General features: G+C 37.8%; 1 protein-coding gene across 2 annotated transcripts; it reads left to right on the forward strand.

Moving 5' to 3' along the window:
• The first annotated feature begins 17,252 nt into the window (after window positions 1–17,252).
• Window positions 17,253–219,290, forward strand: TRHDE (thyrotropin releasing hormone degrading enzyme). 2 transcript variants are annotated; one of them, XM_068190227.1, is made up of 19 exons: window positions 17,253–18,067; window positions 23,502–23,775; window positions 54,502–54,628; window positions 96,983–97,137; window positions 102,993–103,106; window positions 114,386–114,523; window positions 130,649–130,714; window positions 148,122–148,187; window positions 150,618–150,805; window positions 170,534–170,622; window positions 179,359–179,492; window positions 179,591–179,646; window positions 195,257–195,404; window positions 197,504–197,601; window positions 198,093–198,200; window positions 209,349–209,516; window positions 210,027–210,167; window positions 216,047–216,128; window positions 217,992–219,290. In XM_068190227.1, exons 1-19 carry the CDS (start codon window positions 17,253–17,255, stop codon window positions 218,133–218,135), a joined length of 3,111 nt encoding a protein of 1,036 aa, XP_068046328.1. In that variant the 3' UTR covers window positions 218,136–219,290. The 2 variants fall into 2 exon arrangements, with proteins under 2 accessions (XP_068046328.1, XP_068046329.1); XM_068190228.1 differs by lacking the exon at window positions 148,122–148,187.
• Window positions 219,291–288,358: the final 69,068 nt, after the last annotated feature.

Genomic DNA, 288,358 nt, shown 5'->3' on the forward strand with positions numbered 1-288,358 from the left:
ATTTTCTAATATTCTGCAATGCACATTATTTGTGTAACACATATATTACAAAGGAGGGGGAAACAGAATGAAGGTGTGAGGTGACACAAAGTTGTAAAACTAGATTATCATATCGCAGAATGATAAAAGACTCATTGGTAAGACACAGAATAAAGAAGAAAAAATCAATTAAGAGGAAGCAAAATAAATAGCAATTGTTTCTGTCTTCCTACACTGTTTGCAGCTACTCTATCAAGCAGATAACAGGGTAGGTGAGTGTGGGTGTTGTAAAGGTCCAACTGACTCAAACCTTCAGATTTCTGAAATAGTGTATAACACTGAAGCATTACTTTTCAAGGATGCCAACATAATTACATAGACTTTTCATCTGGAAAGTAAAAGAAACCTACTATCAATTTTTGTCCAGCTTGGTGGATTGAAGTCACAAAAGTAAAGCAAAGAGTAAGCCCCTGTGGCTCTTTGTCAGTGTGTTCAGAGGCATATGAAGCTTTGGTAGCCCAGATGAATGAGCAGGGCTGCCCTCCATAAGATATCATCCTTTTACCAAACACCTGGCCTACGAGTCAGTCATGCTGAGCACAGTTTTGATCTTCACTCCTCATTGGCCAGACTAAACACCAAGCCCCGTAATTCAGTGAGTTCAACTGCATGACTCATGCTTGCCCTACTACATCTGGCCACGCCAACAAAACTAATTCCCAGAGCAAAGAAACAATGATCAGTTTCCAATAAGTCTCCTCTGACATAGGAAGATCTGGACCAAGCAGCTATACAAAAAGACTTCTTAATTTTTGTCACTTATCCCTTCTTACCACTCAAGGGTGGTTCATCCCAGATCCTGTCACTGAGTGAATCATTATTACTGAAATATGTAAGATTTTAATAATCAAAATTTTGGATTTCTGAAACAGCTCTGTTGAGGTTTTCCATCATAAAGGCCTCAGATAGCCTGTGCCAGAGGATGATTGATGGCCAGCTGATATGTCTGGCGTGCTGAGAGCTAGTGAAACACACACTGATGAGAAACCTGCTCACAAAGATAAAGCTTTTTTTTTGCAATTATTCATAAAAAACACCGTCCAGTTTTCTTTGGAGCAGCTGCTGGTCACACATTAATTACCCTTTAGAAAAGACCATTACCAAAGGCTAATAGGGTTTACCCTGTTGAGGACAAAATACTTGTCCTGTAAAATATTTTTCAATAATCAAGATGTAATGACTTCCTTCAGAAAAAAAAAGGCAGATTCTATGTTTAGGGGAAAGTAAAGAGTTACATAGCATTCAGCTCCTTCAAAGGACCTCATGAGACACAGGACATGAATTATATTCTAATTGGTTATATCCTAACTGTGTCAGATTACATGGACAAATAAACAAAGCCTTTTCCATATAATATACCTGACAAGCATCTATTATAGCATTCTCCAGAAGCAATTTCCAGTAAGCCATATTTTTGTGCACAGTCTTATTAAAAAGTAAAGGAAATTGGAGAGCATATTTGACAGATAGAATTAGAAAATTAATGGACACAGATAATCCACTCAGATATTCAGAACAGGTGTTTGAAGAACCAAATTCAAAGGCACAGGAGAGGAAATACTTCAATACATGAAGAGAAAAGTGAATGGTACTGTTGGTTTGCTTTCTTATTCCTTAGCATTATTAACTTATATACATGAGTACAGTAGCTCCAATAAGTACTGACCAATACTGGAAACGTTTTTGGTCAAATCCTTTATATATACTAAATCTGAGACAGTCTGATTCTCCCTTCTTCTCCTCCTTCCCAAAAACATCAACTTATACATTGTACCCAGAGTAGAAAGCACATAAATTTTAACTGCATGCTAAATACAATAATCATCACAATAATATTGCTTTGTCCATAGACATATTCACATAATGTGAATAATTTCCTGGTTTGTGAATAAAATCATATAATAATTTTGTTTTCACCTTAAACTGTCCACTATTTCTTGCAGCAGTCTTGGAAAAATGTAGGAAATAGTTCATGCTTTTCCTGAACTCTTTTTTTAAATACAAGATTTAAAGTGGATGTGAGATGTATGTATCTGTGCACACTTTAAATGTCATTATATGAAGTTCTGTGCATGACTGTTCATTTTGGAGCCCCTGGCAAAGCTCAAATTGATTCTGAACTTTACATCTTCCATAGGAATGCATATTAACAGACGATGAACAAATCTGCATCTTCATATAGTGGCTACTGTGTAAGTGACAGGTCTTACATCTGCTCAGAATAGTGGTGTTGAAGATTATTGCCAACAGATTCTGCTCTAAAGGATGGTTTGTTTTCTTTGTATTCAGCATATTGTACCCAAGGATATATTTTTTACATAATTTGCTTAATTAATTTTTATTGAGAAAAAAACCATTTGTAAGAAACTATTTTCAAAATTTGCCACTGGATAATATACTCTTTGATGATGATTATTACATTTATCTTCAGTTTGGGAAGGTAGTACAAGAAGATGGCAATAAAATAAACCACAGACTGTGGTATGCCTTAGATGAAACATTGATTATGCGGCTGTGACTTTTCCACTGTAGCCCTGTTCCTGCCACCCAGTCAAGCTCCTGACAGTAATGATTCAGGTTCTCATTCTTATTGAGCATCCCTTTCTATTTCTGTAAAAAGGTTTTTGGCTTCTAAACAGGTGTAACCCTTTTTTTCTGTACCTCATTAGGCACTTTGCCAAGGAGAGAAAGGCTGATTCAACTTTCCTGTCAAATCGTCTCTTTTAAAGTGGCACCTTTGAAAGTGAGATCTGATATTTTGCTCATGTGCCTGGGCTCAAGTTTGGAAGGCAACAGAGCGTTCCTGGTTATTCCAGAAATAAAATTCTTAAGCTTTAAGGCTGACATTGGAACATGGGGTTTTATTCCTGCATCTCTCACTGAAAAATATATTGTGTTTCAAATATTTCCAGTAAATTTGACCACAGATAAATAGACCTGTCATGGTTTTCTTAAGGTGTAATTGTTCACATGAAAAAAGCTTTTCAGCAGATCAGTTCTGATGGTTTTTGTTTGGGGAACATTTGCTTTGGAGTAAAAGGGCTTCAGCCCATGCAGAAGTTGAAAAAAATAATCTCTTCATCTTAATATGGTTATATCTGGTGTGTTTATCTTCTACATATTTGGGCTGCAGCTCTCCTCAAAACCTGTTAGGATGTTCCTTGCTCTGGGGAGCTATCTCAGTGCCACTGCCCTTCTGTGCACACCCCAGTAATGACATCCTGAAGTCTCATTGCCCACAGTCAAGAGAGGTCCTTTTCTTGCAGAACGATGCTTTTTATGGCCTGTGTTTTGATTCTGTCAAGCTGCCTTGCCAAGTCATTTAAGATCTCTTCTGATTCAGTGACTTACTGGTGAACAAAAGGCCATCTCACTCTATTTTCATCCTTCCCAAGGTATTTTTGCTAGCAGAAGGCCTACGCACAAATGTTCTGCATTGGAAGCTTGGCCTCTAACCTGGTTGCGCAGGTTGGCGTGGGGCAAATTTTACAGCTATATAGATCACAGTTAAATGATGAATGTTAAGGCTAAGGTTTATGCAACCAGCTACAACATTTAGCTGGACCATACCATGTGGAATAAATAGTGATTACATGGAACGTTCTCTAACTAGTTTTAATTGCAAAATGTGGATGTGATGAATGCACAGATAATAATAATTTGAAAAAGAATCACCATTTTATTATTATTCTTTTTAGAAATCTCTACTGTAGCTGTCTTGTGCCACAGCTGTGTGTTCAGGATTTCAATAATCACTTCTTAAGCTAAAGCTAAGCCTATTTTGCCCATTTGATCTTAGTCTCAGCCTATCTTTATGCTCTTAATTGCCTGTTTTTTCCACCCAGTCAGCACCTACACTTTGCTCCCCTCACTCTGGACTCAACCCAGCTTAGGAAACAAGATGTCCTGTGCTTTTGCCATTTGAATTGCATGCCATATGAACAGTGACCAGCTGCCTCCAACAAAGCCGTGAGGGCCTGACCAATGGGTCACAGCTGCTGAGGGGTGCTGTGTTAGGAATCATCCCCTGGGCTGGTGGGGATCTCAGCTGGGAAGCAGGAGCTGGCAGTGGTCACTGCCTGGCAGTGGGGCCAAGGTTGGCTGACCTCAGCTGCAGGGCTTGCCTGGGTCCAAATCTGAGCTCAGCACCATGAACCAGCTTCCTTGGCTTCCAGCCTCAGCCTGGGCTAAAAGGCTGTATGGGAACATCTCACTCATCCAAGATGACATGCAGTTGTGTCATCATAACACCTGCACTACTATAACCTCCCTTAGGCTGCTACCATACAGGCTTAAAATTAATAATGTAAAAAAAATAAAGGAAGGAATTAATTTAAAGAGTTCCTGATTATGCTAGCTAATGTGCCTACCTATCCAGAAAAAGATTATATATACAAGTTACAAAGAATGTTTGCAAACATTATCGTTAATGGGCACACCTTATCAACATACATTGATTTTATATACATCCTTTAATTTAAATAGCTTTGATTTTCTGTCTGGAAGACAAAAGAGAACATTAATAGCCATCGCTTACTGAATTTACAGAGTTGTGCATTAGCTCCTCTAAAATGATCTTGTGTTTGTTATGCTTTACATATTAATATTTAAAAGAATATTACAAATGCTGGTAACCTGAGTCATGTAGACATTATAGAAATAAATTGCATATTTGATATTAATTCACCCTGTTGCTTCCTATCATCCTCCATAAGATAGTACACTTCTTGCAAAGCTACCAATAGCAATCTCTGTGTGCCAGTTTATTACCTGTAGAGATATCATTATTCCCCTGTGACAGCAAAGTCAAATTCAAGGCATTTTTCATAAACTAGGAAAAATTACCTTTCCAGTGACATATGACAGAACCTTCAACTACTAAATGAATCCAAGAAAAATTCTCTTGTGGGAAAAGACCTTGCATATGATTTGTCAGCCTTAAAAATATTTCTTGAGAAAGTTAATTTGGAGAGACTTTACAACTGAGCACTGTTTTCTGTTTATATTTAATCTGTACTCTGCTATGATGCATTTCAGAATCAAAACTACAGAACAAAAATTTGCTTTGCTAAATTTCAGCTGTACAAAGACTGTTAGGCCCTCATGGTGAAATCTGAGACCTTATTGGAAATCTCACATAAAAACTGTATTTGTAAATGTCATGATTTTCAACGCTGAGGTGTTCCAAGCGATTGATGCTGTGATGAGGAGCCTGAGGAATGGAGACTAAAACCAAGGCAAGATGTCTGGGGATTGACAAGGGAGTTAAAGTAGAATGAAGTGGTTGAAGCAAAAAGCATCAGCTTAGGGGAGGAGGGGAGGACAGAAGGATATTCATAAGAAGAACACATTCTTTCCAAACTCTCACACAGATTTAACCTTTTTGCTGTTGCTAATGATGTTTCTGTAAAGCTGATTGGCACCTGGGCTCCTTAGTGCTGGCTCATACGCAGGATGATAACCCAGAGATGCTACTGCATCCCACAGTTACTGAGATGGAGTAGGTACACCATGCCTGCCCAAAGCCCAAGGTAGGGTTAATGGCTTAATTACCTCCCCTAGCTGTGATCAAGCTGTGGATCTAAACCAGCTGCTGTAAGAGGCAGCTGCCTGGGCATTATGGAGCAGCAAATGGTGAAGCTGCAGGCTGCCCTGGAGGCTTCAGAGATACAGGCTGACAGGAGTGGTAGAAAAAGCTATGTGGAGAGAAAAACTGCCAAGCAGGGAGATAGGAAGTTGCAACAGAAGAAGGAGAAGCAGGTAAGAGTGATTTGCTATTGCTTGCTCTAAAGCTGTCAGGAAAGAACATCTTTGGATGTCCCACCTGAATGGACCACTATGTTCTAAGTTAGAGTAAGAGCTCATAACTGAGTTTGCAAGCACTTGTACAGAGTCACAGGGTGGTGCTCTTATGATTGTGTAGGGTGGCATAGAATGGGGATGCTTGTCTTTGCTGCAAGCATGTACAGAAACCTGCTTTGCTGCAAGCAGGTTTCTGCTGTCTTGGTAGAGATTCAGCTGTACAATACAGTTCAGTGCTGTGCAGAGATCCTGAGGCTACCTCTGATGGCAGCACTGTGTGACAACTTTGTTGTGCTTGCTCTTGCACAGGTGATCTGGCTGAAAAACATGTTGGAGCAGTCTGGACAGCACAGTGTTTAAAGCAGCTAAACCTCTTCACCCCAGCTGGATCACAGCTCTTCCAGGTGACGCTGTGCTATATAGATAAACTAAAAATACTGCAAAAGCAAGACTCTGGGGTTTGCTAAAATTGGGCGACACTACTAGTCTTCTCTATCCTGCATACTTGGAAAATGAAGTTTTCTGTCTGCATATTCATATAGTCTTAGAATTGGAACTTCCTGTGGTCTGAAGAACTTGCACTTCAAATAAAACCATGGAAAGTTACTAATGTGTGTAACTTTTCAAAAGCAAATTGAGCAGCTTTTTTAGGAAGGGAGCTACACGAAAATTGTCTCAGAAGTGGAGCAGGCAAGAAGGCCACATCCCTGCAAAACTGGGGTCTGTACTCTGTCGGTGTCTGACTTGAACCTGGCTATATGTGAGCACAGCTGCCAGTGAGAAGGTGAAGGCTGAGGCTGAAGGGCATCATGCTTGGTGTGTTTGGTAGAAGACTGACCTGGCAGAAACATAGCTCTATGTATGCCTGTTGTTTCTGACAAAGCAGAAGCTAAAAACCCCTCATAAGATATGGAACTCAGTTCTATTAAGTACTTCCTAAAAATTAAACAAGGACTTATGATATTGCAGTCCTGGGTATCCCATTACTTTTTCTTTAGAGTATTTGTTTTGTGCCATTACACTCACTCCCACCATTTAAACATATTTGATACTTTTTCAGAATTTCAGAATGCCAGGATTCCAAGCATGTAAAAACCCCCCAGCATATATTCATATCTAATTTTTAAGCATGCGGCCATTTCTCAGTGCAGTAAGCACAATGTTCCAACAGGCAGGTTGCCAGTCTATGCCTTCTAGTGCTGGTAATTGTGTAGAAGCACGTGGTAACTGATCAAAGTCTGGTGTTTGTGAAGGTTTGGTAAGGAGAAGTGGGGAAAGAGTGATAAGAATAACTGATGCATAGTGGAGTCAGGCAGAGATGGATGTATCTGTAGCTGTATCCTCTGCAACTGCTGAAAATGTGAGCACAGGGTGAAAGCTCTCTCCCTTGCTGTGTGTCATTCTTTACTCAACCTCATTGTAACTCCTTTCTTTCCTCCTGTCTTCTCAGCAGAGAAGCATTTGCCCATCGATGTTTTGCAGTGGGTGTCTGTTCAACTCACAGTGAATTTTGGAACATGATCAGCTGTTCCAGACATTGCTGTTTCAGTGCTTCCATGGGGTGCAGCATCTAGGCACCATGCAGTCATCAATAGCTCTTTTCCTCAAAGGCTTTTCCAGTGTTTGGAGGGGTGAAAATAGCAAAGGGGCTATGGAAAAAGGCTGTGGCTGTACTCAGAAGTCAGCTGCTGAGTTTTCTCCAGGCTGGGCTAGTGAGCCAGCTGTTGGACCATCCTTCCTATTGCTTTACATGAACTTACTGTGTTTGGACTTATGTAAGGCTCAGAGAAACTGCTGGACACCTACCTACTTGTTGGTAGGAGAGTTTACTGGGCTTTTCATGCTTGGGAAGTCTCCTTGAACTTCAATGCCTGCTGTGGCATATACTTCTGTGAAGATCCTTAGTCTTCTTCCATCTAAGAAATAGCTATAACTGATCATGGGAACCTGCATTTTCTTCTGTCTTATATTTTTTGTCACTTGTTCTGATCATGTGTTTTAAGGATGATACCTAATTTCAGTAAAACCCAAGGCTACAATTTAAAATAACCCCTCTCCTTACCAGCAAGATTACCTGATATGTGACTGCTTGATTAAATGTAAGAGATTTTCAGGGATAACTTTTGTTTATAAGCGTGTATTTAGTAAGAGAGAATGCAAAGAAACTGGCTAGATAAAAACCAGAATCTGTAAGATTAAATTGCTTTTAATACAAAATGGGGGCCTATAATGTACAAAAAATTATTTTTCTTGTAGCTTCCAAAACTGTCAGCATTAAGAAAAATAACAAAAAGAATTAATGAAAGTAACAAAATGGGCTCTTTAAAAATTAGAAACATCAGAGACATTCTCCCTGCTCCTTTCAAGAAGACAAACTGACCATAATTCCACTGTCCACAGTTGTCCAAGTAATGAATGAGGAGTGTTTGAACTGTTCTGAAAGGTGAGGGGACAGCTAAGTCATTAGTGTTGTATTAAACAATGCCTATTGTGACCACACTCCAGCCAAGTTTTGATCTGAATGTCCTCTGCAGTACATGTCCCCTGACACTTTTAATTTTTATATATGCTTTTTAATTTCTGTGTTTTATCAGCAGAATGAAAAGCAGGTGTGTGCAAATCCACCCTGAATTTAAGCAAGTATGCTATGATGCTGTATCTGATCATTCATTTTCTCCAAAAGTGGGATTAGTGGAAGTTTACTATTATGTAGCTTTACTTCTCTCAAAAAGGTGTTGCAAAATTAATGTCACTAAGATACAAAACCATTTTTCTTATGGCTAAAATCACACAAGTCGGAGCTTGCCACTTACATTTTCCAGGGTAAGGTTGATGATTATCCTTTAAATGAACATTGATTTTTTTTTTCTGTAGATCCCATTATTTTCCACCCAGAGAGATTGTTCTGTCTTCTTGCATACCTATTATAAATGAATAGCAAACATTTTCACAATACATTATTGCTTTTTTTCTTAAAAAAAAGAGATGGTCTAAACCCTTAAACCAAGCCTCCCCCCTTCCCTATGACGTTCTGAATGCCAGATCCAGACTATTCTTAGTGCAGGAAATATTTCTGTGCTTTTATAACTGGCTGACCCACAAGGTGGCACTAAAGAGAAAAGTGACAATTTGGCTAATAAAAAGTGAAAACCAAAGGCAAAATACCATATGCTGAATCAATATTATTTTAATTAGGAGCATAGCTCCTTATTGTCAGTTACATTTCATTTTGTGAAAAGCCTTAAAGCTATATAGCAGTGAGGATGGTTCATTGGCCCCATCCCACATCAAAAGTTAAGTTTTTAAAAGAATGAGCAAGACATAGGTTGTCTGCTTATCACAGCTCCAGAATCTTAAGGAAGGTGTTTGTGATCAAAATGTAGCTTAATTAATTTTCTTCTCTAAGGAATAAGGAATTCAAATGAACTAAAACCTGAAAACTTCTTTTCAGTCATTAGTCATATTGGTAAGAAATATGACACCAGGAATTGTGTATTGCCTGCAATGTAAATGTATTTTCTTCTGGAATGTTTTGATTATTTAATTTTTGTGGCTTTGTTGTTATGTGCTCTGGTCTCAACTTCATAAGCAAATTATTTGAAACATTGGGTTCTGTGATCATGAATTTTATAGCAACAGGGGTAAAATCTTTAATTTAACAGGGGTTAAATCTTGCCACTTTCATGATGAAAATGAATCCTCACCAAAAGCATCTTATTAGTAAAACTCTTTTTGAGATCCAAGATTTACATGAGTAGTTAGATTAACACTTTTCTAACAAGAAAGTAGCAGCCATGAGTGCTGTTGACTGTTCTGTAGAATGCTGATGTGAAGCTTACAACATATTGCAAAAAATATATCTGAGTCAATTTTAGACCTTTAAAACCAGACTAGTTATAATATTTTTAATTTACCTGAGATGCGTGCCTATGGTATCAGTACTATTATGGGCGATAGGGGGCAGGAGTTTACTTGCAGAAACAAACTCAAAGTAGTACTAATGCATTAAGAAGAAAATCCTTAAAACCATTATGAAATATTTTTTTCTGAATTGAGCAGTGTTACAGAATACCTGGTAGTGGGCTCTGGGGCCCATCAAATGATCAGATATATTGGTAATGTATTTTGATCCTTAATGAAATTGCAACTTTACAACCACCCTGGAAATCAAGAGTCACCCATGGGCAGTTTCAAAGACTTGGATCTAGAATTGTTACTAAGTAGGATATTTAAATGTATTTTAAATGTTGGTTAAATTATCCGTGCTGCTGCTGCATTTAGAATAGTTTTATCACTACAAGTAGTTACTTGTTTTGTTTTTGGTTTCATTTTTTAAAAATCAATAACTGGTATTCTACATTCAAAGACCTTGTTTAATTCACTCACATGATTCATTTTCTGAGAAAATTGAATCATCTAATCCTCAGGATCCCAGTAAAATCAAACCCAGACAAATTTTGGCTAAAAAGAGCACTGAGACAAACAATCTTGCCCAGTCAGCTGAACTCCTCTTCCGCTTCATAATTTGTGCCCCTCATTTATAACTCGCCTTCAGCCCTTGCTCCATCTTAAAGGCCAACCCAAAGAAAGTCACATTCTGGCAGGTACCAAAGTGCTTTCTTGGAATTAATTATAAAATTACAGCAACCATAAACACACTGGCTTTTTTCCTTGCAGTCCTTATTCAGAGAAAGTTTAAGATCAATCAGTATTTAGACTGAGGGATCTCACAGTGATTCTGTTTGTAGATGCTTGTCATTCTTTTAACAGGTCATTCTTCTTGAAGGACTGTTGTGGGCTGATCTTCCCTCAGCTGTAAAATTTTGGCCACATTTCTGAAAATATAGTCTATTTTATGCTTATGCTGGACATTTGACAAATCAAGGATCTCTAAGGTACTTTGATTGTGAAGATCAGGGGAGGTGATCAGTGAAGGCTGAGGTGAGTATCAGTGCACATATCCTTTCTCAGGGAGTCCATAGCAGGATACAAAAGATTACAGTAGAGCTGACAAAATACATTCATATTCTCATATAATGTGTACTGCAAATATGGAGTCTGAGGCAGGTGATGGTAAAGCACAAGTATTCTTGCATAAGGTGGGACTCTCTGGATAAGCTGAATCAGGAGACCCACAAGGAAATATCTGTATTTTTGCCTTACAAAATGGAAATGGGACATGGAAAGAAACAAAAGAGCATATTATGTTTATAATTACTGTAATGTTACAAAACACACAAAACTCTGTATTGAAATCCAATTCCAGAAGTCTGAATATTTATTGTAGAGTTTAAAGGATGAAGAGATTATCCACAGATGTTTTTAAAATTTGGGGTTTAATCTAAATTTTAATGGAAGTAAACCCATTCCTTGCCCACTACAATGTTCCTTGTATTTTTAATGAAAAAGGTTCAGTAGATAAGACACAATCTAGACATGTAAATATTGGTTCTTAACACAATCTGGAGTTTCCACAAATAATTCTTCTTGTCCCCCTGAGACTAACTTCTTACTACTAATTGATTCCAATTAGCCAGTTTTAAGTGTAATTATTCAGTGAAAGAAACAAACACTATTATATCTATGCTCTACATTCCACTACTAAAAGCATAGCATTATTGAACTTGTGGAGTTGAAATGGTTCATGCTTAGAAAAAAGGTATCTTCAAGATGCTGTGTTTAAAAACACTGAGAAAAAAACCCTTGTAAATAAGTTGGAATATACTTTAACTAAAACTTGCTAGTGGAGAATGAGGACACTTGTTTTCCTTCTTAAATTACTGCTGTAATGAAGAAAAAGGAATGTAAGGAAGAAAAAGAAAAATCAGTTGCTGATTAGATGTGGATAAATATGAAAACAGAACATTTGGGGAAAAGAATACATCTCAGATGCCCAAATTGAAAATTTAAAATATTTAGGTCTCATATGAAAGTAGATACTCTACTCCTAAAACCTGAGAAAGAAAATACTGACTTCTGAAAAATGAAAAAGTATTATGACTTTTTAGGGTAGCACTGAGTAGTTTAAAAGGACTGGAATATAAAGGAAGTAAATTCCCCAACAAAGGGTGGCGATGGTGTGATTTCAAGGCACAAGGTGAATGAAAGCAGCAGCTGGTCACTGGGGCCTGGTGGTGCACAGACAGTGCTCCATTGAGGCCTCCTCTGATGTTCCTTCCAACTCCAGAGGTGACAGGAAAGCAAGAGGTGATGATAAGAGAAAAAAGGAGGGGAAGAGAAGGACCAAGGCTACTATGGAGCCTCTCTGTCCTGTGGCAAACTTCTGTCTTCTCATTCCATAGGACTTTGCCCACAGCACCAAACCCCTTCCTCATGTATCTGTTCCTTTAAAAAAGGAAACACAAAACTTGTCCAAGATAAAGCTGTACCTAGACATCTGGACATCTCTAGCTATAAACTAAGCATAAATAGTGCTTACTGCCAATGAACTCAAGTAAGAAGGTCATTCATACAGATTATATGAGTGTGAAGGAGCAGAAAACAATGGAAAGAATGTTCCTTTTCTTGCGATGTTTAACCATGTGTCAGCTAGTTTTACAATCCAGTGTTTTCACTTTTAATTAGAAAGTATTTCCCTTAGCATTTTTCTTAGCAGCAAATTTTAAACTAAACAGAAGGTGTATTCCCCAGTGCCATATGTTAAACCTGACATATTACCGAGAATGTCTTTTGGAAAAAACAAAACAAAAGAAAACCAACTAAAAAAACACTAAAGACAGGACCACTGTCCCACTCCACTCTCTTTGGCCTACTTATAAGCCTCAAGAGCACACAGTTGTGCCGTTAGGAAGTATCAATTCTTTGAGGAATTAGTCATAACTAAAAAGCCAATGGATGATAGACTGATAATTTCCTCTTTTGTTTCACTGGCAACCTGCGTGGCTGGAAACAGTCATCCCTCACTTGGTCTTGTAAGTAACAGCTAGATGGAAGCTGTGTCTGTGGGGAGTGAGTAGTTCATAATACTCTGAGAGGTCACCTTGTTGATGTTTTTTGACCAATATATTAGTAGGCTATGAAGTGTAGTCCATTTTAGGACTTAAACCGAAGGGATTAAGACCTATGGGTATCCTTGACTTTAAAGTACGCAAGGAGAATCCAGCTATGACCAGAGAAATGCCTGACAGAGGCTGAAAGGGTCAGTGGAGCACTGACTGATGCAGTCTTTTTTCCCCTGTAACTTTTCCCAATATAAATTCCAGTTGATTTTTGGCTTTGCATAGAAGGACATTTTCTGAGTATCTTTTTTTTTTTTGGTGAGTAGTGTCAGTATGATGAAGTCTGTCTGTATACCTCTGCTATATACAGATGAATGAAGGATGGATCACTTGGATTAAAACGCAGCCATAGTTTGGCAGACTCAGAAAAATATAATGTGCCAATCTCTGGGTTGGATGAACTGTACCCAGCTGCATGATATACAATGAAGTTACTCATTTATAGTGCTTTTCTTCCAAGACTGTAAAGCACCAGTGTGAATACTGAGAGGTGTTGTGTGCAATCTTAACATAACATAAACTACAGCTTTATGTGGGTCCCTCATCAGCTCTTTGGGAGCCATGCTATAAGCTGGTATAGAATTGGAAACTGTGCTATCTGAAGTTTATCCATGTTTCTTCTGATACTTGTCGAGGTAGGGCCATCTCCATAGAAATTCAGTTAAGGTGAGACACACTCTTTTATTTTGTATGAGTACCTGAAACCCTAGGCTATAAGCTCATAAAAAGAGATTGCATACAAGAGGTTGATGGCCTAGGGGAAGTTTTGAACAACAGGAAGTCATTATCAGGATTTTGCTGAAAAAATGATCCATGATCTGATATACTTTCAAACAGTCTTTGCAGAAAGACCAAAGGAGTTGCAAGCTTCAGAGGCAAAACCCATGAAATCCATGTCTATGTTTATAATGTGGACAAATGAAAAAACAAGAATTTTTCCCAGATGCACACACAAGTTTTTTTGGGAGCTGCATGCTTTTGTATTTTCTTCAGCAAAATGGCTATATATAACAGTCTGTACACTAAACTACTTGCAGAGAGTAGCATTTGAGAACAAATTACTAAGTTAACACCTTCTTTGACCTGTATCTGGTCAAGCTATATTTTAGAAACCTGTCATTATTAATATGAAGAAGAGGTTAATCTGGTATATGTGAAGTTTCAGAATGATGGATGAGTCAAGGCACACGAGCTATTTAACACAATACGTAGCTGCACCTTCTTATTGTAAGTCTCCAGACTGACAAGCCCAAAGAGGAGGGGTCGCAAACCTCTTAATACTTTGTTTCACCAATGATAAAATTTGGAGGTGAATCTAGACAGCCTTAATTCCCATCACTCATGCCTTGTGCCAGTTTTTGGAGTGCTATTCCAACTTGGCTTAAAGGGAATCAGCCTCATGGCTCCTTATCAGCATGCACCTTAAACCTTTTACATACCCTCTCTCATACTGACCCTTCAATTTATAGATTAATATTGTTGAAGCTAAATTGTGTGACTGACTCCCTTGGCAGGGATTGGAAGATCTCAGCCTGGAGAGTTATGTATTTGTTATCTGTACATCAAGATGGCCAGAATGATGCTCCTGTGCTGTCACACACACAGTTGTAGCTCCCTCTTTAAAAGTGGCACAGCTGGTTAGCCCAACTGTTTGCTACTCATCACTTTTCTGAGAAGGCTTCACAAAAACCTTAACCCATGAAACTTGTAACTGTCCAACTGTATTTAATTTAAAATTATTAAAAGTTAGAAATGTTTATAAATGGGACATAACATACCACTTTATTCCAGGTTACTTCTACTCTTGAATTACATCTTTGGCTGAATGTCTCCCTGCACTGCTGGCAGGAACAAACATAACTGAAAGTGCAGTTCAGAGAGTGACAGAGGAAAACACTGCCTATTTTACTAATGCCTGATACTGACAGCCTGCACACAAAATCTTAAAAGCACTCAGGCACTTCCTTTTGTGCCCAGTTTTAAAGGGTTTAATGAAACATATAGAAACTGACATTTTAAACCTGTAGCTTTGGATGCTATTTTGCCATGTCAGTTTCTTTCCTTTTTTTTTTTTTTTTTTCAAATCACACAGCAATAGTTTTCTACTTTTCTGCATCAAACTTCAGTCAACAAATAATGAAGGCTGTTTTCGGATAATAAAATGCCTCTGTTCTATGACCTGATCTAACAGGTGGGCAGCCAAATATCACCACAGGAAATATGTGGCAATGCTAATTATTGAGCAAAATCTCAGTCTTCCTAGGACATACAAACACAATTAGCATGTGTACCAACATACCTCTAATTAAAAATTGTTAAGATTAAAAACCTTTTTTAGACTGTACTGCAACATAAAAATAAAGGCTCATTTCTTTCCAGAGACAGTAGACCTGAATACAGTCCTTCTATAGGAATATATAAGGAAGCCAGCAAACTCCTTATACTGAAACTGGTAATCCTTAAACTGGTTTGAGTGTCAATAAACGATCATTTGTATTCTACAACAGCATGCAAAGTGATGTAACACTTCTTGAAGATGTCTAAGATTCAGGACAAAGAAAGATTAAGCATTTCCTCTTTTAGTAAAATGGCTAATATATCACATTTAATGAAACTCTTCAGATTTGCTTTGATTATGAAAGAAATGCAGGACTTGATTTTTTGTTCTTTTTTCTTCACTATGGAAAGTAAGGCCTTTATCCTGTGAATTGTTATGTATGCATTTAACTTATGTACAGTATATATTCCCATAGATTCCACAGGACTGAATGCCAAAGATAGACACATCTGTGACTGCTTACAAGATTGGAGCTGAAGAGCTTCAAAAAAGAAAATGAACAGAGATAGCTTTTGAAGTATGCAAGTAAAATAAGGGGAACAGAGATGCTTTCAGACATTGATCTAGATCTTTGCAGTATATATTAATTCTGTGTGTTTGAAGATCCTATATACAAAAGTTTAGGCACAGGTGGAAAAAGTAGGCTGATTCGGTTTTCCAGACAGGGGTTCACTCCTAGGGGTACTCAAGCAAAGTGTTGCTGTATTATCGCAGGCAGCATTTAACACATCTTTAAATTCCTCCAGCTGAGGGCTGGGGGATCAGCACTGGCAGGAGGGAGAGTAAGTGAGGGAGTCCTGGGGCCGCGGAGTAACAGCAGGGGGATTTCTCAAAGTACCAGCCAACGCTTACGGCGCGGTTTTTTTTCTGGGCATATTAATCCTATCGATTTAAGTAGGAGTATTTATCCTTTACTGAGCTCCATCCTCACGTTAGTATGACAGCACTATTGTCGTTCAAACACGCAGTCGGCGGCTCTTTATTAAGTCTCTACAAATATGACACAGTAAGGGCATTCAATATTTATGTGGAGCGCACAAGCATTCGTGTGTAATCCCGGGCAGTCCTGCGGCTCGGAGGCTTTGCAGCCTCCCCACTCCCGGAGCAGCCCAGCCCGGCCCTCGCCCTCCGCCCGCCCCGGCCGGAGCTCCCGCCGCCGCCGCCTCAGCGACCTCCCCCGGAGCCACCGCGTGTGACACACCGGAGAAAAGCCTCCCTCGTCCCCGCGTCGCCCCCGCCTCCCGCCCCCGCCCGCTCCCCCGGGGCGCCGCCGTCACCGCCGGCAGCCGGAGCAGCCGCTGAAGCCGAGGGGCGGCGGGGCTTGCCCGCCTCTCCCCCCTTCCCATCCTTTCCCTTCCCTTCCCTCGCCTCTCCCCGGTGCCTATATATAGCCGCCGCTGCTCGAGCCAGCCGGGAGATTGCTCTGTACCTGCAGGAGACAGGAAAGAGAAAATCAGAGGAGCGACTCTCCGAAGCCTGACCCGCTATCAGGAAGAGGAGGACGGGCCCGGCCCGCGCTGCTGTCCGGTGCCACCGCCCCCGGTGCCTGGCGAGCCCCGCGGGGACGGGCCGACCTGCGCGGCGGCGCCCCGGGGGCGCGCATGGCTCGAGCGCTGCCGGGGCCGGGCGAGGAGCCCGACCCCAGCCCCGGCGGCTCGGGACGCGGGGGAAAGAGAGCTCCCTGCGGACGGCGGCGCTAGCAAGGGGGCCGGGGCGACAGAGCCCTTCCCCCTGGCGCTGAGGTGCGCTCGGCGGCATGTGCTGAAGTGCCCCGCAGAAGCCACACAAGTTGCCAGCGCGCCGTGGCCCGGCGGCCGGACGGCGGGAAGAGCCCGTCGCCTTTTGCCTGACCCGACCCGACCTCGTCCCGTTCCCCTCCCCGCGGGCTGCTCCCCGGCGGGGCTCCCGGCGGCCAGGGTGATGCGGCTCGTTGGGAAGTGAGAGACCGTGAGTCCCACGCGGGCCGAGAGCCCCCCTGCCTCGGAGTCTCCCATGCTTTCGGGGCTCCCTCGGGTGGCGGCGGCCCCGCGGGAGGCGGGGGCGGCGCTGCCGTGATGGCCCTGGAGGAGAAGCGGGAGAAGCGGCCGCCCGTCACCCCCATGATGATCGAGGAGGAGGCCGCCTTGCGGAACGGCAGCCGGGGGCTGCCGCCGGGACCCTGGGCCGAGGCGGCGGGGCCAAGACCCCGCACCACGGAGCGGCACATCGCCGTGCACAAGCGCCTGGTGCTGGGCTTCGCTGTCTCCATCCTAGCGCTGCTGGCGGTGACCATGATCGCCGTGATGCTCAGCGTCCGCTTCGAGGAGTGCGGCGCCGCCGCCGACGGTCCGCCGCGGGCCGGCGGCAACGGGAGCCTCTCGGGGGCAGCCCGGCAGCCGCCCGGTGCGGGGCAACCCCCCGGCCGGCCGGAGGAGGAGGTGCGGGGCGGGGAAGCGGCGGAGGAAGAGGAGGAGGAGGAGGAGGAGGAGTGGCAGCGGCGGCGGGAGCTGCCGCCCTGGGCCCGGCCGCGGCTGCCGCGGCACCTGCGGCCCCTGCACTACAACCTGATGCTGAGCGCCTTCATGGAGAACTTCACCTTTAGCGGGGAGGTGAACGTGCAGCTGGAGGTGCGTAACGCCAGCCGCTACATCGTGCTGCACGCCCACCGCATGCACATCGATGCGGTCCGCGTGGCCGAGGACAAGCTAGCCGGCGGTGTGCGGGTGGCCCGCACCTTCTTCTACCCCCAGACACAGGTGTTCGTCGTGGTCCTCAACCGCAGCCTGGAGGTGCAGAGAAGTTACAACCTTAAGATCATCTACAACGCCCTCATCGAGAACGAGCTGCTGGGCTTCTTCCGCAGCTCCTACGTCCTCCACGGCGAGCGAAGGTAGCGGACGGGCCGCGTCGCCTCAAACCCAACTCGGTCCGAAGTTGGCGGCCCCCGCGCCAACTTCGGGTAGGGCGGCGCTAGGACCCGGCGGCCGCGGCGCCGCCAGGCGGGTGATGCCGCGGGCTCTGCGCTGCCCGGCCCCGGCGGTCCCGCCGAAAGGTGTGGGGCTCGGCCGGCTGCCAGGGGAGGGGGCCTACGGCGGGGGAAACGGCCGCCAAGGCCGGCTGGTGACCGCAGGCCAGGCCTTGCCTCCCCCCGCCACCACTCTCTGGTCATCTCCGTAGATGTCAGAGCAGAGGTGCGGAGGTTCTCGGGGACCGCGAGCCCTTGCCCACTCCGAGCCACCGGCCGGTGTCGTGAGACAGCCGTGAGAGCGGCTGGAGGGCGGCCGAGGCTGCGGGACTGAGCGGGGGCGGGCGGAGCTGCCTCGGACTGCGGGGCGGTGCGGGCTGGGGCCGTGCGGAGGCCGGGCCGGAGTTAGCCGGGGCCGCCGGCAGGTGAGCGGAGCGCTCCGCCTGCACGACCCGCCTGCGCGGGGAGGGCTGCGGGGAGCGGCCGGCGGGGCAGGAGATGCCCCAGCGCAGCTTGGGGACGGACGGTGGCAAGGAGCAAACTTGCAAGGGTGCCGCCAGTGAAGCAGACCGTCCGCTAGGTCCTTGTCAGGACAGAGGCTCCGGGTCTGTTTTACACAAAGGCTCTGTGTTCGGCTGCCGTGTGCCCTCGAATGACAGAGCCTTGTCAGGTTACAAATAGCAGCATGTAGGACTTCTGTTTTTCTTCTGTTCTATTTGGTAAAGCAAAAAACATTGTGGGATGCGTTTTCACATAAGGTGAATACGTTTACAGTACAGCTGGGTCACTGCAGATTTACACCCTGTGACCTGACAAATCTGATTCATTTGTGGACAGAGCAAGATTCACTCCTGATTTGTATTTACTCATGTAGTTAAAGCCCCTTGGGTCCCTGTCTAGGTCGTCCTTGCGGTAGGCAGGGTTACTGTGGAGGGCCCCGTTTAGACAGTTACAGAGGCTTTCTTTTTGAAGAAGGTGTTTTCTAACCACATTGAGGCTTTGTAATGGAAAAGAAAGGCAGGGTGGACTTCTTGATAGTTCTGGCATGGTTTATAATTTAAGAATCTGATAATTTTTAAGCTGTCCTTTCTTGAAATATCTGTGCAGTGACAGGTTTTCTTTTCCTGAATCTTACTGTTTTAGATTGTGGAAACAATATAAGTGAAACAAAGATTTTATAGTTGGAAGAACTGGGTAAAAAATATTAAGACATGAAAAGCATCCTCACCAACTCAATTAAGTCAAAATCTCTTTTATTAAAACATATTTTCATTACTATGATTACAGACAATTTAAAAAAGCCTGATACTAGAACCGCAAGCAGGATAAAAATTAACTTTTTGAGATTTGTCATCAGAGTGAAATAAAAAGGAAATTTCAAAAAGCACAGTTGTAAGAAAAGATGCGGATAAAATGCCTTTTGTCACGGTAGACTGAATGCTTGGGGTAATTGGGAGTTCTTACAGACCTGTATTGAAATGGGCAAATCAGAAAACAAAATACTGTTAACAGCAGGGGGTATAATTCCCTTTACAAATCTGAGAAGTTATTTAAGCAGTTATTATTCTCGTGTACTTCTGCTTTGTGTAGGAATAATTGAACTGTCAAATAGGTGTGGCAGTGACATTTCTCCAGAGCTACTGTATTACACTTCAATACCGATCCCCTAGTTAAGATTTAGAAACCATCACCACCAACAAAAAGGTCTATTCACTGTTTCACTCGTCAGGATAGTTTAAGACACAGGGTGGAAGGCGATGGTAAAATGTTTTTCACAGTGCTCTGTGTGTAACTTTTGAGATATGAATTACTTTGTTTTTAATACACTTAAGTATAGTCGTGGGCAAAATACTTACCTTACATAAAGTAGCATTGCTATATTGAAATCAGTGGCATGTTTTTCCTTTATACCAGCTCACTTACATTTCTTTCAGTAAAACATTTTTATAACTGTAGTTATTGCATGGTTGTAGTTTCAGGTGTTAAATAGAAAAAGTGTTTTTCCTTTTCAACTGTCACAGGCTTAGTGACTCACTATAGTATAAAGTGAATAATACCCATTCTAAACCACGGAACTTTTTTTATCAGAGAGTGTTCATACAGTAACAATTTCCATTCTGATTAATAACCCATTTTTTAATATGATACACATAACCATTTTTAGTCCTCAAACGCAGACAGCTTCTGTTACGATAGAGCAACTTGTATGATCTGGGACACCTTGGTGTTCCAGCAGGGCTTTGATTTTTTTGACATCTGTATATTCAATTAAAGTACATCATCCCTATTAGAGTAGTACTTGCTGTAAAAGGGTCAAAACCATCATTTTTCACTTTTGTTGTACATGAGGAGCAAATAACACTGCTGTGAGGCATCACAAACATACTAATGCCTTCACTTTATGATTTTTTTCCCCTAAAGTAAGTTTCTTTGGCCTTCACAGGTGAACGTTGTAAATCAGCCTGAAATGTAAAAGCTACGTTAAAGTATTTATTTTCTGACTGAAATCTTTCCTAGTGCACTTGAAATATAAAGTGCAAGTGATATGCTGCAAGTTTACTTCGCGTTATGTGCTAGAATTTACTGACAGTAATCAACAGAAATATAATACAGAGCTACTGTAGGAGTATGCAGGCATAATATAAATGAACATCGAAGTTTTGCATAAGTGAAAAGGAAAAAAATTCTTATATGACACAGAGAAAACAAAGACGTATTCTTTAGTCTTGTAACAACTAAGATGCCAAAATAGATAGGTTATTGAGGAACACATCTTTAATAGACAAGATGGAAATAAAACGCCTGCAAGTTCCTGCCATGGTATTCTGAGAAGACAGACTGTGAGCCTGTCATTCCCTCAAGTACAACCTTTTGTGGTGTTATCTTTGGGAACAGGAGGTAAAAGTGTTGGTACCCAGAAAGCTATGTAAAGGGAGGGATAAGATAGTCAAACTGCCCTTCACTTTTGGCATGCTGTAGAAGTCTGGTTGTTTTACTTGAGCACAGAGCGAAATAGATAAACAATGTTTTGGGACTAGCTTGTTTGTTTTCTTTAAATGGTTAGGGTTTTTTTAAGCAGTTTTAAGATTTTGTTTGTTTTGCTTTATGGCACAACAAGCAAATCGATGTTTGATATTAATGCACATGTTATAAATATCACTATTATTGGTACTTGGTTTATTTTTATACACCAAACACCAGTAATAGTATGAAATATTGACTGCCCTGTGTTTGCACAGTTATGTCTATGTTGATATATCTGTCTATCTGTGAAAATACAGAGGATGAAGAGTTTACCAGGGTTTATTAGCCTGGTGTAGGGATTGTTTCAGTGGCCTAATATGTATTAAAAGATTACTGGTAAGATCTCTGAGAAGTGGGGTGAAGATGTGGAGAGGGGACAAGGGAAAGCTTCCTTATTTAGAGGGTATCACAGTATGAACAGTATTTCCTAAGTATGTGTTTATGTGTGTGTCGGAGCTCATTAAAAACGTTAATTGCAGAGGAAAGTTCATTATTCTTACTTTGTTAATAACAGGCCAGTACAGTTTTCCATGCTCACTTGAAGCTTCTGTTGATGTCTGTAGCTGTTTAGAGTGTGCCTAGCATGCAGAATCAGGTCCACTTGAAATACTTTGCATATAAATTAAGTTGCTTTGCTTCATTTAATTGGCTGATATGGCTTTGTTGCAGTAGTGCAGATCCACTGATATGGGAGTTTTTTGGATTAACACTGGGATATCTGGCACCAACTTTTTATGTTAGCTATAGCAATCTTATCCAAAATGCTGGTTTTAATAATTGATGTTTTGTAATGAGGCAAGAAAAATGTGATTAATTCCTTCAATAATTATTAGTCAAAAGAGGCTTTTTATTTTAGAAAGAAGACCAATGGTAACTTCTTCAGTGGTGGAAAATGTTTTCAAGTTTTTAAAAAGTCAGTCTCTTTGAAAATATGTATCTAGTTCTATCAGGTGCTATAGCAAGAAAAAGGTGTAATGTTTCAATAAAATTATTTCTTCATTGCCTCCAAAATATGTGTAAAATACAAAATGTAGAAAAAGTTAATGAGATACTTTTTTTTCCCTGTGGGGTACCTATGTTTTTGCTCTGTCAATGTTAGAGTATCATATTGCAGATTAATGGTTATATACTGATTAATAATAGGTGCCACAATTTTCATTACATCAAAGCTGTCCACCCATCCTTTTCTCTCAGAGGAATAACAGATGATTAGTCGGCCTCTAAAATTTTGATAAATGTTTGCCTGGTATCTAAAATTGCACAGTTTGAAACCCTGGCAGGTGAGACATGAATCAGTACCACTCAAAAAGCCTACAGACATGCTACCTTCACATTTACATGGTTGGCCCATGGTAATTTTCTCATTCTACATGCCTCCAGAAAATACTCTTACCAAACTCCATAATTCAACCTTTTAAGTTTAGCTTCTTGTTTCTGCAAAAAGATCACGAGTTTTCTCCAAATGTGTAAATACATGTCTCCATCCAGAAAGCTTCCTATTCTGTATCTGGATCAAAATTTATTTAGTTCCAAAGAAAACAGTTACAGGTTTTATTGTCAAGCTAAAGCCTTCCCATTCTTCCCATATGTGCTTAGTAAATGCCTTTAGATCCTTCAGAGATCTTTCCTAAATTTGACCCATTAACTAAGAACATGAATTTGCTTTCTATAAAATACACCAGAAAAGAAAAGCACATGTAGAAGAATGGTGAAATACTTTGTGCTGGTTTAATCATTTGCTTGCATTTGTGATTCTGCAAAGCTCACAGAATGGTTTTTTTTGGAGGTGCACAGACACAGCAGTGCTATATAGTACTGTGTCCCAGACCTACAGGAAGCCAGTAGAGAAGTAATCAGCTGTGGAAAACAATGACCCTCCTGAGTGCGCTGTGTGACCGTAAGTTCTCATGCCCAAAGAAAGGTAAAGCGCCCTGTCAGTGTCGGCAGAGTGAATTCCCTGAAGGCTCTTAAATCCTGGTTTGAACTGAGTGTGCTTGTTTTATATTTTATAACCAACAGTGGCTCGCTTTTTCCCCCACATATTGGTGAACAATACTGCAAGAACCTGAAGTTTGATGCAAGGTGAGGGTTGATTTCTTTTGTGTTAGTGTGATATCTACAAATTTCCTACAAATTTGTATCTTTTGCATTGCAGTAGAGGTGGTAAGAAAATGACCAAGCAGTGTTCAAACACTATATATTTTGTGTATTACAGTTTTAATTTTTTCCTCCTTTATACCACAATGGTCAAGCAGTGTCTGATTTGGTATGTCTGTGAATCAGGTGCTAGGCACAGTTAGTAATAAAATTTTATTTTTGTTTTCTGCTTTTCTAGGTTTCTTGGTGTTACACAGTTTTCTCCTACTCATGCCAGAAAAGCCTTTCCTTGCTTTGACGAGCCCATCTACAAGGCTACATTCAAAATCAGCATCAGACATCAAGCAACTTACTTATCTTTGTCCAATATGCCAGTTGAAACTTCTGTTTTTGAAGAAGATGGATGGGTTACAGATCACTTTTCACAAACCCCTCTCATGTCCACCTATTACCTGGCTTGGGCAGTGTGCAATTTTACATACCGGGAAACTGTTACCAAGAGTGGAGTAGTTGTAAGTATTTCTAATGTACCAAAAATATTTCATTACTTTGAAAACACTCAGTTTTTATAAAGGGATTGTACCAGCAAATACTTAAAATATTTTCTTGATTAATATTTTTCAAATTTGCTGGTCTATTTAATGATTATGTGTATTGTTTGGGACCTTTTCTGGAGGTTTGTCTAACATTTTTAGTTTGTCTTGTCCCTTTTGTAAATGGTTAGCATAGTAGGTGTGATTATCTGATTAAATTTTAAACTTTGAAATATGCTGTTAAACTGCACTTTGTTCTTCTTGGGAAGTTTTTTCTTGTTTTTCCTATAGCCTTTTCATTAACACTGTTCATGAGATTATTAAAGTGGTAATACTGGTAAGGTTTCCAGTCTCCTTCCTTTGATACTGATGTGTCCCTTGGCGTGCTGTATGCTAGCTCAGGAGGCTGATATAGTAATTTCCATCTTAGATCTTTTGCTCAGGAGCAGGACTTTGCAACGTATCCACTTCCTGAGGTTGATGGAAGCACTAAGTTTCTTAAGCTGTTTTTTGCAAATAGGGCATGATTCCAGGAGTTACGCCTTGGAAAAAAAAAAAACAAGAGAGAAAATCCTTTATTTATTTATGTCAGTTTTGGCTTTTTGTACAAATATCAAGCTCAGAACTGTATAACAAGCCAAAACATAAATGAGAAATGCTGTCAGCTTAATAGAATATTTTACAGCGCTGTCATCTTGATTTTTCAGGTGAACATGCAAAGAAACCCTTCCTACTTAGATACTGTGAGTAACAAAACAGAGCTAGTTCTGGAAGTAGAGGACTAGACAACAGTTTGAGCTGTGAGCCTGAGCATAAGAGGGTTCACCTTATACTTTGGCAAGTGCTGTATGATTTTGTGCTGTAGCCTGGGGGCTTGAGGAAGGGCTGCAGACTGTTTGTATCAGGAAATATCTCCTTAAGCACTTTGAGCCAGCCTGAGCATTGCGCTTCAGAGGAGAGAGCTGATCCACCTTCTCTGAGCCAAAGGTGTTTTTGGCCTTTATTGTCCCAGCCATGAGCTCTGTACAGCCATATGATCTGGCTGAAAACTTACCTGAAAAATAACTGAAAATGTGTTAAGTTTTCAGCCAAAACAGTTCACTGATCCAGCTTTTTGTGCTGCTGCCAGAGTCCTAGCGTGTATTCAAGGCTGTGCTGATGAAAGGTAGACCCAGAAAGCACTGGCATATCTCATTTAGGCCATCCTGAAGGGATCAACAAATAAGTCTTTTTGTTACTGGAACAGCTGGGTAGAACACTTGGGAGCCTTTCTTCAGCCCTTTTCTACCATGACCAGCGGACTGTTACACTACTTTCTGGCACCACACGAGGAGGAAGTATGACTAGGAAGTGGTTCTCCTAGTGAGGTGCTTTAAAATGGAAACTGCTGAGACTTATTTAATAGTCATAGGATCATAGAACAGTTTGGGTTGGAAGGGACCATAAAGACCATCTAGTTCTGAACCCCCCTGCCACAGGCAAGCACATCTTCCACTAGACCAGGTTGCTCAAAAACCATATCCAGCCTGGCCTTGAGCACTTCCAGGGATGGGTCATCCTCAGCTTTTCTGAGCAACCTCACCACCCTCACAGTAAAGAATTTCTTCCTAACACCTAATCTAACCTGCCTCCTTTTGTTTTGAAACTGTTACTCCTTGTCCTATCACTGCTATTGGCATAACCAAGTATTTAAAATGTTGGGGATGGAACTCAGGACCATCAGTTTGAAACATGTGACCTACTTCCTCCTTAACTCACTTTATTGTAGTATTGTTTAGAGCTCATATTCTATAGACTTTTGCTGCTTGAATATATTTGATGCCTTGAAAACAGAGGCACACTTATGTCTTGTAGACAGCAGTTGATAACTTTCTGCTGTTCTTGTGTGTTTTTTTTTCAAAACCATTCTCAAGACTTTTGATTCACCTGGAATCTGAACAGAAAATCCAAGTATTCTTTTGTTAGGAATATTTGGTTACTAGAGCCTTATAGTTATGCTTGAGTCTATTGGTTCAGCACCTGTAGGAGATACTTAATGTATATCGCACCAGCTTAGCAGTACCAGTGTACAGAACTTTGCCAACAATTATGAAAATTAGTAGGTTAATCTTCGTGAAAACTTGGAGACCAAAATCCTGCATAGTTTGAGATAGTCTGTTATCCTGTAAAATTGTTAAGTCTAGATTTTAGCTCTTTTTTTTTTAATAAAGCTCTTATCACAGAGGTATACTAACGCCCAGGAATACTGAAATAGTTTGCTCTGGGTTGTCGGTTGAATATATCTTGCTATTTTTCAGTTCCATTTGGGATCTGATCATCTTTTATCATGGTTCAGTTTTGTTGAAAGAGTACATTTTAAGGTATGAACTCATGGCAAGTACTTCAATTCAAAGCTGTATTTTTTCAGATGAATTGCTGAGGTAATCCATCTTTTTGAGTCTCTTATATTACAATGCCAGGAGTTCATGGATGCTACTGAGTGAATTTGAAATCATAGGAATCCTTGCACATGGAATTTCAGATTTCGTAGTTTCCTTCAAAGCCACTTTTTACTGAAATACACGTACCCCCATATTCATGGCAGTTAAGTTAAATGTAAATAAAAGTAAGTTTGCTTCTAAAAATGGATGGATTTTCATGAAAGTTACCCAAACCTTCGGCTGAAGCATCTTGATAGGTTATTTCTTATATTGGTGAATCTTCATTTTAATCAATACAGTGAATCTTCATTTTAATTAATGCAAATATAACAAATATTTTTGTTAGTAGACACCTAAAAGACTCCAGCTTGCAGATACTTTTTCTTTTCTTTTGGCAGTTCTATGAACCTCGTTTCGGTTCACAAAACATTTTGGGGGGAGTGGGCTGTCCTTTCAAATTTTGACAGCGTGCTAATGATTATAATCTCACTTCTCTTCCAGCTGACCAGTATTAATAAAGTACTGTGGTTAAAGTTAGATAAACTCTGAGGAGTAGAACTTGCTATGAGATGAAAAGCAGATTTTTTCCTCAAAATGGCTTAAATGTTAACTTTTCATTTTTTTCTCAAAGAATGCAGCTGATCTCAAAATTAGTTTAAACTTAAGCATGACATTCAATACAAGTCAAGTTTTAAATAGAAACTGCCTTTTGGAAAGCTTAGGTAGCCAATCAAAATACTTACATGGCTATAGCATATATAATTTTTGCATGAAGATGTTTTGCATTTCATACACTAAAATTAATTGGAAAAAAGGAATTAAGACAAGCAGTTATTTTTTAGGAGCATCCTATAGTGGATGTGAATCATTATCACATGCATAACTCTTTAGTCCATGTGGGTCTGGTCCAAATCCCTTCCTGATTAGGTAATTTAAAAGCAGACCTGACTTTTTATATGTATTACAGGTATATAATATGTTGTTCAGATTCAGCTGGGATTACAGAAAATCACTGCAACTGCCTTTGTCTTTAGGCAGGGACTTTATTCCTGTGTAAAGGACAGTGGTGCAGTCATCTACTATGGAGTAGGGAGCAGTGTAGTTCTACCAGGGTGATGCCTGAGGTAATGTTTTGAGGGAGGAGGGGTGTCCTTGCAAGCAGGCTTAGCTGATCAGTGTGTGGCTCTAGCAGTTGTACCAGTTGCAGCTGGGGAAAATCATGGGATGTGTATACTGTCATCTTTGCACAGTACAATAATCCAGAAAACTCCACTTACCTCCACATGCTCTTATTTTGCATTTCCTAATCATGCATCATACCTTCTTTGTCAGTAATTCTTAAAAGCAAAATATTGCTTGTTGGATTGTATTGTCTGTCACATCATCTCTGTGTCTCTTTCCTCCATTGGTGTCTTTATTTGTGCTTTCAATCCACCAGGCCTTTTCCAGCTATTGTTGCTTTATTTTTTTCCCCGTTTGGATTAGTGCTTCTATTCTCCAAACCCTCTGTTTCTCATTCCTTTGTCAGATGAACATGGAAAACTCGCTATTTCCTGCATGGCTTTTCAGTGTCTCATAAGTTTATTCATTTTTTTCCCCTGTAAAAAGATTTTTTCTCTTTTTGAATTAGTGGAAGGAGGGAGTACATGATGTATCAGTGGAGATGAATGTATGGCTGGAAAAGATGTTTCCAGGAGATTCATCTTCTCCTATTCTTCCTTTTTGCTGTGGTTGGGATGTGGAGATAGGTATGGAAATAAAATGCCAACTGGCAACACTAAAGTGTTTCTCTTGTCAGGGGGAGTATCTGCTAAAAACAGAAAAAGAAAGTGTATGGAAAGAAGTGAAGTCAGGAGGAATTGTAGGTGCAGGGGTAAGAGACAAGTGCAGGCAGTACCAGAGCAGATGGGAATGAGCAGCTGTGAAAGAAAGTGGCTATCTAGCTGGGTGGTGGTGAGTGGGTGGAGAAATGCTGAAGGAAGACAGTACCCAAATAAGAATTTTGCGTGGTTTTACTTTTCCTACCCCTGCTTCTATTCCAAAGTGTTGGCAGCACATTTTGCAGGACTGGCAGTGTGTGCCTGACCACAGCTGGGTTAGCTGCTCAGGGTAGGACCTCCACTGTCTGACTGAACCCAGGGTAGGACCTCCACTGTCTGACTGAACCCATGCATGTTCCATTTTGGAGAAATCTTTGCGACCTGCTGCGTCTTGGTTTCAGCTGTATTAAATGTTATTGTAGTGCCATCAATGCTAAGTACTTTGTCATGATACAAAGACCTTAAGGTTAAGGAAGATCTTATGATAAGAATTATACCAGAATAAAGTCAACCTTTATTGCACTCTTTTTGTTTTGATATTGCTTTACCTAAGATGTAATTAATGTTAACAAGCTGTACAGTACATTTAAGTCTTACCCTGGCCAATGAGGAGGAGCTCTAATAATCTGGCTAAAGGAAAGTAAGACAATTAGTGTTTCTTTAGTGCTTTTTGGCTTGCAGAGAGCCTATATAGAGTTCCTGGCATTGAATTCTCTCAGGCATGTGCCTGGGGGGCTCACTCAGTTTGGCTTAATATAACTAAAAAAGATATAAAGGTCTCAAGAATGGGATCCATGTAGTAATAATTGCTTGATTCTGCACAAGTGAAAAATTATTTTTGTCCAGGAAAAGCTAGTGAACGGAGTCACATAAGCTGATTTAGATCATAATCAGTACAGCAGCTCATGTTTGTTTAGTTCCAGCATGGGACCATGGTTTTATTCATGTCCATAAGACAAGATGACTGGATATAGTACCGTGCTTCCAGCTGGACAGCTGTGTTGGGCATTCCCTTACCCTGAAGTGTGGTGATCAGTCTGAGGAGACTAAAGAGCTGACTTTCAGTAATAGTCTAAGAAAAAGAAAAAAACACATGTCAATCAGCAGAATCAATTTTTTCCCAGTGAGTTTTTGTCATTTGCTAGTTGCTAGAAAAACTGAAAATATCAGTCTTGTTTAAAGTAACTATGCACTTACTATTCAGTTCAGCCAGTAGCTTTTATAAAATTATTTTCTATTTGAAAAATGTATTAATATTTTTATCTAATAGCAAGAATGACCTCAAGACCAGGCAATTTCTGTCAGCTAATCACTACCTGGCTTAAAGGCCTGAGGCTCTTCCTTAGGCCCTCTCTTCAGCTGATGATAGTAACTGCGAGCAAAGTCTCTTCATCAGTTTTTATTTATTAATTAGTATTGAAGCAATTATATGGGAGATAATTCCTTGTGGGTGAGCATATTGGTTACAGCAGAATGGTTACACTATCAAAACTAGAACTTCTCTAAAATTAAAATTTTCTTCCTCTGCAGCCTGAATTTAAGTGCAGCTCCAGAGCTGTGCTCTACGTTTGAAGCCCTGCAAAGTAACTTTTGTTAGCCCATCACTTACTACTGGGAGGCTACATGTTTATCTGATAAACAGGTAACAGCTAACACAGGAAGCACCAGGCATACTTCTGAATCCTGCTATGATGCAGACTTGTAGTATTTAATCTTTATATGTCCATGAATCTTAGATTGATGCACATTCATTTTTGCTTTTTATTACTAATGCCCCATACTTGCCTTCTTCAGAACAGCTTTCATCAAAAAGAAAGAGTGTTTTGGGAAGTATGCAATTACGTTGAGCTAGAAAAGAACACAAAGCTATAGATAGGTGTGTTTGTACTTTCTTTTGCGAGTGTGAAATTTTCTTAGTTACACTAGGCTGGTTCTGCAAGTATCTTTTACTCAGTTCAGTGCTTACTAGTGTGAATTACTTTAAGTGGGAAGCTGTATACAATAGGAATCCAAAGAAATTTTAGCTTTTTCAGATTCACTGCATCAATATTTGTTTACCCATTCTGTTTCAGATTTGTATATTGAAAATAACTTCTAGTTTATTAATTTTTAAATACTGTAGCTGCAAAGCATGCTACAAACAAAAATCTATGTAATCAGCATCCATGCTAAACTGAATATGCCAGGGAATTTGTTAAAAACATAAATTGCAAACTTGCAATCCATTGTTATTGATTTCTGGTTGAATTTGCAAGTTGAATGCACTAGGAAAACACTGTACACTTATTGTGTTTACTCCTTTAAAAAATACTGCCTGTCAGCACTTGTAGTACATGCTGTATTTAAATGTGATATTTGTTTTACTAATGTCAATGCCCAGGTACACTCTGCAAATAATGCTATTGAATTGAATGACTCGAGTTTGGAAGCATTGTTTTGATTTGTTTTAGGCTAGGAAGATCACCTGTCAGTATATGGGGGCAGTGGTGTACTTTGTATATAGTAGCAAGAAGACTGTCAAAAACCACAAATCAGTTTCTTAATTTGTGGCTATTTTGTAGGTTTATGGCTTGCTTGCAGTTACAGTGAGGAGGGAGAGGCAGCACATGATTCCTGGCCTGATGGTTGTCAGGACAGCTTCCTAATTGTAATTCTGTACATTCAAGAACAGTTCAGCCTGTAGCGGCTTCATCTGGGGTCTCTGCTGGCTAATGAAAGAAAAGAAAGGTCTGAGACAGTATTTTCCACTCCTTCCCTGCCATTTGCCCAGAGGAGAGTACAGTGAAGTGTACTGTGCAGTTTCTCCTACTTCCCACATTACAAGCAAGGAAAGGAAGGAGATGTAAGAGAAGACTTCCCTTTCATGTGCTAATGAACATATGCTTAGTAGTATGTGCTGTGACAATACAACTCATAGCCAAGACTGAAAACTTGAGCTGCACTCTGCTTTCTGTACTGTGTTGTTTCATGTCTCCTTATGCTTATGTTGTGCTGTCATATTTTATTGCATTAACTTATTCGTCTGTCCTTGGCATCAACATGAATACTGCTCTCTGACATCCAAGGAAGTAGCAAGAGTCTGTTAGCATCTTTCTGTAAGAGTCATGCTCTTGCTATAAAAGCAAAAGTGATGTGCTAAATAATCTGTAGGAGGTATCTCGCTCCAGAACAACGTAAAGGTGAACACATTCCTGCACCAGCCTGAACATCTGTCAGTCAGGCTAGTGCTTTCCTGCATACCTACCATAGTAACTGTGCTCTATACAGTGAAAATGGATTACAGACTTAGCTGACATCTAGTTGAGTGACAGATACAGTATTTGTTGATGGAGGAGAGTGATGTGTGCTTTTATTTATTTATAGACCAGTGTCTCCTCCAGGGTTTAGGTAAATCTTAATTGTAGTTTTCTTACAGGAAAGAGAAACTTAGCCTGTTTGTTTCCAGTTTTTATAACCAGTGGTGAGAAAGTAAGATCTTATTTTTGAGATTCATGCCTGTTGCTGGTTCAAGCCTCCTTTTTGAGGACAGACAGGTGTCTGTAATGTTCACCTTTTAGGCTTGCCTTGATCTGTTGTTTTTGTGTTGGAAAACCTGCACAAATGCCACCTTATTTTTTGCCTTTGTCCCAGTATTTTATGCTGCCTGAAGTTTATGGTATTTACCCCCATTTTTACTAGTAGAATACCTAGTCAATTGGATTTCCTTCTAAGTATTGTAAGGTTGACAGATCTCTTTTGCCCTTCTGGTGGGGTGCTTTCACACTTCAGGTAACTTTTTTGGAAGCTTTTTTTAATCAGGTGCTGGAATGGAATGAGATGCTGGAGAGCAATGGTACAGAAAGTGACTTTGGGATCCTGGTCGATGGCAAGTTGAACAGAGGTCAGCAGTGCCCTGGCAGCCAGGAAGGCCAACCCTGTCCTAGGGTGCATCAGGCACAGCATTGGCAGCTGTGCAAGGGAGGGGATAGTTCTGCTCTGCTCTGCACTAGGGCAGCCTCACCTCAAGTGCTGGGTGCAGGTTTGGGTGCCACAATATAAAAAAATATATCAAACTATTAGAGAGTGTCTAAAGAAGAGCCATGAGGATGGTGAAGGGCCTTGAGGGGAAGCCTAGTGAGGAGTGGCTGAGGTCACTTGGTCTGTTCAGCCTGGAGGAGACTGAGGAGATACCTCGTTGTGTCTTTGACATTCTCATGAGGGGACGCAGAGGGGCAGGTACTGATTTCTTCACTCTTGTGACCAGTGACAGGACTCGAGGAAATGGCATGAAGCTGAGTCAGGGAGATTTAGGCTCAGTATCAGGAAAAGGTTTTTCCCCCAGGGTGTGCCTGAACACTGGAACAGGCTCCACAGGAAGTGGTCACAGCACCACCCCTGTGAGAGTTCAAGAAGTCTTTGGACAATGATTTCAGGCACATGGAGTGATTCTTGGAGATGGTGCTGTGCAGGACCAGGAGTTGGACTTGATGATCCTGATGGATCCCTTCCAACTCAGCATATTCTGTGAATCTGTAAATGTGCTTTTCCAGGGTCTAGCCTCCATGGCTTCACATGTCTTTTCCTGCTATTCTCCAGGGCTGTTGTTTGCACAGGGCAAACTGTGGAAATAGTGAGGATGGAATGGAAATAGTGAGGCTGATCGACTGCCTTGTCGAATGAGGTAGTGCTCTCATTCTCAAGTTGTTCCAGCTCATAGTGGTTGCTGTGGCTGTCCAACTGCTCGAGCTCATCACGTGGCCCCATCCCCTGGCACCTCTCATGCACTTGGGTGGGGACAGGTGCCAGAGAACCAGCTCTGTTGGCCTAGTTCCACTGAATGGTACCCCTAGGAGATCCTCTGCTGCTCCTGCCTGGCAGCTTTCTGGCTGCTGCACGCTGTTGAGACCTAGCAAGAGCAGTTAGAAATGAGAACTGAGCGTGTTATCTTTGTATTTGGAACAGCATAATTTGAAAGCAGATTATGTTTCTCTTTGAAGGGTAAATGACCTAAAGTTTATTAAAAAAAGTTATCCCACAGTGGATTATCATGAAAAATGTTTAGCAATGCATTTTGTTTCACAGCATGCAGTGACGCTATGTGGCAATGTGGGACAGAGCAAGAAGACTAATATTTTATTTATTTGAAACGAGTGGGTGGGGGAGAGGATAAGAAGCAAAAGGTGGTTATTAGCATTTGCCTCTGGGGTACCCACACTTTTTTCCCCTCTCACCTCCCTTTTCCCAAGCGTGGTGATAGTTTGGTAGTCACAGCAGCTTGGAACCTCAGTTAAGAGTTCATATCCTCAGGATGGCAAGTAGCACCTCAGTTAATAAGGGTAAAAGGGAATAAAAGGTGTAGGAAATAAAAGGTGGAGGAGGAAGAAGGGAAATTGATTCCTATAGAATAATTTCAAAGAAAGTATACCTGCTGAATCATTTGCATACCACATGTGTTTCTTGTAGCTCTTCAATCCCCTAGCTAAATAAATCACAGACCATTGTTGAACAATAAATAACATCATGCTGTGTTTTGTTTTACTGAAAAGTGTTCCTATATGTTTGAAATTTGATAATGTTGTTGTAAGTTCATTGTTGCACTTTAAATACCATGGGGAAAAGGCAGAGTGATTTATACCTAATGAGAAATTTTGATAGTTTTAGGTTTTTTGTCTGATAGCTGGATGTCTTTTTTTCAGGTAGAAGCCCAAATCTGCATGTGGGAATGTCAGTGAGTGATAAGATGTACTGCTTCATTCAAAGTCATATATATGAATGCATATGCATTTATAAATAGATTTTTGGCTACTGCTGCATCAGAGATGACATACATTGTTTTTTTTTTTTTTTCTCTCACAAGATGATATGAATAATTCTTCTCATTCTTCTCTCAATTTCTTACTGAAACTCTACTAACAGGATTTGGGGGATGAAATGGGAATGATGCCCAAACTTGCTTTTCTTCTCATCATGAACCTTTGCTTTTTATTCCTTAGCAATTCTGTCTGTTTAAAATGTTAAATATGCAGCTCTAAAGTAAAAGAACAGAGTGATCACTGGGAATATCTGATTTATTTCAGTCCACAGTACTTTTACTATACAACCTTCCTGAACAAGCACCAGCAGAGGTAGTAGTACCATTCTGTCCTTCTTTGGAAGTGTGCTATCATGCCATGTTCAGGTTGTATTCGATCTTTATTGTGATCTCTTTTTATAACTGTAGAATGTGGAGTGGGAGTGTGTACTTGTGCTCTATTTAACTTGCTCTCGGGTTGTTGAATGCTTATTCTTGAGCCAAGACCGTTAGGTCTGAAGTGGAAATTTAGACAGTTAATATGAGCCATTCTAAAATACCATTGCGGTCAACTGCTGACCCTGATGATCACTTTAAAAAAAAAAGCTTTAATAGGTGAAGAATTAGGAAATAGACTGTATTAACTTTCCTAATTAAAAATATTACATCTCTTGTGGACAGCATAGCAACGAGTATATTAAAGTTACTAGGCCCCAAGAGAGCAGAAAGATGAATCCATTGGGAATATGTATCTTTATGTAGAAAAAAGAAGGTTGAAACTTTTCCATATGTCTCTGGATTTCTTGGCTTGTGATGATTCTCAGAAGACCTGTCATTCACAGTTGTTGAGGCAAGTACTGTATAGTTTGCCAAGTGAGCTTACATAGCTTCTGTCCACAGGAGGCATACAGAGGAGATTGGGTGGTAGCTTAGGGTTAAGAACCTAGTGCAAACTTCTTCAAAACAGTGATGTGTAAAGCATAAAGAGGCTTGAGAAAGTGAAACGGGATGAAGAAGGCCACCTCAGAAAACTTGGGACTTCTTGCTATGAAGCATCTTTGAAATGCTGAACTAGCTTGGAACATTGGAGCTGCTAGAGCAGCAGAAAAAGTTCAGCGAAAGCATAATTTAGGTAGGGAAATGAACATCAGTAATTTGCATGGTTACAATAGGGTGTATTATAACATTTGTCTTTACTACAAAATACTTTGATGAATCACACATGACTAGGAATGATTATACTACCACGAAGTATTGTGAGGATAAAAAGGATCTCTGAATCATAGTGCAGCTGGTAGTGTAGAGTTGCCTGGCTTCACAGTTCTGTTATTCAGGGTTGATGGCTAAGAAGAAATATCCTGAGTGCTCTTTTGTATGTACATTTGTACTTTAGCAGCATTTGAAGGATTTAAATACATTTAATTATACATTCTGTTCCATAACTGATCTCCCCAGTACAATGACACCTTGCAGTACCTACATGAGGAAGTCCAGAGAAGAACAAAACTGATTTCCCAGCAGAACCTATTTGCTCTGAAAGATGCTTCCTCTCAAATGCAGACATGATTTACTGATGCTAGGATGTTTTCATTAAGTTGAGCTGTTGTTGTAATTACAATTACAAGTTGAAGCGCTTTTCCATATTTTTAGAGTTCTGTCACCTGAAGTTGGACAAGCTCTGCTTTATCTAACATCCTCTAACCACAGATTTTAATGTACTTTTCTTGCTTTTTTGGTGACTGCTTTGTGACTTCTAGTCAATTCAGGCTCACCATCTTTCACATCCAAGGAATTGTGTGTTTTCCATTCAGAAGACCAAGTTCAAACAGTGCTGCTGAACCGCAGTGCCAGTTTTTGGCTTCTTTTCTCTACCTCTGTCGAGGTTGGGATTGAAGCTCTTGAGACAGTATTTCGTGTTCAGGCTTAGATAGTTATTTTTTCTTATATATGTTACAGTCTCACAGGCAGTGAGTTTGGCAGTAATTCACTAACAAGGTACAAAAATGGCTAGCTGTCTTTCATTACAAGGTCTTTTAAGGCTAAACTATCCAATTAAGAAATGACGCCTAAATTATTTTCACTTTTAACCCAATAACTAATCACTCAAAGTCCGCAATGCGGACTTTTCTGCCCAATTACAAAATACTACCCAAACCCATGAAGAAGAAGGAAGAAGAAGGTCAAGAAGAAGAACCAGCCTCCTCCCTAAAACCTCCATCTTGCTCCATATATGTTACTATATTCTAAAACCTTAAACTCTTAGTTTTCTACCCTGTGATATTGCACACTTCTAATCAAACTACACTCCCATAATCCCAGTGCTATCAATCAATTTTGGAAGTCTTCTCCACGGCCTCAGGTCAAATGGAGTGCTCTCCTGGGAGTCAGTCTGTCAGCACAGAAAGTCTAAAATGCTCAGCATCCAGGACTCCAACACCATATCATGCATTTTATCATTGTGAGTAAAGCAGCGTAGCTGAAAGCTGCTACTGAACAGACTTGTGTTGTTCCTCCCCTTCCCTTGCCTGCACACTTTGCTGTATCATTTCTGTCAAATCTAGTGATCTGTGGTTGGACAGTGAGCCTGCAGTTGTCCAATGGGAAACTGAAAAAAATGTAATGACTTTTTGACCGAACCATCTTGTTCAATATGTGGATAGTCTATGGATCTAATTGGAGAGGAGGAGGAAATACACAACTGTCCTTTTTAGTGATATGCTGTCATAAATGTGGAGAAAGAACAATATAAAACTGAATGAAGAAATTTTGCCACTCTTGATGACTTTTGGAGGTGTCATTGAGAAATATGACTAACGATAACTCTCTAACTTTGTGAAGCATCCCTCTAACCATGAGTATTTCCCATTCAAGCTGCTGTCATTATTGCCCAGATGGAGAAGTTAACGCCGGTGTTTGGTATGTGTGAATTGCAAGCAAGATCATTCAGAAGAGTGAGATGTTACCGTTCCTCTATCTATACCTCACCTTCCTGATTATTAAGAACCCATTATCATTTATTTTCTGGAGTCTAGCTGTGTTGGTAACTATGTTGAAGGAAAAAGTCTCCTGTTATCCACAAGGAAGAGACACTGTTTAGAGGACCCACACCCAGAGCTGGTCTTTGAGTCATGTTAATTTACACTGAGATTTTTTTCCCCCCAGTATTTATTAAAAAACCACAACACACCTGATGTAAAAACAGATACAGAGGAAAATAATTTCCTATGTCCTCTATGGCGACCAGTTTAGAGACGACAATCAGTGGAGTATTACTCCTAAACTCTAGTTTGTCAGTGACCCTACCTGGAGTTGTACATGGGCCACTGGCCTAATAGCTGCCAAAGGACCTGCTCTCTGTGAATGTGCATTATCTGGATTGGAAGCTGTTGCACTTCACACTCTGACAATTGGTGGCAACAAGATCTGTATTTTACTTACATGTCTCATTTACTTAAATGCATTTATTCCACATTTTCTTTGTCTTCTCTCTCTTTTTTCTGTGATGATCAGTTACTGATTGTACTCCATTTGCTGTGTACCAGTCCTGAGTCTATAGATAGTTTAGCTGTCCTTTTTCAGAACTCAAAAGTACTTAATCTCTCTTTGCATGGGATTCACTTCCCATCTCTTTCTATTCGTATCACCGTTCTCTGTGCATTTGAAATTCTACAGTGTCTGTTTGAAACTCTGAACAAGAGAGAGGGGTGGTGTCACAACTGCCTGCAATCCTCAAAGTTTATATGCTTGCGTTTGTTCTGTGGCATAATAATTTTTTTTGTTTTATTTATTTCCTTAATGAGTTGTAACTTTGTGTTTGCCTGTTGAATGTCTGTTGAGCACTGAGCTGACATTTTCAGAGAGCTGGCCACAGTGATTTCCAAGAATTCTCCCCTGAGCTATAGCTAATGTAGTCTACTAATGTGCATGCATAGTTAGGGTTATGTTTTTCTGTTTACAATTCTTTGCACTTACTGATGTTAAATTTCTTCCACTGTTTTTCCAGCCAGCCACTTGCTGTCATGAGATTCATCTGCAGCATTTTGTACATATGGCTGTTCTGAATAATTCTGTATAGACTGAACGCTAAGATGGCAGTTGCGTGTTCTGTTTTGTGGCAGGGAACTTGTATGGCAATTGTCTAAAATGCTTTGCTGAAAAAGATGCTGATAGTGTGATAATATATATGCCTAATCAGGTGAATAGAGAAGGTGTTTGTTGTTAGAAGTCATGGGTAGTTATGGTTCAGATCACTGCTATGTGAGAAGTCTGATAACATTAGCAGTGGCAGTTGTTTTGCTGAGATTGACCAACATCTTCAACTCTTCTGAGTGCATTTTAGCCAGTGTATCTGTTCAGGAGTATTCTGAATCCTTCTTTAGGTTCCATTAACTCTGTTGAACAGACTGCCATTGCCTGACAGCAGAGGTACAGATACCGTCTTGTGTACAGACATGAACAGCGTAGAGACCTTTGGGAACTGAAGTGCAACTGAAGTGTCTGCTTTGTCAAGCATCAGCTGTAGAGGTTCCATTGTAATTCTGTTTGAACAAATTTTCATTTCACTTTATTTCAAGAGGGATGTATTGTCTCTCATGACATTAAATACTTCGGTTTGGTGAGAAACAGGATTACAGCAATCCTGATTCAGTACTAACAAACCAATAATGACAAGTTCAGCTGGTGAGTTGATACTTGTCAGTTGTATGCACATCACTGGTGAGATGCTAACACATAAAGGATAAGTATCATAAGGCTAGGAAGATACTTTTCTTTATATTGCCATTTTCCCCGATTTTTATGGAATGCTAGTAATCTAAAAATATAGCAAGTTGAATGCAAAAAGAAAAAGTTAAAAAATCATGGCTCTGATATGTGGAAAATTGCTTTCATTTTCTTTTTTTTTTTTTCTATTTGATTCATTATTTGTTTAAATATCCAAGGCTATAGTGACAGGAGTATAATTTCTGTTTTTAACGGGAAAGATATTAGAACTATGAGTGAAACATCATTCATTGTTTGAAATTCTGTCTGTTCTAGAGAAGGATGGCCAGTGAAGTATTTAATTGATCTTTATATACCTGGACAATGCCAAATATACAGCTTCTTTGGAAACCCCAAAATTGAAAAAGTTGGACCTTCTGTACCTGAACTTTTAATCTGAAAGAGGGTGTCTGTGGCTTTGTACCATTTTCTGCTCATCAGCATTCAGCAACCCTGCAGGATAGAGGAAAAGTACAGAAGCATACAGAAAAGATAAAAGGAGACTGGGAGCAGAAAAGATAAATGACTTTGCCGTCAGTGCAGTATAATGAAAATCAAATCAGTGCTTGGCAACGCACAATTGCCCGGTATGGCTAACTCCAGACAGTGTTTTTTTAATAAGGTACATGCCTTTTGTATTTTATTCTTGTATTTATATAAAGAAAAATTACTTTGTTATTAGTTGATTGCAGGGGAAATAGATGTCCTGATTCTGTAAAATCCTAAGAATGAGTATGACTTACATGTTTAGTGCCTCTTTTAATTATTGGCTTTACCTTGGCAACAACAAAATTCCATTACTGGCAAAGCCTGTTTCAGCCAGTCTTACATTGTTTTGGCAGGGTATAAAAAGGATTCTGCATATAGGATACATTAATCTTAAAAGTGTAAAGGAATTATTTGTTTGATAATGCATACAAAAGATATCTAGGAGTTAATGACCTGCTTTAACTGCTGTTTTACTGTGCTCACCACTGCTCACAACCCTTGCTGGTCTGGCAGGCACTGGCTGGATAGGATTGTCCAGTGTGGCTCCTTTCTATAGATTCAGTGTTGCTGAGCTGCCATCTTCCACCAGCTCTTTCAACACTCTTGGTGGTGATGACTGGAGTTGATGATTCCCAGTAGGACCTGCTAACCACGCTCTATGATTTTATACCTTTGTGTTGGTACTTTCTTCATGAGTCCTTGACCTAATTATGATGTCTCAATAATCTTAAAGTCTGTAACTTTCTGTACTGACAACAGTCTGTAACTGTTATCTCCTTCCAGGCTTCCTTTCAACTCTCTTTCAGTAGTTATACAGCTAGGCAATACCAGAAATGGACCTGGGCGTGCAGGCAGCTGAACCTCTGGGTGGTGAAAGCAGAGCTACGACTTAGAGTTATAGACTGTAGTGGTGGCATCTACATGACCAAGTTACACTGCAATTGAAAGTAGTAGTAAAAAAATTATTTTTTGCAAAATTACCGATTTCATTTTATCAAAAGAAATAATAAAAGTGCATTTTCTGTTTTATTTCCAAATAAAATTTTTCAAGTTATTATGCATTAGCACAGTGCTGTACTGTTTGTGGTAAACTCACAATAGAAACAGAATTCATTTGGGAATATGCCTACACTGGAATCATAACACAAAAAGGAATCCACAACAACTCTGAAAGACTTCTGCAAACTTGCATTTTGTTCCCGATTGGGTCTGACAATGTATTTTTAATGAAGTCTTGAACATCTGCAAACTGTTTGCAAGCTGGAATTTTCTTCTTGAATTCCACAGCTGACTGTGGAATCACAGGCTCTGTAATCATGGATGCTGTGTCTCCACAGTACCTATTTGCAGTATAGTAATATAATAATCATAATAATAGCAACAGTGAAATCCCTTTCCTCCCAGTTAAAATTCAGCATTCTGGATAGCATTTCATAGTAGTATAATGTGCTATTGGCTGTTTATGATGACTCAAAATTACTGCAGTTGCCCTCCAAACACCTTGTACAGCTGAAAATACATTTGTTTTCTGGGTTGATCTTCTCCAGCTTCTTCATTTCAGTATCTCGGAATCCACAAGTGTACAGGAAACTTCTGAACCAGAGCTCTCTTTCTTTTCAGATTAGATTACAATATGCAAACCTGTTGGGAGCTCTGGTTTTGTGTCCACAGAATAATCTTGATTTGTTGCTCTTATCACAGGAGTTAAATGAGTCAGAAATGTTCACAGGGTGTTACCGTTTCATCCATTCCTTAAATTTCTAAATATTTGTGTTGATATTGATTGTTGTAAGTGTTAAATCCTTGAATATGTTCATATGAATGCAGAACAATGTACAGCTAGGAAAGCTGCTGTTACATAAACTAGCAGGGCTAGGTAACATACCCCCTGAGGTCAGGTCTAGAAATGCTACTCATTTAATTGGAGAGACTGTATAATTGTGATGGTGCTGTGTAATGTGGGACTAAATGCACTGCAGATCAGCTCTTAAAACATTGCAGTGTTCAATGTAGACAAACCCTTAAATTTGTATTTGCTCTCTTATCTCAGTTTTCTTCTGAAGCTGCAGGACCAAAATGGCAGGAAGTGCTATCACATTTTTTCCTTGCTGTGCTTACGGCTTTCCTATGTGAGCAACCTTGTAAATTGATCTATTTCCATAATTCCCAAGCCTTCAGTGACCTAGGATTTGGAGTTTCTTCTGCACTTTCCTGATTGTGATGAAGATGCTTTGGTTTATATGAGCTCAGAGGCCACCACCTATTAAACTGTTTTTTTTTTTTAACATTCATAGAGTTTTCAGGATGCCTATTGCTCAAGAGTCTGAAAGGCCTTTAGCCATCTCAGCACAAATGGCAGTAAAAATCAACATTTGAACAAGAGTCATTTCTCAGAGTCTTGAGTGTGCTTTGCAGAATGTGCATCAGTGAAACTTGGGTCAGAGAAGATCATTGGAGTGGCCTTGGCTGCTGCTTAAGGGTCTGTGTTACAGTATCCAGATACAGAAAATAATGGAAAAGAATGTGGAGAATGATGGCTGTTCAGTTGACTTACAGCTTTTTTCACAGCCCCTACTTGACCCCATTCCTGTGTTGGCGTAAAATGAATGAAGCTCATCTGCTCTTTTTAGGGAGAGATGAGTAATTCCCAGTGGAGTACAGTGCAAGTACAAGCATGAGGATCACTTAATGGGATCTAGAATGGAAAGTGGGATAGCACTGTCAGCCAAGCATCGTGTCCCAGGTCATTTGCTGTGTTGCAAGTCAAGATTTATTAGCTCAGACATGACTCTGCCTCTGCCATACACGTGTCTCTTGAGTGGTGCTGGACTGTAATGCACAGCGATGCTGGTGTGTCTGCCAGCTCCTCTGTGCCGTGCTCTGCTGTTGAGAGGAGCTCTCCTCACAAGCAAGGTCAGTTGAACTTGCTGAAGTTGCTCTCATCTCTGTGTCTTCTCCTTCAAAAGCTTATCATTTTATGAGCTCACCACCTAGAGCCCTGCAGTGATCTTGTGGTTGGGTTAGGTTTCTTTTTATTGTGAATGAGTGAGACCCTTTCATTTTGTTAGGGAAAAAACAGAGGTGAAGTTTTCTAATAACTATTTAACATAATCTGTGACTACTGACCTTTCTTATTTTTTTCACGAGCAAGCTGGGCAATGGTAAAATGCAGTAAAAGGAGACCTGTATGGATTTGTAAGCGTAATGCACGGAGGTGCGTGGGCTGGGTCGCATTTGGGAGGCTCTGAAGTACAGTAGCTGAAGTTGGCTGTCTCATAGCCTTAATCCCTTGGGTTGGGTTAATGAGATTGGCTGGTCCTTGAACCAGGAAGCTTTGGCCTTCTATTTAAGAATGAGTAAATTAGCACTGTGAGCATGCAATCCAGTAGCAATACTTCTCCATGGGATTTCTTTCTTTTTCCCTCAGCTTTTTTTTCCCCTTGCTCTGCGTAATAGAAAATGGCAGCTTTGAGCACTCTCATGGGAAAAGTATAGTAGATATTTTAGAGGCAGTAGCCTCTACTTGAGAGCTTTAGGCAAAACTGGCAGCAGAATATTAGTCAATGATATTTATACAAATGTTTTTCATAGAAGCTTCTGGTAGCAGTTTCCTTCACTCATAGACTGATCTGAAGACTCTCAAATTTTTATTAGTTTAATTTTCTCAGCCTAGCTCCTTTGGTCTGTTTTTGTTCTTAATAGTCTTTTCCCTGTGGCCTTAGTGACAGTTTGTTATTTATGGAAATCAAATTTTCAAGCTCAGAGATTCCAGTCCTCACTGATACTTTGTTGCATTTATTAAGAGTACATGAACTGCGGGACAGGTTTTGTCTTTCATTGTCCTGCCAGCAGCACTCAAACACCAGAAACTTTGGGGAAAAGGGCTATTTGATGTGCTGTTCTGATATGTTAAAATTAGAGGAGCCTTCCTTGCAAGGTCCCATTTTTTTCCTTTCTAGTGCTTTTATCCTATGGAAGCTTCAAAAAAATTTTGCATTTTTTGGTGTGTACTTGCTTAAGTGCACAAATGCTGTTGTTGCCCATGCACTGTTGATATTGCTGCAGTAATTGTTCGTAATGACTGTTGATCTGCAGATCCTCCAGTTGTAGACACAGTTTATGCTGTGGGTAGAGATAGGACAGGAGCAAATAAAGGCTGCCATTTTAAAGGTTTACCGTGCACTGTGCAGTCAGGGTATGTCTCATGAGAGGAGATGCTATCTTAGACTCTAAGAAAGTGTTAAAAATAGAGAGACAAATGAAGCTGTTAGATTGATGTGAATGTCAGCTGGAAGCAAAGCAAGGGAATTCTTCATCAGCTAGAAAAAAGAGAAGGAAGGACTGTTCAAACAACAGTGATCTGCTCCACTGTCAGCAAAGAAACATATTTATGCAGTCCATTTTATTATGCTACTGAAGGAACTGAAGTAATGTTGGTGGTAAAAATGTTTTTGTATTCCTATTTCCCTAATTGACATGCTATTTAAGACTTAAACTTTTAGTTCAAGTTCAGTTTTACCTGAGATATGATCACTGTGATTGATTCCAGGTGTCAGAAAATTTTCTCTTCTTTCCATCTTCCCATAATCCATTGGACCATGTTGTTACTTTGTGCTAGTTACCTTCCTGGGAAAGGAGTTGCCTTGACTTTTTTGTAAGGAAGGGTTTCTTCTTATGATTGATCCTGTCTTAAATACTCAATTTTAATCTAGTGCTAACCAGCACATTGATATGAATGAAGAGGTCAGCTCTCAGCAAATTTTTTTCTTTTAGGAAACTCCTGTGATAGTCACTCAGACCTAGTTTAACCTCAGCTGCTTCGCTGACTGACTGGCTGTTTGGATATAAACCAGATGTGGTGTTTGAGCTGTCACTGATGAGAAAGCATTAGCAAATTGACCTTTTCCATAGGCATGCAGAGGACATTGCTGATTAACTCACATCTTCCTGATTGGAAATATGTCCTGAATAGTGCAAGTTTTAATGTGAGGAAAGTAATTTGAATGATAAAATGTACAAAAATATTTTTTATAATCATCGGAGCATGTCATATATTGGAAGGGATTTGGTTAATAACCCTGTGGTTAAACATTTTATAGTACTTTAATTTAAACAGTTCACGTTACATTAATGTGTATTTTGTAGACTAACCCCAGCATACTTCAGAATCATTATGTTTACTTGCTTAAGTTTGTATGTGTCAGAGTACTTAAATTTTTCAGTTTCTTCTGTCTTAAGGTGCAAAAATGTCAGTTTGGTACTTATCTGTGTCTCCTGGCTAGTGGGTCAGGTGGTGAACCACTTTCTTTCCTGGCTGTGGCCTTCAGCTTTCTCAGCTGGGAGTCCTGACACAGGGATAATGTTCTAATTGATTCAGCCCTCTATTTTATTTTCTCTATTTACAATTGTAATTTGCCTTTAAAGTTTTTTTCCTCTGTTGGTTTTCATGTTTTACACTGAGATTGGTGTTCTCAGAAGGGGGTTGAAATCCTTCCAGTTGGAGATGTTAATGATAGATTAACCTCTCTCCTAATTTGCCCATAGTTTTGTCAGAGGCTAGTTGAGCAAAAGTGTTTGAATATTATTAGTGCATTTAGCTTTTTTTAATTTTTATATTGTTCTGTCAATTTTAAGATTTAAAAAAAAGATTTGAAACATTAGTAGAGAGTGAGAACCAGAGCTCTTAATGAAGCTTTTAGTGGATTTTAGTGTCTCTTCATACAAAGACAAACATAGAAAAAGTTTGATTTCTTGATTCCCTGTTTCATAATTTATGGTTTTTGTTTTCACTGGCCTAATTGCTTGTCTTTTTGCTCCTTTTAGCCTGAAAGACCTCTCACTGTTAATATGGTTGTTACTCTTAATTGTGTAACCTGTTTTTGGTTGTGTCATGGCTTTTGTACCGGTCAGAGCACAGAATTTTCATGTGTGTATTTTTCTCCCTACTAAGGGCTAGGTATGATTTTTCACAAAATCTCCAGCTTGATCCAGCACAGTGCAGACTTGTCAACAAAGTACAGTGTTTCTTCTATGCCAACAAGTTCTAAAGGATACTTTAAAATGTAGCACCTTATAGCTCTGATCTGTTTACCTTGCAAACAGTTTTGCTATTAAGTTTACATGTAGCTCACAAGATACTTTGCCGTATTCCTCTTGCTTATTGCTGCTGTTATATAGCAATGTCTTGAGTAAATGCTCTTGAGGTCACAGGTGAGCTGTGCTTCTGCTTTGTTTTTCCCGCGGTTGTATTTTGTCAGTGGTTCCCTTTATTTCCCACAGCTTATTTTTTTCTCCTAATACTGATCAGGATTACTGCAAACATGTGATGAGTAGGGTGAAATGTAGGTATACCAGACCTGGGTTTCCACTATGGTCGTGCAGAATTTATGTGGAACAGGAGACTACTGACATGCCCTTGCATTCATCTTTGGTTTGTCATGTACAGTCTGTCTCTATCTCCCATCTTTTTTTGTTATGCTCTGGACAAGCATATCACTTTACTCAGTAGCTATTTTGTGGGGGACCACTATGTTGACATCTCTTAAAGTAATTACTTTCAAGTGAATAATAAAATAAGCTTTGCCTTTAAACAAACCTAAATAAGTCTCAGCATGGTAGCCACTTGACAAAAGACTATGTTATGGGAATTGGAGAGTTACTCTTAGACAGAAGTTAATGTTTCTAAGTTAAGAAATTTCAGGGATACAGGTCTACAGCTTGGAATGAAGTTTAGGTTTGGTTTTTGAAAAATATGTTGTGACTGAGGAACATAAAAACAGGATTTAATTTTTTTTTTATTTGTGATGAAAAAGGTGCTGTTTTTCAGAAGATGTATTTTGGGAATAGTAATTTGTTGATTTATGATGAAAAGATGATTCATCAGTTTGGAGAAGTGATATTCAAGCTCTATTTCTGTCTCTTTTTTAGACTTTCTTCCTGATATTAAGCTCATCTTTCTGTAACTTTCATTTATAAAATGAAGATGATAACAGTTCATTTTCCCCATGTTTTGGTTGTTACTCTTTAAGCAGAAAGACTGACAATAACAAACATGTCTTACTTCTATTTATGTTGTTGACTAAGCACAGGGGTATTGTGCTGTCATATTGACAGTCTCTAGGCAATGCCAAAATATAAATAAGCAGTTACGATTTTCATATTATCATTTCAAGTGGAATTACTCTAAGGTAACATCTGTGTGCTTGTGACAAAGCAGTCTCTAGCCAGGTGAAATTTGCCATGCTATAGGGCTGCTGAACATTGTAGCCCCCTCGTTAGCACTTTCTTTAAAGTTGTGTACTTCTTAAACACTTCTTTTTTTAACCAAGCATAGGTGAAATTTTATTGATGAATGATGTGTGATTATTGATGAATGATGTGTGAATATTTTGTCTATAAAATAGAGAGTAAATAGTACTTGAAATAAGATAATTCTGTCCAATCCCAGGCCAACCAAAGGAAATCAAAATAGGTGTTAACTGTTGGGATATATCTACCGCAGATACTTTTTTCTGAAGGAAAAAGCCATTTTCACATCATCTTACCACTGGGGTGGTGATACAGAACTTTTATGTGTAATAGGTAAAAAATGTAAATCTTTGTGCTTTATTACTTGAAGCTATGTTGATTTTTCACCAGCTACAAAGGACTGGAAGGAGCTTTAACCACTGTGAATCTCAACAATTTAGACACTGAATTCCCTAGAATAGCACTTCGGAAGAACTTGAACCTTGTTTGTAGGTTGAAGTTCTATAATAATTTAAATTTATCTGTAACCAGTCTGTCGTGGTCCTCTCTTCTCTCCAGAAATGCTTTCTCATGCTGTTTCTAGCACTGAACTCGTGGTGGCCAGGTGAGTAAGCTGGGCTACCTGGACACTACCCACCTGGCATAGTTAGCTGACTCATCTGGCTGGCATGTTGCTGTGAGGAGAGGAGATGAAGAGGAGAGAGGAAATGAAGTCCAGTGCTGATGTAATAGAAGAGTTGAGCCCGTATGACTGAATATGTGGTGGTGAGATTGTGGCAGTCTTAGTTGGCTGAAATGGCTATGAAATGGTGTCTGTAATTACATTGTTCTACATTATTTGTTAACATGTTCACTTTCTGTCCCTGAGCCATTTCAACAAGATGATAGAGATTCTAAGTGCTCTAAATTAATCTTAATGGCACTGTGGTCAGTGACATAGCCAGTATTTTATTGTATGCCAGCTGAGCACTGGTTGGATTTATATGTGACTGCAGCTCATTAACTTTCCAAAGTATTTTATGATCTCAAGTTAGAAATTGCAGCATGTCTACATGACAGTTTTGCCTCCTGGTAGAATATATTGTTGCACCTTTGGCTGGAGCTGTTCCATTTGTTTTAGTTCAGATGAGGAACTGATGAGCCAACTAGATGCTTGTGGTCATGTTTACTTAGAAATGGGCTGCACAAAACTATTCCCTCTCTTACACAACTCTGAAAATACCTGGCAATATTTTTGCTTAATATTTCTCATTTGCCCACTGTCACCTGGAACTCCAGAAGTTTCTCTCACTTCTTTCTCCTTCAGGGTCATACTACAAGTTTTTGTTCAGGAACATCAATTATTTCTGTTCAAAGCCTCTTTCCCTTGCCCTGCAACAATGTTCCGGCCCCCCTAATGCTTGCATTAGACATGTTCCCTGAGACATCTCTCTACCACTGTAATTCCTTCAGTGACCATTTATTTAATTCACACTTTATTTTTAGTGATGGCTTCTCTTATTTTAACTGGTCTGTTAACAGAGTCTCGAATGAGGATTCCAAAATGATCTTTGCTTACTATAAAAAAGAGTTCTATCCAATCTCTAGCAAAGGTGTTTCCTAAGAAAATATCAGGTCATTGAATGCTCATTGATTTCAGCTAACTCTAAGACAATTCTTCAAATTCTTAAACATGTTTTATTTTATTTATATTCAAAAAAGACTCAGTGCAGTGCTATGTGTGACTGCTCAGTTTGGAGTAAAATAATCTTTTAAAGGTGAGCTGTTCCTTCGGTATTCAGTAACCACATTTCATTATCATGCACTCTTTTTTGAGTATTGCCCATGATGAATAATGAATAGGAGATTGAATCAAAGCATTCTTCTGTAATTTCTTCCCATTATCACATCTAATTATGTTCACTACAGCAGAATTGATATTTCAATACAGCTACCTTGCCCTCCTTTATTTATAAATGTTGTAAAATTTATTGTATTTGCACCACGCAGAACTTGTGGAGGTATGCACACGCACATATGAAATAATTCATACACATTCTTAGTGGAACCTGGCCTGTAGCTTATTTGTGTGTGTAGTGAACTGTTATTTATTTTGAATTTATCACATTTAAAAAAACATTTGAGATACAATGCCTTGGTTGCAGAAGTGATCCAGGGAGTTCACAGCTGAGGCTATTGGATGCAGTCATATGTGTGCTGTATTGAATGTGTGATGTGACCATATCTTTGTCTCAGTAACAATGGTAAAAACAATACCTGTGCCTAAAATAGTCAGTAAGCAAAATAATTATAAAATATTTCAGATTATCAAGTAAATTGAAGCATTTACGTTCAGAGGGAATGCATGTGTTTTTTTAGCTGAGAGTGTCACTGCTGAAGTCGCTGCAGATGAAATAAAGAGCAAGACACTATTAATCTCCCTTTATAAAATTTGTAAGTGCTACTCTGTTGAAATGTTAGGGCTTTCTATAACATGTAAAGGTATGTTTGAGGTTAAACACGTATTTAAAATTAAACTAAGGCATAAGCCCTTTCTGAACTGAGATTTTAAAATCATTTTAAGATCCTAAATGTACCAGTGCTGGACTGAGCCTGTGGGTATAGTCACACAGAGAACTGGAGCTTGTCTGGAAGGGCCTCCCAAGAGCAGTGCTTTATGTGGAGTCTTCTGGCTTTGAGGAAGGGATTAAAGAACAAACATTATTCCCAGGATGGCTTTGCTGACACCAGTTGATGAGCAGAAACATCTGTTTCATAATGGGAAAGCACTCCTAGCTCCTTTAAAACACCTGACAAAGTTACTTTTAATTCTGTTTAAAGTAGTGGGGAGGGATAACTATCCATAATTTTAAAGTGGATTCCTGTGTTGATACAAGGTTATGCAATCCATGCATGCCTGAGAAAACAAGATCTATGGTTTTCACCAGACTTAGGCTCAGTTTCCATGCCCTCATTTGCTCTGTCTGTTCAGACTTAAGAACATGTAGTAAAATGGTCCAAAGACAAGAGAAAGGAGAAGGGGACACCTATATATTAGCAAAACAGGTATATGCCAGCCTTGGAACATTAGCCATGTTTGCTTGGAGAGATACTGTAATAGCAGAAGCTAAATGAGAGCAAGGCTCAAGTCTCTTTTGCTTCCACACACCTATGTGATGTCACAGCATTCAGGGATGGGAAAAGGCCCTCCATATGGGTCCCTTTGGGAGTGGTTTTATGTGGCGAGATGGTTGGCAATATATGTGATATCAGATGGTGTCATCCAGGAGTTAGGATTATACACGCCTCTTCTCCTCTTGTCAGTCTCAAAACTGACCTTCTTGTACCTGATTCTGTGACAGAGATACAGCAGTAGTTACCCCTGTGTAAATCCTGTACCAGGTTGTTTTCAAGATTCAGACAGCTATTTTCTTTACAGCACATGAGAGAGAAGTGTGAGATCCAGTCCTGCTTCTATGATTTGAACTATCAGTGGCCATGACCAAAGCACAGCCCTTTATTTAAAGAACTTTTTTTTTTCTTTTTTTTTTTTTTTCTTGCTGTGCTGCTGACTAACATGGACTGCTCGAGTGGTGATCTAAAAACATGGACTGTACACGTGGCAGACGCTGTTGGTGAAGGTTGCCTTTAGTAGAAGTGTCCCTAGCCCAGAGGCTGGACCAGTCATGTCTCCAGAATGTCTGAAAGTGCCTGTAGTTAACAGGAGTCATTCAGCTGAAGTCAGCAGAGGTCGTTTTAGGCCTTTAGAGCCAAATTATTCTTCTGCTTTCACAAGCCTTTCCTTGCTAAAATAGAGGTCCACTTTATTTCCTTGGAGCAGGAATTTTCATCCAGTGAGCTGTGATTCTCCCCAGGGCATAGGGGAAGACAGTGATGGCAACTGGAGTGATCTTAAGACATGGAAAAGATGGCTAAACATTTAGAGAAAAAGACGCCTTGCAGAATGAATGCAGACTATTATAGAGGATTATTGTGATCAGTAAACTTTACTATAATAATAAATAAAAGAATACAAATAGGATATGAGGTGATGCTCCCTTAAAAATATAACACCACTGCAAGAATAAAGGTTTCAAAGGGGCTGCACACATGAAATAGAAAGTGACATAGAAAATAATGTCTTCAAAAGCAGGTTTCAAATGTAGAAGTGCATATTTTATTCTACAGTAAGAGGTGGGCTCTGGTGTATGGCATGCTTCAGGCATGCAAACTTCTTCCTGTAACATCCTGATTTCTGCCTGGTTGTCAAATTCCTTAATTCCCTGGGAAAGCAGTTGGCAGGCTTATGGCAGATGTTTTTAGTATCTTCTAGTGCCAGAGGAAGAACATTGTGCAGTTCTCTCTGGTCTTCCTTTATCTTTAGTGAATTCATGTAGGGGAGAAGGTTGGAACACAGTCTTTTTGCAATTAGACACATGTAAATAATGAATTTTCCCTTTTTATTGCTGTGATCAAAATGCTTGTGATAGGAAGGAGACAGTCAGTTTGGTTCCATTTGAGGGAGAAGTGAGAGGGCTGGATTTTTCTTGTTTGTAGTCAAAACTTCTGTTGAAAATTGTTAGTGGTTGCAAATGTAGATGTACGAGAGCTAAGAAAAACCCTCAGAATTTAGGTTAACTGTTTGAACTTTGTTGTATTTGTAGGTATTACTGCAGTGTCATTACGAATATGATTCCTCATAACATTTTTCTGATATTTTTCAAAGAATTATACTCTATCAGAACTATACTGCATCAGAACACCAGCAATGTGCTGTTCATATACCTGTTGTCCAAACAGAACCTACCTTATTAATTACCAGATGTGGAACGTACTTGGTGCATGTTCTTAAGTGGTCACAAAGATGAATGCCTGCTTTGAATTCCCTCCCTGCCACTGCCACCAGAGTTACTCTGGGATGCTGAGTAAATCACATAAACTGACAGAGTCTCATTTAGTCATTAATCTTTTATTACTGATTTTGTGAATGCCCAAACTAAGGCACCTGCGGCCAAAACTTTTATAAAGTGTTCACCACTGCAGTAAGATACAATGGGAACAGTGCTTTAATATGTGCAATAAAACTGTTAAATAGGCTTGACATTGAGAGGTGTCAAGATAGGCACCCAGAATTACTCTTAGTCTGTTGTTGGACTCCACTTTCTTACTTGAAAATAATAGTCTAACCTAATCTTGCAAAGATTATGAAGAAGAGCGTTAATAATATTTGCAGGGCAGTAGGTGCCATTGCAGCGAGTGATGAATTAAGCACTTATGCTAGAAAACTGTTTGTCTTTTGTAGGAGAACATGTACTGCTTTTAGTTACATATTTAGGCTGACCCTGCAGAAAACTTTGTTTTTTCTCTTATTTAAATTACTGTAAAATCAAATTCTTAGTACAGTGGTCAAATAGCCTGTGGGAAAATATATAATAATTGGGCATTATTGTTCAGTCCAATGCAGTTTTAAAGTAACACTACCTACCTGCCTTTTGAAATGAAAGTAGTAAACAAACAAATTATTCTCATGTCTTAATGTCTTATCTCATGTCTTAATCTTCATTCTATTTTACTTAAGTTCCTCTTTGGAGCAGAATATGAAGATTGTATTACTTTTGACTGAGAATCTTCTTATAAACTAAGAAAATAATATAGTCCCCATTTGATGGATTTGGAAATAAGATATGGTCAAAATAAACCCAAACACATTAAAAAAAAACATCAGTGTGTGAAATATAGGGGCTTCAATTTCAAACTTATAGGTGCCAGCCTTTAGACTGAACTCTGGATCAAGCTCTTCATGTTATGAATAGCACCTAATGTCACCAGAATGTGTCATCCAAAGCAGCTAGCCAGGTAGGCAGTGTCCTAGACTGTCTCCTGCGGTAGCCCTCTGCTAACCAAGAGGGAATTTCTGAGGCCAGGGTAGGTCTGTAGTGGTGTGTCCAAGGTTCTCCATACATTTCATGCTCAGTAGTTGCTGGGTGAAAGGCAGAAGCAAGACCCAGTGTTTGAAGATGGTTGACTGCTTTGACAGTATCTGTTGCCTTAAAGCCCCTGAGAGACCTGGGCAATGGTGTGGGTAGTTTCTGAACTGTGTTCCAGCTTACTGGTGACCTTGCTGTGAGCTGTGGAGGCCTGGCAGTCCAGAGCTGTTCTGGGCAGGCAGAGGGGCACACAGGAAAACGTTATGGGCAAAATAAAACTACATTCAGCATTAGGCAGGAGACAAATGAGAGGTTTGCAGCATTGCAGCTTTTGTACCTTGGCTCCATCTCAGACACCATTAAATGCCTTTTCTATATTTGCCAGGAGACATTCATTGTAATGCAATAAGTTGAACCTTAATTTTTCTTCTATTTGCTTATTATTTTCGTCCCTTCTGTTCTCTTTCTTATTATGGACAGATTTGGCCACTGTCAAATTGAATGATTTTTTGCATACTTGGTTGACTCTTTTTTTCCCCTAATTTGCTGATACAGTCAACTGTGCCAGTAAAGCAATTATGCAAAATTGTGTATAAAGGTTTAATGATACAAAACAGTGTTCATCACAAATCTAATTGTGATCCTTAACATCCTTCCATAAACTCTGTGGTTAATACGTTTTTTGTTAAAACCTGTATTTTGGTTTAGTAGATAAAGGAACATTTTAACGTACATGTTTACTGTTAACTTTGAAAGGAAGCAATAAATAGAAATAGCGATTTGGAGGAGTTCAGATAATGATCTATGTGCTTTCAGGTAGTGATTATAAGAAATCTGCTTTATTACATATCTCATCAGGTTACACCATTACCTGTTTTACATTATGAATGACAGCTGTGTATGGTTGGTTGTGCACCGAGTCTAATACAACACAAAAATTAAATATGAAGATGGACATTGTAATGAAGCAAATAACGTGTTTCCATACTGAAACTCAAGAGACAGTGGGTTAAAAGAGAATTGACAGGTATACTGTACTTAGGCTTGATATCTGGTTTCCACTTGGATAACTGAACTGTTTCAGGAAAAGAGCAGTAAAGCAATACTTGGTAATACTTTCACTGAAGCCAAAAATCCAATTGCCTTTTCTTAATCCAGAATAGAGCATTAGAAACATTCCAAAGCTGATATTTCTCCTTCATGTATGCATTGATACTTTCTGATTTCTGTGCTACTGCTTTCCTCAGAACCCTGGCTGGGATTTAATCCTACCACAGAAAGTACTGGCGAGTCAGATAAGGATTGACATTTAGTAGAGTCTCATTTGCATCAGGTCATTATGAACTGCAGGGAGAGACCTTCTGCCACAGTCACTAGAGACAAAGTACATGCTACTTCCATCAAGCAGGGTATGAGGAGAGAGAACAAAAAGTGGTTCTTCTTTCTATGCCCTTCTTGGTTAGCAGCTGTAGGCTCTATGTCATCTTTGCATGAAGGAAGTGCTACAGACTGTAAGGACAGGGAAGTGGTAATAACCTGGCAGTGCTTTCTGCTATCTCCCTAATCAGGGTCACACTTGGATGCTGAATTATGAAGGTGAGTTCTGTTCACTCAGTTCACTCCAGGTATTGAAATGTGTGAGCTGTGTTATACTGAACAGAGCAGTCTGTGGCTTATACAAACAGATTTAATTTATTGCTTTCTGAAAACAGAGGCCTGAAGCAGTCATGGAGGTTTCAGGAATGTTAATTGTTTGTGTACATGAATGAGCTTAGAAATGGTCGTTTTTGCAGTCTTCCCATAGCTCATCAAGGGTAACAGTGTCACTGCCAGAGAAGAGAAAAGAGAAAGATTATTTTTTTCTTCACAGTCTACTAATATTTTCAGGGCTTGATATAATGTGCCTTTAACAAACCATGACCTTCTCTCCTACTGAGTCACTGCATTCTGCCTACATTCAGTGTAGGCAGAGAACCATTATACTAATCCACTCTTCCATCATATCTCTAACAAACACATGTATTTTCTTCGAATATTTATTTTGATACAAGGAGTGCAAGTTTTTTATTTGGCAACACAAATAAGCAGGAGATTGTAACTTCAGAACTTTGTAACTTTAATTTTGGTAGTTCTGGTTTTCAACTATGATATGATTTGACAAATGTATGACAGTCATTTGGATTTAAGGGAATAATCCTGCAACCTCGTATCAACCATAGAGTAATTAATTCTGTTAGAATAGGTTTAAAAGGCAGATGCTGAAATTGGACTTTGCTTTGTTTTTTTAACAGGTACGGTTATATGCAAGGCCTGATGCAATCCGAAGAGGATCAGGGGACTATGCTCTAAATATTACAAGGAGACTCATTGAGTTTTATGAAGATTATTTTAAAGTGCCCTATTCCCTGCCAAAATTGGGTAAGATTTTCCAAAGAATGTGAAAGTAACCCAGAAATGAGGGATTAAATCAGCTACTCTAAAGGAATGTAATGTATTGGACTTCAAGTTAAATGTTTGGGTTAATTTAGGAGGACCAGTGAGTAAGAAATTTATCCTTGTGGAGGAAGGGAAGCCAAACTACGCTTTCTCTAATCTGGAACGGAAGGGAGCAGGAAGCAGTCAGTATTTACATTTGTTAGGCCTTTCACTGATAAGTGGGCTGAGTTTTTCTTTGTTTTTTCGATGTTGTCAGTTTTGGTCCTTACTCCTATGAGATAGCCACTGGGAGATGTTCGTTCTGTAATACTTGTACCTTGGTGCCTCAGCTTTAAATGGGAAACAGAAGTGAAAATAGTTGTGGAAACTGGCAGTCTGTAGCAGTGCAAGACTGTGGGCTTGTTTCTTTCTTTTTTGATTTTATGGCTCATATGGCTTAGTAATGATGATTAGTAGAAAAGCTTATTGTCCTGTTGTTTATTGAAAAACAATTGCTGCAAATTAGTTTTACTGTGACCTAAACGTAAACCCCATAAATTTCTATTATTTTTTAAAAAGAGTTTCTTCTCATCCTCCCTTTCACCACAATCACTTGGTCTCCTCATTTAAATACTTTCCACAGTATTATTACACCCTCCCTCCTTTGGAGCATGTTTGATAAAGATTCAGAAAAGCCTGTTGCTCAGCAGCAGGAAGAGAGCATGTATTTGATAAGAAGTGTTAGAGTTGGAACCACCGGTGATCCTCACAGGAAGTCAGGGTTTATTTCATTAAATCCCTTGCCTGCTGAGAAGGTTTATTGGACTTACAGCTAATGGTGTAGGAGATAGATAATGTAATTGATGTTTCTAGATGATGATATTGCATGAATATTTTTATAAGTATGTTGTGACATTTATTTCTTGGTGTCTTTTATTAACAGGTTACAGGCAGTGTTCTTCTAGAGAAATATGCAGATGGGTTAAACAAGCATATGGCATATTTAAGTATACACAAACTTTCTGTGTCTACTTTCATGTATGTCTTCAAGTGTGTTAATAATGTTTTGTAAAGGAAGTTCTAGGCTCACAGGGGCCAAAGGTTTAGAGGGGGAAAATATAATCAAGAAATTGTTGAATAGAAAAGATGAACATAGAATGGTTTTGGTTGAAAGGGATCTTAAAGACCATCTAAACATCCAAGCATCATTACTTCAGGTAGTTTATTGAGCATGCCAGCTGTTAGCAGTGCCGGTAACTGTATCTGCTTCAGAGTATCTTTCAAAATTGTAACATATGGTCTTTAAACCCAGCATGCTATATCCATTGTCATTGTGGTGTGGCATATCTTTTAAAAATATCTCATTTTAAGTTAATATATTCCACTTTGGATCTTTTTGGAGCAGAATGGGAAGAATAGTCACAAGTAAAGTTGTATTTCTCATCAAATATTTGCAGTAAAAATTTTAATAGAAAATACTACATGAAGACTTTAGCTATTCAGTAGTGGTAGAAGAAAATCATTCCTATAGAGAATAATTTTTTATAATATAGTAAGGTTGAATTTATTTAATGTAAATTTAGGAAGAAAAATTTCTAAACTCAATGATGTAAATACTTTTAAAGAATTTTATTTGCATATTAATACAGGTATATTTGTTCCAGTTCATACAAACACTATTTGCTATGTTTAAACATGTGCTGGTGTCTTTAACCTGAAATAATGCCAAATTTTTATTTTTGCTTTAAACTTGAAAAAAATTCGAAGGTTAGAAGGTTAGGGAGAGTAGTCTGATGGGTGAATAGAAGGACTAAAAATGGTAATAATGTAATCTGTCTATGATAGAGATTTTGCAGTAGTATTGAAGAATTTCCCAGCTGAAAAGGCAAAACAGCATTAATGACAGCAATGGAAAAAGCATGTGCATCAGGTAGATGTGTTGATACTGATAATGCACCTGGGCTCTCCAAAAACTTAGGACTCATCTGCTTTACTGCTGTCAAGACTGCAAAAGATTGAGTACTTTATTACGGTTTTAAGGAAAATGAGCATGTTTTCTACAGCGGGGCATTTCAGAAGTCTTTAATTTCACTTCTAAATGTGAAAGTGGGAGTGAAAAATGAAGAATGTACTTTGGAAAGCTTTTTAATGTCAACAGTTTTATAGAAAATGTTCTGTTTCAAACAGATTTTTTTAAAAAAATTGTTTCATGTACTTTGCAGTTCTAACAAGAAGAAACTTAACCAAATGTAATTATTTTTGTTGAAAGCACAGTTTATGTTTACAAAATAATTTTGTTGAAAACTGACCAATTCACTATGGAGGTGCTGTACTGGCTATTGAGTGAGACATTTTTAGTGTCAGTGGTGTCTGTGGGGCTGTCTGTGTGTGTTAGAGTTGGAACTACAGGTGATTCTCCCTAGACAAGGGACCTGCTGCCCTTGGCAAAGCACTTGGTCATCTATGTGGTCATCCATTTGAGCTTTCTATATGGTAGGAGTATCTGAGGACATTTAGGCTCTTTAGATGTGTTGCTGTATCAGAAAGATCTGTGTTCATTTGTTCACTTCTGAGTCATTGAGGTCTATTTCCAAGGCATTTGAAACTAGTGCTCCTTACTTGAGTTTATAATGCATCAGCCAGTGTTCTCTACAGGAAGCAATTCCTCCTGTTGCTCTTGACTACCTGACTGGTGGTGACCAGGCTTTCTTTCTGGGCTCACGTGCAATCAGATGGCTGTGGCTAAGGTTTTTTACATCTTATATGATCTGTACTGCCTTCTGAATGCACTGGAGAAGTAGATTTGTTTTCCAATTGATGTGAATTCTGGTAATGAATGTGAATTGGGAATTTCTCTAACTGGAATTAACAATTTCCACAGTTAAAGGTTCTACTTAGCATGTAGCTTTCTTTTCCTACTCTCCAGTTCATACTCTGAACTGGAAGGTGCTTGTGTAAGGTTTCAAACCAATAATTTTAATATTAATTTCATTTATGAAAAATCATGTCTTTTAAACAAAACCTAGATTTTCCCAAGACTATAATACTATCATTGTAAACATTGGTTAAAGTGGTGGGTAGATAAACCATGGCATTTTATTTAATCTAAAAATATATGCAGAAGGGTTTTTAATTATATTCTTATGTCTAGTGAATACAAAATATTTCTCTATTTATATCACATAGTTATTTTTAATCCTGTTTGGACTGCACAAAAAACTGCTTTGTAGGCATAGAGCTTTTTCTTATGAGTGTCTTTGAGACTGGAAAGGTGTTGAATTTTTCCCCCTGAAACCTTGACCAGTTGCTGTTTTGATGTGCACAGAGCTTAGAAAATTAAAAAGAAGAAAACAACCAACAGAAAAAACACCTTAAAAGAGAAGCTTCAAAGGTCAGAATCACACTATGGAGAATGAAAAGATAATCAAGCCCTCTTGCCATGTGGACAGCTGTGATTCTTTAGCTGTAAACGGTTTGAGGTGGAGGGGCTGACTGGTTTTTCCAACCAAGACTCCGCTTCATGTGAATGAGTGAATGGTGTAGAGTGACAGAATCCCCTCCCTCACCCTGCTGGTCACACTGCTTTTGATACTGCCCACATTCTCTCATGTCTAACCTCTCCTGCACCAACACCCCTAAGTGAAATATATTTCCCAACTTCTGAAAGTCCTTTTCTGTAGATTTGCTGTATAGTAAACTCTTGCGTTCCATCTGATATATTTTATGTGGTTATTGTTTGGTGGGATTTTTTTTTCCTTTACAGTTGTGGTTGGGGTACTAATTACGTGCTTCATGCAAAAATTTTATGGTTTTGTTTTCATTATGCTGCATAAAACACTTTGAAATAGTGAATGAAAGGTCTCAGAAAATGACTTTCCAAGGGATATAGTGAACATGCTGCACAATGGAAGACAAGATTGGACCATTAACATTTGCACATGCAGTATTTTTAGAGGATTCAGTTTTTAAAGTATGTAACTGATGAATTTAAACTCTTTCTTATGATGTAGAAAATAGCTCAGGCATTAGAATGAAGAAGTTTAGCAGGGGAATGTCCCCTTTCTGATTTTTAAAAGAAACTCATGTACCTCTGTTTCCTTCCCTGATGGTTGACAGTGAACATTTTGGTGGGAGAGAACTGCTGCCTCATGCAGTGTGAGTCATTGCAGGTCAGAGAAAAAGTGTTGAGATGATGTTGTTATGTTAGCCAGCTGACTTGCTGTGAGCACTAGTGATTAACTGTTGCTTTTGATTTAAGTGCTTTACTATTAGCTTGACTCTTGGACATGCTCCTAACCTATTCATTGCAATGTTGCCTTCTGCCCTGCTTGATCTTCCATCATCTCCATCAGCACTTCTTGTGCTACTGCTTTCTTCCACTTCATTCGTCCTGCCTCCTGTCTCTGCTGCTCCTTGTAGGATGAACCTCCATATTGTTGCCTGCATTCTCTGCTAAAGTTATGCTTTAAAGTTATGCAAAAGTGTCACAATTCTACCCTCATGCTTTCTCTCTAGCAAGGTGAGGCTTCCTGCCACCTGTCCAGCTCTGAAATGAAATTACTGTGCAACACCACGCATTTCTTATGCGTGCAAGAAAAAGCTTGCTTTTTCTTATCTGTCTATAAAATTAAAGCATTAATTAGTACTTCTGGAATGGGGAAGGGTGGGAGAGCAGGCACTAAAAACTTGAGTCATGTGCCTAAGCATAATTAACTGGTACTGTTAAATGCCATGGGGTATCATGGGAACTCTTAGCTAATGTCCTGCTGGCTTTCAGGTGAGATTTTGTTGGGCCATGGCTGGCCCATACTTGACATGGATTACATGTCAAGTCACATGGATTTATTGCTTTTTAATAGCTTTGAACATCTCAATTGGGCCTATCACCCATATTTAGGCAGCGGAGTTGAAGCCTGCTGTTTTCATCAACCACTTGAAGAAAGCATAATGCTTCTGTACATGTGACACTTCTTCACTTTGGGGTGTGGTTTTGGGTTTTTTTTTTTTTTTTTTTTTTTTTTTTTTTTTTTTGTTTTTTTTTTTTTTTTTCTTCTTTTTTAAATTTCTAAGCTGTGAGCACTTCAGAACAGATATTGTTCAGGACACCAGGGGGAAAAATTCCAGCTCCAGCCATAGGGAAAAGCAATGTATTTTCCCAGAACAATGCTTTGATATAGAAAAGGAACTGTGAATTACTAAACTGAAGCAAACCACATAGGAAATCAATCCATAGTATGATGTTAACAAAGAGGGGCAAAAATAGTAATCACTTAGGACTCACTATATTGCTCTAAACTATTTCAGATGATAAACCAATTATTTCCATCAGTGAGTTAATACAGCTAACAATGGGCATTCTAGCAGGTTTTGGAAGTTTGTTAAAGGGTACCTGATCTCTCTCTGTTGCATTAGCGTGGCAAGTCTGATATTGCTTGCAGGAGATGGGAGAAGTTATGTATAGGAATAAAGTAGCCTTATATAGAATAAAGATTAATGGACCCTGGTGGAAATAATCTTGTTCTGAATGGAATGTTTTCATTATGTTGTGATTTCTCTTCCCTCTTAACTGTGACACAAATAGAATCCATACCTCTCAGATAAGGAAAGTGTCCAGACAGGAGTATTATTGCCAGTAGCAATTCAGTCATCTGTGGTAAAAAGAAGGTGACCAAGTTTGACAGTGTCTCCACTGCCTACTTGGCTAAATCAGCTTAGTTTTTAAATTAGTAAATTAAAAAAACAAAACAAACAAACAAACAAACAAAAACAAAACAGAAAAAAAACAAAACCACCTGAGAGTGATGCTGTTATGAGAGGGTAATAGGATGTGGGATTGTGGGAGATTCCCTGGAAATGTCAGGACTGTTTTTGAGCCAGGAGAATTCTTCATCTGCATGTAAATAGATTTTTCCCAAGCTGCTCTTCAGTATGTAATTTGAATGGTTAGTACCAGTGTAGAAGTGGGTGCACTGAATTTCAGTCGTATCTATTCTTAGTTCTCTACTTTGTGAAAAATACAGATGCCTTCAGAAAATGATGCATTTTATCATGAGTTAGGAGAAATATTGTCTGAGAAGGTACTAGTAAAGGTATCTCATTTGACTACACAGAGAGGAAACTAATCTGGACAATTTAAATTTGATCTCTGATTTTTTGATTGATAAAAGATGAAGTGAATACTTCTGCAGGATTTATAAAATGGGGTAAGATCTTTGACAACCAGAAACTCCATAGAAATTATGGGAATCACCAGAAAACTGTGTGAACTTCTACCTGGTATGAGATGGTTAAATGCCTAAAAGCACATGAATCCAAAATACTTTTTACATAGCTGTGACTGAAGTAGTTTTCATTATAGTTCCTTTCACTTGCCTGAGCAGAGCTCTCATACCTGATTGACCATGTCCAGCTTTTGAACTAATTTTATTTTTAGGAGAAGCTACAGAAAAATTTTAATAACCTGTTAGATTAGAGAGTCAAGAGGGTTCATCAGAGATTTTGACCAGCAGCTGAGACCTTTTATACCAGTAAGTGTAGCTTTATTTTAAAGGAGCATGTCTAGGAAAAGCTTAGGTCTTCGGTCCACAATGAACTTCATATTTCTATAGGCATTATGAACCGTAGTTTTTATTATAGGACAGAGTCTATATGTCATTAGGATACTGTGAGAGTTACTTTCTGTGTGACACTATGAAAATTACCATGCAAAGCTCAGAGCTACATGGCAGGAAAACAAATACAAAAGGGCTTGGATAAAAGATAAATTATATCACTGAGGATACTGTGGTAGATTTAGATGGTGCTCAAGAAGAGGGATGTGTGAATCCTTGGGCAGTGTTCAGGAAGATTGGATTGCAGTAGAATCTGCTAAACAATGAATTTTTTTCTTTTGATAATTTTACCTATAGCATTTGGTTTGAATGAAGTAGGTAATGCCGTTGAGCTACATCAGAGTACCAAGGAGAAAGTAATGGCCTTTTCTCTCAGAATTGAGGTAGAAATCTGATACCATCTATGTCTAAAATAGGACAGAAGTGTTACACAAACTACTCAAGTGTGTTGTCCTATGGTGGAAAAGGAAATGGCTGTTGTTGACTTAATGAAATGCATAGTCCCCCTATGCAGTCTTATACACTGGGCATTATTTAAACAGCACCTTCAAAAGAACTGTATATTTACAAACAAAGCTAATGGAATAATATATAATGGACTAACATGTTCATAATGACAGTATTTGAGTAAATATGAAAGTTTACTGCTGACTTGCTTATGTGTAATTTTGATTCATAGTCATATGACAAACTTGAAATAATTGCAAGTTCAATTTTTGAAGTTTTCAGTTAACCTTTAAGTTTCAAATGGAAGGAGGGTGAACAAGGATACGGTGACTCCTGTTTTTTCTGTCTTAATATGTGAAGTAGAGGATGTCCTGAAGAGTGAAACTCAGCAAAATCAAAGTGTTGTGCTGGTGAGAAAAAAAAAGGCATATTATAGGACTGTTCACATCAAACACTGACATAGTTCACTTAGACTTTTTGTTTAATATGTGCAGTTAGAGTACAGGTCAATTCTATTATTTTTAAGATTTTTTAGTGTGAATTGATTGAGACAGGTAGTTTTACATACTTCGGTAGCAGCAGCAGCAGCAATAACTTCCACTAGTATTTTCTCATTCAGGATTGTGATTTTTGGCCTCCCACATTTGATTTGAAAAGTGAAGACAGCTCAGTTTCTGGCCAGACTCAGAAACAAGTCCAAATGAGTCTAAGAGGAACAAAAAATCAATACAATGGAATCTGTTTTTCCATTCCTGTCTGAAAATGTGGTCTGTACCAGTTTTAGCCCTGCCTAGTGTTTTGCTTGCTGAACCCTATAGGTGCTGTCTTGGATCTCCAGCCCTGGAAGTGGTAATGTTATGGCAATGTTCAGAGTCTTATTTCAGAAGTCTGTTCAGAGTCGTGTTTCAGAAGCACAATTTTATTTAGCCTGTAAGTCGTACTATAGCCTATTTCCTTGGTCAAGACAGGCAAGAAGGCCTGCATTTCTCCCTCACTGGAGTCACTTAGAGCTGTTAGGGTTTGCATAACTTCTTGCCTTCCTTCTCTTAGGGTAAGCCTACTGTTTGAAGAGTTAGAAAACTGATTTAGGATGCTTAACTGTAGTTTCAGAGCTAATTTGTACCTTCTGCCACTTAGTCAAAGTCTCTGAATGGCTGGAATGAAAACTTCCATGCAGAAAGACTAAAAGGAGATTTTAACAATACTTGCATTGTGTTGTTCCTTTTGCATAGGTAGCAATTGTTTTCACAGCAGTTTCAAAAATCCCGCCATCAATTTCATGCTGATTATTAGGACCTTTAGGAGTGTGTGAATTTTTTATTATCAGTATCATTGCTAAAAGTGAGTGAGAAGAAAAACAAGTGAGTTTTGTTTTTCTGTTTTCTTTTTTTTTTCCCCTGCAGCACTGAAAAAGTGTTCCTGTTAACTCTCCTGTTTTCAGTTTTAGAAGGATTGTGCTCCTTTGGGGTAGTTCATTATGCTCTCCAGATGGTATTGTGACTAAGTTTGTTTTCCATTAGATGCTGATTTGAGGGCAGCAAATATATTACATTGAGAAACAGAAGTTTCACTAGGCAAAAACTGATGATAAAGGACTTTGCCCACTGCCTCACTTAAACTGATTTGTATTGGGCTTTGCTTATTTTCTTATGCTTGTTTTGAAGTAAGAATCTATGTATTTTAAAATGTAACCTATTCACACATAATGTAATGCCAAGATCATGAAAACTCCATAGCTGTCCCTACTAAGAACATTCTTCTTCACTATGAATCTTGTGCCATAAAGAAAATAGATGAGGGAAGCACACACACACACACACACACACACTCACTCAAAATAATCTAATTAATGTTATTCCTAGTAAATCTAAAAGGTATGCATTACTGGTGCAGTGAGAGTTAGAAAAAAGTTACCACTTACTGAAAATATCCTGTGTATTAGAAACAGCTAAAAATCTTTAGTCAAATGTTAAAAAATGAGCTTTCACATCTTACTTCTAAACTGTAAAAAAACCCTATAGATACAGATGTAAAGAAGATACATTTTCATGTATCAGCACAGAGCACACAAAGTTTCTTTCAAGAGATTATTACAATGTCTTGAAAAGATTGTAACACATTATAGTGGGACTTAAGTAGGCCAGAGATTTCTGTTCATACAAAAGATGTGAGAAAGTGTATAGCTACTGAGCTGAATAAACCTATTGCTGCTGGCTAGATTCTGCTGGCTTAGTTATAAACCTTCCACCTGTACTAGCTAGTTTCTTTAAGCTACTGAAATTCAAAGGGATGTATGTGCTCACCTTTTATTGCTTTTGCTAAGGATATTGTAACTGAAAAATACCCTAACACAATGAATTATGCTATGTTTGCAGTTCCGTGCCTGAAGCAACTTCATTTTTACATTATGGAAACCAATGATTTTCAGTCTAACGATGAAAATATTAAGATGGCTGAGCAACTTTAATTTAAACAAGTGAATTACCATTGTGCATTTCCCCCTTGCCCCACCTTGCTTCCTGGGTGCCGGCAGGCTTCTTAAAATGGTATATGGACATTGACAGAATCACTTAATCAAAATATGGTGGAGGTCTTTGGTAGGTACTGCTAAACTTACTTTCTCTGTTCTCTCTTATATGTGAATTCTCCTTTTTTCCTAATTTATTTGACATCTGCTTATGTATTTAAACCTTAACATTTCCAGATTTAGGATTGGTTCTGTGAAGACTGTAATTTCTGTTGCTTTCTCTGATTCTTATCAGTAACACATCTAACAAAGCTGTCCTCATGAAGATGCATATTTGTCATAGTGATAGCACACTTCAGGAAGTGTATTAAGCTAAAACAGCTCCCACTGTTCAACTAAAAAATATGTTCCTTGTCATATGCTACTGCTAACTGAACTTAAACTTGGGCAACATTTTAGTCTAGAAAAATCCAGTTGTTATTTCTTCTTGGAGTGTTTGACACTGCTGCATGTTGTTCTGCTTTTGTAAGTACTGGGCAGTTCAATCCTGAAGTGGGTGGGAGTGGGAGGGAAGGGACAAGTGCACAAAAGAACTTAGAAACGTACTCTGGAGACCCTTGTTAGAAGTTTCTGCAGCTATTGCTGTCTCTCTGGGGGGCTTAGAGAAATCTTTAGAAACTGTTTCCAAATAGTGCCTGAGTTTGTGCCTTGTAATTGATACAGAGTTCTGCAGCAAGAGGGAACTTACAGGTGGAACAGATCATGCCAAAAGAGGTCCTGATATGTATTTTATTCAGCAGGGGCTTTGGTCTGTCACCACCACTATGACACTAGGTTTCCTTTTGAAGTCATGTTGTAAAAGTACAGGTAATTTGACAGAACTTTAATTACACATGGCTCTTTATAATGTGACTTCCAAACAGAGGTCAGTGGTTGAATTCCTCATAAGAAATTATGTGAGATGTTTTCATGGTTGTTACAGTACCTAAGCACTTTGTAATCACCGTTTACATGTAATGTATTTGCAAATGGAGAAACACCACAGTCCTGTTGTCCTATTTAGATGCTCAGCTGAAAGCCGAAGAGTGCTAAGAAGTGAGGGCAGGCAGATGTTTTGCTGGTCAGATATGTATAAAATGTTCAGTTGCCAGATAGAATTTGAGTATGCATTGACACAGGCAGCTGGAACTTGCATCCTTTCATGGTTAAGTATTGATGATTCATGTGAGGGACATGAAAGTGACTGCAATATTTCCTGCTTTAAAGTTGGTCTGAGAGGTGTTCTTCCTAGGGTGCTAATTCTTAGGTGTGGAAATATATAAAGCTTCACAAAACTGTCAGCCCTAACTTAGATACATAGGAAGATGCATTATATGTCTTTTCACTGGTAATGTAAAAATTAATTCCTAGGCATCTTTTCTCCATATACTTGAAATGTTTTAAGCTTTGCTTCCTCTCTTAAGGTAATCACAGAGAATCGAATTTTAAGAAGAAGCAGGCTGTTACTCAGTAACAAACAGATGCATTAGAAATGCAGTTTTATGCTTCATGCCATATCTCCAGGATTTTCTGTAGAAACCATACAACAGTTTCCAAGTGATTAAAAGGGTCTCTGAGTTGTACAAGTTACGATTGACAACACAGTGGTCTTGTGTAGCTCTTAATAAGATCTGCCAAAGAAAGAATGTTGACAAGTGATACTGAAGGTATGTGAAATTGCTCTAAGTCATTCAGAGTAATAGTGAACAGACAGCTTTCTGTAATGCTTATATTGTATTTGGGGAGAGCTGGATGGAAGTCCAGCCCAGACAAATTCACTGTTTTATCTTTGTCAGTCTATTTCTTGGGAAAAAAAAAAATCTTGCTCTTTGCAATCAAAATACAATTGCTGTGCGACAGCTTTGATGTGGAGTATAAAATGGTCAAATCTAAGTACACAGCTGAAGGATAATTTAATGTTTCAATAGTGAAGTGCAGAAAAATAACATTACAAGCAAGTAAAATGTAATTTTAAACATTAAAAACAAATCTTCCTACAAGTAGTTTTAACTTCTTGAAATTTTACATATACTTTTCTGTGAGTGTTTCTTTAATATTAATCTGTCTGTCCAACCATATATCCTGGCTGTACTTTATTATGGTAGGCCTATAAAGACTTTAAGAACACATATCTGTAGATAAAATTTCAGTCAGCAGATGCCAGACTTTTATGGGGGCTCTCCCAAATTATAGTTCCCCCTTTTCTGCTGTCCTATGTAACAGGTGTAAGTCTGATCATGGAACCAAGAAGTGTACACGTGGGATAAGGAATCTGGGAACAGACAGTCTTGCAAGCATCTGATGACTTTGGAAATGTGGATAATAAGAAGATCGGTGTGCTGGTTTTTCCTGGTGTAGAGTTAATTTTCTTTTGGTGGCTGGTGTGGGGCTGTGTTTTATATTTCTGCTGAACACAGTGTTCAGAACACAGAGATGTTTATGTTACTGCTGGGCAGGGCTTACACAGACCCAAGGCCTTTGCTGCTTTTCATACTGTCATGCTGGTGAGGGGACTGGGGGTACCTGGTGGGACTGGGAGGAGACACACCCAGAACATGTCACCCAAACTGATCAAAAGGGTATTCCAGACCATCTGACATCATGCTCAGTATATAAAGTGGGGGAAAGGAGGAGGAAGGGGGTGACGTTTGGAGTGATGGTATTGGTCATTCCAGTCCTGATGGGGCTCTCCTGGAGATGACTGAACACCTGCCTGCCCATGAGCAGTGATGAGTTCATTCCTGGTTGTGCTTTGCTTGTGTGCACAGCTTCTGCTTTCCCTATTAAAGTATTTTAATCTCAACACACAAGTTTTCCAGCTTTTATTTTTCTGATTCTCTCCCTGATACCTCTGGTGGGGGAGTGAGCTACTCTGTGCTGCTTGGCTGCTGCTTGGGCTTGACATTGTGGCAGTTTTCAGGCTTTTATCTTGAGAGTTCCATGGAGAAGATGGGTCCTGCTCACTGGTTATGGACTAGTTGTCCCTCATTTCAGAAGTCTCCAGCCCTTTTTCCAGTTGCCCCCTCCACTTACAAATCATCACTGAAATTCTTTTTCATCAGACCCAAGAAGGATCAGTCAAGCAGACTGTCCTACATGCAGTTTTATAAGACATAAACTTCAGTGGTGTAAAGTAATTTTCTTCACTTTGATTTTTTGGTGGTTATTTTTAACCAGCTCTTTCCAGAGAACTGCTTTTCAGGCTGGTCCCACAGTTCAGCTGCAGTGCTGAGAAGCTGTTGCTGTGTGGGCTATCCAGAACTTCTTAAGTCAGGTCTGCTGCCAGTATGCATGAAACTATAACCCTGGAAGATTATAGTCACAGATGGTACAGCAGCGTAGAGATAAGTGTAATTCCAAAGTAGCTTGTAACATTCTAGTGTATGTTGTGTGTATTATCAAAATCAGAGACCTCAGTATCAGAAAGCTCCTGATTGCTGTCAGCAAAATAAGGGTGGCAGAGTCAACTCACCTAGAGAGAAAGAACTATCTTATACTCTATCACTAGCAGCTTATTTCCATTATTCAAGTGGTCTATAAGTAAAAGTTGACAGACAGAGAAGCTTTAAAATTGTTTGCCTTCAATATTCATATTTAGGAGGAGGGCTCCTATAGAGAAGTAATAAGACTAGAGATAATATGTGTGTCTCTCTTTGTATCAAAACTTTTGACTTGACAAGCAAGCTATTTTATATTTTGGAAGGTAATTCCATGCAGAACCAGTCTTTGACAGCGTATTCTTTGATCTGATAGACTGGTGAGCTTCACTGAAACTCATTTTAAAACTCCCAGCTTGGAATTTGCCTTCACTGCACATCCAGGATCAAGGCATTTTGACCTAGGGATTATGAACAAGTCCAGGTGGCACAGTGTTATTCCATCTTGAAGATGGAAATATGTGTGTGTGAAGATGGAAAATTCCTGATAATGTTGCTATTGGTTCATGATATTAAAATGTGGAACCACTCAGGTATCTTTAAAAGCTTTTTTGAATGTCTTTATCCATCTATCATCACCTACAAGGGATAATGCCTTTCTTCAAGTTGCTAAAACCTCATTTGGGATGCAGATCTGTATAGAACTGGATTTAGATAAACACCCACATATGCATGGGGTTTCTTCAGTAAGACATCTTTCCTTTATCCTAATACTCTAGCACCTTGTTCTTCCTTAAACTAAGCATGCTAGTGAAAGATGTGTTGTAGAAAGGTAGTAAATTTTCATTTGTTGGTGTTGTTCCCTAAATACATGTTTATGACTTTTTTGTCAGTAGCTCTGTGTCTCATGCTCTGATGAAGAAATTGCATGAGTGCATTCATCTCATATACAGTTCTTTCTTTTCCAATGGCTGACACTTTTCTAGAGGTGTATGTGGAGTATCCTAGTAAAGGAAAGGCATCTTCATCCTCTCACAAATCTGTTATAGAGGGCACATTCTTAAAAGCATAGACCGTGTTGCATTTATTTCAGCATGCATAGGTTGCATTTTTGGTATGTTCCATATTACAGAGTTGCACCTGTAAAGATGCTTTCTTTCTTGTCTTAGCAGATTTAGTGAAAAATGGAACAGCAGATGCACACATTGGATTTTATAATAACTATTAGAACCTTGACTTACACTTTTCTTCATGCCAATGAAGTTGAGTTTTACTTCAAAATCTAACAATAATATTTTCTCATTTTTGCTGTCTTGGGGAGGATTGACGGTATAGACTGAGTGCTAAGTATCATTATTATAGTGCTAATTGCCTTTGTTATCCTTTTCTGGTCTTTCTGTGTGTGCCATTTTAGGATGGCAGTGGCATCTGAGTCAAACTGTTTTCTCATATGTATGTTACACTTCTCTGTGGTGTACTGTGTTTTCCAGACTCAGTTAGCAGGAAGCTGAAGCTGAATCCTGTACCTGATTATTTAAAATTACCATCTGCGATTTACTTCAGGTTTAAAAAATTACATGTGCTCAAAATGTAATGAAATTTTAATGGGTTTTAACAGCATAGTAGGATTTGTATTCTTTAAAAAGAATTTTTTCTGTAGCAGTTAAAATAGAGATGAAAAAGGATTTTTTCCCTTCCTTTATTTATCTCACCTGAAGTCACATGTTATGACATTTGGGATTATGGATTTACTTGGACTTTATCTAGAAAGTTTGGTTTGTGCGGTGGACTGGAGAGTTTAATATGTGCATACTAGCTTCTCTACACTACTATGTTAACTTCTACATCCCTGCCAAAATGATTGTGAAGGCAGTATTGTTGTAGTACTTAACAGCATATAAATAACCTTTTGTTTACCTTCTCTGCTTTTGACATTATTTTTATGTCCACTGGAGCTGTTCTAACACTGAACCCATCTCTCCATCTTTAAAACTCTATTACAGCAATCTTTGTTTGACATCTTCCTTTCATGTTTTTATACATTGCGATGAGCACTGAGATGGGGAATCCCAGGTGCTGTTAGACTAGAAATTCAGTATATGGTTGGAGGGCTGCCAGAAGCTTGGATGAGTTGCAGATTTAAGAATCAATATGAAGTGCCTGACTTTACATGTGGGCAATCAACTGGTTGTCCTTGCTACTCAGTATGCATACTTAATTTATGTTCTAAACGGGATGGCACCAAAATGTATACTTTAAGAAGATGATTTCAGACATAAAGATAATGTTCTGTATGCTTGATCTTAAAAGGTGATGCCTCATTTAGGCCTTGAGTTTATCATAAATCTGATTTAGAATGTTTTTAGTCAAGACATTTTATTCAGTTGGATCAGACTTTATTGTCTTCCTTTATGTTTCTTTTAGATGTTGATGTAATTAACAAAAGTTAATTTCTTTTCCTTGTTTACTGTCCAAAGCAAAAATATAGTACAATTTTAGAAAATGAGATTGGGGAGCTTTTGTAAGCTGTATTTTTGTAGACAAAAGCTTTTTAAAACAGGAGTTTTGGATATACAATTAAGGTATAGTGTGTGATCAGTGCACATAGGTTTGTGCTTAAGTTTCCTATTACTGCATATAAAGACTAAGTAAAACATATTGAGATCAGAATACTTTAAATTTCTTTTGTACTTACCGCTATTGATTATTGTACGATACTACTAATAGCAGATTTGTGTATTGTGGGTTGCCCCAGCTAGGCTGTAATCCCATCAGCTATCATCAATCAAACATGGCTAGGCACGACCAGAGTTTGTATGGAGGCTGTCTTGTTGGGAATACAGTCTTTTAATTCAGTTGATGTTCTGCTTCTGACCAAGTCAATTCTTCTTTTGCAATAGGATGAAATAAACCCAAAGAAATCCTTCACCGTGTCAATGCCTTAAAATAGTTGCCCATTTGGTGAGGTGTAAATATGGATAGTTACATTTGGTGAAATTTCTCCATAGTGTAAATTGTGTTTGTGTGTCAGTGATTCTCCTACAACTAAAACCCCATTACGCCAAAACCCCTTTGGAATATTGAGTGAAATGATTAAGTCAACATTGAAGTGCTCTAAAATCTGTCATCACTCATTAGCCAACCTAAATTCTGTAGTTCAGATAAGATATAATTTGTAGTCTTACTTTTTCTTCAATGAAATATTATTGTTGGATGCCCAGAATTTCTGTATGTTATCTCTTGAATATATATAGCATAGAGTATGAAATGAAAGTCTTATGTTGTACTATAAATGTTAGAATAAATTAAATGCTATATATATTTTCATTTGGTGATGGGTAAGGCTGGAAGAATATCTTTGTGACCAGAAATATTTGACATTATGAAGTACAATGGCTATGAGATTGCAGGTTTTATAAGGGCTTGAAAATTAGATTTATAAAAAGATTAACAGTGTTGCTAAAGGGATTTTTTGGAATAGGCAACATTAGAGCTTAGAGTGATATCCAAATACGCTAAAAACATTCCCACTGAATAATAATTGGAAAAACATTATTGTATTTTGTGGTTAAAAATAATGCTAATGATTTTTGTTTTTCAAATAGCAGCAGATATTTTTGGAAGAAAGGTGGCTTTAAAATGTATCCAGTGTTTTAGGCCTGTTAACTGGCATGACCTCAATGGACATAGAAAATAGCTATTTTTTTCAGTAAGAGTTCTGCAGCCCTATAGATTCAAATGAATAATTTGTCAATGGAGATTTAAATCCAGGAGCTATTTTAACAAGGTATTTTTGAATTTGAGTACATGATTATTTTTTGCTGACTCAAACCTAACATTTTTAAGTGCCTCATTGCCCTGAACTTTTCAATACATATTGGGGGGATGCTAACAGTTGTATCTGTAGTGGTGTTAAATGTACAGAATGTTTGGTAGTTAGCAGATGTCAATATCATGGTGCTTACAGAAGAAATATTGAAGATTCATATAATAAAATATAAATGAAGAAAAAGTTGAACTAGATGCAATACATATTTTTAATTGCAAGAGACTTTACTTTTGAACAAACATGGAAACTGACCTTTTCAGCATTGACTGTGCAGAGGTTTATAATTCATAAGAATGGAAAAAACCTCAGGTAGTAAGTAATGGTTTGCAATTGGCTACAATAAGTTTTCATGGCAAAAATTTTCACCTTTTTCCTGGTACCTGGTTGCAGAAGAAACCATTTTTCAAATTCCTTCAGTAGGAAAGAAGAATTTTGTGGAATATTTCAGTTAATGGAAAGTGCTTCAGACAAAGATTGCTTTCGTTTGGGTTTGATGGATTTTTTCCTACGGATTTTCAGTCCTAGATTTTCAGTTGTAAGTAATCTTTTCCTCTCAAATTTGTAGCTGATTTCCTGCATTGCCTGCATGTCAAGTAAACTGCAAATTATATTAAAGTGCATGTACAGTTCATAAAAAGGTGTTCTTCTAATTGATGTATCATACTGTTAGATTTCCAGGAGTACTAATGTTGATGCTGGCACATGGTGCAACTGTTTAGGGTCACCTTCTCACCCATCATGTCCCTGAAGAATCTCTGTCTCGTTTGGACAGCACTTCAGTGTAGTATGGCTCCGTACAACACTATGCATCAGGATTTTCCCATCCTGGAAATAACAATATCAGTAGTGAGAGTAACAGAGCAGTAAGCCTTTTCATTGTTATTTGGATTTCCTTGAAATTACTGCCTTAGGGACCAAATCTTAGGTTACCCAAATGTAAATTCAAATTAAAGAAAAAATCAGTTTGCTTTCCAGAACTTTTCACTTGTGCTTTTGAATCCATGGTCTTTTTTTGTGTCTGCAAAACTGGGAAGTCTTCCTTGTTGGGTCCTCTCAGACTTTATTTTGGGGTGTAATTATACCATACATTGACAACTGCTAGAAAATTCTGGATTATAAAGCAGCTCTGCCTGATATGGGTTGTTCACACTTTCTCCACACATGGGCCATTAAAATGGTTACGAAATATTGCTGTCAGTCAGCTTGTTGAAATGACTCAGGTAAAAATAAGCTGCTAGGAAGGATTCTCCTGGACCCTGGGATCTTTTAAAAAGATAAACATTCAGTTTTTAAAAGATACATGAAAGGAGAAGACACTTTACGTCTAATAATTAATACCTAACCCTCCCAGTATCTTGTATATTAATATGAGGGAATATCTCATGAAAGAGTGCCCAGAATCACTTATTCAAAATGCAAAAGCAATGGACAGAAGTCAGCATTTCTCTAAACCAGATTTATAATCATTGTGTGGTTCTTTTCCAGACCTTATTCTAAGAGTCAGATTTTTCCTGTGATTTGTTTGTTTTCTTTTGCTTTCTGCCAACAAGCTGATATTTCAAATGTTCTTCTGTAGTTTTCATAAGTTGTTTGAGTAGCTAAAAATTTCTTTTTGCCTTTTCAAATGAGGCTGAATAGAATCACTGGTTTTCAGTGTCTCTGGGATCATGTTAAAGTAGCTGGAGAGATCTCGGAACAGATTGTTACTGTTGCTAAAACGCTGTTAAATGGGGTAAGGATTGCTCTGCCTCTGTTTTTGTTTCCCTCTCTTTTCTCTGAGATCTTTTGTCAAGCTCATGTTGACAAGACAGCAGTGAAAAAGGTTGTTGAGAAGAAAAGGGCTGTAGTCCCTTGAAGAATTAGTATAGTGGGCCCTGTACACTGACATCTTAAGATGATATAAGCCAAGTAAATTATGTAAAAAGAGACAGAATCATTTGCATTGACTTTTTACTGGCTGACAAAGCAAATTGTCTTTTCTGTCATATTGTGGACAATTCACGTTATTTGTTAAAAGATTTCTAAAATAGAATAAAAGCATCTGGAGGAAATAATCACAGAAAAAAGCCCAAGGGATAATCTTCAGACACAGCAAAATAATTGGAGCTTTAGCTATACAGGTTGTTTGAAGCATAATTCCATGCCCAAAGGAGCCAAAGGAAGAAACCTGGAATGGTTTCCACAGATATTGATTCAAAGCTTTGAGCTGGCAGAAACAGCAAGCCAATTTTTTGCCCCTCATTTCTTGTCCCTCTTCTCTATGTAAAGAGCTATATTGTGCTTTTATCAAGCAATTTTATAAATGCAGAATTTCTTCACAAGCTCTAATCCATCTCTTAATTCTAGGCTTTGGACCAAAGAATGTTCCCTGACCTTTCTTGCTTGCTTTTATGGCTAGAAACAATCTTTATTGCAAGGAAACATGACATAAATCCCTAGAAAGAAGCTGTCTCTTTATACAGATTGTTTCCTTCTGTGTCAAAAACATGGGGTAAGATTCTCAAGACAGCAGAGTCTCTGTGCAACAGCAGAATGAATATATGTCTTTTTCTGAGAGTAGATCCCCACTCTGATGGGGTGCTCTGGTGGATGGGCTTCCTAAACCAGTGATGTTGTTCATGTGAAGGAGGTTTATTGCACCTTTGTGTTTTAGACAGGCTTGCATCATTGCAAAAATGAGGTGCCTGGTGGGCTACTGGGAGAGGGACTAGTATTTTGCTTTAAATGTTGTTAAAGACAGAATTTGAAATGTGAGGAGACCATATGGCACATGTCAGAAAGCTTCTTCAAATTTCACTGAATCCCTGTTCACTAAAAATCTACTCCAGATGTAAGCTTGTAGGTTGGTAGCTGTGAATTTGTATTCCCTTCTGGGCTGGAGAAGAAGCTTGCAGATTTCTTTATGGCCTTATGTAAATACAAAGAAATCTGTCTGCAGCATAGATCTTTTGCTGATCGTGTGCCCCAGTCAAGTTGTTGTGTTGCTAACAGGCAAGACTCTACTCACTGCTTCATGGCAAGGGGCTGAACTTTACACCTGGGTTACTGTAGGAGACTGTCAGCAAAGCTTCCCTTGGTTTCATTTAGATAGATAGGCATCACTTCATTTTCTTTCATGGCATCACTACTTTTTCTTTCATGGCATCATCTGCATGTTCTGGCTACACGCTGATCTGAGGAAATGAGGACAAGAATGACACTACAGCAGCGTGATTATTTGGTTGCCTTTTGTGTTTCTTGAACTGTGGGAGACAAAGCCAATGACATGTGTACATCACTGCTGTTGTTGCTCAGTTATCTCACTCTTTAGTGAATCAGCATTTCTAGAAGGAGATTCTTTGGTCCAATGCTGTGTTATCTGGGGAAGTGCTGTGTGAGTGAGTAAGTTCTTCCTAGCTAACACTTCACTCTGAACACCAAGGAGTATGTTTCCTTCAGTGTAGTGTCCTTTTGGAAGACAGCAAAGAAAGGAATTGAAAAAAAGTCAAAAAATAGGGTTTACTTTGGCTATTGATATTTCACTTCTGTGGTGCTTGCATACGCATCCCAAGCTCCCTCTCAGGGATGAGGGGACTTATTTTTTCTCCATCTTCATTGTGGGAAATGTCAAGTGATAGAAACATGTTTTAGTCATATTTCCGTCTGCTTTCCATGTGTTCTTCCATAGCATACATGTGGTATATGTATGCTGGATGTTTTGTGGATCAGACCCTTCCGAATCAAAGCTGTTACTTTTTGTACTGTACCTTAAAAGAAATATACAGAGCTGTCCTTTTGGTGTCAGGTTTCTGAAAGGGCTAAAAATGTCTTCAGTTAACTCTTGCTTGGCACACAAGTGGTAATGGCATCCTTCAAGTAAGTGACCAAGAAACAAGCACAGGCAAACAGAAATAGTTATATATCTCTGAGTGCCACTAGTTGCTTTTTTCTTTCCCCAGTCTGAGATTTCTTCTAAAATGATGTTGGACAACAGCTCTAGAAAGATAACTTGTACACTTACTATAAATATTGTCACAGTAGTAAAAAAGTCTTGTGGTGGGCCATCCTGAACAGGAGAAAATGCAGGGTTTGTTAGAGCCAAGTTAAGAGAATGCATCATGTAGCTGGGGACACAGTCTGGAAAGGGACCTCCTGAGTTGTTGCACCCAGTCCTACTTCTGTGTTTGACAACCAGCTATATCAGCAACTCATCAGGCTCTAGTTTAAATATATCTAGAGTCTTCTGATTCCAATATTCCTACCAGAAAATATTCTGGATTCAGAATTTCTTGAAAGAAGTGCGTATTATGAAGTCTGAATTCTGGTTGTGGTGGCCAAATGCTTCATTTTACACTACTTTTTGGGAGAAAATGAAAACATTGATTTTTAAAGCCTGCCATATAGAACATTAAATATCCAGTTTGTTGTTTCTTCCACAGTAAATGTATCCTGTTTTGGTAAAGGAAGGTGTGAGCTGTCTTTTAACAAATAGCCGTGTCCTTCTTGATAGATTTCATTGGTCTATAAAGAGTATGCAGTGAGGAAAATGTGCAAGTAGGAAAGACTGAATCTAGATCTTATGTGTAGTTCATTGCTTTGAAAGAAAACATTTAGACTTTTTGTCATACCTTAGGCCTGGAGCAGAAAGGAGAGACAAGTCAGAGAAAAAGGGCTCATTGTAATCAAGGGAAAGTCTGACAATTTAGGCATGGCATGGTACCTTGTTTCCTCTTAGGACTCCTAGCTACCTCACAAAACATGAAGAATGGAAAATCTGGATCCTCTGGGTTTGGCCTTTATGTTAGATGCCACTACTGAGGTCCAGAAGTAACAGTAACTGGATCATTTATGTTGTTTCTATTTTGTGGCCATACTATCGTATGGCTGTTATTTCTCTTTTTCAAGCTGTCACTTCTACATCTTTCCTAAATTCATTCAGTTTCTTTCTATGTCATGTATTGATAAGGGGCTATGCCTAGCTTTACTACAGACAGTTCTTTCCTAGAGCTGGGTCTTAGAAAATCCACACTGTTTCTGGGGAGGCAGATTAATTTGTAAAACCTGGTGTTTCCAGGCCAGAACCTTGCAGGTCTTGTGAAAAGGAAGAGTCAGATGAATAAAAGCATTAATTTACAGTATATTATCTGAGAATTTTTGAGATATGTAAACCCTCTTGCTCTAACACATAATACACCTGCTGATTGACAGGGATGGAAGGGCAGAAAGGAGAGAGAGGCTAACAAAGGAAAAAAAGGATCAGGTTGTGCTTTAGGCTTTTTACAGCTCTTCATTCTCAGCGGTGCTACTTACTAAGGCATTTGGGTTAAGTAAGATGCAAAAGTTACATGGTTACTGGAGGGGATGAGAGATTGTATTTTCTAATTCTGGGTGCAAAGTCAGTTTAAGATATTTTTTAGGCTATCAATGTACCCTTCCAGACAGGATTAAGATCAGTTAATCTCAAAATTATTATCATCCCAAAGAGACTTGTTACCACCATAGTAGCTCTCAGTAAAAAGACGATGTTGCCTTTTGTGTGGGTCACACATGCCCTCTGTGTGCCTCTTTATAAAAGAATAGACTAATGCGCTTCAAGCAGTGTCAGGCTATGAATATGAAATTGTTTAGTCTTCAGTGGAATGAGTCTCATGCCTTCTAGAAGATAACTTGTTGAAAGTTCACTTGTTGTCAGTCCAGGCACTGTTTAAGTGTCACCTCTCACATTAGCACTACCAAAGCAGGATATGCCAGTAAGATAGGTGAAGATACTAAATTTCTTTCTGCCTGGATTGATACATACAAATAAGAGTTTTTCTGGCAGAAGATGTGGAAGTGAACGAGACTGAAAAGTGAAGAATTGCAATTACAGATCTGGGTCATAGGAGAAAAAATATCTTATTATTTGGAGTAATTTTTGGTCAGGGGTAGGAGAAGTAGATAGGGTGAAAATAACAGTTCATGGTTGGCAAAGCTACTGGTTTGCTAATTAAATAATACAGTGTGGTAGAAACTTCTAAAGCTGGTTGAAGTTCAAAGTTCTTCCTTCTCTTCAAATTATCATACTTTTTTTAAACTGCAGGCTGATGTTTGTGTTTAGGACATGAGTATGTTTGCTTCACTTTAACTCAATTTAGGGCTGGTTTAAAAATAACAAGTTCACTTTAATATGCTTACCGTTGCTTGTATTAACTGTATTAACTAAATATCCTGCTTCCAAATTCAAGGACATAAAAAGAAGCTATTTCTCCACTTCAACGGCATTGAACAGATTTTGATTCATTGATTTGGAGAAGTGTACTCCATTGATAATGAGGGAAGGTCTTTGCCATGTGGTTGGTAATGTGTGTTAAGTGAAGGTCTGCACACCAGAGCATAGAGAGTCATTCTCTGTGATTTCTGTGAGATACATACAAGAAGGAGTGTAATATAATAGAAATGTGGATGTGTAGGAGAGCGAGACAGAGAAAGACAGATCTGCAGTGGTGAAACAGAGGTGGAACTCATATTGTGGAATGCCTTAGGGACCCAATTGTATCGGTTTACATTTCCTAGGTCTGTTTTGGAGAGAAAACAACTATTTTCTAACTGTAAATGGAAGTATTTTTTTCTTTGGCATATGGATTAGCATTGTTGGCGAAGTACTCATGAGTTGCGTCCAGGTTGTTGCTGTAAGTTGAAAGCCACTGGCAATTGTGTTTGTTAGAGGATGAAACTGTTTAAGAGAAAAGAAAGAAAAAAGGAAAGGATAGAGGGAAAAAAAAAGGGTTTACTAGGGAGTTGTTTTAAAATGCTATCTCCTTGCTTTACACCTGCTGAGAAATAAGAATTTAAGCTCGCCTGGGTTCCCTGTGGCTACTTGCTGTTAGTGCCTGTTTTGGCAACCTCTGAGCAAAAAGCATGAAACAGCTTTGATTCTCTTTCTTCTCCCCTCCTTCCCATCTGTTACTTCATTCAGGATCATGAGATGTGCCAGCCTCCTTGTGCTGGGAGTGAGATCAAGCAGAGGCTCTTCTATAAATTCTGACAATGTCCGAGACCCCTGTAATTGGCATTATCTGCAGTGTCCCAGGTATCAGCCAAGGATCAATGCAGACAGAGCATGCAGCAACACTTGAGGTCTTTGCACTGGTATGAGCGAGTTTCTGAGAAAAGAAGCCTGGTCTTGCATACAAGGCAGTAAGAGCATTAGTGTTCTTTGAGGCTGGTAGCTCTCTGAAATCAGTTTTAGGGTTAAAGTTATACAACCAGTGCTATGTAATTTTTTCCAGCATATACCACTCTAGGACTAATGTCAGCTAAAGGCAAAAATGTATAGAAAAGGTACACTCCAAACTGAAGGCAGAGAAAATATTTGATCTTTCATTTTTTATTAACTAATACATTTTCCACCAAAGCTGAGGTGGAACAGGTGTGGCCAGTTCAAGGATTCTGCCTTTCCTGGGTACAGTGCCACGTATGAGTGACTTGAGAGTACGGGAGATATGACACTTCCTTTGTTAGCTGCATACTCATGATGTTGAAGTGTGATTATGAAATTCTTCCTGTGACACATGAATTTAAATGCTTTATTTCATTCTAACTGCCATTGTTACAGAAGTGAAGGTTCCTGTTCTGATTATAGGAGTTTTGAAAGGTAGCTGATGGGCTACCTTTAAAAGTTTATAATGCTGTGTTATGTAAACACAGCTCTCCAAATTTGGCTGTATGTTTCAGTAGTGAAGGCTGATTTTTTTGCCCTGTTGTAATGTTTCATCCTGAATTTTCTTTGTAAAGTGGGCAAAAACAGTAGCCTGCTTTTTTATTTCCTTGTTTTCATGAGAAAATGAGACTAACAACAAAGAAAAGTGTATTTCACAACACTGAAATTATTTGGATGAGAATTATTCTGAGAAGTGGAATTTAAAATTAAAAATTTCTCTCTTTCTCCCTTCTTTCTAGTCTCCCCTTTTTTTATCCAAAACAGTTTGACTTTGAGAGTACAAAATACATTATTAAGGGTTTTTTTCACAGAGAGTTTATTATAGAGAAGGATAAAACTGTAAATGAATTCATGCAGGGGTATAGTTCATCAAGTCCTACAAGGGACACTACTACCTCTGATGCTCATTGAAAGTGGTAGGAGATTGGTTTGAAATAGATAGAAGAAAATACTTTTTAAGAGTCTTGAGTGAAGTGCAGGAGAGAATTTTTGATTACTTTGCTCCAGTAAGGGATTGGATGGAAGTTACCACCTTTTTATCAGTTTCTGAAACTTAGTGGTTACTAGAAGTTCAATTTTTAGTATTTTCAGGGTACACTAGCTTCTTCTGTCACTGACTTTGCTGCTTCCTGGATGTTGAAATGTCACTTTTTACATATTTGTTTATCTCTGACTGTGACTGCTGGATATACTTGTGAAATAAAAAGGAAATAAACAGCTCTTGCAGTTTCCAAAACTGTCATGCTAAAATAAATCATAAGCATAATTTGGGAAACTTGTCAGACTGTAATTAGGATTAGTTTTATTGAAGACTGTGTTGTGGTGGTTACTAAGCAAAAGATGGAGCATAATTAATGACAACCACTTCAAGTCACCTTGTATTATATGCCTTTTAACTCTTGATTTATTGGTGCAAAATTACAATGAGGTGGCAGTGTGTGCCAGTTCAGCATATTTGGGTGAGCCGTTCAATCACCTCGAACATATTTCCTATTTGGGCTGGCAGACACAGCTTTGCATCAAGTGGCAAGGGAAGATAGATGTAGTCTGGAACTGTGCAGAAGAATGCTGCTTCAGGTATGCTCTAAGTTGGTGTTTTTCCTGAGCATTTTACTGCTTTACCAGCACTATCTTTGTTCATATACCTACACAGAACCTTGACATAGTCAAGAAAAAACACATTGCAGCAGATCTGCTCTGCTAGACATATTCGGTTGCTAGCAAGAAGATCAGTGATCCTGCTTCAGCCAAAGTAACAGACTTCTGCAAATTCAGTCAGTAGCATGCTGGAAACAATGTGGGCATGAGTAGGAAGTCTAGGAAGTACCAGATTATTACAGTTTTATATCGAAATCAGTGTGTTACATTCAACCTCAGATCTGATCACAGAGGTGTATATATATAGATACAGTTTTCTGATATACTGTGCTGATGGGAGAAGGAGGGATAGAAAATTACCAGACCTGCAAGAAAACAATTTAAAAAAAAAAATCTGGGTATCTTCAATTGCAGATGCCTACTTAATAGTCATTTAGTTCAGAAGAAGCCACAAAATACTTCCCAACTGCTTGCAGAATCCTTAAAACCTTTAATACAAAAGTTGGAAATAAAACAGGGGAGACCAAGAGGTCTAATTTTTCATTGTACTTTGAAATATGTTAAACAGAATTTCCTATATGAGCTTGGTAAGCTGATCATGTATCACTGCACAGACTAGACCAGAGTAAGTATGGACTTGTACCACTGTGACGCAGGGGAAAGTTTCTGGCATGTTAGTGTAAAGCACTGTCAGGGTGTCAAAAAGGTAGAATTTCTGATTCTGCATAAGAAAGGCTGATGAAGAGATTCTTTCTGGTCTTTGATTACATGCACCCAAAGAATTTAAAGGATTGATGACACACATACTTTTCTTTCTTGGGGGGGGGTCATACGAGATTCAGTTCTCTCTTCAGGTTTTCTTTACTCCTTTCCAGCATCCAAACACAGAAAATTGCAAATGAACCTAAGGATGTGAAAGGCAGTAATCTAATATAGTCAGAAAGAAGATAAAGAGTTTTGATCAAGAGGGAGGGAGACATCATTACAGTACTAGGAGAGGAGACAAGTTAACAAATATAATGAGCCAGAAGAGGTATGCTGAATTGACAGTGAGAGTTATGTGGAGGCCAGAATGCCTGGATTTTCACCAGGCCAAGTCATTACTGGAATTCATGTGCCTGGAGACGTGCTCTATTAGCTGTGATTTCAACAATACTTTTGTGAATCAGATTGCATGCAGTTTCAAGTCAATTCTCTGACTATGGAAAAACTCTTCAAGAGCTGAAATCTCTAGGAATGACACTTTGCTAATGGCAGAAGGACTGATACCCTATAGACTAAGCAGTAGAATTCTGTGATAACTTTTGTTATCAGTGTTCCTTGCCTTTCTTTGTTAGTTGCTAGATTATATTCTATAAATATGCATTTCTCTGTATTGCATACAATTGCATACAATTTATTCATTGTGTTTGGACATTTGTTTTCAATTGAAGCTATTTTATTACAAAAATAAATAAAACAGTTTAGTATTTTATAAAAAATAGTTAATATGAAATTATGAGAGAATGTCTGTAGAAAAAGCTGAGTATCTAGAATGTTAAATACCAAATGGAAGGATGTGCTCTTCTAGATCCTAAAGTAATGGTTGGGATTTTTCATCTTTTGCCTGATACTTCTGAAGTTTTCCATTGGTTACTTCAAGTACTGAAGTTTGAAAGGACAGGTAATAATCTTGTACCTCATCACTTCGTCAAGCATAGTACCCCATTCACTGAAATTTGCATTGTCACAGCAACACTGAATCTTTACTTGTAAATGAAATAGCAGTTCCTTGTGCAGGATATAGCTGTGGCAAGAGACAAAAGTGTTTTTTTAATAAATATGTGTTTCATTTTTTCTTGCTGGCAGGCTAGCTGGTATTCTTGAAGCCCATAGTAATTTGTCTCTGTAGATGACCATCTTTGGTCATCACTGCCATACCTTCAATGCAACATCAAGCTGAACTCCCAGTCAGCACAGACAGCAAGGAATGTACTGAGATTATGTATGGTAATGCAAAATGTAGTACCATTCCTGTTATCTTTGAAAAAGAATGCACTGTACTTACTTTAAACACTTTTTGAAGCTTTAAAGAAGAAATTTGGATTGGAATATCCATAAAGAACTAGTTACAGCTGTGGATTTTTATTCCACCTAGCCAGAGCAGTTTCAGCACCTTTGAAGGTGTTAAACAAAACCACCCTTGCTTGTTTTAGCTCTATTTGAAATGCAGATGGGGGGGGGGTGAAATCAATGTTTACTAAAAGAGAGAACAAAACTGGCTTAAGGAGTAAAAGACCTTGAGAAGTATCAAAATACTAGCATCAAAAAGCAAACCAAATTGGCCTCTTATAGAAATACCTATAATGTGCCTTCCATCAAGTAAAGTCATGATATAAGGAGAGGATTCCTTCACAGATATAATTGTTACTGTTTAATTTAAACCAGTAGATTTTTAATGCTAGCACCAAGAAAGAATCCCTCAGTTCTCCTTTGTTTTTCTTCAGCCTCATCTGCATCTCTTATTTGCATTCTCAGATGCCAATAGAGCGCTAGACTTTGATCTTTCACATACTTAATAAATTGCTTTAAGCAAGGCCTTAGTTCTTTAGAATCTATTTTACATTTGAACTAGCATCTGATTTATATTGTTCCAGTGTTGAAAAGGGACCAGGAACCACTTGTAAGCACTGTTTCATTCAGGCTGTTTTATAGCCTGTCTTTTAGCAGGAAAAGATCATGTCTTCAGTTTGAAGGAGAACTTGGTTCAAAGTCTTCCGTGTGAATTTTGCATACTTCCAGTGCAGATGATTTGATGACTTGGTGTCCTGGCTTACTAGGTTCACTACAGAACTGCAATGGTCCTCTGCATACTATTACTAACATCTTTAAGAATGCTTCTGTGGTCCACATTGCATTAGCTGTGTACTCTGTGTGGATAGGAGTCAGAACAAAAAGACTTCCTAAATTCAGGGACTATTAAATTCTCATTCCATACTAGGCATTCTTTTGTGCCTTTCATTATACTGAAGATCTAGCAATTTATTCTCTTTCTTCTAGTAGACATTACAGTACTTGTTTTGTGCAAGTTATTCTTACATTTTCTGAAAAGAAAAGCCTGTATACTCGGTCATGGTCTACATCAAACATTACTGATGCAGCAAAATCTTTAATTGGATTTTTTACTTTTAAGAGGAATGATCAGAAGTTGTTTTTTCTGTAAATAATAATGAAGCAAGATGGTTTGGGAAAATTATAATTCTAGCAGAGAAAAATAATAATAGAAACATTTTAAAATGAGACCTGTATTATCTTAATGTAAATTATTCATCGGTTATCAAGTTTCGAGGAGGTTTGTGAATCTAACTTTGTTATGGTTCTTTAATATAACTTTAATATAACTTTAATGTTTCAATCTGTGATGCAGAGAATGGAATTCTACTCAGGGAAACCATTCTGATTTCTGTATAATTGGAAAAGTTTATGTATTCAGTGGGCTAGTAGTGCTGAGAGCAGACATCTATCTCCATGACTTTGTAATGTCATGGTATAACATGGGGCATAAACAAGATTGTACTTAGACAAATTGTGCTATTTCAGGAGAAGAACGTGCTACATCTGTTTTGGTATCTGTCTTGTTGCCAGGGGCTGATCAGGAAAGTTCTTGGCTTCTGTACCTGACAGATGCAATTGATTGAACTGAATTTCTGTCTCTTTTATGTTCACTTTATTCAAAATTATTCTTTTAATGGCTTCTTTTTCTTGTTCAGTTTAACTGCTTTTTTTCCTTCAACATCTTTGATAATCATGTGGTCATTTAATTGTCCATGTCACCGCATTTTGTGTATATAGTTTGCTCTCAACTACAACTGCACCATGTAAAGCTGTTTCATAGAATCATAGAATTGTTAAGGTTGGAGGAGGCCTTTAAGATCATCAAATGCAACTGTTAAACTAGCACTGCTATGTTCACTGCTAAACTGTGTCCCCAAGTGTCACATCCATATATTCTTTGAGCACTTCTGTGGTTGATAATGCCATCATTTCCCTGGGCAGCCTGTTCCAATGCCTGATTGCACTTTCAGAGAAGAATTTTTTTCCTAATACCCAATCTAGACTTGCCCTATTGCAACTCAAGACAATTTCCTTTTGTCCTGTTGCATGTTACATTAGAGAAGTGACCAATACCTATCTGGCTACAAACTCTTTGCAGGTAGTTGGAGAGAGGAGTGAGGTTTCTCCTGAGCCTCCTTTTCTTCAGAGTGAACAATCTCAACTCCCTCAGCTGCCTCTCATGAGATTTGTGCTCCAGACCCTTCCACAGATCTGTTGCCCTTCTCTAGACACACTTCAGCACTTCAATGTCCTTTTTGTAGTGACAAGCCCAAAACTGGAACACACAACTTGAGGTGTAGCCCCACCAGTCCTGAGTGCAAGGGGACAGTCACTGCCATAGTTTTGCTGACCTCACTATTGCTGATACAGGCCGGGATCCAATTTGCCTTCATGGCCACCCAGGCACACACTGGCTCATGTTCAGCTGCTGTCAACCAGCATCACCAGATCCTTTTCTGTCCAGTTTTCAGCCACTCCACCCCAGGCCTGTAGCATTGCATGAGGTTATTGTGACCTGGGTGTCCGGCATGGCATTTGTCCTTGTTGAATCTCATACTGTTGGCCATGGCCCATTGATCCAGCCTGTCCAGATCCTATGCAGAGCTTTTGTGCCCTTCTGCAGATCAACACTCCCGCCCAATTTGGTGTCATCTGTGAACTTACTTAGGGTGCACTAGATCCCCTTGTCTAGATTGTCAGTGAAGGTAGTAAACAGAACTGGCCCAAGTACTGAGTGCTGTGAAGCACCACTGGTGGCTGACCATTGGCTGAGTGTATGTCCATTCACCACCAGTATATGTCCATTCCCTGAGCTTGGCCATCCAGTCATTTTTAACCCAGTGAACAGTGCATCCATCCAAGCCATGAGCAGTCAGGTGGTCCAGCTGAATGCTGTGGGGAATGCAGTCAAAGGCTTTACTGATGTCCATGTAGAAAATATCCACAGCCTTTCCCGCATCCACTATGTAGTTCACCTTGTCAAAGGAGATCAGGTTAGTCCTGCCCTCCAATGATTTTCAAGCTATAGTTTTCCCAAGGCGTTACTAATTTCCAGAATTCTTGAGGACTTCTCTGCAGCCATTCTGGCTACTTAAAGTTCTAAAAGGCAGGGTACATGGACATCTAGAATGTTAACATCTCTAATAACTGAATAATTGCTGAAGTGAATTATTTTAATACCTCATGAGCCTTCAGCTCATTCAGTTACTACCTGAGCAGTGGATGGGCTTTTCCACAGCTTTTCTGTTTCTTCTAGTTCTTTGCATTGAAGATATACAAAACCTTACTGGACTGAGCCTGAGGAATTGCAGATGTGTCCTAGCAAGGTGTGTTTGCTTGCTCCCTCTTTACCTCCTCAGAATGTTTGTCCTGTTTTTATTCATAGTCCCTATGAGAACATTTCCTCACCTTCTCAGTCCTTCCTTACTGTCTGTCTCAGGCAAACTTTTCATTTCTTTGTCTTGTTTCTCAGTTTTTGTTTCTCATCCATTTCAACTTTATCTCTCAAGCCTTCTGGTGATGTTTTTCAGCTTTTCCCACTGTATTTTCTGGTACTCTGAGACAGGATCTTTCAGTTCCTCCAGCACTGTATCTTCATTTTTTTTCAGAAGTAATCCCATCTTTCATTAGCTTAAGATAGTGTTCTTCTGGTTTTCCAAGCTACCTTCTTAGCTTCGGTCATCAACTAGCAATTTGTGAAATGCAAAATATGTGGAGAAAAAGTAGATATACTTCTTTGTCTTCAATTCTTCTGGGTGTTGAGTACTGAAAACTGTTATTTCCTTTGGTCATGACAAGAGTTCTCTGTTTATGCCAGAGTAGTATTCTAAGTAAAACAATGACACTAACAGAAAAATATTTTATGGGAAATAAATTAGTAAAAGTGTACAAAATGTAGTTATTTAAAACATATTTTTAATCAGAGTTTAGCATAAAATAATGTCTTTTGAACTAAGATTGTAAATTGTAGTGGATTTGTGGAGGCCTGATTGATTTTTTTCTAATTTAATTTTGTTCTAATTTAATTTTACTAATTTAAATTTGAGGTAATATTCAAACTGTTTGACGAAGTCTTAAAGAATGACAGACTACTAAACTTGGAAAGATAATCTGCTAAACACCAGGGAGCACAGAGATTGTGGTGTCTCAATCCTTAGAAATACTCAAAAGCCATCTGGATATAGTCTTAGGCATCTGGCTCTTGATGGCCCTCCTTGAGCAGGGGAGTTGGACAAGATAGCCTCTGGAGGTTCCTTCCAGTACCAACCATTTTGTGAATCTATTAGAGGACTGCCCTGATGCCATGTTAAAGGTACTTCAAGAATTTAGCTTTATGTTTTCTGTCATCCTCTTTCTGAATTGGTTGTGGGATTACAGGGAGATCTCTTTATCTCAGTTCTTGTTGTTTTTTCAGACTTCTATGATGTCTGTAAACAGGATTTCTCAGTAATGGTTACAGTAATTACTGATTAAAAACCCCCTATGTCTGTCACAAATTTGGTCACATAATCCATTATTTCAAGGAATCTCAGTATCTGTTCTATTGACTAGACGTGATGATAATGCTGCTGTACTCTGCCTGCACATCTCAATGCCCTTACAGCGTTCTGTACTTCCACTACAATACTTCCAATGTATGTCCGTTATGCTTTTTTTCTGTGTGTGTTTGGTTTTAGCTTGGCCTTTTCCTAATCTTTCCAAAGTTGTTGATCACCTCTTGCTCTCTCTTCCTATTTTTTCCCATAGGAAATGTTACTCTGTAAAACTTGATACCCTGTCTGTGCCATCCTAAGATGAATGCATAACCTTTTCAAATGGCATCTGCCTGAATTTTGCACATTCATCTAACACAGGAACACTTGATATCAGTGGCCTCTCACATAACTTCCTTTTGTAGGCAATAAAAAAAGTTCCAATTTTAAATAGATTCTTCCTTGTGCAAAAGCAAGGGAAGATGTAACTACTTTATATTTTCTTATTTGTCATATTCTGCAGTTGTCTTACTCTGCTGTAACTTTGTGAACAGTGAGGCTGCAGTGGGATTCAGTTGCTGCAAGCCTGCTGTTATCCCATAGTGGTTTGTCACTAGTGTGTTGGGATTGTTGGGCTCAGTCAGCAATGAGCTGTGCACATTGTATTTATTTAGATCTTTGAATAATGCAAGTAAAGACTGGTAGAGAATGTAAACTCTGGTGGAGGTCAAATTAGACACTGAAAAAATGCAAATGAATTACTAAAGTGAGAGGAAAATATTGTTATCCCCCACAGAAGTAAGAAGCTGCTTACCAGCCAGTTTAGCAAGGAAGATGTTTTTTTAATCTAATAAACAGATATTTGCATATCTAAGGAAGTGAACAAGCACTATTAAGAAAAATGGACAGACTGTGTCTCAAAAATAGAGGAAAGAGAAGGAGTCAGGATGAAAGATGTAAATCTATTTAGATCCCAGGAACATTTCAAAGCCTGTTGTGATTTAACTGATGAAGGAGTATGAAGATCTCAGAGGGAATGGAGGAGTGCACCTGAAAGTACTCAGTGAGACGTTCATCTCTTGCAGATGAATTCTCAGACCAGAATTGTGAATAATTTTTTGATGATAGGGAAAATGTGAAACATAAGGTGTCCACAAGGACCTGAGCTGTGATTACCTCCTTGTTAGTGCCAGCTCAATATGGATGTAGGTACAGATCAGTGTTACTACATTAAACATAGATTTTGTCTGTTTGGTGGTAACTTTTGTAAGCATTCAGTAGTGTTGTCAGTTTTGAAAGTTACTGATAAAATGTATGACTGATTTTTTACCTGAATTTGGCTTAAATGTGATTTAAGGGAACGAACAAGGCATACTTAATATAAAAGTATAGCAATACCATACTCTAGGGCATTTGTGTATCATAAAAGTACAAAGGAAATACTAATAGGAGTAGGTGTTGCTGTCATCATCCCTCTTGTTAGTATAGTCACTCTGTTGGTGGAATGGAGAGCTGTAATCCATCAGCTTTTCAGAACATCTTCCTCCACTCTGACGAGGACTTGCTTGTTGTTGCTTGTCCAGATTGTCACTGTGTGTGCAGCTCCACATGTTCTCTGAGCTCTGGATGATTTTCTATCTTGCATTTATTTTCTGGTGGGGTATTGGATTATCAGTCTTACTGTCTGTGTCAGAGATCTGACTGATCTCTGTAAACTTTGTTCTGGACTAGATGGCTCCTGTTGTTTGCCAGGCTCTGCTTTTCCTTTTTTTCTGAGGAAGTCAGGAGTCTCTTCCTGAAATACTTGTCCCAGGTCTGTCCCAGGCTCTTTTGTTGCCAGCTCTGGTTAGCTCCTTGCCAAACATAAGTAGTACAGTACATTTGGTATTGGTCACCAACCTCTCTTTAGTGTGTTGCTATTCTTTTGTAACTTCAGATAACAAATACGTCTTTCTAGGGTATTTTATTTTTACAGTTTGCAGTTTGCAGTATTCTGTTTTTGTGACAGATTTTCATGTTTGCGTTCTACTCTCTGAGTTAATTGAAACTATTAAACACTTGCAGTATGTCTGGAACCACAACTGTCAAAAATAAGTCTACTTTCTAATTACTGTCTTTCTTGTCACTAGTTTCAGTTGCTTCCAGGTGCAGAACGAAGCACCATTTTAATCTCTTCTCATTGTTTTTCATGCTCAGAGAGATTTTCAGCTGTGGTGAAGGTTTCAGCTATTCTGCTTTTCCATCTTGCTAATTTCTTTGGTTTCTTTTAGTTACTCCCTCCCTCCACCTCAGATAACCATGTGGGGTTAAGTCTGGGCCCAGATGCTTAAGAAAAGACCATCTTTTTTTGCAGACATGTTACTGCCTGCCTCTGCATAACACGGTGTGTACGGGGTGAAGCCCAACACTCAGCTCTCCCGCAGCAGGAAAGTGAAGCTTCTTGGTGGTTCAAATCTTGGTGCTGCAATTTACTGTGGGAAATACAAGGTAACTGTGCAGAGGCATGATTTTTTTCTGTCACAGTCTTGCATACCTGCTTTTTAACTATGATTTTTTTCACCTGTCATGAGTAGCTGCACAGCACATGGTTGGCCGGCTGTGCCCATGCTGATAGGTAACAGAGTGAAGTAGTACATTCACTTAGTTAAATCTCTCTAGGAAATCTGAATGCATCAAGAAGTTCACCTTGGACTTCTGTATTCTGATCAATCAGGGTGTAATTTGAGCCTCTTGTGAATATGGATTCTGTGACAAGGCTTAGTTTATATGCTTACATCCTTAGGTATGAGTGGGAAGGGAGAGAGTTTGGACTTGCATGAGGACAAACCGAGTCCTCTGTTACTTGTGTTTCTTTAAAGTTCAAGATGATGGGGTTTTATTGTGATATGTCATAGAAAGATACTAATTCTTTTATTAAAATAATTTAATAAACAAAGTGATGAACAGATTGCTATTTTTAGTGTTAAGATAGTAAAGTTTTATCCTGATCTACTATATCAAAAGGATTTGCATAAGAATGTAAGATAAACTTTATTCTAGCACTTAGGATACACAGCAAGATCTAAAAACAGTATCTCAGGAGCTATCCACTAGAGTCCATTTGCATTTCTTTATCTTACTCTGGAACAGAAGATAAATAGATACAGTCCTCACAAAAACATTGCCTTCAGATGTAGTGAATATGATTAGGTACATTGTAATTTTATATCCAGGTGAAATATAAGCTACTGCTAATGCTAAATAACTGCCTGTCTGCAAAATTCCTATTTCTACTTTCCCTGGTAAACTGTTCCCATCACCTGTGAATGTGATCTCACTTTAAAGCAAACATAAAAAAGGTAAATCTTGGTATATTGAGTGTTGTACTTATGCAGACATTCATCTCTTTATTACTGTGGTGCAAATCAGTTTAATGTGTGCCAGATGAAAAAAAAAAAAATCTCATTACTGCTCTTAAGCAGAATTGAGTTCTGAGTTTTCTGTGTACCTGCACCTTGATTTTGCAGCAAAGAGAAGGAATATGGCAGTGGCACTTGATCATTTTCTTTGCAGCAGCATTCATACTGATAGTGCTCAGTAATCAGTGCTGTGTTGTTTTCAACCATAGAATCCTCATGCTCTATTAACTCTGGTGGTAGGAAAATGGCTGTTGGCAATTTTCCATCATGTCAGTGCTCCTAGTATTTATGTTAGAAACAGTATTTATGAAGGCAACAAAAGTACTTCCTGTTTTTTTCTTTCTCCGGATATTTCAGTGTTAAGTGTTGGAATGTATTTTCTCTGTTTGCCTATTGTTTATATCCTGTAGAGGATGCATATACAGTACTACCCGTTACCTGGAGTAACAGAAACCTTAGCTCATTTCAGTCTGTGTCCTGGTTTGAGCCATAAAGCTCCGTGTTTGAATTCACACATAAGGCTTTAACTAAGAAAAAAAGTTTATAAAGAAACTTTGTGAAAGATTTTTTTCCTTGTTTAATACTGTTCATAATGATATGTCCTGGTATTATTTTAAAACAAAGGCATTGCTCCTGTGCAGATCGATATAACCTAGATGATGCACAATTCATCCTCAATGGGCGATTGCATTCATTTTTCATTTTAACATTGAATCATTTGATATACTTTGAAATAACAAAGCAATGATCTATGGACTGGGGGTATCAAAATGGAAAGAAATTTAATAATATGCACATCAAATAAGATCAACAGATTTCTATTTTATTTTCTTGAACTATAAACTAGCTATCACCCAATGTCAAGGCTCAGTTGCTTGAAAACATATCAGTTTTTCTTTCTGTGTTTCTGCATATTCTTTCTCCTTACCCTCCCCAGCTTTCTCTCCCACATTTTTTTCCTTCTTGGATCCTTTAATATTCACATTGCATTAAACATCTGCTATACGTATCAAATACTCTGAGAATCCATTTATTGTTTGTCAGTTAATGTTAGATAATACTTTGTACAGCAATAAGAAGCAATAAAAAACCCAGCAATAAACTGCTGTGTGGTAGTGATTTCTCCTCAGGGTCTGCAACAAGCCATTTGATTTGACCAGAATAACAGCAAACAGTTTCAGACCTTTGCATTAACTCTGCAGGCCAGCGTCCATGTGGGTTGTTAAGTGCCAAGCTTACAGAAGGGTAGTGGTGGTGTAGTCCTGGAGATGAAAACTGATGGGTGCCAGAATAAGCATTTGGCTGAACAGAAACATTCATCGAAGATTTCCTGTGGGGGTGTCATCCACGTTATTTGTGGCTTCTGTGCGTTAGAATACTTCACATGTACTGAGATAAGACACAACAATATAATTCAGTTTAAAGACAGCTAATTTAGGGTATTGAGGCCCTAACTGCCAAAAGTGAAATACTGAATTGATGAGTTTTCAGGAAACATGCACATACTATTTTCTGAAAATAGGGTGTTTCAAAGTGTCTCAAGGTAAACATTGGCCTGAGAGAGCTTTTACCAACCCTGGGATGTTTGGTTTTTTTGGTGTGTCATCCCATTGTGTCATTCCCCTGCTTGCCTCCTCCCTCACTCCCATATAATTTTGAGGAGAAGAAAGTATATAAAGTCACTTTGTTTTCCAGAGCAAACTTCTTTGACATATACTAATCAAAAAGTGCAGAAAAAAAATCAGCAGCTAATTTGGGTATTTCTACCATTATCAGCAGTTCTTTATCAGTAGAAAATTTGAATATTTCTTACAGTAACTACTGTTTAACTTCATGTTTTTTAATGAGATCTGTCACTTTTTGTCTTTGGCTTGTTCCTTAAAATCTGTGTAAATCATGAAATGGTATTGTGCTACAGAAAAGCATCTTCTACTTAGTAAAACAAATTACTTTGATTAAGGAATCTGAGTGGCAGAAATATACACCCTTCTGGTAAACAGTTCTTTTTTTTTTTTTTTTTTTTTTTCCTATTGGTACAGTAGCATTCATTTAGGAAATTGCATGAGACCTTTAGAGAGATTTAATAAAGCTATGGCTTGCATTATGCAGTACTAGGAAAGGGCAAAAAACATACTTATGGCATGACCTAAATAAACTGATACTAGTCCGTGCTTCCTCTTAACTTGTTGAATTTGTTGTCAAAAAAGTGGAAATCCTGGGAGCAAGATACCTGCACCAATATCCTGAAGAAAGTTTCTGAAGAAATAAATGAAAATAACATTGTAAGAGGCACATGGATAAATTCAAATTATTTTTGTAGTGTCATGTTTTGTAATAAAAGTAGGGATTATAAGGAAAAAACATGGAGTTCATGGAGTGAACACTTTATCCCTGCATGCCTCCTGGGTTTATTAAGGAAAATGTATGAGTAAAGTTGCTTGACAGAAAATTCTTGTCTCTTACTTTGTTCTCATTTACAACTTGCAGTGTTTCAAGGGTCTCAGATATTTATTTGGGAGACTTCTCCTGTATGCTAACAGAAAATGTGCAGAAATAATTCATACATCTAGGGTTTTTTTTCCCCCTTAGTGCTTTTTAACTTCCACCATGAGTATTAGAATTTAATACTGTCATATGTTCTGGAGTATCTAGCCCTTGTTTGCATTACAACCAGCAGCTAAAACAAATAAGATTGCAGTGCACAATGTTAGTAAATGTGGATGCCTGTTGGTGTTCACGCACTCATATTTATAGTGAGGATGTGTGCAATATCCTTGTCCAGCTTCAAATGGAGGTGGTTAAATGTAGTAGAATCACTGTGATGAAGATGATGCTTTGATGTTTGCAAGAGAATAGGATGATAAAGGGAGGAGGAAAGGCCCCACAGATTCAGGGTACTCTGCATGAGAGAGCTGGATCTTTTTGCATTTAATCCTTTTCTATTCTAACCTTGCTGTCATTTAAAGTAAGTGATGTTCCCAGTTGGTGCTTTGGGGAATATAATGGTTTTTAACAGAACCTAGAAGATACCATGACTGAGTGGCAAAGACTGGAAAACAGTATCATTTATGCAAATTGCACAGATACTAAGTTCATAGATGAAAAAACCCCATCAAATGTGTATTTTCTTTGTGGAAAAAAAATGCCAACTTAGGTGTGAAATTGCCAATTTCTGTTTTGCAGTATGATGATAACTTGCTGATAATGTCAGAGGATTATATTTTGATGTAAGCTCACATAGTTATGATGCCTTAATTAAATGTTTGGAAATAAAACAAGCTGTTGAGCTATGTACAATTTTTGTAACTTATTTTCTTTTTCATGAAAGTCACACAGAAATAGATTTTTAAAAAATCTATTAAATCTATTAATCTAACCCAAATACTGTCCCTGTATTCAAATAATTGTACCAGTATAGCATGTTAGTGTGAAGCTCAAACACATTTTTGTCTTGTGATTTTATTTTAGATGTATAATTTTTACTTGTTGGTCATGAATTTAGTCTCTGTGAAGGCCAGGAGGTAGAAACTCTTCATTATTCCAGCACTACATGGGACTCTGCACTGCTGTATCAGGAAATCTCAAGTAACAGTTTTATGTCGCATGAGGATATTATTCTCTCAATAACACACATTTCTATTTCCCCAGCAATATCCACATAATCAAACATTCACAAGTGCTTTACAAAGAATTTAATTAAATAGTGTGCTGAGTGACTGGATGTAGTATGTACACAAGCTGTTAGATATGCAGTAGTTCCCATTTTGCAGTTAGTGCAGAACACTTTCATGCAGTAATATGTGTGAATGATATTTCCATCAAAATGTGCATTATCACTCCTCCGTTTGTACCTTACTCCTTAAAAATGACACTAAAACCTTAACAGATGTCACCTCCAGGATCACAGGATACCTTGGTCAGAGCTCTAATGGTGTGATAAACAGGGAAATACAAATTCTTATGTTGAGACTTGAGCATCACACATTGTTCCTCTGAAATCAAGTGTTTATTACTCCCCAGAGAAAGATATAGATTATTGTGTCTTTTTCCACAAAACTAGACGTGTTTGAAATTTTATTTAAAGGTAGTAGAAATTTTTGAAGCTATCAAAGACCGGCCACTGAAAAATTAACATTAAGACTTGGATGTTCAGAATTTAGATGTGGACAATAAGAAGCAAAAAAAAATCACGATTGTGAGGATTTTTAGAGACCATTCTGTCAGTCAGTGGAGATTAAGAAAGTCTCTTTGGCATTAAAAGTGTAGTGTATCAGTCCCTGTACTAGGAAATGGTAGTGTGCTCATATTCACTCAACATTATTGGTATGCTCATGTCACCTGCAGGGATTACCATTCTGGAAACTGACAGGGTTATCTAATATGTTTTGTTTTCTCTCTTCAGAAAAGCCCTTTCAGCAGTAGCCGGTGCGTGAAAGGACTTTTCAGGCTTGCAGAGAAATGGGGCTGTGTTGGATGAAAGTGATTTAAAATATCCCTCTGTGGCTGCCTTCCTGCGAGGCAGTTATCTGTCCATCAGATTGGAAGATTTTGTTGGTGTGTCAGTGCTGTAAAGTATCACTCCAAACCAGAAAAGCAATAACAACAACACAAATAGTGAAAGGCAGTCTGTAATTAACCTATAAATGTGTTTAGCGTGAGACCTCACCCTTGTTTCCCAGTTCCACAGGAGTTATTCCAGTTTATTACTGGATGACACTGACAAAATCTATCCATTTTGACTGGAAAGAAAGACCAAATGAACAAATAGTTACAGTAGTTACAAATGAACCCAAAGGAGAATAAAGAGATGAAAGGATCAATGAAAAATAGGGACCTGGTTTTACTTTTGTGCTTGTTCTGTTCTGTGTTTGAAGGGAAGTGCTGGAAACTTAATTAGGGTAAATAAGAACAATATTCATCTTCTGATGACACCTTTTGGAGGAAAGTTTAATTGGTGTAAGAGAAGTTATGGCTTTCTTTACAGAGTTGAGAATGGGAGAGACCCCTGTTTAACGTTAATGAAAACTTGCCATTAACTTCAGTGATTCCACCTGGTAATGTTTGTGTCTTTTTTTTTTTCTTTTTCCCACCCCTATTCCTTCTTTGTATAGGAGATGGGAGCTTTTCATTTTGCATGTCATTTATAAAAAATTGCAGTTATTCTAAAAAAATTGTACAGTTAAAGTTTCAACTGAAGAAGAAAAGGAAAGCGTGTAGTTTTAAATTTACTCATATGCCTAATCTTGAACACCATGTTTTGGATTTTTCTTTATTTTCTTTATTTAGGCTCATGTTCCAATGTTTGCTTTTCTATAAAATATTTATTCTTTAGCATCTGAAGTGTGTCTCTGTGATTTGGATATTTTCTGCATGTATTTGGAAGTAGCTGCTAGACTTTCCTTGAATTCACTAGAAGGCTGGTATTTTTATGCTTCTTGAAGCAGGCCCTTTTTAGGAATGCCAGAATATACCCAAATTCTCATTTCTCAGTATTTCAGTGGCAACTTCCTTTGAATCTTGGAGCAGGGCTCCTGCAGTTTGTTTGTTCTCCAAGCCAATTCCAGTGCGCACATTGGCAAGCCAAACCAGACATACCTAGGAGAGGTGTCCATGCTGTAATACAATTTATGATATTATTTAGAATAATTAGGTCAGAATTTCTCTTGTTCATGTTAGGAAGCCACCCAGTGAAGGACCACCTAGACAGACTTGGGATAACTGCCAATGAACTAGCTTTGGAAGCAGAAGTAGTACAGGCAAATGAGAGAGGAGTGTGGCAGCCAGGCTAATTAATTGAGAAGTCAGGCTAATTAGTTTTACTGGAGGAAGCACCATGCTGTTGTCATATTGTAGCTTCCAAAATGCTGCCTGATTTGTACACAGGTTGTACTGGGCTTCAGATAGACAAACAAGTTATTTCTGGGCTCTTTCAGATATTTTTGCCATGAAGCAGAATTGTGTTTTGGTTAATTTATGAACCTATATTGAACCTATGGAAATTTACTGTAATTTTAGATTTCTTTCCAGAGTGGTAGTCAACTTAATTCCTTTTCATCTTCTGCAGTAATATTTTTCTAAGACATGTATTGTAGTATTGAGTTGTTCAACCTCATGGCACTGGGAGAGATTCCTTGGTACTTTTTTTTTAACTCGATGAAGGACCATCCCATCTTGTTCCTAATATTTTCTCACTTAATAAATACAAAACTGAAGTAAAGTTTCTTAAGTTGCATATGGTTCCATTGTTCCAGCTGGCAGGGCTGAGAGGTGGCTGTCAGCAGTCTTGCTCCCAGAGGATGTGGGCTAGCAACAGTGCACCCTGGAAGATGCCTTGTTTAGTAAGAGCTGGGGATTCTGAAGTTTGCCATTTTTCTTGGTGTTATGAAACAACATTTCTTCAGTGCACCCCTAAATGTCAGTCATTACATACAGTTAGATCTGTAAGATGTTCATAAAGGAGTTGCTTTAATGAAAAGATAAAAAATACTTATAGTGAGAGTCTGTGTTACTATGCTGATATGGTATAGTAAACATATGAAGCAGTATCAAACCCAGAAGTAAATCAACAAGGTGCTGTAAATAAGCTGGATTCTGTATAATAAAGCTTTATTAGAAATACTAAGTACTGTATTGCATCAGTTAACATGGTAATCATTTGTGAGCAGATAGTGACATAAGATAAAAAAGAATATTTTATTAATATTTCCTACAAAATATTACTAGAGAGCTTTTTTTTCCTATGTATGTTATTAAAAAACCTTTAGTGATGATTTGTGGTCCTTCTTAAAATAGTTCTCCAGCATAGTAGCTCCCACAAGGAGTTAACATATATTTTTTCTATTTCTAGATCTGTTGGCTGTGCCTAAGCATCCATATGCTGCTATGGAAAACTGGGGACTGAGTGTTTTCGTGGAGCAAAGGATACTGCTAGATCCAAGCATTTCTTCTATTTTATACCTATTGGATGTCACCATGGTCATTGTACATGAGCTATGTCATCAGGTATTAAAGGTGTTTGTGTATTTGATCTTAATTCAGAAACCATGTGCTCCTTTTCAGAACTGAAAATGAATTTGTATTGTACATATAGATGGTTGTGATTTCTGTTGTAACTGGAATCCATATAATGTGGAGGTCTGTAAGACACATCCCCCCAATACAGAAACTGTGAAGATTCAGAATTGGGATAGAAGAGAAAATTGGTAGTAATGAGCAGCTTCCCTGTCTTCTGTAGCAGTATATTCTGTGTCTTCATGTGTCAGTGTATTTGTTAGTGGTATGTAGAATAACATGTTGATAGCAGATTCATGCTAAGTTTCATGTTCATATCAAAATATGTTTTGGCTGAAGTCAATTTGGTAGTAGTTTGGTAGTAGTCTTTGTCTTCTGTTGTACATACATATATCCATTTTCTTTTTCTTCTCAGTTTTTTCTCCAGTTTGGTATTGACCCTCTCTATTCACTAATTGAGGATAAGCGAGTCTTTATGTGTACAGAAACCATTGTGTCAATAAGAAAACTTAAAATAATAAACTGATATTACAATTTATTTTACATTTTTCCCATCTTCTTATCTCAAGCTAAACACATTACAAGTGTTAGTAATATTGAATTGAATGCAAATGTTATTGAAGAAATTTGCTGCAGGGGCAGGAAACGCTTTCTTACACTCATAAGAGGCATAATCATAGCCTTCAGGTTAAAGTGAATGAAATCCTACTGTGTAATCACCATGGCTTACATCTGTGAATTTACACAGTATTCTTTAAAGGCAATGCAAATTCTTAGCACTTTCTGCAAATAAAAAGTACCATGTAAAAGGAAGCCATTGAAATGGTGTTTTGGGAGATGAACCTGAAAATAATGTTTGGTTCATGTTTGTATTTCACATTAAATTGGTCGATGAATGTGAAGTCCTCAACTAGAACATGAAATTTTTCTTGAAAGTTACTGCTGGTTTGATCTTGTTGTTACCATCTGATTTTGCTATAAGCTCTTCACTGTGCAGTGCAATAGAGGAGTACACAGTTCAGCTAGAAAAATTACAGTGCCTTAGGAATCATACATTCATTAGGTCATCAAGTCCCAGCTCCTGTGAGTATTAGATTTTTCCACGTGATGTGTTTGTAGTGCTGGGTTCTGTGCTCCTGATTATAGGGTTATATAGCTTCCCTTAAAAGCTTTTGATTAAATCTGATAGTAAGTAACTTTTTCCTAGTGTTCAGCTTAAGTCTTGGTTTTTCTGAAGTCGTTTCATTACTTCCAGTTATTTTTTTCACTACTTTGATAATTTCCTCTGCTTCCAGAGCAATTTGTACTTCAGATATGGGAAATTATCACATCAGTAACTGGCCAAGTTTGTTTATTTGATTTATAGATACTGAAGCCTTTTTACATTGTTCTGGGAATTTTAGAGGATTGTGAAGTGGGCAAAAGCTTTAGCAGAATTTATTTTAAGGTAGAAATATGATTAAGGTCATAAAATAATCATATAATATGCATTTAAGTTACCTTAAAATGGCATATGAGGATGTTTACTTGATGTCCATGTTGATATTACTTCCAGTGCTGTTTGCTTAATTCAAGTAGCTTCCTCTATTCCTGTTACTGCTGTTTCTGTTTCATTGCCATACAGATTAGGTATTTGCTCAGCTACTTTGCTGAATAGCTGACAAGATTGAAAAAATTGAAGTTAAAGAAGCATTTTTTCTACTTTTTGGATGCAGAATTGAGTCACACAGAATATGGATTATTCACCTGCAAGTAAAGTTTAAAGGGAGAAACACTCAAAAAATACAATGTAAAAACCACTGTCTAGCACCTCCATCACATCGTCTTTATTTAGCCCTTTTTTCTATCTTTATCTCACCTTACTCAGAAGCCCCTCAAGGAACTCAAAAGAATGCTGTCTTAGCTGAAAATGTACTGAACTGAGACCAAGTTGGGTCTAGGATCTCTTGCCTCTGCTGTTTAATTGTTATTCACTGCATTTTTCATTTTCTTTTGCTGTGCGTCATATCACCTGTTAGCCTGTGGTGACACATGAATATTCTTCCCCTTCACTTATTTTTACACATAGGATAACAAGAATTAACCAAATTCTGGTGCAAACAAAACTGGAATCCATATTGCCAATTTTATTTTTTATTTATTGATTTTTTTTTTTTAAGATTTCAGGGAAGGGGAGATGAAACTCTTCTAAAATATGTGTGGATTTTTTTTTAAGAATTGTGTCATTGTCCAGTTACCCTGACTTTAAATGCATGACTTCAAGATTTATGGAACATATCTGAGCATGTAGTAAACTGATCTGTATGAGAGCCCTGTTACTTAGAGTAACAGCAATTTCTTTCCTAATGTTGTTTCCAAGATTAGAGAAATCAGATTAATATTAAAAATCCAGATTATTGCCTTTAGATTTGACTGTTTAAAAATTGTAATTACCAAATCCGCTCTGTATTAATGCTTGAGCACAGTGCTCAGGACAGATGGAAAATGAGAGACAGCGCTGCAAAAGGACAAATTCAGTGGTTACTAAAATACAAGTAAAAAGTGTGTAAAAAAGGATTTCATGTCCAGTTTCTTCACAGCTGACTTTTCATATTTGAGCAGGTATTTTAGGTACATGTTTTGGGGGAGATGCATGAAAGTTACTTCAGTAGTTCTGGTCCAGTAATTTTGTAGGGTGCTATTTTTTTGATATTTCAGCTTGAGTGTTCTTTCAGAATATTTTGTTTATTTAATTAAAAAAAAAAAAAATTGGTCATACGAGTGTTTTTGCATAAAAGCTTGTCCTCCGAGCTCCAAAACATGAGTTGCTCAAAACACATGTATTTCTACCAGCTTAATTTGATAGCTTGAAATAATTACCCTAATTTATTAAAATAATTCTTTTAAGGTAGTAATCAGTTTTATTTGCATATCATAGATCAGTTCCACCTATAGCCTTTGATGGAAGAATAATTTGAATTTATGCATCATGATTTTTTGTGATAGTTTTCCCACCTGAGCACAAAACTTGGTGTGACAGATTGAGTTACAGAAGCATGAAAGCAGAAAGAAAATTAAAAACTTCTAATTTTTTTTTAATAATCTGTGAAAAAAACATATAGAAAAAAGTGTCCTTTCAGTGTATCTGTAAATTAAGTACTTTTTGCATATCAAGTTGAACATACTACCTGAGGGAGAAGAGAAATTTATGTGATCAATACATTTCAAAGTGAAGTGATGATCTTTACTCCAGGCAGATAGAGCCTATAGTCAAATACACAAATAAATAAATAATTACTTAAAGAAATTAAATGCTTTAATTACAGTTTTCCTTTGAGACATGTAACACCTAGGAAGATAATGGCACCTTTCTGCTAGAAAATTTGGCTTTCTTGCTTACAGCCTCTGGGTACTGCTCTGTCTCTGACATCCATAACTCTCTCTGAGACTGTTCAAAAGTAGTTAAGCAAATTCCCTACATTGTCATATTGATATCACATGCTGGTTTAATGTCTTTAAAACATTTCTTTCTTTAGGTGTATAATTAAACAAATTGTTTTAATTGTATCATTAATGAATGAACCCAGAAAACTCAAAAAAGAGTAGAAGAAATTCTCTTTTGTATCACCATAAATTAATGTTATTAATTCAAATTACAGGACGAGGCATTATGAATGTTACAACCTTTATTTTTTTATATCTCTCTAGCTAATCATAGTTCAAAATGACAATTTTACCACTGGTTTCATATTTTTTCAGTAGTACTCCTGCAATTCAGGAAAAAACTCTATGCTGTTATGTTTGGTCATTAGAAATCATTTAAGCAACTACTCTAGTATGAATTTAACTTCCATACTTTTTGGTGTATGAAAGTTACATTCATTTTATTGTTTTAAAATGAATAAGCTATATGAATGTATTTCCAGCATTTATTTGTCTTTTCAGTTAAATGTTCTTAAGATCAGTATCTGTGTTTAGTGGCCATGTAGAGAGTTAATTTATTGATGGCCTTCAGCTGTATTGTGCACACTGAGTGTGCATTAAGTTTAGCTTCACATAGTGTATGAATATGACCTTTAGCAGCCTCATCTTTTCTATCTAAATTCTTAACGTGATTGTCAGTGACATTCATTGCCGTGTTTTTCTTAATTTTTTTTTCATTTGAATTCTGTTTGCTGAACCTTATGTGGCTGTCTGGTAATCTTCCAGCTAGTCTGGTCTTTGCTTGCTAGTCTTTCCTTTGAAGCTCTAGTGTTCACATCACTATGGATCCTCATTGCAGCACTGATCCTTCTGTGGTGTCATTCTCACTCCACAAAGACATGCACACAAGTAACATCTTTCATTCAGGACCCAGACAAATCCTTCAAACAAGCCAGCTGTCATTAAGTGAAAATGCTTAGGGGCCAAACTGCTTTCATTCATTCCTCACTCTCATTACAGTTCAGCATCAGTTCCTCTGCTCTGACCTGAGACTTTCCCTCTAGAATACTTAGTTGCTGCTCCCTCTCTGTATTTTTAGAGCTTGCTTACTCATGAAAGCTCAAAATTATCTCTGTTGACTGTAACTAATTTTTATAAATATTAAGAGAAAACTGGCAGATAATGTTACTTAAACAAAATTTTGGTATTTGTTTGGCAGAAGAGAGGCTACAGAGTATGAAATAGGTTTTCATAATACTATTGATGTTTCTGTTCTTACCACTGATGTAACATTATTCAGGATACACAATTACAAACATTTAAATAATTTAAATAATCATTTAAAGGAGGTCATCCATCAGCAGATGAATATATGACATCTGGTTTCCTATGAATTCTAGTCCTCATCTGTCTTCCAGTGATCATCCCAGCTCTGTGTAAAATTTCTCTGACACCTCAATGTCCTGTACTGAGAGATTTGTGTCTGTTGAGGTATACTCTGTGAGCAGAGTATGCAATGGTTGTGTTCTTGCCTTGCTCTCAGCTCAGACCCTTCTCCTCTTTTTAGCTGATGATCTTTATTTACTTGTGGAGTTTATGGACTGTAGTTATCCTTGAGATTTCTGTCCTTGTTAAATTAGATTGAAGTCTGTGGGGATGTTGAAGAATCATCTGGAGGAAATGGGAAAGGCAGGCAGCTCAAGTAAGGGTTCCTTTGAGTATACACAGGTGGGCTGTGCCATTTCAGATACCTCTGCTTCTGGTTGCTGTTTGTGAAGGCTGCACATGTCCTTTGAGTCATGTATGAAATTTCCTAGGCCTTTGTGGGTATCTCACATACCCTAATATCTTCTCTAAATGGCATTAACTACCTGATTTTAGGCTTCTGAGTCCTACTCACAGAGAGCTGGCATTGTTGTGTAAAGCTGCTTTCTTTAAGAAACCTGCCAAGGAGAGGAGCACTGGTAGTATTCTAGATCTTAGTGGGCAGAGAGTGGATAGAAAGAAATGCTAGAATTTAGGTCTGAGGTGGAGAATGTGTTCCCATTCTCATATATGTTTTTTGATATTCACACTATGCATCATTAAATTTCCATGAAATGGATCAGATTACTTGAGTTTGAAGTGTTTTTTCTGTCTAGTGCGTATGTTAGTCTGTTAAACCTAAGTGACCATCTACTTCAGAAAAATAAAGTTGACACTGTGAATACTGTCCTCAATGCTTCTTTTGCCCTGCTTGTTCTTTTCTAATGTTTTACTTTATTAACTTGTGCATACTGGAATGTTGCATTAATTAGCACAGGAATAATACAGTTAGTGAATTTCAGTGCATGGTAAATAATACTGTTTTATTAATACATGTGGAGAATGTGTTTGTCTAGGTGAACAAACATGGTTTTCTAAACGTTGTTAAAGTTCTTCATGTGAACTTTTTGTTTTTCCAGTGGTTTGGTGACCTTGTGACTCCAGTTTGGTGGGAGGATGTGTGGTTGAAAGAAGGTTTTGCTCACTATTTTGAGTTTGTTGGGACAGACTACCTCTACCCAGGGTGGAACATGGTAAGTCAGTTCTATTTTGTTAATGTGGAGACTGCACAGAAAAGTTGCTCTGCTGTTAGACTCCTGCTTCTGTTATAAACAAGGACTGCTGAAAAATACCAAATGATGCATGCAAGTATCAGATGTCGAATGAAGCAAAATCGCTAGGTGTAAAATAATTTGATAGCATTGCAAGAGTGTAATCTGCAATTTATTGCAAAAGAAATAGTGTCATGTATATCGTAACCCAGCATTAAAATAGCTACTGTCTCTGCTTAGAAATATTTTGGATTAAAGCAGTTATGATTTAACATGGACTATTTTTTAAAACATTGAGAACATTGAATTACATCCACAAGATAAATTGGAAAGCAATGTTTAGCTAAAACATTCTATGAAACTGAGCATATTTTTTCTTACAGTATTCTGTTCTTCTCTCCCTAAATATACTCTTTTTGTCTTGTATTACTATTAGGATATCCAGAGTAAATGCTAAATTAACAGGTTACATAATTTGAGAATTTATGTTTTGGTATGGTTTCTAGCCATACACAGTGGGACATGCTTTTTCAACCAGTGTGCAAATACTGGAGCTCTCTGAGGGAACTGTGAATTCCATGCTGGGACATCATTTTGGAGTCCTTCTGTTATATCATATTGTACCTAGACAGATTCCAATTTATATGAATTTATGTAGTCTAGCTATATTATATTTATAAGCAAAATAAGAGCGATGAGGCCTCAGTACAAGGAAATCATACATGAGACCATTTTGAAGGTTCCTATAGAGAGTTTACTGTCCGTTGGAGGCATGCTTATGTTTGCTGAACTTTTGTGCTTATATATGTTTAATTATGTGGCAAAATATTTATTATAGATCATGATTGTCTGACAGAGATTCGTTGAGGCTTGAATAATTTACTTAAACTCTTAAAAACTAACGTCTGATTTTTTTTTTCAATTTCTATTTGCTTTCTTGAGTATCCTTACCCCATTAACTTTTGGTGACATAAAATGAAGATGCTATAATTATGAGTTAAAGCTAATCTAAAAAAATAGTTTTATACAGGTTACTCTTGAGTTAGTTATGCTTCTTGTGAAATTTGAATTCTTTGTAGTATTTTAATATTTTCGCTCAGGCATCAATTTTGGTTTATAATTGCATTATGAAAAGCAAAACAAACCTTTATTTGAACTGATAACTGTCTTGCATAGGTAGGCTTGTTGGGTTTCCCTGGGTTTGGCTATATTAAAACTCATTCTATTCATCTTTATAGAGAACGAAACCTGAATTACAATGTAATGATTCTAATTATTAATGCAATGGAATCTGGCAGGCCTTTGTGATTTTAGCATAGTAAAGTGTCACAGATGACAACATTTATACACTGAATTTTATCTTCAAATCATCAGTCATTTGTTCTTCACATAATCAGTCTAACAAATTCAGAATAACTATGCTTAAGAAGTCATTTGGAATATAGTATATTTGCTTGAAATTTCTGTGGAATGAATATAATGTTCACTGTTATGCAAATAACATGCCCATCATGTGAAACCTTGGCATCTTGGCAGAATACAAGCAAGAAGAGTGGATTGAACAAGGGATGGCAGTTAAACTGGGAGATCAGAAATGTGCTGAATAAATTAGAATTAACTGCAGTAATATTGCTGTGCCTGAAAAAGTATTAATCCGTCAAGTTTTTCCTTAAAAAAAAAAAGAGAGGCATAAACTGTTCATAAGGGTTTGGATATCTTTGGCCTTTGATATAAAAATGATCATATTGACATATTTAAATGATGACAAAAAGAGATGAAAATCATAATGAGTTAAACGTGCTTCATTGTTTTGCAGACTACGAGAGTAGGAAACAATAGTGTCATGTTTCAGCATGTTGATTGCATAGATTGTAGGAAGAGGAAGTAAAAGTTACAGTTACTGCAATTTGGCTTGCTGAAAATTTTGCTATTGTTTTAAAATGCATTTGCTGTTTGAACATACTGACTGGCATTTGTAAACTTGAAAAAAATGAGGTGATCATGTATAAAAAGAGAAACTGTTCCAAGCAACTTACTATTTTTCAGAAGAGAAGAATGAAGTACAAGTTGCAAAAACAAGAACCACAAACCTTATTTTCTGTCATGATGGCCAAACAGTGCAATATTCCAGCATTCTGGTTGGTGTTTTGTCAGTAGTAATTCATACCTGTGAATTATAAATAAAAAAAAATGTATGGTGTATGTTGCCAGAGCTCTTTGTGTCAGAAAAATAGTGATAAACTAAAATCCTCCTTATTTCTAAAGAACTGGGTAAGTTAGATAGCTAACTTCCTTGTAGTTATGAAATGTTAACCATGAAGGTTTGCTTAAGATGCCCATGGATTAAAATGTCAAAATCAACTTATTTTTAGCTTACTAAAGACTTTTTGACACATTCTGTTTTGGATAAATGTAGAAGCAGAAGACTGGTAGTCCATTCCAGAAGAAGGACCTTTCTCTGGAAATGCAACTTGGGCAATGGATGCATCTGAAAAAATGGGATTTACCCACAGCTTCCTCTCTAAATTGTTGGATATTTGTAGGCTACAGGCATGTAAGTTTTCACCATTAAGGCTTATAAACCACTAAAGTTTTGATATGACTCTCTGAAGATGCTTCTATTTTAGCAGAGCTGAGCATTTCTCGTGTCCATCTTATTTGGCATTCACAGCCTTGGTATGGCTGAACCTGAGACTCTTGAGAAGAGCTGTCTGTTAGGCATGTTCACACCAATATTACTTAAACCAAAAGCACCAAGTTCTGCACAAAACAGGGATCCATGATTTTTGTCAGAAACCGATTTCTTGGCTTTCCTTCTTCTCTAGATTCTTTAGCTTTCTTAAATATTTCTTCCCCCTGCCATTTTTCATTTTATTAATTTTTCTTTAATTGTCTCATAGACTCTTTTATAGCAGGAAAGATGAATGGATAACAATTCCAACTACCATGGAGCTGCAACACTTTATTGAGCATTCTAACATGTCTGGAATTTCTTGTGCTGTCCAGAAGGTGTTTACTGCCACACTTCATCATGCTTGCATAATCTTAATGAGAAAGGAAATCCAGTCCTTATTAAAGCCTTGCTATCCTTATGTCCTGGATCCTCTACCTGAGGTCACTTGGTCTGTTCAGCCTGGAGGAGAGCAGACTGAGGGGAGACCTCATGGCAATCTACAACTTCCTCATGAGGGGAAGAGGAGGGGCAGGCACTGATTTGTGATGCCCAGTGACCTGAGGGAATGGCCTGAAGTTGTTTCAGGGGAGGTTGAGACTAGGTATTAGGAAAAGGTTCTTCAGCCAGAGGGTGATTGGGCACTGGAACAGGCTCCCCAGGGAAGTGGTCACAGCACCAAGCCTATGTGAGCTGAATAAGTGTTTGGACAATGCTCTTGGACACACAGTGTGACTCTAGTGATGGTCCTGTCCAGAGCCAGGAGTTGGACTCAATGATCCTTGTGGATCCCTTCCAACTCAGATTATTTTCTGATTAAAATTTTGGGTGAATAAGAGAATGAAGAGACGTTCTGATGGAGGTGTCCGTTATCCATTGCAATTAATATAAAATACATCAGAACTTTCCCAAGGAAGGGAATGAAATTTTGATATTTTTAAAACAGGAAGATGAGCTTTCTGTGCTGAGATCCTTAATGGTTATCCCACTGTCTTAATATAATTTTTCAAAGCTAAATTCCTTCAGATTAAAACTAGAATTTCTCATTTCCTTCCTTTAGCTAAAAAAAGAAGTCCCTGCATGTTACTTTTTACCTTGTGAAGGTGAAGCTATGTTTAATTTTGCAGGAAAGCTCTCTCTGCTATGCATTGATTAGACATTTGCCATGGGAAGGAATTCACCATTTCAGCCTCTTGCCTTGCCTGCCCCCCAAATTAAGAATTTTTTCAAATTCTTATTCTGAAATGCCTCAAATTCTTACTGCTAGATCTCATTCTTAAAGGTCTGGGAAGTTTGAACAGTTGTTTCTGTGCTGTCAGGATGATTTTAAAAAGAAAGCTGTCTTTGCAAAGTGTTCCTCTGAGATCAGAGATTTTTGCTTGATCATGTGTGCTCAGAATAGTCATCTCCATGTGAATTCCCTGGCTGTTGCTATTTCATGACTTAGAAAAGGGTGAGATTTCTATATTAGAGGCTTCCCATATGGTTGTCTCTCCATGCCATCAAAAAGCAACCACAGCTGGATGTGAGTTCTTGAGCTGTAAGATCTTGTGATGTATACAAGGTAATCTCACCTCTGTGGAAGGGGCCTTTACTGGTTTTAGAATCAGAGAAAATTACAGCAAAAAACTCCATGCTGGTCATTTCCACTTCAGAGCTCTGTCTTTCTCATCTACTGTGCTCACCTTCTTCGTTTCAGAGGCCTGTTTGGAGCTGTATATTCCATCTTCCTCTTGGCTTGTATCTCTCGTATCCTGAAGTCCTTTTCATGTGGCTTTGTAAAGGAAGGAATTCAGCTGAGGCTTGCAGATCCAGGAATTTATTGGCTGATCTTTTCTCTCCTTATTTTCTGGTAGAAGAAACCATCATGTTTGTCCTTGAATGTCTGTGGCGTTGGGGTAGATTTTGGGGACTATGACAGCAGGAATTACTGGCATGTAATTTGCCCTTACATCCATCAAATGAGCATCAAATACTTCAGTAGTCAGTACTGGCTTGGTGCTGAGAAAGCATTTCACAGAGCCCAGCTGCCTACTCCCTTTTCTTTATTATGTGAAAGTTAGCTTTGCTGACAGCTTTACTGGCTGAGTCAAGGTGTAGCACATCTGCAATAGCTTTGAATCCTATGTGTTCTTGATTCATTAATGCCTTGGGATAGGATTTCCCTACTTTATTATTTGCTTATTACTTTTATAATTAAGGATGGTCATATCTGCCAGAATTTTTCTTAAAGTGAATTCTTAAATTAATTTTTCTTATTAAAATAAAAACTTTGTACGTGTATAGAAGGTACAGAAACTCCTTAAGTGAGCTGTGCTTCCTTTACGCTATTAGGTTCCACAGTCTGGAAAATCCTGCTATTACTACAGGCAGTTGAAAATAATAATGAGGTTGCGTATCAACATGTCTATATCATAATAAGTAAGAAATAGATAAATGATCTTAGTTGCCCATCTTTCTCATTACCTTGGTTGGAATAATGAGTGAATTCAGCCACTAGACACACGCATATCTTTAATGTCCTTTGTCTCACATGCCTCCTAATGTGTTTGCCTCCACCAGTAAAGATTTCTAAGGCATTGTTTGATTCATAGAAAACCCATAAAATCATTATAAGTTTTGAAGTTGACTTAAGATATGGACCTTTTTGATTGATTTCATTATTATTTTGGCATTTCAGACCTGAGCTATAGCCTGCTTGATCCTTCTAACCCAGCATAAATATCATGCTGGCTCAGCATTGAGGGAGAGAGATTCAGCCTATCGTTTTTTAAAACTACTTTCATCTTTTCTTTTTTTGGTTAAACACTCCCCATGATGGTGTAAAGTAAGCCTTTAATTAATACCACATGGGAGTGTTTTTCCTCCAGTAACTGCTCAGTGAAGTCAATCCTTGTATGATTTTTTGTTTTAACTTGACTATGGAGGAAGCTTTCAGTGTGTAAAATTAACTAGAATCTCATGTATAATTGACTTTGGTAGGAAAAAAAGAGATTGTGAAGGTAAGGCGCAAGATCTTCTGTTTTCTAATTACAAGCCCTTTTTAAGTATACCATGTAAGAAATCCTTATACTAAATTTTGCTTATAACTAAGAAAAGAATTTCCATTTCCATGTTTTCTTCCTAAAGACAGGTTTGCATTTTTTTAATGCTCTGGCAAAGTAGATTTATATAGGGAATTCTTTACTTTAAGTAGTTAACTCTTAACAGTTGGAGATCAGACATAAGTGAATATCAACATTGAGATGAAACATTTATTCAAGAGATTAAGTGCGGGTTTGGAGAATGTCAGTCTCCTAGCTTTGTGTCATTTTCTGCTCATCTTGAGACAGCAGGTTTAAATGACATTATGATGAGAGCTTTGGAGTAATGTGAGTTCAAACCTTCTGAGTTCAGGGTTTAGATAAAGCTTTAGTTTCAGAAAAAAACTTCACTCAGCTGTCTGAATTTCATATAATTTTGAATCAGTAGACACTTAATCTTCAGTAAAGATGAGATAGAAACTTTGCAGCAACTTTTGTCTCAGAGTAAGGACTCATTACAGGCTTGCCCTGCCGAAACAAGAATATGCATTTCATCAGGAAGTATGGTTGATACGGGAAATTCAGTTGGAAAGTTTAGTTGCATTTTTGAGGGCATTCTTAGCAGAAAGATCGCTTCTCAAATTTTCAGCAATTCTGAATGTGCTACCACTTTATTTTAAAGTAGTGGCAGTGTGCAGTTACTTGAAGCACAAATTGGTAAGTAATTTTTGGTGTTTCTGCAAAACGTCTTTGCTTTCTTCAGGACATAGCTTGCTGAATCTCATCACTTTCAGGTTGAAGCACAGTCTAGGTGTACAATACCTGAAAAGTATTTTCATGAATGGTAACCTCTGACCATGGTTGCTGGAAGTTGACTTAGAATGCCAACCACATCATATAGCCACTTTTCATTTAAGTATTATTTACTGTTTCTTGAGTTGAGGTGATTTTCCTTTACAGATTTCCACTGTGGTGTTTGAATTAGAGGATAAGCTTCATACTCTGTTGGCTAATATTTTAAAATGCTCTGAAGACAAATGCATGAGGAAAACTCTCTTTTCATATGTTTGCTTAATGACTCTATTTCAGTGAAGGCACCTACATATATGGTGGCAAAACATGATCTCGGAGAATGAAATCAGCCTTGTTGTCAGTCAGTGTGAAAATTTCTCAAAAATTTTGCAAGGTCTTTGACAGAAAATGCGGAAAAGAGGGTTATGAAGGTAGATATGGAACTGTGACATGTTCACAGCTGATCAATGTAGAATGTGTTGCAGGCCTACTTCAGCAAATTATACACATAACTGAAGCACACATCAGAGATATAAGCTAAAAAAAAAAGGCAGTTTTTAAATTGCTCAAGGTATTTACAAAATATTACTATTGGAAAAACAAGAAAGAAACATCGCTGTAGTTTTCAAGTACTCAGGAGACTTCTTGTGCTATGACAGCTTAGGATTTGTGAGCATGTAGACAGAAAGAACTTGATTTTGGCTCTCCGTGGATCTTATTTGGCTTTAATATATTTTACCAAACTGTAGATTTCCTCATAGAATATATTCCTCTGTTTTTTTAAGCTTCATCTTGTAATATATTTTGTTAGAACTCAACTGCTGGTAGTGTATATGCTGGTGTTCTTTGGTTGCTTTAAAAATTTGCTCCTATTTCTTTTTCCTGAGGTCGCACTTTCCCTGTAGACCCAAATACTGTGTCTTGCAAATGCTTGCTCTCTTAGGCATGAAAGATCACTTATCTTTTTTGTATTCTTGATGGCTACTAAAGCTCTTGTGGAGATGATTTTTTCAGAAAATTTGTCAGGAAAGTCATTTGCAGATTTGCACACCAATGTTAAGCTTTATTCATGTAGATTTTGCAGTCCATAAAGTGTTCAAATGGCTGTCCCAGAACAAAGGCAATGCCTTTAATATTGAGGCCTTTGATCTCTTTTGCGTACTAATTATCAGTTTGCACTTTCAGTGTGGTGCTTCTTTAATTCCTTTTTTTTTTCTTTCATTTTAGTTCTTTTCCCTGGCATTTCATATTAATTTTTTGAAATTATTTTTATGTGACTGTCTAAGTATTACATTATTGTCATGATTTTACTCTTACATTATACCTCCATATGATATTTTAAAATCACCAGCAGCAACCTCTCCCCATTACATCATTGTTATTCTGTTATACAAAATACATTTTTCTTGAAGGTAAATGCTTCTTGAAGGTACAGGAGATTTATACGTGAAGAGTGGCCACTATCTCTCTTTATCCCAAGAACGAGGTGAATTTGAGTGTTGGCTAGGGAGGAGACAGCACAGAAAAAGGACAAGTCTTTCAGGAAAATCTTGTGCAAAGCAGAGAAGGTCTTACTCGTGAAGATTGAGAGAAATAATTCCTATGAAGAGACAAATACTTGAATCTAGAGACCACAGATATTTAGGAATAATCATAAAATGTAGGTATTTTAAAGATGTGTTAATCTGATAACAGCGCTTCAGTTCCTGCACCTGGAAGCATTCTAAATAATGAGAGCAACCAGATATAATTGTCATGTGTTTTATTTTTAACACAGGTCTGGTGTCTCAGACTTTGACTATACACAGTTCAAGGAAAGCTCTGAGGCAAAGAGATGGAGAGTTGGGATTCCAAGTGCGCATTAGGAAGACAGGGAGTGGAGGAGCTTCCTCTTTGTCATTAAAGTGAAGCACTCATTTGTGTAGAAGCAGCTCTATCCTTATTTCAGACTCACCTTCTGCTGCTGTGATACCCTTCCTGCTCAGAGCCCTGGCCCTGTGTTAGCGTTGCACTTGCATGTGGCTACTGACACTTTCCAAGCAAGGCTGCAACATTCACCTGAAGCCCTCTTTTCCTCACAGGTGGATCGCCTTTCTTCTTGCAGTTGAAGTCCCTCAGGAAAGGGTCATCTTTAACAGCATTTTGTCATTGTTTCAATGTGTAGCTGCAAACCTGACACCTATCATGTTGCCGTCTTGCTGGTCTCATTAAACACATTCCACGATTGATTTCCTTTACAATTTCTGTCATGAGTGTTTCTTTATTCCTGTAGTGTCAGTTAAAACTGATCGATTCCACTGTATGCACAGGGTAAAATAACTAGGGAATAGAAAGCCTTTCTTCCATCAGTATAAGCAGTTTGGTCACACATATTGACCTTTTCCCCTTAATGTGATATTAGGACTTCAAGAGCTGAGGTAGTGTTCCGTCAACATAATTAAGGCAGTTTTAGTTTCTTTCTGCACCTCTGCTTCTTGTTGCCTCTTCAAAGTGTAGGTCCCTTGTCAACCAGCAGTCTGTCTGTGCCTCCCATGGGTTATATTTGAGTCTGCTTCTCCAATCTGCTCTCAGGGGGTTTATACTAAAGGGAAAGGCTGGGAATGTTATGGAAATCCTTTTAGTTCAAGAAATTTGGCTTTATAGGTCAAAAGCCTTCTTGATTCTGACTAAACTGTATGTTTGCATTTTTGGAGGCATACTAACTATTCCTTTTGTATCACAGTGTGACAGTCCCCTGTAAATTTCAGCTATGGTAAAGGAAGACTTTTCAACTGTGGTAACTTGGATGAATCATCATGAATCTGAAGTTCTTTTCAGTCCTTCAAGACATAACCAAAGAAACAAACAGAAAACCAAAATGTAGCCTGTTCTTTTTATATGTATCTTAGTTTTCTTCTTCCAGCTTCACTTTATGTTTGCCATGTGCTGATTTTCTTGATTCTGGTTCTGTATTTAAAGTATTGATTTTTGATTATCCAAGGTCCTTTTAATGAGTTAATTCCAAACAATAACAATCCACTCACACAACTGTTTGTGGGATCCAAACCTGAATTTGGAGACAGGTCTGTGTGTACACACCTGTATGTGTTACATATCATACATTTGATGAAACTGGGGCTTTGACTGATAAAAAATGTGACTGAAGTGTAACCAAAATTTCTACAATTTTTACACCTCAGCAGTTTCCCTCTGAGTAGGACTGTCATTATAATTGTTTCTCTACACCTTTTTTCCCATTAAAAAGGACAGTTACTAACTGCTTATGCCTGAGAAAATTAATAATCATATGAAAAAGACATTACTTTTTGTTTTACAAACCTTACCTCATGCAGCCAGATGAGAACACTAAGAGTGTGTAGGTAATTGGCTTTCCTGCACCCTGTGTTTTTAATTGCTTGGATATGCAGTCAGCTCAAGGTACATTTCTTGTGCTCTAATGAATTTTAACATAAAGGTTTATTTCTAGGTAGATCAGCATTGTAAGAGCTTTCCGGCTGTCTTATAAAAATAATTTAAAGTAACACATTGGTACCTACACCTTGCCACCCAAGAAATTAAACACAGAATTTATTATGTAATTGTGTATTTTACCTAACAACATTAAGGTGGCTTTTGAAAAAAGTGTAGCATTCCCCAGAGTTTCTTTATACCATGGCAGTAGGTTGACATTGATTCAGGAATTGTTATAATTTAGATAAAATTTGAGAGATGTCATTTCAGGTGAAAAAGCTTATTTAATCCTTATGTAACTTTTAATTCACTATTTGCATTTATTTGTGACTTGAAAAAGCAAGTAAATAAAGCTCCTCTTTCCTGACAAAATGTTTTGGATAAAAGAAATCTACATGAATGCAGTATGAGGAGTTTTAAGGGCATGTCATTTCTCAGCTGAAAAACCCCCATCTAGCTGTACTATACAAATGAGTGCAGCACAATGCATAGAATATACATGAACATTTCATTAGTGTTGCTGCCAGAGTAAATAGGCAGCAGTTTTGAAATACCTCTGCTATCCGTATTTATGGAAGGTATTCAAGCACATGCTTGTGTTGGATGTTGTTTGGGTTTGTACCTTCCTCTGATGTAGCTGTGACTTTGACTATGTCATTTAACTACATGCAGCTCTTTTCCCACTTGTGAAGAGAGATGGTAATGGTTTTTTTCAGATGGAAGTTACAAAGTCTGTAGATGGCTCAAGCTCTTGAGGAGGAAGGATTTCTATGCTAGAGTTATGAAAGACAGTGCAAGCATCTGCTGTGACACTGCTGTGAGCTCTCTTCATTGTCCTGTCCACACTGATCTGCTAAGTGAACTTATCACTAAAAGCCAAGTAACTTAAACTTCACTAAATAAAAAGTAGTAATTGTATTTACTCATCTTTGTCAAAAGTTTTTGTACCTGCATATGCAATGAGCTCGAGGACATCTATTTTTGTGATGGAAGATTTTGCCAATTTGCCTCTCTCCCCACCCATTGTAAGTATGTATGAATAGTCATAATCAGAATTCCAGTCTGCACATATTGGATGCATTTTGATTCATTTAATGCTCTTTCATTTAAGTCAAGTTTCATTGCAGCAAAGGATCTCAAGTCTGAGTCTATTCCAAATAACCTGTTAAGAATTGTAGGCGGTCACAGTGGTTTACATTCAAAGCAGAATATCTGATTTTAGTCAACTGTAATAGTAGCCAACTGCCTCTGGTAATTGTACATAATTTCTGTATTTCTGTAAATATGTATTTGTCTGTGATACTACTGCATATGCTGAATTTCAGGAAAAGCAGAGATTTCTGACAGATGTCCTACATGAAGTGATGTTGCTGGATGGGTTGGCCAGTTCACATCCAGTATCTCAGGAAGTGCAGCAAGCCTCCGACATCGACAGGGTGTTTGACTGGATTGCCTATAAAAAGGTGAGACTGACTAAGCTTATCTATATGATACAGTTATGTCAGTAGCTATATGAAGGTCATGTTCCATCTGTAAAAGAAATACCATTGTTAAACTACATATGGGAAACTAATCTGTGTGGAACTCATTTGGAATATTCTACATTGATTAAACCCAATTACATTCAATGTATCAAGTGTTAATAAATGTTATAAATAAACTTGGGAGGCTGTCAGAATTCACTAAGAAGATTTAGGGCTTTTTATTACTATTTGTTTTGTGACAGGGTCTGCATTGTGTTAGATGCTTTAAAAAGCAAAAGGATACGTAGTTTTTGTCCTATTGAAACTCTCTAGAAAACTTACCAAGGGCTAAATTTAAATATAAAGTTTTTTCTATGCCTGAGAGTTTACTGTCAGCTAGTGAAAACTCTGAAGTCATTGCTGAACTCTGAGAGCGGAGAAACTGCCTTCTGGTGTGGTGAAGGAATATGTATTAAATTCAATCAATTTTAAATTGCATTTCAGTGATTCAAAAGTCTTTTGGCCAGTTTCTGGATTCAACCACTTCTGTGCAGGAGTGAGAGGGTTTCCCCTCCTCCATAACATGACTGGGCTTGCCGTTAGCACGTGGCCTGAAAGCTGGTGTTTCCCATCATATCACATTGCCTATTCTCTGCTACAGGCTATGACATATAAAACTGTGTATCACGGCCAAATGTGTTTGCTGTGTGACACAGTGCCTGCTGCCTGCAGCCTTCCTGTACAGAAGGTCTCTGATGATGATTCAGTCACGAGAGTCTCTTGACTGTGGCCCTTGTGTCTAATAATATTTTCTTCTGCATCATTTTCCGCCTAACATCAGACTGTAGCAAGACAGCATAGAACTGACATGGTGACTGAACCTCTTGTTTATCCAGTGCTCATTCTGGGATGAAAAAGAGGTGTTATCCTCTCTTGTAGACATAAGCTATTCCTAGACTGCAATAATGTCACCTTGGTCCTCTTTCATGAAGGGATCATGTACCTGTAAGGATGTGCAAATGAGAGAGTGTGTGTGTGTATATGTGACCATGTAATAGGTACCTATGATGGAATATAAAACCACAAAATACTTAGGACAAGATTTTAAAATGTTGCAGTTGCTCAAGAGCCCAAGTAACATTTTCAAATCCCTTAGCTATCTTGGAAAATAGTGCTCTAGGTCAATTAAGCTATAACAGCCAGCAGCTTTTAGCACACTGAATATTCCCATTGATTAAATCTTTCAATCATGTGCTTTCTGGTGATATCTAGACTGTGGTAGGTTCAGAGGCTTATCTCACATGAGTATCTTCATATTTCAATCTAATTATTCTTTTAAATTTATACAGTAATAGTACTCTTATAGTTAACTGCAGTACATGACAATTTTATGAACACTGCAACCATCAAGTAATTTTCATTTACATTGAAATGACAAATAGGACAATAGGACACATCTGTATACTGATAGCTATTTTATGCAGGCTAATAGGATCAGTCTGTTTTTTTGTGGAGATTACAGTACAAACTTTGCCTTGTATCTATCTGTGTAAATGTTCCTTTTTCAGTGTAACAGTAGCCATGCCCAGTGGATACAACAGCATCTCTCCACTTAGCTGCTCTGGTGGCCAATCCTTCTGAGTCTTAGGTGACATTGGATGTGTTCATATCAGGGCATGATCCAGTAAATTTTGAGCCCATTTACCAGATCAAGCAAATTACCTTAGGGAATGGTAATGGCAGAATTTACTTACACACCTTCATAGGTGGGGAGATTAAAATAACACTCTTTCACCTATGAAATCTTTTTTTTTCCCTGTCTGGTAATTTGTCTGTCTGCTATTCTCTGTAGATATTTATCATTTTTGTTCAAGATACAAGCTTAATTATATGATAGGAAGCACAAAAGTTTAATTAACAGCATACAAGCCTATTGTTTAATAGGAAGAAACTTTCCTGACTTACTTTGTAGCTGTTCTTTTCAGTACCTTAATTGAAACACCTGACACTGTTCCTTCTGAGGATAAATTAGAGCAAATTTAACATATCTTACTTAGTTTCTTTCCTAGAAAATGTTGTATGCATGCATGCATGCATTGCTTACACTGAAAATCAGCTATGGAAATGTTTATTTATTAGATATCCAGAATAGAGCCTATTCCTCTAGCTTTCTAGTGTCTCCTAGTATAAATACTGTGGTGAATAGTATGTTGGTAAAATCCAAAGTGTAAAATTACACTGAAGGCTTTCACGTGGTCAGGTGTGGGCTCAGATATTTTCAGGTGCTACAAAGCCCTTGACACACAATGAGCCTTGCTGGAAGGAAGTTATTACTGGTGTTTCTGGGATGACTTTTTGGTTGTCTTTGGTTGAATGACTTTTTAAATTGCTGTAAAATATGAAGCTGTCAGCAATTTTTTTTCTCTTGAACCTACTAAACTTTGGGTCAGGACCATCAGTGAGGACTTTTCTACTGTCTTAAATAAAATATTTTTAAACAGTTTACCACTGTGTGCAGTATCTGTCCCCTACATGTTTGATTTTTTTTTTAATTGTCTTTTAACTTTTTTTAAAAAATTCCATCTTGTGCTCCCTGAGCGCTTGGATTGCCCATGTGATCTCTATTCTCTCTTCACAATTTTCTACATGATATGGAAATGATGAAACTTTCTCCGATATAAGTTTTGTTCAGTGAAATGACAGTCATAGAATGTCCTTGTTATTTCATTGTCTTTACTGTCATCAATGTGGTACATCAGACACCATTAAAGTGCCCATCTCTGCTAGACACTCAGCTGTCATTCTAAAGACATGCCTTTTTCTACACACTTCAGAAATGACCATTGAAAATGTGCTATTTAGTTGCCTCAGAGTTGAATATATTTTTCATTTCCACTTTCTCATCCTTGGTGATTGCATTTGTGAAGAAATCCATGACATAAACCTCATGGCATTCAGGTAATCCCACAAGCAGAGTGAAACAGACACTATAGCCTGGCAGCACACAATGTTTTTCCACTTAAATGGTTGAGGGTAAAGTTTGCCTCTTTGAAAAACCATCATGCTAGTCATTCTTCATATAGAAGCATGTCATCCTCCACTAGTGCCACAAATAAGTAGAGAAAAATGAGAAGTCGTGATAGTTCATTAATAAACAGTACTGGTAGATGATTCAAGGCTCTCAAGTTGCATCAGAGAGTGCAAATGTCTTCCTAGTGCAGCTGGAAGTGAGATAGTGTCCTCCCACGATGACGGGAAAAGTGGTTATATCCCAAGTGCAGTAGAAAATACAGCCTGTTGAACACAAGAGTAGAACTGAGAATTGTTAAATCAAAGCAAAAAGCGTGACAGCCTTTCCACACCAGAAATAACTGACAGCAGGAATCATAGCCCTGGAGAGCTGCAGCATCAGAGGAGGAGAGAGTGCAGCAAGAATAATATGAGGAGCAACAATCAGCGTGGAACAACCGACTGTAACAAAATGGAGAAACAAGGCAGCTGCATCTCAAAGGCAACAGCCAGACCCAGAGCAACCTGAGGGTGAGCTATCTCAGACAGAACTAAAGGAATCATAGCCCTAGATGAGCAGCCACAGCCAGATAAGAAAAGGGATGAAAGGACATCTAGAGAGCCAGATATCTGAAGCCAGTTCAGTCAGCCTGCTGCATGCTTTGAAGTGTGCTGGTTGGAGATTCTGGCAGCAATCAGTGCAGGCAAGACCATTATGATGGAGTGTAGCTATAAAAGTACCCCCAAAAGAATATGCCTTGGTAAGTGACAAACAAATCAAAACAAGGAAGAGGATGACTGGAATAGGGAAGAATATTCGTTTTGTTCCTTCTGTGTAAGCTAAATTAACCTCAGCAGTGAGATCAGTTACTGACCCTGACTTTGTAATGCAAACAATTAATTATTTCCTAAACCCTTGTATGTATAACTTCCTTTTCCTTTTTAACCCTATGCCACATATTTAAAATTTCCTTTTTCTTCTTTCAGTGTCAAGTGATGGAAGGAAGATTTATTTCTGATAGCAATAAAGAGAAACCATGCTTCCTGCTTCCCCTCAAAAGCAGCATTCTGCATTAGGAGATCTGTTCGACTAAAACTTTACACAAAGAAAAATGCACAGCTTCCCTGCATTCTGGCAAAGGAGAATTTAAGAAATTAAAAGCAGTGGCTCGCTCACCCTTTTGAGCGTAATTCTCTTTGAAAATTTACAATGTAACATGTTCTGCAAGAATGTGGAAGAACAGGAGGGCTAATGCAGTCACTGGAAAGCCTCTCTAAAAACTTCATTCTTTTTACTTCTGTTCCTCAGGCACTGGGAAGCACATTCATACTGAAATAACAAAATAAAACCAAACCAAAACAAAAACCCCAAACCACCACCCCATATTCTGTTCAGGAATAGTAGCTTATAAGAAAGCCAGTTCATGAGTGCAATGAAATTGTGATGATGTGCATCTATGAAGTGACAAAAGAGTGAGAGTAGCTCATTAACAATGAAAGAAATGCTAGATAAATCATTTAATATTGTACAATAGCTTTTATTTTTTAATTTTTCTTTTAGTTGAATTGATAACATAAGGGGGTATCAGACTAGTTGAAAGTCTTACAATACAATAGAGATGGCTTTGGGATCCATTCAGTTGCTGTGGTATAAAGGGAGAGCTTTTTGTTTTCCCTAATTTAGCTGTGCTGTTGTCTGTGGATACCATTAAGTCCAAAGGGTGCACATTTGTGTGAGGCTGATTTTTCTTCCATGACTTGTGAGTGCAACAGGTCAGTGCCCAGATTGCAGAAGGTGCTTTCAGGAGCCATTTGTTCCTAATGCATTGTAACAGAGGAGGTATCTTGTAATGAAAATAATGTCTTTCTGTTTAGATAAAAAGGTTGTAGGTTGTTACTGCTTCCTGTATGAAAGTAATTGAAACACAGTCAGTGATACCAACAGATTCAAGTTCAGAGCAGCTCCAAGAGTGCCTCAGAGTATGGAGGTAAAAAGGCTCCTAAAGTATGGAGGCTGTCCCAGTTCAGCTGGTGGGTGCCAATGCCTAAAGCTAGACAGGTGCTTCAAGATACTTAAAATAATTCTCTTAACTCATCTTCCTACCATCCTGACTCAAGCAGGAGCAAATAATCTTTAACCCTTTACACTGGTTGGTGTATGCTCATTATTGTTTTCTGAAGAAGAAACTACAGTGTGTGGTATATAAGCAGCTACACATGGACAATGCTTCAGAAGTGTTATGTGTTCCATATGCCAGGGAAAATTGCATGTGGGTTTGATTTGAAATAATAAAGATGGAGCACAAATATTAATAAAAGCATTTTATTGTAAAGAAGAGTTCATTAGACTATACTGCTCCATCAAGGTAGAGTTATCGGGAGGACACAACCTTCCGATTGTGGTACAAGCCTTCTGCCTGTTTCCCATGGAAAAGCAGTGGCAAATGGCAGCTCCCAAGTGCTGGAGGAGATGATTGAAGCAGAAATGGCACCAGTGGGTCTAGACACCATGTCCTACCATCCTTCCTTCCCCAAAAGGAAGCCATTAGAAGGAGCAAAATAGTGCATCTGTGTCTCTGATATTTTCATAACTTAAAATAGAGTGTTCATAAAAACAGGTGTACATGCAGGTACTTGCACTTGACATGCACTTGTCTTTTCTGCCTCTCTGTTTCTGTTTTGTAATGATCATTTCCAGCAAAGGGCAAAACAGAAAGTTACAGGTATTTTCTTTGTTTTTCCCTGAAGGAGTCCAAAAAAAAAATGCCGGCGTACAGGCAAGGGCTGATTTTGCTGATACACATCCTGGTTTAGATCAATAACCAGAAGAGCGACAGTTACAAGTGTTAAAGTAACTTGGCAGAAATTGTAAGAATTAGAAATAGAAAATAAATTTGAGTTAGTGAAATAGAGTAAAAGGAACAAAGAACTGTTTGAAAGGTGACTTTCTAGAAAAACTTCTGGCACACTGTTTTGTTGTTGTTGCTGTTCTTTTTAAAGGTGTGTTTAAGTACCGGATAACTTAGGAAGCTTAAAGGAGGTATTAAAAAAGAGGAATTAGAATGACAGGTTTAGTTATAGATAGTTGCAAATCAGTCTTAGGCTAATGGATTGAGATTCTTATGTGGTATTTAGTGAACTAAAAAAGAATATTAATTTTTCTTGAAGATTTTCGTATAAAGACAGTTAATAAAAAAGTGTAATGTTCCTTTGTCCTTGTCACTGGTGTCAGAACATGTAAGAGGGGTTTTGGTGGTGAGGCTAAGTAAAACTCCTGTTGTAAGTTGAGTCATGATAGCATTTTATCTGGGCAATGGATAATATTTTATTATTCCAGGAAAATGATGTGAGCTGAAGAGTATGATTAGTTATGGTCATATACCCCTGAATTTTCTTCTTTCTGTCATGTTCCTAAATTTTGCAATGGAATTTATGACTAAGACAAGTATTTTGCCAAAGCCGTCTTGCTATCTGACCATTTTGGTATTATCCAGCCCTAGAACAGCTGTTTTTGTCAGAATAGAAAATGACTATGATTTCCAAGTGAAAAGTTCTCCTTGAATATAATGTTGTTTTTTCAGTGATATTTTGGCATCAGATAAATGGCCTTTCATTCTGTAAAAACAACATAAGGTGCCTTTATGCATCTTTGAGGATTTAATAAATACATTACAGGTTTGTAGGTATATTTGCTGATTTGAAAAATACTGGTTTACCCATGCTGTTAGTAAAGTTTTAAAAACCATGTAAGTTTATTTTTTAAATTAAAACATATCCTGGTTTTATTGCTGAATATTAACAGCATGTTAATTTGTGAGTGTGCACTGCCTGATTAGCAAATATCAGTTGGAAATTCTGTTGCTTTAAAAAGTAAAGAAGATTAATTAAATTACTGGGGTATTTATTCTAAGCTGTATCATTAAAATCAAGTAGGGATGGTTTTGTTTTGGCTCCTTTTAACAAATATAGTCCCTTAATTTTTAACAGTTATTACCAAGTGCAGGGAAACCAGTGAGAGCCACAACTGGCCAAGTACAAAGATGTTAAACTTTATGTGTGTAGGGCTGTGGCATTTATTTGTGTTGCTTGTGTGCTTAAGGTACTTCAGTGCATCACTGAATGATTGCCTGGGCAAAGACCCTCAGGATAGTTTCATACTGTGACATTTGGTACCAGTATGCTGCATGATCTGCATACACCTATCTCCTTCTGTACTTCTTCCCTTGGCTTTTATATGGGTTATCCAGAGACAAAGCCTCTAGGAATTAATTTAAACATTGTACATTTCTGTCACAGAGAGGAAATCATGGGCACATGTTTACTCATTTAAACATCTTCTGTTACCCTAATCAAATAAGGAAGCATTTGCACTTATAACATTCACTTGCAGTATGCTTCATTTTTTTCTTGTAATATTTGGAGGTGCCATTGGAGAATACAGAAAATAGCTACGCTGTTGTATTACAGTGCTCAGTTTCCGAAAATGAAAGAGGAGTTTAGTGTTGGTGACTCATGATACAATCTAATTAATTCCCTGAAAAGAATTTTTCAGTGGGTACTTATGCAGTTCTCAGAGATGAGATAGTTTTGATACAGACAGCTGAAGAATTCCAGAGAAGCCTTTGCAATTATCTCTGCTGTTACAGCTTGATAGAAGTGCTTTAGCAAAGGTCTCTCTGGAGCCTGCAATGGGATCATGTTGTAACTGATGTCATGAATAGGACACTCTTGTTCCGTAATTGTCAGAGTAAGAACACATAAGATAAAAGACTGTTCAGATGATAAAGGTAGGAAAGTAAAATACCTTTCAGCATAACCTTCTGAGTGAGAGCTGAGGAATGGCTGAACTTCTTCCTTTGTGAGAAAATGAAAAAAAAGAACAGCATAAAGTGAATATGTTTGTTTAAGGAAATGCAGCTGAAGTGCAATACCTGTGTTTGAAAGTGGTTACCCAGTGTTCAGTTGTTCATACAGGAGAATTCAGTAAATTCAGTGCACTGCATGTAGTGTAACACGTTACACTACTTCCATCAGTTAACCAAGTTTTTAAATAATTCATTTACATATGTATACCTCTGTCTACGTTTGAGCAAATTCTGCAGATGTGACTTAGTCAAAACATACTTCTTTTCTGTTAAATATCTCCAAGATGCAGCATATTTAATTTTGGGGGTTTTAAAAAATTTTATGTATTTATTTTTTTAAATGTCACATTTTTGCTACATGTTTGATGTACATTATTCTTTTGCTTTAATTCATGTTGTGTTTTTTCCCAGTAAGCTAAGTTTCATGGGGTATCCAGCTGTGGTTGCTTAGTACCAACAAAGAATGTTGTTTTGAAAAACGTGACTTGGATATTACTTGTTGGCTAGTGTTCACATTACAAAATTAAAGTGCAAGTGTGCATTCTTTGTATAAATGCTTGGTAAGATGCTCTTCTAATACTTGAAATGAACTTAGACTCACAAAATTACCCGAGCTTTTGAGAACTAAAGAATAATACATGAATTCAAGAAATTTAAGCTGAAATGAAATGATACTCACTTAAAAGCCCATTTGATTGTGGATATCCTTAGGCTTCTATTTGACAGAGAACTGTATCAATATTTTCAACATTTAAAAGAAAAAAACACAACCTGTATGCTGCTTTTATTACATTTGCAGTTCTAAAAGAATTTCCTTCTTTGTATGTTTCATGAAGAAATGATACGTTTCAACCAGTACTTAAAACACATTAGCCAAAAGTAGGAAGTTCTTTTGTGTTCTGAGGTGATTCTGGTGAGCTAGTAGAGTAGGCCTGACTTGACTGTATGCAACAGGTATGGCTCTGACTTACGTAGTGAGGGACCAAATCATGGTCAAAGTATAAAATGGGGACTGAGATTTTTAAGGATCTACCAGGGGAGTGCAATGAATTTTTTGTGTTGGATGTTCCTGCTGAAGAATGGGTTAATTCCCATGCTCAGTTTATTCTTTGTAACAGGTTGCAGAAACCATCAATTTGAGGTAGGTGTATGGGAAACACTAGTTAAAAGAACTGTTAGTTGTTAGAAAGTCTGCAGATCTGAGTGGCATCCACTTGCTCCTTCTAAGGGTAACCAGATATGGAGCTGCAGAACTTCTGGCAATGGGATGTAGACCATCCTAACAAATAGTTGCTGTGCCAGAGAATTGCATGAGAGCTATAGGCTGGTGAGTTTGTCTTCCTTTTCCAGTGAGATGGGGACTCTATATGGTATAGAGTAAGATAAGTGAGCACATGGATTAATATATTGATCTTGACTGGTCATCACTGCTGCAAAGGGGAATTCATTCTTACTATCCAGCTGGAGTTCTTGAGGGGAGAGTGAGAAGACAATGGATTTTAAAAAATTTTGACAAGGCACGCCACTTATAGCTCAGGGTAAATAATTTAAGGAGAGAGCTATTTAATGTGTGTGTACTGTAGCTGATTAATTAAAAACCACCCATACTAGCATACATCAGGTATATACTAGTAGTCATGAAATTTTGTATATTGATTCTCATCTTAAATCAGGAGGTCTCTATGAAAGAATGATGCCTTTGTGTTTGCCTGTGTGTGGTCTGAGTCTTGTTTTAATCAGTGAAAAGGAAGCTGATTGTAAGAACTTACTATTGATAACAATAGCTCTAACAATATGAATGAAATTTAGTGTAATTGAGGCAGAGGATAGAGTAATTCACATTTCTCTTAGCTAGAGAGAAGGTAACCTTAATCATGAATTGTAGGTTTATCAGCACACAGAAAAATAACTGTAGGCCTTCTGTTTGTGTCCCACTGAATTTGAAAAACAGTTTATGTGTTATTACGTATTAATCAAGACTGATTATGAACTGACTACGGCACAATAAAAGAAAGTTAATAAATCACCTGTATTTAGTTTTGGTGTTTGGTTTTGGTTTTGTTTATTTAATGAGCAGAAGAAGCAAAATGGATAGGTGGAGATTTTGTGGAAAATGGATGTATTAAATATCTGTTTTAGAACCTCAGTTAAGTAATTTTTTCTGGTAGTCCAGTGTTCCCCTCCTCAGCATCTCACTCCCTGCTTACACCTTGGATACTATGGAGGTGTTTTTCTTACCAGGTTTGTTCCTGATATTAGCTTTTGTGTCACTGAATTATTTTTATGAACTAAATCAAACAGCTTTAATTCCTAAAGAAGGGTGGCAAGGTGTACATTCAGTGAAGAAGAGATAAATTGAGGTCTGTGTAATTACTATGATTGATGTTACGTGAGATAAATTGATAGGTAAGACTGCAAGATGCTGTACTGGCCTTTGCAAACTTGAGGAGGCGTTTTCCCACTGTTAACTTTTTCATAGTTTTTAATGTTGTTTTGTAATTTACAGGGTAAAATATCTTCAGAGAGATTGATGTCATCTCACTTGAGATGGTCACCATGTAGACACCTGCAACTGAGTATCCCTCCATCTCCCTGTATCATCAGTGAAGATAAACAGGCATCTTTAGGGTGAAATTCATCTGTCCTATTTTAGATGCATGTCGTTGGATGAATCAAGATGAACTGAAGGGCTTGCTTCTCCCTCCTTTGCCTTTAAAGGAGGTCTAGGCAGCTGCCTCAGCTGTGTACAACTGCGTAAACATCACTTAGCCACAATGTAGGTATTTGTAGTCAGATGAATCTCAATCCTATGCTTAAAACAAAAACAGCAAAACACACAAGAGCACAACTAAAAAGAAAAAGAAGCTGATATTGCAGGAAAAAATGAAAAATTTTGTAGGAAAGAGGATGGAAGAGCTGTGTGTTTTCCAGGTCAGCCTATTATGATTTCTTTTCCTTCCCCCACTCTAATGCATTTACAGAACAATCTATTATTTTGCCCTTACAAAGTAAATCAGTTGTAGTTCATGGTTTCTATTTGTGTTGCTGACATTTTTCTCTCAAGGGAATTTCTTAGAATAATGACATAATTTTTGGTTCTTCAAAGAATAATGCTGGAGGAATTTCTAGTTTATTTGTATCTCTTCACATATGATCTCTTGTTCCTGCCTCTTGGCTTCTGCATAACCCTGGTGCTGGTTTGCTGATTTTTATATTGTTCCCTTCCCTGAAACTGCTTCACCAGTTCTTTATTTCAAGTACTCTTCTTTGCTTTCTGTTCAGTATAGAGCATCTACCTTCAGCTAGCAAGCACTCTACCCTCTCTCAAGGGCCTTCTGTTGAATACCTACCCTTGCTAGTCTTCTTATGTAAAAGTATGAAGTGTAGAACAAAGCGAGATACTATTTTTGTTATTTGACTATATATACAAAAGGATCACACCTGTTTTGTACCTCCACAATTCAGGAGTTTCCCCAGAATGGGGAATCAATTTCTGCATGGCCTTTTGGAACAGTGCAGTTGAATTAATCTCACTGCACTTCAGATGTCTGCAGCACAGATGTATACATATGAGCTAATCACTCAAGCCTGCTTTTGGAGTGAATTACAAGAGATGGGTGCTTTTAGAGTACAATTCCCCTGATCTGAGGTTTACTTTAAGATTAGATAAAGTGCATCCAGAGGTGACTTGTGCAGCCCAATAACTGTAAGGGAGGTCTGAACAATTAAAGTGATTATAGTCACAGGTGCTACAGATTCCTGCATTCAATCAAGTGTATCACTTCCTGTGTGGCCCTGTTGCAGTACTGTGTAGTAGTAGTAGTCATGTTTTTGTCGGTTCATACATAAGACTTAGTTTGTTTCCTGTTAAATAAAGTTCCATTTGGTACTATCTTTTGTATTAAAAAAATTACAAGATGCAAGTTGCAAGTGAAACAATTAATTAAGGAATTTCAAGTATAATAAAATTAACATCTTCAGTAAGTCATAAAATTAAATTGACTTACAGTAATTGTGTTCTGTAATGATGCAAGAGGATCAAGATGTAGGAGTGGGTTCTAGAAAATTAGTTTAATCTGGGATCAAGGATGCAATCACATTATTTTATATTGGCATGAAGAGAGTTAGATTGCATGGAGAGAATTAGACTGAATACCTTAGCTTGGCTCTGTATTTTGTAGATTTCAAAGACATGTTCAGTTTGCATACAAAGGAATTCTACTCCTAAGTTTGGTTATGGATTGTCTTTACCTTGTGGTGAGTATATAAGTTTCTTCAGGGGAAGAAAGCGCATAAACTTCCATCCCTTTAGGCAGCGTTGGCTAACTGTCCATGAGTGAGCCTTTTCCCAAGATCACTTTGCAAAAAAGAGCTGTATGCACCTAATTTCCATGAAGTAGTCAACTTATTCTACTTTCCTTTCCAATAGCAGTGGAATATCAATGCTGAGGCTGAGAAAGCTTCAACTGTATCATAGATTATATAAGGAGCATATAGGTTATACAAGGAGTGTATAGGTTATACAGGGATCTGGGTGATCTTTGGCAAGTGATTTCACTATGGTGTGCCACAATTTCCTTTTAATTTGCAGAATATTGGCATTAATCTTAGTAAGCACTTGTGAGATCTGCTAATGAGCAGTGCTTCTCCAGACCCAGGTATTGCCATTAATCATTGGATGAATAACTAGTGTATTTGTCTGAGTAGACAAATTAAGATAGGGTACAATGGCTTAAGGCAAGTCAGATTTTACACTGACAGGAACTAGGTATGTTTTTTGAATAAGAAAGAATTGCTTTCTCCTAGACCTCTTAAACCAATGTGCTTTACCTCTTGACAAGGTATTGAGTCATCCACTGCCTAGAGGAAAGCACTTAAATTATCAATAAGCAGTCATTCTGCCCAGCAGGAGAGGCAAGTTTGCTTCTCAAGACATCCTGTGTTGTTCCTCTGTTGGACGAAGGTTGGGGGAACAAAAGTGTCTCTGAGAGTGAAGTGGGGAGCAGCCTCCTTGCATGTCAGGGTGTTTAGAGAGTGATGCTGATAGGTTCCAAAGGACATCTCCTGCACCAGGACAGATTTGTTGGGATTTTTCTGTAGGTTTAGGTCTAGGTCAAGAAGCTTTTGGAAGGTATGGCAGCATAAGTCCTCTGGACTCCATCTGGTTTACTGCTTTCTAAGCAGGGAGACAATGGGAATGTCAGCTCATTGGGCCATTCAGATGACCCCAAAAGCTATGTATTCTGTTCTTCCTGTAACTGAACTTACTGCACATACCTTCTGCACCTCCCACAACCCTCTGTTTAGGGTCACTTTCCAAGCTTCTCCTTTTAGTAAGCCACTCTTCTTTATGTCAGTTACTCTCTATGCCTCTTGCTTGTTATGCTTCTGCCTGCAAACCTGTTTTACTTCCTCCCTAGTCAGAGTGCCAGTGTTTGCTGCCTTATCCTGCTCTGCTTTCCAGAGCTGTGAACGTGTCGAGATCTTCTGCGCTTCTTATGAATGTATCATTGTTCTTTGTTCTGCCTACTCTCAAAAGTTCAGGAAAGGTGAAATGAATGGTTTCCTTCCATTTCTTTTCCCTCCACACTAAGGGCTTCATTTGCTCCTGTTTCTTCTCCCGTCTCTTGAAGACACTTTTCCCCCTCTTAAGGTTCTCTTGCTTGTTTGAATCCATTCCCTTCCTGAAACACGTAAAGAAAGCATTTGCTTTCCCTGAGTGGGGAAGAAGGCAGAACTGTGACAAGCCTATTGTTCTGCAAGCTGTAAGCAGGGTTTCTGAGTTTCCTGAAGGTAATTAATTGGTAGAAAGTACTTCTGAAGTAGTTGTGAAAAGAGATCTATCTTGAGAGAATAGTCCTGCATTTGTGCCTTGACTCTCCCTTCAGTCTTTGCTTGCTGTTTTATTTTGTTTGCTGTATAATGGCCAGCCATAGTCCATCCAACATGTGTCTAAATATTATCTCTGAGGAGAATTCTATAATTCTTTACATGTATATGATAGTTATTAGTCTCTGGATAGAAAAAAAGACTCTATGGGCAAGATTATATGGAACTATTAGCTTGCTTACTTTTTTACAGAAGTCAGTAGAGTCAAGGTGCTTATATAAATATATGTCTTTCGTTACTACGTGAAGTGTAAACTGTGAGAAAGAAACCAGAGCACCCTGGAATATTTGATAGTGAGTAGGAAAAGGGATGTGTGATGAATAGAAAAATGTCTTCTTGTTGAGGATTTTGACTGATATGTTTTTTTTGTTTCTGCTACAGATATTTTGGATTGCCCTGACCAGATTACTTACAGAATAAGTAGGATTTACTTATTTATGAGATTTAAAAAAAATCTGTTGGTTATCTACTTAAACAGATTTATCTGTTGTTCATCTGCTTAAATGTCTCTGAGAACTTTACTCAATCTGTTTCTCTAGTAGTATTAAGGACAATAATGTTTCCTGACCTATAGTATTGTCTGCTCAGGTAATAATCTGTTTTGAAAGGTGTTACTCCCTATTCTGCTATGTGTTCCAGACATGATTTGTCTTCCAGTAAGATTATATACTACCATAACAACATATCCTAGTTTTAATAATGCAAAAAATCATGTTTTGGTTTATTCACTATTCAGTTCCTAAAAGCAGCTCAGTTACTCTGCAACCTATATAATATTTGTTTTTGTTGCCTATATGAAGGACTTGTGTTTTCTTACAATTTACTAATTTACAAATAGTTTTGATTTACGTCATTATTTCAAGTGTTGTTTATTGCAGATCCATTCAGTACTTAAAAATAATCACTGTGTAAAAAAATCAGTGGAACATGTATAAAATAATCTAAAAATTGGACACCTGAACTTTAATTTAGCAGAAAAAGACATAAAGTCTTGTTTTGAAAGCTGAAGCTAGATAAATTCAAGTGAAACTAGATATCTTCCAATTAGTAAAATGGTGCATAGTTTCACTGTGAGAGTGAATATTAGTTGTGACACATTATATACTACTCTGAAACATTATTCTGATAATTTTCTAAAATATAAAGAGAAACCATAGGAACTTTTGCCTAAATTACTAAATTAATGCAGAATAAATGTTTTAAAAGTCCTTTTGGCTTTAGAATCTTTAAATTTTTGAACCTATGTAATGTTGCTTTTTTTTTTTTTTATTGTCTGATTGAGTGTTAACCTAATTCCTGGACCTTCGTCTCTAGATGAGGTGGTAGAGTTCTAGCATCATGTTTTCTTAAAGCCTTTAATTTATGGATTTGCAATCACAAGTGTCCTTCCTCTTGTATGGTGATCAGTACTAAGTATAACAAATATTGGGACTGGGAGACTGGTTGTCTTGAAGTTATAATGTAAAGTGGGATATTATAGCTAAATGGTCACATCAGATCTGCAAAGTTATTTCTGCTTGAAATAGAGCACTTGTGCAAAGGGAAAATACACAGCAACAGTGTTTCCGAGAGTGTGTGAGAAAACTCAAAAAGGATGCTTAAAAAAAAGCTGCTCTTGCAAGTATCTGTCTGTTTCTTGCGTTAAGTACTGGGATTTAGAATCGCTTGTCTTTTAGATCTCTATGCTTTACCTGAAGGGGAAGAGGCTAAGAACTTCTATAAGTAGAGAAAGAGTGCTATACAAGTACATATCTCTTTGCATGACAGTCTGGAAAATAACCTGACTCTTAATAAGTCATATATATATATATATATATCTCCAAGTCTTATATAATTCTAATGGAAATTATTTACTTTTAGTCACCAGATCTCGAAGGCTGTTACAAAGTGAAGTTGTATCACTGAATCCTGATGTACAATAGTGTAATGGAGATAAAAGTATTATTAATAATCACTGAGGTAGAATTTGCAGTTGACACTATTTCTTTGCTCTCATTTAAAACTGGGCATTTCTGTTGAGTGCTTAGAAGGGTTGGGGTCAGTCACCTGTGGAACTGACACGTGTGGGCTCCAGCAGTGGGGAGAGTGTGTTGTTTGACCTGCATCTTATTCAATATATGAGGCAGGATATTAACACTTCATATCACTTATTAACACTTATTATCACTTTGCCTCCTCACTTTTCCTAGCAAGCATTTGCATTATCTTCTCTCTCTCTTTCATTCTCACACAAATAAAGATTGTATAAGTTACAGGTTTCAGGCATATTAGTGTTGGATGAAAATGCCTGCTTCTGAGTGTATTTGTTGTGTTATATTGGCATTCAAAACTGGTAACTTTGTTTCTCTATTATTTCCCATAGGGTGCAGCTCTGATTCGAATGTTGGCTAGCTTTATGGGTCACTCTGTGTTTCAAATGGGCTTACAAGTAAGTAAAGGCACTTCCATCTTTGTGTAGATTTGTATTTCTAGCAGTTTCTCTTGCTCCTTTTTTCTTTTGAAGCTATATTTGCATCAGTTTATCGTATATTCTGGTATATTTGCATCAGTTTCTTTACTTTAGGACCTTCTGAGTTACCACTATGTCCCTGAAGCTGAATTTGATTGAAGATGCAGTTTCACCTATATTTCTTGATGTATGAAGTGATTGTACTTCAACTGGCACACAGTTTTGTGTAGTGTGCCACATAAAAGCCACTTTATCCATGTGACAACTATGTGAAGGACTAGCTGAGGAACTAGCTACTTCTCTTCACCTGCATTTGACTGCTGGTCTAACAAATAATAACAATATAAGCCAGCTGGAAAATAAACAGCCCTAAAATGAATAATGCTTTTCAGATAAATACTTTTGCCATCCCTTCCTCTGTAGCAAAATCCTTGAGCTTTATTTTTACCTTTAATAAGCTTGGAGTGCTCTCTGCCTTAATGATGTTTTGAAAACTCACTCTTTCTTTTAAAAGAAATTTAAAGAGGTAACATTTCTATAGAAAGAGAAAGAAATTCAACATGCTGTTTACCAAGGATGAACTCCTTTAAGCAATAATTCAACACAAATGAGTGTTTGGTAAACTATTTAAAAACAAACAAGCCAAAGCATAAAAAACAATGCAATTCCTGCTATTCCATTGAAATCTACTTTAGTAAATCATGTTACAGGCAGCTGTGATTGATGAATTATGTATGATACAGCCTGCTACTTAGAAGTGTCCTTTAAAGTAAATTGATGTTCACCTGAAATACAATTATGCTAAGTTGGAAGGAGTAATCAATCTTATCTGTTCTTAGTAAGCTTTTCATTTTGAAATTTAAATAAACTATGTCTAGGATCAGGTCATTTTTTAACAGAATAATTCTACCTCTAACCAAAATAAATTGGAAGATAAAATATAAACCAAAAATTAAATGAATGCATTGGTCATATCAGAGAGGTATTTTCCATGCAAAGGCAATGAAAGGAAACTTGCTGAGGAAATGCACCTTTCTGGAGAATTTACAGTACAATCAGGGTTTGTAGCATAACTTACTCATGGGACCAGATTGATCATTTGCTTAGTTGTAACATCAGGTCAGATCAATTTGATACATTTCTCATCCAGATGAGAACTCTTTATATCAGAAGTTTCCTTCATAAATCTTGTGTATGTTAAGTGTAAAATCATCATGTCATTTAAGACAGTAAGACTTCTGTCCTTAGTCCAGCAAACTTCATATTCTAGCCAGAAACTTCTGTTTGGACATATCAATTCATAGAGGAATTCAGTAGCACTTTTTCCCAGTGGAGTATGTCATTCAGGGTTTTAGAAAGGAAAAGTTTTAGTGTGTACATCTTAAACCCTGTTTTTCTGTTTTCTTCTACATTTGCCTGAGAAATAACTGTGTGGAAGTTGTCTTGAAATAGACAGAAAAAAACTCAGATCAAAGAATAGCTATGCCGAGATTAATCATAATTACCATAAAGTTATAATGGAGCTTTGGTTTTTTATTTGAATGGTTTCCTATTATTTCTGCTTTTCACTGGTTTGGCTCTAAATAGAAACCATTCTGTTTGCTAATGAAAGTCTATGAAAAATCTAACTGTGAAAATCTGACTAGTACAAGTCTTGGCATCAGTTCAGTGGGAAGATGATGATTTTAACTAAAACCAGTTTGAAATCCAGATAGAGATTTTCCATGTGTATGTTTTCAAGCTGAACAAAATAAAACATAAAGTTCATAGTTTTTCATAAGCTATAAATTGTGCAGTTGGAAATATCTGTCAATCATTTAATTTTTTGTAATTTGCAAATCTAACAAAATACTCTTCCTGCACTGTACATTTGTGGGCTATAGCTTTACCAATGATGAGGTAAACTGGAGGACTAATTTACCCTTTCTGTCATGCACTGGTTTAGGCATTTTAGCTCTTTAGCTTGGTACCATCACTTGGGTTTTTGAATTATGTTGCCTTGAATCCTGTTTCAATGTCAAATTCTAATATTCTATGTAGAATAGCAAAATTGAATATTACTACTATTTATAAATCTCTTCAAATAACAGATATTCTGAAAATGCACTTGGTGGTTCATTCCTCCTGTGTTATTCTAATGGCTTGCTGAGTAACTGAGTTCTGAAAGACCTCCACAGCCAGTTTTTCCAGGAGAATGCTGTGGGAAATGGTGTCAAAGGCTTTACTAAGTTTAGGTAGACAAAATCCACAGCCTTTCCCTCATCCACAAAGTAGGTCACAGAAGGGGGTCAGGTTGATCAAACAGGACCTTTCTTACAGCATGCTGGCTGCGTCTGATGCCCTGGTTGTCTTGCATCTGCTGTGTGATGGCACCCAAGATAATCTGCTTCATGATCTTCCCTGGCACTTAGGTCAGTCTGACAGGCCTGTCATTCCTCAGATCATCCTTCCAAACCTTCTTGTAAATGGGTGTCACATTGCTAACCTTTCGTTGTCTAGGACTTACCCAGTGAGCCAGAACTACTGGTAAGTGATGGAAAGTGACTTGGTGAGCACTGCTGCCAGCTCCCTCAGGACCCTTGGATAGATCCTGTCCCTTCTGATAGACTTCTGTGTATCTAAGTGGGGTAGAAGACAGCTGACCATTTTCCCCTCAGATGTTTGGTGCTTCACTTCTGCTCTCTGTCTCTGTGGTCCAGCTGAGGGGGCTGGGTACCCAAAGAACAATTGGTCTTACTATGAAAGTCTGAGACTAAGAAGGCATTAAGTACCTCAGCCTTTTCCTCATTTTTGTCACCATGATAATCCCCAGATTCAGCCAAGAATGGAGATTCTCAGCCCTCCTGTTGCTAATATATTTATAGAAACATTTTTTAATGTGTTTTACAGTAGTGTCTAGATAAAGGTCTGCTTTGGCTTTGACTCTTCAAGTTTTCTGCCTGCATAACCTCGCAATGCCCTTGTAGTCCTCCTTGTAGTCCTGCTTGCCCCTTCTTCCAAAGGTCATAAACTTGTTTTTTGTTATCTGAGTTCCAAACAAGGCTCTCTGTGCAGCCAGGCTGATGGTCTTCCCCACTGGCTTGTCTTTCAGCACGTGGGGATGGTCAGCTCCAGTACCTTTAGGATTTCTTAAATATGTTCAGCAATCCTGGACTCCTTTGCTCTTCAGGCAAAAGCCCAAGGGGCTCTCTCAATGAGTGTCATAAACAGGCCGTGGTAGCAGTTCTGCTGACCCCTCTCCTAACTTCTCCAATAATTGAAAACTCTATAATTTCATAATTGCTGAGCTGAAGATACCCTCCAATCATCACATCACTCACCAGTCTTTGTTCACAAGCAAGAGCTCCTGCAGGGCAGCATTTTTACTTGTCTTGTTCACCAGCTGTGTCTAGAAGTTAACTTCCACACACTCCAGGAACCTTCTATATTATTACCTCTCCACTCTATTATATTTTCAATATTATTTCAGGTTTTTTTTTTTAGTCTATTAGCTATGTCCTTAAGAGTTTAACAGATGATAAAAAAGAGTAATTCTGAAGTCTTGTTAAAGTAGCATAACCAAGATGAGTAGTTCTTCATTTGTGTTTGTATTGTTTGTGGTTTCATCCAAATCAAGGCATGATTCATTGTCTTATTAAGACGTAAAGAATTAGAGCTTTAATATAGGAGACACTACAACAGATAAGGTGTAACTTAACTTTGGGTTAAGGAGAGGAAAAAATAAGGTTTAGAACAAGAAGCAAATAGGATTGCTACCTTATTTGTTAATTGCTTGTTTTTTCTTACTCACTTGGCATGTGGACTTCTTGAAGAGCAGGTGGAGACAGGTTGGGGGTGAAAAATCCCTTACTTGTCAAAGAAAACAATCAATTGTATTAAGAAGAAGAGAAAAGTTGATGGAGGAGAATGAAGCTCTTTGGTGGATATTTTTTACCAATAAATATGATCTGAAGGAAATGTACAAATGTGTATGTGATCTGTAACAGTTCAGCAAACTGTTCTGTTCAGGAATCTGCAAGGAAGTAAAATTCTGGTAGAAGTGCTCATTTTTGCAGTGTAGATGTCTTTGTAGAGATTCATATCTGTCAAGAATAACTGGCCTGTTCCTATGATGATAAATATACTTGAAAGGGCATTTGATTATAGTGTGGCAGTTCCACAATAAAGCTGCATCCAAGAGACTAGTGAAGGTAGGATTTTTGAAAAGCCCTTCAAAGATATGATGTCTTGAATCATATGGCATTTAAAACAGGAAATTCAGTTACAGACAGAACATTCTCGCTGTAGCACTCCATAGACAAAAGCAAAAGAGAATGTATTTCTATTGGCTGTAATGAATAATTGAATAATGACAGTAGTAGCCACAGCTGGTAACACTTGCATATGAGAAAATTACAGCTATTATTTTTGTAGAAAATGTCTAATAAATCCTTCCTTCTCACAGCAGGTGATTTCTGTCTTTTAAAAGTTCTGGCATCTTTCATGATGTGCAGTTTCTTATACTCCAGGAAAATTCAAGAAGTGCACATCACTGAATGCCAGTACTCTTCTTACAAAATGGTGTTGCTCTTCAGTCAAAAAGCTATTAATCAGGTAAGAAGGTGGTTAGAATATGAAGAGGCTTGGTCAGCACCACTTGCTCTGATTATGTTTCTGAACTGCACAGATTGATAGAGGTTGGCCTTATCATTCAGTCATCACTCAGGGTGGTAATGTGCAATACGATACTAGGTCTGTGTGAGATTTTCTTCTGTAGGCTGTTGTTCCGACTCCATGCTTGAAATAGATGGTTTCTTACATGTCTGGATTCACTGGGTTGCATTTTTGGGAAGATTTTACTGCGTTATGACAATGCATCTCTTCAAGTAATCAGTGCTTGGTTTTTATTTTTTTCGAAATAAATAGAGAGAGAAGTACCAGTGGTTTGAATGTCTGGTAGATGTGTTTTTAAAAGCACCTCCAGTGTTGTAATAAGATATTTCTGCACTGGTTTATTTTCTTATATTTGGTTTGATTATTTTGGAGCCTCATCTCCAATACTGTACGTTTGTCAACACTGCATTTCATTTGCTGTGTGACAGCTCATTGATCACATAGATCTGTATCCTTTTGAACTTCACTTGCTGCTGTGTATGTGTTCATCACTCACTCTGATTTAGTGCATCATCAGCAGTTTGAATTAGTTACCGTAGGAGTCTCTGCTTCTGTGATAAATTAACTACTTTTTAGGCTTTACATTGTACATTTGGAAGAATTTTCATACAGTGCTTTGGATAGATACTGTCTCTTTTGGTGCTGTAGAATGGCCACTGTATTGAAACAAGTTAGTCAGCCTTTCACAGGAGCTGTCTGGGGAAGTGTGGTGTTCAGGCTATTAAATACAGCAAGGTTCAGATTTCAGCCACTTCCTAGTGTCATATTGCTGGCTATTTAAATTTACTTTCATCGCACTGCTTTTTCCTGCTTTTTAGACACCTACAATGTGCATGAAATAGTAATGCATGAAATATTTTCATCTATTTCCATGGTAATATATGATTATCTATTTTTTACATAGTGTATTAAACAGTGTACCCATTTAATACCTATTTATTATCTCATTATTACCAGTTCATAACAGTTAGTTGTTTGCTATCTTTAATGAGACATCATTAGAGACTTCTTTTTAAGAGTTTTCTGTAAAAACATAAAAAATCTGCAAAGACAAACAAAAAATCAGGCATCTTAGGATCAAGGTGGGTGAAGCTGTTAACTGCAATGCTGCCTTCAGATCAACAATGAACATGGAACTACCTGGAGTCTTCTTTTGTTCAGTCAAAGGATGTAACTTTTGCCACCCAGGAGGAGCATCTTTGTATCTACAGTACCTCTGGTGTTGCAGCTGGTGCATTTACTAGGTGTTGAGTAAAGTACTTTTCAGCTGATTCTGCACCCACCTCCTCTGCTTTAGAAAAGAAGAGTGTATGATGTTGGTGAACATCAAAGTATCACCATGGATGTTCTGGCAATTAACTGTCTGAGATAGTTGCTACCAACCCCTTTATCTGAGAATTGTCAACTGGAGAACTTGAGCATGTTAAAAGGAGGACTTCAGAAATCATAGGAAATCTTATAGGAGCTGACATCACTGTTTTCTGCAGTGCATAGCATACGAGATTGTTAGTATCTTTCACCTTTTTTGCACCCTCAGCTTTTCTATTGCTTCTAATTTACATCACTCTGGATTTTAGTTTACATTTGTTAAAGGAATTCAGCGTTATGGACTGAATTCCTATAGCTTTTTCCACCTCGACTTACAGAGGTCAGTAAAAGACAGTAGGTCAGTTTCTTGCATAAGAAACTTCTATAAGTTGTGTCACAATATTTTTTTTCCTTTGAAAATGTTAAAGACTTATAGCGTAGTAAGGGCCAGACTTGGCTATCACTGCAAAAATGGAAATTTTTCCTCTAACTTCAAGAGTATTTGAGTATACTGTGTGTAGCAAAATGCTAATGCTTAAAGGAAAATTGTGTTTGAAGCTGCATTATTTAAATGTAAAAGAGAAATGCTAAAGTTAATTTTATTTTTCCATTTTTTTCTGTGTGTGCACCTTTACCAGGCTTTTTAATTATGCAAGTACCCAATGTTTTCTACATAGGACAATGTCTGATTCAGTTCACAAGGTGGACCATGCTAACTGAAATGTTCTTGGGTTCAATAGTTTCATATACTTTTCATTTGCTTTGTAGCCCAGTTCCTAATTGCTACATTCAATTTTCTTAAATGTCATCCAGTATGGTATCAGAGTGCGTCACCAACAGTTAATGCAGAGGACAGAAACCTCATAGGGAAGAAAGGCATGGTTCTAGGGTGGAGATCTAGACACAGAGAAATAGAAGTTAAAATTTACATAGGTGCGAAGTATGCAAAATTCCCATGTGTCTTAGCACTTAGGGATCAGAAGAGTTTATGTGTTCAAAGCACAGCTTCCACTGGCATCATTTTCAACTGTGTGGCTGCTGCTCAGCCTGTGAAGACACAAAGGTGGGCCTCCAGAAAATGTTGATCATTCGACTAATATTTCTCTAAAGAAATTAATGAGAATGGAGTGCCTGTACATCTGAAGGGAAGTTAGACCAATGTGAGTGAAATTAAAAAGAGGCATGAAATTTGGATATCTATTTTGAAACCCAAGAAGATACTCTGTTAAAATGTTTAGCATTTTGAACCACTTTCGATATTCAGAACAGATGTCACATCAGGTTCAGTCACAGAGTCTACCTCTGCTACAAATGAGACCACAGTGCTGTCCTGGTGTGCAACAGCTTATCCACAGAGTGAGGGTATTTGGTTTATCTACAGTTCTGCAATTTACTTATTACCTTTTTGAAAGCAGAATACCGTCAAGGCTGAACATAATGCACCCATAATTTTAGCAGCTGCACATCATGTGTGCTGGTGGTTTTTGCCCCATGTAACATTGGTGCTCTGCAAAGGGAGCTTCTTCCTGAAATGGTGCATTAGCAGAACATTCCTGTTTGGTTATATAAACTCCTTTCCATCTTTCTGCTCTGCTGTGTGTTCCTGGAGCATTTAGATCAGACAGTTTTCTTCCCCAGTTGTTGGGGATTGCCAGGAGAAGGGAAATGGGCTCTTTGCTTCAGGGCCTGAGTCTCCTTCTGAGCTTAAGCAGCTCTGGGCTGTCCCTTCAGGGAGAGAGAGGGTCTCTATTGCTGCTGGGTTATCTAAAAGTGATCAGTGCTAGGAAAAAGCATTTTCCTGAAACAAGATAGTTTTCCTTCTGACTGTTAGAGCTGTGCTCCTGTGCATGGGGACAGCAGAGGAAAGGACACACTAATAAGAAAAAGTAAAATGTGATATTTTTCAGTGCTTTCTGGTGTTGACTAAAATTTTGGACAAGAATTCAATCTAAGATGGACTCTTTGAAGACAGGATTTCAGTTAAAACAGTTACATTTTGCCCACACTGAAGGTTGCAGTAAGGAACATAAAATGTGGTGAGGGTAGCTGCTGCTGGACCTCAAAAGCCAGAAGTGTCACCAGTGCTTGGGTTCAGAGCAAGGTTATGGATGGTATTGCCTTACTTAGGAGGAAGTCATGGTGTTCTTCAGCTAGGATAAAATGATACTTTGCTCTGCTGCTAAAGCTTTTTACAAAAAGAAAAACAATTAGTATACACACTGTGTATAAACAACGTTTGTTTTCTCAAAACAGAATTGCCCTTTATGGCAATGTTAGAGTCAGTCATGTTACAGATACTGCATAGCTATTCTCTTGGTGTGCCTTCAGTGAGCTTCTTTTTGTTATCTTTGAAATTCAGTTATGACTGTTTTCTCCTTCATTTTTATTATAGGAATTATTAAGAGAAAGAGTGATAGGTATGAATTTCCAGATAATGTCAGCAGGCTCAGCAGCTATTTACAAAAATGTTTTCTTTTGGAATAGAATTACACTGTTTTCCTGATAGCAGCTCAGTGCCAACCTTACCTCTGTTGCTACGAGGCAGCTCAGTGGATTTTACAGGGCACTGAAAGGGAAACGTTTTGTGCATGATTTTGCTGCTCTTATGCAATCAGAATTTCCATTTGCTCTTTAGAAGTCAGTGGGGATATTTTCAGAACAAATACTGCAGGATTGAACTCCTAGTTAACACATTATATATATTGGAAATGAAATAAATAGATCAATCTTCTTCAGTCTAGTGGAGGACATTCAGGAAAAAATATCCTGAATCCAAGCTGGAACAAACATGCTGTTGTAAAAACTTTCTCCTCTCCTTTATCATCTCTTTCTTCTCTTCCTCCTCCCTTTTGCTCTTCCCCTTCCTCTTCGTTTTCCTTTCCCCACATGCATTGAAAGCTAAGTTACTGTAGCTACGTTGACACACATATCACCAAATGTAAGGGCTAATGATTTTTAAGGTGTCTTTATTTTGGAAAAAAAAAGGTGCAGCTCTAGGGACTGAATTGTATAAAAGTGTTTTGCACAATGAGAAACATTTGCTCATTGCTTCTCTGTTATTCAGTGTTAATGTACAAGTGTTGCAGGACCTTATGGTCTAGACACGGTGACATGCTTGCAGTAAGTTTTCTTGATTGGTTTATCGACACCTTTTCATAATAAGTATCAATAACTTCTTTCCAAGTCTGGTGTTTATATAGAGAAAATTGTTACAGAAAAGTACAGCCGAGATTTTTTTGCCCGGTTAGAAATTCTTGGGCATAGTTCAAGTTAATGCAGAGGAATGAGCAGGTGCCATCTAAATATCACTGGAAAGCTTTCCATCTTTTTTTTTTGTGTGCACTAAGCATATATTTTTTGAGCAATGTGTGGTTTTAGGTTAAAGTGTATTATACAACCAGACAAGACAGAATTAAATGAATGTACAAATTCAGTCAAATATATGCAGTTCAATTTCAGAGAGTGCTTTATTTCTGTAGGATTTGTCCTTAGCTCAGTATTTTAGTACCGCTACCAAATAATACATCAAATACATTTTTCTTTAAAGCCTAGCTTCATATACTAGCTAGTTTCTCACTGCACAGCAGATACCATCAGACTCTGCCATGCGCTAAGTTTGCAATTCTTCTAACTGTTCCCTTTAGATTTCACTTGCAAACTGCTTTGCCACCACACTGCAACTGCTGCTACTGTGTTTCAAAATGGAACTGCCCTTCTGTCCATATAAATAGCTAAAAGGTGAAGTTGAATTTTACAAGGGAAATAAACATCTCAATTTAATATTTCTGATATTTTAACAAGGATTCTCAGCAAAGCAGGATATATTTTAAAGTATCTGGAAGTTTGTTGGAATACAGATTTTTAATCAGTTTTAGATGCCTCATTTACACTGAGTTCACAGAGTTGTACTACAGAAGATTATGAATTGAAAAATTGAGTTCCTTATGGACACGTGAAGCTTTTCTTCTTTTTTTTTGTGTTGGAATGAAAACGAAGGATCATGTTGATTTTAGATGGCTTATTTCTAATTTACATCACTGGTTTCTTATCAACAAGCAGTGGGTAGAGCAAAGAAAGCAATCCCATTGACCTAATGATGGCTCTTGCCTGCTTTCTTTTACTGGTTTCTCCTGTATCTCAGCCTGGATATAACAGGGCACAGATCCTCTCTGGATCCTCTAAATGAATGCTATACTTTTAATACCATGGATGAGATACTCTCAACATTGCTCTAATTTTTCTCCCGCAAAATCAATGCTAAAACCCCCATTGGCCCTTATAATGCCAGAAATGTCAGTTCTGCTGATCTGATTATTGTTAGCATCAACGGAAGTATCAGGAATTACAAAGGAAAAAGGACAAAGTAAAATGCTATAATTATGTGGCCCATTCAGCATCATTGGCTCCAGAGAAAATTAAGATTTATTTCCATGTGTGGTTCCAGTTTCACTCTTTCTGATTAGTAGCTATAGCTTGCTGTTTAGACATAATGGTTTAATTGTAGATATTACATGATTGCATTACATATTTTCCAGTTGTTGGCATTATATCACTGTTGTACATGAAAAAAGTCTAAATGCACCTTTTGGAAATTAAGGGCTGGAATTTCAGCTGGTGTACAGTGATAGGATTCCACCGAGTTTCTTCCCTAAGATTTTATGTGTTCACTGAAATAGTAACCCAAAGAGAAGGCAAAACACAGCTGAAGTGAATTTTTGTATGATGGCTTTGAAGTATGTTGCAAACCTTTTGGGCTTTCTTTAAACTTCTTTTTACCTATTTGTGAGTTTGAACTAGAAGCTAGCTAAGAAGCTGCTAGTAGTAGACATTTTAAGCAAGGTAACACAAAAGTTCATTCAAAGCTGCAGAAGGTGGGAATTATAATCGGATTAGTTAAACCACATAGTAGCCCCATGTGGACACTTTAAAAACTGGAGGTAAATATTATTTCCTTTCTTTGATTTATGGTAGTGTTTTTATTAGTATTTGAAGCTTCTGAATTTAGTCTACTTCAGTTTTGAATGCAGTGTCCACACATAATTTCTAATGAAGGTTAACTAATTCACTGTAAAAATTATCTTATTGATGAGAAATTACACTACCAACTGTTACCTAAACATTTGAAAAGAACATTTGAGCATTGCTTTTAGAGAAATACGCTTCAAAATGAAATTTTGTTCCCCTTAAATGTGATGCACTGATAATCTTTCTCTTAGCTATATTCTGAAATCACCACTGTGTATCTTTCTGTCCAGTCTCTTTCATAATACTTGGCACATACTTGGACAGGACACTGGCTTAGGAAACCACTGTTCTGTTTTCCTCAATGCTGCCTCCAGCTGCTTGTTCTTCTCCATTCATGACCACCCAACACCACTTCATTTATACCAGTGGAAGAGTTTGGAGTCCTCCTTGGTAAACTTGATCAAGGAAGGAAGGGTGTCCTTAGTGGGGAATGTTTCACTCCTATACAGGCCATTTCGGAGGTCTAGTCTGCAAAGCAGCATCACAAACAGGGTCATGGGTCCAAGGAACAGCACACACAAGGTTGTGGGACCTGCTTTGTCTGGCTGTACCACTGAGGTATCATCAAACTGTAGCGCAAGGCAGATACAGGAATGCATTTGATGATGTGACTGTAACAGATATGATGATTTTAATACTAGGTAAGGACTATCTACATAGGCTTGCTATCTGCAGGCATTACCTTATACTCCTTATGTGCTTGCTATTTCAATATATTTTTGATGCTGGCTTTTTGTTATTTTAAATTGAAATTATTTTTAGTTAGTTAAATTCTTGACTTTTGAGTAACTTTATTTTTTGTAGGAAGAACATTTTACTGCAGTAATAGATTAAAGTATAGGAAGAAAATCAACATTTTTGATCCTCTGGTAGAAACTGTGATGAAAATATATTCTATGACTCTAGTATATTCTGTATGTTGGCAGTTTATTATTAGACTGCCTGAAAGCAGTTTGGGGCACTTCTGGTAAAATGATCTAGAAAGTGAAGCAGTTGTTTGGCTTACTTGTCCAGGGAAAACCTGTTTTCCAGTTTTTTTCTTAGCTGGCATTGCAGTAGTGCTTTGACAACTGGTCTGATAACAGCTGTCCTTTCAGTTTGGAGGTAGCTCTGCAGCTTGACTCACTGGTACAAATTAATTCTTGACACAAATAGAGTTAACCCCCAACTAATTAGCCTTACACAGTGTCGACCATGACCAGTAAGGTGAATTTACCTACTCCTTTGTTGCTTGGCTGACTGCCCAGCCCGGAGGGTAGTCACTTCCTTACGGCTGTTTCTTCAGGATTCATCTGTTGTAAAGCTGGAAAATACTGCAAGTCTAGTTGGCTATTTTAGCTTTTCTATTCAGTAGTCTTCCTCTCTTATGAGAATCTTCAGAATTTTGTAGCTTGCTGGTAGTCCTTTACCACTGGTTCTTACTCCCTTTTGTTTGTTGCTCACCTTTGCGAACATGTGCACTACCCTCTGACCCTTGCCCAAGCTTTTTTATTTGAATGTTAGACAATGTTAAGATAATGAGTGATAGCAGATTTGATGTTAGAGTGTGAAGGAAGGGAGGAAAAAGGGGCATGTTAGAGTCAGCATCTGTCAGATGGTGTCTGTTGGCTTATGATTAGATATATAAATTTCTAGGAAAACAAACACATGGGATTTGATACCTCGAGCCTTAGAGCTTGATTTCTACCTGAACTAAATGCTTTTATTTGTAGTGTTAAATCTTCAGTGATAAACAGCACTCATGTATAAAACCATTGAAGAAGAACATACTGTAGGCCAAAGGGAGGAGGGGAGGAGGATGTGCACTGAGGAGTAGGAATGAAATACAAAAAAGGGAGGTAGAGGAAGGTCTGCTTTACCTGAGCCCTGAGAAAGGAGAAACATATCCACAAGAATTGGAGATCAAAATAGTTTTCTACTTTTTCCTCCCTCGTATAGTGGAATTTTCCAGTTATCTTTAGGAGAAAAATGAAGTTACTCAATCTCAATCTGTTTCAGATCTCATCATCACTCATGTAAGTCTGGAGCTGTTCCTTCAGCTGAGCAATCAACTTCAAACAGATTAACTGAGAAAGGAGTTTAGTCCTAGATTTGATATTTCGGTTTCTGTTTATAGATGTAAAATCTCCCCTGAAAGCAAGGCACATGTTTGGAGACTTACTCCTCCTTTACACTTGCTTAACTTTTTGGTATTAACTTTTTGGTATTTATCAGTCACTACCTTTTGTTACTTGTGAGCATTATAATGTTTGGATAGTGGGGTAGCTCATTTATTTTGTAACCAAGAGGCTTAGTTAATAGGCAATATTGCAAAGAAATTAAATACTTTTCCCTTTTAAATAATCTCCTTTTCTTAAAAATATCTAGTACAATAAAAGGTCTGAAACCTCAATCAGTACAGCATTACTGAAACCATCTTTCAAAATCTTTTAACGTTTTTCACTGTTCCTACTACTGTTCAAGCTATCTTCTCCAGTTTGCAAGAAATAATTTCAAAGGCATTGAGCCTTTTAATTCTTTTCTGGGGAGGGATTAAGATTACTGTTTGATAACACATTATACCGTAGTCTAAATCTGTTGGATTTTTGGAAGGCTCTTATGTTTTGGTAGTGCAATAAATGGACTTTGTTTTCATGGTATCACAGAGTCAGGATATTTAGTTGTTTATTTATTTATTTATTTACCTGATGTTAAGACTTGCTAAAACATGCTAGAAAACTGCATTGTCTGATTAATTTTTCATCAATAAAGGTGAATGGATCACATTCCATTATTCTTTTTGGCAAATAGTGGCTTCATGTTTTAATGTGAAAATATTAGGAAGAATTTTACAAGAGGATGCGTGCTAAAAATGTAAACCCAAATGATTACTTTTGGGTATGTATTTTTGATTAATTTTCATGTTGTGTGACAGTGCCCTAGGGTCAGCGAACTCTTCCTGCTTTCTCCATGACAATGAAAAACTTTGGAGGCAGCATTACAGTTAAGGAGAATGGAAGAGTTGTAGAAGAGCGCTCTTGAGTCTTGAGTTGTTAAAGAGATTTTCATGCCATCTTTTGTGCTCACATACACTGTAGGGCTATAGCTGACAGGAAGGTGGCTAAAGCATAACTTCATACTCCAACATTCTCCTGTCGATGGAACAGCTTTTGTCAGTGATAGACTTGCAAGTTTATGATGGGAAGCAGCCTTGCAGCCAGATGGTTTTGGGCATATGTGTTTATGAGTAAGTGGCTTTAAGTCACTTTGCCTCCTTTGGAGCTGTGCTGAGCACTGCTTAGATTCAGACAGCTGTGTTTTCAGTGTCATCCTCCTTTTCTGTTCTGTGGCTTGCATCTCTGTTCTGTTCGCTATGGTTTTGCTACTGAATGTACAGGCAAAGGGGCAGCTAATACTCCAGACCTGGAGAGTTATAGTGAATGAGAGCATGTATTCTACGCCTTGCAAGCTGCTTAAGACTTAGATATGAGTCCCCAGGAGGAAAAATGGGTTATATTCCTGCTTGTTCCATCTTTAGAATAGACGAGCAGGGTATGTATAGATCTTTGGCTCCTATTTTACTATTTCCTGATATGTATTTGATGCTGATATGTCTTTTCCTTTTTAAGCTGAATGCCTGTCAGTGGAAGAGGAAGTGAGGCTCATCATCTGGTGAATGAAAATTCAGGCAGGGTCAGAAACTATCCAAACTAGCTTTGGAGTCAGCAGCTGGGGTGGCAGTATAACTTTGCAGCAGAGCTGGGAATGGTTGGGTCTGGCAGAATTCTCAATATAAAAGCTGTACACATTCTATAAAGATCTGTAAAAACATGAGTGGCTTGGGGAGAGTGAAGTGGGGAACAGTAATGCACTGTGTCTTCTAACGCTCGAAGTAGGAAGCAGCAGATGAAACCAGTGGACAGGCAGGCGTTTGGAACAGATATCACACAACAAATCACTGAAGTGAGAAGTGCTTTTTCATAAGGTGTTGTAAATGGTGATTTGTTCAGAAAGCAACCAGCCAAATTCACAGACGATAACTATTAAATGCAAGGATACTAATCTGCTTAGGATTTCTGGTGCCTTGAAGTGCTGGATGATGGAAGAGCAGTTGAGGGGGGTACCACTGTATGTTTTTTTAGTTTTTTACAGTTTCCAGGTGTCTGCTACTGGTTATTGTTGAAAAAAAATATATGAGGCTAGGAATAAGAGGATATTTGATGGGACCTAGTTCAAAAGTCTTTTGCTCTTGTGCCTCTGGAAAGTACACTCAGATTTGAGATTCCAATGTCGGTTTCCTACTGAAAGCCTGTGTTAATACATGCTGTCACTTAGGACTGCTTTTTGTGCATGTGTTTGATAACACTCCTAGTTTTATGTTGCATTTATGCTCTTGATGCAACTTTCAGGAAGTAATGACAGAATGGATGGATCGTACCAAGACGTTGTGTTTCTTATTGTATATTCTTATTTTATGGTAAAGGTTAGGATTCCTTTTGTTTTTCTTTGTGAGATAAACATGTTAGATTGGAGGATAATAAATTTTTAACTGAGTGACAAGCCACATTTAAACCTCCCAATCTGTGTGTTGGGAGGAAAAAAACCAAACAAAACCAAACTCAAAAGAAAAGGCAGAAGCATTTAATATCTTTACAGTCTTTCTAAATACAAAATGTAAAAGTCAAATATAATGTCTAATGGTAGATTAGTAAACAGAATTATTGCCTGGATGAAGTCCTCAAGTGTTCCACCCATTTTATTTTGCTCTGTAAAGATTCTAACAGCATCTCTCAGAAGGACCAATATATGCAGCATTTTCTAGTATTGCTTAAAATGTGCAAATATCTGTTGTTATTTATTTACCTTGTCCCACTTTTGTTTATTCCTATTTTAGCTTTCTAATTTGCAATTCAGCTTCTTTAGCCTTGGAAGCTATTGAATGTTTCACTGCCTTAAATGATTCTGTATTTTTAGACAAAAGGGAAGCACAGTGTGCTATAGGGGCAGCCTGTATAATATTGTCTTTTTTCTGAGTTAGTCTCATGACATTATTAAGACTCAGCACTGCATTTAAAGAGTCAGTGTTCTCATTTAGCCTTCCTAGTCTGTGATTAAATGGGAGTTGTTGATTGTTTCACTATAAGTTGGCTGACAAAAGCTGTATCTGTCACAGGTGCTACAATTTGTGTATCGGAAAATTTCCTTTCCAAATACTAATTATTCCCAAAGTATCTTACTTCACACAAAGCACAGATAACAGAGTCAGCACATTTGTCCTAGTTTTATCATTGTGCAGTAAATTAAGGTTTGTCTTCTACCATTGTGTAAAGATGGTAGAAATTCAGTTGTAGGAGAACCAGTTGATGTACAACCTCTGATTTGTGTTTTTCACTTAATTCTCCCAATCAAATGCTTGAAATGTATGTTATTTAAGTAATCACTGCTGAATTTCACTTCTGTAACCGAGTGAGCTGTTGTCAAGGGACATGGGATAGTGGGAAACAACAGTGTTGCCTCTCCAGAAGTCATTTTAAAAAGGAAGTATTTTATGCTTGAAAGACCTAGACCCAAGCTGGTAATATGCTTAAACTATTAATTTCGGAAGTTATTGTAATATGATGGAAGCATATTGGGAATTATCTTTATGGTTGTTACGGGAGAAGAATGGACATTCAGTTATTGAAACTGTGGCAGAATGAGTGAAAGCATTCAGTTTACAACCTCCTCAGACTCTGAGTCACAGGTGGCTTGAAGAAACATGTAGGTTCCTGTGCACAAGCATCACATGTCCTCCACATGTCCTGTCATGTGTCCTCCAGTGCTCCCTGTTGTGGAAAGCCTTTGTGATAACCTGTTGCAACCCTAGTTGCCAGGATGATGTATTTTGACACTGAAGGGCCAGGATCTCCTTAGATAAGGGTTTGGAGTTCAGATGGACTATTGCTCAGTTAAATCTTATGTAATGAATCCAACTGTCATCCAAGTGCACAGATTTTTGACACTAGACAAAGCAGAATGGCCTGCTAAAATAGCAACTGGAGCTGTGTTTCAGCAGCTTCTCCTTTCATTGCTGAGAATTACCTAGGAACCTTTCCCAAGATTAGTATTCTAAATATATATATATATATATATATATATATATATATATATATATATATGATATTTAGCTTACAGAACAACTTACACAGAAAAGGAAGAGCATTTAATGTTGTAAATGAAAATTTTAGCAACAATTTTTGCATTGCAAAGTAGCTTAAGAAACTGTTTATTTATTCCCTTAGGATGAACATATTGTATATTTCTAGTCTTGAACAAATGCAAACATTGATGTGATTTAACTCCTAATAGCAGTGATGCACAGCTCTAGTTGTGTGGCCTATGTATTGTAATACTGATTTTTATTTTTATTTTATTTCTGTAGGACTATTTAACCATTCACAAGTATGGCAATGCAGCCAGAAATGATCTCTGGAACACATTGTCAAAGGTAAAATGCTTTAATCTATTGCACTGAGGGAGAAATAGGAATTTGCTATGGTGTTTTTCTTGGTGAGATCAGGAGTGAATAGTGCTTGTTGAGATCTTCAAACCACAGAGCAAATACTGAAACTGATGCAAAGAAATTCCATTTGAGTTAACCTAATGGCAACATTAAAAATATGAGTTCTGCAGCATTCCTATACTTTGTTATGTTAGAATATATTTCCCTGCATGTGCTATGTCACTGATGTGCAGTGAAAGATACTTCATGGAAACTATCAGTGACTTCAGTGGCAGCACACTGAGAACCATAAAGAACCATAAGCTAGAAAGCACATGAAAGTGCCGAGCTTTGGCATTTCCATCACATGAGTTTGTGATTTTGTATGGAGTTAAGATTTTTGTGAAGGAAAAAAATATTAAATCTTCAAAGTATGATGTAAACAGAAAACTATTTACTGTAATATTTGGCATGCTGTAGAGACTTATATATCCAGGCTTGGCTTGAGTTCTAGAACCTGGTCTAGGGCTCCACAATGGCTATAATTTTTGTAAAATGAGCAAAGTGTCCCATAATTTCTCCCCTATGGGACTAGTCTGAGCTAGTCGGAGCCTTCCCCACAGATAGACTGAGTGGAAGGCAATGTGGAGTACAGTCAGAGAGTTTTGGCACAGGTAGCAGTTCAAGCCATACAAAACATGACAATCTAGTTGTAACTATTGACATCAAAACTAGGATTTAGCTGGAGGTCAAGACATCTAGACAAGCATGTATATACATGTAAACTAGGTGTCCAAGATCCTCTTCTTCTCACTGAGTCTTCAGTTGCTGATTCACAGACTTCTAACAGCTTTTACCTTAATTTATCCTAGTTTCCAGCTGCCACATGAGAAGCACGTCTATTGTAGATACACTGGTTCTGAAAGAATATGTTGAATATTTTAGGATATGTCATTTGATACTAGTGAATAGGAACAACCGGAGTCCCAGAAATCTAGTCGATATAGTTAGCAGAGCATAGAGAGTAATTCAATTGGCTAGCCACTACATGATAATAAGCCTGAACCACTGACTGTTGACTAGAGACTTGAGATGGTTGTTCAAATATAGGCAACTAGTGCCAGATTAGGTGCAGTAGGATGTTTAAGACATTCAGGTGTGTCCAACCAATTTAGCATAAGATATATGGGGAAATCTCTGCTCTTCTGGAGTGGCATGTAAAGGTCAAATGACATTATTCACCTACATGTGGGCAACTGAACCAAGTCGTATGTCTGTACTGACTGCTAATGAGAGTTGAGACAAGTAACATACAGTCAGGCTGTTAAATCCATGTCTTAATCTGTAGCTGAATGTCACTGCAAGAATCTTTCTTTCCTTCCTCTGTTAAAGGCTCTGGGACAGTTCTGGGTGATAGGAGGTCGGAGGAATGAATGTTGTTGTGATAGAACAGCAGAATCTGCAGCTAATAAAGTGGAACAAAAATGAGACTGTATTCTGGTCCATAACCACTATAGCTATACTGTATGCTCATATGTACTGTTGCAGCTAATAATTCTGTTTGCCTCAGTTGTAAATGCATTTGTTGCCAGCCCCTTTTTTCCTAAGGCAGCGCAATTGCAGCTTCAGTTTTGAAGGCATCTTTTGCTTGTATTCATCAGAGGTTGCTCAGTCTGTGTTCCTGGACTGTTGGACAGCTAGGAGTATGTCCGTCGCTGAAGAAAAAATGATGCCTCTTTCCCCTCATATGCACTCTCATCTCCCACAGTGCTGTAGTATCTCCTTGTGTTTCAGATGAAAATCCACTTGTAAAACAGCATTTTTATTGACATATAGAATCAAATGTGAACACATTAATCCTCCATGTGTTCTACCAGGTGCAGTTTATGAAGCAGCAGGGGATATCTTGTTATACATAGCCTCACTTTGGACATAAGGGACAATATTTTCAAATAATTAGTCATTTTGATTTTCATAACAGATAAGCCCTGTATTTTTAGAAATTAAGGCCCTTCAAATATGCCTTATTGTAGGTTCCTAGATCAACTAACACTTTTTTTTTTTAACCTTAGCTGGTTAAGAATAGCTACCTAGTATTTCTGTGGCTCTTGTTAAAATCCTGTAAAGCAGGTTATTTCTTCTGTTTCAGCAGAAGTACCTGAATGATGTAGAAACCATGACTTTCTGATTGTCACTCTCCTCTCTGTTAAGATTATTCAACATTTATTTTTAAGATACACAGAGCCTTAAGTTCAATTGTGTAGTGTGTGTGTATTGGGTGTAAGAGTGTGTGTGTATATCTGCATACATGTGTGATGGTTATTTTACCCTCCAAAAATTGTTATGATCCTAGGGACAAAAAAAAAAAAAAAAAGAAAAGAGGTTTTACATGCTGATACTGCTTCAGTGTATTGAAACTTTTCTTTTTTTTCTAAGGCTTTAAAAAGGGTTGGAAAATCTGTAAATATCCAAGAGGTAATGGATCAGTGGACACTACAGATGGGTTACCCTGTTATCACTGTCTTGGGAAATGAAACTACAGACAACATCATAGTCATCTCCCAAGAGCGTTTTGTTTATGATCGTGATACTAAACCCAAGGATCCTGCCCGTGGGGACAACAGGTACTTGTATTTCTCAATTACTATCTTTCAAGATGCTGTAGTTGTTTAAGTAAGTGCTTTATATGTGTATCTTTATGCAGATGGTTTTTTTAGAAATCTGAGCTTTGCTTGGGATCAATAGCGTGTGGTGATACTTCAATTTGAACTGTAGTAAAGTTGAGGCTAATTAAAAGAATTGGGGAAAAAAATACCCAATTGCATCCTGACAATTCTCTGTGGCAGTGTCGTGCATCACTCAAGTGTTTCCTCCCCTTTTCTTTTGATTTTGTCACACTCCATGAAGCAATTTGGAATGTGATTGGAAGGTCTGATAGTTCTTAAGAAATTCTTTGGAGTGGACCTCTTGACACTCATACACTGAGTAGGCAGATGTAAATATATGTCAGCTACAGACCTTTCTTGACTTGGGAAGGAGTCAGGAGCTGAACTGGACCTCTGTAGAAGGCAGGGGGTTCCACCTTTTTCATTTTTGGAGGCAGCTGAACTGGTCCTATAGGAACTGTTTCACTGGCTGAAATCAACATTTCTGTCTCTACCGCTTTTCCATTTATTAGATTGTTTTGTTCCTGCTCCCAGCTGACTCTATATGCTTCTTTTGTCCCAAAGACAAGCTGACATTCCTGTCTGATCCTGGGGAATCCTTATTGTGTCAAGCAGTTTTGGCATCGTATTTTAAGGCCAAGAATAGCTGTTGGTAGCTGATGCTAGAGAATTTCAAGATGGCCTTTGAAGTTTCTGTGTTGACTTGTTCATGCTCGGTGTGAAGGAGGGCACATTATTAACCTGAAATATTCTGTGTTTGTCTGGTAAATTTAGATTGTTTAAAAGTAAAATTTAATACAAAATTTTGATTGACATCTCAGAGCTTGTAGAATATTCCTGTTGAGGAAGGGCTAAAATGATAATAACATTTACTGGAAAGTGTTTAGAAGTTAATTTTCTTTTTTTAGAACATTAATACAATGGAACTCAAACATGACACAGAGTAAATAGTTGTTTTTCTGGCCGTACTGGAACAACCTAACAGGGTATTAAGCAGCTGTCTAAATTCTGGGCTGAAATTAGTTCCTTTGTGAAAAAGAGATTAAACAACTGAATGTGGACTATTGGAAGTGTTCATGACTCACAGCTCAGTGCAGCAGGGGAGAAATTCTCCCTTCCTATCTTCAAAATTTCTTTTGTGCAAGTTTATATGTGTGTAATGTAATGTGAGTGGATTTTACTACTCAGAACAGCAATTACTATTTTTTTGATTTACTAAAACAGATATGTTAAGCCTTCTAAGTATTGTAGAAACTTTTAAAAATAGATTTTCTAGGTATTCAATATTGATTGAAGTAACTGTTACTGTAATGTATGAGAAAAGACTACTGGGTGTGTAAATGATACCAGGGTGATATGTTGGGTTGACCCTGGCTGGATGCCAGGTGCCCACCAAAGCTGCTCTATCACTGTCTGCCTCAGCTGAGCTGGGGAGAGAAAATATGATGAAAGACTCATGAGTTGAGATAAGGACAGGGAGAGATCACTCACCAGGTACCATCATAGGAAAAACAGATTCAACTTGGAGGGAGTGGGGGGGGGGGGGGAAATTATTACCAATCAAATCAAAGAAAGGTACTGCATAAATAAACAAAATTCTTAAAACACTTTCCCTGTACCTCTCCCTCTTTCCAGATTTCCTGATTTTCTCTACCTTCTTTCCCCCAGCAGCGCAGAGGAACAAAATTGGAGTCAGTGGTCAGTTCATCACACGTTTCTGCCACCCCTTCCTCCTCAGGTGGAGGGCTTTTGCTACAGCGTTGGGTCCCTCCAACAGGAGACAGTCCTCCACAAACCGCTCTATCATGAGTCTTTCCCACTGGCTGCAGTTCTTCACAAACTATTCCAGTGTGGGTCCCTCCCTCAGGGTGTAGTCCTTCAGGAACAGGTTGCTCCAGTGTGGGGTCCTCCACAGGCTGCAGGTGGATCTCTGTTCCTCCATGGATCTCCATGGACTGGAGGGTCACATCCTGCCTTACCATGGGCTGCACCATGGGCTGCAGGGAAATCTCTGCTCCAGTGCCTGGAGCACTTCCTCCTGCTCTTTCTGCCCTGACCTTGGTGTCTGCAGGGCTGTTTCTCTCACATATTCTCCTTTCTCCAACTGCTCTTTCTCCAACTGCTTTCTCCAACAGCAGTTTTTTTCCCACATTACCTCAGAAGTGCTACCACAATGACTGATGGGGCTTGGCCTTGGCCAGCAGTGGGTCTTCCTGGGGCTGGCACTGGCTTTGCTGAACATGGGGGAAGCTTCTGTTAGCTTCTCACAGAAGCTACCCCTGTAACACACCAAAACCTTGCCGTGCAAACCCAATACAGGTGATAATTAGACTTAGTTTTATTTTCATACATGACATTAATTTGTAATTCAAACTGTGTGTTGCCATATGTGGAATGGCCAGGGCAATACCACCAGGGCAAATTCTGCTGGGTTTCTTAGGAGATTTTGTCGACAGATTTTATTATGGTTCTTGTTTCTAAACATTGGAAATAAGATTTAGTGCTAGGGAGAGCACAGGGAAAGATATCCATGTGAGCCCTGCCAGGAATTTAGTATCCTAACAGGAAACACAATATATATAGATATCTCCTTTGGCAGGTCTCTTCCCCCTTTGGATTAATTTTTTTTTCTATGCTTCCATTTCCTTTTAAGCACAAACAGAAAAGAAACCCCTTGCTCAAGGAAGGCTTTACAGATGGATTGTTTTCTTCAGATAGTTAGCAGACAGAGCTAATTTGCCACTTCCCAGTTGAAGTTACTTGAAATTCGTGTTACACAAGTATAAATACCAAAGAACAGGAACCATATACATTTAGCAAAAGGGGAAACTCACCTATGCCATTCACCTTTCAAAAATCATCCATCAACTTTCATTAAAGTCCTATGACTTACTTATAAATTGGTGTCTGAGTGTTATAACACTGACCATGCAGTTCATTCATGCACTGCCCATAGGCACATGTGGCTGAGTATGCACAATGGCCATGTGTCAATAATGTCCTTTCATACCCTCAAATTAACTAAAAAACAATGTTGAGATACTGAGAATAAATTTAATCTTTTACTTGGTAGATATTTTTCAGTTGTTTGGCTTTTTTATTTCTTTTTGTTCCCACTGTGAAGTGCCTTCAGCTATTGTCAAGGCAGTAGACAGGGAAAATCATATTAGTGTGTGGTCATTTGATAATTTGAGATGCATTACTCTACCTTGGTTTTTAATATTGAAAGAGCTGAAGTGTATGACATGACACAGTTTTTCTACAGATTCACCAAGGGAAGTGGTAGCACTGTTGCGCAGTGCAGTGTTCTGGCTTTGGTCAGGAAGTTGGCAAGGGTTTACTGATGTCTGCTGATTTTTTATACATATATATATATATATATATATATATATATATATATATATATAAATAAAATCAGCATAAAGGCTTTGCGGGTGTTACGGATCAGTGGCCTAATTCAGAGTCTAATAAAGTTGGTGCTTACCTCCCCTGCATGACCCATGAATTTAGGCGTTGGACTCATGTCTCCCTGGGGAGCCATAATAGGCATTGTAAATAACAGAAAGCAAATGGTATTTATGCCACAACTGAGGCCGTGCTCTGGCAGGGCAGGCAACATTGGCTTCCTTAGGGTAGTTTATCTATGGATTAATCGTGATGATCATTCTAAACACCATAAGAAGTAGATCTGCACAAAACACAGAAAAATGTTCAGGTCCAGGCATTTCCAGGAGTTTATCATCTAAACAGACATCACAGTACGCATAGGAGGGCTCCAGGGAAGGCTCTTAAAGCATCCATCTACCGTGTAGTCTTTTGTTATCCAGAGGTGGGGCTGTAGTTTGGTATGGCACAGCAATAAATGTCAATTCTATTGCTTTCAAAATGATGAGGAGTTTAAATTTTTGGTTCGGATGCTGTCTAGGCACATTTAACTTTGCCTTACTGTAGAAAGAGTCACTTCAAAGTAGGTCTTTCAAATATATCTACTGCATAAGAAATGTAAATGAAGAGGCAACTGAATATTTTGGAACCATTCTGGTTTTATAAAATGTCTGTGCTTTCCTTTATGCTGTGTATTTATGCAGCAATTAACTGTTAAAAATGAAATGTGAAGCCGCATATTTAATTTTTAACTCTGAAATCATGTAGAGGAAGACAGAAGCAGCAAGCAGATTTTTCTAAGTGATAAACAATAAACGTGAAAATTGTTGATACCTTTGACAGTAGTTGATGCCTAGTCCATTACTATAAGTGTTTTTAATCCTTCTACAGAAGAGAATGATTACATGTATTCCAGTCTCCTGTATATTTGGGCTCCTTGTCATTATACCTGAAGAAAAATGTGTTTCAAGAGCCATACATATACAAACTGTGATTTATTTCTGTGCATACAATTGACTGTATGGCTGCTAATCTCTAACATTTGGACTGAAATTATAGAAGGGACACAATTTCACTTCTTTGTAAACTGAACATAGATTTTACTTGACACTTATGCCTTCACATGATCCATAGTTCTTACTTTATGAGAAATTAAAACTAACAGTTACAGCCACTGTTTCTAGAAACATCATTCCTCAGAAGGGCCAAAGTCACCAATTTTGATTTGAGTGCCAAAGACTGTGGTTGATATAATGTTTCAGTAGCAATTTCAGCTTATGCATGCAAAACTTTAAAACTCCTATTATAACTGTATAATTCATGTTCTATCCCTGTAGTTAAAGTGTAGTTTGGTCCTGGACTCCTGTATGCCCCTGTGAGAAGAGATTGTGCCCTTAGTTTATAAGGCTCCAGGGGAGAAGGTGATATTCCATCTGACAGGGTTCAGTGGGTTTCCCTGCTTCCAGAAAATAATGATTTTAAGGCAATAGTCTCATCCATCATGGCAAAACAGCTCACAGATCTGACAAAAATCTTATGAAAAATAATCTGTGGTCTAGACAATAAACTAACCAGTTCTGATGAAATCCATAAACCTTTTATATACTATATTGAAGAGCAGGTTGTGGGTGTGTTTTGCCCTCTAAAAATATACAGAGCTTGTCTCTATAAAAGTGAAGAAGTAACCTTTCCAATGTTATCAAAATAATTAAGTTAATGTGGCTGGAATAATATTCATTTATATGGTGTTCTTATCATGCATGCAGTTTCCATAGCTAATCTTTGATTGTTCATGATACTATCCTAAAGGGGAATGTCTTGCTAGGCACTGAACACAGCTAGGTGTGAGGAAAGACAAAAACAGGAAGATGAACAGATCAGGGTATGGACAGGATATGCATACATGCTGTAGTGTAATCCTGGGTGCCTTTCTCTGTGTTAGCTGGACTGGGGAAAATTCAGTTGAACAGTGCAAGCCATGGACATAACCAGCAAAAATACAGACCCATGGGTCTAACACTCTGTATTAATTGCCACAGCTGAAAAGCTCTAGAGTGGGCTGCAGAGCTGCTCAGCAGACACTCCAAGATGAATGATTAACTGCAGAATTTATTTCCCTTCCAGTCTCTTCTGAATTTCATAGACAAAGCTCCTTTATTTATTCAGGCTTTGCAGAAAAGGGGCTGTGCTTGTCACTTTACTGATAATGATTTGCATAGTAAAAGCATTGCTGTTTTTGAATATTGTCATGTCTTCTTACATAGTTGTATAGCTTATTACTTGAGCAGTAATGGGGAGCTTACTCTGTCCACTTACCAGCCAAGTAGCTGGTTAAACACAAACCAGAATGTTAGAAGCACAAGGGAGCACAATGCTGATTAGTATCTTTGCAATGTTCTTAGAGCAATTGCAGATTAATGTAGCATATGTAGTATTAATTTTGTAATTAAAAAGGACCATAATATGGACAAATATTGTTCCATAAACTGAGAAAAGAGAGCTAACAAAATAAAAACAGATAGCAAAGTGCTCATTTACCTCCCTATCTCTGAGAAATATCCTCTCACCTTCCATTTTCTCAGGTCCTTTGAGTGTTTTCGTGTTATGCCTTTCATCTTTACTCTACCTGAAACATTGTGCCTGTATCAGTGTTTCTATGAGAAACAGCTATTGTGTTGTTACTGAGGGAGTGAATGTGGTACCCCTAATTCATCTGGAGTGACCTAAATGTCTCTATATCTGCTGTAATAATGATGAAGGGAACAGGCTCCAGGAAAGAAAGGTACCAGTGTATTAGGCACAGAGGAAATGGAAATAACAGGAATGAGATGAAAAAATCAAGAGTCCTCAGTGGATCACAAAACTGTGTGTGAACACTGCCAGATATTGATTTAACCATTTTTTTTTAGCTGGTCAAGCAGGTACTTGAAAATACTTGTTCTTGCAGAAGAGTGGGAAAGCGTGGGGTGTTCCCTCTCTTGAAATGCACACTGGAGTAGAGGCCAGCTCTGTGACACCAATAGATCTTGTCCTTTGATGTGCATAAGGACAGTCCTTAACCCCAGCAGCCTGAGAGAGGACAGTGCTGTGCTGAGTGCTGCTTCTCCATAGGAACAGGCAGAGGGCTGCCTGTGTGAGTGAACTGGAGCAAGCTTGACTGTCTTGGGCACATGATGGAACAGTGCCCTTGCTGTGTTTACTAGCCCAGCCCTGGTGCTGTGCACTCCCTGTTGCAATAGGGTTTTTTTCTTTTCTGTAAAAGCCACTAGGACATCCTGGTTTTTTGTTCTGAATTTTCATTTTTAGAGACTTTTCTGATTGTTGCATTTTTTAAAAAAATCTGAATATGAAATACTCTTAAAATCTCTTTCAGTACATATCTGTGGTAGTGTCTCCAGCAAGATTATGCTGCTATCAAAGACAGTAGAAATGCCAATTATAATTTAAGATTTCATTTCCAAAACCATTTCACAGCTTCTATTTGCAAGAAGCTCTTCTCACTGGGAAACTTCCAGGATGCTCTGGTGTGCAGTATATAGGCAACTTTCAGTGTTAGAATCTGCAGAATGCTAAGGAAGACAAAATTAGTGTATTGTGTCATTGCTTCCTGTGTGGTGGCAGCACTTGTATCCTGATAGAAGTTAGGCTGACAGAGAAAAGCTGCTGTTGTATTTTATTGTCACTGCAGAATGTGCCACTTTCCTCATCTTATTTGCTAACATTAACTCTCAGGAATTGCTAGATACCCAATCTAGTTAATTGACTCACATTAATTAAATGAATTTCATGCTGAGGAAAGGAGCATGTACTTGAGAGCAGTGCTGTGTTTTAGTATAGAGTGAAGTCTCTGGGAAATGAAGAGGAGAATAAGGACAGCAATGCTTGTAGGGAGCTGCTTAACATGCAGGGGGTAGGAGAGGTAACGTGGCATGGCAGGGTGCAAGAGTGAGCCAAAGTTGGAGCATTAAAGTTGTGTACTGGAATAGGCAAATACGGAGTACCAGGGAAATGGAAAAGGGGTTTAAAGTGAGGGCTTTAGTGAAGGAAAGACCAGATTGGGGAAGGCCCAGACAACATTTGGGAGAGACAAGTTTTATAGGAGGGATGAGGGTGGATAAATGTAATATTTTGTTGGCTTTGGAAGAATACGAGATGTGAGTTCCCCATTGTAGATCAGAGGATAAAACTTCTAACATGCCCCATTTTTTGTCTTCTTCCTCCTGCTTTTTAAAGTTGCTGATAATGGCTTTCTTTTCTTATCCCTTTACACTCAATAGTAGAATCTCGGGTTTTACGGAGGAGATACTTTGGTGGGGGACTCTTACGAATTTTACTGAGGAAAGAGAAGCCATCATAGGAATTATATTTTAATCTTGCTTAAATTCACAGTATTCAAAGGAAAAATCAGAACTGAGCACTGGAATATCCTGAAAAATATTTGGTACTAAGTCTCTGAGAACATACTGGAGGATTGTAAACATAGCTGAAGTGCTACTCTCTTATTCCTGTGGATCCTTCTCAGTCCATAACACAACCTTGTGCTCCGCTCAGAGAAATCTCTAGTCAAGGGGTTATGCTTATGGGTGAAGGACGACACAGACATGCAGTTTGCATGATCAGTACCTTGTGTGCAGTTCTGCAAGGGTGTTTTGCACTGGTTCAAGGCAAAACAGAGGATGTTGGAGAGATTAAGAGCCTTTATTGCAGGGTAAAGAGGCAGCTGTTGGGACAGACACTTAACACAGCTTTTTTGTATCCATCTTTGATTCAGCACCCAATGTTGCTTGTCATTTTTGAAAATGAAGCCTTTTGTGTTTTGGTGTACTGTTGGGCAGGGAGGAGACAGCATGTGCTGACAAAGAATTTGTAGTATTGGTTCTTTGCCCACATCATTTTTCTAAATTTGGTAGGGTACACTGCTAGCACTGGCACTAAAATGAGTCAGTTTTAGATAGCTTCACAATATTCATAACCACCTCATTTATAATTTATTTTTTTGCATGAAATACTTAGCTAATATTACACAAAATTTTGTAGAAGGTTTAGTAATCAGATAATTATATTAGTTATGCTATTTTATGTTGTTATCTGACAATTTTTTTTCTTTTCCTCAAATTTGGTAATTTAATTCAAATGTACTCATTTAAATTACCTTGTGTCTACCCTTAAAAAACAAAAGGATAATGAAGTATAGACAGGATGGCCAAAGATATACACCTGTTTTCTAACAGAATATGCAGGCTGTCATCTTAAGGCAGACCCACAGTGCAGAGCCACACAGGGGCTCTTTCATGCTAGGGCTGCTGCTACAGCAGTGAATCTTTTTTTTATGTCTGGAACTTTGTGTTGTAGTTGCATTGGTAAGGGCATTATATTTTGATTAAGACTCCTGAAAAATGTAAATTTTTCTCCCTTTTCCTGCTCTAGAATTTACTTATTGCCAAAAATTATTCCAAAGACTCTTGGAAAATCCAGAAGGAATTAGGACTATGGCAAATGAAAACCACAAAATCTGCATCTTTAATACATTGCTATTAAACATGTTAATAGCTGTTATGACTACAGATGAATTATAGTGTCAAATATTGTTTTCAAATACATGCTTCTAAAATTCATTCCTCTAAAATACATTCCAGCAATCCTGCACTGACATTGAACATATTTTCTCGATATATATTTGTATTTAGGTCCTTATACGGAAAAAAACCCCAAACAATCCATGATCCTTTGTATAAGTAGTTGCTCTTAGAAGCAGCTCTCATCCTTTCCTTTAGAGTGTATGAATATGATTGTCTTTTTTAATATGTTTCTAAATGAAAGCATATATAATAGACAAATATATAAAATTAACAGCTGTATTGAGGCAGACCTGCAAATAAAGATTAAAATCAGAAGCAAGTCATCCTGGATGTGCCAGCCTCTTTCAAGACTAGAATATAATCTTTCTAATCACTCTCATGCAATTTTAAATATTTCTCCAAACTACAAAGATTATTCATAGTTTCCTTCATGTGTGCAGCTAAGTATAATTTGTGTTTAAAATTATAATAGGTTCACAATTCCAAATACCTTCCAAATCCCAGAGTTTTGCTTCCATCTGAAATATATATTAGCTGTATTCAAGTGCCCATCTAATCAAAGCCTCAAAGTAGACAAATCTTAGTTGTTAAGAGACAAGACTGCTCTACAAATTGATTTCTGTTTATCCATGAGACTTCTTCTAAGTTCACTTATATAAAAAATTTGAAATACTCTTCAAAATCTGACACCTCATTTGTGAAGCCCATTCAGAGCCACCAGGTGGTGAAGCTGCCTGCCAGCTCCTGTCAGAACCTGACCCTGTTGGGTTGTTCTGGATGGCAGGTTGGTCTGACTGAAAAATTCAATCACCTCCATAGCTGGGGCATTAGGGAGAAAGAAGAGAAGAACTGATACAAAAAGCTCAGTTAGGTTTTGACAGTGTTTGGCTTAGACGGTAACAAGAAGACCAATAACTTCTGAGTAATAATGTGTGCCTCACTTGGAATTTGTTATGTGCATACACAACAATGTGTGTGTATTATATTGCACCCTACATTCACTATATCTGGACTCTTGACTGAAAAAGTTACTGTCTGTATTACAGTCAGATAGAGCTCCTTAAAGACGATGCTGGAACAGTCTCTTTAATTCAGAGTCCATCAAAGTCCCCCAAAATTTTGTAGAGGAGCATGAAACTCCTGCCCAGTATAGTGTAGAATAGTCTTAGAATAAGCACTTCCACAACCTTTTTCTTCCAGCCTTTTTCTGATTGCTCATGTAGTCAGTGTTATTAATTTCTCTCTCTCTTTTTTTTTTTTTTTTGCCTTAGCTGACCTTTTTATTGTTGACCAGTCTGTTAGTCTTGGGTGAGGGCACAACCAGTGTCAGCTCCATTTCCTTTCCTCATTTTGTTTAAACCCAGCAAACTGTGGATCCTACAATTAATGTGGTGTGTATTACACTTACTGTGCCCTGCTGTTTCATTTCTGCACTGCATACAGTGTTGCAGTCAGAAATTGTCTATCTACAGGATTTGTGAAAGTCCTGTCTGTTTCAGGCATCAGGAGGCCTTCTGTTCATATAATTAAAGTACTGTCCTTTCTGGTTTCAAGTTAGCTGACTGCCACTTACTTGTTCCTTGATGAAAAAGTCTGGTGTTGTCTGCTTTTTCATCACCCTTGTAAGGGAATTCAGCTTAGTCAGTTGCCTTTACCTATGTTTCTCATTTATTTCTCACTGTTCTTTGTATTAAACTCCTTGTTCTCACTTTGAACTCAGGAATTAAGGTCACACTGGGCATATGCAGATGACCAGTGAATATCTCAAGTTGTATTCAGGGGATCTCAGTTATTTCAAACTGTTCTTTTTTATCCACTTTTCATTTCTGTTTGACTTTGCTACAAAGTTAGTGAAATCTTCCCTTCCTATCTGCCATCTTCCATGCTCACAGGTTACAAGGAATCCCTTGACACCCCATCTCAGTGTAGGAAGTGTAATAATTGTGAAAGAGGGAATAACATCTTCTGTTCTGTTATGCCTCTGGGCACAGCCTACAATCACTTTCCTGGCATGTTTTAAATCGAATGAAATCTTTGTGTTCTTCAGTCTTTTGAGAATAATACTCACAACATGAATATATTGTCAGCTCCTTATCCATTAAACAGAACTAACACTTGTAGAATTGCACTTAATAAAAATGTGTGATTTCCTGTGATACTCATATGAGCTTCCCCTGGAACCTGATTTACTCCTTACCGAATGTGATACTGTACTATATAATAACCTGGGAAAATCTCTATGATACTTTTAAATTATCTTTCCCAACACAATCTTTCAAGAAAGCGTGGCTTACAAAATTGTATCCTGCTGAGTTCTGCTTCTTGTATAATCTCTTTCTGTAGTAGGAAGCTCTGAAGCTGTTCTTCACTTCAACAGCTTTCACTTATTTTCCACTGACCACCTTACATGTGCTTGTGCTTTCAGCCTATGATGAAACACTTCCAGGTATCACTGCGACAAGACTTGTGATTTTATAGATTAGTTGAATACCTGTTGTAGATGCCACAAATACCCTTTAAGGTTTTCTGTTAACAATTTATCTTTGAACTTTCACTATCTTAACATTCAAAATTCAGTGAAAACAAAGGCTTTCTTTTGGCTTGTGTTGTGGTTCAACTTCAGCCAGCATCAAAGCCCTATGCAGCCATTTGCTCGCTCCCCATGTTGGGATGGGGGAGAGAATTGGAGAAGTGAGAAAACTCATTGCTTGAGACAAAAACAGCTTAAAAGGCAAAGCAAAAGCTGTGTGCACAAACAAAGCAAAACAAGGATTTTAGTTACCGCTTTCCATGGGCAGGACAATTTTCATCAATTCCCAGGAAAGCCAGGCTGCATCATGCAGTTAGTTACTTGGGAAGACAAATACTGTGACCTCCCCTCTTCCTCCTTCTTTCCCCAGCATTATATTCTGAGCATGAAGTCACACAGTATGGAGCATTCCTTGGGTCACTTGGGGTCTGTTGACCTGGCTGTGCTACTTCTCAGCTTCTTGTGCACCCCAAGCCTCCTTGCTGGTAGGGTGGGGTGAGAGACAGGAAAGACCTTGGTGCTCTGTAAGTACTGCTCAGCAGTAGCTAAAACATCCCTTTGTTATCAAAACTGTTTTCAGCAACAGTCAAAAAAATAGCCCCGTACCAGCTACTATGAAGTAGTAGCCCAAACCTTGCTAATCGTGCTGATAGAAACTGTACTTGTCTTAGCAAGAAAAGTGAGAGATCTCTTCTGCCTGCCTTCTGTACTGATTTAATATCCAAATATCAGACAATCCTTTACTGAGTTCATTATCAACTTTCTGTGACTTTTAACTTGTAATAAGCATTAAGGTCATTAGCCAGAAACATCTGCAGCCGTCCATCTAAATGCTTCTTTTACTCACCACTATTTGTATATGTCTCTGGAGATCAGCCAGCTGTTTAACTGAAGTAAAAATACAAACCTTTAAATCATAGTTTTTGTTCTGTATGATTTACTTGCTTTCAAAAGGTCAGATTTTCTCATTACTTTGCTTTTGTGGTTTTTTTTTGTGTCTGAAATCCAAGCACATGAGTTCATGCAGATGTCTCATAGCAATATATTCCCTTGATAAGAAATACTAATGTCAGCCTTCTAACCTGTTCAGGGAGTCACCAGTGTTTGCAAGGGCCACACAAGTATTCCCTTCTCAGACTCAGTGCTGCTCAGCTGAGCATATGTGTTTATGTACGAGACTTCAGGATTTCCATCTGGAGAGAGTGGAGAACAGGAAACTAATGCCAAGGAGTCGTTGCTCCCTGTTTCTCATCTTCAGCCACACTGGATGTACCAAGTTGTTATCTTTAACTGAAGAGTTGGCATTTTGGGTATTAAGTTCTGGTGGTTAAAATGAGGAGATAGATGTCTTAACCAGTCAGTTTTACTCTTGGATTTTCTTTTTTATGGTTTTTGCTCCTGAACTATTTTTATGCTTCACTTTATCTCTGTATTAAATAGCTTTAATCATATCCCTCAGTGATATGAGGATTGTTATGTTCTCAAAATACTTAACAAAGATTAGTAAGTGTTACCAATGAACAAGAAATGGATTCCCATCCCACAGAAATTTTTGACATATCAAAACATTTACCTGCACTGAATCAGGACAAAAATCAAAGCAAAAATTGGGGAAAAATTGGTTTAGAACATTCATTTCAGTTCTTTAATTTAACTACCTTACATTTCAGTTTCATTAATTTCAACTTCTCCCTGCAATTTTTTGAATCAGCAAACTGAAAATTGTTACTTAAAACAGTAGTTATAAAATGTTGCAGCAGTGCCTTTTTAAAATACTGTGTTTGAAAATCTGTGCTGAAGCCTTCTTTCTCTTACAAGCAGCTTGGTTTTGAAAATTTGCCTTTTTCACTTAGAAATGGAAAAGTTTCATAGGGAAGCTCACGTTTAATTATGGAATGTCTCTTTGTCAACACTGAGTGGATGAAAAGGCCCATTTAGTTGCTTGCACATGTGAGTGGTGCCATTCAAGGTGCCATCAGGTATCTTACTTTGCCTTGTGCTGCCACTACACCGGCGAGAGCATCCTTCTTGTCTTACAGACCATAGCAGAGGTCTCAAATACCCTACCCTATCATTTGCCATCACCTTGATCAACTGAATTTATCCCAGAGAAACTGATTCACGGAAGAGTGATGATTGGGATTTCACCAGTGCCAGCTGATGGGTACATGACTGCTGTTCTTCCAGCCCAAGATAACTCACAATTTTATTTCTCAGCCTACTGAGGTATTTGAAAATACATACAGCTTTTGGTGTTAAGCTTTCCTGAAAATAATTCTGTAGCAGCTTTGCAGTGGGAGAGATTAGGAAAAAAAGCAGATGGCAAATCATTTGCCTCAATTGACTTGATTGATTTTTGTGTGATGCCACTGAGTATACAGCCTGTATATCCTCCTCTGATATCATGTTCTACCTACAGGGAAACTTGTTTTCCTGTGCTCTGATCACATTAGAGCAGAAGGCTTTATCTCCTAAAGTCTCTTCCCACCTAAATCATTCTATGATTCAAGTTTATGATTGCCACTACACTTTAAATTAATTATGCTTATTATATCCTGCTAAGAACCAAATAACTTAATTTGCTTTTGTGCAAAGCTTTTTAATTTTGTCCCTCATTCTTCTGTTGTTAGATGTACTAAAAAAAAGTAATTTTTTTCTTTAAATCTGTACATTGTTCTATTCTTCTGCCTTGCCATAGTTCTCCTCCTTTGATTTCCTGGCTAATTGTATCATCAAAGACTATTAATAGATGTCTTCTAAATCTAGATGTATGTAGCTTCTTGTAATTTAACTGGGTTTTTATGTGGTTTTTGAGGTCCAACTTCCTTCTTAAATATTCATAAAGAAATTAATCTATACCAGGATAAGAGAGAAGAACTGTTTAGAAATACAAGCAAAAAGTGAAAAGTTAGATGGTTGAATTTCTTCGTGGAAGGTCATAGCCCATGAAATTCTTGAGAAACCTTCGCTGATTTTTTTCTTATTCAGCCATGTGATAAAGGGTGTGGAAGAGTTAGGTTTCAAGAGTTTTCTGGTAATAGGAGTTTTGTGAGTATAATAAAAACAAGTATTGCTTACCAAGATGACAGAAATATTCCTTAGTGCTAGTTGACATGGTAATAAAAAAACAGATGGAGCTTAATATTGATAATGAGGTGATACATGTGCGGAAACAGTTCAAACTCAGATACTCAGTGGTGGGTTCTGAAGAAACTATTTTCTCTCAGGAAAGAAATCTTGGACCTGTGGTAGGTAGTGTTCTGTAAACATCAGCTCACTGTCCAGACACAGTCAAGCAAGTAAATAGGACAGTAGGGATTAGTAGAAAAGGAGCATTTTAAAAAGTATAAAGAGTGTAGAAGAGAAAAGAATTATGTCACTTTTAATCCCTGGTAGATATACCTTCAAAGCACTGAAGCAAGGTTTGGTTTTCTAACCTGAAATAGTAGGTAGAAAAAATACAGAGGTGCACGATAAGAAGGATTAAGTACAGTTTCTGTGTAAAGAACAGCAAGACAGATTAGAAATCTTTAATCCAGAGGTCTGTAAAAGCAGAATAAAAGGGGAGTGTGGTTGTTCACTTTCCTGGCCATTCAAATGTAGGTAAGCTGAGTTCTACAATGGTACTTTAGTTACAGATGTTCCGTCACTTTATGTGAAGCAGTCACATTGCTTGTATACTCCTTTTAATGCAGGATAATAAGCCTCTGAATATTGAGCAGATACCTTCATTGTTCTGTGAGTAATGACTAGGAATAGATCAACTTCTTTGTTTAGTTTTGAATCCAGGGGAGAAGGGAGGAATGCCACTGGAAGAATGTGGTATTCACTGCCAGCAGTGTGTGGAAGCTTGGTACATTATGGTTACTGGGAAGATGAATCTTGAAAATGTTTGGATTTACATCCCAGCAAAAATATTTCACATTTCATTAATATGAAAACGTAGTTGAAAAGGTGTGCAAAATCTGAAATGCCAAGAACCTTACCTTTTTGTTTTTAATTGACTAAGATCTTTATTTTGTAAGCAGAGGAAATAAGGTGCTGCCCTTTTTCTGGCTTTGCATACCTCTTTGCAAAGAAGCCACTGAAAACCTAATGTTTTAATGTAATGAATATTACTATTCATCAGAGGCAATAGTGTGAGACATCATGTTTGTTTAATGTTTTATGGTCTCAGGATTTGCCCACAAAGGGATCTCAGTTCTTTTTTGCTGAAAATCAAGTCGTAACCAAGTAATTATCACAAATATGATAATTTCCCAAGTGAGATAAAGTATACTAATACTGCCTACCTAGTCATTATGTAATGCTCAAGAAAAAAAAAAAAAACCAAACAACTATATAATCCACACAGAGCATAATTAGTTTGCTTCTAGTATTGCATTAGCTAGCTTCTAGTATTGCATGTACCTTGGCTGATGCAAAATTCTGATACTTTGTGAAACAAGTCCTTCTGATTAATCTTTAAGCTGAATGAATATGCTTCAGTATCATGCATTGATATAGTGCTACAAAAATCCATCAATGCATTCCCTTGTGCATTATCCTGTCAACCTAAGTTTAACTATTTCACATGAGCAGTTTCTCACTTGTAGATCAGCAAAAAAAAGGTTTATTTATACTACCTTTCAACAAAATTCCCCTTTCCTTACATTTCTTGAAGATTGAACAATGTTATGTTCAGCACAGTTCATGTTACCATGTCTGTTCTAGTTTTAGGTGTCTCTCCTCCTCAGCTTCAGAAATGGGTTTTTTAAAATTCCTGAAATAGCCCTTAGTTTTTCCACAATAAGAGGTTTGCCTTTAACTCCCTGTCAAAGTGATCAGGTTTGATTGTGGAGGGACATTATGTGGACACCTCTGCAGCTGAGCAGCATCACAGGCAGATTGAACACACAGTTCATTAGCACCATTTCACCCAGGGACTGAGAGGGCTATCTGTACAGTATCTGAGTCCTGCAGACATAATCGTGACCGTAAGAGGACTACATGGGTGGTTTCAAGTCTTGTTGCCCTGATAACTGGGCCCTCAAGGCTAGATTCTTATTGTCACTGGAACTGGTTTCTCACGGCAGGCAGCAGATGGCCAGGTGGAATTTTTCCCCAATTCAATACATACTGAGAGCATGCTGGTGGTGCTCTCAACATATAAAGAATAAATAAAGGGTCTGCACTACTCTTAGACAAAGCAGGAGGAAAACAGGAGAGTCCCCTTTTTCCTCTTTGCTCTATAAAGTAGAAGACTCCTGACAAAGAAGTGCAAGAAAAGTTTGCTTCTTCCTAGTCACACCTGGAGAACACAGTCCATACAGATCATTCAGAGACAATGAATGGAAGAGGCCTTTTCGGAAGGTGAGCCAGATGCATCTCTCTCACATACATAGAAGTTAGCTACAGTTTCTTCTACAACAGCAGCAGAAGTTTCTCTGAGAATAAAGAGGAATGGAAGGAGAAAACAAATAAACAGAGTCTATCAGCAGCAGTTAAGTAGGAAAAGTTTTTTTTTTCCTAGATGTCTGCTAAAAGGACACCTGTGTTTCCTCTGAGAAACCACTAACCAAGAGGATGAGATTTGGAGGTTCTGGAAAACACCAAGAATGTCAGGAGTTCTCTTATATTGGGTAGATAAAAGTTAAATTTACCAGTACTAATATTCCCAACTAAATCCCACATGTTTGCTGGTGGGTAGATTTTGTGACACTTGTTCTGCAGCTAAATCACCTTTCAGAGAAGGATCTGTCTTTACTTCAACAGGATTTACCTCAATTGAAGGCAATATAAAATATTATAAGGAAATATAAAATTGTTTTCTGTATAGATATTACAATGTACAGAATACCATTCTGTGAAGTTCCTTCTGGAAATAACAGGTGTCCATGGATATATTCATACATTAATATTTGTGGGTGTGTATATATGTGCTTAAATCAGCTATATAGGCAGCTCACAGTATCTTTTATTTTACAGTTTAGCTTTTTCAGTAGGAGTTGAGGTGTCATAAAAATTCCATGCAAATGCAGTTGGTTTTTTTTTTTTTTCACATACCAGTGTTCCTGTTCTTTCAGATAATGTAGAAACTCCATGCTAAATTTTGCTTTATTTTTCTCAATCATAGTTTGCTAGGATATTTTTCATTCTGGAGAGATGAATATTTAGAACTGGGTATGTTTCTAAAGGCGATGTATTTACTAGGAGGTTTTTATGGACACACCCGAAAACACTGGTGTGTGTCTAGTAAGGTATAAGGTATTTAGGGGCAGTAGTGAGTATAATTCAGTGCATCACTTCACCGCATTTTCTGACTGCCCTCACCTGTTGAACCCAGGAGTCACTGCTGCTGTAGCTAAAGCAGCAGGACACAGTACACACTGTATCTCAGTACTCCAGTTCACAGTCCAGAATATTAGTTAAGCCAAAAATGAAGGTAACATTGTATGAAGACACCAGACTGGGAACTGGAGAAGCTATTGTGTCAATGGACATCCTTTTCTGCTGGCTGTGCTGTGGAGTGTGATAATGTCCAGCACAAGAAGTGGGCAGACTGATAAAGCCAACAGAATCTTCAAATGACACAGCTTAATTATCTAAAAAGTGTCTGCCAGAGTATGTGCTTATGTGGAGTTTATCTTCAGTGCAGCAGTAGAGCTAATTATTTTCCTAGTATGTCATGGTACTAACATTCAGAGAACCTAAAATCACATGGAAACTGTTTTCTTCTTTCATATGGCAGTAAATGCCGTGTTTTATTTCTAGTGTCACTCATAGCTCTTTCAGCTGTATGGTTGTCCAAGTATTTCCCCATCTTAGCTGAATCACTGCTGTATGGACAAGTGTTTCCCTGCACATGATTCTGTTCTAAGCAGTGCATATTCCCGTGTGTCCTGGGGGCTCTTGGCAAATGGGTGGGGAGCTGTGAGCCAAGTGTGGTGGCAGGGCAGGGCTCTGTCCCTTCCCCAGCCTCCAAGTCATGCCAGCAAGGCAACCCTTGGAAGCCAGCCCATGTTGACTGTGGCTGTGGAACATCTGAGTGGTGTTTGTAGTTAAATGGAGCAGGCTTCTGGGTAAGTGGAAAGGAACAAACCTAATTTTTTCTTCAGTACAGTGGACTAGTTTTGCAATGCTGTGTACTAGCAGGAGACAACTGGCCGGCACTTTCTTTGCACCATTTTAGTGCAATCAGTCTAAAATTATATTCTTGGTATCAAAGCAGTGCTATACTGTGATATCTGAGTTGGGGCCAGTCTTTTGCCATGTTGCCTTGCTTAACTGCACACATACTCACATTGACCACCTACCAGGGGACCATCTGTAAGGCACCTAAGGCAAAGGGACCACCTGTACCATCACTGAGTGCTTCTCCTTTACTGATTTACGAAATGACATGGCAGGCCTGTGAGGGAAATGTCTACTTTTTCAGTGACTGGTGAAATGCTACTTTTGAGAGTTAAGAAGTAGAGGTGATGCTGAAGACATGAAAGAAATAATCCTTTCCATCTCTCCCTAAAAATATTAACTTCATACAGTCAGTTTCTGTTTATTCAGATAAAGATGTTATTTATAACATTTACTTCAAATGAGAAAAATTTTTTAATACCCTGCAGGGAAGATGTGGTCTGATTATACCAATGCCTCACCAAACCCACATGTGGTATGTTGTGTCCAGTTTGCATATGCATAGGTGATTATAAATGGTGCCAAGAAGTGGAGATCTGTCCCAATCATTTTGGTTTTATAAAGCAGAAGCAGTGAAAGCCCATTGTAGCTTTTTAAGGAGTTGCTAGAAGAGTATGGTATTTTTAAACTTTGAAGTCCCTATAAATCAAAGTATGTCTTATGTGGAGGTTTTTTCTATGTAAATGTAAAAAAGTGTTCTTTTTATGAGTAATCATTATTTCCTCTTTTGTAAAGCATTTTCTTAAACTAGGAAAAGCTTTGTTAAAAAGTCCTCATGTGATGATAGTGTGTGAAAAAATGGGAAATAAAATTTAGGTTGGGTTTTTTTTAATAAATTAATTTTCTTTGTTTTATTGCTAATGCAAACGCATTTCAAAATCAAAGTATCTTGTTAGAATCCACAGATCTTTATACTGCTACTGAGATTGTATTTTGATTTCTTTGACATGATCCCTGATTGCTGTGAGAAGAATCAGTTCAGTATTTTTGTTCTTAGATTCCCCCTCCTTTGTCTTGCAGCTACTTGTGGCAGATTCCATTAACAATTGCAGTAGGAAATACGAGCCACATCTCATCAGAGGCAATTATATGGGTGTCTAACAAATCAGGTAAAAATAAACTTTCCTCCCAGTGGAATCTCATAAAGCATACTTGTGTTTTCTACAAATGTATCTTTGCAATTGATCCTAGATAATTGTTTAGTTGCTCTGCACCCAGTTTTAACTGCTTAAAATGAATTGCAAAAAAAAAGCAGAGCTGGGAAGGGAGGGAGGAGGAATGAAGGATGAGCAACAATCTAGATTTATAGTATTGCAGAATTTAGACAGTATAATGTAAAGCTTTTACAAAGAAATGTAAAGTGCTAAGTATTTTATATTTGGCAGCACATATCAAATCACTGATGAATGCAATTCACTTTATTGATGGGTGAAAGTTAAATGTAATATTGTATCATGAAGCAGATATGATGAGTATGATTTAGTACATCTAGAATTCTAGCATTTTTAACTCAATCCATAGTCTCAACCAGGCCTAAGAAATGGTTGCTGTCATAAAAGTTCTCCTTACTTATCTATAAAAAGTATTTGTTCTCTCTCTTAGATAAGCATATGCTGGACCTCAAAAGCGCATTGTTCTGCTTACTATGTGTTTTCTTCCTCCTCAGTTCCTTCATGATCATAACAGTATTAGTTACTGTCTGGAGGAGAGTGAGTGCTAGATGCCATTGGTTTTTTATCAACTAAGAAAGGAAGCCCACCAAAGAAATTTCATGAAATATTTATCTATTTCCTTAGCACTTCGTACTGCATTGTCTGAGAGTTTTTGACTAGAATTAAAGAGAGTGAAGGAAGACATGTGGGGACTTGAATAGAATTATTATATAGAAGGGAAAAGAAGGTTGCATGCACTTCCTTGACATGTGGACTGTAGACCCTTTCTTGTATAATTAGAAAGGCATAGAGATTCCCTTCTAATAGAAAATTAATGTGAGAGAGGAGAGTCAAACCTGTGTGAGATGTCTTTGCTCTTTTCTGAGTTATTAAAATATATTAGTTGCATAGAGCTTAGCAGCCAGAAGGACTGAAAATGAATGGTGTGTGGTCAGAAGAAATCTGAGTACCCAGCTTTCTAGTGGTATGTGTTTCTTTACCCAGATAATTTGCAGCCTATGAGAAAGTAACATGATTTATGCTGCTGCCATAATACAATAATCCATCTTGGTGTGCCTGCAACCAGAGCAGTTTTCATACCTGGGAAACATACTCTCATCAAAGCATACAGGTTCTGCCTCAGTTTTCAGAAACTTACTATTTTGGCCATACTTTTTAACATTAACATTTCCAGAATACTTCAAGACCTCTTTGCACTTTCAGAATCTGTCTTAATGACCTGTTCTACTTTTGTCCTTTAGGGCTTGATTGAACTCTCATTGAGCTTATGATAAAGGTTCCCACTTACTTCAGAGCGAGTTGATCATCCCATCTCATTAGGTTGCACATGCATGCTTCCCTCCCTTCACTCCCTCCTTCAAAGTTCAGTGTATTACTATTACCTACATAGATGCTTCCTCATCGCCTTTTACTTGCAGAGTGCTGTGGAGGAACAAGTCCATAAAACTGCTACCCACTCTTTTAAGATCTACTGCTTCTGTTGGAATGCCTTCAAGAAATCAACAAATTAATGATGGCCAGTGTGAGCAATTATTTTGGGCTGGCTACTATATAGAAATTAAAGAGGAACCTTTCCGAGTCATCAGTCTCCTGTGTAGCAAATCAATGACACTGTGATCTATTATCATTATCCTTGTTCTTCCTCATTACTTTCACTCACTCATTCACTTGCTGTGCCTCATTGAAAATAAGACTGTAAACTTATGACTACAGCAAGAATGTCCTCTTGCTTCTACTTATTGTGGTACAGCTCAGATGTAGAATTCCGCAACATAGAAATGTCAGTGAGAACATGCCTGAATGTATACTCCATGTATGACTGATTGTACATGCTGTTATGTATTGAGGCTGGTATACATGATTTTGTGATATTCCTGGGAGTTTTTCTGCAGCTGGTATGTTTGTTTCATGGGGATAAGGGAGGAGTTCTGAGATTCCAAAGGACAATTTCCAGGTTTGAATCTTGTGGACTGGAAGAATCTTGAAGACTTTCTGTTGTAGAGAGGACAGTTTCAGTATTGTCCTAGTGGGTAGTCTTGGAAAAAGTCTGCAAGCTGGAGGTGAAACAAACTGCTGCAGAGGATATTTGGAAGATTAGAAGTGGTCGCATTGTTCTTCAGGTATGTGTAGTTGAATGCAGATATGCATGGACACCAGGCACCCACCAAACTCATTCTTATCACTCCCCTCTGAAACTGGACGTGGGAGAGAGAATATAACAAAGTGTTCATGGATCTTGATAAGGTCTGAGTTAGAGATCCCTCAACAAGTACTGTCTCAGCAAAGCAGACTCAAAATGGGAGCAGGATAATGAGAAGTAAAAACAGACCTTTAAATGCCTCCCCCTCTCCCCACCCCTCCCTGTTTCCTAGCTCTGCCTCCTCTCCCACAGCTGTGCAAGGAGTAGGGAATGGGGGTTTGGGGGTTGTGGCCAGTTCATCACACATTATTTCTCCCGCTGCTCAGGGAGAGGAGTCTTTCCCCAGCTCTAACACGGGGTCCCTCCCCCAAAGTCACAGCCTCCTCTCAGGCATCCACCTGCTCTGGTGTGGGTCTCCTCCACAGGCTACAGGTGGATCTCTGCATCCATGTGGATCTCCATGGGCTGCAGGGGTGCAGCTGCCTCACCATGGTCTGCACCAGGGTCTGCAGAGGAATCCCAGCTCCGGTGTCTGGAGCACCTCCCACCCCTCCTTCTGTACTGACCTTGGTGTCTGCAGGGTTGTTCCTCTCACATGTTCTCACCATGCTCTTCTCTGGCCACAATTACGTCTGAGTAGTAACTTCTTTTGTTCTTCTTCTTCTTAAATATGTTGTCACAGAGGCATTACTACCAATTCTGGTTGGCCCAGCCTTGGCCAGCAGCATATCTGTCTTGGACCCAGCTGGTATTGGCTCTGCTGGACATGGGGAAAGCTTCTGGCAGCTTCTCACAGAAGCCATTTCTCTAGCCTCCCCTCTGCTACCAAACCTGGCCATGTAAACCCAACATAGTCATTATTACTGATCACACCCCCAATTTCAGCTACATATAGAAATACATCAAAACACGATCCTTTTTTTTCCTGGTGGTATTTGAAATAACAGTATCCATCAGGAGTTAACCCCCTGCCTTGCCCTAGCTCACCAAGAATGGTTATTTGCTGATGTAAGAGGCTTTTCCTTCACATACATCTAGAAAGACAAAAGAAAGAATTTTTGATTTTTGCATCCTGTCAGCTGCTGTGTCTGTGACCTCATCAAGGTGTTGTAGGATACCAGTTGGTATTTTCATGAACAAAGGATATGAGGCTCCTCTCCAGCTCTGTGAGAGTGACATTTAGGATGATGGAGTTGCTGCTCTGTCCTCATCTTGTCTCTCTGGCTACATGCCAGAGATAGTGAGCATGCAGATCACTGATTGTTCAATATGCTGAGCAGGATCAGTTCAGGTAACTGCATCTCACCACAGCTGCTGGCAACAGTGCTAGATCTGTCCATTCTTCACAGCACTGAAGTGGAGGAACACACTGGAAATTACAGCTATGCAGTGTCTTTTTGAGTTGTAGTTCATTGTCCTTTGCAGGAAATACTGTAGGGAGGACAGTGCCAGGCCTTGGAAACTTGTTTGACAAGGTGCATAAAATCCAAGATGTTTCAAATCTAATATAGCTCTTCTCACCTATTTGCAGAAGGTATGTAGTCATAGTTTTGAAAGCTTTTCGTTTTGCAAGTGCTTCTGCCAGTCTCTCTTCTCCTTACCCAGTGGACCATAGCATTTATGTAACCATATTTCTACTCATCAGTTCACATACCAGCCATCAGATGATGGTCTTTTTACTGGGTTCAGTTTGCCTGGTGTGTGAAATGGAGCTGTCTCATTTGCTCTCAGAGTGCTGCACAAAGGTCATCACCACCTTTCCCTGTTCACTCCCCATGGCCAAGGATGAGGCTGTTCTGCTTCAAATGACTGTAAATTTGTCACAAAGGAAACATCTGTGCTAGACCTTCCTATCCATGCTGAGGTCAGAAACATCATGCTAAGATGGCTGCAGTGCTTTTTGTGCCTCAGTCTTGCAGGTCTGCCGAATGATAAATTTTGCTGGCACTGTGGAAGTCATTGGTGTTATAAACTTCTGCTCTGTCATATTCTAGGGCTTGTTTCTGTTTCTCCTAGATAAGTTGCCTCTTTTGTGGTTGCTGTAGTTATCTGTGAACTTATATCCATAGTGTTTTGGGATCAGCCCAAAATCAATAGTGGGTCAGGTTTGAACCCATTCCATCCCTATGACTACTAAGCAGTGTTTGTGGGAATGTGTTGGTGATTTCTGATGAAGTTGTACTAGATGTGGAAGCACAGGCTTACCTGTGCATGTTTCTGCAAATCTAGAACTGACCTTAACCTCAAGTGAGGAGGTTTAGCTAGCATCCATTTCCAGTAGCTGAGCAGGGCTTTGGAAAAAGGCATACTTGCCCTGGGAATCATTTTTCTGGTGCTCAGTCTCCAAGTAGGAAACATCTCCATGCAACTCAGCAAGTGCTGCTGAATTGGCTGACACAGCTTTAGTCCCTGCCCTTTCCATCTCTACCTCCTGTTCATTAACTGGTTATGTTCCAAGGACATACTCTTTTGACAGACCTTCCTACCTCAGTTAAAGTGACTGCTGTTCAGATTGCTCCTAATATCTCCTCAGGATTACCATGAGATGGGGGAAAGAAAGTTCAACAGGGCAATTCCCTTCCAACAGCAAGTCTCAATTTACTTTGCCACCTCCTACTAGATAATCTCTACTTTAAGCCACTCAACAGTCAGATTCTCCTCCAGGAAGTGTTTTGTAGAAGACAGATGCTTCTGAGCTGGGGTTTGCTGGCTGCCCGCTGGGGAGCAGAGTATTAGTTGCAGCTTTAGAAAAATACCCATTCTTTTATTTTCTGAAACTCAACTGCTGAGCTTTATCTGTGTTGCTTCCAGACTCCACTCTTTTATCTTTCAAAAGCAGGAAGAAGGGAAGCACTGTGGAAAAATATCAATATACAGGTCCTGCTTTGAGCCTCAGCCAGCTGTAGTGAGGGCCAGGGATTCAGGACTTGTAATCTTGTGTAATTTTGAAAGAATGTGTCAGAATCATTCCCCTTGTTCTAAGAGTTGAAGATCCTAGCAGAAGACTGCTACTTACATTGTGTATCACCTTAGTCATTAGCACTTCCATCATAAAGGAACATTAATGGATGGAAGGGTAATTTGAAGAAAGAGTTTTGTGAGATGGAACATGATCATATTTCCTGATGTGCTCCATTTATTGTGCTAATCTCTATACCAAAATATTTTCTTTCAGCATGGAGCTATGTCAACATGGCAGGTGAAATAGGTAGAGTTTTTCTTCTGGTTTGCCTTCTCCCTGTGTGAAAAGTTCTTGCAAGAAGATTTGCAGGATTTAGTAAAGCCAGTATAAATTATTGTGAAATTCCTCATGGAACACATTTTTGTCAGAAAAATTTTGCTTGCTGTTGTTGTGAAGAAATTGTTCTACACTTGTGCAATTGTTTTTGCAGCAAAATTGAGTCAGTTCCCCCAGTAGGGATTCGACTAGCTTAAACCAGTATCTTAGTATGCTAGGGGTTGTATATAGTAAAGAGTTAAAAAAACAACTGTGAGTCTAAAGACTTGAAATGGTACTGGAACTCTCTTGCAGAAGGGTGCCCTTCTCCCACACCCACCTCACATGCTGCTTTTGATGGAATTGAAATTGTTTGGAGGGCTCAGAACTTCAAGCCACCTGCACCAGCTGGAGGAACTATCTCACATTTGAGAGCAGACAAACTGGGGAGAAAAATGAGATGCTAACTGATTTTTTTACTTCAAAACAAATATCATAAAATTTAAACGTTTCCTCCTAAATATTTCCTATATGTATGCAGCAAAACTAGAAGTTTTAGAGCAGTGTTATTTTCTGAGGCATCCAGACAAATCATGATCATGGAAAAACACTTTCTGATGAAAGAAGATTAAAAAATTTCCCTTTAATCTCAAATACAACAGGATATATATTTTAGATTGACTTTTGAGAGGTGAATTATAACCTTCAAAGATGGATTTCATTCCAAATGAAATGTTGTTGTTGTTTAGAAAGTTATGAATGGTTTAATCTAGGGCTTAACACTAAGTTACTACCTTTTTGCTAACTATAACACTTTTAACAGGAAACTAATAAATGTGTTTGTGGTAAGTGGAAACATTACCCAGGTATTGAAATGTTTAGTGCCTATAATTACCAAAAGAAAGAATTTCTTTTATAGGAAAGCATGAGAACTGACAGACACAAATATTAAATTCTACTAAATTATATAGAACTATATGAAGCACACATATCAGGCGGTCCCGTAAAATAGCCATCTCTTTATGTAAGTTGGGAAGGTGTGAAAGATTTCTGTTCTTTATTTCAGGAGAAGGTCAATACATTAGTGGCCTTATTGAAAATAATAGCAGGAGATTCTGGTTGCATTTAAACTGATCAAAACAGCAACAATGCCATCGTGATTTGGAAAGATACTGTCCTCCTTATAGCGATACATATTGTGGGTGTTGTACAGCTGTTACATGTCAAATAGCTTATTCTGTACTTGTCATAATTTGACTGGGAAGTATCATTCAATACTCTGTTGAAGCATAAGTAATTTCCTCACTTTGGAGGTGAAAATTTAATATAAATGCCCAAAGAAGAAAAGGTGTATGTATTTTCCAATTATATATGATTTTGAAAATTTCCATTTAATCTATTTATTTACCCAGATACTGTTTAATGTGTCCTTATAGTCTATTTGGTATGCTTTTAGGTAGCATTGTAGAGGTGCAAAGATTAACCAGTTACAAGCAGCTGTTTCAGGACTGGTGGCATTTAAAGGTTAGTTTGCAACCAAAGAGCATGGACAGAAAGCTGTACTGCATTAAGGTGGTATAAGGTTACAAAGGAACAGGATTCAAGTCTTCTCTAAATAGCATGGAGCAACAGGCTGGATCTGACTTGGACTCATCGAAAAAAGGATTTAACCAGAGGAGCAAGTCTAAGAGAGTTTGCTTAGGACTGATCTGTACAGCCCCTTTGTGGAAGAAAGGACACACAAGTGTTACAGCCTTGTTCCAAATCAGAGTGTGTGCAAAAGCATCTTAGGTGCTTTGACAGTATGAACACCTGGGAAGTCCACAGAGTTGTAGGGCTCAATACAGATCTTAGTCTTATTTCTGCAGTATATATTGGATCCTAAAGAATATGTCTGCTTGGTGCTTTACCACAGATAAAAGAAAAATAACAATTGAACAGGCAACAACTGAATTATTCTGGGCTTAATATTTTTAATAATTGTATTTTTCAGAGATTTTAATGGTTTCAGAACTACCTAGGAGAAAAGAGGACTCTCTGTTTTAATCCTGCAGTTTTTTATCTGAATCCATGTGCATAATGCAGATCCATGAATTTAAATGTATAATGATGTGTTTTTAAGATTCGGGTCTTGCTGATCTTGGTACTTATTGCACTTTAAAGTAGTAGTTATTTGTGGGCTTGCTGTTAGTCAAGGGAGAAGCGCAACTTTTATCTGTAGCCTTAGTTAACTATAATTTCCTCAGAAATTACTTTTTTATAAGAAGGACTAAAACAAATCAATTTCTTTAGTAAGCCCATGTACGAGATAACATGAGTGAATTGTAAAGACTATACTGCTAACTTTTTTCCCACTTGTTACCTTCAGGGAGTTCAAGCACATTAAAAAAATGTCTAATGGAATTACATTTATAACAAATTTTATGTATTTTTTTTTAATGAATGACAAGACTACTCCTTCAGCAGTGTACAAGCTAATTTTATTGGCTGGAAAAAGTGTTTCTGAATTTTTAGTGAGTTCTTGTTCATGGTTAGTTTTGTCAAAATAGTTTACTAGTTTGAAGACTTCTTCCAGGGGTGTTGAAGCCTGATGCTTTGTGCTGTGATAAAAAAGAAGTGCATGTTGTGAGTTCAGGGCATTTCTGTTGTTGAAATTTTGAAATCCCTATTCCTGCAAATAGTTGTGGAGTGCCTGACTGCACACAAACTGTAATAAATTTAGACTTTCAGCCGTAGAGTGATTACTTAAAACAAGGGGAAAGATGAAGAAGAGGTTAGATGATATAGGGTTAATTGTTCTAGCTCTAAAGAGGAAGCTCTCAGTGCTTAGTAGATAGAAGCTGTTCAACTGGAAGTACTTTAATTTAAAATCCAGTGTAAAAAATGTTATCAAATACATGCAGAAACACTTAACAATCCTTTTTTTAATCACAGGTTTACTCTTCTGTCTATAGCACATTCATTGAGTTCTTTGAGTTACAATTGTAGAAAACTGTTTAAGCATGGCCGGAATAAGGGTGCCAGACTTAAAGTGGGTACCTCTCATAAACATAATACTTGCCAGGAAAGAAAAAGCACACTTGAAGTTCTCTGTAGGAAAAAGGTCCCCATGGATTCCCATGGGGAATCAGTTGGCATCTCTCTACATCAGAACAGATGAAGGAAATTATTAATCAAACACAGTATTTTTGTTAGACTTTGAATTAATTTTACTGCCTTCATGTATATTTAAAGAAGGAGAAAATGTAACAAATGCACCTTTAGAATGTTTAAATTTAAAACCAAGACCCCTTCCCTTCTTCTTCTTTGTTTCCAGAACACCACAGAATTCCTGCTTTGGAAGAGGCAAGTTGGTTGCTGGGGAACATCAACCAGACTGGCTACTTCAGAGTTAATTATGATATTAGGAATTGGAGGCTGCTTATTAATCAGCTAACAAGGAACCATGAGGTAAGATCCTCTTCTCATCCCTGAAATCTGCTTTCATAGATGAACCTTCACTATTTCATCACCTTAAATGGTTCAATTTTTGTGCTTGCCCCTCACAGGTTATCTCTGTCAGTAATCGAGCAGGCTTGATTGATGATGCATTCAATCTAGCCAGGTATGTTTTCCTGAAGATCATCTATCCTCATACACATTGCTGCAATAACTCATGCAACCATTAACTCAGCAGTTGAGTGTGTTTCAAAGTTAAGTGTGTTTTAAACACACTTCAATTTCCCTCCCCTGCTTTTTTTTTTTTTTTTTTTTTGTATAGCACATAAAAATGGTCTGTAGCACATTCACTACTCTTGATCAATAATTGCCGTAGGGTATTTCTGAGTCTGAAGAGATTTGATCAATTTTGCAGCAAGTTCAATTTAACACTTTGCAGATAAATAATCTCTTTCCTCTTTCTCTAATGACTGAGGGTTTTTTCTTCAGTTTCTCCCAGTTGTCCCACCTCTCCTTTCTTTTACCACTGATCCTTGTGCTGTATTTAATTTGAGATGGAAGACACCTTCAAGCTTCAGTAATTCTTTTGCCCTAACTTGTGCTGTTATATCATTTTTCCAGTATCTTTCTTTTCTTATAATTTGCTAGAAGAGACTCTTTTTTTTCCCTCTGATACGCTTTTCAAACATAATGGAAAAGCAGTTCCATTGAGCATTTCTGGAATTTATGCAACATTTTGTGGTTTTTTATGATGAGAGTTAATAATTAACACATACAGTGCTGGTTAGGTAGTGCCTTCTTTAAAAATGGAGGCAATTGGTTGGTCTCCGTTTTAAAATCCAGTATGTTGATAGTGAAAGTGTAAAATGAGAGGAAAATAGTGGAACATTTGTAGCTTTTTGATTTTGAGATACCTGGGAACATAGCATTAGAATAGGGTTTTGATTGCATAATTACAGATTTAATTGCAAAAATTGCAAATAATGTGATTTTACTTGCACTGTCATGTCAAAGGTAGCATGAAAAGAATTCTTGAAACCACTGTCTTAACATTTTACTACAAATGGTTACTGGAGGTGTTTGGGCTTCAGTCACAGTGTCACAGCTCAGTGATGTTCTAGTATCACTGCAGTAAAACACAGTGTGTTTTACTGGTGTGTGTAAAGTGGTAGGTGTGTGCCCTACCACTGTTCCTGCTGCTGACATAAAGTAGTGTTTAGCCCTTACTTAACAGTCCAGAGATGTAGTAGGGAAGGAGGTATCATGGGGAGAGATGTATCCATTTGCTTTTGGCACTACCCTTCATTCTTGCTTTGTGACATCTTCCCATTGGTAACAGTAAAAGCTAGAAATAGGTCATTACGTCAGACTTCAGGAGATCATGATTTGTCTACTCTCTGACTAGAACAATATTGCAGATTATTCTGTAATATCTAGACTATTAGAAGAGCTACCAGATGGTGAGTAAAGTCATAATCTGTTCCAATTTTATTTGATTTTGACACCTCAGAGAAGTAGTGTGCAGTTACACAGAGCCAGTATGTCACCTTCTTTTTCCATACACTGAATGCAGTCAGATGTGTCTAGACTTCCCTGAAATTCTAGATCTTGAAAAATGCTGTTTCTTAAGCCAGTTTTTGTGGGTGAATGTTTTTCTCCTGGGTGTGTATTGAGCCAGTGCTCTAGGATGTTTTGTTCATAGAGAAAAGAACTGTCTGGCCAAGTTTTGTCTACCTAAAAACCACTCAAAAGATTAGATGACTAATGCAATCCCCACTAATTTTCTGAAGTACTTTTATTGGGATACTTGGGAATACTAGAGTTGGCACCTTTTTTCAGAGGTAGCTACACTAGAGCCTTGTGAATTCTTTCACAAGATTTCACATTATAAAAACGTGATTTTGTTTTTTTTAACGATGGTCTGTAGCAGACTGCTGCTGCATTTGGTCTTCATACTCTGTGGAAAAAAGTAGTGTTCCTCTAAATGTATGTCTAGACACATGTGCATACATGGATATCACTTAAGAGGAAATATTCTTCCAGTAGATATATATAGGTAGACTCCTGTTTCCAGAGTCCTGTCAATAGTCTTACCTTGACTGTGTGCCTTACAAGCCAGTCTGTTTGGAGGAAGGATCTGTTAGCAAACAGTAGATTTATGGTCTGTAGTTCAAGAGTAGCAATACGATATGTGGACCTGGCTAAACTTGCCATGTAGGGTATACTTCTTGTTGATCTTTATTATGTTACTAATCTATCATCTTCCTATTAAAAAAAAAACCCAAACAAACAATTTCAGTGATGCTGAAGTTATTATGATTGGCTGGCTGACAATATGGTAAGTTTTTAGGAAAAGCTTGGTATTTTTTATTTTCATTCTCCTTCTCCCAGACAAAAAAAAAAAAAGGCCAGGATTTGGCCTAATACTTGCTACGTTCCTTTATGATGAATAGGACTAGGGAGCCATTAAGAGATCCTTAACAGTGTGTTGAGGGCTGGCCTCAGAACTTCCTGAAATAAGAAAGTAGTTGGAAAAGCTCTTGTGGGGAACAGGCAGTGGGAATTGAACCCTGATGCTGCAATGTGTTGCAGCTTCTCCTGCCGTGTCTGCTGCTTTGATGTGACACAGCAGTGTTCCTAAAACAAGCTCTGAGGGCTATCAGAATAACACAGAGTCTTTCAATTTTCTGAAAAAGTCACTGTTCAAAATGCCACCATCAGCCTAAAAGCTGCTTAGCTTTCCCTCCCTTGGCTGCAGGGTGCAGCGCAGAAAGTTGCCCCACTTTATTTTGGAGCAGTACCATAGTTGGATGTCGTGTGCCTCATGGGTGCTGTGCTGCTTCAGTGTTGTATCTGACGCACAGCGAGCATTTCTCCCTGTCTGTATGACATTACGTGATGGGGAGATTAAACGCGTACACTTGTCTCTGACTGTGATGTGAGAGAAGGTCAGTAACCTTATTGACCAGACATAGAAGTAGTACTTGGTAGTTCAGATCTGATTTCTGAGAAGACCGGCTGTTTTCAAAAGTAATTCAGTCACTTTTGCTTCCTAGTTGCAATGGTGTGTTATCTTCTTGTTTACAACTATAAACATGCGTGTTTTGAGAGAGGGAAAAGAACTGTGGAATACATACTTTAATTCTATTCTCTAGATATTATTCTTAATGCCAAAATAATGCAAAAATTAAAACATAATTTCTTTAATTCATGCTGGTCCTTTCATAAATGACTTATAATGTAAACAGTTTTTTTTACCATACCGTGGAGACTGTATTTCCTCAAAATACCCTGTCTGTCCTTCTTAGAAGCTTCCGAAGTACTTCCTAGTGTGCTCTTGAACTTGATACAGATAATACCAAAAGGTTTTGACTCAATTTTTCCACTGTTATAATATTGTCTGTCCTAATATGATTATTTCTGTGTCATTATACTGCTAATTGATTTCATTTGTGGAACAAGTGCAGCTCTTCTCTTTGATAAAATTTAATAATATTTAGAGCTGGAGAAAAATGAAAGAAAGTGCTCATATAAAGTGTTTTGGAATGGCACATTTTATTTTTTTAAACGTTGATTTCATTCCTCTGAAATGATTATCCTTCTACTGTCCAGCATAGTGATTTCTTGAAAATAAACAACGTAAATGAATTGATACTACCAAGGAATATTTTAAACTCTATAGCTTTTAATTTAATTTTTTTTCCATTGTATATGGAAATATATTCCATCTTCATTCTTGCTGTACTTTGGTTTATATAACATTCAGCAAGGAGAGTTGAGAGGAATAATAACAACAAAAGAAAGTTGAAACATGTTTGTTTTTTCAGATTTTTAAGCGTAATTCTTGGCTGTAGTGCATGCACGTATCCAAACAGAGCTTATGGCAATTCATGTCCCGCGTTCTTCAGCAAGAATAGCACATTGACACTTCCTCTTCCCTTCTTGAAGATTCTTTATCTTTTGGTGTGTATGAGGTTTCAGTAGAATTTAAAAATATATTGACACTAGTAAATGGTACCAGTAAACATTGACTGAGAAAGCCCAGAAGCTACGAGAAGACATAGAGAACTGTTCTCATCTAAGCTTAAACAGAGCAGAGGGCAGATCAGGTAGCTCCAATAAGCAGTGTCACAATAATTAACAAAGATTGCACTGTTTCCTAAGAGTGTGAATAATGTTGTCAACTTCTCACATCTTTCTCTTTCCTTAGGATAAGAGGCCAGTTAGTGACTATGTGAGGTGGTATGCCTCCCAATTTACTTTAGGCATCCCAAAGGTAGACTTGTAAATCTGACATTCTCACCTTGTAGTGCACTGACAGTTAATGGAGAGAAACAAGCACCTGACCTCTCAAAACCACTTAACCACATAAGATAAATTACTCACTTAATGTTAGGAGTGTTGTGTCACCCTTGGTTCTTCCTTGATGGGCTCTAAATCTTCATAAAAGATTTCCCTCAATAAGCTGGTTGACTTGATCTAGTGTTATGTGAAATAAATAGGTCTGGTTTATGTTTAATGTTAATCAGTGTTGAATCAGATGTGACTGTGAATATCTCTTTTACTGTCATCTAAAATAGCTATTGTTGTTTCCAGTTCTGTGGGCACTGAATGAGAAAGCATGAAGCGGTGTCGTTGGTAATTGTTCTTAGGCTCCAAGGATGGATGACTGTGTTGGAGTGCTGTCCATTTCCATGCACAGATTAGGGACAGAGTGAGCTATAGGCTCTTCAAATGAAGCTTGCCCCTGTAGGCTTCACAAATATGGAGAGCTGTATCAGAAATGAGCAACAAGAAGAAAATGTACCTTCAAAATTTTCTGTGAACTGACTTCCATGCTGTAGATGGCCTTCATAAGTGTTCTTTTCTGTCAGAATTTCCTACACCAGACCAAAACCAGGATCCTGGTGCAAAGAGATAAATGATGAATTATGAGGCTTGTTTTCCTGCTATTAAACAATTCTTTGTGGCTTGTTTCTTTCCAAGCTGTGAGTTCTGCTGGCTCTATAAAACCCATGTCTGAGGGCAAGGGAAAAGGCAGTACCAACCTACTTTTCAATATATAAATCTAAATCTCCCTTGACACAAATTTATCTTTAGCAGCTGGTGCATTTGACTCCAAGATTGATTCCAGAAGTAAAATACTGAAGTAAACTAATGGTGACTCCAGATCACTTTCTCAACAACTTTTAGAGAGAAATTAATTTTAAAAGTAAGTCTTGCTTAATCAAGTATAGCCTTTTGAATCTGGAAAATCATGTCTTTAGAACCCCCTGTTTTATTGTTTCTTAAAAAATTAATTCCTGGCTGTGGAATCTTGACACTGAGGAGAAAAACAATTATCCACTCAGCTACCTGAGACAGCACCAACCCACATAATGATTAGCTGTTCTTATTTCTGGAAACTGAGAGTTAACTCGTAACTAAGACTATAGTTCATACACTGCCATATAAAATCCAGAATTATTGGAAAAATGTTTTCTGCTAAATTGGAAGAATGTTTTCTTGAAATTTCTGGTGGAAATACATGCATTGCAAAAAATAAACTATGGAATTGAAAATATCTTCACTGCTGTTTTCTTCACAGAGATTAAGATTTCATTTCTTGTAGCATTTGAAGCCTTCCAACATATGTGGTCTAATTGGTTCAATGTTACACTTGTTTGTATTACTTCAAGTCCTGTTCAGTGTAATGCCAGGAGAAGTCAAGGCATTTGAGGGTCCTTGTGAAATTCTGAGTCTGGATAATAAGTAGGTGACAAAATTAATGTACTTCAAAATGCTTCAAAATTTCAACAGCCACATTCAGGGTTGTTGACTTTGTTTTGTTGGGCTATTCAGAAACAGTCATATAGATACACTTAAATTAGTAAACTGCAGTTCTACTCTAGCCTTCATCTTTACTCCTGATTACATTTTCTAATAGTTCAACTCAGAGGAAAACGAGATGTGTTATGCAGCTCCCTTAATTAGTGCCTCTGAGTACCAGCTAATGGAGTATTAGATCAATACTTAGTATCACGCTTGATTAATAGTATAGATTTACTGTATAGATTTACTGTTTTAATAAATGAGGCCTCATCTGAATTATTTCAGCAGGTGCCATAGTAACTCCCATTCACTGTCAGGCAAATTTTGGTGATGGTTCACTAGCAATTGATTTAGATATGGTTTCCAACAGAAGTTGTTTGGTTTCTTTTGACATAAATACTCTCTCAGTGGGCCAAAGTAGATGTGCCTTTTTCAGAGAAAATAGAAAGTTTCAGTTATTTTAAGGTAGCCATCATTCATTCCATATGCTGCATGTCAGTCCCTATGTTCTGTGACATATCACAGCATTGATATCTGCTTTATGTGGAGATACATATTTCAGCTAACATTTGCCTGTGTTCGTAACAAGAGGAATCAAAGCAATTCCTGCAACTAAGCACAAAAAAGCTAATTCTGCTTTTGTAGTGTGTGTCATTTGTGCATCTGCTCCTGTTACATAGCTAAAGTCAGTAAAGAAAATTGTACAACACATTCCAGGAAAGTGTTGGTGCTGCAAAAGTGTCTTGAAAGATAGAAATACCTGCAGAGAGTTAGAGAAGAAGTTGAAGACTCTTCAGCATGTAATAAAAACCAACCCTGTAGATCTGACTGCAAAGTGTTTCGTGCAGAGGAAAAGTTTTGGTCTAGTCATATCCCAGCAAAATTTGCCTAAATTATTTCTTGTACTTCTGACTAATTATAGCAGTAATTGTTTTATCCTGTAAACTACATTAACTCTATTCTTAGTCAAACCCGGAATAAACTGTCAGGAAGACTTGACTCTGGTTTCAAGGGAGTGACAGAGTTATTTTTAGCTAATGGTTGTTAACTCATTCTCTTTTTACCACATAGTCTTAGTCTCAGAGTTCAAGCTGGTCTCTGGAGTCAGCTTGGTATGGATGTGTCCTTGTTGCAGTGCAGCTGCCAGGGGCTGCTGTGTAATGAGAGGGGAAGGGAACAGTCTCTGAAATTTGTTTTTGGAGTATTAATTGTACCAGGTCTAAATTATGCTTCATAAAGCACTGGAGTCTGAGGTTAAAGAAGAAGAGGAGTTAATGAGTGGAGCTTGCTGAAGGCTTCTTTGCAACTTCAAGTACTGGAAACAGAGCTGCAAATATGGCTTGGCTTGAGGAATATGTGTTGGTTGGGCAGGGGGATGTTTTTGTACAGCCTCAAAACCTATGGCATTCTTTGGGAACCCTATCTTCTCATAGCAAGCATACATCCATTCTCTGGGACTTCATATCATTTACATAGTCCTTCTTCTCCCCCATAGCTGCCTGATCAGCCCTAGTCTCTACCTCCCTCAATCATCCTCTCAAAACAAGCAACTTTTTTGACCCCTTACCCCAGAACCCAATTACCTTCCTTTCTGTGGGTCTGACAGAACTAATGTGGAGAGTAAAAGATCCTTCTGCTACATTGGTTAAGGTAGCAAACAAAAGGCACTTTGAGAAGCTGGAGGTGCTGATCTAAGCACCTTGACTTTCCTAGCATCAGCAAAGGGTATACGAATGAAGGCATAAACCAACTTTTCTAGTTATAAAAGACAAGACTGATGCCTCACTAGCATAAAGAAAGAAGTCTGATGTCACAGGCCAGTCACTGCTTTGCCTGCTGTTTTGACCTGACTGCACCACTGCTTCTCAGAAATGATCCTACTTTTTGAGCTTATCTGATTGCTATTGACCAGGATTGTTGTCTAGAGGAGGTCTGGTCTTTGTCCATATATGCTCTGTCTGCTGAAATGTTGTAATAGATTAGCTCCTTCCTATCTGGATAGAAGTGTGTTTTCCTTTACCCAGATATCAAGCAGTAAATGACAGGAAGGACTGTGTTATGACTAAGGCACACGGACTGAAGAAACCTGGGATGCTGTTTTTGCTGTAGTCTTCCTAGGTGATCTTAGTAAAATAACTTAAATCATTTGTGTCTTCTTCCTCTCTGCAAAGTGGAGATAAGAGAATAGGTGAGGGTTTAAGAGAATTTCAGAGAGTCTTTTATAATAAATATGTTTATTGGGAATTGCCTTTAGAAAAGGAATATCCAATTCTGTAGATATTCTGACAAACAGAATTTGGAATGTATATGTGTGTTCTCAAGATCAAAATTCTTTGCTGTTCATATGAAGTTTCTAGCTTTAAACACATATTTCACTTGAGTGGCTGATATGCAAATTATAAACATTAGACCAGGCAAACAGGGAGTGATGAAAAAGTATTGTGCATAATAATAAACTAACTCAATTTTGATTCTGCTCAAACATGCTCTCATAGATACCATCACCTGTTGACAACTTAATGAATAGAAGAGCTGTTTCATTCTACCCTTCCCAACAAAAATCACCAAGAAGAAAAACCAAAAACAACACAATAATTGAGTAATCTGAAATTGATGTCTATTAGCCCCTGAAATGCATTCAAATTTCTTTACTTAATTTAACTCTGTGAATTACATACTTCTCAAAAATCATAGTTTCATGATGATGGAAAACATGGCTTACCTTACTGCATAGCCTTAATTTTTAGCAGTAAGATTATTCCTTTTCTTCTTGTATTACTCCTTTTTAATTCATTTTTCTTTCATATGGGGAAGAATATGAAAGGAGAGATTGTGAATCTACAGTTTGAAGGAGTTTTTTTTTTCAGGCATAGAGGGGTTTAGATTTGAGGTTTTCTTCTGTTTTCAACAGAGGTGAGTAATTCAAATTAATATTAGTCTTTGCTTATGTGGCAACTCTAAAACTGTGCAAGATAATTTAAGCCACATAATACTCTGATAATTGCATTGAATTTGAACTATTCTTTGTAGGATACTTCAAATGCACTTGTGTGGAGTTGAATGTCACTTGAAGAGTCCTTAAATATTTTGCATGTGAGAAAACATAATAAGAAGCAGGCTTCACTTCAAACTGTCTTCCTCTCTGAATCTTTTAATGTTGGAGAGATGGAATTCTAATTAAATGTAGTTCTTAAAATGATCTTGTAAGTCAAAACTTGCTGTCATATTCATTAAAGAGCAGATATGCATTCCTCTCCTGTTTATGTGGAGGTCCATAGCTGGTACAGATCATAATGACTCCATCAAGTCACTTTGGCATCTTAGAAAAATAAAGTCCTTACATGGTCCTTATATAAAGTCAGCTCAATCCTGGGAGGGAAGTATGAGGCAAATAATTCTTTGATACTGGAGATCACAGGACCTTTTTTACAGATTATCCATTAGTTTTCTATGATAAAACGTTCTTTCTGCAGCTTCTGTGGTTGAACATGGATGCCAGTCATCCTAAGTTTTTAATTGTTGAATTCTAGCCCTGCAAGAGTTGAAGGGGAAATCTGTGACTACAAGAGTTAATTTCCCAATTCTCTGGATTGCCTTGCCCAAAGCTTTTTTGACATGTCAAGGTTCAGCATATATGTTTTTACTCAGCTATCAAGGAATTGCTGTTAAAGCACTGTGGGAAAGAATATCCTGAATACATTGGTAGAGACATCAGTCCTTGATAGGTCCTGGAAAATGAAAAAGGCAGATACAGTTATATGTGGATGTTCATTGGTGCCAGGTTTCTCTGTGAGTTATTCTAATCCACACACTTGACTGTTAAGGTAAAAGAATGAATCAACTGTTAAGAATCCTAGCTTACTTTAAACTGTCTCTGGGAGTTAATGAGTATAATTATTCCTATATTGCACATGCACAGAAACAGAACTGATGTTAATCTGATTTGCACATCTGTGTTCTGAAGAGCTGTGTTTTACCCCTTCAAAATTACCCAGACAAAAAGCTAGTCATGTTTTACACATTTCTAAGAAACACACAAGGCAGGGTGAGTTTTAAACCAGCAGCAAGTAAATCACCTCATTTCATTGTTTCTGTAATGCAGACCAGTTTGCTGCCAGCTTGGATTTTCTAATTTTGATTTAAACACATGACTTATAATGTCTTTGTTGGGTGGTGGGACTAAAGGATTTATGGTGCCCTTGTATGTGGGACTCTCATCACTGTGTGGCAACCCTGTCGTTTTTGTGATGGAGTCTGTTTGACTGCTGCTGGATTTATGATAGAAATAATTCAGAACAGAGTAATAATTTTCCCTTGGCAATTACACTACCATTTGGTACTTTGTCCCTAAGGGGAAAATGAATGTGCTGGGATCTGTCCATAAGTTCAGTGGCTCATTGTAAAGAACAAATCAAGGTCAGAATGCAGTTGAATACACACTGATGTTTCATAATATAATCTAGATCTTCTGCTTTTATCTGACTCATTAAAACCTCATGTAATTTAAAGATTATTTTTGATTGCCATGAGATATTTATTGGGAATTCTTTATGAGAGATGTTTCATTACCATGTTCAGTACTTTCTGTTTGTTGCCTCTTTCCTCTTTAGCAATGGCTACTATAGCAACTTCTCCAGTGTAAGCAGGACAGTACCTTGCTAAGCATTGGTCCTTATGATATTATGTGATATGATATCATAAACCACATAGTACTTACATATAACTTCTGGAAAATCTTTTTCCACCTCTGTCCTTTCATAAAAATGATATATCACATTTTCAATACAGTTTGTCAGCAGTCTCCTTTGACATGAAAAACCTGCTGAACCAGGATGTTTGTCTAGAGGTAATTTGTCTAATAACTAAACCAGATCTTTTTGCCAGTCCATGTTCCTGTTCTCCTGTTCTCCTCTTCAGTGTGGCAGGCAACTGTGAAATCAGGAACATAGACAGTGAGACAAAACTCATGTGATGGTGCTGTGTTTCTAAAGCATGCTCTCCTGGGTAGTGGTGGCTACAGAGTGATTGACATGGTGGTAAACTGATGGGTTAGGACAGTTATGTAAAAATTGATAAAGCAATGAAACATCTCAAATGTTTTTTGGTTAAATTTTGCTTTTGTAGTCATGTGTTTCAAATGACTCGGTATGGGGAAGGTTGGCTTAGAGAGAGCTTGTAGAAGCTGTTTTAAGTTTAGGCTGCTTTCTGCATGACCCGTGATGTCAGATCAAAACTCTCTAATCTGAAACGCTATAAGGAAGGATGTCTGCTTTTTGTAGATTGTACTGAAGATAAGTAAACAACAGATAATTTTAGATATAAAATGAAATGGATCTGTTGGTGCTCTTCTATGAATATTTACAGGGCAAAAGATCAGAGCTATGATATTCTTACCTCCTCTTGCCAGAGCAGTACTAAAACAGTAGTGTTCCTAGGTTATCCATTGGCAGAGGCCTATATAAACAAAACAAATTTTTGTCAGGAATGGCAATGGTATGAATCTGCTTTGGGTAGGGAGACTCTAGATGAATTCTTAAGGCTCTTTTAATTCCAGAATCTATAGATGAAATTTTGTAACCTTTTTAACCTTGCCCTTGAGAAATGTTTTACCTGAACACCAGTATGATTTCAGCAATTGTTTTTATATCAACACTGTTTAATTTAACTAATTTATCTGTTACAATACTTGCCAAAACTATCCCAGGTTCCTCTGTGTACCTTTTTAAGGAAGAGATACATGCTTGCTAAGATTCCCAGGTGGCTACTGGAAACATACCTAGAAAAAACTGCACCTGTTTCAGACTAGACATATGATCACACAGTATTTCTGTGGTGTTTTTACTTGTTATCTGGTTTCAGTGTAGCTCATAATCAGTTCTTCCTCTGATGACAGACAGTATTTCAATTTTCCTCCAAGATGGCTAGGCTAGAAAAGACCCTTGTCTCTTAGCCCTGTCTCTTATGCATATGGACTTTGACAGGAAACATCTGATAGTAATTTTGCTGGACCTAACGATAGCAATATGATTGATGGCTAAAAAGACACAAGAAAAATAAGGATATCTGTCACTGACCTTCCAGTGACTTTCTTGAAATAGAGAGTAATAAGTGAAGCTGCATGTGTAGAGTATGTACTGAACTTACACTCTGTGGTACCTTTGAGTGAATATTTCTGGGCAATTATATGACAGGGAAATTATTTCACAATTTTGCTTTTGATGGGAAGGTTGCTAGTTTTAATTTTCTTATTGTTGTTACAATGATGGTGAAACATTTCTGTTCAACATTTCCATAGATCTGTGTTTTTCCAACAGAGTTCACAGAGATACTCAGACTCATTCTCTGTTCTGCCTTCTTTCCTCATTTTGGTTATTGTCCTTCTCCATAAATGCATTTGCTGACTAGATCCTATATAACTATCTTTGAACCTGGTTGTTCCAGGCTAGTGAAGGAGAATCCTAGAATCATGCCAGCACCCTCTGTCTGTTTGCCGCTGTTCAAGTGAGCCCAGTGCAACTTGCTGAATGCAGTATTTCCTGGGAAAGAGAAGTCTTGAAGTCACTCTTAGCACTGGACCAGCTTTTAGTGTAAAGTAAAAGAGTGTGACTGTACTAAAATATGAAAGTTAAGAAACCAGTTTTTGTGCTTTGTGAAGATGCAGAATATTAGAGCATAGCTCACCACACAGTCACACTGCTTTACCAAGATCTGTCTTCTGCTGACCTGGTTGTCATGGTTATCATGGTAGTCATGCTACCTCCCAGGACACTTCACACAGGTCCTAGATTTGTGATCTGGATTTTAGGACTTCTTATACATTTCATGGTTCATGGTTTATTTATTTTATGGTTTAGGGTGAGAGTTTCTCCTTATATCCTATTTTCTCAACTATGAATATAAAGATTAGCGACTTAGTGTTTGGCCTTACCCTTACTAAAATATTTCCTTTTTGTTTGGTTTTTTTTTCTGAATGAAAATACTCCTCGAGGTATTAAAACTGTAGTATATAGTTAATAATTTATAACATACACATTATATGCCACTTTTTATGCAAAAAGGTGAAAAAATAAATGTACTTACTACCTCTTGACAGAAGGAATCTATTTAATGCCAGATAGTCTAGGAGTGCAGTCTATTTGGAGTAAAAAGTTCATAAACATGGCTTAGCGACTAGGGTAAATCAATAGGGCTATCATGGTTTTCTGTGGGCATCTATGAAATAAAATAGTGTAAAATATAAAGAACATTCTGCTACGGTAATGTTTCTGAAGAACTTATGTTTTCTTCAGGAAAGTTGCTGTCTTAACTGCCACTGTAAGAAGATTTGAGATATGTCTCTGCTTAAGTTCTTTCAGAGGTTCATTTTAGCATCTGGACTGCTCAGCATGCGCTGACAGAAGAGTTTAACAATAGTTGTAACAGTCATAACCACTTTTCCTCTAAAACATTATCTGAAGTGATTAATTTGTTGTCATTTATATAAGAATGACAAGCATCTCCCTTCATCCCCAAGAATCTCCCTTCATCCCCATCCCTGCTCTTAGGATTGATTGGTTGATGTGTAGTTGAGGGGGTGATTCTGAAGACACTGGGCATAAGCTCTTCTAGGGTCATATCCAGAAAGGAAAGGATGGTCAGGAGTAAACAGGAAAAAATCTAACTTTGCCACAATCTGTTCATGTGAATTGCACAATACTCTTAGGGAAACAAAAGGAAAAGGGAGAGTCAGGGGGGTGAGACAGGCGTAATTGAATAGTCTGATAAATTTGGAAGTTAGAAGAAGTGAGTGATGAGAGTAACAGCTGTTGTGAAGAGGATGAGTGAGTATCATCATCCAAGAATCATGATTTTGAAACTCATTAGGAAGCTCTGAACTCAGGAATAAGAGATCAATCTCTGAGTTCACTTATGTGTCTTTATGGAGAAATTAAGCTTAAAAAGAAATAATCTGTTTGTTTCACAGTGTTGATTTCCTTTCTGCACTTAGTATAAGTAGATTTAATTTCAAAATAAACTTAAATGTTCATTAGTGCAGCTATAATAAACATTAATATGTTTATTCCTTAAGCAGCATGTTTCCTAGAGCTATTCCTCTTGTTCTCACTCCACACTTTTTCATGTCAATCATATTATCAGTAAAAATAATCAAAAATTCTGTTAGAAAATAATGATGTATATACAACTTCATATATACAACTAGTGTACTTCTTTGCTAACATTATCTCTGAGATTTTTAACTGCAGTCAGTCCAGCATGCTTCTGGCTCCATTAATTACGTTTAGAAATCTTTACAAAGTATGAAGACATAGAACTCATCTTCATGATACTCTGCTGCTTCAGAAACACCACCTATAAAATGGAGTAGCCTTCTGTCTTCAGATGCATTGGACTTTGTCCACTGCCTACTCTAAGTGCTTTACCGCTTTCATTTCATATCTGCTCAGTTCCTCAGCTGGCACAGTGGGCTCCCCAAGTGATCTTGTTTTTCATGCTTGAGTATGTGCTGGAGGCAGAGTTGAAAACAGAGCTGATAAAATGTGGGCAAAAATGACATGAAGCAGACTGGAGGGTGGGATAGATACTTTTGAAATCTGTTACATGAACTCACTTCTTTCCTGAGAACATGAAGGGAACAGAGTGTAATTCTTCCAACAGTGTAAAAAATGAAGGCCTGCAAGATGCGGTGCACATTGCAAGGAAGCAAACTATTTCAAGCAGCGAGGCAGTTTTTACATGTTATTACAGCAGAGATAAAAATTTGTATTAACATATATGCAATGGTTAATTTCTGTAGTAATGTGTGTAATTTTGTTCGCTTGCTATATGTTTGCATTTCTTCCACATTGATGGAAATTAAAGGAACATGTGCAATGAGGGAGAGAAACTAGTCTATGAAGCTATATCATACTGTAGCCTATTAAATTGAACTTTGTAGACTCTACCTTGCTGATTTTAACTATTTAATGAAAAGAGAATCAATATCTCCTCTGTAGGGAGATAGTTAACTCCTTTTGGATTTAAACACCTGCATCAGGAGAAGAGTAGACAATTTGTTTCAGGAAAGTTCACACCCACAGGGTTGCGCTTTGTTTCTGCAGTCTGGCTAGTTAAGAAAAAAGTGCTGTTCTGAAGAAGAAAGTGAGAGCAAAAGCTAAAGCTAGGCATTTTCTGTATTTGGTTTTTAAAGTAACTTTCAAATGCTTGTGTCTGTATTGCATTTTACAAGTAATGCTATTTTTTCAGAACCCTTCCTGTACCCCTCCCTACACTCTTTCCCATGCAGGGGGAGGTCTTTTATGATTGCAAAATATGGGACAAAATTTTAGCTGGTTGATTATTAAACACCTGAAAAAAATCTGTAATTTATGTGCAAAGTGCTGGAACATCCTGAACCAAAGTGGTGTCACTGGATAAATCCTTCCAAAGTGACTTAAGGTGGATAGAAGACAAGGAAGTTCTAAAGAAGTGAGGAGTATAACTGCAAAACTAAAACTTTTTCTTCAGCAGTAGTTATTTTCAATTGCTGATGGTCAGTAGAAATGTTTTCTCAAGCAAAATGCCATTGGTTGTTGATTTTATGCAGACAGCTTTTTATCTTACAAATCAAGAAAGAAGCACCTTCCTTTTGTTTTGGATATTTTTTGATTTTTTTTTCCTTAAAGGCAGTTACTTATTCATTCATGTCTTTCATAGCCACAGGAATCCATTCAAAGTAGGGATAGCTTGTCTGGTTTTCTTTCATGTGTGTTCATGCCTTACTTGATCAAGTCAGTATGCTTCTCTGTGTTGGGAGAGATTGCAAGTTGCTGTTTTTTTTATAAGGTTGATTTTTATGTCATTAAAGTGTGATGAGTTTATTATGTTTTTTTGCATTTTAATTTCATATGTGAAAAAATAAGTTGTTTATGCCCCATCGTGAATATCTTCTGAAAACCAATTTAATACTAACTTCTTTTATTGTGCAGAGCTGGTTATTTACCTCAAAATATTCCTTTGGAGATTATGAGGTACCTTTCAGAGGAAAAAGATTTTCTGCCTTGGCATGCTGCCAGCCGAGCTCTTTATCCTCTAGATAAATTGCTGGACCGTACAGAAAACTACAATATCTTCAATGTAAGAGATACAGTCTTCCTCTCTTTCTTCCTCCAGTTCTTCCTTTCTTTCTTCCACTTACTCTCTCCATCTATCTGTCCTTCCTGCCTTTCTTCCTTTTGCCTCTTACTCTCTCATATTATTGCTAAGATTTGAACTGCTCCCCAGGCAGATACTGTTAATGACCTAGGCATATTAACTTTCTTACTAATTACTCTTTATTTAAACATAGCAGTTATCAAGCTTTGGTTCATTTACAAATGAACAGTGATAACTGTTGTTTGAGGCATATATGACTAGAAGAAAGAAAGGTAATTATCCCCCATGTAAAATGTTATGACAAATAAAGTATTTCACTTAAAAGAGTCAAAGTATTCTATTGCCATATTTTCTCTTTTGAGGAGCCCCTTGGTGATATTTAGGTGGATGCCCAAGATCAGCAAGAACAGCAAATATAGGCACAACTGAACAGAGTACATGCAACTGAAGCAAAGATTTGTAGTCATTATTTCATCCCAAAATCCGTGGTGAATTCAATGCCGTTACCTTAATTAACAAGAATTAGATCACCGTTGAGTCAAAAGCCCATTCATAATTGTGTCCAAAGGGACAGCAGTAATAGCTCGCAGTAGATAATTAAGATAGACATGGCAAATATTTTAACATTTATCTGTAGTTGCACTGAAGCATGGTTTATGAAGTATACAGGATTTGACTCCAGCCAGTGACAATTATGAACTCTTGGGGTTTTTATTCACTATGAATTTTATGTAGGCTACATGTTTTCAACAGCCAGCATATGGTAACTTCATGTAATGTTGTGAAGTCTTCAAATGAAGGAGATTTTTAAAGCCTGAAATGCCTAAGGATGATTTTTTCTTCTTAAATGTATATTTGTTTGTGTGTATATGACCATAGACACCATGCTCAGAGAGGAGAAAGTTAGAGGTGACTGTATGTATATATGTAGACATTAATACATACATAGATATGTAGATAAAAACACACACACATACATATACACAGAGTTACCTGATGACATGGAAAATTATTTTTGTAGAACATATACTAAGGCCTACATGTATACCAGAGCCATAATGTAAAATGACATTGAAATAATTTGCATATTTAGTCTGTTGTTAACTGTAAAGAAAAATTCTTAGGAATCTGCCATTGCTATTTCACTTTTAAACACGGTTGTATAAAGAAAACACAATTTTAACAAATAAAACCAGTAAAATTCACAGTTGGGTTGTGTTTTATCACTACTGATAGGAGTTTTGAAAGCTGAGGTGATAGCGGAGAAAATAAAAAGTCTTTTTAGTCACAGAATAATATATCTGTTTGAGAAAGCTGCAGTATGAATCTTCTTCTGTGTTGATATATATACATGCCTATGCATTCTGTAATAATAAAATAGATGCTCTCCTACGCAGTTCTGTATATCTCAGTTCTCTTTTTCAAATTGGTGAATTCCACTGTAAAAAGATTACACTGAATACAAAGACAGTGGTTTTCTTCAAAATTGGTCAGAATATGTAAATATGTTGTCAGTGTAAAAAGTAGAAATTGCTAAAATATATCTTGTGCTTGTTTTGTTCCTTAAACACACCAGGAGTCTAAACTTAAAGCATAGTGTCATTAAGTGTAGAAAGCTTATTTGCAGCCACATTGTTATGTATTCTGAAGTCAATTGACTGTACCCACATAATGTTTTGGCCATAGCTATGGATATTAAAACAGTGTTCTTTTAAAAGTGAACATGCAGAGTGTAGTTGGGATTGGCCACAAAGTAGAAATTAAGCTATTGGAACTCTTGTAATTTTTCAGCTGTGCATTGTGAGTTCAAAGTAGCATGTAATAAACTTTAGAAATTCATGGATTTTATAACAGTAAATTGTCTTATACTAGGCATCTAATCAAGTAACTCGTCTAGAGACTGCTTCTTACTATAGCGGTGAAGGAAGATTATAAGTGGACAAGTAGCTTTGCTATGTCTTTGGAAATGGACATTATTTAAGGGTACAAAGAGAGACAAAACCTCACTAGTCAGCAGTATTTCAATTTAAAGTCAAATAAATTATTTTTAACATTAAATATACTTTTCTTTTTCTCCTCAGGAGTATATTTTAAGACAAGTGGCATCAATGTATCTGAAGCTTGGATGGCCAACAAACAATTTAAACAAATCACTTGTTCAAGCATCATACCAACATGAGTACTGTTATATTTTCTTTTTTATTGATTATTTGGGAAATATAATTATAGAAATGCAGCCTCCTAAAATTTAGTCATGTTTAGCATAAATCAATCATAATTCCCTAGCTCTGTCACCCTTCTGTTTTTTCCATTCTCCGTTGCAGGGAAAGCAGAAACATGCTGTGAGATGAAGTCTTCTTTCTTAAATTGGGAAAACATGATTTCCTAAGCCCCAACTTAATATCTGATTGCAATAGATTTCTAAGAACTTGTACTCATGTGACCACAGAGGTCAGGAAGAGTGCCTAAGTGTAAATGTGGGCTGGTTTTGATCCATATCCTTTCTTTAGTTGTTGCAGGCATTAAACTGACACTGAGATTTGTAAAGCCAGATTGTCTTTGATATGTTGCCCAACTAGTGGTTGCTGTCAGTGTTATAAGAAGTATTTTTTTGTAAACATTCAAGCACATTTGTTAAAGCAGCCTTATTGCTTTCTTTAATTTGGACAGAGAGTTGCGTCGGGAGGTCATCATGTTGGCCTGCAGCTTTGGGAACAAACACTGTCACCAGCAGGCTGCAACGTTAATATCTGACTGGATTTCTAGCAATAGGAACCGGTAAGTGGAGCTGAAATGTGTATTTCACATTTCTATTGCTGAAATACAATACAGCTTTTCCTTTTCTGCCTGCCCTGTCTGCTGTGCCCTCTTTCACAAAGTTTTTTTTTCAGGAGGAAGCAGAAGTTGCTGGCTGTCATTTAAAAATGTCTGTGGGATTTCAGAATGAATTATTTGACTTTGCATATATGAGTGGGTGGAGGGGATTCCGCCAACTCCTGCTAAATTACTGTTGGATAATTCTATGCTAGAAGATGACAAGGTGGGTTTTAAGGATGGATTTAAAGGAAGAAAGATGAGTGAACACCATGTTGTCAGACAAACATGAAACCTGTGTTGAGGTAAGAGAGCAGAAGGTGCTAAACATTTAAAGATGTGATCGGGGTTAGAGATAGAAGGACTGAGAAGTAAGGAAGGAGATGTGTTGGAGGGAAATATTACAAGGTATTTAAGGGTGAAGACTTCAAAATTAATGTGATTCAGGAATACATGGAAAAGCTTGTGTAAGGATTCAGAGAGCAGATAATATTAGAGCTGATGTCTTGAGCGTAAGCAGCACTGTAGTGGTTTGACAGCAAATATGTAAGTTAGGCTGTCAAGACACAGGTTTCTTCAGCTGAGGCAAAGGAACATGGGCCATGGACTGTGTATGAAGTTATCTTTTAAAGGCAAGCATCTAAGAAATATGAAATAACTGATATTTCAAATACATAAGTATGTAGTGTTCTATGAGATCAGTGCAGAGTATAGGTTAAGACCACAACTTCTTTAGAAAGAATAGTGGATTTTCTGATTATGTGAAATATTTACACTGTATACATTTGTACATCACATGATATTTTGGTTTAAAAGAGAATATTTTACTTTCATATGCAAAAGAAAAAGATACAAGTCTATCATTTTTAGTCACAGTCTTTTGTTAGTTTGGCAAAAGGATCAGATCTCTCTAGCCATACAAGCAAGCAGAATTTTTCAGAGATTTCTCGGACTTACGGGTGTTTGTTTGCATTTAGTGTATTTGTATTTAGTCTTTGTAATCTTTAAAAATCCTTTACAGGCATACACAGTTACATAAGTATCCAAGTGTCTTTTAAAACCAGCCATGAAGAGAAATTACTTTCGTATATGACTTTAAAACTTCTGGAAAAAAAATAGCTTGAAACTATCACTATGTACCTTTAAGTAAGATGTGTGTGAGGTGGAGGGTTTTCTTGTGTAAGGTGACACCAGACATATTTACCATGAATTATATATCCCAGTGTTTTATATGAATTCTTATCATAAGCAGCAACAATCATATGAAGCTATTTAAAGAGGCAATTAAAGAGAAAGAATAATTGGAAACAGTCTGCAAAAGTAATTTGCTTAGATATCCATTTGCAAAATTAGTTAATCAAACCTAGCATTACCTATTAGCATGCACAGCAGTAGATTATTCACTGTTAAAAAAGCTGTCCCCCTGCAAAGCTACCTGCCTGTGTCTTTCCAATAGGATTAAGAAAGGAGGCATCAGAACAGAAAAACATAACAAAACACAAGCTTATTGCTTTACTAACAGTAGGAAGAGAGAAAAGGAATAAATTTAAGGAGCTGTCTGAAGATTCATCTTCGCCTTTCAATGGGGCCATTTTTGGTAGCAGAAGATTGTGGTTGCCAGCATATGATGAGTATTATGATAAAAACACCACAGCAGGGCAGAGGAGAATAGCTACTAAGTTAAAGCAATGTGTTTCTCAAAGGAACTGCACAGTTTTGAAAAATGGCTGCAGCAAATAATGTAATTACAGAATAGAGATTGACAGCTGATAAATAGGGGCACAACTGGCAAAGAAGATAGAGACACATTTATTTTTTAAGATTGTAGGATTTGTTCCATCCTGTCCTCCAGAATTTCCCAGTTTTCTCAGAACAGAATGCAACTAATATATGAGCAAAACTCATTTCCTATCTACTTACATTGAAATAACATTACAAAGACTACTAGCAATAGCAGCTCAGTAAACATAAAATCAGCTTGTGTTTCACAATAACAGCATTCGTAGGATATGTCAGTGTTCTCTCAGGAATGTTCAGATCCTGTTGAATCAGAGCTACCCTACAGCACCTTTACTCAGTTTAAGCTAACTCAGACTGAAACCTGAGAGTAAAACAAGGGTTCTTTTCCCTGCTTTTTTCTAAGAAACTGATGATCTCACGATCAGAATTTAATTAGCATGGTGTTTGAGTCATGCTTCTGCCTCTTTTAGCACTTTAGAGGCAATACTAGCTCAAGTGCAAAGGGCAAACAAGATACATGCAGAGAGCACATCTAAGAGGTACCAGTTTGTATTCTTTGTCATCAATCAAGTGTTTTGCTCAGTTTGATGCCCTTAACCGCTGTTTGTGAATTTGCTGCAAATAAACTCCTCAGAACCTGTGAGATTCCCTCAGAGCTTGTTTCCTCACAAAGAAGGGGAAACTCATGCTGCTCCTCTTTCTCCAGACTTCTCTGACAACTGGTGAGAAAAGTTCGTGGCAGATTCAGAAACTCTATGTATTCTTGCCTATTCCATTCCTTATCAGCAAATACTGTAAATGTTCTTAGGTTTGCCATTCCCTCTTCTGAAACAGAACCATGTAATTGACTGATGATTGCAAAAAGCCTGGTTTTGGTGGGTTTGCATAGCCAGAGCAAAAAAACAGAGTTCCAGAGAACTCAGAGATATTTTATATATAGATATAATTTGAGTGTCACTGTGACAGTAAAAATAAAGGTTAGTTTGCAACATTACTGCCCATCACCCCCCAGAAAGTTTATTCTGGAAGATGACACAAATTTTTCAAAGCAGTAGAGACAATGGAATTAGGTTTGTGTCTCAAGATTTTAATCAAGTGAAAATTAAGTCAGTATTAAATTAAAATGTGCTATTAAATCCCACATAAATGCACAGTCAGTAAATCATATAAGGGAGATTTTTGATTCCCTGACAGTTATTGCAGTTAAAGTTGAAATAACTATAACAGAGAATGGGCTATTAATAATACTGAAGAAATGCTAATATTCATAGCTTTTTAGCCACATTATTAATCTATGACCTTTTAGACTTCTTTTGAAATGTTTTTTCTGTTTTACTTGTAATATTTAGTTTTGGATAAAGTGTCAGGTAGTACAGTAACATCTAACTCTATTTTACTGGCATATGCTTACAATTGCTGTGGTTTTTAGTAATTACATTTAATCTGGTAGGTCCAGAAATTAATTATCATCTGCTCTTTGCAATAAGAAAATGATTGCGATATCAGATACTGTTTGCATTTTCTAATTATATACTCTTTACTGTGCAAATAATTTGCCACTGTTCAGCAAGTAAAATAATGCTCATTCTTGGCACAAGACCAGAGGTCCTCTTGTATTTTCAGTACTGTTTGAAAAAGCCCTTAGATTTCCACCTATAGTACTGCAGATTTTCTTCTGGAATTACTGATAAAACCCAATTTACATGTGATCTACAGCACTAGTCTCTATGCATGAAAGTGGAAGTCAGTTGAGAGGCTGTGAAGACTCGTATTTCTAAAGTGCCTTAGGTATTTCTTCGTTTTTGGATGCCTGGCTCATAGGGCACAATCAGAGGCTCAGAGTTACGCTTCCTACAGGGGGATTTAGGGCGTCTAGAAATGCAGCTGGCGGCAGCCCCTGTGCTGTGAAGAGCCTCAACATGAGATTCTGAAGTGTGAGTGGGACCTCTTAGGGTCCGGCACTACAGGTAGTAAGAAGGATACCTATATCAAATGAATACATAAATGGCAATCTTAGAGCATGGCGTCCTTGCAAAAGATGCCTTTCAATATTGTCACTAAAGCAGGAAAATGACTGCTCCTTTTCTTTTCCAGCACAGCTGCTCTTCAACACCTTTTCAAACAGTAGTGCTGAGATTCCAGCAGTTTGCTGTGCTTCGGTTTAGTACCTCAGCCCTGTATCTGCCAATGCAGAAAGCAAGCCTGATGACCTGTCTGTGAGGTGTTTGGCACAGCGTTAAGATGCTGCAACACACTTCCCTCCTCTAGCTTCAGCTCAGCATCTGGAATTTATTTCATTAGCAAGAGAAATGATACAGCTCTCCAGTCTAAAGATGAGAGAGCATTCATCTGAGGGAAAAGGGGCTTCAGTACCTGAAATACCAGAAATACTTAGTGTGTGAGGGGCTTTAGGTGGTATTGCTCATGACCACTTTTTCAGGGCAAAATGCCATTGAGAAAAAAAGAAGCATAACTGAGAAAGAAATTTGTTTGTACAAGGAGCAAACCAAACACATAGCATCAGAAGCAGAAGAGATAGTAAGGAGACATCTTGTTTCGCTGGTTTAGGAATTGGTATATTTTATTCCTTTCAGTTGTTAAAAACAGTCGTTATTTCTTTCTACTGAAGATCTGAGGTTAGGCCTCAAAGTACGTCTTGCAGTGTTGTAATCAATGAATTTAAGTAATTTTACTCTTTATTTTTTAAATGGCTGATTGCTTGGAAGGGCTGTAATTACTTCTGACTTGAGGGTGATATTAAAACAATCATTTTCACTCTCTCAAATTGGGATATATGCTGCTCCTGTACTGGAACAATGGAAACCCTTGAAACTTTTGTGTTAATGTTCAGAAGAATACAGAGTAGCAAATGTATAACCAAGCTGAAATTTCCCTTGTAGTTTGAGAATGTAAAGTTACTGGGATTCAGTCAATAGCAGAATGTTGTACAAGAGAAGCTACTCTTGGCTGAAAATAAAGATGTTTGCTTCTACCTTCATTTAACTGAGCTCGTCCCTGTGGAGCTTTCATGTGTGAAGAAATACATTATTCACACTTCTTGGATATAGCAGCATTGTGGTTCAGCCTAAAAAATTAACAAAATTACCATTCAATGCCTGCCTGAGCTTAATAATCAGCCTTGTTAACCCCTTTAACCTTCACTGCACCTATTCTGAGAGAAAAACATGTTTCTAAGAGGATTAGCATTTTCAGACTTCTTGCCTTGGATAGGTTGAGTAAGCATGTATTTCTGAAGTTCAGGAAGGAATGCATGGAGAGCTGCAATATGTAAACTCCTGACAGGCGATAAGAGGGGGTAATATTCAAATACACACCATGGTGGCTTGAAGCATAACTTACCCATAGACATGAGCATGTTTTTACAAACATCTCTGTGGAGGCAGGCACAGTTATCTTCCAGCCACTCTTACCATGTATCAGCTACAGGTTGCCACATATACATTTCTGCTGGCAAAATTGACTGTAGATGTATGCTTGCTTGGGGCAAAGTTAAACAGGATGATGTAAACATGAATATATGAGAGAGCTGCTTTGATTTGAGACAGCAGATTTTGCCTTCAGCAGACAAAGGAGTTCTGATTCTGTTAGTAGAGCTGTGGTGACGCTGTTCTTCTGCTGACATACAGCACTGAACAGTGGGAGATGATAGTATTGCATCAGACACAATTATGTGCACATGTTCTGTGAGATGTTACTGGACCTCTTGGAAGGCCCCAGCTAGTCATAGCCACTTCCCTTTGCTCTGATTTTTAACTTTAGAAACATAACCATTGCTATTTATTGCCGTCATTTACATGAAAACAAATTACCTTAATTAATTGCCTAAATACCCCTAGAAAACTTAAGGTAAATGCATTTCACTGATGCTGATGTCATCACTTTGGGGTGATTTTAGTTTCAATGCATTTTTTACTATTTGTACTATTCATCTTCTGTCACAATCACTTTGATGAGTTTTGATGATGTTTGCAGTGAGGAGTGCAGGCTCTTGCACTGAATTAGGCTAAGCTAGCATCCATTCTGTAACCCATGGGTTAATGAAGTTTGCATTTGTCTGTCTTTGTGAGTGAGGAGAAGTAGAGACTGATGGATGATTCTGAATGCAAATACAGACATTTTAAAACTTTTCTGGTCTAATAATCTAGATTGTTCTGAGAAATCTTGGAGTGCTGAGGTGGGGCCATGTCACAGGACCAGTAGGAATTTCAGACAAGTCCTGTCTTAGCCTCAGATTTTGGCAACAGTTTCAATTTAAAAAATTATTCTGGGCAGCAAGTACTAAGGATGGCAGACTATTTTAATAAAATAAATTATTTATTAAACAGACAGGAGCTAAAAGACAAAATATCTTAATCAGAGTTACTTACTGCACAGTATAAAACTAAAAGGAATTACTAGTAGGTTACAGCATGACATAAGCCAGTGTACAACATCAAGGTACCTATATTAAAGCTAGCAAAAGATATAGTATTGGTTAGGAGTCAAATGTAACTTAACATTGAAATTATGAGAGTGTACACAGATTCCTTCACTCAATCTCAGTGGGAGTAACCAGGAAGCAAGCATCCCTACTCATGGGAAAAACTCCACACATTTCCATGGAATGTGTAGAGGATTTCTGCTTTGTGAGAGTGTGGTGTAGTTCTTATAGTTTGTAAAGTGAGGGGTCTGTCAGTGAGAAATCCAACTTACCTTCAAGATCTTACATCAACATTAAGATGTTTATTGGCAGTTGGGAGATGCCAGACCTATGTTAACCCTGTGGTGCCAAAAGAACTCACTACAAGACAGCTTTTCCTGTTTCAGTTGTCTGACTGGTTAACCAGCAACAGATAAGCTCTTGTGGGGGGCAAGGTGCCCAGCTACAGATCAGAGATCTCTCAAAAGAGAATAAGAGATGAACTTTCCTGTTCTGTCTGTAGGTTTCAAGTGAGAACACATCTATGTGTTGTTTGCATTACAAATGAATCACTTTTGGTTACTAAGTAATGAAATCAGGATCTTACCTCTCTGCAGATTAATACTAAACAACATCATCTAATCTTTTAAAGTGTAATAATGTAGATATGGGCTTTTTCAGTGACTTCTGTTTGCCATTTCACTTTTGTCATGCTGCTGTGATGGTTAGGAGAATTGTTTAGTTCTTAAGAAAGTTGTAAATAATGAAGTAAATGTCTTCCATCTCATAATTTGAAGGATAGTGATAACCATCAAGCCAAATTTGTGAGTCGTGAACCTCCACACTTGTTCGTGCAGATTTTGTGTTTCCTCTACAAGGAATAACAGGTTCACGTCCATCCACCTGCAAGTGGGCAGTGTGCTTACTTGGCTGTAGCTTTAACAACTCAGTGGAAATGCCACCAAAAAACAATTGCAGGAGTGTGTTGCATGTCTATAAACAAAACTCCCCATAGATCTGAGGGAGTAGTAAATTACCAGTCATTAATTGAAGTAATTTCAATAAAGTCTGGCTTAGGTGATAGAAAATCAAAAGTTTTTCCAAACAAGCCTTTTTTCTTTCCTTTTCTTTCTCCTTTATTTCTCTAATTGCTTGCAGTTGATAATTTTATTTCTGTGTTTCACATGGACACAGTGCTGCTACTGTCTTGCAACAACTTAGAAATGTACTTAAGTTTAACCGCCTACATAAGTATTTGTGAGAACATGGCCAACAGGTTAATTACTTTTGTTAGTTTCTTGGAAGAGGCACTGGGTTCTTTCAAGAGATTGATGCCTAGCAGCTATTTTTGGAAATTGTTAGCAGCAAACATGAAAAAATGAAAGTTATTTTAATTTTTTTCACACATGAGTGTCTGATAAATGTAAAAAAATAAAGTGAAACTCTTCTTCTGTTTGAAACCCCTAGAAGCTTTAATTACTGAAAAAAATCAGGCATAACTATTCATGCATTTTGAAAAGTTTCTGGAGCTTTGCCAGCTAATGTGAGCCAATGTTGCTGAAGTGATTAACTAATTAATAGGTTGTTACAACATTTGAGTAGAATCTTGCACTCAAGTCAATAAAGCTTAAGGAGGAAGTAAACACTGTTGAGTGCATGAGTTAATCAAGGACTTAGCACTTTGAAAGACCATCTGGGTCTAAATAGAGAGAGGACTTAATCTTGTAAAAGGTAAAACTGGGCATTATGGGGCAGCTGGTTCAGGCAGTGTTTTTGTCTTCTGACTTCTTTGTGTCACCACGTTAAAATGACCCTCAATGTAGTGATTATGGATTAGCAGTAATTAATTTGAAATCCTTAAAATTTAGATAGATTAGCCTCCAATTTTCTTATTCAAGGATGATCTCTCCACAACTTTGCAAAACAGTTGATCAGAAATGACCATATTTTTGTTGCAAAAACTGTCCAGAATGGACAAAGGCATATGTACTCAGGGATTGGTGCCACAAGGAAGTACTTAACTCATCACTCAGTTATTAAAAACAGTGTTGAAGATCTTGACTATGCTGGTTGCATGTTCACTTGTGGGGGATCTCTAATAGGAATGAGAAGGAGCAATAGCAGTCACCATCACTTGAGGGACAGGAACCCTGCCTGCCTCTGTCAGACCCATGTGATACCTGAAACTTGCGAGCACAGGACAGGGACTGTGCATAGCTTTGCCCCAGACACCTTGAGTAGCCACATCCTCAGTTAATATCCCCTGAATTCGAGGTGAGACAGGTGCCTGAATGTTGAGCCCATCACAGCTCTGTACCTCAGTTTTCAAGGGGAAGTTCTGCCCTCTCTCTTAGACTGGGTATGTACTACGGCAAAGGATCATCCCCTCCTCTTTCTGCACAATGGTGCCAGCAGCATGACTCCTGGAGTTTCTAATGGAGAATGGGAGTAGAAGATTTAGTATTGAGGTTTTTAAAAATAAGCTGTATGGTGCTCTTCTTTATAATAGAATCTGTATTAAAATCTGCCAACAGAGTACTAATACTTCATTCTTGTGTCTTATCTGAGCCTTGTAACCTATTAAACAAGATTATAAATATAGTCATCAAGAAAAATAGGCTTAAGTTAAATGTTAAATTGTTACAAAAATCAGAATAATGTACCTGATTAATTTCTTTGTCAAATAGAACCCTAAATGGTGTTGAAACTTGTTACTTAATCAAAAAACTGTCTAAACTGTGTGCATTTACATTTTAAAAAATTAGAACACAATTTCCCCAGAAGATAAATAATTATGGTCCAATTTTATAAGTGTATCTTCAATTGTTAGAACATACATTAAATAGGAGCAAATATGTACCAATTAATTATGACTTAGAACATTATTCTTAGCTCATTGTAGAGCTTTATGATTCACTCTTGAAAAAAAGAAATCCCTGTAAAGGCACAACACGATTTTAATTAATTTTTTTTTCTAACTGTTTAATTTTTAACTTTTTCTCCCAAAGTGTTTAATTTTAAATGAGCTCAACTAGCTACATATTTCATTCTCACCATCATATCTCTAATGTAAGAAAAATAAAGTTTAATAAATTGGATCAGTATTCAAATTAAAGCCATATAAAGTGATGCTCTTAAATGTTTATATTTATTCTTCTGAAGTATCCATCAATCATATTAGCTCTTTAAAAATGAGAGCAGCCTTGAATGCACAGATGAGGTTTCACTAACAACAGGATGTGTTCTGCAGTGTTATAACCCAAGCAGTGCCAAGATAATGGTAATTTTATCCGCTTGATTCGGTTAATACAAGGGGCAAACATCCACATGCTGATCTAGTGCCTTGGAACTGCAATTTTCCAGGAACCTATAATACTAAAAAACCTGTAGACTGGAGAGATTTCAGATATTTAGAAAATGATAGAATACACACCTAAAATGACTGGATGAGTGAGAAATCAGAAATCCCCACAAATGGTCAAAATTCAGAGGACTCTCTGTAGGGGCAATAGTTAAAGAGAAATTACTTGGGGGATATTTGCATTTTCATAAGTAATTTTCATTTCCACAAGAGGAACCCCCTTGTCTACAGCGCTGATTGCAAGCCTCTCACAGGAGTAGTTTGTTGTGTTTCATAGCTGTACATTTTGTAGTTTCTGAAGGTAAGCCTTTTAAAAGCAGTATTTGTGCTTCATGTTATGGTTTGTAGGGGGTGATTTTTTTCACATTGTCCTAATTACTTAGCTTATAGGTACAGACCTAAAATTTTCCCTGGAGCAGTTTATTGGATGATTTTGATTAGAACTGCTGCAGCACTGCAAGTATACTACTGCTGATTTGGTGCCGGTAAAGTTTTCTTAGGAAGGAAAATGGTGACATCTAGGCTATGGTCATGGGATCAGCTCCATCACTTGTCTTAAGGTCTCCTTCCTTCCCAGAGATGCACATGATCCTGTGCTTACTGACTCCATTGCTGCTAAAATTGCTGGTGTTGGCCCTTAGAATGTAAAAAAATGGCTACTTGGGAAAGCTCATTGAATTGATATGTTTTACTGTAAGTTTTGAAAGTGAGGAGTACTATCTGTTCTGGAGTTAGACATCAGCTTCTAGGTACATCTGCTGCTGTGTCTGTTCTAGCCAAACACAGATGACAGTCCTTCCAGCCCACACTTCCTACCTGAATGAACGGGACAATGGTACAAATGTTTCAGCTTCTATGCTTGTATAGGAAACATAAGCAAGGTAGGAAATTGAAAGCCCAGCTGAGACCTTTCTAGAAGAACACTGTACATATGCACATACTATATATACACTAGGTCTGAATTCAGTAGTTTAACTGTAGTTTGAGTTGATATAATTTAGCAGTAATTACAGTACTCTATGGCACAGCTGATTTTGTACTGGTATATGCTGATAAAAACCCCCAGATTTTTCTGTTTTCTTCACTCCTGACAATATCATGTTTAAGTATCATTTTCACAGCAGATCCTTTCTTACTTGTATGTTACTATATGAAGATGAAGCACTTTCCAGCACAAGCAAGGAGTTTCTGGCTGCTCAGGTCCTGTTGTAAAACAGTGCAAAGGACGAGAAGAGCAGATTTGGCACAGAACCCGGCAACAGTGATAAGATCCCGTACTAATTTGGAGAGCTTATGCTACCTGTAGGTTATGTGGCACATTGTGAGCTGATGAGCTACATGACCAAATTCTTTCGTCTTCTGACAATGTGACGGCGTTATGAAGAAAATGGCAAGCATGTGCTACCCTTTAGAAAGCCCATTAGGATATCCTGGAAAATGTTGGTGGCAGTAAAGGGAAGCAAATGTAATTTTAAAAATGACCCCATTACTGTTGGACAATAATTTTGAAATCTTAGAAATGGTCCTCCTTTGTATCCAATATCAGGAGGCTGCTTGTTTACCAAAATGCTAATACTGATTTCTCTTGTAGAATCCCTCTCAATGTGAGAGACATTGTCTACTGTACAGGAGTTTCACTGATGGATGAAGATGTATGGGAGTTCATTTGGATGAAATTTCATTCTACCACAGCAGTGTCTGAGAAGAAAATACTATTAGAAGCCTTAACTTGCAGTGATGACAGAAACTTGCTCAACAGGTAAAAAATACTCTATATTTGAATCTGTTACTAATAATCACTTCAACAGTTATGGATCGTCTAAAGGAAAGAAATTTGCTTTTCCAGTACAGGTTTACTGTCTGTTTAAACCATCTTACACTTTTGCATTAATGCATATGAAAATTGACACATACTATCTTTTCAGTTCCAGATTTTCCTTTGTTCACTGGAAATGTTTTAAATCCTATAATAATTATTGGTATTTTTTGTTATCATGCCCTTTATATACAATTTCTTTACCAATCTTATCTTACAGATTTCATAAAAGTGCACATGTAAAGTTGCACTCAGCTTTTATTGAAATCTTTTTACATCGAGATTTTTCTGATTCATAAATGTGTCCAGTCTTTGGAATCATAGAAATAAACCACTGAAGTCACTTGGACACTTAAACAGTTCAGCAGTGATCTTTTTTTCCCAAGAGTTTCCTGAGGGACTGATGTTAGACAATGTGTTTGTGAAACTACATGTTCTTGTTTCTCCCACTAGACTTTTGAATTTGTCTCTCAACTCTGAAGTTGTCCTGGACCAGGATGCAATTGATGTGATAATCCACGTAGCTCGAAATCCACATGGAAGGGATCTTGCTTGGAAGTTTTTCAGAGAAAAATGGAAAATACTGAATGCTAGGTAAAGATAAAAATTCTTAATTTATTTTCATTTTCTTATATTGATATAATTTTTGTAAATATTTTATAGGTACGTATTTATGTAAGTTCCTGAATCTAGTCCATTCTCTTTTAATCCATAGAGATGTCTCTAAATATGAAATAGCTACGTATGAGTCATAAATGCATTTATTCATGGATTATCACACAAACGCATAGAGACATTTGTCTCTTAGCAATCATCTGTATATATATTAGTGTATTATGTCTGTGCTTATGATAATGAATTTTATCTATATGTCAAGTGCTGGAGTCCTATTTTTACACAGAGAAAAAGCGGCAGTTCCCAAAGGAATTTTTCTGATTTAAAGTCAGATAGAAAAACCACTCTTTTAAAAAATATTATTTCAGCTGTGGAAAAAATGCACATTTTGAAACATTTCCATTTTCAAAAGGATGTTAATATAGTGTCATCCCCTTTCTTTCCACTCAGTGTTTCGGGTTAGTTTTAAGTAATAGAGGAGCAACATTTTGAATTAAAAATAGATGAACAGAAAGGAGACAAGGTTGCTCCTTAAGCGTGCTTCTCTTTCTCTTTGAACAAGTGCTACATGCTCCTACTCTGAAGCCCAGTCAACATTTTAAAATCCTTTTTGATTAAGATTTTGATATTAATTCAATGAATGACAAATTTCTGTAGTTCTTTAGGGACAGCCTGAGGGCATGAAAGATTGCACAGCAGCTCGTCTGATACTGACAGATTAAAAATTATCATAACTTGGATGAGATTTGGATTCTCAAAGGCAGGTGTCCAAGATTTTAAGGCATCCCATGCCAGGTCACACCTTTGGTGTTCGCAGGAAAGGCATTGCAGATCTGCTCCATTCTGGACTTGTGAGGAGCCAACTATTGTACGACAGAATATTTGAAATGGTATATTTAAGGTGCTCTATTTAAGCAACTATATCCCAGTGCCCAATGAACACAGATGCAAACTTCCTATAGATTTCACAGCATCAAAGTAAGAGTCAAAGAAACTCAGATACTGAGTTTAGTTTTCCTAAAAATTCAGAAATTTGTTCCTGCTGTTTTGGATAATACTTAGTACTATAGTGAGATTTTAGAAGAAGTTCATCTGGGAAAACAGGTTTGAGCTGGAATTGGTTTTGGAAGTTTATATTAAAAGAGCATAATTCTTGAAAGCCATTTCCAAAAAAGCTCTGAGAGTGCTGAAGAGTTTAAAAATTAAGAATTCTCTGCTTTTGGTGTGATTATTCCAAGAACTGGACTTGTAGATAGAAACTGGATAGCAGATGTATTACTATTACACAACCCAGTTCAGATAGCAAATAATTTTTCAGGTTCCTCCAGAGATTTATCCACAGTTTAGGCAAAAAGCCATCACAATCTGTATTGCTACAAACACATATGCTGTAGTTGTGTCCTGCCTTAGTAAGTATATTTATCTGACAGCCTGGCTAACACCTGTGATTTTAGATGTGGACAATGTTAAGCAGTGTAGAAAAATAGAAAATATTTAACAAACTGTGCCACATGCCAAATCTTTTGGGTGTTATAATTTAAAATAGCTTAACTTCACCTGGATTTTGAATTGTACTTATTTCACTTGCTTGAGATGCATCACTGTGCATATCTGAATTCATAACAATCAGTAAGGCTTCATCAAAGACCTGTTATTGTCCTTTTTTAAATGAAAATAACAGAGAGTTTGTCCTTTTGCTCGACACTCTCTTTGGGTTACCTTCATTCAGTTTGATCTCCAAACACAAGTCAGAGCCACCAAAAAGAGCACCTCTCCTACAAAGACAGGCTGAGGAACTTGGGGCTGTTCAGTCCAGAGAAGAGAAGGTTGCATGGAAACCTAATATCAAAATTCCAGTATCTGAAGGGCACCTACCACAAAGCCAGAGGGGGAGTCTTCACCAGGAACTGTAGTATTAGGACAGGGAGGAATGGGTACAAATAGAAAAAAATATGTTATATATTAGGAAGAAATTTTTTACTATGAGGGAGGTGAAACACTGGAACTGGTTGTCCAGGGATGTTATGAATACCCCATCCCTTGGCAGGGTTCAAAGCCAGGTTGGATAAGGCCTTGAGCAACCTGGTCTAGCAGGAGGTGTCCCTGCACATGGAGGAGTGGGGGTTGGGACTGGATGATCTTTAAGGTTCATTCTAATCCCTTAATGTTCTGTGATTCTATGATTAGGTTTCTGACTTGAGCTCACCACATTACTGCATTTTAAAAATATAAGCTTTATTGTAGAATTATGGTTCAAGAAGAACATGCGCTTCTTGGAGCAAGTGTCAAGGACAGTCACACAGGTGATACAATGCCTGGAGTGTCTGACTTAGGAAGACAGGCTGAGAGAGTTGGGAATGTACAACCTGGGGAAGAGAAGGCTCTGGGGAGACCTTATAGCACCTTCCAGTACCTAAAGGGTCATTACAGGAAAGCTGAAGAGTGACTTTTTACAAGGGCATGTGGTGATAAGACAGGGGGAAAAGCTACATACTGAAGGAGGGCGGGTTAGATTAGAAAGCGGGAAGAATTCCTTTACTGTGAGGGTGGTGAGGTGTTGTTGGATAGGACTTCGGGCAACCTGGTCTAGTGAAAAGTGTCTCTGCCCATAGCAGGGGGATTGGAACTGCATGATATTTCCAACCCCAACCATTCTAGGATTCTATGATACAAGTAGACTTTGTCCCAAGGCATCCTTTTCCTACAATTATAATTTATTATTTAATTTGATTCCAAATTAAAATACTTTGTATGAAACATTAATTTAATAAGGTGATATCTCAGTGGTATTTTCTATTTTCCATTTAATTTAGTATAAAAGTGTTGATATTTCAGATAGTAAAGTGAAATAGCTGAGAGGGATTAAATTACAGCTCTATTTCCTCTTACTTTTAAACATAGCATGTCAAGGAGCTAGAATTGCCACAAAATATTGTTAATCCTTCATATTTTTACAGTATGCATGTCTTCACATTGTCCAGAACATATTGATGATGTATAACATCTTCAAAGTCACTCATATAATTTACACAGCTGACTTAAAAATTGAGGTGCCTAACAAGTCTTTAGGAAGAAATCTGTGGGACTAAGACTGCTACAACTCTGAAAAAGAGAATTGAAAATACTACGCTTGACTTCATGTTACCTGAGCATGCACTACCTTGTCTCCTAAAGCATTTTCATCCTGTGAGCACGTGTCAGTGTGTGAAAATTTAATATATCAGATGCCTATAAGAATTTCTTCGTTCTCAAGTGCTGAATCATTTGTCAGCATTTGGGAACTTGACAGTATTTGGGAAGGCATTTATATCTGTCCAAAGTAAATGGACTATGCTGCCTCTAGAGATTGCACAAGTGCAAAGCCTGTACAAACGTGGGGAACTGAAGGGTTTACATCTGCAGAAAGAAAGGTGCAGTGGAGAGTCTGTGTCTCCAGAATATTTCCCTGAAGTACATGTTTATAAGGCCCTGGTTCTGTTGTGCTGTTGTCTTTCCTATGGAGGGTGAGAAGACTGACACTTGTAAGACCAAATACTTTTCCTATTTATTCTTATGTTTCTCACCTGCAAAATACTGTTTTGGAAGGTGACTTTTTCTAGCTTTTTTATCAGCATAGCTTCTGTAGAAATTGCTGTAAATGGCTGACTTCTTACCAAATATACATAATGGGCAGTGATCAGCACAGGTGTGCATGAAGGTATCATTTTTAGTGGAAGGAATTCTGTTACTTCTTGTTTGCACTGTGGTGGCTACAGTGGACTGTAAGAAAAATAAAATCCCTGCAGCTGTTTTTATGAAGTTGCTTGTCTAAAGTGGATTGGTAACCTTGTCAAAATACCCTATCAAGAGGAGCTTCCAGTTTTCCAAACAGTCAATTATGTCTGAGACTGTAATAATAAAGGGCTTTGTTAGAAAGCTTAAATGTACTTAGAGTACCATGAAATCCCTACTTCCTTAGTTTGCCTCTGGATGTCTGTATATGCCAGTGTGACTGAAATTTTGGGAAAAGAGATGTAATTACTGAAATAGCCATTAATAATTCATTTATTAGTGCTCAGGGAGTAGGATTTTTGATACCTCTAACAGCGTTTCTCCTCACAAGAGCTCAAGATAACAAGCAATATAGCGTAAACATTCCTTAAAAGAGAATCTTGTCAAAGAGATCCTAGTTCTCTTCCCTCCCCATCTTTCTATACCTATTGCTTTGGCTCTCCTCTTTCTTTCTCTCCTTTGAAAGAACTGTGGCTTAGAGTACCTAAGCATTTAAGGGTAATCAATTTGGGATTAACGGAAGCAGAACAGAAAGCTCTGACTGTGCTGGTTCGTTTCACTTTGAATTTTGAACTCCTTCTATAAATCAGTCTGTAAAAGTGGACGATGAATTGAATTGTTCCTCCAGATGAACATAATTTCAGTAAAGTCTATTGGTAATACTTACACATGTCTGACAGGAGGTCTGTATTCCCTGCCTTAAAACCAGTGTTTAGATTAGCTTTGAACATACCTGCAGCTATAGATAAGGGCAATTATTTGTCAAGTGCCTTTTACTGTGCTGAATGACATCTAGCTTGACGTAACTTCTGGTTTCCAGTGGAATTATACTCTTCATGCTGGAGACCGAGAAAACCCCAAGCCCCAAAACAACAAACCTCACAAACTATTCCAACATGAAATGTAAAATTTAAGGAGTGTTCTGGTCAGTAGTGATATAGTGCTTCATTTGGAGGATTGAAAAAAATTGTGGAAAAACAAGTGAACAGGAGGACTTGAACAGCCAATTTCAAAGCAACTGCCTGCCAAATGTCATTCCTGATTGCTTCTGCATGTCCTTTAAATATTCCTTGCCCAGGCTTTCAAATTTTTATTCCAGGTTGGTTCTTTGAAATGCTGCGTTGTTGCCCAGGGGATTATTTTAGTAGTATTATTCCTATCAGGATTATTTATTTTAATTATCAGGTACTGGAACAAGAAAATTTGATTCAATTCAGTTTTTGAGAGGCTATTTGTAATGTAGATGAGATGGATGAATACAAAATGCAGAGAAGGCTGTAGCACATCAAAAAGTCTGATTTAATGGTACAGCTTGAAGGGTTCCTCAGAATAATTCTCCATAGTTGCTGCTCTGCTCCTTCATTGGACCTATATTTTGAGCTTTATTTCACAGAATCACAGAATAAACTGAGTTGGAAGGGATCCACAAGGATAATTGAGTCCAACTCTTGGCCCTGCACAGGACCATTCCCATGAGTAACACAGTGTGCCCAAGAGCATTGTCCAAATACTGCTTCAACTCAGACAGGTTTGGTATTGTGAGCACTTCCCTGGGGAGCCTGTTCTGGTGCCCAACCAGAACAGAAAGAACCAACCAGAACCAGAAAGGTTCTTCTGGATGAAGAACCTTTTCCTGATACCCAGCCTAAACCTCCCCTGACACAACTTCAGGCCATTCCCTCAGGTCCTGTCACTGGGCACCACAGAGAAGAGATCAGTGCCTGTCTCTCCTCTTCCCCTCATGAGGAAGTTGTAGACTGCCATGAAGTCCCTCCTCAGACTCCTCTGTTCCATTAAGTGGGAGGTGATTTGGTCCTCTCCTCCCCTGAAGCACTCATCTGTGCCTGTAGTTATACCCATTCTGCTTAATAGCATCTGACTTAATAATCACAAACATTTCAGCCTAGAAGAAGGTCTTAGTCTAGGTTTTTAGCCTGAAATACCAGTACCGAGTTCCAGTGCTATTCCTTTTATCCCCCAAAATCAGTCCTATGCCTTCTCCCTTGATTACAGAAGATTACTTTCTAATTTTCTGTTGACCTGGCTCTTGCAGTAACTCTCTGTGCATCTTCTTTTTGCCCTTGCAGGTATGGAGAAGCATTATTTATGAATTCAAAGCTTGTTAGTGGAGTCACAGAATTCCTCAATACTGAAGGAGAACTAAGAGAGGTAATTTTTAAATTACTTCTGTCATGTGAGTCTGTGTTCATTGCAAGCAGGGATCAGGGCAGGAACAATGATATGGTTGTCCAGAAACTGTTCTCTCTGCTGCAGTTGAAGGCCCAACTGCCTGTGCAGAACCAAGTGTGTTGGGTAGCACAAGGAGGAGGAGCAGATCACAAAAGCCCGTAAGTGTGTAAAGATGGTGTCAGGAGGGGGACTGTGCAGGCAGTTCTTTGTGCTTGGCTGGATATGAAGGTTTGTCTTTTTCTCTTGACTTGGTTGAGAAACTGAAGATGGGATGTTTCTATCTTCATTAGCTTATGCTGCAGAGGGCAGTCCTTGAAAACATCAGTGTTGAAATTAGGAGCTGCCAATGTGTTCTCTGTTTTTCTCACAGTATTTTCCATGTGAGAAAATCTGCTAACTGAATATGCTGGCCAAATGATGTCTCAATAATTTGTACTTCTTATTTAGATGGGAAAAATTTCTCATTTTAACTTAACATCTCTGTTCTGACTGAGGTAGTTGTGCAGTTGTGCTGCACCCTGTGCTACACCTACTCAGTGCTGCTCCAAATGGATACAGTGATTCTTAAGCAGCACAACCACCATTACTTGAAGTCTGATTGTGCTCTGATGTTTTGCATTCAGCCATTTGTCTGCACTCATGTCTAGTGACCTCAGTAGCTTAGGGAGAAGCCACAGGTGATTCCTCCCTAGGTGGGGGGTCATTCCTCCCCTCAGGTGGGAATGACACTGTTGGTTAGATTTGAGTATCTGCCCTGCACAAGGAAGCCTTGTGTACTCTTAGTTTCCCCTTTCATGATAGGATTGGTAAGCTGTCTGGTTATACTTCCCTAAAAGAAAATAGTATTGTAAACATTTTGGTATAAAAACTACAGAGTTCAGGTAAAGTCTGATTTTGGTAGTTTCCAGGTCCCTTTCATGCTTTTAACTATGATGGGAATGAGACAGTTGCAGAATCAAGCTTTTCAGGCACAGAGATATTGCTGGAAGTCAGAATTTAGAAACCAAGGTGAATTTGATGTCACCGGGAAAAATAATTAACTAGTTATTCATAAGTGTTGCTAAAACCATCTTAATTTTGTACAAGTCTGCAAACTATTGTGCAGATCAGCCTTACAATTTTCACTTGAAAAGAACAACAATAATTGAAAACCTGCCAGTGCCATCGGTTATAACAATCCATGTGCTGGTGCTATACTTTGAGTATACACAAGAACAGAGCAAAAGCCTTTTCAGTCTGCAGAAAAAATGATCAAAGTTTTCTCATAAGGGAAGGAGTATGTTTCAGGCATTCAAAGATTGTCAAATGCATGCCCACTTGCTATTTTGCCATTCTCTTCTCACTGTAACCATCCCTTCATTTTTTCAGCAACTGACCTGTATCATATAACCAAAAGGGATCTGCACATCAAAATAAAATTAATGTGTTTTGAAGCTTGATAAAACCAAAGGGCATCAGGACTGCCTTCTGCTGATATTTGCATGTAAACCTTAATTAGTAGCCATTCCAGTGCTCCTAGTTTGGTTTCTTAGGTACGAATAAAAGTTTAAAGCAGCTGTCTACCCAGTGCAGCAGTTGAGCTGCAGGAGGGAAGGAGGTAATTATATTAATGTGATCCAGCACTGACATATCAATATCTTCCAGTGCAATGTGAAGCAATTGCATCACATCTAATTGACAGTTTGCTGTCTTAATATATTTCCTATTAAATCTTTCTACCTCATACTGCATTTACTTCTACATTGATTGTGGAAGTTTGTCCTAAATGGCTGACTTTGTGTGCACTGGAAATACTTGCTTTTTTAGTTACTGCAAATTTAACCTGGTAACTTGTATTTCCAGCTAAAGAACTTCATAAAGAGTTACGAAGGGGGAGCTGCTGTCTCTTTCTCTCGTGCTGTGGAAACAGTGGAAGCCAATGTGAGGTGGCAAAGGCTTTATAAGGAAGAACTGTTCCAGTGGCTAAGAAAATCCTTGACACAGTAATCTGTCTTTTTAGCTAATCATATAACATGATTCACTGCAAGAGGAAGAGGAGACATTTTAAAAGTGTTCAACATGAAAATCATGAGGAGAAGATCAGATTGCAGGGATAAGGTTTTTGGTTTATTGTTTTTTTCATTGTGGATTTTTTTTTTTACACTGAAATCTTGTGAAATTGTCAGAAGATTTTCAGAAGAGAAGATAATGAATGCTTGTGAAACCCAGTCCTCAATGTACACAACCAAACATGATATTAAGTGGTGCATGTAAATGTCGAGGAAAAAACCAAACAAAAAAGACTATTTCAAAGACTATTTGTGCATGCTTGTACTGTCTGCCTGTATTTTAGCATGCTTATGTATAACAGCCACATTTTGTATGTGAATTCCGGTTACATCAAAGTTGGGCATTATACAAAGCACAAAGACTCTACGACAATCACTATTTCAATGAACAAAAGGAAAGCCAGGAAAAGGAAATGCAGAAGGCTTCCAGCTTGGGGTGGTATGAGATGTAAAATCAACTTTCCCACTTGCTGCCAGTTTGTCTATCACTAAGATTGTCTCTTAATGATTGTAAAGATACCAGGTCATTTTTTGAGTTGCCAGTTGTATCTGCAGTCTCCATGTTCCTTTATTTAAATAAGCAGAATAGTAAGAGAGGAGACAGAGAAAAGGGCCAGGAGCAGGATTAGAGAGAAAATGAGAAGGACATCGTCATTACATTATAATCATATACATTTGTTCACTGCTGATCAGTGAAACAGCGTAGTTTAAAATGTGAACATGTGCTGGGGCAGGAGCTTTGCATTGATATTGCAGAATCCATGAACCACCTCTTCTCAGCTACTTTACAAGGCACTGAAACTCACAATGGATCACCCAGGTCATCCAGCCTGTGCAGTAGTAAGATTTTTAGCTCATAGTGCACAAGTATTATAAATAAACATAAGATTCAAATGAAAATTAGGAAAAAGGCAGAATATCTTGCATGCAAAGACTTAAAATTACCCAAGAGGGCTGTCTTGCATGTGGTAGACCAGTCTCTGTAATGATTTATTATGATAGACAAGTCAGATTCTCTATATGGGCAATACTTCTGCAAATATGGAATATACTATTTATGTCATCACTGAAAAGTGAAATATGGAGAAAGTGAGGGCTGTGTACATGTGTTTATTTGTGTTTATTTGACTGATACTAAGAGCATGGTTTTCTTTCTGTTCCCTTGTACTTCACATAGACTATTGTTCATGAATGACATTTTTCTTAATGATGTTTGTCTCTTCTCAATCCTTAATCTGAAAGATCAGAGATGCAGTGGAATTGTACAGTAACTATCTGCACTCTGAAGCTAAATGCTGAGGGTAAAACTGGTGGGGGCCAAATACTCTCTCATGTCTACACTGTGAAGCAAAAAGCTACAAGAATACAGTTTTCAGGAGTCAGATTGCAGCGGCTTCAGAGATAGAATGTGGATGTGGGGCAGTGTTTCTTTGTCCCGTCCGAACCTATCCCAACCATCTGACCACATCATGGCTGTATACATTGGGAACACATGGCCCACCAATGCAGGGAGCAGCCATTCTTTCTGGTTGTCCCCTCACAAGGCATGGAAAATAATCAACACGCTTTACACTTGCAGTTGCTTATCCCCAGTAAGTTGTGAATTGAAACATTAGTGTGAAAAGAATCAAACCCAACAATCTTCAGATATTTTCAGAGTTATGTGGAGTCAGTGTTGTTTTCTGGGCTCTCATTCCCAAGGTATTCTGCTCCATCCCATAACTAAGCTGTTATTGCACCTTTCATTGTGTGCCCTTTACTTTTGGAGGCTCTTCTTTGTGGATTGAGTGCATGAAATCCTTGTTGGGGGCATTTGTTCAGCTGTTGGGCGCTGTGTAGCACATTAGCTTGACTCACATATAACCAAAAGAAGAGGGAATCCTGTGCTCTTGTACTGTTAACTCTTTGCCTTACAGTAAGTCCTAAGCCTTTGTGCTGTGTTGCAGTGCTAGTGAACCTGCTGGCCAGAGACATTATCATGTCAAAGCTGAGTGAAATCCTCCTCCTCCTTTGTATTTTACCTACCTCACAGGGGTGTTGTGAGGCTTGACTAATGTTAGCAAAGCAATGGAATATCTTCTTATGAAAGGGATTTAAAAGTGAAAAGTATTATTTTATGTGGTTGACCAAACTCAATCTTAATGCCAGTATGTAGCGTCACATTTTTAATTTCTACTGAGAAAAATCACGTGCAGACTTTTTTTTAATAATAAAAACGCAAGCCAAATACTATTTAATATAACCTGTGCCCTTTAATAAAGGCTAAAATTGTGATATCCAAAGAGTGTGCAGAAAGCCAAGCCCTCAAATATGAATTGCTTGGAGGATTTCAGAGAACAGAAGAGTGTGAAACGGTCTGTACCTTAACACTTTTAGTCAGTATTGTCTTTGATGATTTTTCCAGAACCACAGATTGAGCCACATACCTTGCAAGTTGCACATAAAAGTTTCTGGTCTTCCCACTGATTAAAGTATATTCCAAAGTCAAAAGTTCATTACAGCCTGTGTGTTCTGCACAGTGCACAGAAATTCCCACTCTTGCTCATTTGGATTGAAGTTCTTGCACATTTAGCTGGTGTTGGATGTAAATTGATATTTTAGTGGCCTTGAGCAACTGGTCTACCACAGATATCAAGTCCTAAGTGTATACATTATTCATACCTGTTAATGTGTTGCTAATAATTGTATTCTAATAATGTTAGTATTACTGCTCCAAGGTTGAACTGGCCTTTCCATTATAATTCTCTATTATTTTATTTTTATATTTTGTATTTTGCTGTTTCACACTGAATCAGGATTATATTTAAATGGATTAAATCTAAAAAAACCCATAACTGTTTTCTGCAATATTCAAACATCCTGCATTTTATTACACATCTTTAGAAACTTTTTTTTAAGAAGTTTCACACAGCTGTGTGTTAAAGAATAGTTGATTCCTTATGGAAAGTTCTAATACAATTTGCTTAGAAAAATCTATTTATCATATTGATTTTCTTTCTCTTTTATCAGTCCTTTTCTTCCCTTGTCCATGTCTAAAGGTGGTCCTCATTTTTATGATTTGGATTGTGATTAGGAAGCCAAATACTCCATACTTTTCAGCATTTTCTAATCCAGTGCTTGACTTTGTCCTTTTTAATGAAAGAAGATTTTGCAAAATGTGAATGCTGTGTGGACATGGACATGGGTGTCATTTTATAGAGATTTGATGAGGGTAGAATCTCTAATCAGCCTTTGTATGACTCAGGATCCTTTGTAGTTATTAATTGATATGGTTTCCGAAATCATATAGGAAGACATATGAATAGACATGATTCTATGCCAGCAAAACGAAATAGCTATTGTATTTTTATAAAATTGTCCACTACAAGTATCTGACCTATTACTTTGTAGCTGGTAGAATTATTCATGTATCCACTGCTAATAGCTGTTAAAATGGTAGTAGCTACTAATTGTGACAAGGGCAGAATTCAGTGAAAACATTCTTGTGAAATGACGTGTCATTTCTGCTATTACTGGGAGTACTTGGGCATTAATTGTGATTTAAAAAAAACTTCATATGTTCTCAAGTACATCTAAATTTGTGACCTTTGATTATCATTTCTGCTCTTACTGGGAGTACTTGGACATTAATTATGATAAAAACAGATTTCATATGTTCTCAAGTGCATCTAAATTTGTGACCTTTGATTATCTTTTCAGTGAATATAGCAAGAATTCTGATATTACATTGAAAACTGAAGGTGAATTTCTGTTGTTTTTGGTCTGTTGTAGATTTTCCACTGATCTTTAGAGTGCCAAAGGAAATATGCCCTGATGCAGAAGGGTGCTTTCACAGTAAAGATCCTGAACCATACAATTAGGTCTTTAGTAGTAAGTAATAAAAAATGAAAAGTGTGTGTGAGTGTGTGTGTGTGTGTGTGTGTGTGTGTGTGTGTGTGTGTGTGTGTAAAATCTTCCACAGAGATACTTTTTCCATAAAAATCTAATTTGGATAGAATAAAACAAAGCTAATATTTGCAGGGGAGGGTGTCTTTATTTAGATACTTGCATAATAAGGTTTTGATTTTCGACATGATCATAAATGATACTGAAAATAGACTTTGAGGAAAATGTGCAACTTTTTCTTTGAGGAAAATGGATGTGGGTTTGAAAACTGCTAATGTATATAATCAGCTTATACTCACTCTTGCTGTGAGTACTCACCAAATCAGGCTGCCTGCCCTAAGCAGGACATATAGCCACAGTGTCAGTATGGGCATGAAGGAGTAAAAGAACCATCCAGCTGTGAAGCAGCCTGAAGAGAGTCTGTTTGCCCAGAAAACAGCTGGCTATATCACCTGCCACTGCTGCCAGACCACCAGGGTTAGGAAAGCAGCTGGGAACCACTGAAATGCAGAAAGGCTCCACCCAACTTTCTTTCATCTGTATGGAACAGACAGAAGGTCCCTTGGCTGAGTATGGGTTGTGGGTGATCTTCAGAGATGAATGTCATTGCCTTGTGCTAGCAGAAAGTAAAGGTCCAGCTAATGAACATGCACTGTTCAGAAAAAGCGTAAGCCCTGAGCTCTGGCCACCCCAGCTGAAAAGCACTGACCAAAATGTTTGTAAAGGTCTAGAATATTATAGTGTCCCTTCTTCAGAAGTAATTTTGAACAGTCAAATATTTAATTATCTAGTATGAATAGGAACACAGACACTCTTTTTCTTTATGATGATTCTGTTAATATTTGAAAGTGTAACAGGAATTTCTTGGGCTTTTTTCTAACAGGTGGGTTGGAAGGATGTACTACAAATTATTTGTGGCAATAAGTCTAGTAATAGTAGTAACTGTACTCATACCATTAAAAACCCCAAAAAACAAAAAACCCAAAAAACACTAATCAGATGCCTGTGTAAACCTGTATGGTACCAGTGACTGTACAGCACTCTTTTTACATATAAAAATGTAAAAAATTGGCTACTTTGTTTCTCATATGATTCTGCAGGGTTCTACCAGTCTTAATAGAAGTTCTGAAAATCAGTGAAACCACTCTGACTTGAGCAAGTAGTCCATACTGACATGAGTAATTTTGTTTTCAGTGTGCAGGAAGGGAAGAAAGGATTTTTCACCAAAGTAAGACCACATGCCCTCATTGGGCAGAATTTTAAAATCAAGTATATTTTGAAGAATCTGGTTAAACTTAGCTCTGTCTCATGTCCATGCTGACAGTGGAGGGGGATTCTGGGCTTGATCTCAGAATATGATAACACAGTTGAGGCTGGAATTGAAAAGACATACGGAGCCAGTTTCATTGAGATGTGTTTAAGGAGAATCACGCATGTGAGAAGCAGTGTGAGTCAGAACAGATCTAATTTCTCAGAAGAAAAGGCATTTATATTTGACTGATTTGTAACTAGTGAAATAAGTGTGACCTTGCCAAACGGGATTTCAGAATGCTTTGCTTATTTCATGTGTACCATTTCCTAAGAGCATCAAAGCATCAAAGTAGAGATCACAGGTGAGCAGCTGTGTGAGAGCAGACTGCAGCAGGCAGTCATGAGCCAGGAGGCTCTTGCCAGAGTGTCCCAGTGTTTTCTGGACAGCGTCACTTGGATTTGCTTGGTCAGGATAGCCGTGGTACGATGGACCAGGCCAGCAGCCAAGATGCAGTCTCAGTTTGTGATGCATTTCACTCCACTTAATATGTTGGTTTCTGTGATTTCAAAATAATCTGCGGCCAAACTGGTGGAGCATGTGTGGCCGCAGAGTCTCTGTTGGTGCCCAGTGAGGTAGATCCGTTGAAGTGACTGATGTGAATTCCAGCTGAGGATCTTCCCCATGGCTCCCAAAACAGGTGGCAGCTTGGCTGCTGTACAGGATGTTTCATGTATTTGTATCTAGGTTTCAGTAGCACATATTGGATGACAAATGTTTTTCATTTTCCTTTGGCTTTTCATTAGAATAATACTTTGTGATTGGTTCCAATATGATAAAGCTTTATAATATTTTTGGAGAACTGTAGAATACTGTACTGTGAAGAGTGTGGCTACCACCTTCTCTTTTTCCTGCAAACAGTGGATTTCAGCAGAGATGGACTTTCCTGGACTTAGACACTCAGTGAAGTAAAAACAAACTGACCATTTCTAATGGAAAAATCATTGTAATTACTGTATAACTACCCTGTATAAAGACATCTTTATTATATGTGTAAATGTAATTTTGCTATGTTGTTGTTATGTTTGAGAGACAATAGGCTTTGGTGTGGGTGAAACATACAGCCTTATAAAAACAGAGATTGTGTCTCCCTGTCTGATGTTTTACTGAAAGGTGTTCAGTTGCTGTATTTTTGCAGAGGATAAATACAAACTAGTTCTCTGAAAACTAACTACACACACATCAATGACATAAATTAATCATATTATTGAAAATAAAGGATTGATGATAAATTTCATTATTTTTCCAAAAGAGTCCACATGTAAGATCTTTTGACGCTTTAAAGAAGAAAGAAGTCATCGTGTAGCTGTTAATGCTGGTTAAAACGGATGAGTCCCTCAGTTAATTCTGTTTCAACCTTAGATTAATTCTGAATACTGTAATTAGAAGAACATATTTTTTCATCAGTTCTCAAATCTTTACTCTTTGGAATTCAGGTTTTTGTCATGTTTAGATACAGTTCACCAGTGTTTTCACATAAATGTCTTTTTGCCAGATCAGAATGCCATTTTCATATAGAGAAAATACAGATGATTGTGTAATACTGTATTTTTCTTTCTATGTGCCATGTGTACATGCATGTATAGCTTTTAGTTCTGGACATTTTACTTTGAAAAATTATTCATTGGTTATTTGTATTTATAGATCTTATTCAAACAGTTTCAACTCAGCAAAACAGTTGGATTTAAGGCAGGTTGTGAGGCTATGTTGACCAAGATTCCACCATATATATATATATAAATCTGTAGGCAGTCCTATTGATGTCTGAGGGATTAATCAAGCATTACAAATTAATGTATATTCACTGTAAGCTCCTGCATATGACTGAACCAGTATTTCTGGAATGTGGTTTAGGTTGAAACCTGTTTCTGCACAGGTTTCAGGTGCAGTATATGGTGATATGTTTTTGCTGAATTTAAAATCACAGCTTTGTATAGAGCCAACTACTCTCTCTCCTCTTTCTTTTTTCACAAAAAAGGATATATTTTGCATATAGAAGGGAGATGTTTACTGATTATCAGTATATCTAAAAGGCCACACTGAATAAAGTTTTTCATTTATTGGAGCATTCTAGGCTTTTTGAATAAAAGCAGAATTATTCTTTCAATGCTAATTAGTGAATATAGTACTATTCAGAAATTGAAACCATTACCCAAATAAAATATATGAATTTCTGAGAACAGTGTTTTATGTTACATGCCTTTAACAATGATTACATAAATATGGGACTGCTGTGTGTTCAACATAAAATTTTTATTCCACTCTAAGGACTGACTAAATGGAATTTCTTTTTAAAAGAAACTTGATCTTCTGTATTTTAAGCAAAACAAATTTGAATTTTGTGTCTGATAATAAAATTTTGTATAGTAATATGTAATTCATCACTGTCTTAATTTTCTGACGTGGAGACATAGCTAAGATACATAATGCCCAACCTTTTGACTGTGTTCCCATTTCATTGAGATAACAGTTTAATAACTGAGTAGATATGCTGATGTTTTACAACGAAGACCATGCAAGAGAAGGTATTTTTTGACATGAGGAATTTCTCAAAACAAATTAAAATTCTGGGACTAGTAGAAAGCAGAGAACCAAAGAAAATTACAAAATCTGGGCTTGGAGATAGTCTTAAGCACTTCAAGACTGACGGGACTAAGACTGGAGAAAAGAGCAAAGTCTCTTGTGCTTTTCTAATTATGTAAATTTTGAATAAACAAAAAGATCTTTTCATTGGTAAAAGTGATTTCAACTAGAATGCAGTTCAAATGACTTTTTAATAGAGTACTTGAATCCAGGCTGTTATTTTCCTTTTTTGAAGAACAGTTTTCAGTAACAATGAGATGTGAAATATGTGCAATTATTTACTCATTGGATACAATCATGTTCCCACTGAAGTCAATTGGAGCTTTGACATTGACATCACTGGGAGTAAAAGCCAGCCCTGTATTTTTCAAAATATAGCTTTCAATGCCAGAATGCCTTTTTTTCTTTAGCAGTAAAGATGTTTTGTTTTTTTTTTTTTTTCCCGAATTGCACATCTTAGTCTGCTGAAAAGCTGAAGGGAATTTTTAAGGTTCTGATTTTGCCAAGCACAATAGGCAGCTTTGATGCTTGGAACTGCGGTAAGCAAGAGCTGAGGCCTAAATTAGTATGTTTATAGTATCCCTCCTTTAAACACTTCACTGTATTATACTGGGGCTAGAATTGCAAACATCCAATATGCATTATGTCAGCAGAGTATGTAAACGGAACTTTTGTACCCCTTTTTTCCCCTGTGTTAAGGTCTGGACCAAGAGTTCAGCGGGCCTAAGGAGTTGGCTTGGGGGCCAACAGAGAGCTTTGACATTAAGAGGAGATAGCGGAATCTAAGATGAAATATGAGAGGCTAGGATGTACTGCCCAAAGAAAAGTCCTTGCCCCTCCCTTTTCTGCTACATGTCTCTCCATGACTGTTGAATAAGCTGAGAAAAAGGGCATGACCACCTTGGAAGCATCCCTGGAAGGATGTGAGGAGAGAGAAATGGCACTTCCCTGTGAAATCCCACTGGCAGCACATCTAATCAAACATCAGAGAGACCATGTTTGTTTCTTCCCCAGTGTGGCCATTGCAATCGGCAGCACTTCAGTCTGACTGAGCTGCTTTCAGGTTGAACATTTTCATACAAGACCAAATGAAGAGCTGTTTATTTGCTCCCAGCTCAGTGACTTCAGTAAAAGCAGAACTTTAAAGGGACCCATTTTCTTTGAAAGCTCCTCAGCTGAGCTACAGGGTGTAGGAGGAAAAGAAGCCTAGAGCCTTGGCTTGTAAATTGACTTAGGAGTATTTGCTATCTTAATAACAGAAAATCAGCTTTTGCTGACTAATTTACTACTTCCTCCTATTTGTAGCAAAAATATATCTAGTTCCTTTAAGCAGCACCTTCAGTGTGGAAGCCACCACTCAGAGTTGCAGTGCTGTCAGAGGCACTCTGCTGCATATTGCTAGGAAAGTGGAAAAGCAATTCAGTGAGCTGATGACAGTCCCATCTTTTCTGAGAATTGAGCACATAAACTCCGTGTTAGGGGAGCAGTATTGAGAATGACATGACTGAGGCTGTCTTACAGATGGGATGGGAAAGTGATCACAAAGATATTTGTGACAAAAGTGTAATGAAGGTAAGGCTGAAATTATGTGAACTAATCAGAGTGTGCTTGGGAAATTAGAGATTCATTATGATGAAACTTAGTCTTTGAGTTAGCAGCCACAATTTTTTAATGTGGCCAAAATCTAATTAAACTAAAAAAAATTCCTGAAAGGTTAAAAGGAGACATGCTGCACCCTACCAGTTGTTTGTGTTGTGGGGCTGATGCCAAACTAAAGAAACTCCTCCTTACTGTTTGAAGCAGCAGATTAGCCCATACTCTCCTTTCTCTCTGTGTCAATTTGTCCAAAGCTAACCCATTAGAATCTGGACTGATGGTGCAAGGCTCAGTGAGAACTGCATTAGGAGGGTCATGGTGAGACTGGATCCTTATGGCACACGTTCCATGTGTCACCTCCTGCCCTGTCTGGCATGGCCTTGTTGCTCTGCTTCTCAGGCCACAGCAACTGTAGGAACAGCAGGGAGCACCCAGATGAGTTTTGTATGTTTTACCTTTTTATCACCTTGCCTTTTAGCAGTAATGAGAGGGCTGCAGTGAAGAAATCAGGGCAGAAGGATCTAAGGGGCCTTCCACGGTGCTAACCTTCATTCTCAATTCACCAAAGTGCCTCACTCCCGGCTGGACTGCTAGGGCCAAGCAGCAGCATTAGGGCTCAAGCCCTAGTATAGCATTTTCATTATGTAGTGTATTGAACCTGAAGTTAATTACTCATTGTAATGCTAGAGAATTATTTTTAGCAGGCATCATTTTGCTTACTGAACTTTTTCAGGAGTCATTTTGTCTGTTCTACTTATCATCATTTTTGACCTGCTCATTGCAGAAGGTGAGGAGAAAGAGGGAGAGGATAATAAGATGCTATTACATGACATATCTATTACAGTAATTCATTTCATGTGGCACAGAGCTGTTGCCGATGATAAATGCATGTTCCTGGTACAATTATGAGATGTACCTTGAATTTTTCAACAATAAAACTGTCAAAAGGTTGCAATAGGCACAAGCACAAATGTGAATCTGACCCTTAAAAAGATGAAATAATGATTTTAAGAAATGTTATAATTTTCAGAGATGCGTTTTAAGATCCATTAACTCTTTACAGTTAATACCAAAAGTGTAGATTGTTTCTGTTGTACAGTCATGGTTGTAGCATATCTTTTTCTCATCCCACTCATCTGTTTGGCTAATTGATACATTTCAAATACATTTCTGTGGAGCTTACAGTAATGATATAATAATAGAAGTCTTAGCACAAAATCAGGATATATTTCCATATATGTATATAAGTGGAAATCAGAGCAGTTCTGTCCATTTAAAATGCCTATAAGGTTTTAGGAGGTTGATATCAAAATTAGATTATACCTAGCAGGTAAGTAACCCCAAAGACAGATTCATTCCTCCAAAGGAGACCATGTAAGACTGAGCAAGGAATCTTTGTCTCTCTCATCGTGGAGAGCAGAGGCAGTTTGAGGAGGGGTTCTTTCTTGATTGTTTTCTGAAGATCTGTGCAGCTATAAAGGACAAGCAGAGGAAGATCCCAGCTGAAAATGAGAACAAAAAAAAAAAAAAAAAAAAACAAAAAAACGCAAGTGAGGAAAAACAAAAAGCCAAGACAAAAAAGAAGGAATGGGGACTGTGACTCTGGGAGGAGCTTACAGAGAAGGCACTTAAAACTTAATTCTGAGTGAAAAGACTAAAAGTTACCTACAGAGGGTTATTTCACATCAACAGGTCCAGTTAGTGATAATCTCCATGATAATCTATCATGGAACCACCATGATAGGAAAGAGCTGAATATTTTTGATGGATAAGATTAATGAAACATGCACTTTAAAATATTCCTCCTGCAGTTACCATCAGCTGTAAGATGTTATTTCTGCTTAAGAGAAATGCTGGTTGACAGTCACAGTTAAATGTGAAGGGTTTGAGAAGCAGTAAAAGATCAAGACTTCCCTAGTGCCTTATTGTGCCTGGTTTAGGCTGGCGAGCCAGAAGCCTTGGTTAGGATTTCACCCAGTGTACTCTGTAGCTGCAGATCTTTGCCTTTAGTTTTAAATTAAGCCATAATTAAGCCATAAACTGTACCATGTATCCAGAGTGCTTGTACCATATTAAAATATATGAACTGCTATGTGAGAGCTCTTGCTTGAACTAAGTTTAGTTTACACAATTCAGTAGGAGATAAATGGTTGACTCAGGAATTTTTTTTTGGTTCTTTTTCAATCTCCTAATTGTAGAGCATATTTTTCAGTAACTCCTAGTTCAACCTGGTAAAAATAGATGAATAAAAAACTAATGACAAAATATCAGGATCATGGTTCATAAAAGCTCTCTCTGCATCTCTCTGTACATAATTCATTCTTCTGTGACCTTGTCTACTATAAAAACTTCAAAGGCATGGATGGAGTTTGCATTTTGCTATTTTTGTGTTCACAATAAATTAACATGGGTAAATATTTAGTTGATATAGCTGCATAGAATTTCTATGGAGGCTAAGTAATCAAAATTACACATATAGTAAGTGGGAAAATGAAAGTCATATTTTTAAAATTATGTGTACAAATGCAGTTGCAACTCTAAAAGCATTTCATTTATGTTCAGCAATTGTACTTTGTAATTGGGTATAAAATGGTGCTAAATACTTTAAGGGTCTAAATAATTTGTCTAGGCTTATAAAAGGACAGAATTCTACTACTTCCCCTCTACATATATTAAACTTGCATCTTCTGATACAGAAGCAACATTTTAGAAATTGGTGTAAACAATGAGATTTGCTAAAACGAATGGATTAAAGGAAATGCATCATGTTAATTTGCTCTACAATACCTACCTAAGTGTAGGTATGTACAGACAAGGGGATAAGCTCAACTAAACAGAGCTCACTTTCAGTAGGGCAAGATTGAGTTTGTCTTTCTAATAAGTCAGTATATTCACTTCCTCTGCATCAGGCTAGCAGCTTCTGATTGGTATCAGAGTTGGTGGCAGAAGACTCGTATCCAGTGGTCTGAAAGCACAGCACAGCTGGGACTTCCATGTGTCCTCAAAGTAATGATTCAATTAATGTACTATGTTGGCAGAGCAAGAGAGATTTGAACAGCTGAGACAATGCAGTGCAATCTACTACTTCCAAAGAGCCTGGTTCCTACAGTATGTGTCAGACTTGCTAAGTTTAGTTGTCTACTAGATAGATCAGCTTGCATCTGAGCTGGTTGTTGAGGATCCCTTAGTCAACATGGTGAAAAAAACAACCAGTCTCATCATAAAATATGTAACTAATGCAGTAAGGTGGATAGAAATGCTGAATATAATAATTTTTGTTAGTAGGATAATGTACATAGGAAATGTTAAGGCATAACCTGAAGTGAAAGATGAGCTTGTGGGAAAAACTTAATGGCATTTACTGTTAATTAAATTAATAATTGAAACCCAACTCGGGGGTTTGGACTGAACCTGAATGTAAAAAAGCGAACCATCAAGCTAAGGGAGCCTCAGCAGGACTTTTGGGGTTTTTTCATAGAGCTCTGTCACTTGTGTTAGATAGGAAGCAATAAATCCCAATCAAAATATGTTTGAAGATAGACACTGTTCTGACAGATGACAATCCTCTGTGGTGGATAATTGCTGCAGAGTAGAAAAATTGATTTTTTGTTTTAATCTGATTTAAATCTAGATTTTTTTTAACCCTTTTTTATTATGTGAGATACTCTCTTTTGTTCACTTGATTAGTATGTATTTAGGATTTGCCTGTTTACTGATGATATTACTCAAGAACAGATTCATGAAACTCTAGGCGTGCTCCAAGGACAGAGAGCAGATGTAGTCACTGAGCAAGGCTCTGGTTTGCTTCATCCATTAATAATATAATTTTTTCATGTGTCTTTGATGCCATGGTAGGGAAGATGTTGTTTGATACAGAAAATCCTTTATATTGTGTTTTCTTTTCAGTTTGTAATGTCTTGTGTCATAAAAAGAGAAGTAGGTAGTATTTAAGCACTATGTAGTGGCAAACATAATGATTTCTTTATAGTGCAGCCCACATGGCAATAAGTTATGAACAAGGTAGCTGCAGAAAAAGAAGAAAGAAAAAAAGAAAGAAAGAAAAAAAAAGATTGTAGGAGTATAAAACAAATAAAAGAAATACTCATGACTGTGAATAAAGGCATTGGACTTAAATGGATTAGCATGTAACTTTAATCTGATACAGGAAAAGGGCACCTGACAACTGACTACTTAGTGAAGAAAGATATTGAGAGAGAAGTATGGAAGTGGAACAGTGCAGTGTCAATAATCTGGAAATTATGTATAAAGATAAATTATTGCCTTTGACACAAGAAAAAAAGCAACTTCAGGCTGCACATCGTCTACGCATATTTCAAACCGTTGAAAATGGTAGACAAGTGAAAGAATAGAAATGGAACAATTATTACCCACTACTGGGCTTCAGAAAATTGGGGGTAGCAATACACAACAATTATGTATACTTAGGCAGCCAGTGTTGCCCTTTAATAACTCTTATATTGATTATTGTTAATATAGATTGTTAAATCAAAAGTGTTGGGAAAAAAAGACATTTCTGGAGTTGGGGAGGATAATGAAAGCAAGAGCATTAAGTAGCGTGAATTTACCAAGTGCAGATCTTATATGATAAACTGAGTGATTGTTCTTTTTTTGATAAAATTGCAAGATTATTGGACGAATTAAGACCAATAGCTATCAGGTATTTAGATTTTCATGAAGCATTTGACAGCAGCTTTCCAAATTAATTCAAATTGACCAGGAAACATATTTGTTCACATAGAGTGAAGTTGTCTGAAAAAGTGTTAACAAAAGATAAGGAGGAGTGGCAATCTGTAAGACTTGGGTGAAATATCTAGGGGATAGGAAGGAAAAAAGCAGCCTCTTAATGAAAAGTACAGTGTGAGGGACTTGTTAACAACTGTGAGAATGGGGAAAATTTATGGGACCCTAAGTAAAGAATTTTATAATGTACAGGAAATAAGATTCAACTCTAATTTTTAGGCTAATTCTCCTGGGAAAAGTTATTCACAACCTCAGTTACTTAGTTATTCAGTAGAATGGAGAAACCTAAATAGTATCCGAGCAACATAGTCTAGAGGAACTGTCAGAGCAAAGCAAGTGCAAATTCGCAATGGGTTGTAGTAGCAAAATGAGCAAGTACCATTATGGGATCACACTATAAGGCATAATTTCACTGAGTAAGGAATCTTTGTCTACCAATTTTAGTTTGACTACAATTGGATATAGTTTTTCATTCTCAGAAAGAATTTAAGAAATAGGAATGAATTCAGGATGAGAAATAAAACAAGATTTAAAGAGATGGTAATTGATTCCTCCAATTACATGTCTCAACTTGTTAATGAAATTCAGTCCTTGGCGAAGTGATCATGAAAATAAAATGTGTGTATGTATTTATCCGTAAGTATAAGAAAATTTAGAAAATTTTAAATGAAAGACCAATCACTAAAACAGCCTGTGAGTAACCTAAATGCAGTAAAGTGGAGGAAGTTTCTATGATTATATCTGAAGACAAGAAGAATTCTAATAGCTATAGGAGTTATTGCAGTGTTATCTTGAAGTACGTTGATCATTTATATGTTTACTGTTTGGATCCTTACATCCGCTATGATAACGTGGGCCTTTAGAGGCAATAAGAAGGGCAAGGGAGAAGTGCCCATAGCTTAGCTGTCACAAATGTCATAGAATGGATGGGGTGAGGCTTTCAGGAAGAATAATAGGACGAAGGTAAAAAAAGGAATGCCAGACCCAGAGGAGTGGTCTACCTGCTATTGCCTCTCCTGTCTAAAAAGCATTACAAGACGTGAATCAAAATCAATAGTGGTTCAGATTTACTGCCCAGTCACATCTTTAAATTTCCCCATCTGCTGTCAGTTTGTGTCTCTAAAAGATGTTTGAAAAACATCAACTACCTTCACTTGTTAGCTAAAAGGTGTGTAGATTGACATCTGCCACTGGAAATGGATTGTAGCTAGTACTTTGAGCATCTTAAAAATGAGATCATGATGCATAGATAAATCTGGTGACACACTACAATATTGCCCTCTGAAAGTGTGCAAGATATTCCTGCCTTGCTGCATATTACATAACATAGCCATTAAATGCAGATTATCTTTCAAAGGAGAGGCAGAGATTAATGAGTCAAACAAAAATGATTAATTAAATTAGCCTGATCAGACACACTTGCAAAATTAGCTAGCAAAGAGTTCTATAGAAACCAGAAATATTAGAGCTAAACACAATTTTAAGAAGAGTGGCAATGCATATAAACATACATTATCACATTTTAGTATTCTTATTATATTCTTTTAATTTTCCTGTCAAATGCATAATGCAAAGACATTGCAGGCTTTACTCCATAAACAAAACTGTGGGCAAGAAAAATGTGACCACTTCCTCCTAAATTGAGTACTGAAACTCTGCTGGATTCTAATCCTGCACTGATTCTTTCTCTAGTGGGGCTGGAGTCTTCAGTGAGACTCTATGCAAATCCAGAAAAGTCTTCCTTTGCAGTCAGGCCAGAGCAGAGCTATAAATCAAAGCCACTGATTTGCTCTTTGTCTTTAGGCAAATCATTTATCCCTAGAAGAATGCAAGTCATTTAGCCTTTGCATAACAGTACTTTACCCCCAAGGGATATTGGGAGATCTGAGTGTTGAAAGGTGGGAAAAAGTTCAGAGTCTTTGGTAGAAGTTAGTTTGTGAATTCACAATTTTCTTGTTTTAACATGCTTTGATGGGCAGGATGATTTGCTATGTACCACTCCTAATAGCCATTTCCCGCTGGTATCTGCTGAGATTTCCTTGTGTCTTGGCAAGGCTGTCACTGATGTGGTTGCTATCCAGCTGTCACTGATACTGACCTTGAAACAGAAGGTTAACACCTCCCCAACCACTTTATGTCCATGCAAAGTGTTCTTCAAAAGGATGCACTCGGTGCAACAGGGACATGACTGGTCCTTGAAGCATTTTGTTGGATGCCCAGATTTCTGAGGCATATTTGTTGACATAGTGCAGTACTGTGGTCCCTCCAGTCCAGTTCACAGCCTGACTCTGCCGGTTTTGTTTTTTTTTTACCACTCTTCTGTAATCGGTTTGTCAGTGTAAGGACACTGCACTGTTCAAAGGGACTGAGCGGCTGGTACTGCTTTCTCTCCCACAGGTACAAACTGCTCTATTGTCCCAGTCTTGCTGATTGGCACAGTTAAATTAAGCAGCAATTTAAACTTACCTCTAATTGTTCTGTTTCAAAGCTAAAGAAAGGATTTTGTGCTGGAAATCTTATATACTTTCTCCAAATCCATCAGTAGGTTGAATAAAATTGTATTTCTGCCTACCAGCTTTGTACAGCCTTTTTTGTGGACATTCCTGGCTGCAGTAACAGGACCTCTGCAAAAATTTGCAAACTCTATTCATTGAAGACTGCCAAGATGCCTTACTGACACTACTTCAATTACCATATCATCTGATAAATGGCTGCATAGTTCAGTGAGATTCTTTTGGTGAGGGGAATCAAGATATTGGCTCCACCAGGCTGAATAGAACTTCTTTATTTAATTTAGGTAAATGTCTGAGATCAGTCAAATTCCCAGTGTAAGTTTCTGGAACTCCATCCGTCACCATCACGATGTCTTTATCAGTTGATGGTAATGCTGCTATTTCTAACTTGAAAGCTAAGAGAAGCTGTGAAAATTGATGGCTGGATGAATAGCTGCTACCCTGGAGATTTCTTACACATGATGGAGTTGGGGCTGACAGGTGTGTGGTGAGTGAACTCAATAACATCCTGACTGTGTTTGTAATTATATTCTCTATATTTATTTTTTGTAATAATTCAGTATTTAGCATTAATGTTTCAAAATATTGTTGTAAAAGATCTGTGATCTAAAACACTCTATCCAGAGCTTGAACCAAAGGTAACATATTTTTTTAGAATGGGCAATAGAAATCACTGGAGAAAATGAAAATACTTCATATGCTTGATCACTGGCAGAAGCATTAGCCTTGGAGAATGTAACTAGCAGAAAGAGGAACATACAAGATCTATGTGTGGCTGTGCTGACTGCGGCACAGTTTAATTGACTTGGATGGTTGACCTTCCCAGGTACCTTCTAATGTGACGGATTTTCATTGTGCCTTACAAGGAAGATGGGAAGGACACTGAGCAATGTCTCTGGTAAGAGTCAAAGCAGGGAAAAAGTGCTGCCACTGCAGTTTCCATCTGCTGGCAGAGGCCTGAAAAAGGAAGTTTTAGCTGCAGGTGACCTGCGATGTGGGGGAGCTCATGCCCGGTATCCTCAGAGAGGCACAGGGCGCCAACCAGGCTGTGAGAGAAGATGGAATTAAAAAGCAGTTGCTTTAGTACTGTCATTCTCAAGGCTCTTCTTTCTCTCTACTGCTAGCAGTACCTGCCATCAGTTCCTGCTGGTGACTGGTGAGCCTTTGGCTGCGTGTGAAGACAGATGAGCTAATGTCTTTCATTGTCACGGGGTGCTGTGGGAAGTGGGGCTTTCTATTGGCTCTGTCTGCACACTGGCTTCCCAACCTTAGGGCTGGACACCCCTACAATTTGCCAAATAATTCAATAAAAAAGGTGGCATAGGTATATTTCTGCAGTGGAAATAGCAGTTAACCTTTTTTTTTTTTCTGGTTCACCTTAGCTAATAGTAGTTTTTTGACGCTTTCATCTGTTACACAATTTTTGGTACTGGTGATTCCCAGGAGTTAATTGGTCCCTACAGCAATCTGAGAGAGAAACCAGTATAATTTTGGGAAATACCTAAAAAATCTGTGTACACCTTCCCTTGGGAAAGATGGAGACAAAGAAATCCAATGACAGAGCACCTCTTCCAGAGTTGTGGTTCTCTTTTTCAAGCCAGAGTGTCTTGACAAAGCAGCAGTAATTTCTGTGGTTAGTGATCTCATGGGAAGAGCAGTGCTTCCTGATCAGAGAAACACTTCAAAGCACTATCAAAATTATGATAATTCCCTCATTTAAAAACTCTTTCTGGCTTCCTATCAAAGTGTATGCTTACACTGTAGCTACACAAGTGTTATTACAGATAGCTTTAAGCTAACTATGTCACTTTCATAACAGAACAAATAAGTGGATACTTTTCTGCCTGCTGCCTCGGAACCAAGGGTCTTCAGACTGCTCACAGGCAGTTCTCACATGATGTTTGCAATCTTTAGCTCATACTTCTAGAATAATCTAGTCTAGCTTCATACTGTAGGAGTTTTCGAGTTTTTAATTGAATTCTTCTTGTTACAGAGCCTCTGGGGAAGACTCATGGCTAGAAATTACTCTCCTTGAGGACTCACATGTAAATATTATCATTTCAGTTAATACCACTTCTGCTTCAGGGTAAATTCAAAGATATGTTCTTGGGGCTAGTCTTCAAGGACATTCATTCACCTTTTGTGAAGTGCAGAAAAGCCCTAGGCCACATTTTCTTTTTGAAAGACCAAGTGAGCCAATTGGATATTTATAGCCTACATCAGCAAACACCTGGTGAAGGCCATGTGTTGCAGTCCAAACTTCCCAAAGGATGGTAGATGTCGTAGTAGCTGGTGACTTATTGCCTCTTCAGGTAAGGATGATATTATGACTGCAGTCATTAAAATGTTCTCAGTGATTGGCATTACCAGACAGAACCAATTCACCAAAGAATATTATCTGTCTCCAGGAGTAATATTTTAGAATATTTAATCACGAGCAACATAGACAGCAATTGTCTTTTAAGCCAAGATGGTGTAGTAAAAGTTAATATAGTCATTTTTTTTCACATCGGAAGCAGGCACATTTAGCAAAGAAAGACTGTCATTTTCTATCAAGTAACTTTGATCAAGAATAATGACTTTCCCTCCAACTCCCATGTTTCTTCAGATCTCCATACTTTCCGTAAAAACTAAGGTTTTAATTATATTCTTCTTCCCTAGAGAAGAACTTTTATGGAAAGAAATCTTGAGCCTTGCAGCACTTCAACATTATACTCTTACTTCCTATTATTAGTGTAATTAAACAAGTTGATTTCACAGAGCCTCTGGACACATTTTTTATCATACATTGCAGGGACTCCAGGAGCAGATTGTGTAGGGTTCTTTCCACAGGATTCTCAATATATTCTCTCTTCCTTCTTTGTCCATATAATGTGACTCTAAGAGAGCAGTTTTCCAAGGGCTCTACTTGCCTTTTGTTGGGGAAAACCATCATGATATTCAAAAGAAGTCGTTAGGCTTGTCCTCCTTCTTTCCCAATGAAATTAATTGTAAATTTCTCTTTATTCTCTGGAAGCAGAGTTATACAAAACTACTACCATCTAACTTGTGAATTCTGAGCAGCTTGCTCAATCAATATTTATGAAATGATCAGTCCTAAGAATTAATTGTAGTCAAAATAAGTGGTAGGCCTAAAATGTAACATTTTTGAATACTAGACATTTAATCAATCAAAGAAAACAGTGAGGCAAAATAATGAGTGATTGAAGTACTGTACATGAATCATTTTAATAGTCTAATTAAGCTAAAAGTAATAACACAGTCTTTGTCAAACTTGTCTGCAACAAAATGCTACCATGCTGAACCTCAAGAATCAAATTTCACATTCTCCATCACATGGTGCAGAAGAAGTCAAACGAATTACAACCTGAAGTGCCAAAGGAAGGCACCTGTGGGATAAACACACCTCCATATTGTCAAAATGCAGCACTGCACATTTTTTCCATCACATTAAAAATGCATACATAGGAAAAAAAGGATGTCAGTTGGCAGAATTAGATTTCAGGGACCAACTTCTTTAAGGAGAGACAGAATTTGTGCTGCCGTGTGCCACATTTTGAGTGATCGGAGTCCTGACAGGAGAGAATACAAATGCAGTCAGCAGCAGTGACAATATATTCCACTACCGGTAGGATAAAAGAGCAAGAAGAAGCAAAGTGTTTCAGAAGTTCAGGTAGAAGTGTGAATGCATTACAAATATTTATCATCATGTTACAAAATGAGTTATTTTGGCATACAAGTGTGAAAAAATACTTGAACCAAAGGAAAATGAAGGTTGAATTCTGGCATCTTGGCTCATAAAAGGATCACTATCCTTTTATTTTGTCCATTATACATTTTAGAAAATGGTAAAGTAAAACTGAAGTACTGTCTCTTCAGGCTGAAGTGCCAAAGAGTTGTTCATCACGGGGACATATACAAGGGAGAACAATGACTTGGTTCAGAATTACATCGCATGAAGTACAGAGTGTTAAAATGTGACACAATGAGTCACTGGCTAAGGCTGACAAGCTGTGTGGATGTGGGTGTGGGTGTGGGTGTGGGTGTGGGTGCGTGGGTGTGTGTTAGGAGCAGCAGCTCTATACCAAGAGACTGGACCTATGCAGCAGGAAGTTTATTTCTGAGTAGCTCAGGTCTGCTCCCATGGAATAAATACCTGTTAGCTGCTGAAATACATCTTCTGGCTCAGTTTCCTCCAGAAGGAATCAGGGAAAGCTTTCCCATATGAATCCCTCATATGAATCAAAGAGCAATAAAGTTTAAGCAAATGATGGGAAATTCTTTTGAAAGGGCTCTCATCATAGGTTGCTTGCATATACAACTGCTTTGAAAAATTAAAGCCATAAAAGGCACAACATATTAGTACGATATTAGAGTACAAAACCATTCTGTCACTGATCCTATTCATAGTTGCCAAAACAAGAATAACACAAATTAAAAGTTATTTTTAAATGTAAAGATTTTAATCTATATAGGATAAGTAATCACATAAACCCCCCTAAAACTGATGATAATAAAAAAGTCTTAAAACTTATTTTGATTTTATATAGAGAAGAAGTTTAATATCAAACTTTGATTTTTTGTTGTGACTATGCATTGTGAAGTTGCTTATCCCACTTAGAGTTTAATACTATGCAAACAGGGACCATAAAACTGTATTTGAATTAGTCATCCAGCCTTTTCATCATTAAAGGCGAAAAATACAGTGTTGTTCATCTGATTGTAATGTGGATATCTAAATTAGGTCAAGTGGTCATGTATGCTTATATGTTTTGCCTGTGTGAAAAGACTAGATAATCAGGAAGGTACAGAACAGATGAATATGAGTATATGAGGTATATGAGGGGAGATGAATATCAATTACAATTTCCTAAGCGTTCATAATATTATTGGATCTTACCTTGATGAATCATAAATATGTTTTACATAGGCATTACCTGGTGTAAATGTAATGGACTGCATGATTTTTATGTCTATGTCACCATTTATTTATGCAACATCTTTTGACATTGGGTGGTATATTAAACCAGTATGGAAAGATTATAGAGGGCAGAAAAATTGCATTTATGTTCAAACTACTGCAATATTGTTTTATTATTCACAGTTTTCAAATTAAACCCCATGATCCATTTTCCCTCACTTAAGCACTTGAAATGAGACGTGCAAAATGTCAATGACTATTTTTTTAGCCGCTGGTCCTCTCAAGTAGTAACAAAAGTAGTGTTTGTCTTTATTTTTATATGATTAGGAATCAGATTGTTCTGAATCTTCAAGTAAAACACACACACACTCAGGAATTACCTCCACAATTCACTCTGGATTTGCTCCTTCACTCTCTCTGGGTCAGAAAGTGCTCTCTTTCACCACCAGGAACAATCTCCATGACTGGTACTTCCCTGGATGAGGGCATAGAGGAGATGAGGTCCTTAGGTCTTTTGGAGCTTTCTCATAAAGGATTCAGGAGGAAATAAATGATGTCAAGGTCTAAAGTGACTTTTCCATGACTGCTGTTAATTTTCCCAAAGATTTTACCTCTGAGGGTGACAACTGTGTTTCTTGAAGCTGCTGGTGTTTGAGGGCCTTGCAGAAAATCCGCACAGTTCTTCACATGTGCCATTTCTGTGGTTGTTTTAAAATGCCTTTGTGGGAGATAGCTCAGTCAACAGTTCAACCTGGTTTCCAGGAAACCTTCACATCTTGGATGATGGAGTATAGCCGCCTTTTCTCTCTAGGCTGTGTCCACACTGGTAAAAGCATTTGCACCAGAGAATGGTGCCTAGCTGCCAGGACAAATCACACCTACTTTTATATTCATTCTCATTGTTCTATAGCCTGGGTTCATGTCTCCTCTGGGCTCTGGGTAGCATGCTTATGGCTCCAGGAAATAACTGCTTCCTTGCTTTATTCATTGTGTTCTGTTCAAGGAAAACATCTGGAATAATGCAAGGATTTTGTTCCAGCTTGTCAGGCTGCTCTCATTTTCTTTTCTGTCAGGCTTCCATTAGTGTACTATGGGCCCTAAGGCATGGCAGGGAGATGCAGGAGGAGTTTGAGGGGATGCAAGGTGTTTTGAGCTGGTTTATGAGGGCTGAGGTAGCCAAAGATGGCTGATTCTGCTGATGAACTGCAGGATATATCCCAACCTGGCTCCTGTTCCTGAGTCACTTCATTTTGAAGAAAGAGTGACCTAAGGCACAGAGATACAGTTTGTGAAAGATCAGGGGCCTGGGAAGGAGCTGGGGAGGTAAATTATCTGACAGGTCTATAATTTTGGCAAGGATAAAAATGCACAAAAAGGCTGATAATTATGATAATTGTAGTGGATGCTTCTGTAGAAGGACAACAGTTTCAGCTGTAATGACAAATTGTATTATCAAATTGTATTATATGCATAGGATGAATTTCTGCTTTGATTTAAGCAGGAGGGCACAGCAAGAAGGTATGGTCTTTTATATAGCATTATAATTATGCAAAATCATGTTATAAAGACTTCATACATTCACACTGGAAAAGACTGACATAATACAGAAAAAATGCTGCAGGTTTTGGAATGAGGTTCTTTCTAGGTTTTGGGTGGTTTTTTTTTTTGGTTTTTTTTTTTGGTTTTTTTTTAGGTCTTTGAATTTTTTGGTTATTTGTGGGGGTTTGGTTTGTTTGTTCATTTGCTTGTTATGTTTTTATTTTTGTGTTTTTAAATATTTTTTTTATTTTAAAATACAATATAATAATTTTATGCATTCTAGGAGTATGGGATGCAGTTGCACCATTAAACATGAAAAAGCCCAGTGATGTATTTGCTTAGTTATAGTGCACATTTTGCCAAGGCATGGGAGATAACTCTATTGTTTTTCTTCTGAATGATGCAATTAGATTTTCTTTTCTGTACAGTGTAAGCCACAATGGTTTGCCAGTTCTCACTGGAGACTTTGGGAAATTACTAGAATGTCAATATTTACTTCCTTTCTACCAATATGTAGCAAAGCCAAGCTCTCCTTGTGTATAAGTGTGTGCATGTGTGTACATCAAGCAGTACTCTACAGTGTATAAGGGCTAATCAGCTACAGAGCTTAAATTTAATATAATTTCCTAAGAGAGCAAACACTGTAAATAAAGTGTTTGTGTGGAAGATGAATTCAATCTCATCTTAAATAGAAAAAAAAAAAAACTTCAGGATTTAAAAATATATAGAATCAGACAGTGACTTTCCCAAAGGAGATGTGAAAGGGAAAGACAATAATACAGATTAGCCAGTGTTTGTAATTGTATTAGTGTAAGTATTTCTTTGCTTGTTAATGAGAGGCTAAGAAGGATGCTCTTTGAGATGTGATCCTATTTCCCCCGTAGAATGAGAAATTACAACCGCAGCTCTTTAATTTGATACCCTAAGGAGGTTTGAATTTGAGTACTCTTAGATCAGAAAATCTTGGCAGGAGTGGTGCTACACTGGTAGGAGCAAAGAGGAGGAGATAAGCAGGGAGAGGAGGGCTATGTGCTTAATTTTAATGAAAGGATACATGTTGTATTAGACAAGGTAGACATGATAGGAAAGTCCAATGTAATTTTTAAAAGCTTTCCAAATGTATTTGACATAGTCTTTAATTTTTAATTAAAATATTATGCATACTACAGTTTTCTCTATTTTATGGATTCAGTATAGCTTTAGATAGAGTAGCACTCTTGAATAAAAGTTTTCCTGTTAAAAGGAATCTAGATACCCTGTTTCTTTATGTTATTTGTTTTTTTTTCCTTAATTGTGTCATCAAACACAAGATTTTGCATCTTTTCACTGCCTTGTCTTGAAACAGTATGATAGATGTCTTCAGCAATTTCTTTGCAAATATATCTTTTAAAGACCCCTTGTACTTATTGCTTGTTCCAGACCTCGCTGAAGTAATTGCCAAAAGTACCATGATTTTGCTGGACTTTAAATTAGATCCTTTATGATCTTGGAAGAGTGCTGTAGAATGCCTTAAGACATATACTAAACAACTTATCTAACCTGCAGATATACAAGAGGATCACACAGACATACCATGGCAATTGAGGAGCAATAGATTGGAGCAGAATAGCAAATAAATCAAAGTGAAATTATCAGCTGAACAGTACACATTGCCCTGAGTGAGCAGAAACTTTAAAAGGACATGTTTAAAAAGTGAGTTTTTAAAAATACTGTGGACTCTGTGGATATATATATATATGTATGACTCTAATGATATGTGATTTGTACTTACATAACTCCCATGCTTCCACAAATCCTCTGCTATCAGATTGAAATTATAGCTTTGTCTATAATTTTAGACAAATTCTTTTTTTCTGATAAAAGTATCTTTTATTTAAACAACGTACTTTGAAATAGTGTCTGACTGCTTTGATGTGGAAGCTATGAAGCACAGATTAGTGACCCAAGCAGGGAGAGAGTAATATTTCATAGTCATGCCTCTTAAAATTATGAAAGACTTCTAAAAGAAGTTTGGGCCCTAAAATGGTAATGGATCTGGTAATCACTTTGGCTTTGGACATAGAAGTACTGCACAGTACAGCCATGGCCCAGCAGCTCCTTCAGGTTGCTCAGAAGCTCCCCTGTCCATATGTTGATGTTTGTCCTCTTTGTTCCCCTTTGGCTAACAAAATCCATGTAGGAAATTTTCACCAATAACCAGTATGTTCTGAGTTAACACCTTTCCTGTCCCCAATTCTGGGCAGCTTTATTGGCCTGCAGTGTATCTACAAGGATGAGAGCTGTCTGAAGGGGTTTAGGAAGCTGGGGCTATCCCTGCCCTTGCTGTTCCAGCTCTTGTTCTTCCAACCACAGTAACTTTGCAACTCTGTTAGGCATGCCTGCACCCTCTTCCCCCTGGGCTAGCTCAATTGCCCTACTCTTTCAACCACATAAGTGGCAGCACAAGCTCTGGTGGGCAGAAGCCAGGGAGCCAGAGAGCCATGAGTGCTGTTTTGACCTTCCTTAGCCAAGTGGAAAGCCAGGAGTCCTGAATGGCTCTGTGTTTGATGAGAGCACAGCTGATGGTGATGTAGTCCCTTTGCCAAACTGCTCTTGCCTGAAGCACCAACTGACTTGCCAAATCTCATTTGGATTTTTTCTGCATCCTACCTTTCCCTCTGCAGCAAGCTTTTTGATAGGGGTGGCAACATAATTCGGAAATTGTAGTCCCCGGGGATAAGTAATAATACAGAGGGGAGAGAAGGGGAGACAGAGAATATGTCTGTAGATTACAGACAGCTCAACTATTTATATCTTCAAATTGGTTGACACTTATGTCTCATACCTGAGCATTTTTCCAGAGTGATCTGACCTGGGAATGAGGTCTGAAGAATAAGGATGGGGCCAGGCAGCACAAGCAGGATGTGTCCAGGATTTGGGTCTGGCAACACTTTGGCAAAATGACTGTAAACACAGCTCTTCAGTGGTCACTGCAATATATAAATTGAGAAAAAGTAGAAAAGAGGGAGAATTAATTCATCGTACAGTGGAGCAGAAAACTCACATCTGTCCTTTATACAAGCCAGTACACCCCATTTATTAATGCTGTTCTCCGCACTGACGGGTCTAGGCAATTAACTTCCCTTGACTGGCTTCCCCAGTGTGAGGAAGGAGACAGTATGTTTATCTTGGGAACATATTGATTTCTTTTTAAAATTCTCAAGTAAATTGCATAATTTTCAATATGTTAGAGACTGGAAGATAAATGCCTGGTCACTTGCAATAATTAAGGGATGAACTTAATCCTCTAAATTCTGGGCTAAACCCCTTAAAATGGAAACAAGTGAAAAGCTGTTCTGGGTAAATTGAGGTTTGGTTTTTTTAGTCTGCAAATTAAGGTCTTGTTTCAAAACTCCAGGCAGTTCTGTACCCCAGAAAAATGTATAAAAAATTAGCCATTCACATGTGCAAGCATTAAAAGCATCAGATTTTCTGAGACAAGGCAACCCATATGCAGCACTCATCCGAGATTAAAATCCACTAGCCTTAAGGCACCTATTTGTAAAAAAAATATTTAGGTTATTTCAGTGCCCATTCTTTGTGTTTTGATGTGGAAAAATATGTAACACTAGCTTTTATGTAAAGCTCATGCCTTTAACTTGTTAACTCTCCTTCTTCCCTCCTCAAGTCTCTCAGTCTAACTCATGTCTGTTGTAGTCTAAGCTGAAAGGGAAGAAAGGGTTCAAAAATTAAGGACTGTCTAAAACTTCAAAGCAAATGGCTGTGCTCGATACAAGGAAACTGGATGACTAAGATGCATTATTACCTCCAACATTTTAAAAAGATTTGGTCTGTTTACTGTGAGCCTCCTTATCCAAATTTTATTTACCCTGATGTTTTTCACTCTGAACAGATGGTGATTCAACCTTCCAGGCCTAAGGCTGGCTGGGCTTTTTGAAAAAGATTTAAAATAATAAATAAAAGGATGTGCATCCTCATAGAGAGGCTGTATGAGCAAATACAGAAAATAGAGCACGGCTAAGATTAAATGTGGGGAAGTGGAAGCTGCATCTGTCGGGAGCAAGGAGACAGCCAAGGTGAAAGATGGCATGTTCTCGAGTACAGCACGCCCAGCTCTGCCAACCATCCTGACACTGGTGGTGCCTTACCCTGCAGTTTGCCACTGAAAGTGGGAGTCAGAGGCTTGCCAGCAGCACTAAAATTGCATGGCACTTCTGAGCTGGGTGAGCCAGGCTGATCCATGCCAGAGCAGACAACTTGTAGCATGCTTGTCCAATCCCTCTGGCTTTAATCAAACTCGGGTGGCCTTTCTTTTCTCAAGAACTACTCTGGGGCTTGTAATATCAAGCTCAGGAAATCTGAATTCCAAATGACATTTGAACGAGCTTCACATGAAAGAGGTAATTTAGGATGAAAGTAAAGAGGAAGTGTTGTTCTAGAGGCTGAGATCAGCAGCACAAAGAGTAAGGTCAGGCTGATGGAAAAGGCAATAACAGTAAAAAAATGGAGGCAATAGAAAAGAAATCATAAATCAAGTGGAGACTCATAAAACAAATATTAGGCCAACAAATGAGAATGCCTGAATATAAAACATCAGGGAGAAACGACCTCTGAAGAAAATGTCCTGAAGATGTGAAATAAGACATAGGAAAATTAGCAGGAGGCAAGGACTGGCTAAACCAAAGGCAGAATAGAAGCGGAAAACTCAGGCATGGAAATACCCTACCGTATCTTAAAAAAGAGAAAAATGCAATTAGTGGGTGGCAGCTAAAACTAGGTTTAAATTTAAAAAGCTCATTATTGATGAGGGGACAACCTGGCAGCTCCTGGGAACAGAGAGCCCCTGCATGGTCCTGCTCTATGGTGCTACCAGCCACAACCCTTGCTGAACCCAGGGGATGTGCTGGCCTTGGAGCCTGTGCATTTTCCAGGCAACTCCTGCTGGCTAAGCTCTGTGGAATCTGGCTGGAGTTTAAAGCCAAAGTGCTGTTAGCAATCCACTGGAGTGGATGTTTCCGCTGGCAGAGAACCACTGGCAATGAATCAAGCAGTCAGTGAATGAAAAATAAGAACAGCCAGATATTTGATAACAAAAAATATTGTCAGAGAGAATCTCCAGCTCATTTAGAGCTGTCTGTTGTTGTGCTCGAGGTGTCTCTATGCTTTGGGACCTGGGCAGAAAGCAGAAAACAAGACACATGGCTTCACCAAAGTGTAAATACAGCATGGATTTTGATCTATTTCAACAAACTGCTTTTTTTTAGGGAAAATTTTCAATAATCCCCAGGAAGTGCTAGTGAAAACCAGAACTGGATATTGTCAAACACAGGACACTTCTCTGAGCAAGGCAAGGGGTAAATATCTGTTCTGCTTAACTGTGCAGGTGATACAATTTGAGAGTGACCTTCTTAGGTGGATACCATTACTATTGGGTCAAAAATTAATACTCAGTCAGAAAATTTCTGGTGGATCCAGCTCTGGCAGTTTAGGAAGCTGCTGTCCACAGTTGCCCATTTTGTCTCTCTGTGAAAGGCTGCTGGTATTAAGACATCAAGCTATGAACTCCAGTGGCCAAGGTATGGCTTCAGTTTAATCAAGCCTGATTTGTAATCTCCAGTGAAATGTCGAGTTAAGCAGTGATTAAGATGGTCTTAAACCACCTCAGCTATTAGCTTCATTGCAAGTGAGAGCTTTCACATAGTTCTTGACCTAGTGCATATTTTAAATAATTTAAATCCATATGAGATGGAATAGCACCAACAGAAGGTAGTGAATAATCTTTGCAAATAGTTATCCTGAAAGAGATTCGTTTAAGTATCTCATAGTAAGTGAACTACTTTCACAGGGCACTCACATATGACAGCCTTGTACAAATCTCTGCATAAAGTCACTAAAACCAAGAAGCCAAATGCTAAATTTTCACACCTGCATTGTAACAGTGGTTATTGACTGTACCAGTATTATTAGCAATTTGGAAAAAAAAAATAAAATAAAAGAAGATTTCTTAGTTTCTTTCTTATTTGTGGTAGAAAAAAAATGTTTAAAGGGACAGAAAAATCCCCTGGACATAAATGCATGAATGTTTCAGAACTGGGCTAGTATCCTACTATACATAGACACCCTTCTGATAATCAAACTTGTTTCATAGCGCATCTGGTTTGCTTTTCATCCTCACAGACAGATATTGCAGAAAACCTTTTCTTCTTCTGGTTGTTACTTTCCCTCCTTTGTTTTTTGTGCTTTATTTCTATTTATTTCACATCTTCCTTCTTTTCCCCATCAGTTGTTTTCTTATTTTCCCTCATTTTTCTTCCTTCTGTTCTCATTTCAGCAACATTTCTTTCTTCTTTGCAGTGATTCCCTTTTCATCACAAGAGAAATCTGGAAGAAAAATGGTCAAGGAGTATTTCCTCTGCCTCACCAGAGGAGACTTGCTGACATAGTGAGCCATCTCTCAAAGGGACAGAATTGGGCTCCTGAGATGCACACACTGACTATGCCAGCTCTGCTTTTCTTTTGCTTTTATATGCTGTTACATTAGAGCTTTCTTTTTCCAGGCAGCCTTGGTGTTAAGATTCGGCTTTCCCTTTCCTGCTAATCTTCTATAACACCTTCTTAATCACTTTAAAATGTCTATCCTTTGCTTTGTCCCTCTACATCACTCTGTGGATCATCTTCCATGTGTGATGTGAGGGCCTCCTCCAGCTAGGGGCTATCCCCTCTAGTCTTGTATCTGGTGGTGTAGATGTCCAGAGAAGACAGCTGATAGGGCAACTGCCCAGTTCAAGCATGGATGAATCAACTATTTTTTCTGAATGTGTGTTCTTTAAATAAACAAAAAATAAACTAAACAGTTGTTACATTAGAGTAAATCCAAATTAAAATGCAGAAGATTCAGAATATGGAAATGGGATGCAAAAGGAAGTGAAATGCCTTCACTAGTGAATAAAATGGCAAATATTACCCTTCTTGTACTTGTCCACACAAACATATCTAGAGGAATAAGTTATTGTAAAGGCATAAAATTTGTTGAAAAATTGCAGAATACTGTTTTTGAAGTTGCTCGAGTCAAAGGGCTTTTAAGGGATCAATTTGTGTTGTCCTCTTTTCTTTTGTATAAATTTGTTTAATTTCTCTTTCTCAAAATAGCAACTGGAGGGAAGAAGAAAATATTGTCATAGCAAATGTACAGGAGCTTGAATCAGTTCAAGGGCGACTAGTTTTTATTTCTTTTTCTGGCTTTAAGTATTTCAGCAATAATGCAATGTGTATGCAGTACTGTAGCTTCCCATCACAACTACATGTTCTTGCAAACACAGGACCGTGAAACACAGATCAATATCACAGAGGGGCTATAATCAACATGCAGATTAATGGAGAGAATTGTATGCACCAGGGAACAGAAGAAGAAAGACTAGCTGTGCAATTTAATTGCTGAGTTGTTACTAAATCTCTGCTTTCTATCAATTGCTCTTCATTATAGCTATTGATGCATAGCAGACATAGTTATTCAGAGCTGCTGGGGTTCAAGGGAATTGCAGGCCTTAATGAAAAAAGGTTTGGATTATTTTCTACCTTGGAGTCTGTGACAAGATCCAAGAGATTATTCCCATTTTTCTCCTTGAGTAGGATCTTTTGGTAATCCTTTTGCTCAGTAAAACCAGTAAAGCAAATTAATAGTTAAGCAGAAGCTTTCTGGAACAATTTTAAGTCTATCTGTTTCAATATGCTTTTGAATGAAAGTTCCAACTTTTCATTAGTTCAATTAAGTGAAGTGCTATAGAAAATTAGTAGAGTATAGTGGTGGAAATGACCTCTAGTTATGTGTTATTTAGCTTAGCTACCTGTAATGAAAGCTTGTTAGCTCCATCAAACTGTCTTTTTAATGCTTTCTTTCGAGTCTTTTGCAGACATTTGGTTCAGCAGTTCCTGAAAAGGAACTCCTGAAAAGGCTGTTTTTCACTTTCACAGGCTCCACTTGGGGGACACTTTCTCACAATGTTAATCCTTAAATTTCCTGCTGCTTCATATAACTTCTGCTCTTCCCCATTTTTATTCACATCCATGGTTTTTAAAATCTTGTTCCTTTGTAGTTATACCCTTTCATGTAGATACCTTATTAAAACTGTCCCCTTCTCATGTTTTCCTTTTTTAAAAATTGCTTTGGTTATTTTTTTGTTTATTTTTTTTTAATAAAACAGAGTACCTTATTTTCTCCTATTGGCATTACAGAACTATTAGTTAATTCGTTTCCATCCTTGTACCCTTTTTTTCTCTTCAGCTAATCCCTATAGAAGCATGATTTTTAATTACACCTCTCTAAATTCTCTTGTAGCCCCTGGAGAAAAACTAAAGCCCCAGGATGTGATCCTTTAGCTTATTCAACAGAAAGTTGCACTGAATTTTTGATGGCCTTTATTGCTTATTACAAACTCATCTCCAGTTGTATGTTTACATAGCAATTTCTCAGCTCTCACATAGTTTGGATTTTTTTAACTCATTGTTTCCAGTCCTCTTCTGTGTTGACTCTCAGTATTTTTATTAGTCTTTACAAGATTAAAAAAATAAAAGATTCATACTGGCCCAATTTGACTGAATTTTTGGTACTGGTTTTCTAAGCAGCTGCGTGTAATAAATATATTCAGGGTGACTATGATTTTACTATTTTTAACATCATTCCCCAAGTTCTCCGTGACCTAACATTAGAAATCCAAATGTGGAATCTTGGCCAAATCATTGCTCTTTTCTTTCAAATTCATAGACAGACAATCCAACACACAGAGCTTTTGTTCATTGTTTGTTTTATCATGTTGTGAAGCATCTCCATCTCATTTTTATAAAATTTATACTGAAAGTAAAGGTCAATATAAAACTTTTATTGAATCTTTAAACAAAGTAATTTGCCATTTTTTGATCTTTACTATTTGGTGTCTTAAGTCCTGGTTAATGTCTCTTCCCATAGGGCTCCTGTCTGGCTTTCTTCCTGGCACTATTTCTGCATCAATAAATGGGCTCTTATCAACAGGGCTCTTCCTTTGCTAGCAGGCTGAAAATTTACCTAGAGATGATTGCCTGAGAAGATCCAGCTTTTATTTTCCCTTTCAAGTTCACTTGGGTCATCTGAGAGTCTGTCTTGCCTCTCTCCAGTCACAGGTCCATGAACAAGCAGAAATTCCTCAGCGCTCTTCAGACCCAACTTTGACCTTTCTTGTCACAACTTCTGTCCTGGCACCCGCAAGGCAACAGGCCATCCTGCTCTCTCAACTGGGTCACAGATGGCCCAAGCCACACTCTTCCCTTACTCACTGAAGGAACATCCATGAGATAAATTAGAACAGATGTATGGCAACTTCTTATTTTGGCATTTACACCACTCTGTGGTCTAATTAATCCTGACATTTTGACCATCGTAATATGAACTGCATTGAAGGAACCAAATAGCAGATTGTCCTCTCGGTGGCAAATATGCTTATTTTCCCTGCCAGTGAGACATGATTTTATGTTCCTTTTTCTGTGAGACAAGTTCGTATTTTCTCCTGCTATCTCTAAACTTATAACAGTGAGACAAAACACCGTGAAGCCCTTACATTGATGTTTGTTTCATTTCACATGAATGGAAAGCAGATGCTTTTAAGAAAAAAACCTGTCTACTTTCACCCATCTCTTCTGATGCAGTATTTCATACCAGAATTCTCATTTGCTTTTCTGGTAATAAGGTAGTGTGCTAACAATTTTGGGCACCTGTTAATAATATATGTGGCAGTTATACATATTTTATACTAAAGGCTGTCTTAAAAGCTACATCTTTATAGGTAATAACCTGCTTATAAAAATACCTTCTTGAATTATTTATACTTATTTGGAACAACAAAATCAACTATCTTTTTATAAGTTCAGCCAAACAAGAACCATTAATAATGTAGTAACATGTCTTGGGACTAAGGCGGCTTAATATTTATTCTTTAATCACATAGGTAAGACAGTTTGCTGTAATATAACTAACCAAGCAAGACTTGTCTATAAAGCATTCTAATGTGACTACATAGGTTAATAGAAAATTACTAAAAGGATAATGTCTGAGAATGTTTTCACATACAGGGATAATGGAAAATATTTTTGCAAAACCCCATCTCTTTCTGTGAAAACTTCAAAAATAAGTAGCAGCAACAGAATGTTATTTTGAAAAATTTACAAAACTCTACTAAAATTATAGATCAATGGTGTTAATGAATGTCATCACAGTGAAAAAAACCCCAGAAATCTATCACAAACGAAGCCCCAGACATCAACATAAGTCTTGTCTAAATGGACATTAACAAATGTAATAACCCTGATTCTTCATTGTCTTAGACACTTTTCCATTGCCTGTAAATTTCTATAATGAAATTATGGGATTTTCACATAGTATCAGCCAAGCATTCCTTAGTGCTGTTTATATAATTCCACAAGAAGAGGGGATCAATCTGGAGCTGGTCTGTATGACCCGCCTGGTCTCCAAGAACTTTCAGGGCACTTGCAGAATCAAGGTCTCCAAGGTCTTTGCTTTTAGTCATATCTGGAATGGACAGTACAATACATATTGCATCACTGGAAAAGTTCCATGGAAACCAGGTGGTAGGAGCTTTGTATGAATTCAGACCTGTCCTTTCTCTACCTACTTTGGCTCTGCATTTTGAAGAACTCTGGAGAGGAGCAGCTAAAAAGACAGCTGGCAATTTCTGTGTGAAAGAGAGAAGATGCTTTGAAGGGAACGCTGACATTTAGCATATTTTGTCAATAATAGTTTTACCTTATTATCATACACCAAGAATAGGAAATAGCAGGGAGATCTTTCTGTTACCTCACTGAGTGATTCCCAAATCCACAAATAGATTTCAATATCAATTCATAAATGCCTCCTGAGAAAATTGCTCCCATGAAAACATATAAAAAGAAATTCTCCGGTGACTTCCAATTCAATGTTAAAGCCATGTGCCTTCTGGCATAAATTTAGTCTTACTTCATTTATGTCACTGGAGATAATATACAAGGAAATAAAAAAAATTAAGCAAGTAATTTTAGAGAATATATTTATAGTCAGAAGACTCAGTGTCCTAATTTCCCTACCTGAGTTTTTTCTTTCTCCTTCTCATTTTCTGTAATTGTGTCTTACATTTAAGCTCAGAAAGCTGTAAGCCTCAGAAAGCTGTAAGTCCTGATGCACATTGCCATATATTAGGACTCTCATTTCTTTGAAAATCTTGCAACCAAAGCTTCTGCTGTGTGTATTTGTGTGCATTGCTTTGAGAGGGACATAAACATCTGTGAACCCAGTGTTCAAGAGAATGGGGACAAGAAGAATATTGAATGAATTTCTGAGCATGCTGTTCTTCACATTATTACCCATCTGTGCACATGAGATTCTGTCAGTTCTCAAGCAGTTATGTTAGCATTTGTGCACTGTGTTTTTTCAGGACATGAGTGACCATACTAGGTTGATTGCATGCTTGGATAGCTAAAACTGTATTTCTTCCATTACCACTTGCTTTGTATTAGGGCAAACTGATAGCAAGAAAACAATTAGTTCTTCTCTTTCATAGTTAATGTAAAAAAAAAAAAAAAGTATATATTTAGAGGAATATTCATGTGGATGGATCTTCAGTGTTATTCCCTTTTCTATTTGATTTTATTCTTGGCTGGGGTGGGTACAACCTTTTAACCAGAGACAGGTATTAATGGAGCTACTGTTGCAGAGAAACCAGCAGTCTGTGAAGAAAACTGCTGCCTCCCAGTCAGAGAAGGAAGCAAGCCCCAAATGCTCTGGTAATTTGGCTGCAGCCTTGCCAGAAATCTGTGTGGAAATAGATTGTTGCTGTCATTCAAATAAGAGCTGTGACAAAACTTTGATGTAGGACTTTGATTGCACTATAAGAGCAAACTGGACCTGATCTAACCCTTACTAATGCTCATCAGATACTTCTAACCAAGGTGACATTTAGAAAAAAAAAAAAAGAAGCAGCTAACTAGCACTTTTAATTTTCTTTCTTCTCTGTATAGTTTTACAATTTACAATTGTAATGGCAATCTCCATCATTCAGCAATCACCATTGTTAAAATAGCTTAACCAGCTAACTGAGAACCCTATATCATGTGTTCCAGCAACTCTGCCATTGGATGGAATCCATTTTGTTTGAAGGCACTATTAGTGTCCTGGACCAGCAATGTACAAGAATTCACATTTGTAGCTTTGTGTTTCTTTGGTTTTTCTATGCTGTGCTCTCTTTCAAGCCCTGTGATGCATCAAATGAATATTCTGTTTGTTCTCTTTACTTCACATATATCAGAGCGTGTGGAAAACATAAAACTAGAATTTGGTAGTCTGATGTGGGAGTCAGTATTGAGGGTAGCAGGCCTGGGATGCCTTGGGAGGATACTTTTGTTTAACTTAGAGTGAGTAACTGTGTTGATTTCCCGAGGGTCCCTGCTCCCGCATGTTAATAGCTACCTGCCAGTCACCCAGGACTCACTACTACAGCCCAGAAAGTTCTATTCTCCCCGTTCCCCCATTGGCTCCTGCGTTACAGTCACTCCCATCATGTTACACCACTGGTTAAATGTGTATCACATCACCACAACTCCTCCTTATGCCCTTATCCCCATTGATTTACTATACCCTGTCCCCTCCTACCTTCCCCTGGTTTATATACTTTTTATCCACCACTTGCAGGGGCTCTCAGCTCCAGCTTCAGCTTCTGCTGTCAGCCTGTGCTCCATCCCTGTATCCCTCCTCCTGTGCTTTGTCTCCCTCCTGCTTCACCTGCATCCCTCCCAGCCTGCCTTCATCCTACCCTTGTGGACCCTCTACTCAATCCTCAAATAAAACCCAGTTGGGACTCTACACGGAGTGCACTCCCGTTTGTTCCTGGTGTGGAAGATTACTTCATCTGGGCACTGTTGACTGGTCAGCTGGGGGATCAGTTTGTGGGACCTGTGATGGTAATGTCGCCAACCCCACAGGTCACCCTACAGGACACGGTCCGGGGCAGCCCACAGTCTACTGGTTTTGTGAGAGAAGCTTGTTAACATAGGACTTTGGCAAAGACAAATGACCACACATGAATGCTAGATAGTCTATACTTCAAACCAGGAAGTATAGGCTTTAAAGTCCATTTAGGCTTTAAAAAGTCCATTTTTTTTCCATAGCAGCTCAGATTTTTTTACTACTAATATTCTACAGTTCTCCAAAAGTAGCATTTCCTTGTTGTTTGACAGTGAATGACCCATGAAACTGTAAGTGAACCACATTGAAAGATAAAGTGGGCTGTAAAGAAAATATTGGTCTTCCAGGTCAGCAGGAACGAAATCTCATTGCTATTGCCATAAGTGAGAGTTTGTAATGAAGTCTATTAGCTACTTAGGGTATTTAAGATTCATTCACCTCACAGTTCATCCTAAAAACAATGCATAAGCGACCGCTATAAAATCTAGGACTATGATGATGCTGAAGGACTGAGGGTAGTACCTGAGCCATAGCTCAGCCACAGTCTTGGGGTGTTCATGACTGAACATCTCACTGATTTGGGCAAAAGTCCATTGTCCTGGGTTTTTTCCCAACCCCTTTCAGAGAACTTTCTAATGGTATAATGACTCTTCAGTTGTGATGCCTTTTTTAGCTCCCATTCCTCTATCCTTTGATATTCCATTCAGTGTGGATGTGAGACTGTCCAGGAGAAAAGCTCTTACCATGTGTGCATAAAAACCCTACAGGAAATAGGAATAAATTAAGGGGGGTACCTTTTTTCCCTTCTTATTTTCCCTAGAGTTTAACCATCCTAATTTTTAGCTGGCTTAGCTCTGCAAGTAGTAGAAGCATCTTGTGTTCCTGTGGCTTTATGTCTCTAATTCAGATTCTTGGGTGTCTAGTAGCATATTAGCTGCAATGGAAAATTTTCCTTAAATTTAGGGCATGTATAGCAGCTCTTCCAGTGGAGTTTCATTCTGATGGGAACTGAGTGCATGTCTTTCTCATCTTGGAGAGAATTCACAGTCTTCCTCTTACTAGTTGCTTATTTTCCTGCATCTTGAAGAGACTTAGTAATTTTTAAGGCAGTATTTCTGATATAATGAATCTTCTTATGTTCCAAATGTGGTGGCAATTTATCAAGAGACTCATGTGCAAATAGGTAGAGAGAGAGAGACAAGACAGACACAATACAATTCCTTTCTTTTGGAAGGCAAATGAAAAAATAACATGTTGGATTTCTAGATGTTAATTTGTTTAGCTTTAGTCCCACATTCTGTTTCTTGTTGTACTTTTTCTGCAGATTATAAACGTGTTTGTACTTATTTTCCTCATGTCAAAGCAGTACCATGCTACAATCAAATTCCAGCTCCCATTTCTATTGACAGACTCAACAAATTGTCTGGTCTAAATCTGTCAGTGCAAGGTCCTGTAGTCCTAAGTATTTTTTCACATCTTTTTCCGCGTCTTTTAGTATCTTTCACCAAAAGCACTTATCAGACACATATGCAACATATACACTATTCTAATATCAGCCTTCCCTTGTTTTGTAAGTTTATATTCTGCTTTGATCATGAATAAAATCTCTTAGGAAAAAAAAAAAGGATCTGAATATTTAGTAGATTTTACAAGATTTTTTCAAATTTCTAGCATAGCCATAGCTCTGATACATTTGTTACAATTGCTGGTTTTAGCAGCCACCGGAGGTTTCAATTGTCTGATGCCTCATAGAGCACTGTTTGTTGTGAATTGTTTAAAATGAACAAAATGTAATAACTTAATGGACAGTAAAAAAAAAACCAACTGTATTTAGAAGAATGTAATAAGTGCTCTGCTCCCTCCTTTACAAGACAACAACCCAACTCTCCTATTATCTGAAATAATAATACAAACCTGAGCTTTAGAGGTGCAACAATATGTCGCAAGCTTATTATGTGACTGTGGTGTGCCAGTACCTGCCTACCAGCTGCTGAATGATGAGCCTGTTGTATACTACTTTTTTCTGCACAAAGACCCTTTTAAGTCTTAGAAATATGCGCCACATCTTTGGACATGTCTTTCATTATGCTTCAGAAGAATGTCCTCATTAAAATATAGTTAATATCTTGTTAATATGTGTATTTTATAGCTGTTTATAATATCTTTACCTCTGGGAACTATCTCTGTAATTTTCCTCATCAATTCTTTGCTTGTAGGGTTTCTTTTATTGTAACACAATATATTTAAAACTTATTTTGTCTTTTTTCCTCTTGTTGAGTGACTACTACAGGATGTAAGACTAATCAAATCTGGCCCTTTGAGCAACTGTCAACACCAGCTGACCTCCCAATGTCCATTCAAATCTGTGATTATTTTTAGAAGAAAACAAAACCAATCCTGAAACACCCTGGAAAACAATTTATTAGAAAAGGTACTATAAGATTTTCTGTCACCTGTAAAATTTCTGGCAGAAAAACAAGGGGTAGCAGAAGGTTACTTCTCTTGTGATTTCAAATCTCAGTTGTCATTTTGGTATTTATGTGACCTTCCGTAGAAAGATCAGGTGTAGTTTCATGAGGCAAAAGAAGCAAGGCATCTCCCTTTTCTAAAAAATGCAGTGCATGAAGATATATCAGTGTAAGCTCGTGGTCATCTCTGTTGAGGCTTTCAAGTACAACAGCTGAGGTGGAGGGACAGAATTATGAAGAACAGCATTCTCAGCCTTCTTGGAGACAAGCTCTAACCTTCTTTCAAAGTAGGGAGAAAAAAAGTCTTTTAAAAAGAAATTGTTAATTTCTTGCTTAGGAAGTTACTGCTTTAATTTAAAACAATGAAAATACCAACATTTTGTTACTCTGTTTTTTCTTTAGAAAACAAAATAAATATTTAATTATCAATCAATATAGATTTGTGTTGTTCTTGTTGCTGCAGCACCGTTTTTGTTGCTTTTGATTTATACCTGGGCAGTCTGACAGACTGAGGAGACCACTCTTCTTTTGCTCTGAAAAACATGCTTATGTAGCTATTAATCATGACTTTTTATGGAGGGAAATTATGCACTCTAATAACTTTAAAACTCTGATACCAGAGCTGGTCTTTTGTGTAGTGTCATGTGTCTCCTCACAGTTATTTCTACTGACATTGACTTTTATGGTTCAGATTTATTGCAGCACTTTCATTAACAATTCTTAAATATGATTCTTGGCTAGAACTAATGTAATTAAAAAAAAAAAAAGCAATTACATTACTTAAAGAGAAGATTTCTTTTCCAACATCTAATTTATTTATTCATACATCATTATTATGCATTTATTGTATTTATAGTTTCCTTTGAATTGCTCGCACACAGAACGTGGAAAGACACTTTCTCCCACTGTATAGTACAAAACAGTACAGTTGTCTTCTAAGTTCCATTCACAGTTACTTTTTCTAGTTTTTGTTCTTTTCTTTTATTTCCACCTGCTTTCTTACTGAATAACTCCAAAGGCCAAATCATGTGCAAAGGCCAGCAATGCAATAGCAGGTATAGACAGTAACAAAAATGATGTGTTCCTTCTTGACTGTTCACTTTGTTCACTTGTTCTTGACTTTATATGCTACGTTTTTTTTGGTAACCATTACTGCTGGTTTTTCAACATATTTTGCCTGTTGTGGTGTTGCCATATAGTACTTCATAGCTACTGAATTGCAAATAAATTAGGAATGTATTTGAGGTTGAGGACACGAAGGCCACCTTTGCACCAGAAATGGCTTTCAGAGTGATTATATCTGTCTCAGGCATTTTATATATTACAGCAGGTTTGTTGATGTACCTAAACTGCTGCAGTTCTAGTGGCAAATGCCTTTTCTGTGTAGACAGCCTGTGCCAGGAAAGGGAGGTGTTGTGCTGTAATTTATATATTTTTTTCCAATAAAATAAACGATACTGGCAATAACATTTTTTTTGCTTTCAAACACAACTGTATAAAGCACTGGCTCAGTGCTTTAATAATCCTCTGCAAGTTATTGTACCAGAACAGAATGATTATAGGTGCACTAGAGCTGACTGAGGATCAAATACAGTGCCCATAGAAACCTAAGCTCCCAGCAGCATGGTCTGACACTTTAGTTAAAAAAAAAAGAAATAGTTTCTGTGGCTGAGACTTTCATGCTAAGCAAGCCCCCCCCCCCTTTTTTTTTTTTTTTTTTTTTTTTTTTTTTTTTTTTTTTATGGGCTGATGGCCGCAGATTCAACTATGATGTATGAAAGAAGGGTTTATATTCCTATTCTGGACAGTATAACCCAGTGTCTCAGTTTAGACTTTTTCCCACCCTAAATGAATGTGCTGTTTCAGACGTTATGAAGTTCATAAATCTCATTGTTTTGTGGCAATGGGCATGTGAATTATGATGTAAAGCCGAAAACTACTGAAATAATAAAAAAATCTCTGTTCTCTGGAAGTACACTTTCCAATCAACTCTACTGATTGCTAATACTTCTTCTGTATACTTCTCTCTTTATAAGTGATGTGAAAAGGAACAGAGGAGCATTTCACTATCTCGAATAGCCTATCTCTTAAAGCTGTGAGGTAGAGATCTCCCTTCTTTTATCTCTCATGGTCATGCAGCTGGGTTTGGGAATGCTTATGTCCCATGGTGAAGAAGAGGAAGAAAGGTTCTTGAAATCTTTTCTCTTTGGACTAAAGGAATTGATTGTGTGCAGTTTTGGTCACTGCAATATAAGAAAGACAAGCTATTAGAGAGCATTCAAAGGAGGGCAACAAAGATGGTGAAAGGTCTCCAGGGGAAGCCGTATGAGGAGAGGCTGAGGTCATTTGGTCTGTTCAGCCTGGAGGAGACTGAGGGGAGACCTCATTGCCATCTGCAACTTCCTCATGAAGGGAAAAGGAGAGGCAGGTACTTCTGATCTCTTCTCTGTGGTGACCAGTAGCAGGGACAGAGGAAAAGGCCTGAAGTTGTTTCAGGGGAGGTTTAGCTTGGCTATTGTAAAAGGTTCTTCACCTACAGGGTGGTTTGGCACTGGACCAGCCTCCCCAAGGCAGTGGTCACAGCACCAAGCCTGACAGAGTTGAAGAACTGTTAGGACAATGCTCTTGGGCACATGGTGGGATTCTTGGGAATGGTGCTGTGCAGGGCCAGGAGTTGGATTTTTGAGATCCTTCCAGCTCAGCTTATTCAGTGATTCTGTGATTCTGTCAAATGCCATTCAATGCCATGTAGAAAAGAAAAAGGAAGGAGTGATGCTGTGCAAAAATAAAAAAAAAGATTATTGCTATTGTGCAAGCTCTTGCAACAATGGTTACAACAATATTAGAGCTCATACATTTCCCTGAAGAAATTTTTCTACGTGCAACATAAAGAAAATATAGTTTTATTCACTAGTCTGAGCAGCCTATATCACCTTTGGAAAAAAAAATAGTATTCTTTGCCTGACTGATTCACTGTGTTGCATATTCAGGACACATATTCAGTCCATCAGCTCTTCCCAGGTAATTATTGGTCACCAGATGTCTATCTTACAATGGTCATAGGAGTGAACATGGATTTCCCTTTACACCATTTTCCTTCATTATGTGACTTTCATACCACTCTGGTTTTTATTCTTTTTATATTTTTGACAGAAGACATTTTGTCTTATGCAAAATGTTTAGTGTGAGCTAGCTTGAACCAAGTTGAAAAAACTTGCTTTATTTTCTACACTATTTGCTCAGCTCTCATTTCTGCTCGCTACAATTCTAGTCAGAGAGCAGAAAACCCCACTATTTTAACCCTTATTTTGCATGCCGTTAACCTGTAACTCTTCTTTTTACTTTGTTAGTCACCTTTGAGCAACAGATCAGATTCTATGTGAAAGAAATGAATACTTGCAGCTCCATATTGTACAGAACCATATCAAGCACATCTATATTCTATTTAATCAAACAGAAGTTGCCTGTCCTTATTTTGTTGTACTTTGTACTAGTGATGCTCTTTATAGGTCTAAAACACTAGAGAATGAGTGCAATCCTTTTTTCAGACATGGTGAAGACCAGAATGATGTCAGGTTACCACAGGCATCTAGAGTGGTGTTTTGGGGAATTAGGTAATGACAACAAGGTCAGAGTAAAACATTCTTACATTCAGGAGGGGAAGTTATTACAGTGTTATATTAATGTATCAACTCAGATATTTATGTAATGCACTATTTATTTATAACATGCTATATAACAATCAGAAATAATAATATCCCTTCCATAATTATATTATAATGAATTTCTTCTATTATCCATCCTATTCCTTTTTTGTCTATTTTACCTTTTTCCCTTGTTTTCATTTTATCCATTTGTACTGTAGGAATAATTTAAATGTCTCATAAGTACTTCTCTCCTGAAGTAGTTTCTGCAGATACAGAAGCTTTGAAGTTCAGACTTAAATTATTCATATACCCAACTAATATTTCTTGAGACATATCACTCTGAAAACCTTCAAGCTGCAAACACCAAAGTTTTCATACATGCTCAAACCTTGCCAGATCAATGAAAAGTTGTTGGAACTTATTAGTCAGGACAATTTCTATTTTTGAATGGCAATTGCTGATGAACTTCAGAAGAGTTTCCTATTTTCTTCCTTGGGTTATGGTTTTTTGAGAAGTGGCAATGGTCGACTTTGTTCCTAGGAAGCTCCACAGTGACTTGAAGGAGACTTTAGACAGAGAAATGCTTTTTTGAGATTTGAAAACTCTGTCAGAATTGGTCAGGAGTTTTTACTTGATCCTTCAGAAATCCAGATAGGTCAGAAGTGAGTGTAAGAAACCACAGAAAAGCTGTCTTAAGCTAAATGAACAGGCTGTCAGCTGTCAGGAGATTTAGCAATGGTGGGATTTTTCTATTGTTTGAGACTACATGAGATACAAAAGGCTGTGGTGGCCTTTGTCTCTGGGATAGTTTTCAAGGTTTCCACTTGTACAAAAGTAGAATTCCTAGATGATTTTTAAAATATATTAGCTTCATAGACAGAAGTTTCCCAGGTTTTGCCTCTTCTTCATATGGCCAGTTTAAGTCAATGATTTTGGCAAATATAAAGGAATATGTGCACAGTGCTTTCCTCGGGGGAAAGAAAATTAAATACGACCATAGCAGAGATGCAATTCAACTTCACGCATAGACTTATGCTCAGACCTATGCTCAGACCACTATTTAATGGTCTTCTACCCTAGAGACACTGTTGTTAGATTAAACAGACCAATACTTGTCGTGTCTATCCCTGGCAGCATGGAGATCACCTTGGATCATCATGGAACACCATGGCAATGGGATCATTACCTCTGTACTTTCACTGTGTGTTCCACAGGTTTTAGATTCTACCCACCTACCAAACTATTGCCTCTAGATTTCTACTAGGATATGATCTTAGTCCAAATCTTGCTCAAGTGGACCTTCAGTGCTCTCTGGAGAGTGCAATGCAGCAGTTATTTAGTGATCTTTAATTTGCAAAAACTCTTTTGTATCAATTTTTTGCACTGCGGCTGGAGATAGAGATAACACCATCTTTCAGATGCTTGTTTGGAGCAGCATTACTAAATTACAGTGCTTCATAAACAGATGCTTTGTCCAAACCAAACACTTCATTTTGGCACACCTACTGAAATTCATTCTGGTTACTGGTGACATCTGTGAAGTGATGAGATGAAAAATATAACCTCAATCTGAACTTCTATACAGTACTCTTTTTCTTCCATTTTCACTAGATTTTTATAGCATTCCACAGCTTTGCTATGATAGTATGTGTATCTGAAATGATCCAAAGCTATTAAGTATAAATATGTATAAATATTATTTCTCTTATTTTGTTGGTGGTATTAATTATTAATAAGATTTTTTGGAAGATCTTAGCTGAAAATATAAGACAAGTTGATAGAGGTAATTGTTAGTTTTAGTAATATTTCTGGTGATATGTTTGATTTAAAATACCAAGTGACAAAGAAGTCCTGAGCTTTGGCATTGTACCAGGATGAGTGGGACCTTTCCAGACAGAGCCTGTCCCAGGGTAGGGCAGTTCCACCCAGAACCGATTTGGGGCAGATTAGTCCAGGGAGTGAGAGGGATGTGCCTGTGAAAAGATGCACAGACATGGTCCATGAGACATCCTTTCCTCAGACAGGGAGAATGAGAGCAGGGGAGAGCAGCAGGTGCTGCTGAGTCTTTCAAAACAAAGTTTTCCAAGCTGTTTCTAGGATAATGCCTAGAAAAGGGCAGGAAAAGAGGTCTAAAAACAACCCACAGGAATCACAGAATCACAGAATGGATGAGGTTCAAAGGGACCACAGCAGGACATCTGGTCCAGCCTCTCTACTTAAGCAGGGTCAACCTGGATCACATTGGATAAGAATGAGTCCAGACTATTCTTGAACATTTCCAGTGAGGGACACTCCACAACCTCTCTGGGCATTCTGTTCCACTGCTCAGTCACTCACACAGTAAAGATGTTCTTCCTCATATTCAGGTGGAACTTCCAGGGCTTCAGTTTCTGCCCACTGCCTCTTCTCCTATTGCTGGGCATCACTGAAAAGAGCCTGATTCCCTCCTCTTGACACCCTGCCTTCAGATACTGATAGACATTGATGAGGTCCCCTCTCAGCCATCTCTTCTTGAGGGTGATCCAGCCCAGCGCTGTAAAATGGATGAAGTTTTTGGGACACCTCTAAAATTCTCTTCCTGTGTGCCTCTGACTGAATAAATCTTTTTGTTCACTATACCAAAAGGATCATCTCTGGTGGTACCTTACTAGTTATTAGAATAACTTATATTCTACCAATTATGAAATCTTTTAAGGGAACAGATTTATCTCCCATCAGGCTATGAAGGGACCTTAGCTCATTTTCCCCTGTATTGCAGTTGATGATCAAAATACTCTTTCTTGGTGCCAGTATAAATCAATGTCATCTGTTAATTGCTGTTTTCTTTATAAAAATGATTTTTATCTTTAGTAGCTTGAAAGATACCTTTTAAGAAATATTGGTAGAGATGAATACTTAGTGCTAGAATCATGAGGTGAATACAATTCAGTTTCTAACCTGGTGAAAAACCCTTTCTGTAGCAAAATCTGCTTTTTGAGTTGTGTCCTTCCCTGTGTTACAAAATATGCTCTTGAGGTTCTCTGTTAAGCAGAAATCAGAAATTTTTACTGTGCCAAATGTTGCAGTTATGTGGGCAAATATAAGTGGGATGAAGCACCCCAATAGAAGGGATCTAAAGATTCTGACTTTTTTTTCAGAAGTGGTGTTCTTCCCAGACAGGGGAAGGCTGTGTAGTTACAGCCTCTCAGGCCTGAGGTTCTAGGGACCATTTCTTAGTTTTCACTTCTTAAACATTTTTAGGTATCTGGAATATAGAAATATGTGGATATAAAATAAATGGTCATTTAAGAATCAGAGTAATGTACTTTCTCTGTGCAGAGAATAATTAATTTTCATCAAAAATACACTTGATTATTACTGTACCAATCAAAGAAACATTTAGCATTCATTAGGATTTCAATATTTTCTCAAAGATGAATCTAATAGCAGCATCTCTTTACATCTAAAGATGGTGTTACCAAATTGTGCTGTTGGCTATAAGATACTCAGAGGAGGGAGAGTGTGATATTTTAATGACAGCTAAACTGTCTTTTTGATATCCTTCTGATTTAATAGCATTTATTAGCTATTCATTATTCACTGTTGGAATACATTACTCTGCATGTGTAATATTCATTTCCAGGGGACACACATTTTAATCATCAAAGTGCATTAAAGTCAAGCACAGTAGCAAAATCTTGTTGAAATTTAGGTACAAGCTGACAAGTTAATATTTGCTTAAGCATGAGAAAAAAGTTTAAAAAGTCATTTGTGACTGAAGAATAAAGGGCCATGAAAAAAATGTAAGGCAAAACAACCTGAAACATCTACTACCCTACTCAAACTGCTAAATTCTGAACTAGAGAAGAACAGTGTTAAAGGGAGGTGCATAGAAATTGTGTCACATCTAATGTTTGCCACTATATTTTTTGTCTGTAAGAGAATGATCACCAGCTTGTAAATGCCAATTACAAGGCAGAATGAATACATTCATAAGGCATTGATATTTTATTTTCCATTAAGTTCATAACCAATAGACTGTTTCATATGGAAAATCTATCACAAAAAGCTGTACAGCAGAAATATACAATCTATGTGTGACTAAAGGTGTGTAAAGGCATAATTGAAATTCCTAATAAATAAGTCCTGTCTGATTTATAACAGTAAGAAAATAGCAACTTTGTAATTTAATGTATATAGGCACAGGTAATCGCATGTAATTGCAAAATCATACTTTCTTTCAACCCTTTTACTACAGTATCTGTATTTTCATCAAACTTCACTCTTTATCTTTTCTTATTTCCTTTTCATTTGATTTTTGTATAATAGTTTCTTTCATATTTGAAACAGTCGATTTGCCATCAACAGCAACAGAAGAGATCAGTACTTTATCTAGTCTTTTCTATACATGATTTTTGGAACTGTTTCCTGCATTTCTGCTGCCAAAAAAAAACCCAAAGAAACTGCAGAATAGTTTGTGGAAGTCATGTGACCCAACGAGATACTTCTGTCTGGCCATAATAAACAGGCAAAGAAACAAAATAAATCTAAGTCAGAGCCTCATTTCATGCATCTCTATTCTATATGAAGAAGGAAGGAAATAGTGTATTTGAGAAGTTGATGCTCAGATGACATGAAAGTGTTGCCCAAAAATGTGAATGTCATATGAGTTACAACATAGTTTTTTCACCTGAATATAATTTTAATATTTTATCAAGAAGTAAAATGCATCCATGCACAATCTCGATATGTACACAAAAAGTATTTCCTGTGTTAACCAGGATTTTCTGCAGTGGGTAGCATGACTCTTATTTATATTTATCTACAGTTGTTTTGCTTTTAAAAAGTCCAATAGAGAACTTTCAATCTGATTCAGGGAATGCAAGTTCCAGTCACAGGATTAGCACAATAATTTGTTAGAGGTTTCCAAAAATAAGTAAAGGGCTTCTGGTGGGAAATCCATTATTAGCTCTCTCAGTGCTATAGCATCCACTGCCAAGACTCCAAGAGGGACAATTTTATGAAGTATTTCTATCCTGGTTTGAAGAATCAGTCTGATTTACTTCCTGGTGGAAGGTGAGAACAACTTCCAGTTTTCAAAGGGAAGTTAACCACTTTCAAATCTTGATGAAGAGGGAAACCTTGTCAAAATATGCAGGTATCACTGCTTTGTAAACAAGATTTGTGTAGACTATATTTTTGGGTTTGGTAATATAAATTTGTAAATTAATTTCTAATATAGTTCCTACTGTGCTTTTACACATAAGTGCTGTACTCTTGTGATATACACGCTGTGAACTAGCAAATGCTGGCAAGTGACACGCTGCTTGTCATTTCATAAGCTTATTCATTTTTTTCCTTCTCTCAGACTACTGCTGTTTTATGCAGCTTTTGGAATGACTGGCTACTTCCCTGGGAGATGCTTGATCAGAATTGGTGATAAGTGAATTTATAAAATCACTGTTTTATAATAACACTATTTTTAGTGTTCAGCGTTTTGGATATGCTCAATTCTGTTTAATGGGCACTCTTGATTAGAATTTCTATTGCAAGTGTATCTCTTTTTTGAGATATTCTTCAGTAAAATACTCTAACAAATCTGCAGCTTGTGGAAAATTGATAATTTCTACCATGGTGACACTTATTTTCTGGTTAGCAAGTGCATTATTTTTATGATCCTTTAAGATTTTTTGCAAAATCTTGTTATTTTAAATTCTGTAGCATGTAAAGATGAGGCAAGATTTGAAGATAATTAAGACAAATTTGCAAGGAATATCATGTGAAAATTGTAAAATCAGTGTCACCACTGGCTTATTGGAGTGTATGTGTACATACATAAAACTTTCCATTTCCATTTGGTTTATATACCTTAGTAATTTTTCAGTAACACTGAAAGTACAACATCTTTGACCCTAGCCTGTTTTGTGATAATCTCAGTATTTAAAGCTGGATGAAATTCAATTAGTCCAAAATACTGTTTATAATAAATATAGTTTTGACAGAAATGTTTTTTACATAGTTGTAATTAATAGTGCAGTAATGCAAATATTACCTGCATGTTCAGGTTAGATATGAACACAGGCTTTGGAGAAGGTTAAAATTTCCAGTGGCTTTCATAATTTTCTTTCTTAGAACTGAGCAAACATATCAGGATACTGATATCAGGAATCTTGTTAAAGCTTGATCTTGCTGTCACTTCAGTGGGAGCCAGACTGGACCCCAGGTAAACTTCTAAGATTACTGTTACCTAACTTAAATTAATTAACTATCTTCTACCTTCTAACAGTAGCTGCTGTTAGCAATTTCATTTCATTTTCTGAATTGAAATTACAGTAATGGTAAAGCATTTAACTTTGTCTCTTTTATATGACACTATTTTTGCATCTAATAGGAATATGCTTTTGGCATTTACTATTTTTCCTTTATTACAAGTCTGTCTGCCTTTCATTACATTTTCATTTTTCTTATGGTGAGTACTTTTCATATTTATCGCAGTGGTTAAAATTGTATCTGTCACAATCAGCAATCATATAAATTCCTGAAATGTTTATTGATCTGTAAGCAGCAGGTACAATAAATTTTAAAAATGTTGTTTCTCAAAGGACAGGAATTAATTCAGGTATCTTGGACATAGGCAAAATACTCTTACTGTGGTAAGGATGTTAATTTATCATGCAGTAAATCTTTTGCTTAACTGGTCAATATTAATTATGTGCAATAACAATGAATGCGGTTGTAGGCAGTGGTACAACAGGGAAAAAAAAGGTATTTTTTGAAGAACAGTTTTTAGTGTTAGTCTAAAACAACAGTGTTAAATTACAATATTGTTACTACTAATGGGTTCCAATAATAAAAAGAGCATAAATCCATAAACTATCTTATTTACTAAAAATGCAACTTATTTATTTGTTCAGACTGTTTATTGTTTCCGATTTTATTTTTTAATCTTCTGTGTTTGAGATTTGTAAGAGAAGAAATAAAGCTTTTTACCCATTCTGAAATCAGCATTGACAAATATTCAGTCAACAGAAATAGACTTGGTTTCACTTTCAAACTGTACTGAAAATTCATTTCCAGAAAAAATTCAAGGTCAATTCTTCTTGGCACAAGTTCCATTAAGAGTCATTCAATTATCCTACTGCCTTGCTTTCTTAGGAAATCCTAACCAGCCCATTAAGGCATATTTCAGTTTCCTGTAAACTCTATCCCAATAAACCACTGTTATGTTAACTAGAGAGCTATATAGATCCAAACCATGTGTGTTTGTGAGGAAGGAGGAGGCCAAAGCTGTGACTGACCTAGTGTGACTTTGTTTGCCTTCATTGACTCAGTGTCTCACATTTCACCACCAAGTCTTCCTTGTCTCAATAGCTGAGATTCCTGACAAGGAAACTTTCAGGAAAGATTTGTGAAAACTGTGTCAAGAAGGGTCTTTAATAGCAAAATGATGCTAGCATTTGCAGGGCAATAACTGGGGCTGTGTCCTGGCCAGTCGCTCACTAGAAGTACAGAAACATCACAGAATATTCTGAGCTGGAAGGGACCCACATGGAGCATCAAGTCCAGCTCTTAAGCAAATGGCCCATTTGGGAAACAAACCCACAACCTTGGCATTATTAGCACCATGCTCTGGCCAACTGATCTAGAACAGATCTTGATGTGGCCAAAATGGGTGAAGAGGAAATAGGAGGATGAAGGAGCAGAGCAATAAACTGATGAGATATACATTACTATTTGGAGGTAGGGAATAGGTAAAGTTTTTTGTATTCTGCCTTGGAAGTAAACTACTTAAGACCTTTAGCTTAGACCACTAACCCTCTTGGAGTCTTTCAAATCACAACATTTCTGAAAATAATGTAAGCTATAATGTGAATTTTCAAGTACTTAGAAAACCAGTTGTCAAACAATCAGGTAGTACCAACTGCACTCCTACACTCATGCCATCTGTCTTTATAACATAAAAAGCCCTTGTCATTTCTTCCTAGGGCCTTTTGTCTGTACATTAATGGGTTTCTACCATACTTTTTTCTTTTGCTCCTGAATGGGGTGTAACTCCAGCAAAAAAAATCATGGTCTTGTTACATTTTTGAACTGTCCTGGTTCTTAGACATTGTTCTTTTGTTTCCTTTCTTTCTAACTCTAGATTTTTAAAACTCTACTAAACCAGGCCTCTGTTAGGCTGGATAGATGACAGGATTTCCTCATACAGCCATGAAAAGAGAATATCACAGGCAAGAAAAAGGAACAGGGAGCGTAGGTGGCTGAATGAAGGAAAAAGCTCTGACAAAAATACTTAAAAAATAAAATTATCCATCTGTCCTTGCTGTAATATTATTGCCCTGTAAATATACCTAAAATTTCAATCTTTGATCTTATCATATAAATGCAATCTTATCATATAAATACAATTATTTTAGGTATTAACCCCTATGTAAGAATTTTTTCTTGAAGAAAACTATTTTTATCTAAGACATTAATCATTCTGATGTGTCATTTTTTATTTTAATCTAGGTAGCCAAATATAGAGTTTTACAATGCCAGTACAGGAAGTGGATATGAACTATTTCTTTGCAGAAGTGAGGCAATAGCATCTCAAATATTTGTTACATTATTTAATAAAAAATTGCTACCTTTTTTCCCAAAAGTTTAAATCAGATATGGATGCTTACAGCAGCTGGAAAAATCTGTGATTTAATGAAAAGATACATCGTCAGAGTAACTAAGTAGAGATGCCCACATCCATAGTGGTAGTTGGTGAAAAACCTCCATATTTGATGTTTGTATCTCAAGTGAAGTTTTTATTTCAAAGCCTATAGCCACAGGAGACTTAAGGTAATCAGGGCTCAGTAAGACTGAGATTTTTACTTTAGTGTGTTCATATCAATGGTTCAGGAGCAGCTCCTGGTGTTGTTTTGTTTTCAGTAGATGATCTCCATTTATCTGTGTTAGGGTTTGATGCTGGCGCAATGCCAGTACTTTTATGAAAATATACCTTCCTAAATAAGTGTTGTGAGATGTGATTAGGATCAGCTTTCTTCTATTCTCTTTATACCTATATTAATAGTTACTAAAACTCTTAATTTGCTATCACATCTCTTTAAAATACAGTTTTTATTATAAAAAAAATTTAGTTCAATCTATAGTTAACAAAAAAAGTCCAACCAAAAACTACTTCATCATCTCTTCCCTACTTAAAAATTTCTTCTTCTAACATCTCAAGTCTTAAACTGTCTTTCTTTTACTTCAAATTAAAGAAGAGTAATATTTTACAAAGCCTTCATTTCCCAAGAAAAAGTTAAAAGTTCAGACTCCCCAGACAGCTAAAATCTTTGTCTGGAACTTCAATTCTTAGAGCTGAGCACCTCCCCCCCTTCTCCTTCTCTTCTGCTGGCAAATTTCTAAGTACCTTTAAGCTGTCTCTTTCTCTCTGGGGGGAGATCAAAGGGATCTTTGTTTCTCTCTACCCTCCTGTCTGCAGGTGCTAGTCTGATTCTAGACCCTTCTCCCCTAGCCTACCTTAACCAAGCTGCATAGCTTCCCTTCCCCCACCCAGCCTGTGGCTGGGTAGGGGAGGGTCTGCACTCTCTGACGACTAAAACTAAAGAGAGACAGCTCTCCTAAGAGTTCTTACTTTTAACCCCCTGTATTCTCAAAAGCATGTCCATACCTTCAGTGGTCAGTCTAAATACCAACAGCTAACTCTGACCACTGATTAGCTTAACTACTAACTTCTTAAAAAAATTCACTTCTATATCAAACCATAACAATTTGTGACTGTGGAGACAATTTATTTATTTGTACTTTTCTTTTACTTCCAGAGGCTCTTCAAAGTAGAGCAATGACTTGTGTGTCTTAGAACCATATCACAGAATCTTAGAATGGTTTGGGTTGGAAGGGACCATAAAGATCATCTAGTTTCAATCCTCCTGTCCTAAGCAGTGATACCTTCCACTGGACCAGGTTGCTCAGTGTCTCATCCAACCTGTCCTTGAACTCTGCCAGGGATGGGGCACCCACAACTTCTCTGGGCAGCCTGTTCCAGTGTTTCACTTCCCTCACAGGAAAGAGTTTTTTCCTATACCCAACCTTAATCTTTCAGCTGAAAGCCATTCCCCCTTGTCCTGTCACTACATGTCCTTGTAAAAAAGTCCCTCTCCAGCTCTCCTGTAGGTCCCCTGTAGGTACTGAAAGGCTGCTCTGAGGCCTCCCTAGAAGACTCTTGTCTGAAGGTCTCGTAAATCATCTCTTGCTCTAGAGTGACAAAATAGATTTTAGAGAGGTTTTATTTATTTTGAAAAGTTATGTGAAAGGTTCATTTTTCCCCCATTTTGAGAATGACAGCACATTTCATTCTGAGATGCAAAAAACAACTTTATAAAAATATATCCATTTAGTTTTTTGGAGCACATTAAGTGCTATTTATATCAAAGCAAGATACTTTCCACTGGATTTTAAAGTAAGACATCTGAAACAAACTGTCAGGTACATGTATATGTAATTTAATGAATTTGCTTGGATTCTTTGAACAGAGCAGAAGTGAGCTAACTGTCCCTTTGATGCTGTAAATGATGACAGTGAAGAAATCAGAGGCTGGGTATAGCTGTGAACATGGGCCATAAAAGGCTGCAGCCACTGCCAGGAGCTTACTTCAGGTACTAATTCCTTTTCCTTTGCAAATTACAGAATCAAAAGAGACTAAAAATGAGATGACAAGATAATATCTCATTTTACCCAGCTAATTGAGAGCTCAAACACTTGTATCAAATACTTTGGCAGAATACAATAAACATGAAAGGTAAATTCTGAAAATATTTAGAACATATAAAAGAAATTTTATTTTTTCCTTGGGTATGTAAATACCCCATATAAATCAGTAGTCTCCGCTGGGTTTCACAGAACCCGTATTTCTCTAGTACCAACTTTCCTCTCCTGTCACCTTTCCAATTTTCTTTGAAATAACCTTGTAATAAGACACTGTCAAAAATGTCAAAAGTTAACTAGTGTGTCCATGGAAACAGTAGGAGCTGATGGAGCCATGTGTACAGTGAGACTGTAGCCTCTAACACTCCTACCGGCAAGGCCTTTTCTTTAAACATTCAAGAAATATAGAACATTGTAAAGAACGTAAAAATATTGTTTCAAGAATTTCAAAAAGGTACAGGATCAACAGCTGGGCTGCAGAGTCTCTTGGTTCTGCCACAGACTTCCTAAATTCTGTGGGCATGGATAAGTCTCTCCAACATCTGTTTGTCTGTTTACCCCTTTTTTTTTTTTCTTTTTTTTTGGTGACACTACGGAGACGGCCATTCTAGAAAAGGACTGTCTCCTATGGTGTATTTGTTACAATGCAGAGCACTACAGCACTTTGGGATTCTGACCTTTAATATCATCAGGTGCTACTGCAGTGCTAAATCTAAATAATAAATATTATATAAGTACCAATCCACATGTATTTTAAATAGCTTTAGAAAATACCACATGTATTTTAAATAGCTTTTTAGTTTAGAAACAACTTGAAAGTTGTTTTGCTCTTGCTTTAGTAAGGTACAGCCAAGGATACTTCCTTTTCTGAGGCCCTACCCAGCTGAGCAGGGGTAATGATTCACTGCTTCCCTAATCTTTTCCTTCATTAGACATTTCTAAAACTAAAATACCAAATTGATGAAGGGCTGAGGGTTGAATAGTAATATGAACTATTGCTATATCATTTTTCTAATAGATTACTGAATTTCAGTAACATCATTCTTCTACCACAAGAAGCCCACAGACCTTGCTGTCATTTTCTGCTGAGGCCATAAATCCATGACAGAGCACATTAGTTTGAGCAGAGAACTCTGCTAATGTTCAGCATTTAGGATAGACCTGACTTAAACTCACCCTGGTTAGTGTGAGTTTAGAACAAGTTTAGCTGCAGGTGAGCAAATTAAACAGGCAATCAGGCTAAGAATGGTCTTTCTCTCAGGAATCCATCCCTTTTTGTATCACCTCAGTTTCTTTCTGGCTTTAGGAGCAGCACCTGGGAGTAGACCTCTCAGAGTTTTTCAAAATATAAGGCATAAAATGCTTTTCAGAAGACAATTCAGTTTGCACTGAAATGCTTGGTAGTTTGAAGTGGTTTCCATTTAAATGCAAAATCAGCCTCTCTGAAAAGAAAAAAGTCAAAACACTCCACCTGTTCTAAAACCCAAAACAACAACAATGCCTCCCTTAATCTGTACAAAACAAATTTTGGAAGTCGTGATATGATCCAGACTACAAGTTCTCATTTATTTCCTTGATGAAATTGAGTTATATTTTATTATTGCTCCATGTGCTACTAGTATAAATTCAATTTACGATACAATTTTTAATTAGCAGGAAATTAAATACAATTGCATTAGCAAACAAAACTCTAAAAGTAGCTCTAAAAATCTGCAGCATATTTTAGTCCTCAGAAGAAAGTTGGATCAAGCATGTATTCTTTTCTGCAAGTCTCCTGCTTTATTTGGTGACCCTTTCTAGGAAAAAAATCTTCTCCTGCATTTTATTTCTCATTTAATTTACCCTGTTTTAAAACTAATGTGCTTTAATTACTGATTTATATCTCTGAGCTGCAGAGATATACATCTCTCAATCTCCTTACCTTTTATTTCAATGCAAGAAAGCAAATATGAACTATTAGAAATAGGTTAAAAAACACAAACAAATTAACAAATGAGCCCCTCAGCTCTTAAAACCACTACTATTCTTGAAAATAGTGGTTCTAAAAGGAAAGGGGATATTTAATAAAGAAGACACAGTTTAGACTGAAGGAATGGTCACGAAAGCCTTCCACATGGCATTTGAGGGGTTTCAAGGAAAGAAGTAAGGTTATCAGGACTGTTCTTGTAGTCTGTAGTGTAATAGTTGCTGTCCTAAGAAACACAATCTGAGACCATTAGCTGTGTTAAATTGTAGTAAGTGATGAGAGTGCTAACAAAACCCACAAACAACATGTGTCTCTCTTTTGACTGTATTCATGGCTCATGTTTCATTTATTTCACAGATACAGGAGTGCTAGGAAAAATAAAAAGATACTGGGTATTAATTGTTAGCATTTCAGAGGAAACATCACAAAACATTAGGCAGAGAGATTGCCGCAAGCCAAGAAAATACCATTCCCAGTTCTCTGCCAGATCCAAGACCTCTGTGGATGTTACCCAGCCAAATGCAAATGTGTGATTGTTGCACAGCCTATTCAGATTCTCTCTACTTTTGTTTCAAGATCATGCAACTGAATATGAGGTCAATTTTAATTTGGCTTTTACAAATTTGAGGTCTCATCTTGCATGGAGAGAGCCCCAAGAAAGGGGCTCTGTGGCTGCCTTGAGTAAGAGCTGCTCACCTGGACCTGCTTCCTCCTGTGCATCCCAAATGGTGCAACACTGGAGAACCAGCTGAGGATGCCCTAAAACAAGAATGTTCTTCAAATCTCCTGCCCAATGAAGAGATGCACATCCATGTAGCACCACCAACACACACCTAGTTTTGGGGATAGTTTGTGAGAGTGACAGGAAATAAGTGATAACCCCATGCCCCTCTGTTTTCCTCCTCATCTGGAGGAGTAATCTGTACCATCCCAGAAAAGGAAGCCAACAACCAAATGAGTTTGGGTCCATCCACCCTGGATAGGAGGCAGTAGGATTATTTTATAACTTAAAGTAATGGGTTAATGGGTAAAATATTTATTTTAAAAATACTTCTCTATCTTTTTTTCTCACTATTTAATATATTTCTTTATTTTCACTTATTTCAATTATTCCCTTTTCTCTATTATTAAAATTTGGTAGCCATACAAATGTAAAAATTTCCCATTGATGTGGAGTGTTCTATTTCAAATCTCATGTTATTAAAGCTTTTGTCTTAACCTGCTCTTTGTCTTTACATGCTATGTATTTTTCATGAAAATCTACACATTTCTGCTAGAGCACTGCAATATTTGACTTCTTTTGTTTGTTTGTTTTTTTTTTTTTTGTTCAGACACAAAGAGTAGAGGAGAAGGAAGGGATGTAATTGTCCTCCATATTTCACAGATAATTATTTTACTTAGGAAATCTAAAGTTTTGGTGTGGAAATTTAGTCTTACACTTCCAAATAAAACCATGGCAGGAGATTAATCTCCACAATTTAAGCAATATGATTAACTAATCCACTCTTTGAATCTATGTTGGGTATTTTAGCCTAACAATTTGTAATGTAATCTATCATGATAATCAGTAAATGTGTGTAGTTTGCATAATACTTTAATAAGTGTGTTTGCACACAAAACTTTAATTGCTGGTTTGAGAAGGTCAGTTTTAGCAGTTCTCTGCCAGACTTATATGGATGAATCAAAGTAATTTATACAGGTAGCTTACTTCTGTGTCTGGATTGATCTTGCATTTTTACTGTTTTTTATTTAAGGAAATCACAGGACGATTTTCTGAGACTGGAGTCTCAGTATCTGCTAGGCAGAAGATGGTGAACAGCTGCAACCTTTTTCCAGGTGGGAATGGGGCAGAGGGGCAGATAGCAAGCACAGAGCCCCAACTCTATGTGGTGGGTCAGAACATTAAAAAAAAATCATTCTCCAGGAGTTTTTTCTTGAGAATTTCGGGGAGGGGGAGGGTATGGTGTTGTGTCTTATTGAAGAGAATAATGGAAACATCATTTCATTTCCCTGTGTAAGAATTTTTCTTTTGTGATCAGGAATTTTCTAGGCAAGGAGAGGTAGGTTGAACCTTTCTGCTCTGCTTTAGAGAATCCAAAATGCTAACCACAAATGTGGGTCCAATCTGGCAAGCTCTGACACACTCCCATATGTTCTTCTGCAGAAAAAGTTGTTCCTGGAATGGTCCCACTAAAGCTACTTGGGACTACTCTGTGAGTAAGCATATGTGAAAGTATCTGTGGCATTTCTGTGATGGCTGGTGAAACACAATACAGAACTGAGAACTGATTGAAAATGTAAATTTTCTTTGGTAATGAATAATTCTCCTGAAAAGAGAGAGAGAGATGACTTAGTACACATACCTGTACCTTTTCTCAGGCGTTGTTCTGCATTCTGTTATATCCAAGAACAATTTTCCTCTGTACTAAAACCAGAACAATTAATTTATAGTGGTTTCAATTACCATTTCCCCTGCTGACTAGATTTAAACCACAATATCAGGTCAGTATATACACTAGGCAAATGGCTATTTTCTTTGAGTCTCTGTAGTATTCAGACAGCTGGTGCAGGTTCACTAGGGAAATTTGAAAGAAAAAGACCCCCCCAAACAGAAAACAAAATGGCAAAATGAAGCCACACAATATTTGGTTTTTTTTTTTTAGGTCACAGCTACCTTACATTTTCTTGTCTACTAAGCCTTTCAATGCTGTTGCAGTGCAATTCAATGCATTTTGTAAGTTTTAATAATTGTGAAGTATTGTAGGATAAAATCACTAGGAGAGACTGGTGCTAAAACCTGTAGCAGCTTTTCCAGTATGTAGACCCCAGGTCAGAGAGCCAAAATGTAGGTCTCAGCTGCAACTGCTCACCTCAAATTATAATGCTATTTTGAGGGGATGATAAGGATCTTCTTGAAATAAAATAAACTGAATAATTCCCTTACTTTGTCACGTGTCCCCAAAGAGGTAAAAATCCCTGAAAGAAAGAACAGTTACAGGGATATTCACAGTTCCCACACTGAGGAAATAGATGGCTTTCTGGTGACAGATCAGGCACAGCTTATAGTCAGGACAAAGCACAGAGATCCTGCTTGGCTGCGGAGGGTCCTGACCTAAGCAGAAACTTTGAAGAAGTTTGGGGACTTAAAGCACCTTGAAAATCTCTGGGGGAGAGAACGCCATTCATTTTGGGAAGGCAATGAGATGATCCCAGTTTTGTCATGTCCCAGGGGACAAGTCCAGTGTGTGGATGTGGATAGAGTGACCCCATAGGACCCTTCACAGGAAAAGCACGGAGGAATCATAAACGTCTTTCATTTTGGCCTTTTCATACAGCTTTAGGCTTAGGCTGTATATGGCTACAAACATACAGGCACTGTGAGGTCCTTACAATTCTGAGCTTCATTAGCTGAAATCCAAGGAGCTAAGATCCATAGGTGCACCACAGAGAACAGCAGGAACTCTGCTTATGGCTGTATGAATGTAGAATTAAATTGTTATGGCAAAGCTGATCCTAAAATTGATAATAATTCTACAAAGGCTCTGATATAGCAAAGTCAAACGTGACTATTATTTTTTGTTTGCAAGAATGCCTTTGGCATTAAGGTGCTAAAATTTGGTGGAATTTAAAAAGAGTTTAAAGCAGGGTCATTTTGAAAAATAATTAAAATCATTGTGTAGCAAACCTTTCAGTTTCCCTTCTCTTTTCTTGTAATGGAAAACCACTATCCACCCTTAACGTTTACAAAGTTTCATAATGTGGCTGTAGACATTGGCTCTGAGGCTGAATTTATGCCAGATAACTTCTGAGTCTAGAAACAATTTGGGCGTTGACATGTGAAATAATAGAGATATCCCAGGGACTTTAATCTTAATCTGAAAAAGCTTTTTAGTTTTCTGAAATGTCATGTAGGAAACCCATGTATATAGGGACCAGATTATGACCCAATTATCACCTGTGCAAATCCAGAGTGATTACACAGAGTTCAGTGGAGATGCTCAGAATTTGAAATTACACCAGCTAGGATCAGAATTTAGCTTGTTGTCTCCTGTGCTAACTTCAGAGCTAAATATTCCACCAGAAGCATTGAAAGTTTAATTATATGGCCTTTTTTCCCACTTAAACTTAGGTGTTAGGAAAGTAAATCTTCCTTTTTTATGCATTGCTATTTCATAGTGGGTTTTTTCTAACAGAAGTGATAGCGTGGAATATAATTTTCTGTTGGCAATTTGTTTTTAATAAGCTCTTTAACATTCCAGCTATTCAAAGCTCCATGAAGCAAAGTTACTGCTGGTTGCATTTTACTCGAAAAGGTAATGATGATTATCAGCTAGGCAGAGTGCTGTAAGATAATTCAGGTAAACTGACACAGTTTATGTAGATTACAGTGAATTAATTATTTGGAGATGTTCAGGAAAAGGATTGTTAAAACTTTACTGTAAGCCTTCTGGGCCAAGAACCAGGCTTTTATTCTACGTTCACATCCCAGGACAACAGGACCCATGACTGTGACATCTAGGCACACATAGTTCAAATTATGAAAATATAACATCCCCAAGCAAATCAATAATGGGTGAATCTGATCTCAGAGTGGTGAAATTGTGTTGTCTTAACAGTATTATATCCTATTTACTGCAGTGTAACTGTGGCCCACTGTAGGTATTCCCCTACCCAGCACTTGAGTTTTATTACAGCAATAATGAGTATAGCGCAGGGCATTTTCAGTGGACCTTTATTCTGCTCTGTCACAGTTTCAGGGCTGCTGTGGGAGAGGCAGTAGCATTTCTTTATAGTATCAGATCCAACTCTCTTTTGTCTGGCACAGAGCGAAGCATCTGATAATGTGTCCTACCCTTGGACACATTATGCTAAACAGCATTCAAGTGGTTAAATGATCAAGTATTTTTAATAGCCTCTGGTTTCACCTCAGGCTATCAGTTTCATTCCAGCTGGCCATTAGTCCTCAGGAAATGCCCTACAGATAGATTATTATTACTTACATACACAATTAGGGATTTACAGTACACTGCTGTCTGCTGGAAAGTAATGGGGAAGGAGGTAAGAGTTAAAATATAAGTTAGCTGTAGCAGTGACTTGGGTTCCTTGTGCAAATGCTGCAGTAGCCTCCTACAAGCTCCCTTCACTCTGTTGTTTTTTTTTTTTCCCTTTGCTGCATACATAAGCTTTCCCATCACTTTCCAGATGTCGTTTGCCTTTCTCTGGACAAGATGTACCCACAAGCTGCCCATTGCTGATACTGGCCCAGACTCATGGTGCAGCTGCAGGTGGAGCTGCATTGCCAGCACCTCCACACCAGCTGCACTTTTTGGTGCTAGGATGTCTCTTACACAGAGATTTTTCTTTACATGGAAATAATTATTTCCCTCCACAAAGGGTTTGTCCCTATGTTTTTCCATCTGCAAATTGCAAATGAAGATCTCTAATGCAGACTGGCTTCTCTGTCTCTTGGGACACTGTCTTGCACAGAAATTTGCTCTGATGCCACAGAACAAAGTGATATGAATAAGTGATATAGGACAGAAGGGAGCTATGGTCATAGCAAGTTCTAACAATGTGATGGGGATTGGCATAGTAGGAGCAACTTCTGATTTTTCTCACCCAAACTCCATAATATTTTTCCCCTAAACAAAACTTATGGTTTGGGCTCTCACAGGGGGTGAAAAGGTGCTGAGTTCCAAGGCTGCAGGCAGCCACAGTGTGCCTGGCAGCATGTCTGTTTTTCGGCATGTGCATGGCCTCATAAGAGGGCCAGGACTCTCCCAGAGGTGAATGATGCTTTGCTGGCCAGTTTGTGCCTGGCACAGGAAGCAGGGCAAAATGCAGTATATTATTCACATGGGCCCAACCTTCAGGATTGGTCATGCCAGAGGGATCCCCTGGTACTTGTCTCGGACTTGTTGCCAGTTGAATGTGATCTGGGAAGTTTAAACATCCTGGGAAAATTTTTCAGCATGTATTTCTTTCTTTGATTCATCAGACCAAAGGAGATTCTAGGTGTCCTCTCCCCTGTCTGCTGTACACATGAGGGAATTCTGTCCCAGGCCAAAAAACTTACAGAACACCACACAAAAAAATTTAGGGCTTCTCGGGTAACTTTATTTTGTGCAATTATCATTCTGCTCATCCTTCAGGTTGATGTGACCCCCATCTAATGGCTATTCACATGGGAGAACATCCAGGGAACAACATTCCTGGACTTGAATTATTTGGTACTGTTTCTTTACTCTTTATAAAATGCTGTGAATAGTTAAGGTGTCATAGCAAATGTGTAAACAATATGGCTTTGGCATTTCACCATAACCGAGTTATATTTACTGGGAAGATCAAAAACATCTCAGATTTCTCACATTTAATAAGAGATGAAAGAGATAAGTTTTTTTTCAGTTAAATGTATTTAAAATCAGAAGGGGAGAACACCTAAATTACTGTCACATACTGCAGGACCTACCAATCTCAAATGAGTGAATACAACAAAGCTGTGATTCAAATTCTCGATGAAAAGACTGAATATGGACAGAATAAGTTATAACACTTTTCTGTAATGTATATTTTTTCTCAGAGAGCAAGGACACAGATCTGTTTGAACAAGTATATAGAAAATTTGGATACCTCTAAAGCTGCAATCCAAAGTCTTCTTCTTGAATGTTGCTCTTTGAAGACACTTTGGTGCTTTAGTTTTTAACATGAAAATTCTGATGGACTTTTACCTGTATCTGGCAGGACATAAAGGTCTCCTTTGTAGATCACACAGAAGACTGTGTTTATGTTTGCTTTCCACAAACACCCCATGGATTTAGACTTTAGATTAAATGCACCTTTCAAAACAAAGCCTTTCTATACAGAAAAATTGTATTTTTACAATATTAAATGGGTTTCTTAACATCAAAGAGGGAAGAGATAGGGCCAGTTCTTCTCCTTCTAATGGGCCATAGCTTTCACCAGGGAGGGGCTAACCAGTATCTTGGATGCTATTGACTGTTTAGAGATGCTCACTTTTTTTCTAGTCTGTTTACTTTTCAGGAGTTAGGGGTTGTCTAGGACACTGAACCAGAAGATGAAGCTTCTGAAGTACCCTAAGGAATGGGACTTTTATATGGGAGCTGGGAGACCTAACCTAGTCCCTAGCCCAAGAACAGTATACACAGTTTAAAACAAATTATCCTTAGATAAAGTTGTTAGAGTAGAGGCTCAAGTCCTCCCAAAGGATGCTGCTTAACACATCTGAAACAGTGAATCTCTGAGGTCAGCGCAAGGTGCAAGTGCTGCTGGGGAATTCAAATGAGCAGGAAGCACTGGAATGGTGTTGGCACAATGCTTAAGATGTTCTCCTTGGAGATTTTGAAATTCTTCAGGCAGTAAAGTGAACAACCAAGCACAAGGCAATTATGTTCTGAGTGAGGGCACTATCAACTGCTTAATGCAAAGTGAGATTTGCTTTCTTCTGCACTGTGTTTTTCACAATCTTCATTTTTTGAAAGGAAGAGCTTTATCTTTCAGTCTCAAGAGGTCAGAAGACTGTGTATTGGCTCTGTAAGTTGCCTCTGGGTGTACCTGAGAAAAGTACATGTCCTTAATGGACTGGAGGAATGTTTTGTGTATTAGGGATTTGGTAGCTCTCAAGATGCTGTTCAGCCTGATATCTTCATGGACACAGTTCTCAGGTGACTCTGCACATTCACGAAGCTGGATGTAGGAGGTCTTATTCAGAGAGAGTCTAAATTGTGGATCATATGTGCAAAAATTAAGGAATAGCCATATTCACAATGGTTGCACACATTTGAGAATGTGAGGTAGAAAAATACAGTCTGTTCCTCTGGTATTAAGCTTCATTGGATGAACAGTTTTGCATATTGGTAAATAGATTTGTGTTGTGCTAACAAAAGTATTAGCAATAATGCACATTTATGTTTCTTTAGAGAGGGAAAGTGTCCAAAAACTGAACAAACCAAAATTGACTTTTCCCATGAAATAAGATTGGAAAAGGCTTTGGCTTCACACAGTGTTGCAGAAATGTTGAAACAGTTTCATTCAGAAACTAAAAAATTAAATACTTCAGTATTTTTAATGTTCTTTCACATAAAACCAGTTTGATTTCCCAAAAGTAATTTTGAAGCAAAAGGTGAAACACTACATTTAACAACTATAGACATTATTGAAAGGTTTTACTTTGATTTTTCTTTAAATATAAAAGTTTTCAGAGTTGATCTTTTATTAAAATGTGAATTTCAGGAAAGGTTGTGTAGTTTTTTTCCCACTGAAAATCTGTATTGACGTAGGAGTTCAAATAGAACTTAATGCTCAGAATTTTATAGGAAAATCTGGGTCTTTCTGAAACTGGAAATTAATTTGGATGCATAAGAAATAATTTGTAAAGAACTGTTTTGCATGCTCCTGCTGAAATGGCACGACTCCAGTAACATTCACACAAAGAAAATTTGGACCAAAGAAGTCTTGAAAGCACCAGAAACAAAAAGAAGTACTGTTGCCAATCTGTAGAAATAGTTATTTTCTTAGAACACTTTTCAGAGAAGTCTCCTTTTTTTAATCTTCTGCATCAAAATGCAATGAGTGAATGGCTTTGCAGCTACTGTCCCAACTGAGACAGCTGTAGGGTTAAGCAACCAATGCAGTGCACACAGTAGAGTCCACATGGGGCCCTAAAGGGATAAGCCCCAAACCTCCCTGTGGGGTGAATATGGCCATAGGTTTGAATGCTTGCCCTGTGCATAGATAACTGTCACATCATTTTCTACTGTTATTAAACTCTTAGTGTGTGATTCTCTGTGATCATGTCTGAGTTATTTTTAGTGTGCTGAGCTGCACTGAACATTTGTATGTGACAGGGCATTAAATCATTGAGAGACCAAAAATCTTGAGTAGGCAGGAGTTGTCGTATACTTGAGATTTCTGCTGAAAAGTTGAAACACAAGACCTAAATGAGAGTCTCTCAGTGTGCATTCAAGGCAGTTGTTCTGACAGTAGTGGCTGAGATCTCCAGAGGTTGTACAGTGATGTATTTAGTTGTCAAGAATTAATGTTTTAAAGGTTTCCTAAGAATAATTCAAATATACAAAGTGCAGGCGTAGAGGTCAATAGATATGTTTGAACCAGTTCATAAGCATGCAAGATCTATTAGAGTTTAAAGGATCAATAATTCTCTTCAGAGCCCATACATATGCATTGACAAGACAGCAAGGGTGGTTATTATAGTCTCTCAAATCAATAGTCCACATTTAAGAACTGTATGAAAGGTAGTTTTAGATGTGTATCAGATAAGGGGTTACCCTGTTGTTAGAGATCCAGGTATCAAGAAGTGGACTGTAGCCAACTCCAAGGTGAGAAAAATTCCAGGAAAGGCCTCATTTCTGATCTTACAGGGTCCTCCTAACAGTTTTGGACCAAATGTTAGATGATATGACTAGCTTTATTGCAGCAGCACTGATATTTTTTTGACAGTCCCAGGTGGGTTCTGAGCACTACCATTTCCTCATTCACACAAGCCATACATGTTTTCTCAGCTCTCAAATACCAGGCAATGTCTAATATGCAATTAAGAAATTAATTTAGAGCTGTCAACTTTTTCTTGTCAACAAGGTATATCTTATCTTTGAAACAAACAGATAATGAAAAAAAAAAAAACAACCTTCCACCAAAGCTCCAGACAAATGAAATATTACTAGAACCAGATTGCTGTAGCTAAGAAACATGCTGAATTATCCTGATTCCAATGGATTTCAGCTACAGAGCTGTGAATGTCAGATAGAGGTCCAGCCCTGATATATTTAATTATAAATATTTTCCCCTGAGAAATCTGATTATTCTAGGCAATGCTCTCTAAGAAAGTTATTATCTTGATTTGATCTATTTAAGAAAGGATTTAATCTGTTTAAGAAAGAGGTTATGATGAGGCAAGTAGAGGAGGGTTTTGCTCCTTTTGTTGAAACCTGATGTGTTTATAATTAATTTGCAGAATACCAGATACTGCGGACATGCACATAATGGTACAATTACTGAAAATTCAATCATAATGGTGCCAAGTGACACTCCCACCAGGGCTCCTCTCTGGAGAGTGAGCCCAGGGGAAGGAAAATTCCATTTTCGTCCTGTTCAGTTTAACATTAACAGAACACATGATTACAGGGGTTGAAATGGCTTTCCAATGGCTTAAAATATGTGTCAAGCATGCAGGAGACTGAATAATGTATGTTGTCCAAGGAGCAGTCAGCTGGGAAGTAGGAAAAAGAGTAGGAAAAGGTAGAGAGAAATCTGTGGCTTAGTAACGACTGACCTAGAAGTAATCCTGGTCCAGTTCCTGCTTTCCAGGCAGTTATAGACATTAGTTCACATCTTCCCAAGATGATGGTGTCTAACCTGTGTGCCCAGGTGCCAGACATGTGTGGTTGTATTTAAAATATTTCATGGCAGTACATCATGTCCTCAGAAAGATAGTCAATGTATAAGCTGTACTACCTGTATTGGCAAGCTCAGACTTAAAAAGCATAGATGGGGGGTCATAGTGTGACAGTGGGGGGATAATATCAGAAGTGGGATTTGCTTTATAAAGCATAGATGGGGGGTCATAGTGTGACAGTGGGGGGATAATATCAGAAGTGGGATTTGCGAGTTGAAAAGTAGGGGCAGAACATAATAAGAGCGGTCTACTTTCATTCTTATTAAGTTACTGGTAAAAATGCAAAGATAATAATTTTTATAAAGGAGATGTTGGCTGCAGTCAACCTTTTTTGTCTCAGAGGTGAAATATTAAACAGTCAAATGAGCATGAGAATAATATGGCCCCTATTAAAGTGATTTTAAATTTAAGCATAATTTTTGCTAATACCACTGAGCAATGGGAATAATTAGAATGGTTTTAGTAATGCTAAAGATTTTAATAATTAAAGATGCAAGATTAATTTGAGAAGAGGCATCATTAACCTAAATCAAATATTAGATTTGTTGTAAGGGAGAGGGGTTTTAGCCATAACCACATATTTCAGATGGGGAATCTCATTAAATACTATGGTTTGCCTTTTACTCTGTACCCACAGGATTTACTTGCATGAATATTAAGTCTCTGTGTATTGAATAAAAGCATTTAAATCCCATGATATGGACCAACATTTTTGTACTTTGTAAAGTATTAATTGAATAATCTTGTTTTTACTTTGGATGACAATAGCTAGTTACCTAAAGGTTAATGCATTTTTTTTTCCTGGAAAAGAATTGTACAAAGTTTAAGCCTGATGTGGTTGAAACCTTTTTTCTGCCTGAAAATATATCTCTCTAGGCTCCCCTTATTAATGTCACAGCTTCTTTTTTTGAATAAACTAAAAAGTATTTTCATGAAAACCAAAGCAAGTAGGAAGTACAGGACAGAATGTATATGTGATGCACTGGAAACTGCAGTTATCTCACGAGGAAGTGAATTCCTCAGAGAAATAATGAATAGAGTCCTTTTGTTACTTGGCTGTTAACAAACATTGTGCATTTGTATTGATTAAAATGCAGAAGTTGATAATTAAACAAAGAACACATGATAAAAAAAAGCAAAGTTTTTCTCCATTTATAGGAAAACAGTCCTTCATAAATATTGATTTGAGTTTATTTTTTTCCCCCAATGTGGTGCTTTTCTATAAATATCAGTATCTGATAATGAGCACTTCCACTACTCATTATTTCTCTACTTGCAGAATTTAATGAATAGAAATGCATTTATTATATGGAAATCTATCTACCTGTTATGCCTTTGATGAAGCCAGCCCCTGAGTTGAAATTTTATGCACCATTAATGATATGCAAAGAACTCTGTCTTATCTTTAATGATATGCCTGAAGAATTTATCAATGGAATTTATTAGATGTTAATTCATCTTCCATGAATTACTTAGGCAGTGGCATTTCACTTCTCTATCACTTTTTGGAATATTATTCCTCTGTTGTTTTTGTTCCTTTGCCCTTCCCAAAAATGATGGAAACATAAGCTATTTCTAGAACAGCTTTGAGTTCATTGACTCATAAAAACATGTTCCTTTTCTTGAAAGCTCCTGGGAAATATTGGCTGATTGTGATGAATTTCCCAAGCCTGTGGGACAGCCAGCTCGAATTTTGACTCAATTAGAATTTTTGATTGAATTTGTTTATCCACTGTTGCAATAGAAAATCAGCTTCTTCCACCTTCACAAAGCTTCACTGCCAGCTTCTTCACCTTCACAAAGTGAAAGCTTACATTGAACCAGGCTGGCCTGAACAAATGTTCACTCTGTACTGAGGCAGCACATAATGCTACATGCCACACTGGGCACTTTTGATTCCTAAGCACCTCTGTCTTCACTGGGGCTGTTTTGGTGGCTGCAGTTCTTCTGCCTCTGTACTCTCTGCAGTCTGAACACCAATTGCTCTGTGAAGCTGGAGGTCTGTGTCACTGCCGATTGACTTGTGGTAAACAAAATGCCTACAGTATTTTTGCCTGACTGCAAACTATTTTTTGCAGTTCTCTATGCAATCCTGTTGGACTTGGTAAAATGGCCCTGCTCCTTTAATACCTGGAAGAAGAACCTTCAACAGGTCCAGGCAGAAAGAGCGCAAGATGATTGTCTGCTTAGATACCTTCTAGACACCTTCTACCTGATTATATATTCTTCATGCTTTCTTTCTGCTTTTCTCAACTACAGCTGCATGCCAGCTGTTCTGCCTGGACTTTCCATGTCACAACCTGTCAAGTCATGTCAGAAGGGTAGCTTATTACAAACATGAAAAGGACTACTCTGAAGAAGAACAAAAGAATCCATTTAATTTAAATCCAGTACAAAAAATTTCCTGTTCATGTGTGGCTGGTTGAAAAATACTGGCCTTAAACTGTAGCTAGGACATTCAGATTAGATATTAGTAATGGTCTGATCTGCTCCAAGAATAGTGAAATATTGAAGAGTGCACATGCTGGGTTTGCACCCACCACGGCCTCTGGCAGCAGGAACGCCCGGCTAGAGCTGCCCTTGCAAGAGACCATGGCTGTCATGTGGACGGGCTCTCCAGGGCTATGGCGTTCGCCTCCCCGCTAGTGCCGAGTGCTCCGGCGTGAGTTTGCAGCTTTGGTAGCTTCTTGCGGAGAGGAAACAAAGCAACGAGAGAGGCGCACTTTGCTGGCGAGGCTGAGAACGTTTATTTCTTGCGTGGCTGCAGTGGTGGTCAGAGCGACCGTTCCCAGCGCAGATGCAGGGCAAAATGGTGATTGAACAAAGGAAACATGGGGTTAAATAGGGGGCGGGCAGACAGGGGCAGAAGCCCCCCTCGCCCAATGGGGACAGACGACAGGGGAGTGACATGGACCATGGCAACCTATGGGAACATTACAGAGGTGGGTACAGTGTTCTGGGACAAATAGGATTGCTAGGATGGGGTGACTGGCACAGAACTTTCAGGAATAAACAGGGAGTGGCTATAAGATGGATATGTAAGAGCTCCTATGGTAGACAGCTTGGAGCAGACCATTGTGAGGGGGAAATAGGGGTACAGAGAACCAACCTAACTAACATTTATTAAAATCCCTAACTCAACCAACCCGGCATACAACATGCAGGTAAATAAAATCTCCATCTACAGAATTTTTAAAAAGGATATAAATATCTGTTAGAAATTGATTCTGTCTTAGGAAATGAGCCCCTGGCTTGTTTTCTGTTGAGCAGGATGGCAAATGAGCATTAAATTAGGGTGTTGTAGTCATTCCTTGATAAGGCAGCTAACATCTAGCACCTCTCATCTGGAAATGCCTCTTCAGATTTGGTCCTTTTCTGTACTGTCTGCCTGCATGGGTACTTCCACCCATAGAGTCACCCTGGGAGAACACGGTGTCTTTCCCTCCTCCCCTAAGAAAGTGAAAGTTCCATCTTTCTAAGAAAGGGAAATGGTTATATGGATCTCCTCTGCATATACAATCTGGCTGGCAAGCCTCTGTTCCTGCAGCACATTCCTGTGCTTTAGTTGGTGAAGGTACTGTGTCCACAGTTGTGTCTTCACCTTTCCTCCCTCTTTCCTCAACCCATATTTTCACTTCTATCATCCTGACCCTGAAGCAAATACATGCTTTACACCCAAAACAAAGGTTTAATTGTTTTTTGGCAGACTGACTGGATATTTTGCCTCACCCTGTGCAACTCTCAATCTCATTCACTTCCAGTGTGTTTGGATCAATTAGCACTGATATTATCTTCCCTGGAGTGACAGGCAAAGCAAGTACTTAGCATGTTCCCCTGGGCATTCTTATTTTTAGCCCTTCCTCAGTCACCTTCACTGTTACCAGCAACCCCAAACCAGGCATCTGAAACAGCCTCAGCAGCAACTCTTTGGAAGAGACTGCATTAGATAAGGCTAGAAGGCATCTTTACTCCCTGCGGCATTTTGTCCCTGTCAGGGACTGAAGAGCAGGCTGATCATGTGCTGCAGCTCTCTTTTTTGCTGAGGTGTTTTTTTTTTTTTTTTCTTTATTTTTTTTTTAATGTGTGGAAGCTGACGTAGATTCAGAGATTGCTTCTTCCAAAGTTATTCAGGACTGCTCTCAGCTTCAAATCAGATCTGTCAAGTGAAGCCCTCTGTTAAATCCCCTATGTGTATGCTAGGTTTGGTTTGCTTGACTGACATGCACATGGCTTGGCTTGTTTCTCATGCAACTATAAATATTGTGAAAAATCACGGAATCATTACAGTTGGAAAAGACCTTTAAGATCATCAAATCCAACCATAAACCTAAAACTGCCAAGTCCAAAACTAAGCCATGTCACTAATGACATTGCAGTAAATTTTGAAAAGGTTACATTTCTAGAATCAGAAGCAAATTACTATGAATCAGGATTGCACCACTGAAATGAAAATCTAAGGAAGATCTAGGCTAAATTTTTTTACTTAAAGGACTTACCTTCCCAAAGACTTCAGAATTGCTCCAAATCTGTGGGGAGGTGGTTTTATTTAAGTCCTACTGTTCCTTCTCCAAGGATCCAGTAGTTATATTTTCCTGAAGGGAATGGGATCACATCATTTTCCAGTTAATTCCACAAGTTGCTAATTCTTTAGGGTATCTACATAAATTATAGTAGTTTAGTCCTGGACCCCGAAGACTTCTGATGTAAATTAGAGCAGAGCTTCAGACTGCTTTTATAGGTCTCACTTGCACATGTGCATGGAAAAGTTCACCATGGAGTGCAGGGTGTTCTGTGGAAATTCCAGCTGGCAGGTCAGTGAGGACTGAACTTTTAGCAGTGAGTCTTAGGGCAGCTGCTCTGGCCCTGTCAGCTGACTGCAATC

Source organism: Anomalospiza imberbis, chromosome 5 (genome assembly GCF_031753505.1).
Source record: "Anomalospiza imberbis isolate Cuckoo-Finch-1a 21T00152 chromosome 5, ASM3175350v1, whole genome shotgun sequence".
Taxonomy (NCBI): Eukaryota; Metazoa; Chordata; class Aves; order Passeriformes; family Viduidae; genus Anomalospiza; species Anomalospiza imberbis.

Bases quoted from the DNA above. Each gene is read 5' to 3' on its own strand.
- TRHDE (XM_068190227.1), top strand. From the start codon at position 17,253: ATGGCCCTGGAGGAGAAGCGGGAGAAGCGGCCGCCCGTCACCCCCATG. The intron at 103,107-114,385 runs GTAAGTCAGTTC...GCTGAATTTCAG, and splicing joins TCTACCCAGGGTGGAACATG to GAAAAGCAGAGATTTCTGAC. The intron at 216,129-217,991 runs GTAATTTTTAAA...TTGTATTTCCAG, and splicing joins CTGAAGGAGAACTAAGAGAG to CTAAAGAACTTCATAAAGAG.